We start from the raw sequence: 288,358 nt of genomic DNA, 5'->3' as shown, positions 1-288,358 counted from the left end.
TTATGCAAAGAGATTCTCCTGCCTGAGGCTCCAAAGTCCCAGGTTCACCACCATCAACCAAAACTAATCAGTGCACTGTTCCCAAAAAAAATGTTTTTTTTTTCATATAGGGATGGGTGGTGACAAACCCTGTTGAATGCTCACGTTACTATGCACAAGGATCCTGGGTTCAAGCCCCAAGTCTCCACCTGGAAGGGAAAATTTCACAAGTAATGAAGAAGGTCTGCAGGTGTCTCTCTTTCTTTTTCCCCCTCTCTTTCCCCCTTCCCTCTCAATTTCTCTCAGTTTTATAAAATAAGAAATAGAATAAAAATTAATTAATTTTCAAACATACATAAAACTGAAAAGAATTTTACACTCTGTACTCATGTAATTACCTCCTAGGTTTTTTTTTCATTAAGTTTTTTTTTTTTCCACAACCAAAATGTCACTACTCTGAGCTAACTTTCAGATAGAAAGAGAGAAAAAAAAAAAACAGAAAGATAGGAGAAAGGAAAAGATACTACGGCACTGAAGCTTCTGCTGATTAGTGGAAATTGCTCATGGTTCTGGTGAAACTGGGTCCTATGCATCACAAAGGTGCACTATTCGAATAACCTATCTTAACATCCCCATCAATTTTTTAAAATATGTATTTATTTATTACTGGATAGAGACAGAGAGAAATTGAGAAAGGAGGAGGATAGAGAGGGAGAGAGACAGAGACACCTGTAGCCTTACTTAACTACTTGTGAAGCTTTCCCCCTGCAGGTGGGGACCAGGGGCTTGATTCTGGGCCCTTGTGCACTGTGATCTCTGTGCTCAACCAGGTGTGCCACCGCCTGGCCCCTCTCTCCATCAATTTTTTGACATAGGTTTTAACTTATCTATTATTTTTTAACATACCTATTATTCTAACCTTGCCTCTGTTCATCAACCTATTCATTTCTTAAAATATTTTAAATGACCTTTATGTATTTATTGGATAGAGAACATCCAAAAATTGAGAGGGAATGGGGTGGAGGATAGAGGAGGAGAGAAATGGAGAGACACTGCAGTCCTGCTTCACTACTTGTGAAGTTCCCCCCCACCTTTACAGGTGGGAACTGGGGACTTGAACCCAGGTCCTTGTGCATTGTAACATGTGTGCTCAACCAGGTGTGGGGCCACCACCTGGTCCCTCAACCTGTTAATTTTTATATTAATTAATTTATTTCTTTGATAGAGGCAGAGAGAAATTGAGAGGGAAAGGGAAATAGAGAGGGGAGAGAAAGATTAAAAAAAAAAAAACCTGCAGCACTGTTTCATCATTTGTGTAGTGTGAAGCTTCCCCTCTCCAGGTGAAATGGAGTGCTAGTGCATCATAATATGTGCTCTATCTAGCAGGTTCACATCCTGCAGAACATTACCAAGAGACTAGAAGATTCCTTCACCCCATGTATAAAATCTTGCCCAGTAACAAAAATGAGTTGATTATAGTTTAGAGGAGGAATTCAGGCCTTAATATGTTTGATCAAAACCAGGTGAACTCCTATGAGCCCCTGCAAGGATGGAAAAGATATGGAACCCCATAGAGGCCTGCAATGCTATTACCCAGATGACATGTCACACACACACACACATACACACACACACACACACACACACACACACACACACACACACACACGCACACACACACACAATCCCACTGAAAGAGATGACTCATTCTCGGTTAAATCTGGACTTGTCTGAGCCTTGAGAAGATGCTGGACCTAGCTGTTCCTCTTCTTCCCAGTGCAGAGCAGGCACTCCTTAGGCTGAGGCAGCTGTGGTCATAAGTAGCAAGTGGGGCCTGGATCTCACCAGTCCTCGACTGGCCCTCTGACAAAACAGCATTAAGAGGTGTCCTTGGAAAACAAATAATTGTATAAATATGAGATGAGATATGAAGCTGAAGGACATGCAAGGTGGGATAAAATGGACCAATTTTTCTTTCTTAGGTACCCAAAGAAGGCTCAACCCAGAGCATGAGAGAGAGGTACAAGAGAGGTAGGTGTTCTAGTTGAAGAAATAGCAGTTTCATATTTCATAGTGGCTCTGCTAATGCCTGAGGTGGGGGTGGGAGGGGCCGTGTCTTGCAATCTCCCAGGCCATCCAAATGACGGTCCCAGAGATAAGTCCAGGCCACAACTTCTAGATGGCCTTTGCAGGAAGATATGCTTATGTATGCATGTTTCTGTCCCTCAGATAATGGGAAGATTGCCTGCAGGAGCCTGACCTTTTGCTTTGCCTTCCCCCAAAGAGGTTAAAGCTCTAGGCTGGGTCACAAGGAAGGAGACAGGACTAGTGGCAAAGGTGGAACTCATGGAGGGCTTAGCCCTCAGTGCCTGACTGGTGGCAGCACATAGGATAATGCTGTGACCAGCTGTGCCGGGATAGGCAAGCAATTGCAATATGAGGATATGCTTACACACACAGGGGACCCAAACTCGGTGATTCAGCGCATCCTTCTAAGTTACGTCATTATCATTTAAGTAGTATTTTAAAATTTTATTTTAACTTATTTTCATTCTTTTATTACCACCAGGGATATTGCTGGGGCTTGGTGCCTGCACAATAAATCCACCACTCCTAGCAGCCACCACCCCTACTACTCTAGCTTTTTTTTCTTTTATTGATAGAGACAGAGAGATATGGAAAGGAGACAGAGAAAGAGAGAGTGACTTGAAACATTGTTTCACTGCTCACAAAGCTTCCCCTTTGTAGGTAAGGACTGGGGACTTGAACCCATATCCTTGCCTATGGTAACATGTGTACTCTACTGGGCATATCACTGCCTGGCCCTTTTTAAGGCAATATTTTTTTCAAACAGATTCACCTATTTTTTTGTTTAACAAAACACATTTATTTGAAATAAAATAGTCAATATTTTTGCCATAAGTAAAAACAATGCCACTGACATAATAAAAATAAGTGAAGGGGCCAGGTGGTGGCCCACCTGTTGAGTGCACATGTTGCAATGCACAAGGACCCGAGTTTGAACCCCGGGTCCCCACCTGCAAGGGGGAAAGCTTCCAGGGGTAGATAGTGTAATGGTTATGCAAACAAATTCTCATGCCTGAGGTTCCAAAGTCCCAGGTTCAATTCCCCGCACCACCATAAGCCGGAGGTGAGCAGTGCTCTGGCAAAAGAATATGGAGGAGGAGAAGGAGGAGGAGGAGGAGGAGGAGGAGGAGAAGGAGGAGCAGGAGGAGAAGAAGAAGGAGAAGAAGAAGAAGGAGGAGGAGGAGAAGGAGAAGAAGAAGAAAGAGGAGGAGGAAAGAAAGAAAGAAAAAGAAATGAAAGGAGAAGAAAACAGAAACAAGGGGGAAAGCTTTGTAAGTAGCAAAACAGGGCTGAATGTGTCTCTCTGTCTCCCTCTCTCCCTCCCCCTCCCATCTTGATTTCTGTGTCTGTCTTCTTTTCTAGGAAGCTATGCTTACATGTGCATGTTTCTGTCCCTCAGATAATGGGAAGATTGCCTGCAGGAACCTGACCTTTTGTTTTGCCTTCCCCCAAAGAGGGACCCAGCTCTAGGCTGGGTCACAAGGAAGGAGACAGGACTAGTGGCAAAGGTGGAACTCATAGGATAATGCTGTGGCCAGCTGTGCCGGGATAGGCAAGCAATTGCAATATGAGGATATGCTTCCACACACAAGGGACCCAAACTCGGTGATTCAGCACATCCTTCTAAGTTATATTATTATCACAAGGACCTGGGTTTGAGCCCCCAGTCCCCACCTGCAGGGGGGAAAGCTTTGCAAGTAGTGAAGCAGGGCTGCAGGTGTCTCTGTCTCTCTCCCTCTCTATCCAATAAAGATTTACAAAATAAATAAATAAAAATAAGTGAAATGTTAAGCGCACAGGGAGCAAAGCACAAGGACCAGCGTAAGGATCCCGGTTTGAGCCCACAGCTCCCCACCTGCAGGGGGGTCACTTCACAAGCGGTGAAACAGGTCTGCAGGTGTCTGCCAGGAGCTGGCCCTGGTGAAAGTAAATAAGAGTCTCTGAAGGAAGGCGGGGAATCTGCGAGATGAATGAAGCAAGAGACACGTCAGGTGCAGGAGAGAGGTCTCTCTCTCTCTCTCTCTCTCTCTCTCTCTCCCTCCCTGCAGAGGTTTATTATTTAAACACTTTTTGCGGATATAGCTGACATTGTGTAAGATTATTTTTATTAACATCAAGGATACAGATGGCATCATATATAGTTGTTTCCATTAGGATTGAGAATAACCTTAAACAACATTATTATTATTGTAGGTATGTTTTCCTTAGAAAGTTCCCTAGGTCTGGGACATCCTGATCTCCCCTTGAAAGTTTCTTGGGTCTGGGGTAGCCTAAATCTCCCCTTGAAAGTTTCCTTGGTCTGGGGTAGTATAAATTTTCCCTTGAAAGTTCCTTTGAAATCACCATCTGTGTTTTGACCATCTCCCTGTTCTGACATTCTGCATGAATAAACATTTTTCTCTGGAGCTAAATCTAATAGCTTTTCTTCTTAACCCATTCTTGAATGGGTCTAACTATATCATAGTAGGCTGTCCACCTAAAGAAATCTTCTGCTGTAAAGTAAGCACACACCATGGGAGCTCTCTCCTGGCCAATCCCTACACATATGAAAGTTTGCCAACCCCTAGCCAATGAAAGTTCACTTACCTCTACCCATACATCCCAACATTAGCTATTCAACTACATGACCCCACATTCATCATGGATGCCTGCAAGTGAAAGCAGGCTGTTTGTGGGTGAGGGCAAGCAACAGGGCCTCTTCACATCTAAATAGAGACCACAGTCTGCCACCCACGCCACAAGCCCCTGGCCTGAGTCCAGCTACCCGAGGAGCTGCAGTGCCAATAAGTAGCTCCTCTTCTAAAAGGCTCCCAATGGGTACAGCAGCCTCCGCTCCTAAGCCATCTTTAGTCTTGTCACACTCACTGCCTATAACTGTTGTCATTATGTACTTCTCCTGGGGATCTCTTTCTATTGTTCCCAGGTAATATTTGTGTATTTTCAATATAGCCAATAAATCCTTACATTATCAGTGTAAGGAAAAATGGCTTCAGTTTAGTCCAGGACTTTCCACTTTGCAGTTAGCCCTAGCCTGCTGGGGCTACGCCATATAGCAGGCTTGACTTGCCTCCGCCATTGTCCTCAGGTAATATTTGTGTATTTTCTATAGCCAATAAGTCTTCAAATTATCAATGTAAGGATAAATAGTTTCAGTTAAGTCCAGGACTTTCTGCTTTGCAGTTAGCCCTAGCCTGCTGGGGCTGTACCATACAGCAGGCCTGACTTTGCTCCCGCCAAATGTCTGTCTTTCCTCCTCTCTGTCTTCCCCTCCTCTCTCAATTTCTCTCTGTCCTATCCACCAACAATAACAACTATAACAACAATAGCAACCACCACAAGGTAAACAAAAATGGGGAAAATAACCTCCAGGAGCAGTGGATTCATAGTGCTGGCACTGAGCCCCAGCGATAACCCTGGAGGCAAAAATAAATAAATAAATAAATAAATAAATAAGTGAAATGAACAGCAATATAAAGTCTAGTTATAATGCTGCTACTGATTCTTCTTTTATTATTAAAAGAAAAGATAGAAAGAACTGAGCAGACGTTAGCTAGGGACAATGTCACAAGTTAAGGGCTGTGACTAGAGAAACTGGAAGACCTTCAAAGAGATGTTAAAAGGCTAGCCTTCTCACTGTGTGACTTAGCATTATGTAATGTCATTTGGATTCAACCAAAAACTGTCTTTACTGATCTCATCTACCTCAGTCAGGATCCTGGTGGTGACTTTAATGGTAGTTTAAGTTATGGGCAAAACCTATAGAAGAATGAGAGACACATCTGGAATTGAAGTTCAGAAAGCGAGGAGTCATTCATTACCTCATGTGGGACTAAAGCAAAAGTAAAACGCTGAGGAAGAAATCCTGTGCTTGGGGGAGTCTGGCGGTAGCTCAGTGGGTTAAGCGCACATGGTGCAAAGCGCAAGGACCAGCGTAAGGATCCTGGTTCAAGCCCCCGGCTCCCCACCTGCAGGGGAGTCGCTTCACAGGCAGTGAAGCAGGTCTGCAGGTGTCTATCTTTCTCTTTCCCTCTCTGTCTTCCCCTCCTCTCTCCATTTCTCTCTGTCCTATCCAACAACGACATCAATAGCAACAACAATAACAACTACAACAACAACAAAAACCCAACAAGGGCAACAAAAGGGAAAATAAATAAATATAAAAAATCTTTTAAAAAAAATTAAAAAAAAAAAAAGAAATCCTGTGCTTGGAAAACCAGGAGCACCAGGGTGAAACCACTCGGAAGGTTTCATAATGAGGGACAACTGGTGTCAGGAAAGCAGCAGGGAGCAAGGAAAGAAATGCCTGGGTCGGGAGTTGGGCGGTAGTGCAGCAGGTTAAATGCAGGTAGCCCCAAGCTCAAGGACCGCTGGCAAGGACCGCTGTAAAGATCCTGGTTCGAGCCCCCAACTCCCCACCTGCAGGAGAGTCACTTCACAGCAGGTGAAGCAGGTAGGCAGGTGTCTGTCTTTCTCTCCCACTCTCTGTCTTCCCCTTCTCTCTCCATTTCTCTCTGTCCTATCCAACAACGATGATATCAAGAACAACAATAATAACTACAACAATAAAACAAGGGCTACAAAAAGGAAAATAAATAAATATTTTTAAAAAAGAAAAGAAATACCTGGGTCATCTCTCCTTCCGGCCTCTCCAGTACCTCCCAATGGTTTATTCTAATCAGAAGTGAATAATAAGCCAACCTGAGGCCAGGTGGTGCACCTGGTTGAGTGCACATGTTATAATGTGCAAGGGCCCCGGTTTGAGCCCCTGGTCCCCACCTGCAGGGGGAAAGCTTTACAAGTGTCGAAGCAGTGCTGCAGGCATCTCTCTTTCTCTCTCCTTCTTTATCTCACCTTTCCCTCTTGATTTCTGGCTGTCTCTATCCAATAGCAAAGATGATAAAAAAATTAAAAATTTGATATAATCCCATTCATTTAATCTTGTCTTCATTTCACATGCCCATGGCATTGATCCTCCAACTACATTGATTAAAGTGAGTCAGGATGATTTTCTCTGAGGTGGTAGGTTTTGCACAAATTGTCACAATGAACATGATGTATTTTTTTTTGTAACAAAATAAATGTTGGAAGGCCAGGTGGTGCAGCACCTGGTTGAGCATACATGTTACAATGCTCAAGGTCCCAGGTTTGAGTCTCTGGGCCCCAACTGTAAGTGTCTCTCTGTCTCTCTCCCTCCCTGTCATCTCCCTCCCTCTCAATTTCTGGCTGTCTCTGTCCAATAAATAAATAAAGATAATAGTAATAATACAAGAAATATCAGTGAAACTGAACTAAAAGACCTAGAAATGAAAACACAAAAATTGAAATTGTGGTTGCTTTGTGAAAGTAGACCTAGGAGCCACGTGGTCACATTCCATGCACAAGGATCCGAGTGGACACCCCAGATCTTCAGCAAGGGGAGGCTACATGAGCAGTGAAGCAGTGGTGTAGGTCTCTCTCTCTCGCTCTCACTCTTCATATTTATTTATTTACTTTGGCTATAAAAGGAAAATTGGTTGTAGTACTGAGTAGGAAGGAGATCTGAGCTTAAATGAAGATACTTACATCAATATACTGTACAATAGAACATGGTTAACATGGAATGTTGTACACAGCATCTCTTTTCACACATTTCTCTTTGAAATCTTATTCTTGATTGGATCAAGCAATAATTCTCACTTGACATCACTTTGCTTTTTTCTTTTCTTTCGTTTTTTCTTCTTTCTTTCTTTTTTTTTTTTTTTTTTGCCTCCAGGGGTTATTGCTGAGGCTCAGTGCCTACACTATGAATTCACTGCTCCTTGGCCATTTTTTTCTCATTTTATTGACTAGGACAGAGAGAGACTGAGAGAGGAGGAGAAGATAGAAAAGGAGAGAGAAAGACAGGTAACCTGCAGCCCTGCTTCACCACTTGTGAGATGAGCCCCCTGCAGGGGGAAGCCCAGTGGGCGGGGGTGGGGGGGCACATAGGTCCTTGCCCTTCATATTATGTGAGCTTATCTACTTTAGCCACAGTCCAGCCCCCTCACCACTTTGTTTTCGACACTTCCCTCCAGCACTACTAGCTTCCATTTTCCCTTTTAAAAAACTTATTGATTTCACACCGGCTTAGAATATTATAAGATTTTTTTTCCTTTTCCTTCCAGGATTATGTCTGGAGCTTGGTGCCTGCACCGCGAGTCCACTGCTCTCAGAGGCTATTCTCTCCCCTTGTGTTGTCCTTGTAGCTTATCTTTGCTGTTATCATTATTATTGTTTGTTTATAGTATTATTGTTATTGTTGTTTGATAGGACAGTGAGAAATGGAGAGAGGAGGGGAAGACAGAGAGGGAGAGAGAAAGATAGACACCTGCAGACGTGCCTCACTGCCTGTGAAGTGGCGCCCCCTTTCAGGGGGCGAGCCAGCAGCTCAAACTTAGAATCCTTATGCTGGTCCTTGTGCTTCAGGCCATGTGCGCCTAACCCGCTATGCCAGCCCAGTGCCCCAAATATTATAAGGGTTTAGGAAAGTCTTCCTCCATTCCTTCTGGTAATACCATAGCTTATTAAAGAGAGAGAGAGAGAGAGAGAGAGAGAGAGAGAGAAAAGAAGCCAGAGCATCACTCTGGCACATGCAGTAGCAAGACTCCAAACTCCAGACCCTGTGATTGAAAGTCTGATGCTTTCCCTACTATGCTCTAGGTATACACTCCAATACTACACCTGTCTCCTAGGCTACAACCACCACAGCTACCACAGATTCTGAGCCAGACATTGTGTTTGTCTTACTTTTGCTATTTGATTTGAATGAGAGAGATGTAGAGTGAGAGAGACCTGAGGAGAGCACTGCTCAGCTTTGGTTGATGGTGATGCTGGAGACTGAGCCTAGGAATGTGGAGCCTCAAGCATGAAAGATTTGTGAACCACCATTATGCTGTTTCCCTGGCCCCAGTTACTGTCTTTATAATAGCACAATAAAACATGGCCCTTCATGGGGTCAGGCGGTAGCACAGTGGGTTAAGCGCATATAGCACAAAGCACAAGGACCAACATAAGGATCCCAGTTCAAGCCCTGGCTCCCCACCTTCAGGGGGTTACCTGTAAGGTGGTGAAGCAGGTCTGTAGGTTTGTATCTTTCTCTCCCCCTCTGTCTCCCCTCCTCTCTCAATTTCTCTGTCCTATCCAACAACAATGTCATCAAGAACAACAACAGTAAAAAAAAAAAATTTTTTTTAAAAAGGCCCTTCAAAAGAAGGGAATAAAAAAGAAATGGCAGGTTGCTTTTGGGAAGAAATGGATATTATTATATTTTTAATGTTTAGAGTGGCTATCATAAAGGGAAGAAGTAATATGCTCAGATTCACCAGTTCTCAGACATTCCTGAGCACCTGTTAAGCTCAGTTCAGTCATTCCTGAGGAATTTGCACTCCAGCTATTTCCAAGAACTACTGTTACAGGAGTTGAGGACTATTGTTAAGACTCTTATCTTTGCAACAAAAAGTCATATGACAGTGACAGGCTTGACTTCAAACCTCCAGGCCCCAGACTAAACAACTTCTGACATAGCCTGGACAAAGATAGAAGTCTTTGGACCCTTTGACTATACTGGTGGGATAGTGGACAAGGGAAATGCCCTTGGAAAAAAGATTTTGAGAGGTAGTTACCCACTTCCATCTGTATCCTCTTGAACTGCATGTGGTAGAGGGGAAGTGATCCCAGGATGTTGTCGCTAATCTTCCTAGGTTCACACAGCCTCAAAGGATTGCTGGATCTTGACTGTTCACAAGAGCCATTCTTTGGTTCAAAAGAAACTAAGCAGTGTGTGAACAAAAAGAGAACAGCAAAGAAGTTTCACAAACAATCACAGCAGGGGTCCCTGGGATCTGTTGTGAGTCCCCATCACTCCTGGGGCTGATGCTTGGTAAGAAAGGGCTGGCTGGAAGTTGAAGGCTAGCCTGTGGGACACCTGCCAGTACAAATGCAGAGAAGATACTGAGACAAACTCTTGGTAGATTATATATATATATATATATACACTGTTCACTGAAATCACAACTACAAGAGATTTAATACTGCTTTGCTTTGATCACCCTCTTTGGGGGCTGATCATATACTTTATAAGTTTACACAGTACTAATATCATTCAGTTATGAAAAATTCAGATTCATTCAGAACAACAGACCACAAGTTGGGGCCTCTGCCAAGTTTTTGCAGTGCAAGTAGTGTATGTGTTATTAGAATACACTGGGGACCAGGCAGTGGCACACCTGCTGAAGTTCTCACATTACAGTGCACAAGGGCCTGAATACAAACCCCTATTCCCCATCCACAGAGGGAAAACTTCATGAGTGATGAAGCTGGGCTGCAGATGTCTCTCTATCTATCTCTTTCCTTCTCTATCTCCCCTTACCTTTTCAATTTCTCTCTGTCTCTATCTATTCAACAATAAACAAATAAAAAGAGATTACAAGAAGAATACGTTGGTATCTATATTGTGTAAGTGATCATGCACTATTCTTATGTGCATTGTACTTGTACAGACATATAACAGGATATGTATGTCTATGTGTAAGTACATATGCCATAAACTTATGTTTTATGCTTACACATGATTGCACACATGTATGTTTGTATTAATGTGTGCTTTTGGGTGTCTAAGTGTAAGATATGCCATGTAGACATGAACATTTCTTTTTTTCATGTGTGTGGTATATGGCTTGCATGTATGTATTATGGATATGTATGTATTGAATGCACAGTGTATAAATATATTTGTGTGAACATGAGACTGATGTATGTGCTAAGTGCATATTTGTATTCTTTTTTTTTAATTGGGGAATTAATGTTTTACATTCAACAGTAAGTACAATAGTTTGTACATGCATAACTTCCCCAGTTTCCCATATAACAATACAACCCCCCCAAGGTCCTCTGAATCCTTCTTGGACCTGTATTCTCCCCACCCACCTGCCCCCACTCAGAGTCTTTTACTTTGGTGCAATATGCCAATTCCATTTCAGGTTCTACTTCTGTTTTCTTTTCTGATCTTGTTTTTCAACTTCGGCCTGAGAGTGAGATCATCCCATATTCATCCTTCTGTTTCTGACTTATTTCACTCAACATGATTTTTTCAAGGTCCATCCAAGATTGGCTGAAAATGGTGAAGTCGCCATTTTTTACAGCTGAGTAGTATTCCATTGTGTATATAGACCACAACTTGCTCGGCCACTCATCTGTTGTTGGACACCTGGGTTGCTTCCAGGTTTTGGCTATTACAAATTGTGCTGCCAAGAACATACGTGTACACAGATCTTTTTGGATAGATGTGTTGAGTTCCTTAGGATATATCCCCAGGAGAGGAATTGCAAGATCATAAGGTAGGTACATTTCTAGCTTTCTGAGAGTTCTCCAGACTGTTCTCCACAGAGGCTGGACCACTTGACATTCCCACCAGCAGTGCAGGAGGCTTCCTTTGACCCCACACCCTCTCCAGCATTTGCTGCTGTTACCTTTTCTGATGTATGACATTCTTAAAGGAGTGAAGTGGTATCTTGTTGTTGTCTTTATTTGCATTTCTCTGACAATCAGAGACTTGGAGCATTTTTTCATGTGTTTCTCAGCCTTTTGGATCTCTTCTGTGGTGAATATTCTGTCCATGTCCTCCCCCCATTTTTGGATGGGGTTATTTGTTGTCTTGTTGTTGAGTTTGGCAAGCACTTTATATGTGTTGGTAATTAAACTCTTGTCTGATGTGTGTCATGTAAAGATCTTCTCCCATTCTGTGAGGGGTCTCTTGGTTTGGGTAGTGTTTTTTTGCTGTGCAGAAGCTTTTTAATTTGATGTAGTCTCATAGGTTTATACTTGCCTTAGTCTTCTTTGTAATTGGATTCGCTTCATTGAAGATGTCTTTAAAATTTATGCAGTAAAGAGTTCTGCCAATATTTTCTTCTAAGTATCTTATTGTTTGTGGTCTAACATCCAAGTTCTTGATCCACTTGGAATTTACTTTTGTATTTGGTGATATACAGTGGTTCAGTTTCATAATTCTGCATGTTTCAACCGATTGTTTCCAACACCATTTGTTGAAGAGACTCTGCTTTTCCTATTTAATAGTCTGGGCCCCTTTGTCTGAGATTAGATGTCCATAGGTGTGGGGACTCACTTCTGAGCTCTCAGTTCTATTCCACTGGTCACTGTGTCTATTCATGTTCCAGTACCAAGCAATTTTAATGGCAATGGCCCTATAATACAATTTGAGATGTGGGAGTCTGATGCCTCCAGTTCTGTTCTTTTTTCTCAAGATTGTTTTGGCAATTCTAGGTTTTTTCTGATTTCAGATAAACATTTGTAGCATTTGTTCTATTCTCCTAAAAATGTGCTTGGGATGTTGATGGGGATAGCATTAAATTTGTAGATGGCTCTGGGTAGTATATTCATTTTGATGATGTTAATTCTACCAACCCATGAACATGGAATATCTTTCCACTTCTTTGTGTCTTTTTCAATTTCCTTGAGTAGTGACTCATAATTTTCAGTATACATGTCCTTCACTTCTTTGGTTAGGTTTACTCCTAGATATTTTGTTGTTTTTGTTGCTATAGTAAAAGGAATTGATTTCTGGATTTCAATTTCTTCTAACTTAGTGTTTGCATAGAGGAATGCCACTGACTTTTGAATGTTAATTTTGTAGCCTGATACCTTACTGTATTTCCTGATGATTTCCAAAAGCTTCTTTCTGGATTCCTTAGGTTTTTCTGTGTATACTATTATGTCATCTGCAAAAAGGGAGAGTTTGACTTCTTCCAATATGTATCCCTTTAATTCCTTGCTGCTGCCTGATTACTATGGCAAGAACTTCCAACACTATGTTGAATAGTAATGGTGATAGTGGGCAGCCCTGTCTAGTACCTGATGTGAGTGGGAGTGCTTCCAGTTTTTCACCATTGAATATGATGTTGGATGTAGGTTTGCTGTATATAGACTCCAATATCTTCAGGAATTTTCTGTCTATTCCCATTTTTTTGCAATGTTTTGATCATAAATGGATATTGTATTTTGTCAAACACTTTCTCTGCATCTATTGATATGACCGTGTGGTCTTTGGTCTTGCTTTTGTTGATGTGGTGGATCACATTGATTAATTTACATATATTAAACCACCTTGCATGCCTGGGAATAACTTCACTTGGTCATGATGAACAATCTTTTTAATATACTGCTGTATCCGGTTGGCTAGAATTTTGTTCAGTATTTTAGCATCTATGTTCATCAGAGATGTTGGTCTGTAGTTTTCTTTTGGTTGTGTAACTGTCTGCTTTTGGTATCAGTGTGATGTTAGCTTCATAGAAGCTGGCAGGGAGTATTCCAGTGTCTTCAATCTTCTATAAGACTTTTAAAAGTAGAGGTATTAGTTCTTCTTTGAAGGTTTTGTAGAATTCATTTGTAAAACCATCTGGTCCAGGACTTTCATTTTTGGGGAGATTTTTGATAAGTGTTTAAATTTCATTAGCTGTGATGGGCCTATTCATGTTATCTACTTCCTCTTTACTTAGTTTTGGAAGTTGGTAGGTATCTAGGAAATCATCCATTTCTTCCAGGTTCTCTAGCTTGGTGGCATATAGTTGTTCATAGAAGCCTCACATGATATGTTGAATTTCTGCAGTGTCTGTTGTGATATCCCCTCTTTCATTTACTATCCGATTTATTTGGGTCTTCTCTCTTTTTTGTTTTGTGAGTCTGTGTCGATTTTGTTTACTCTATTGAAGAACCCACATTTACTTTCGTTGATCTTTTGTATGGTTTTCCTATTCTCAATGTTATTTATTTGTGCCCTAACTTTAGTGATTTCTGTCAGTAACATGATTGCTTTAGGGTTCCTTTGTTCTTCTTCTTCTTCTTCTAGGTCTTTAAGATGTGCAATCAGGCTGTTTATTTGTGCTTTTTCTTGTTTCCTAATGTGTGCTTGTGTAGCTATGAACTTCCCTCTCAGTACTGCCTTAGCTGTGTCCCAAATATTTTGATAGCTTGTGTCTTCATTTTCATTGAAGTCTCAAAACATTTTGATTTCTTCCTTGATTTCCTCTTTGACCCAGAAGTTGTTAAGAAGTGTACTGTTGAGCTTACATATTTTGGGACTATTACTAGTCTTTTGTTGATTGTTAAGTGTTAGTTTAATTCCACTGTGGTCTGAGAAGATGCTTGGGATGATTTCAATGATCTTGAATTTGCTGATGCTGTCTTTGTGGCCTAACAGATGGTCTATCCTTGAGAATAACCCATGTGGATTTGAGTAAAATGTGTATTCCAGTTTCTTGGGATGAATGACTCTGAAAATGTCCAATAGTTCTAGTTTATCTATCTCTTCATTTAGCTCCCTTATGTCTTTATTGATTTTCTGCCTTGATGATCTGTCAAGTTGAGAGAATGGGGTGTTGAAGTCCCCTATTATGACTGTGTTGCTGTTAATATATTGCTGTAGCTTTTTCAGTAGATGTTTGATATATTTAGATGGTTTCTCATGGGGTGCATAGATGTTAATAATTGTTAAGTCCTCTTGACTGACTGATCCTCTGAGCATTAAGTAGTGTCCATTCCTATCTTTTGTAATCTTATTTATTTTAAATACTATTGTGTCAGATATGAGAATAGCTGTTCCTGCCCTTTTTTGTAGGCCATTGGCTTATATGATAGTTTTCCATCCTTTCACTTTAAGTCTGTGTTTGTCTTGTTGAGTTAGATGGGTTTCCTTTAGACAACATATTGTTGGGTTGTATTTTCTGATCCATCTTCCTACAGTGTGTCTTTTAATGGGTGAATTCAGTTCATTGACATTTATTTATATCAAAGATTGAAGATATTTTAACGCCATTCCTGTAGAGTTTTAGAGTATTCAGATATATGGCATATTTATGATGGTCTGAATGTTTATAGAAGACCTTTCAGAACTTCTTTCAGGGCAGGCTTGGTAATAGTTGATTCCTTCAGCTGTTGCTTGTCTGAGAAAGTTTTGATGCCTCCGTCTAGGCTGAATGACAGTCTAGCAGGATATAGTACTCTTGGTTGAAAACCTTTTTCATTGAGCACTCGATAGATATATTGCCATTCTCTTCTGGCCTGTAGTGTTTGTGTGGAGAAGTCTGCTGCTAATTTTATGGGTTTTCCTCTATAGGTGACTCTTTGTTTTTCTCTTGCAGCCTTCAGGATCCTTTCTTTATCCTTATCCTTATTCCTTTCCATTCTAAGTATGATATGTCTTGGTGTCTTTAGGTCTGGGTTAATTCTGTTTGGTACCCTCTGGGCTTCTTGAATCTTTATGTTTTTTATGTTTTCTAGACTAGAGAAGTTTTCAGCTATTATGACCTAAAGAATGCTTTCTTCCTCTCCCTTTCTTTCTTCCTCTGGTAAGCCAGTGTGGTCTCAGACCACACTACTATCTCTGAGTCCTGTAGTTCTGTGACTAGAGCTCACCTGAGATGAAGATGCTGGGCCTTTGCTGCTGTCAGTCCATGCCCCTACCTATGTGCTGGAGGCTGAAGACCCAGAATTCTTTGTTACTGGCCCTGGGCAAAGCCAGGGGAGTATGATACAATCAAAGGTTTTTTATTACTATGTAAAAATTATCTTTATTGAATAGAGATAGATAGAAATTGAGAGGGTTGGGGGAGATAAAGATGGAGAGAGACACCTGCAGCACTGCTTCACCACCAGCAAAGCTTTCCCCCTGCAGATGGGATCAGGGGTTTGAACCTGGATCCTTGCACATTGTAAAATGTGTGTTCCTCCCGGTGTGCCAACCACCTGGCTACTGAAATGAAAGGTTTTTTTTATTATTTTATTTATTTATTTAAAAAGGGAGACATTAACAAAGCCATAGGATAAGAGGGGTACAACTCTACACAATTCCCACCACCAGATTTCCATATCCTATCCCCTCCCCTGATAGCTTTCCCATTCTTTATCCCTCTGGGAGTATGGACCCAGGATCATTGTGGGATGCAGAAGGTGGAAGGTCTGGCTTCTGTAATAGCTTCCCTGCTGAACATGCACATTGACTGGTTGATCCACACTCCCAGGCTGCCTCTCTCTTTCCCTAGTAGGTTGGGACTCTGGGGAAGCAGAGCTTCAGGACACATTGGTGGGGTCATCTGTCCAGGGAAGACTGGTCGGCATCATGTTAACATCTGGAATCTGGTGGCTGAAAAGAGACTTCAGGTGTGGAATGACAATTCTTCAGCTTCATTACTCAGGTGAGACCTTTCCTCATAGTATTCTCTAATTCCATTCCAGGTGTTTCATTTCCTAACAAAGTCCCAAAACCTACATATAGACCAGGTCCCATGAGATAGAGCATATGTTCACATGTATCCATAAACTAGGGCAAATATATACCAGAAAGCCAAAGTACACAATAGTCTGCAGTGTCCCAACACTTCATCTGCACTATTTCAGCCTTTAGGTCCATGATTGCTCAACAGTTTGTTTGGCTTTGTATGTTAACTCTCTTTTCAGCCACCAGGTTCTGGATGCTAACATGAAATGAAAAATTTTAATTCCTTTGGCTTTTTTTTTTCTAAGTGTATTATAATGTAACAGAAGCCATACCAAATATACAGTTTTGTACCTTGTTTTTTAAACCAACACTATTACAGTCATTTTCAGTGTTATTAGAAAATTCGGAAACACCAGTTTAAATGGCAGCATAATATAGTTTAATAGTGTTGCTGTATCACTATTGACTTAACCATTCCCTACCATAAAATACTTGAGCCTTTTTCTAAAAAGAGAAACATGTATTGTTGAACAGAATGGCATTTGTGTTGTGTTCTGTTTGGTTTTTTTTAAAGTAAAGCATTATTAGGAGCTGGGCAGTAGCACAGTGGGTTAAGCGCACGTGGCGCAAAGCACAAGGACTGGTGTAAGAATCCCGGTTCAAGCCCCAGGCTCCCCACCTGCAGGGAAGTCTCTTCACAGGCTGTGAAGCTCGTCTACAGGTGTCTATTTTTCTCTCACCCTCTCTGTCTTGCCCTTCTCTCTCGATTTCTCTCCGTTATGTCCAACAATAACATCAACAACAATAATAACTACAACAGTAAAACAACAAGGGCAACAAAGGGGAATAAATAAAATATAAAAAAATACTTAAAAATAAAGCATTATGGTCTTTTTTTATTTTTTAAATATTTATTTTATTTATTTATTCCCTTTTGTTGCCCTTGTTGTTTTATTGTTGTAGTTATTATTGTTGTTGTTGGATAGGACAGAGAGAAATGGAGAGAGGAGGGGAAGACAGAGAGGAGGAGAGAAAGATAGACACCTGCAGACCTGCTTCACCACCTGTGAAGTGACTCCCTTGCAGGTGGGGAGCCGGGGTTTGAACCGGGATCCTTATGCCGGTCCTTGTGCTTTGCGCCACCTACGCTTAACCCGCTGCGCTACAGCCGACTCCCAGCAGTATGGTCTTAACAGTTAACATGATGTTTGCTACATGTAACATTTTCTAATTTATCTATTTAGTTATTTGTTTCCATCCAAAATGTTTAGTTTTAATAAGTGGAACTCTGCCATGGCGGAGGAAGACCGAAGGACTTGGTGGGATTGGTGTGCAGACACCCATCATGGAAGGATGCAAAATTGGCCTACATGACAACAACTGCTTTGTAAATCCTTATTTCCCTGATAAAACAATAAGTAAAGAAATGCAACATACAGAGATATTTAAAAATATGTCTGTGTTGCTGTAGTGCACCAAAATAAAGACTCTGGGGTGGGGGTGGGGGTGGGTTTAGATCCTGGAACTTGAAGGCAAAGGAGGACCTTGTGGGGGCTGAGTTGCTGTGTGGAAAACTGGGAAATGTAACACATGTACAAACTATTGGATTTTACTGTCTGCTGTAAAATATTAATCTCCCAATAAAGAAATTAAAAACTATATATTTCTGCAACTGCTTTTAGGGTAACATCCTCTGCGCCATAAGAGAAAGAAAATTCCATCTTTCCATCATCATAATAAATCATTAGTAATTTGAGTTACTAATGGTTTAGAAAATATTCAGCTTCAAGACACAATAATCATACTGTCATGTCAATATTTAGGATTGTTTTTCTATCCTGGGGGAATCTCTATAAAGTTGTGTTCTGAATCCAACATAAACTGTAGAATTTTCTGACAAGGTGGATTGATTATTCTGGTGACTTATTTCATATGCACTCTGAGTTGTCCACACTCATTAAGCAGTTTATCAAGGTTGGTGCCCTTCCCAGGCTATCCTGAGGCTCTGTGCAGCTGCCTATCCCTGGGGGGCAGACATAGTAATGCTCTGTTCTCTTTTATGTGTGGCTCACCTGCTAGCCAGCCCAGGATTCCCAGCTCTCCAGTCCAAACATTATTCTTCCCAGAATCCAGTCAGCCACCAAGATCGTGCACAGGTTAGCACTGTGAAACTACCAGAGGTGACTTATCAGTAAACCAGATTGCACAAAGTGAAGATGTCTAGTGAAGATCCTTTTACATAGGGAACAATCAACCCAGAGCAAAAAAAAAAAAAAAAAAACTAATTATGTTGAAGAATGTGCTGATTTACTGATTTATCTGACTGTTCTCTCTCTCCCAGTGTTATCTTCATAAACTGGACAAAGGTGGACTGAAAGTTCCACTAGATTATCATAATTTGAGCAAAAATTGTCTAGAACACAGTAAATCAAATGTTTTTGACTTCTCCCTGTCCCCACAAATGGTTGACTGAAACTGCTTTACTAATGAGAAAAAAAAAAAAAAAAAAAGACTGGTCTTGCAAAGAGTGCAGTCTAGAATGTTCCTAGCTATGACCACAAAATACAAGCTCAGACCTACAGGGAAGCAAAGGTTACACAGTTTCTTGCACTGAATATGGGCCCCAGATCCAATCAACGGAGTTTACAGTTAACAATATTATATACTTTTCCCAAATTTGGGATCTATTCTCTGCCCAGATCCAACTTTCTACTCCTATTTCCAACTTCAACACCATCTCCCCAGATAACACTTTCAGCCAACCAGCATGTTAGATGTTGGGCTCAGGTCAAAATTAGTAAAGTCATGGGCCCCATTGGAATATACCTGAAATAGATCTACTAGGTTTTTCCAAAATGGAGACCCTAAATCTCACCTGCTATATTCTTACCTTTAGGTTCCAGATTATTAAACAATTTGTTCTACTTTATACCTTAATGCTTTTTTAGCCACCAAGTTGCAGATGCTACCATAACACCAACCTGACTTCCTTGAGCAGACAACCTCACCAGTGAATCCTGGAACCTCACCTCTTCAGAAACTTGTCCCAATATGGACAGGCTGGGAGTATGGATTGACTTGTCAACACCCATGTCCAGAGGTGAAGCAATTACAGAAGACAGATCTTCCACATTCTGCACCCCATAATGACCCTGGGTCCGTGCTCCCATATGGATAAGGACTAGGAAAGTTTCCAGTGGAGGGGATGGGATAAGGAACTCTGGTGATGGGAATTATGTGGAATTGTACCCCTCTTATCCTATGGTCTTACTGATTCTTATTAAACCAATAATAAAAAGTAGCTTTTAATTTACTAAATGGAACCCTGAGAATCACTACTGGGTGACAGTGGTTCACACACTATGGATTGCATAGAACAGTAGCATTTAATTTTTTTAGAAATGGGATACTGACACCAGTCACTGAAACTTCTTTTTAAACAGAACAATACTCAGTTGTGACAATTTGTAGCATCAGAAATCAAACTTGGGACCTCTCAGATTTAAGTCCTATCTGCTACAGCTGCATTAACTCCTTGGCCCCATCACTTTTTTTTTTTTTTGTATAAATTAATCTTCAAGAAGAAACACAAGATTTTTCAACAATTTGGGACCTTACAGCCTTAATAACTGACCTGCATATATGTTATTTAATCTTATCAATAAAATCATACATTTGTCTTTTTTTTTTATTATTCGTCGGTAGACTCCTGACCATTTTTGTCCTGGAAACTCACTTTGAATTTTATTGTTGTGTTTTGTTTTGTTTTGTTTTGCCAAAAGTCTTTGCTCTTGCTATGTCTAGCAGCTCAGGAAGAGGTTCGTTCACAGGCTGCTTCCCACGAACTATGTAATGGCCATGCTGATTTCATCGCAGAACACTGTACAACTCACCCCTTCTTCCACTGGCAGAGCTGCCTTGTGGGAAGCACAAGATTTCTGGATGTTCTCAGACCAAAGTCAGGAAGTCTTGACTTTAGAGGAGAATGAAGGGAAATCTTGTCTTTCGGGGGAGAATGAAGTTCAGAAATTTCAGTGAGAACATGGTCCCTCCAGGAAACAATGCTGTCAGTAAGTCTCTGCTGGTGTAGTAGTTCCAGGGATAGATAATGAACTGGAAAGGGAATTTTTAATTCCTAGATGTTCTATCACTTGCCATCTGTACTCCTGCGCCCTTGATGTTTTTCCAGTTGCATAAGAATCTTGACTTCTCAGCAAGATCAGAAGAGAAAACACAAGTAGAACCTGAACTGGAGTTGGTGTATTGCACCAAAGTAAAAGACTCTGGGGGACGGGGGGCTCGAACCCAGAGCATTGCGTGGGTCCTTGCACTTTGTGCCACATGCATGTAACCCACTGCTGCGCTACCTACCGCCCAACCCGCAATAGTGTAGCATTTTAAAGCCGATGTTCCTACTTTCCCCAGTCAAGAATCTCCCATCTCAAGATTTTCTTAAAACAAAAAAGAAAAAAAAAAAAGATAAGAAACATGATCAGTATAAATACACTTTGTTTCTAAGAGAAGGAAGAGGGGAGGGAGTAGAAGCTGTTTTCTTTATTGTGGGCCACACCTTTCTCTGCGTCCAGCAAGTTTTTCTTGAGATACAATTGAAGAATTTTTCACATTTTTTTCTTTTAGTCATCTCAGTGACTTACCTTTATCTACATTTATAGTCATGATTTAGATAGCAATCTGTGAGACTGTTCAAATGCAGAGAAATGGGTGGGGTATAGCATAATGGTTATGCAAAGAGACTTTCATGCCTGAGGCTTTCAAGTCCCAGGTTCAATCTCCCACACCTCCATAAGCCAGAGCTGAGCAGTGCTGTGGTAAAAAAAAAAAAAAAAAAAAAATTCAAATGCAGAGAAATGTCTTAAGATATTAAAATCTCACTTATATAACTAGATGCTGGAGAAACACAAACCACAAACCTCATACATGTTTATCTTGTTTATCCACCTGCAGGGGAGTGGCTTCACAGGCAGTGAAGCAGGTCTGTGTCTATCTTTCTCTCCCCCTCTCGGTCTTCCCCTCCTCTCTTCATTTCTCTCTGTCCTATCTAATAATGATGACATCAATAACAACAACAATAACTACAACAACAATATAAAACAAGGGCAACAAAAGGGAAAATAAATAAATATTTAAAAGAAAAAAAATCTACACTATCACACCCAGTCTGTCCCATTTTTTGTCAAGGATCTCAGTCTCGACCATTTCATCATATATTTGAGGTACTTACGTTCCACTCCAGATTATTTTTAATAAATTATTTATTTCTTTTTTAAAATTTATTTCTTTATTGGGGAATTAATGTTTTACATTCAACAGTAAATACAATAGTTTGTACATGCATAACATTCCCCGGTTTCCCATTTAACAATACAACCCCCACTATGTCATTTATCATCCTTCATGGACCTGTATTCTCCCCACCCACCCACCCCAGAGTCTTGTACTTGGGTGCAATACGCCAATTCCATTTCAGGCTCTACTTGTGTTTTCTCTTCTGATCTTGTTTTTCAACTTCGGCCTGAGAGTGAGATCATCCCATATTCATCCTTCTGTTTCTGACTTATTTCACTCAACATGATTTTTTCAAGGTCCATCCAAGATCGGCTGAAAACGGTGAAGTCACTATTTTTTACAGCTGAGTAGTATTCCATTGTGTATATAGACCACAACTTGCTCAGCCACTCCTTTGTTGTTGGACACCTGGGTTGCTTCCAGGTTTTGGCTATTACAAATTGTGCTGCCAAGAATATATGTGTACACAGATCTTTTTGGATGGATGTGTTGGGTTCCTTAGGATATATCCCCAGGAGAGGAATTGCAGGGTCATAGGGTAGGTCCATTTCTAGCCTTCTGAGAGTTCTCCAGACTGTTCTCCACAGAGGTTGGACCACTTGACATTCCCACCAGCAGTGCAAGAGGGTTCCTTTGACCCCACACCCTCTCCAGCATTTGCTGCTGTTACCTTTTCTGATGTATGACATTCTCACAGGAGTGAAGTGATATCTCATTGTTGTCTTGATTTGCATTTCTCTGACAATCAGAGACTTGGAGCATTTTTTCATGTGTTTCTCAGCCTTTTGGATCTCTTCTGTGGTGAATATTCTGTCCAAGTCCTCCCCCCATTTTTGGATGGGGAAATTATTTATTTCTGTTTATAATAATAAGGGAGACAAGAGCACCTTTCAACTCTGGCATATATGATGCCAAGATTGAGGACCTTATGCATATAAGTCCTGTGCACTACCATGGGGATATCTTCCTAATTCACACCAGATTCTTCTAAAACTCGGCTGCGGGACACCTTGAATCAGTGACAACAAGCTGCCTCTGGGCTCTACACACTCTTTCACAGTCACCATATTTGCTGTGGAATAAATAGAAACCTCAGAATCAAATTACACTGTTCTCAGAGGCTTCCTTAGCTTTAACCAAACTCCCAATACTAAAGGACCCACAAGGTTATACTGAAAATCCAATGGGGCTTCTTGTCAGCTTCTTTCAGTGAACTACTTGTTAAGAACACACATTCAGGGGAACAAGTCAATCTGAGCTACCAAATTGGCGCCAGGTTTGTTTCCTTTGCTGTGTCCATGGGACCTCAGCTCCCCTTAAGGGGTCCACTAAGCACCACTTGCCCTGGGTCCAATTGTAAAGTAACTATTTGACTCACCAGAAATTCCAGCATCCTGAGTCCCCACCTACAGACATGCTCAGCCAATGGAGACAAGACCTGATGGTGGAGGTGGGGGGGGGGGTGTCACCTAAATAAATTCCAGGGTCTTTCTTGGTGAACTAGCAAGCACAGCCCTGCCAGCAACCCCTGAGGACCTGCGCCTGCTGACTGTGAGAGACCCCTTGGGCAATTACAGGTAAACAACTCAGATCTGGGCCTGCCTGGCAGGGTCTCACCAAGGAGAGTTTTCAAGCAGCTTTTTGGATGGGGAGTTCTAGCATCTTGGCACAAGGCTGGGAGAGGGAGGGTCTATGCTAATCCTGGCCTACCTAACAGAGAAGCTTCCCCCTCCTACATCAGTTTGCATGCAGGCCACAGGTCCCTGTGAAGCTACTAGAATCCTCTGAAAGTGGTAGGGGAAGGATGGAGTGAAGGGATATGGGCTCCTGCAACACTGCTCTACCCATGTCCATGCTCAGAGCTCTGGGAATTCTGGTTCTCTTGGGGATTAGGAAAGTGGACTCTGGGTTCTCTGGAGCCATCTGACTGTATGGGAGAGGGCAAGTCCTGAAGGTGGTTCAAGTCAAGTGTGAGTACGGAGAGAAATTGAGAGGTAAGAGGGAGAGCCTGCCTGCCTTCTCTTGAGTTATCTTTCAGACACCATCTAGAAGCAGAGGCTTGGCGGCTCAGTGAAATAGGTCACTACTTAAAGGAGTAAGAATAAAGGTGTGGGATGACCAGCTGACTCCTGGGTATATCCTGGCTACCTCGGCATCTTCTGTAAATGTCTCTACTAAGTATTTTGTGGCTGCTAGTTCTCATCTCAAGAATCTTACTCATAATGTACTTTCACTTTTTGAAGCTAAAACTATTGCTTCTTACTGCTTGCTACCTTGCTGAGAACACCTCTCCAGCTGCTCTTCATTTATTTTTTTCTACTGCCACCAGGTTATCGCTGAGGCTTGCTTGGTGTCTGCGTGATGAATCTACTAACACTGATGGTCATTTTTCCCTCCCCCCTCAATTTTTTAAAAAAAATTTAATTTATTTGTTACTGGATAAAGACAGAGAAACTGAGAGGGAAGAGAGAGAGAAAGACATCTGCAGCCCTGTTTCACTACTTGTGAAGCTTTCCTCCTGCAGGTGGGGATCAGAGGCTTGAATCTGGGCCCTTGCTGTCAGGTGAGCACTTAATCAGGTGTGCCACTGCCTGCCCCCCCCCCTTTGTTTTTTTGCCTCCAGGGTTATTGCTGGGACTTCGTGCCTTCACTAGGAATCCACTGTGCCTGGAGGCTATTTTTTCCCTTTTATTGCCCTTGTTGTTTATCATTGTTGTTATTGCTGTCATTGTTGTTGGACAGGACAGAGAGAGATGGAGAGAGGAGAGGAAGACAGAGAGGAAGAGAGAAGGAGAGACACCTGCAGACCTGCTTCACCACTTGTGAAGTGACCCCCTCAACTGAGGTGGGGAGTTGGGAGCTCGAACCGGGATCCTTACACTGGTCCTAGTGCTTTGCACCAGGTGCATTTAACCCACTGTGCTACCACCTCGCCCCCCCTTTTTTTTTTGATAGGACAGAGAGAAATTGAGAGGAGTGGGATAGAGATCAAGAAAGCGAAGCACCTGCAGACCTGCTTCACCATGTATGAAGCTCCCATCTGCAAGTGGGGAGTGAGGACTTGAGCCTGGGTCCTTGCCTTTGGTAATGTGCATATTCAACGGGGTGCAGCACAGCATGGTCCCCCCTGCTTTACATTTCAGAATAAAACATCTCCAAATTGGACCTGTTTTTCTCTGTCCACATCCAGAGCCTTCCTCTAGAGTCTTTGTGCAAATTTTGGGGAGGATAAATGAAATGTCTGTATTCAGCTACAGGGGTCCTAATGTCTCAGGATTAAGTGGATGACTTTTTCAGAAGGATTCATCTAATCAGATACTCATTTGCTTTTCTCTTCCTAGGTGTTTGAAACATGAATCGTTCACTTTTCCTGGCTGCCCTTTGCTTGGGGATAACTTCAGCTGCTCCAAGATTCAATCAAAGCTTAGACTCACAGTGGTTTCACTGGAAAGCCGAACATAAGAAACTATACGGCGAGGTGGGTAGCATCTGGAAGTGTCCACAGGGACCCAAGAGAGAATGACCCGTTAGCCTGAGTTTAAAGCAGAGTGTCTCTCTTACAGAGAGAGGAATGCTATTGCTGTCCGCTATATGGGTAGTCAGGTCAGCACTGTGTGTATGATGCTGGAGAAGAGCCGCCAGAAGGATCAAGTCATTTGTCTGAAAAATCACTTGGTGAAAGGTTGGGGGGGGGGAGAGATAGCATAATGTTTATGCAAGGTGACTCTCATTCCTGAAGCTCCAAAATCCCAGGTTCAACCCCCCACACCTACCAGAAGTCAGAGCTAAGCTGTATGCTGGTACAAAGCAAAACAAAACCAAAAATATTCCACTTGGTGAAGCTGAATTGTTTTTAATTAGAGATAAGATCATAGATTCTGTTTTCTTCTAGAATGAAATGGCTTGGAGGAGAGAACTGTGGGAGAGCAACCTGAGAATGATTGAACAGCACAATTGGGAGTTTCAACAAGGGAAACACAGCTTCACGTTGGGAATGAATTCCTTTGGTGACATGGTGAGTATGACATTGATTGTTTAACTTTGTGTGTTCCTCTCCTTGGTACTTTGTCAAAGAGTAACTTAGTTTTAAAAATTCTACTTTCTTTTCATTGAAGACTAATGAAGAATTCAAGGAGGCAATGATTGGCTTTCAGAGCCAGAAGCACGGCCAGACCAAACTATTTAAAAATGTCCTCAGGGCTAAGATTCCTTCTTCTGTGGACTGGAGAAGGAAAGGCTATGTAACTCCTGTGAAGGATCAGGTATGATAGTGTTCGGCAGATTTCCAAGAAGAAAGTTATACAAAAATTGGCGGTGCTAAGGGGGGAGGCGGGGGGGGGGGTTTTGATAGAATAAGGGTTATACAAAGAAAGGCTCCAAGTTCCCAGGTTCAGTCCCTGCACCACCATAAGTCAGAGCTGATCAGTGCTCTGGTAAATAAATAAATTGGTGCTATTGGGACTGGGCGTTGGTAGAGACACATATTACAGTGTGAAAGGACCCAGGTGTGAGCGCCCAGCCCGAACTAGGGGGAAACTTCACAAGTAGTAAAGCTGCAGCAGCACAGGCGCTTTCTCTCAGTCAGTGCTCTCTCTCTCTATCTCTCTCTCTCACTCTCTCCCTCCCTCCTCCCCTTCACTCTTAGTTTATCTCTGTCTATATCCCAAATAAGTGAAATAAAAATTTGTTTTTAAAAATTGGTGTTGGCACTGGGTGGTGACGTACCTGGTTGACCGCACTTGGTACAATGCACAAGGACCCAGGTTCAAGTCCCCACTCCCCACCTGTAGGGGTAAACTTTGCAGTGCTGCAGGTGTCTCTCTTTCTCTTTCCTCTTTATTTCCCCCTACCTTCTCTATTTCTGGCTGTCTCTATCCAAAAAATAAAGATAACTGAACTTTTTTACATGGGTCCTTGTGCTTTGCGCCACCTGCGCTTAACCTGCTGTGCTACCGCCCAGCTCCCTACTGAACTTTTTTAAATAAAAAATTGATGCTAATGCCATGATAGACTGTGGGGGAAAAAAACATACATTTTTATTGTTGTTGTTATACTGAGAGTAGAACCTGGTGCCTCAGACATGCAAAGCATGTGCTTTTACTGAGCTATATCCCTGGCTTTACAATTCACTGTTTGGGAAAGAGTTTTCACATTTACAAACTTACAAAATCTTAATGCTTCTTTTTTGGTAAAAAGCATGTAATTTTGTTTTCAGGGAAAATGTGGTAGTTGTTGGGCTTTTAGTACCACTGGTACCCTGGAAGGACAAATGTTCAAGAAAACTGGAAAACTTGTTTCACTGAGTGAACAGAACCTGGTGGACTGTTCAGTGTCACAAGGTAATATTGGCTGCAGTGGTGGCCTAATGAATAATGCTTACCGGTACATCATGGACAACGGAGGCCTGGAATCAGAGCAGTCCTACCCATATGAAGCAGAGGTAAAGGAAACTGCTTAGCTTTCACCATTTCATTTCTACTTCTGAAAGTTGATCATTTTCAATGAAAACAGACTCCACAGTTTGCTTTCACATTCTAGCTTGTACAACTAAATCTGCAAGCTCTCAAAACTCTCATTAAAATTAGATTGTTACCATATAGTTAGTTGCTCTTACTTTGGTTCTACAGACTAAACGTGCCATTCTATATGTAGAACGGATTTCTTTTTCTTTTCATTCTTTCTTTCTTCCTTTCTTCCTTTTTGCCTCCAGGGTTATTATTGCTGGGGCTCGGTGACAGCTCTACAAATTCACTGCTCTTAGCCTCAGCTCTACAAATTCACTGCTTCTACCCAAGTGCTCCAACCCAAGTCTTTTTGTGTTTAGTACTATGTGCACTTAACCAGGTGTGCCACCGCCTGGCCCCTGAACAGATTTCTTCAAACTGGGGAAAAAAAAGTATTTTTGTGGACAAGTAGACCCAGCATGCCTCACTGCATAGATGCCATTTTTCAATTTTAAAACAACCAATAACAGTTCATCTCTTGGGGTGCTTTTTTGTAAACTTGACTTGGAAATCATTAAACTGGGAATAATGTTGAGTTCGTGTTCTCCAGGGTGTGTCTGGCAGTAATCAAAGTTCTTCCTCTTTCCCTCTGGTAGGAAGGAGAATGCAGATACAATCCCAAGTATTCTGTGGCCAATGTCACTGGCTTTGTGGATGTTCCTCAAAATGAAAAAGCCCTTATGGAGGCCGTGGCAACTGTGGGGCCTATCTCTGTTGGTATTGATGCAATGCACGATACTTTCAGGTTCTATAATGGAGGTATGTGTTTCTATGTGTAGACATGGGGGTAGATAATCGCCATGATACATGGCAAGATATTCCCTTTGGTATGTCCAGTTCCATGTAGACATTGTGGCCATTTAGGTGGGTGGATTTCACATAGTTGTTCATCCTGGACCTTTTGGTGTTGTATCTACTGCTTCCATTTGACAGGCTTGAGTCATGTCATCTATGACTTTGAGCATCCCGAAGTATTTTAGTGGCTATAGAATTGAAATGGTATACTTTAATTTTTATTATCATTTTGTGTTTCTCAAATATACGTTTAATATTTGACTGGATAGAGGCAGAGGGGGAAGAGATAGACAGGGAGAGAGAAAGAGAGACACCCATAGCACTGCTTCACCACTCATGAGGTTTTCCTCCTGTAGGTGGGGATGGAGGGCTTGAAGCGGATTCTTGTGCATCATATTATGTGCACTCAACTGGGTGCACCAATGCCTAGACCCTCAGATATTCCTATTCCTGCAATTAGAACTGAAAGAGCCCTTTTGTCTCAACTTGGTGTTCTGTTTTCTTATGCAGACATCCCAAAAGTAGAAAGGCAGGAATCAAGGAGTGGTCTTTTACATCTCTGAACAAGCTGTTTTTAAACAAGATTGTACTAATTTTTCTTTCTGCTAGTTTGGGGTGGATACTTAAAATCCTAGACTAGACACAAAATAATCTTGTTTTAAAATTTTATCTGGGTTTACATAATCTTAACTGAATTTTGAGATGATTCTCTTACCATGATCTCAGACAAGGTGACTGTCTGTATCACTGAAGGTCCTCACCCCAGCACTGGCTGGTTACTTTTTCAGGTATTTACTATGAGCCAAACTGCAGCTCTGAATCTCTGGGTCATGCTGTTCTGGTGGTTGGTTATGGTTCTGAGGGAAGGGGACCAAGCAGAAGAAATTACTGGATTGTCAAGAACAGGTATAATATCCCGAAAATACTTCATAGAAATTTAAGAAGTCATTTTGGGGAATAAATATGCGCTAGTGAACCTCACACTCTTGGGAACATCCTGAGTCCCCAGGCATCTTATGTCACTTAGGAAAGCACTGGCGTGTTAATGTCTGATGATGACGTTATGATGCTCCTAATGACACCTTTGTATTCAGAAATCCTAACTTTTTGGTACCTTTGTTTTCTTTTTATCTTTTTTTTTTTTTTTTTTTTTTTTGGTGTCCAGGCCAGCACTACAAATCCACTCCTCCTGTGGGCTATTTTTCCAATTTTGTTGCCCTTGTTGTGGTTGTAATTTTTGTTATAGCTGTTGTTGTTGGATAGGACAGAGAGAAATCGAGAGAGGAGGGGAGAAAGATAGGCACCTGCAGACTTGCTTCACTGCTTGCGAAGAGACCCCCTTGTAGGTGGGGAGCAGGGGGCTCAAACTGGGATCCTTACACTGGTCCTTGCGCTCTGCACCATGTGCGTTTATCCCACTGAGCTAAGCCTAGCCCCCTGATATCTTTATATTCAGAAATGTTATTTATCTTTTTGAATAGAGACAGAAATTGAGAGGGAAGGGGAGGTAAAGAGAGTGAGAGACACCTGCAGCCCTGCTTCACCACTCGTGAAGCTTCCCCAGTGCAGAGGGGGACCAGAGGATAAAACCCTGGTCCTTGTGCACTGTAAGTCTGCTCTCAACTAGGTACACTACCACCTGGCCCCTTTCTTAATTCTTTTTTTCATTAAATATTTTATTTACTTATTATTGGACAGAGACCGTGAGGAATTGAGAGGGGAGAGAGACACCTGCAGCCCTGCTTCACCACTTGTGAAGCTTTCCCCCTGCAGGTGGGGACTGGGGACCTTACACATGGGTCCTTACACATTGTGATATGTGCACTTAACCAGGTGAGCCACTACTTGGCCCCCTCTCTTAATTCTTTATGAATGTTTTTTACCTGTGGGAAATTGCTCAAATATCAGCTATTATTATCAGTCATTCATATATATATTTGATTCTTAGTATAAAATGGAAAATCTTTTCTTTCAGTTGGGGCAAAACATGGGGCCTAAATGGTTACGTGAAGATGAGCAAGGACATGGACAACAACTGTGGAATCGCCACCAGTGCCAGCTACCCTACTGTGTGAAATAATGTTGATGAAGAAGAACATGTTGATGAAGAAATAATGTTGATGAAGAAGAACATGATAGTCTGAATAACAGACTATCCACTGAAAGTAGATATTTTGGAACAGATCAGACAGACCCTATCGGGTAATATAAAACACCTAAGATAGTGAACGTCTGAGTTGTGACTTGAATTCTGTGATATTTTTTTATACTGGGAAATGTTACCACATCTTTAGATATTGTTCCAAATAGCTTTGCCTAACTTATACTCCTAAAAACATTTGAATTCTTATGTTTGAAATGGCGTTTACTAGTTTTTACCTTTTAAAATAAAACCTAATTTCAAAGGAATGCTTGGTGGCATTCATTTCTGTATAATCAAAACTACAAAAAAAATGTAATTCAGTTGTAAAACGATAACTGAAAGTTCTGAGGTGTATTGGGGGAACTACAGAGTGCTATTTTATTTGTTTATTTATTTTGCTAGGAAGGAGATAAACTGAGAGGGTGAGAAGTAGATAGAAATGGAGAGAGAAAGAAAGACACCTATAGGAAAGAGAGAGGCAGGCTGGGAGTATGGACCGACCAGTCAACGCCCATGTTCAGCAGGGAAGCAATTACAGAAGCCAGACCTTCTACCTTCTGCAACCCTCAACGACCCTGGGTCCATGCTCCCAGAGGGATAGAGAATGGGAAAGCTACCATGGGAGGGGGTGGGTTATGGGGATTGGGTGGTGGGAATTGTGTGGAGATGTACCCCTCCTACCTTATGCTTTTGTTCACTAATCCTTTCTTAAATAAAAAATTTAAAAAGAAAAAAAAAAGAAAGACACCTATAGCACTGCTTCACCACTAGTGAAGGTTTTCCCCCTGCAGGTGAGGACTAGGGAATTTGAAACATGGTTTCAAAGGCTTCTTGCACATAAGAATGTATGCGCTCAACTGGGTACGCCACCACATAGCCCCTTCTTCTAGCTCTTCTAGCCATAAATATTCAGGCCTTATGTCAGGCTGTATCAGATTCAACCCTTGAATGGAGCAACATTTGATAATCAGAAAGTTCAAAGGTAAATTAAATAAATACAGAGAACTTCTCACATGAAAAAGATGAGCAAACCAACTTAATTATTTCCAAACTAGAGACAGGTTTTACAGATTATGATAATCTGACCCAAACTGGTTTTAACCTCGTTGAGATCCAGAAGAATGTTACAGTCAAGTTTCTGATGAGTCTTAGTCAATTGCTAGTAAAGACAGTGAAAAGCTACTTTGCTATGTAGGGAGAACATAGTGGATTACAAAAAAGAAAAAAAAGTATTTGCGTTCATGAGCGATAAAAGATAACCACCGCACTTGTGGCTGGACTTCAAGACTAAAGCTGTGACCTCAGAAGTAAGTTCCAGTGGAGGTTCTAAGTGGTAGTTTGAGGGCTGACTTATACCTACTATCCAACCCATGAATTAAAAAGAGAGAGAGCAAAAGGAAGTAAAGACTTCCTTCATTTTCCAGGCTAAAGAAGAACATAGTTCCCTTTGTTCTCTTAATTTTTAATGTTTCCACTCAAGGCAATGATTATGCAAAGAAACTCTCCTGCCTGAGGCAGACACTGAAATGCACTTAAGACCATTTTGTTTTCATTGCTTTTTATTTAATTGGCTGATAATTAGCATGCTTTATATCTATGGCACCACTTTGAGGAGACATCAAATGTGTCCCCCCTTTTTTTTTCCTGTAGGAAGAGAGAAAATATCCTACGTATGGGAAGAAAATGTGGGAGATGATGTTCAAAGAGTAGCTGTGGAGGCTGGGTGGTGGCACCAAGTCAAGCACACATCATATAAAATATAGCTGTGGTACAAGGTACACTACACCTTATGTATGCAGTAGTCATAAATGTTGGGTTTTTTGATGCCAGGGCCTTGATCTCAGCTTCCAAATCTTCTTCTGAGAGGATTGATTCTAGAATTTGGTGTTTGTTTGTTTGGTTGGTTTATTTTTTAGGACAGAGAGAAACTGGAGGGGGGAGAGACAGACACCTACAGACCTGCTTTATCACTTGTGAATCGACCCCCCTGCAGGTCAGGGAACTGGAGGCTCGAACCGGGATCCTTGCCCTTCATACTGTGTGTGCTTCACCCTGTGCACCCCCACCCAGCCCCTGTGTTTTGTTTTTATGGCTTTACGTTTTCTTCAAGGAAACTGTTCCCTCTTGGATGACCCAAGGGCAGTGAAATAGTCTGTCTGCACTTCCTGACATGATCTGTTTGCACTTGAAAGAATCTCTCTGCACTTCCCGACCCACCATCACCATTATTCTCTGGAAGCTTGGGAACCTTTTCTCATAAGGTTCTAGGGGTCAGTTTAATTTTGAAGAGAAGAAATCCTGCATATTTCTTCACCAAACAAGTGGTATTCAAGTGCCTGGAAAGATTTTTTTTTTTTGTCAGAAAGAGGCAAGAAATCTCTATATCAGATGGAGTTAACCCTTCACCTGCTGAGGGCCTTGACTTCTCTCCTTCCCATTCATATTTTTATCTGTCAAATGTGACTAGGCTGTTGTGGGAGGTGGTCAGAGTGAGATCCTGTTTATGCCTTAGTTTAGTTTGTTTGCTTTTGTTTTCTTTTGCTGTATTTCTTGTCCTCTTCCATATGAGGCTGACAAAGTAAACTGAAACACAGCAGATCAGAGGACAATAGCACATAAACTGGATTAGACTTTCACAAGGTCCTGAGGGCTGTAAAAGAGAACAAAGAGCTACTGGAGAAACCAGGGTTAAAATCACTTTTAGAAGGGGTTGGATGTAGTGCAGCAGGTTAAGAGCACATGACTGGAAGTGCACATGGCTTGAAGTGCAAGGGCCCAAGAAAGGATCCCAGTTAGAGCCCCCGGCTCCCCACCTGCAGGGGAGTTGCTTCACAAGGGGTGAAGCAGGTCTGCAGGCATCTATCTTTCCCTCCCCCTCTCTGCCTTCCCTTCATCTCTTGATTTCTCTCTGTCCTAGCCAACAACGGGGGGGGGGGGGGGGGGGAGGTGAGGGGCCAGAGAATGGCCTCCAGGAGCAGTGGATTAGCAGTGCAGCACCTAGCCCCAGTGATACCCTCCCAAAAAAAAACCCCTTTTACAGGGCAGGGCCATTGCGCAGCTCGTTACATGGACATGTCACCATACTCAAAAATCTGGGTTCACGTTATCAGTCCCCACCTGCAAGGAGAAAACTTCACAGTGAAGCATACTTGCAGGTGTTTCTCATTCTCTCCTGTGCCTTTCTCTCCCCCCTCAATTACCCTCTGTTCTATTAAAGGTAAAAAAAGACACTAGGAACAGCAGATTAATTTTGTAGGCATGGAGCCCCAGTGATAACCCTGGTGGTTTCAACAAAAAATCACTTTTACTTTTGAGGAATTAACTTAGAAGCAGTAGAACTGGGAGTGCAGCAGGTAAGCACAGGTGGCATGAAGCGCAAGGACAAGCATAAGGATCCGGGTTTGAGCCCCCTTGGCTCCCCACCTGCAGAGGTGTTGCTTCACAGGTAGTGAAGCAGGTCTGTAGATGTTTAGCTTTCTCTCCCCCTCTCTATCTTCCCCTCCTCTCTCCATTTCTCTCTATCCTATCTAACAACGATGACATCAATAACAACAACAATAATAACTACAACAACAGTAAAATACAAGGACAACAAAAGGGAAAATAAATAAATTATATATATATATGCAGTAGAACTGTGGAGAAATAAGGAAATATTTATGGGGCAGGAGGCAGCAAAACTAGTGGAAATTAGGGCTAGTTTTGTAAATCTTTTGCATAATCTATTTCATTGTTGACTCAGATAAGGACATTATCTCTGGAACAGGTAAGGCCCATTTCTTGTCGGAAATTTCATGGACTGCTTTCAGGAACATAGGAGGAATCAGCAATCCTTCTACCACTGACGGATCTTTCAGAGTGTCAATTCAATTTAAAATGATTAAAATATGATAGCAGCACACGTGTGTGTGTGTGGGGGGGTGTTTTGCAAGACTTCTATCTCATCTAGTCATATGAAAGCCTTAAGAGCAAAACTGGCATCAGCGGGTTAAGTGCACATGGTACAAAGCACAAGAACGGGCAGAAGGATCCAGGTTCGAGTCCCGGGCTCCCCACCTGTAGGGGAGTCACTCCACAGTCGTTGTCTATCTCTCACCTTCGCTGTCTTCCCCCCTCTCTCCATTTCTCTCTGTCCTATCTAACAGTGACGACATCAATAACAACAATAATAACTACAACAACAATAAAAAGACAACAAGGGCAACAAAAGACAAGATAAATAAATTCAATTTAAAAAAAAAAAGAGCAAAACAGGTTTTCCCAAAAAAGAAGGAATGATGCTTCAGCTGTGACACTGTCACATGAATGTGTGTGTGCATGTATGTGCTTATGGCTTTGTGTGTGTGTGCATTCTCTGTGTATGTATAGGGTATCTTTGTAAAGTCATGGGCCCCTTGGAATATACCTAAAATAGATCTACTAGTTTTTTCCAAAGCGAAGATCCCAAATCTTCATCTGCAGTATTCCAGCCTTTAGGTTCATGATTAGTCAACAATCTGCTCTGCTTTATGTCTTAACTCTTTTTCAGCCACCAGGTTCCAGATGCTGTCATGATGCCAACCCGACTTCCCTGAGCCGACCACCCCACCAATGTGTCCTGGAGCCCCACTTCCCCAGAACTCTGCCCCACTAGGGAAAGAGAGAGACAGTCTGGGAGTATGGAATCAACGTGCCAACACCCATATTTAGTGGAGAAGCAATTACAGAAGCCAGACCTTCCTTCTATTTCTACTTCTAACCCTGGAGGCAAAAAAAAAAAAAAGTAATCATGTGACCAAAGTGATAGCTCTGAAGTAGGGGTGTGGCCAAGAGAACAAGAAAAGCAGCCTTCCCAACACACCATCTGTGTACTCCATCTGTGCTGACTGAGGCAGGGCAGACTTGTTCAGTCCTTCATGTGTGCTATCCCCAAGAGGATCTCCTGTCACTGAGCACATGATGCAAATATTTCTACTTGCAGACTAAAGAACAATGGCTCACATGGGGCAACTTGCTGATATTCTAGACATCATGAGTTGCATGTCATCAAGAATATACTTGTTCTAAGCCCTGAGCCCTCCCCCCACCCCCAAGTCTTTTACTTTGGTGCAATCATTTTTGTTATTATCTTCATTTATTTATCTGAAGATAAAGTGTAAGCCTCTTTGCATCCACAAATAGTGCCAAAGCTAAGGTAGGAAATGTATGCAGGGAAATGCTTTGACTCGGAGAGACTTAGGAGCATCATAAACAAGCACTAGCCTGGAGCCAGACACTTCACGAAGCACTGGACTACAGGCAGCCTACTTCACAGTTCAAGGCCTCAGCAAAATGATGGCAAAAATATTCTCTGAGACTTTGTGCATTAAATGAGATGTTAGTTGCTGGGTGGTGGTGTACTTGGTTGAGCAGATGTATTACCATATGCAGGGGCCTGGGTTCAAACCTCCGGTCCCCACTTGTACTGAGGAAGCTTCATGAGTAGTGAAGTAGGGCTGTGTCTCTTTTCCTCTCTGCCTCTCTCCCTTCCCCTCTCCTCTCAGTTTCTCTCAGTCTATACCCAATAAATAAAGAAAGAAACAATATGTCCCTCATACCTATGGACATGTAATCTTTGACAAAGGGGCTCACACTATTACATGGGGAAACCAGAGTCTCTTCAACAAATGGTGTTGGAAACAATCGGTTGAAACATGCAGAAGAATGAAACTGAAACACTGTATTTCACCAAATACAAAAGTAAATTCCAAGTGGATCAAGAACTTGGATGTTAGACCACAAACAATAAGATACTTAGAAGAAAATATTGGCAGAACTCTTTTCCGCATACATTTTAAAGACATCTTCAATGAAACGAATCCAATTACAAAGAAGACTAAGGCAAGTATAAACCTGTGGGACTACATCAAATTAAAAAGCTTCTGCACAGCAAAAAAAACTACCCAAACCAAGAGACCCCTCACAGAATGGGAGAAGATCTTTACATGACACACATCAGACAAGAGTTTAATAACCAACATATATAAAAAGCTTGCCAAACTCAACAACAAGACAACAAATAACCCTATCCAAAAATGGGGCGAGGACTTGGACAGAATATTCACCACAGAAGAGATCCAAAAGGTCGAGAAACACATGAAAAAATGCTCCAAGTCTCTGATTGTCAGAGAAATGCAAATCAAGACAACAACGAGATACCACTTCACTCCTGTGAGAATGTCATACATCAGAAAAGGTAACAGCAGCAAATGCTGGAGAGGGTGTGGGGTCAAAGGAACCCTCCTACACTGCTGGTGGGAATGTCAAGTGGTCCAACCTCTGTGGAGAACAGTCTGGAGAACTCTCAGAAAGCTAGAAATGGACCTACCCTATGACCCTGCAATTCCTCTCCTGGGGATATATCCTAAGGAACCCAACACATCCATCCAAAAAGATCTGTGTACACATATGTTCTTGGCAGCACAATTTGTAATAGCCAAAACCTGGAAGCCACCCAGGTGTCCAACAACAGATGAGTGGCTGAGCAAGTTGTGGTCTATATACACAATGGAATACTACTCAGCTGTAAAAAATGGTGACTTCACCGTTTTCAGCCGATCTTGGATGGACCTTGAAAAAATCATGTTGAGTGAAATAAGTCAGAAACAGAAGGATGAATATGGGATGATCTCACTCTCAGGCCGAAACTGGAAAACAAGATCAGAAAAGAAAACAGAAGTAGAACCTGAAATGGAATTGGCATATCTCACCAAAGTAAAAGAGTCTGGGGTGGGTGTGGGTAGGTGGGGAGAATACAGGTCCAAGATGGATTCAGAGGACCTAGTGGGGGTTGTATTGTTATATGGGAAACTGGGGAATATTATTTATGTACAAACTATTGTACTTACTGTTGAATGTAAAACAATTCCCCAATAAAAAAAATCACAAATAAAAAAAATGAAATAAAAAAGAAACAAAATATTTTTCAAAAAATAAATCAGTGTAATGTCCCAAGTCCCATGTTTTGCCTAGTTCTTGCTAGCTCAGTAAGGATTAGTAATATATCTAAACTAATACTGTGATCAGATTAATTATAAATCCATTTTGTTTCCTTTTTTATTATCTTTTTTCATTTCTTTTTTTTAATGTCTTCATTGGCACACTAATGGTTTACAGTAGACAGTAAAATGTGGCAGTTCGTACATGTGTAACATTTCCTAGTTTTCCACGAAACAATTCTACCCCCACTCTGTCTTCCTATGCCAGCATGTTCTAAGCCCTGAGCCCTCCCCCCACCCTGAGTCTTTTACTTTGGTGCAATCATTTTTGTTATTATCTTTATTTATTTATTGGATAGAGACAACCAGAACTTGAGAGGGAAGGGGATGATAGAGAGGGAGACAGACAAAGACCAGCAACACTGCTTCATCACTCACAAAGCTTTCCCCAAGCAGGTGGGGGCCTAGGGCTCGAACCTGAGTCCTTGTGTATTGTAATATGTGCAATCAACCAGGTGCACCACCACCTGGCCCTTTATAAGTCCATTTTAATGACTTCTTCCCCATTTTTTATCCTATTGCTGTGTTCAGAGCAAAGAGATCACAAGAGGCTTAAGTAAATCTCAGCTGTCCTTACTCTCTACACAATAGTGACAAATAGTTTAGGGAGGTGTTTGTCAGCATACTGGAGAAACATCTGTCTAGCTAACTTTAAGTTCCAGTGGGGGAGGTTCAGTTGGGACTTGAGAAAACAAGACAGAGTTTTGTCAAGGCTGAAAACTCTAGAATCAAACACTTGGGATGCTGGAACACAGTTTATTACTGGCACCATAATCAGTTCCTGCTAAAAATTTTCTGGGCCCTGATGCTCAGTAAGATTTCCTTTTTATACAAAAAGAAAGATTTACCAAAAAAAAAATCACATTAAACCCATCTTTCATCCATTTTAACACGGGCCATTCAGACACTCGGGAACACTTTCTTTTTTTTTTTTTTTTTTTAACTTTTATTAGTGATTTAGTAATGATTAATAAGATTGTAAAATAACAGAGGTACAGTTCCACACAGTTCCACCATCAGAATCCCGTGTCCCATCCCCTCAACTGGAAGCTTCCCTAGTCTTTATCCCTCTGGGAGTATGGACCAAAATTCTTTATGGGGTGCAGAAGGTAGAAGGTCAACTCCATGGTTTCTCACCACTGTAAATTTTTGTTTTTAAAATTGTTTTTCTTTATTTATTGGATAGAGACAGGCAGAAACCTAAAGGGATGGGGATGATAGAGAGGGAGAGAGACAGAAAAACACCTGCAGCCCTGCTTTACCACTTCTCAAAACTTTCCCTCTACAGGTGGGGTTCGGGGGCTTGAACCCGAGTCCTTGGGCACTGTAACAAGTGCGCTCAACCACATGTGCCACAACCTGGCCTCACCACTGTAAAATTTCTACTGAATTCTGAGGAAACTCAGATAACAAACTCAGATTTCTCCTCTGCCTCGAAGTTCTAAGGTAAAGTGTCATTCATCTTTCTTAAAGGACAGCACTGCCCTCTAGTGGAACTTTTGAAAATCTAAGGTGATGTTACTGATTCTGGGTACTGGTTATCCTGACTTGTCCTCAGTCTCCAAGAGATAAAAATTCTAGGGACGTGGTCTGGGAGGTGGCACAGTGGATAAAGCATTGGACTCTCAACCATGAGGTCTTGAGTTTGATCCCCTGCCGCACATGTACCAGTGCTGGTTCTTTCTCTCCTCCTACCTTTCTCATGAATAATTAAATAGATTCTTAAAAAAAAAAATACTAGGGACCCCTTAATTCTGATCATCTTGTGGATGTAAGAAAAATATGCATGTGATTATCTGAGTCTAGGACTTCATTTGCATTTTTAAATTTCTTTTTTCTATAAATGTTTTATTATATTATATTTATTTATTGGATAGAGACTGCCAGAAATCAAGATTTATAGAGAAAGAGAGACAGAGACACACCTGCAGGACTGCTTCATAACTCCCAAAGCTTTCCCCTTGCTGCTGGGGATGGGTCTTGAACCCAGAATCTTGCACATTGTAACATGTGTGCTTACCCAGGTGCACGACCACCTGGCCCTGTTCAGTGAGTTTTTCATATAACTCAGAGAGCTTATATGAAACGTGGGAGATGGAGTGAGATGGGCTCAATATTGATCACCAATTCATACATGATTGCAATTTCTACAAATTGCTGAATGCCCTATGCCCTGGGCTACACATTTACACACCCAAAGGAAGGTGAGGGAGATAGCATGATGATTATGTAAAGACATTGTCAACTGGGGGCAGTTCACTTAATGATTATGCCAAAGAGACTCTCTTGCCTGAGGCTCCAGATTCCCAAATTCAATCCAATCCTATATTCACTTGTATGGTGCCAGAGTTACCAAATGATCTCAGCTCCTGGCCTGCATGTAAATAAAAGGCTCCTTTCTTCCTCCACCTACCTACCACAGTCTCTGTCATCTTGATTACTAAGAGAATTCCTTAACAAGAAACAAAGAGAGAAAGGAAGCAAGCAAGGCAGGCAGGCAGGCAGGCAGGATGACAGGCCTGGTGAAGGTAGGAAAGGAGGGAAGGAGGGAGGGAGGAAGGAAGGGAAGAAGGTCTGAAAGGGGGCAGGTGGTGGCGCACCTGGTTGACCGCATATGTTATAGTGCTCAAGGACCCGGGTTTGAGCCCCTGGTCCCCACCTGCAGGGGAAAAGCTTTGCAAGTGGTGAAGCAGTACTGCAGGGGTCTCTCTTTCTCCCTCTCTATTTCCTCTACTCTCTTGATTTCTGGCTGTCTCAATTCAACAAGATTAAAAAAAAGAAAAAAGGCTTGCTGGCCATGTGGGTGCAGGGACTCTCAGGCACAACAGCTCCCAGCCATGCCAGGGCAGATAGACGCCCGTTAGGGTGCTCCTCTAGCCCCTGCGGCCTTGGCAGAGAAAACTTCCCCACTCCTGCAGGTCAGTAACCCCAGCACACAGATATCACATTGCCACTTAAAGCCAAGCCACCCCCTCCTCCACCCAGGACTGCTCAACTCTGGGTTTGGTGGTGCCGGACTGAACCTGGGACCTTGCAGCCTCAGTCATGAAAGCCCTGTTGCATAACCGTTATATAAGAGTAATTTATTTTGAGAGGGAGAGGGGACTGGATGGTGCCGTACCTGATAGAGCACACATATACAACACACAAGGTTGCAGGTTCAAGCCCCTGGTCTCCACCTGCAAGGGAGAAGATTCACAAGCGGTGAAGCAGACTGCAGGTGTCTACCTCCCACTTTCCCTCTTAAATTCTCTCTATATATCCCAAAATAAGTTAAGGGGGAAAAAATAATAATATGGAGCAACAGAACCAGAAAATACTCAGATACATTCCAAAGTAGGAATAGAACTGTGGGCCTCATTTTGACCTGAGGGAATCTGAGTGCATGATGGTAAATTTACACTTTTAAAGAAGGAAGGGGATTCAATGCCTGTACCTATTGGAGGACCAGTCAGGATGGACTGATGCCATATGTAAATAATCCCCTTTAGTAGACTAAAAGAGGCTAAACAAGAAATAGTGCATTTTAAATATCATGGGAGCGAGCCCACAGACTGATCACCCAGTAGAACACATAATTCACTATGCTTGAGGGTCTGGGGCTCAAGCCCAGGACACCACACAGGTGCACCTACCTACACAAGGGCATGGTGGAGCACTGCCGTGGTGTGTCTTCGTCTCTCACTCTCTCTCTTTCTCTCACACCTTCTATCAAAAAAAGGTAATAATAAAAAAGAAGTCTGCCAGGAGCAATGAAATTATGTAGATAATGAAGGCCCAAGGAATAAGTCTAGGGGAGGGGAGGAAGGAAGGAAGGAAGGAAGGAAGGAAGGAAGGAAGGAAGGAAGGAAATCTTTATACACAAAAAAGAAAACTGTATAAATGACCTCAGAATTAGTTTTAAAAAACCCGCCCAACTCTTAAGGAGAAAACTGTTAACAGACGATATGGCTAAAAAAGGAGACTTTGCCCGTGGGAGAATGTCTTCTTAACTAAAAATGCTTGCTAAATTAAGCTATACAACCAACACCATTTCAAACAAAATTATGAGACTTTAAAAAGTCTGGAGGGCCGGGAAGACAGCATGATGGTTCTGCAAAAAGACTTTCATGCCTGAGGCTCTGACATCCCAGGTTCAGTCCTCAGCATCACTATAAGCCAGAGTTGAGCAGTGTTCTGGTATCTATCTTTCCTTAAAAATAATTAAATTGTTTTTAAATGGGCAGAGGAGAAAGCATAATGGTTATGCAAAGAGATTTTCTTGTCTAAGGTCCCAGGGTCCCAGGATCCATATTTCCAGCACTACCAAAAGCTAGAGCTGAGTGGTGCTCTGGTAAAATAAACAAATAAAAATTTTTTTAAAAAAAATGCAAAAGAAAAGAAAATAAAAGAAAGGAGAATTGGGCTTGGAAGGTGGCTTAAGATAATGCACATGTGAGACCCTGAACTCAATATCTGCATTGAATTAAGGAAAAGAATTAAGTGTAGGTATTTTGCTATCTATGAATTTATTTTAGGAGGGCAAAGTAATATCCCTTTACATTTATACCATAACATGGTGCGTCATTGGGGGATGTGAATAAAAAAAATAGGACAAGGGTCTATAAAAAATAGGGTTATCCATATTCTGGTTTCTTCTAAACTCAAACCTTAGTAGGCACAGAGACAAAGTGCTGCCGAAGGTAGAAAGGGTCACCATGTAGGGTGGGGAGATAGCATAATGGTTCTACAAACAGACTCTCGTGCCTGAGGCTCCAAAGTCCCAGGTTCAATCCCCATACCACCATAAGCCAGAGCTGAGCAGTGCTCTGGTGTTTCTCTCTGTGTCTTACTCTGTCTGCATCTCTCTCAAAAATAAAATAAATAAATAAAAATTCTTTTAAAAAAGGAAAAAAAGAGGTCAGGAGTAGACAGCATAATGATTGTGCAAAGAGACTCATGCCTGAGGCTCTGAAGTCCCAGGTTCAATCCCCTGCACCACCTTAAGCCAGAGCTGAGCTGTGCTCTGGTTTATAAAAAAATAGTAACAATAAAGTTTTAAAAAAAGGAAAAAAAAGAAAGAGAAGAAAAGGTCACCAAGTCTTGCCAGCAAAGATTTTTTTTTTTTTTAAGATTTTATTTATTTATGAGAAACACAGGAGCAGAGAGAAAGAATCAGACATCACTCTGGAACATGTGCTGCCAGGGATCGAACTTGGGACCTCATAATTGAGTGTCCAAAACTTTATCACTATGCCATCTCCCGGACCACAGTAAAATTCTTGATTTATCACCCAAGTAAGCACAAAAGCCAAAGTTCTGTAGTCTCAGAGAGATCGTCATTGAGGTACTGTTAACAGAACTGGAAGAAATGTGGCTCTGGAATTATTCTTTATGTCACTGAGGGAGAGAAGAAATCCCCCTTTCTTGCTATTTCTCCTTGTTGGTAAAAAAAAAAAAAAAAATTAATCGCAGACAGATTAACAATAGAAAAAAATTTCCTAACAGGTATATATTTGTATAAATAGGAATCAAAAGCTGAGTAACTAAACAAAAAGACTCTGGTCACCCCCTTAAGTATTTTCTTTAGCTAAAAAGGAAGGATAAAGGGTGTGAGTTTGGAAAGGGATGGTCAGTAGCGTGAGGCTACCATAAAAGTTATAATAAGGGAGTCGGGCTGTAGCGCAGCGGGTTAAGCGCAGGTGGCGCAAAGCACAAGGACCGGCATAAGGATCCCGGTTCGAATCCCGGCTCCCCACCTGCAGGGTAGTCGCTTCACAAGTGGTGAAGCAGGTCTGCAGGTGTCTATCTTTCTCTCCTCCTCTCTGTCTTCCCCTCCTCTCTCCATTTCACTCTGTCCTATCCAACAACGACGACAACAACAATAATAACTACAACAATAAAACAAGGGCAACAAAAGGGAATAAATAAATAAAATAAAATATTAAAAAATTAAATTTAAAAAAAAGTTATAATAAACTTTTTTTTAAATTTAAATTTAAAGACAATGATTGCTGTGTGGTCTTCTCTACTGTTAACAATGGAAGAGAATTAGTCTTCCTGTGGAAGATACTTTTCCAAAAGGATACTTCCCTTTATTCCTGCAGACATTTTTTGGTTTTTTTTTTTTTTTTTCTATCAAGACTGACAGAAGAAAAAAAAAAAAAAGACTGACATGAGTTGCTTGTACTCTTAAAGATGAAAGAAAAACAAAACATACTTGAATTTTCTCCCTTTCTTTTTCTTTTTTTTTTTTTTTGAACCAGAGCACTTTTCAGCTCTGACTTATGGTGGTACAGGGGATTGAACCTGGGACTCTGGAGCCTCAGGCATGAGAGTCTATTTGCATAACCATTATGCTGTCTACCCACCACCTGAGTTTTTCCCTTTCTAACCTTCTTCTGCAAGTTGATCCTTCCTTTTTTGCTCACTAAAAACTTGGAGAATTCTAACACCACTAAATCTGATTGAGAAGCCCAGGAAAGAGGAGTCTAAAATCTCTGCCAAGCCCTTCTGTGTAAGCAGTGTGTTTCCACTACTCACCTCTACATGACACAGTAATCAAGGATGGCTAAGTTGGAAACTGTTTAAGAAAACAGGTTTTGGGGGCTGGGCAGTGGCACAGAGAGTTAGGCACACATGGGGCTAAGCACAAGGATCTCTATTAAAGCCCCGGCTCCCCACCTGCAGGGAGGTCACTTCACAAGTGGTGAAGCAGGTCTGCAGGTGTCTTTCTCTCCTTTCTGTCTTCCCCTCCTCTCAAGATTTCTCTCTATTCTATCCAATAACAACAACAACAATAATAAACAACAAGGGCAACAAAAGGGAAAAAAATAGCCTCCAGGAGCAGTGGATTTGTAGAACAGGCACAGAGTCCCAGCAATAACCCTGAAGGCAAGATATATATAATTTTTTTTTTTTAAAACAGGCTTCATCAGCCTTAGTGTGTTCTACAAAGCATACTAGGGTTTTGGTACAAAGACCAGCAAAAGATACTTTGTTTTTCCCTGGCTAGCTTTATAATAATAATAATTATTATTATTATTTAACTGCCACTAGAGTTATTGCTACGATTGTGTGCCAGCATGAGGAATCCACAGTTTCCTATGGCCATTTTTTCCTTTCCTTTCCTTTCCTTTCCTTTCCTTTCCTTTCCTTTCCTTTCCTTTCCTTTCCTTCCCTTCCCTTCCCTTTCTTTTTTTTTTTTTTTAAGAGAGAAATTGAAAGGACAGGGGAGATAGGGAAAGGAGAGATGGAGAGGCAAAGAGACATCTGCAGCACTGCTTCACAGATTGTGGGGACCAGGGACTTGATTGTTGCTCAGCCAGGAGCTGCCCTCACCCTCACCCCCAACTCCTAGCTAGCTCTTAAGGTGTTAATTCTTTGGAGGGAGAGCACAAAAGTTGTCTTGTGGTCTACACTCAACAGGTGTGTCAAGACCATCCTGTGGATCAGGCTGTCCACGAAGCCAGAGCTTTTTAGACTGACAGCAGTACACACCAGGGAAGCCCGGCAGATGCGAGGTCTGGCATGTTTCTGTGCGGGTCTCTCATATGCAGGCCTGCTAGGGTTGGGAAGAGGAAAGCAAAACAGTAAGGAACCCTGAGGAATAGGAATTCTATCCCGAACTTGCATTGTAGGCGGGGGGGGGGGGGGGGAGATAGATTAGAATATGCGTGTGTGTGTGTGTGTGTATACATATATATGTATATCCATCCTCATTTGTTGGATTTAACTACATACATTATAAATTGATACAGGAATGTGAACTTCTATCTGTATTCTGTCCCATAGCTCACAAAAATACTGAACCTAGACAACCCTGTTCCAAGCACTCTCATACAGCACCTGGCCACGGAGATCATCTGCTATTAGCAGTAAGAGGGAAATTCCTAAAACTTAACCCCTTTGATTCACTCATTGGCACCCAAACCCAAGCTCCTTAGCAGTTCTGTGAAGTCTCAGGCAGCTTCGACTGTGTTTTCTCGGGCATCATGCTGCTCCCAGGCCGCCAATCTCTTTTTGCTTTCTCTCCTAGAACTTAGTCTCCCTCTGTCTCAAGCCCTTTGCAGTCACTGTTGTTTCCTGGAGCCATCCCCCAGTCCTGCTAGATGGTTCTTCATTCTTGTCTTTCAGGCTGCGTTTCTTTTGTTGTTGTTGTTCATTTGTTTTTTGGGTTTTTTGTTTGTTTGTTTGTTTTCCCTCCAGGGCTATTGTTGGGGTTCCTTGCCTGCACCACGAATCCACTGCTCCTGGAGACCTTTTTTTTTTTTTCCCCATTTTGTTGCCCTTGTTGCTGTCCTTATTGATACTGCTATGGTTGGACAGGACAGAGAGAAATTGAGAGGGGAGGGGACAGACAAGAGTGACTGCTTCACTGCTTGTGAGGTTGTGAGGTGACCCACCCCCCTGTAGGTGGGGAGCCAGGGGCTCCAATAGGGATACTTACTCTGGTCCTTGTGCTTTGCACCATGTGAGCCTAACCTGCGGCACTGCCGCCTGTCCCTGTCAGGCTTTGTTTTAATTTCACATCAGAATTACCTTCTGACTAGTCAGTGGAAAACAGATACTACCCACCTCCAGACAAACATATTCTATCATGTCACTCTATTTGTTTTTTATTTTTTATACTTATTTATTTTCCCTTTTGTTGCACTTGTTTTTCATTGTTGTAGTTGTTGTTATTGATGTCATTGTTGTTAGACAGGACAGAGAGAATGGAGAGAGGAGAGGAAGACAGGGGGAGAAAAAGAGAGACACCTGCAGACCTGCTTCACCGCCTGTGAAGCGACTCCCCTGCAGGTGGGGAGCTGGGGGCTGGAGCTGGCATCCTCACACTGGTCCTTGTGCTTCGTGCCACGTGCACTTAACCCGCTGTGCTACTGCCCAACTCCCATGTCACTCTATTTGAATCTCCTACAATTACACTCTATTAATAATCAAGATGACTGAAGCCAAGGTAGGTGAAAGAAAGGATTTATTAGTGCTCGGCCCAGGAGTCAGTCAGCTCTGAGAATCTCCGGGCCCTGAATTACAATTAACTTTGGTTTATATATCTTTGCTGCAAATGCAAAAGCTAGCAGGGTTACAGGAACTAATGTAGCCAGCAGTTATTGGAAGCAAGCAGGCAAGAAATACAAAATCACATATGGTGATTAACTGTAGATGTGATTAGGCACATTCTAGAAAACATCTCTTTGTCTTTCATCTTTACTTATCACAGTTCACACAAGAAAGTTCACTTGGCCTTCATAGTTCCTGCTTGTTATCACCCAGAGAGGGTCAGCCTGCTTTTTCTGTGCTCACCACTGAACCATCTCTGACCTTGGTGCATACCCAGTCTTTTATACATTCTTAACCCTTTATTGTACTTTTAGTCTGTCTGTCCTCTGTTAAGGCCTTTTTGAAAATGCATCACAATCATATACCAACATTTTATAAACACATACTTACACCATAAGCATATCCAGAGGCTGAAATTTTGAAATTCTTCCTCAACATCAAGGACAGCAAACCTTTCTGTAAAGGGCCAGATGATGTGTATTTGCAGACAGAGCAGGAGAGACAGAGAGAGAGACAGAGAGAGAGAGAGAGAGAGAGAGACTGACTACACATAGCAACATAGCTGCTTTTCTTTTTTTAAAGATTTTATTTATTTATTTATGAGAAAGTTAAGAGAGAAAGAACCAGAGAGCACTCTGGTACATGTACTGCCAGGGATTGAACTCAGAAACTAATGCTTGAGAGTCCAATGTTTTATCCACCTCATGGCCCAGTTGATTTGTGTTGCAACTACCAAGTGCAAAAAAAGAGGGGAAAAAAATCCATAAACAGTGGTCAATGAAGGGCTTGACTATGTTAAAATAAAGTTTCGTTTACACAAAGAGGTATTGGATGGCTTATAAGCCACTGCTTGCGTATCGCTGACAGTTCCTTTTTTTCTTCAGAAATTGTCTTCTTTTGCTGTTGTTGTTGTTGTTGTTGTTATTGTTGTACCTAGAGAGTTATTGGTACATAGTAGACTGAGATTAACTTTAAAAAACATTCACTTATTGAGAGAGAGGGAGAGAAGTCAGAGCATCACTTCAACCTAGCTTATGTGGTACAGAAAGTCAAACCTTCTCCTTTCCTCTCCCGGATCAACTAGGAATACCAAAGGAGAGCACCTGGGACCGAAACAAGACAGGACTAGAATGACCACAGGAACCCAGTAAATCACCAGTGAGTACAAACACATGTGGCTGGTGACAGAGAGGAGAGAGGAGCGCAAGGAGAGATTAAGTGACTGCTAACAGTCCAGCAGTTTATCAGTTGAGACACCACCTCCAGTCTGCTCCACCAACAAGGGGACAGCTGAGGGGAGGACTCCCCAGAGACTCACCAAGTGCAACTCTGAGTCTCCATTGCTACTGCGCTCAGAATCTGGAGCAGTGACAGGGAGGGACACCAGGGGACAGACATCTAACCAGGAAACTCAGGAGAAGACCTATATCTCGGTGGCATAGCTGAGGGGCTGTGAAAGTCTCTTTGCATAACCACTGGATTATCTCTGCCACACCCTGCTTTATCTCTTGGTCAGGAGTCAGTGATTAAGCTAAGAAGCCTATTGATAGTTTAAAAGCTCTCAGGCTCCCATAGCCTACAGGGAAGAAAAAAAAGAGGCTTTTAAACCACTGAGCTCCAACTCAGGGATTAAAATACTGTTGAAACAACTGTTAACTTCCACAAGTGTGAACCCTTTAATTAACTTACTTAGACACAAATCAATCCAGGCAATAGTGATCAGTAATTTGAAAAGTACTGAGAAAGGGAACTCATAACATAATATATAAAATAGTTAAAACAACAAGAAGAAATATTAGAGAATCGAACCAGGACAAGAGTCCAGCTAAAAGTCCTACAGAGGGTGAAGCACAAAATAACGAGTTCAACATCCAAACATTAGCTAGGGAAATAATCACAGGAGTGAGTAAAGAATTTGAAAAAATTGTAATCAGAAATACAGTAACAACAAATGAGACTATAGAAGAAAATACTAATTATCTCATGGTTATTAGAGAGCTGAAAGCTGAAATCGCTGAGCTAAGAACACAATTAGCTGAACAAGCTAAAACAGTATCAGAACGGAAACAAAATAGTTGAACTCTAGAAAACAGTAGAGGGCAGAGAGAATAGAATCAGTGAGGCTGAAGACAGAATTAGCAAGATTGAGGATGAATTAGAGACAACTAAAAAAGGAGTAAGAGATCTCAAAAAGAAATTAATAGATGCTGAAAACAACAACAGAGTCCTATGGGATGACTTCAAAGGAAACAATATACACATTATTGGCATACCAGAGGAAGAAAAAGAAGGAGAGGAAGAAAGCATTCTCCAGGCCATAATAGCTGAAAACTTCTCTAGTCTAGACAACACCAAAGACATAAAGATTCAAGAAGCCCAGAGGGTCCCAAACAGAATTAACCCAGACCTAAAGACACCAAGACATGTCATACTTAGATTGGAAAGGAATAAGGATAAAGAAAGGATCCTGAAGGCTGCAAGAGAAAAAACAAAGAGTCACCTACAAAGGAAAACCCATAAGATTAGCAGCAGACTTCTCCATACAAACACTACAGGCCAGAAGAGAATGGCAAGATATCTATTGAGTGCTCAATGAGAAAGGCTTTCAACCAAGAATACTATATCCTGCTAGACTGTCATTCAGACTAGATGGAGGCATCAAAACCTTCTCAGATAAGCAACGGTTGAAGGAATCAACTATCACCAAGCCTGCCCTGAAGGAAGTTCTAAAAGGTCTCCCATAAACAATCAGACCACCACAAATAGGACATATATCAGAACACTCTAAAACTCTACAAGAATGGTGTTAAAATATCTTCAATCTTTGATATCTATAAATGTCAATGGCCTGAATTCACCTATTAAAAGACACAGAGTAGGAAAATGGATCAGAAAACACAACCCAACAATATGCTGTCTACAGGAAACCCACCTAACTCAACAAGACAAACACAGACTTAAAGTGAAAGGATGGAAAACTATCATACAAGCCAATGGCCCACAAAAATGGGCAGGAACAGCTATTCTCATATCTGACATGATAGACTTTAAAATAGATAAGATTAAAAAAGATAGGAATGGACACTAGTTAATGCTCAGAGGATCAGTCAATCAAGAGGACTTAACAATTATTAACATCTATGCACCCAATGAGAAGCCATCTAAATACAAATCCAATTCTTTTTTAAAATTAAATTAAATTAAAAAAAGGAAAGAAGGGGAGTCGGGCTGTAGTGCAGCGGGCTAAGCGCAGGTGGCGCAAAGCACAAGGACCAGCATAAGGATCCCGGTTCGAACCCTGGCTCCCCACCTGCAGGGGAGTCGCTTCACAGGCGGTGAAGCAGGTCTGCAGGTGTCTATCTTTCTCTCCTCCTCTCTGTCTTCCCCTCCCTCTCTCCATTTCTCTCTGTCCCAACAACAACAACAACAATAATAACTACAACAATAAAACAACAAGGGCAACAAAAGGGAATAAATAAATAAAATAAATATAAAAAAAGAAGAAAAAAAAGGAAAGAAGAGGAGATGAGAGGGGGAGGAGAGGAGAGGGGAGCGGAGCGAAGAGGAGAGGAAGAGGAGGAGGAAGGGGAGGAGGAGGGGGAGAAGAAGGAGGAGAGGAGAGGGATTTGGTGGTGGTGCAGCAGTTAAGCGCACATGGCGCAAAGCGCAAGGACTGGCATAAGGATCCCGGTTCGAGCCCCCAGCTCCCCACCTGCAGGGGAGTCGCTTCACAGGTGGTGAAGGAGGTCTGCAGGTGTCTATCTTTCTCTCCCCTTCTCTGTCTTCCCTCCTCTGTCCATTTCTGTCCTATCCAACAACAATGACATCAATAACCACAACAATGTTAAACAACAAGGGCAACAAAAGGGAAAATAAATAAATAGATATTTTAAAAAATTTTTTTTAAAAAGAGGGGAAAAGAAAACAAAGAAATATCAAGGCCAGGCAGTAGCACGAAAGGTAAGGTTGGCATAAGGATCTCAGAGCCAAGAGCTCCCTACCTGCAGGGGGGTCAATTCACAAGCGGTGAAGCAGGTCTAAAGGTGTCTATCTTTCTCTCCCCCCTCTGTCTTCCTCCCTCTTGATTTCTCTCTGTCTTATCCATCACCACCAACAACAATAACAACAACAAGGGCAACAAAATGGGAAAAATGGCCTCCAGGAGCAGTGGGTTTGTGGTGCAGGCACTGAGCCCCAGCAATAACTCTGGAGGCAAAAAAATATATATATATGATCAAGTAATACCACTCCTAGACATACAGCCAAAGGTCATGAAAACACCAATCTGAAAGGATATATGCATTCCTATGTTCATGGTTGCATTATTCACAATAGTCAAGGAAGGGAAACACCATAAATATCCATAAATAAATGAGCCGATAAAGAAATTTAGCAATATGTATTCAATAAAGTCATACTCTGAAATTTTAATACTTGACATTGCATCCTGTGGGACAAAATTAATGGGACTAGAAGTGACTATGCTTAGTGAAAAAAAAAAAAGTAAAAGTGAAACATACTACCAGAGTCTCTGTCAGTATACATAATATAGACAAAGCAGACAAACCTGTAAAATCTTATAATTCTGTAAAGCATTATTAAGTCACTAATAAAACAATGTTAAAAAACTTAGGCTGGGGAGGGGGGCAGGTGGTGGTGCACCTAGTTAAGTGTACATATCACAGTGCACAAGGACCCAGGCTCAAGCCCCTGGTCCCCATCTGCAGGGGAAAAACTTCATGAGTGGTGAAGCAGGGCTGCAGGTGACTCTCTCTCTCCCCTCTGAATTTGTCTCTATTCAAAAATAAATAAATAAATAAATAAATAAATAAAATATAAAAAATAAAACATACTTAAAAAACTTGGGCTGGGTGTTGGCACAGCCATTTGAGAGCACACAGTCGTATGTGTAAGGGCTCAGGTTTGAGCCCTCACTCCCTACCTACAGGGGGAAGCTTCATAAGCAGTGAAGCAGGTCTGCAGGTATCTATCTTTCTCCCTTTCTATCCACCCCTCCCCTCGCAATTTCTCCCTGTTCTATTAAATAAAATAGAAGAAGGGGGAAAAAAAAAAAGGAAAAAATGGCACTGAAAGTGGTGGCCTTATAGTGCTGCTACTGAGCCCCAGTGCTAACCCTGGTAGTAATTAGGAAGAAAAAAGAAAAACCACAAGTGGCACTGAAGAGACTGCATTGGTACAGTTGTATCTGTGTGCATGTACCTAAGTTCAAGCATGTTTAAACTGTACTGGTATCCCTGAGATGTTACAAAAGTATACAGAAAATGCTACTTTGAAAACAAGAGAGATTACTAGCAATAGCTTCAGCGTTTGTATGCATCAGAAGGCAGCAGTAGAAAGAAAATGTGGTATGAGGTTCTGAATTTTTAGATACTTCCTATAAAATGTTTGTAAAAGGTACATAATACCATCATAGTGACACTGAATTCAAACACACATATAAAACCAGTATCTATCTAGTGGCATGCACAGTGTAAATTCACATGAACACTGGACAATTCAGAAAATATTCAGACATTCAATGGTGTTCAGCCTAAGTAAAATTTTTACTCTTATAAAGCTGCTTCTAGTGGCTATCTGTGAAGCAACATTATTGAACTTTCTTCCATGTTTTAATATTACATATGAAGTTACTTTGAGATAACATAAAATCGAATGCTTACCTTTCTCAAATTGATAGTTTTCTTTACCAGATTTCCCCATATAACTTTAAGAGACATTGAAATTAATGACTTGTTGAAAATGCTCAGATATTCTCAATCAGTTCCCAGTACTTATTGTTTTGGGGTGAATAAGTTCCTACTACAATGAAATGTTAGATATCTTGCTCGACTGATGAGAAACAATTGGGAATAAAGATTACAGTTATTGAAAACTGTATACATAATCAACTCACTCTGCTATATACCTTAAACACCTATAATATGCCAATTAAATAGCAGTAAAACTAAAACAAAGTCAATAAACAAACAGCAAAATAAACAATACCATTCAGGATGTTTTCAGGATATTTTCTCTCACTTGACATTTCTGATACCCCAAAAATTCAGATGTCCACAGAAATAGCAGTCATAGATTTTGCTAATGGAGTATTGCCAATTACACACCAATACTAAGTATAGCCAAACCTAAAGCTCAGCACAGATCAAACTTATTTCCTTACACAAAGCAATTCAACCATGTACATGGAGGAGAATATTTCATTTCACAGTTACTCTTAGACCCCATTTCCTTCAATCTTATATTCTTCCACCATCAGTGCACAAACTTCATCCTGATAAGGGGCAAGTGACTTACTGAGAATCTAAGAAATGGGTTTAATAAGACTTAGTATTGACCTCAATATTTCACGACACAGAGGTAAATAATAAAATTCAGTTTGGATTAAAGAGTTGAGAAAACTAGAGTAGATGTGGCATTAGAAAGAGTAAGTGGTTATCTGTGAACAATTCATCATCATATGACATGTGGGAATTCACTGTATATATTGCCTTCTTCTTTTTTTTTTGTCTGTTTTGATATATCACCAGGTCTCTCTGCCCATTACATATTTTTTTGTTGTACTGAGAAAGAAGTTTTTGGTTTGTAGTTATCACACATTCATTATATTTTCAGTTTACTTTGTGATAAGTTTTGGTTATAGCCACAAAATATATACATTTTTGTTACATACTAAGAAGAATTTGGAGTGTGAATCTGAGAATTTAGTGTAGAGGATATCTCACATTATTTATTTCTATAACATCTGTTTGATTTCTAGTTCAGTGTTTTGGTTTTTTTTTTTCACTTTCAAATTTATTTATTTATCATTGGATAGAGACAGAGAGAAATTGAGAAAGGATGAGGCAGAGAGGGAAAGAGACAGAGAGACAGAGAGAGACCTGAAGCCCTACTTCACCACTTGTGAAGCTTTCCTCTGTCAGGTGGGTACCAGGGGCTTGAATGGGGTCCCAACCAGGTGCACTACCACCTGGCCTCTAGTTCAATGTTTTTCCGTATTCGTTACACATAAATATTTAACTCCCTATGTGGGCCTTCTGGTGCTCTTTAAGACTTGATTTCTGGCTGAACGTTTTCCCACATGGGTCACATTTATAGGGTTTTTCCCCTGTGTGAATTCTCTGATGTACTCTGAGGTTTGACTGCCGGTTAAAAGCTTCTCCACAGTGATTACAATTATAGGGTTTCTCTCCTGTGTGAATTCTCTGATGATTTCTTAGGCCTGATTTGTCACCAAAAGCTTTCCCACATTCGTTGCATTCAAAGGGTTTCTCCCCTGTGTGAATTCTCTGATGTCCTACAAGATTTGATGTCTGTCTGAAAGTTTTTCCACACACATCACACTTATATGGTTTCTCCCCAGTGTGAGTTCTGTAATGTACTCTGAGGTTTGATTTCTGCCTGAATGAGTCTCCACAATGATTACATTTATAAGGTTTCTCCCCTGTGTGAATTCTATGGTGTCCTTTGAGTTGTGATTTCTGACCAAAAGCTTTGCCACATTGATTACATTTATAGGGCTTCTCTCCTGTATGAGTTATATGATGCTTTCTTAGACCTACCTTCATTTTGAAAGATTTTCCACATTTATCACATTTATACGGTCTTTCCCCTGTGTGAATTTTCTGATGATTCCTGAGACCTGACATGTGGCCAAAAAACTTCCCACAATCACTGCATTCAAAAGGTTTCTCTCCCGTGTGGCTTCTCAGATGTATTATGAAGACTGACTTATAGGTGAAAGATTTCCCACATTGATTACATTCAATGTGTTTCTTCTTGGTATGAGTTTGATGATGTACTTTTAGGCTTGACTTAGCACTAAATGCTTTTTCACACCCATCACACTTATAGGGTTTCTCTTGTATGTGATTAATCTGATGTTTTCTTAGATATGACTTCTCACTGAATGCTTTCCCACATTCATGGCATTCATAGGATTTCTTATCCATGTGGCTTTTATGCGGAAGAGTCGGGCATGAATTTACAGAACAGGATTTTTCACATTTGCTACTTTCATAGGATTTCACCTTTATGTGACTTCTCTTATATAAATTGTAAGTTGACTGGTAAACCAATGACTCTGTACATGTGTTATAATCAGAAGATGTTTCCATTGTATGAGTTGTTTGACACACTGGGAGGATGGAATTATGGCTCAAATAATTAACAGGCTTTAATCCTATGTAACTTTTCTGGTGTTCTTTAATGTGTGGTTTTTGGCTTAAAGATAGCCTTTCTGTGTCCATTACTTGAGTGCTTCTACTGAGTTCATTTCTATTTTCAGTACAATCATAATCATGAAATTCATGATGACTCTTTTCTTCTAAATTATTGCCCTGAGATACTGTAACGGTGAATTTATCACATTGATCTTCCCTAAGTCTACTGAATTTATAAGATGTCATTTTGGTGTGAGGACTCATATCTGTAACAAGGGCAGTGTTCCCAAGGAGAGTCTTCCTACATTTGTTATATTCAAGAGTTTGCTCCAAAGACTGAATTGTCTGATATTGAGTAACTTCATGACTGAGGGTATTCAAATTTTTACTATAGGGAAAAGACTTCTCTTCAGTATTAGATATATCATCCTTGACATTTGAAAACCATTTCTCACATGTAGTATGCTCATGAGATTTCTTTTTTGAATATTGACAGTATGGGTCCATTGAATTGAGACACAAAAAAGTAAGTCTTCTAGATTCAAATTTATAGGGCTTAATTTTTGCAGGAAAAATATTTATGTCCAGATCACATAGTTTTCCTGGCATTTCTTGCTCTGTAATTAATGTTTTGTTAGTTAATAAAACTTGCCACAAATGTTTGCTTTTGTTTTCTGAAGTCTCTGAGAGTTCATCAGGTTGAAAGTCTTCTAAAAATGAGAATATTGGAAATACGTTACTAAGTGCAACACACCTTTCATATAATAGGGCTTATCTATATAGCCCTTATTATAAACCTGAGTCTTTATTTTCTGGCTCAGTTTCTGAAAAACAAGGTAATTTCAAGTGGATATTCCAAATATTTTATATAAAAAACTCATAGGGGAGGAAAAGAGGAAAATATAGCCAAATATACATATGTAGTTATATCTTAAAGAATAATTTTCAAATATGGTAAAGAAGAGGAGATAACTGACAATCAGGTTAGATCCTGGGAAGCAAAATATCAGAGAATAAAGTAAGTTTAAAATAAAATAAGTTGCCAACAACTGCTCTGTGTTCTATAACAGTGAAGCCTTAGTGATGATAAAAAATTAAATTAAATGTTACATATAAAATTAAGAAAGAATGAAACATAATCCCATTGATAAGTGATAATCCAGATAAGGCAAAGAGTCAAGTGAATATCCATAAGCTATTTGGTAGTGCCTGATTTTCTTTTGACACACCTATGGTGTGAGTTAAAAGTATACAAATGGCATCACACACAAAAGTAAACTCCAAATGGAGCAAAGACTATAAAATACCTGGAAATAAAATACTATAAAATGGAGCAGCTATAAAATACCTGAAATATTGGCAGAACTCCTTTCCATCTAAGTTTTAGAGGCATCTTCAAGGACTCAAATTCAATTGCAAGTAAAATAATAATAATAATAAGCCAATGGGACTACATCACATTAAAAAGCTCCTGCACAGCAAAAGAGACCAAAGAGATTTCTTACAGAATGGGAGATCTTTATATGCCACACATCAGACAAAAGGCTAATAACCAAAATATACAAAGAGCTCACCAAACTCAGCACCAACAAAATAATCAAATAAACAAAACAAAAAAAAAAGTGACTCCATCCAAAAGTGGGGAGAGGATATGAACAAAATATTCACCAAAGAAGAGATCCAAAAGGCCAACAGATATTTGAAAAAATGCTCCAAGCCATTGATTGTCAGAGAAATGCAAATAAAGACAACAATGAGAAAGTACTTCACTCCTCTGTGAATGTCATACTTGAGAAGAAAAGACAATACCAAATGTTGGAGAGGTTGTAGGGGTAAAAGAACGCTCCTGCACTACTGATGGGACTGTAAATTGGTCTTTTTTCCTGTGGAAAGCACTCTGGAAAACTTTCAGAAGGCTAGAAGTGGACCTACCCTACAACCCAGCAATTCCTCTCCTGGAGATATATCCTGAAGAATCAAACACACCCATCCAAAAAGATATGTGTATACCTATGTTCATAGCAGCACAGTTTGTAATAGCCAAAACATGGAAGCAATCCAGGTGTTCAACAATATAGGAGTGGCTGAGCAAGTGATATATATACAGTAGAATGCTACTTAGCTATTACGAACGATGGACTTACCTTCTTCACCTCATGTTGGATCAGGCTTGCAGGAATCATGTTAAGTAAGATAAGCCAGAAAGAGAAGGATGAATATGGGACACTCACAGAAAGAAGTCAAAAAATAAGAATAGGAAAAGAAACATAAAGTAGAATTTGGACTGGGTTTGGTGTATTGCACCAAAATAAAAAAAAGACTCTGGTGTCTGTGGGGAGGTACTTACAGGTCCTAGAATATGATGGTGGAGGAGGACCTAGGCTGGGGGTGAGACTGTTTTTCAGAAAACTGAAAAATTTTACACATGTATCAACAACTGTATTTACTGTAAATTGTGTTTACTATAAATTCCCCAATTAAAAAATTACTGTATGAAAAAACATATATACAAAAGGAAGAGCTAAAGTATCCCAAGATCATATTATGAAAGTAGAACTTTAAGTCAAAAATAGTAAATGGCTACCCTTTATTTCTTTGTTACTTTTAAAAGTAAGTAGGTGAGGGTGGTGGCACACCTACTATAATGCACACTACCATGCAGAAAGAGCCCAGTTCAAGCCCCAGGTTCCCACATACAGTGGTGAAGCTTCAAGAGTGGTGGAGTAGTGTTGCATGTGTCTCCCATTCTGTCTGTCTCTCTCCTTCTCTCTTTCTCTCAGTCTCTCACCTTCTATAGTAAATGGCCACCAGGAATGGTGGAGTTGTATATGTACTAGCAATAACCCTGGTGACAAAAAAGAAAGAAAAATTAAAATTAAAAAATTAAAAATAAGGAGATGACCCTAAAAGTGGATCCTCTAAACACCGCTTTATAGCCCAATGGTCTAATGCACAAACTTTTCATTAAAAAATTCTGACTGTACAATTCTGATTTGCTTTTTGATCAAATAGATGTTTAAAATGATAAGGATTTTAATTATTTTTTAAATTATTTTAGGATAGATTTTAATTATTCTCACACAGTTTAAAATTCATGTTATTATTAAACAATGGTATCTCTGATTAACAGAATTTACTGGCACTTGAATAACATACTTTCATATTTTATCAGTGTTCCAAGGTTATCTAAAATAAGCCTCAGTCTTTGTTTTCAGAATAGAGTTTTGGAAGACATAAATAGCTTACTAAAATATACTACTCATAACTTCCAGATTAGAAGCTGGTAAGCTATTCTTTATAATGTGAAGAAGCAAATATTTTAGATTCTGTTGGTCATATCAGTTCATTTTTGCAACTCCAATTCTCTCTTGTAGCATGGACACAATAAGCACATGTATATTACTGTGTTCCAATAAAGCTTTCTTTAAAGAAACAAGCAGCAGGCAGTATGATTTTAAAAAACTAGTTTAACAACCACTATAATAGACTCCACTCACCTTTGGTATAAGGAGAGTCATAGTAAGGTCTACTATGTGTGATGTGCTTCAATTTCTCCTTAAAACTTCCAGTTTATTTATGAATATTGTAGTTTATTTGAACCACTAACATTAAAACTTTTATATGTATTTAATTTTTATATATGTTTCTACAATCCACAGACTGGCCAAAAAAAAAAAACTTACCTGGGTAAAGTATCAGCTTTGCCATGCAAACAACTCAGGGTGAAACCTAGCCCCCCACCACACTGGAGGAAGCTTCAGTGCAATGATGTTTCTACTTATCTTAAAAAAAAAAAAAAAAAAAAAAGGCACCTGGGTGGTGCTGATGACAAAAAAAAAAAAGTATGGATGACATACTCTATGCTACACCTGAGGAAGATGGGTCCTCATATTGGGGCAGCTTGGAATGTTTCTACTCATGACCACAGAATGTGAGCTCAGATCTACAGGGATGCAGAAGAGGTCACATAAGCTCCTAAGGTGAATATCGGCCCCAGACCAAATAGATGGGGTTTACAGTCAACAATATTTATACCCCTTTACCATAATAAGGAGCTACTCTCCTCTCTGATGCAGCTTTCTGTTCCTGTTCCAGCCATGACATCATCTCCCCAGACAATAACTTGGGCCCACCTGCATACCAGATTTCAGGCTCAGGGGAAAGAAAAAAAACAACAACAAAACTAGTATAGTCACAAGCCCTTTGGAATATAACTAAAATATGCCTACTAGCTATCTACAAAATGGAGTACCCCCCAACTCTTCATCTGCACTATTCCAGCCTTTAGGTTCATGATTGTTCAACAATTTGGCTTTGTATGTTAACTCTCTTTTCAGCCACCAGGCTCCAGATGGTAGCATGATGCTGACCAGACTTCCCTGGACAGACAACCCCACCAATATGACCTGGAGCTCTGCTTCCCCAGAGCCCCACCCTACCAGGGAAAGAGAGAGGTAGGCTGGGAGTATGGATCAACCTGTAAACGCCCATGTTCAGCGGGGAAGCAATTACAGAAGCCAGATCTTCCAACTTCTGCATCCCACAATGACCTTGGGTCCATACTCCCAGAGGGTTAAAGAACAGGAAAACTATAGAGTTCTGGTGGTGCGAACTATGTGAAGTTGTACCCCTCTTATCCTATGATTTAGTCAATGTCTCCTTTTTATAAATAAAAAAAATAAAAATAAATTTTAAAAAGGCACCCTGGGTGGTGTTGATGACCAAAAAAAAAAAAAATCACTGATCAAGTTTTTGGGAAATTATATTTGGTTTACTCTAAATCCCAATGGATCTTTGTTTTGTTTGTTTTTGTTTGTCTGTTTTTGTTATTTGACCATATCAATATTAGTCATAAATAAGATTATTTCTTGAATTCTATGAGTTCTGCCAGAGAACCAGTTAACCTGGTAGAGGTATTAGGGGCCTTTGATTCTGGTTTATGAAAAAAAAAGAAATCAAGAAAGGCTCATTTTCTTTGTTCTGTCACATTATCTTTTAACATCTAGGAAGTTGCATTTTTGCACAACTTGGCCACAAAGATAACTCACTAGGGAGGTGCCTATATTGTCATGTGCACCACCTGTAGTTGTCCTAATTATACTATATAATTCCTTAGGAAATATTTGTTTAGGTAACATCTAGTATCATTAATATTAATGATTCCTTTTTCTTCTAATCTGTTCACTCAAAAGTTTAGTTGCTTTATTAAATTCTCCTAGTTTACTTTGTATCATTCACTGTTAAATATAGACACATTAATTTTGTTTTGGTTTTGCCTCCAGACTTGTAGCTGGGGCTCAGTGCCTACACTACGAATCCACTGCTCCTGGCAGCCATCTTTTCCATTTTTGTTGTGTTGGATAGAACAGAGACAAATTGGGAGAGGAGGGGAAGATAGAGACAAGGAGAGAAAGACACCCGCAAAACTACTTCATTGATTGAGAAGAGAGCCCCCTACAGGTGGGGAGTCATGGGCTCAAACTGGGGTCCTTGCACTTTGTACTATGTGCACTTAGCCCAGTGCGCTACCGCCCAGCCCCCAACATATTAGTTTTCAACTTCAAACGATATGCTTTGCTCCTGTCTTAAAATGAGAATAGTAACATGATTAATTTTATATATTTTTATCTGTACTCCTTCCACACTATATCAGCCTTGTTATTTTTCAAATCTCAAATGTGAAAACCTTAAAAAGAAGATTCCTAAAATATTTTAAATTATCCACTGTAAATCCTGTGGATCTAATTTAAAAACAAACAAACAAAAATACCTTCTTCCAGTATTTATTAACTTACCAGGGGGGATGGTACTTAGAGATTCTCTCTCTAAAATGCTTTCTCTAAAATCCTTTTGTTCCAAAGCGAAGATTAGCTCTGGTTTTGTAGAACAGTATCCTGTAAACAGAAAATAATGTACACTTGAGTTAGCTGCACAAGTTTCATAGTTTCAGGATGAGACGGACAGGAACAGGGACAGGGATGGGGGGTAGGGGAGGCAGGGATACAGCTTTTGAAGGTGCACATTAAGAATGTCCATTGATCGGAGCAGCAGCAGCTGTGTTTCTCTCCTCTCCCATGTCAACTAGGAATACCAAAGAAAACCACCTGGGACTGCAACAAGGCAGGACTAGAATGACTTCAGGAACCCACCAAACCACTGGTGAGTGCAAACACGTGTGGCTTGGGGACAGAGAGGAGCCTAAGGAGAGATTGAGTGGCTGGTACCAGTCCGGGGCTTTGCCGGTTGAGGCACCACCACCTCCAGTCTGTTTTACCAACAAAAAGACTGTTGAAGAGAAGAGAGGACTCCCCTAAGACTCACCAAATACAACTGTGAGTCTCCATTGCTACTGCTCTCAGAGGCTGGAGCAACAGGTGGGAGGCCCTGTGCTAACATCTGGGAACAGAGAACTGACCAAGAAACTCAGGAGAAGATCTACACCTCGTGACCTAGCAGTGGGGCTCTATAATAGGAGCCTTTCCACATTGTTCTCCTGATGAGAACATGGTGAATAATCACCTCAGAACCTATAGACTATAAATGACTATAAATAATAAACCTATAGACTATAAATAACAAACCTACAGACTATAAAAAAAACTACAGGGACTTGTTTAGAAACTCACAGGGCCCAGCAGTGTTGCCCAACTTGGCAGAGAAGCTGAATTGAGCCCGGAGCTTTGGATACTTGGGGTGTGAGAGTCTCTTTGCATAACCACTGTGCTATCTCTCCCCCACCCTGCTTTATCTTTTGGTCAGAGTGAGGGATTAAGCTAAGAAGCCTTCTTATAGTTTAAAAGCCCTCAGGCTCCCATAACATACAGGATGAAAAAGAACAAAAAAGACTTTTAATAGCCTCTGTGCCCTAACTCAGGGATTGAAATAATATTGAAACAACTGTTAATCTTCACAACTATGAACTCTTTAAGTACCTTACACAAACACAAGTCAATCCAGGCAATAGCAATCAGTAATTTGAAAAGTACTGATAGAGGAACCTCATAACATACTATATAGAATGGTTAAACTAAAAAGAAGAAATAATGGAGAAATGAACCAGGACAAGAGTCTAGCTAAAAGCCCCCCAAAGGTTGAACCACAAAATACTGAGGTCAACATCCAAACACTTGTTAAGGAAATAGTCACAGGAGTGAGTAAAGGGTTTGAAAGAATTTTCATCAGAAATGCAGAAACAACTACTGAGAGTCTAGAAGAAAACACTAATTATCTCAAGGTTATTAGAGAGCTGAAATAGCTGAGCTAAGAACACAACTAGCTGAAAAGCTAAAACAGTATCAGTACAGGGTAACAAAATAGATGAACTCCAAAAAACTGTTGAGGGGAGAGAGAACAGCATAAATGAAGTTGAAGACAGAATTAGCAAGATCCAGGATGAATAGAGACAACTAAAAAAGAAGTAAGAGGGGAGTTGGGTGTTAGCATGGTGATTAAGCGCAGGTGGCACAAAGCGCAAGGACCAGCATAAGGATCCCATTTCAAACCCCCAGCTCCCCTCCTGCAGGGGAGTCTCTTCACAAACGGTGAAGCAGGTCTGCAGGTGTCTATCTTTCACTCCCCTCTCTGTCTTCCCCTCCTCTCTCCATTTCTCTCTGTCCTATGCAACATCAATAACAACAACAACAATAATAACTACAACAATAAAACAACAAGGGCAACAAAAGGGGAAAATCAACACATATAATATTAATATATTTATTAATATATATTAATATATAGGTTTTATATATTAATATGTAATAATTTTTTAGTTTATTAAAAAATAAGAGATCTCAAAAAGAGATTAAGAAATACTGAAAACAACAGAGACATGGGATGTCTTAAAAAGAAATAATATATGCATTATTTGCTTACCAGAGGAAGAAACAGAGGGAGGGGAAGAAAGCATTCCTCAGCACATAATAGCTGAGAACTTCTCTAGTTTAGACAACATCAAGGTCATAAAGGTTCAAGAAGCCCAGAGGGTCCCAAACAGAATTAACCCACACTTAAAAACACCAAGATACATCATATTTAGAGTGGAAAGGAATAAAGATAAAGAAAGGATCCTGAAGGCTGCAAGAGAAAAAAACAAAGACTCACCTACAGAGGGAAACCCATGAGATTAGCAGCAGACTTCTCTTCACAAACACTACAGTCCAGAAGAGAATGGCAAGATATCTATTGAGTGCTCAATGAGAAAGGCTTTCAACAGAGATTACTGTGTTCTGCTAGACTGTAATTCAGACTAGACAGGCATAAAAACCTTCTCAGACAAGCAACAGTTGAAGGAGTCAACTATCACCAAGCCTGCCCTGAAAGAAGTTCTGAAAAGTCTCCTATAAACAGTCAGACCACCATAAATATGCCATATATCAGAACACTCTAAAAATCTACAAGAATGGTGTTAAAATATCATCAATCGTTGATGTCAATAGATGTCAATGGCCTGAATTCACCTATTAAAAGGTGCAGAGTAGGAAGATGGATCAGAAAACACAACCCAACAATATGCTGTCTACAGGAAACCCACCTAACTCAATAAGACAAATACAGACTCAAAGTGAAAGGATGGAAAATTATCATACAAGCCAATGGCCCACAAAAAAGGGCAGGAACAGCTATTCTCATATCTGACACAATAGTCTTTAAAATAAATAAAATTTAAAAAGATAGGGATGGATACTACGTAATGCTCAGAGGATCAGTCAATCAAGAGGACTTAACAATTATTATCATCTATGCACCCAATGAGAAGTCATCTAAATACATCAAACATCTACTGAAAGAGCTACAGCAATATATTAACAGCAACACAGTCAACTCTCTCAACTTGACAGATCATCCAGGCAAAAAAATCAATAAAGACATCAGGGAGCTAAATGAGGAGATAGATAAACTAGAACTATTGGACATTTTCAGAGTCATTCATCCCCAATACTGGGATACACATTCTACTCAAATCCACATGGGTCATTCTCAAGGATAGACCATATGTTAGGCCATAAAGACAGCATCAGCAAATTCAAGAGTATTGAAATCATTCCAAGCATCTTCTCAGACCACAGTGAAATTAAACTAACACTTAAAAATCAACAAAAGATTAGTAATAATCCCAAAATGTGGAAGTTCGACAGTACACCATTTAACAACTACTGGGTCAAAAAAGAAATAAAGGAAGAAATCAAAAATTTTCGAGAGTTCAATGAAAATGAAGGCAAAGCTATCAAAATATTTGGAATACAACTAAGGCAGTACTGAGAGGGAAGTTCACAAGCACACATTAGGAAACAAGAAAAAGCACAAATAAACAACCTGATTGCACACCTTAAAGGCCTAGAAGAAGAAGAACAAAGGGACCCTAAAGCAACCAGGACTGAAATCACTAAGGTTAGGGCAGAAATAAATAATACTGAAAATAAGAAAACCATACAGAAGATCAAAGAAAGTAAATGTTGGCTCTTTGAAAGAGTAAACAAAACTGAGAAATTTTCAGCCAGACTCACAAAACAAAAAAGAAAGAAGACCCAAATCGGATAGTAAAGGAAAGAGGATATATCACAACAGACACCGTAGAAGTTCAACATACCATGCAAGGCTTCTATAAACAACTATATGCCACCAAGCTAGAGAATCTGGAAGAAATGGATTATTTCCTAAATACCTACCAACTTCCAAAATTAAGTAAAGAGGAACTAGATAATATGAACAGGCCCATCACAGCTAATGAAATTGAAACAGTTACCAAAAACCTTCCCAAGAATAAAATTCCTGGACCAAATGGTTTTACAAATGAATTCTACAAAATCTTTAAGGAAGAACTAATACCTCTACTTTTAAAAGTCTTCCAGAAGATTGAAGACACTGGAATACTCCCTGCCAGCTTCTATGAAGCTAACATCACTCTGATACCAAAAGCAGACAGGGACACAACCAAAAAAGAAAACTACAGACCAATATCTCTGATGAACATAGATGCTACAAAATTCTAGCCAACCGGATACAGCAGTATATTAAAAAGATTGTTCATCATAACCAAGTGGCGTTTATCCCAGGCATGCAAGGTTGGTTTAATATATGTAAATCAATCAATATGATTCACCACATCAACAAAAGCAAGACCAAAACCACATTGTCATATCAATAGATGCAGAGAAAGCCTTTGACAAAATACAACATCTCTTTATGATCAAAACACTACAAAAAATGGGAATAGATGGAAAATTCCTGAAGATAGTGGAGTCTATATATAGCAAACCTACAGCCAACATCATACTCAATGGTGAAAAACTGGAAGCATTTCCACTCCGATCAGGTACTAGCCAGGGCTGCCCACTATCACCATTACTATTCAACATAGTGTTGGAAGTTCTTGCCATAGTAACCAGGCAGGAGCAAGGAATTAGGGAATACAGACTGGAAGAGAAGAAGTCAAACTCTCCGTATCTGCAGATGACATGATAGTATACACAGAAAAACCTAAGGAATCCAGCAAGAAGCTTTTGGAAATCATCAGGCAATACAGTAATTTGTCAGGTTACAAAATTAACATTCAAAAGTCAGTGGCATTCCCCTATGCAAACACTGTTAGAAGAAATTGAAATCCAGAAATCAATTCCTTTTACTATAGCAACAAAAACAATAAAAATATCTAGGAGTAAACCTAAGCAAAGAAGTGAAAGACTTGTATACTGAAAATTGAGTCACTACTCAAGGAAATTGAAAAAGACACAAAGAAGTGGAAAGATACTCTATGTTCATGGGTTGGAAGAATTAACATCATCAAAATGAATACACTACCCAGCCATATACAAATTTAATGCTATCCCCATCAACATCCCAAGCACATTTTTAGGAGAATAGAACAAATGCTACAATTGTTTATCTGGAACCAGAAAAGACCGAGAATTGCCAAAACAATCTTGAGAAAAAAGAACAGATCCGGAGGCATCACACTCCCAGTTTTCAAACTGTATTTTAGGGCCATTGTCATCAAAACTGCTTGGTACTAGAACATGAATAGACACACTGGCCAGTGGAATAGAATTGAGAGCCCAGAAGTGAGTCCCCACACCTATGGACATCTAATCTTTGACAAAGGGGCTCAGACTATTAAATGGGGAAAGCAGAGTCTCTTCAACAAATGGTGTTGGAAACAATGTGTTGAAGCATGCAGAAGAATGAAACTGAACCACTCTATTTCACCAAATACAAAGGTAAATTCCAAGTGGATCAAGGACTTGGATGTTAGACCACAAACTATCAGATACTTAGAGGAAAATATAGGCAAAACTCTTTTCCGCATACATTTTAAAGACATCTTCAATGAAACGAATCCAATTACAAAGAAGACTAAGGCAAGCATAAACCTATGGGACTACATCAAATTAAAAAGCTTCTTCACAGCAAAAGAAACCACTACCCAAACCAAGAGACCCCTCACAGAATGGGAGAAGATCTTTACATGCCATACATCAGACAAGAGTTTAATAATCAACATATATAAAGAGCTTGCCAAACTCAACAACAAGACAACAAATAACCCCATCCAAAAATGGGGGGAGGACTTGGACAGAATATACACCACAGAAGAGATCCAAAAGGCCGAGAAACGCACGAAAAAATGCTCCAAGTCTCTGATTGTCAGAGAAATGCAAATCAAGACAACAATGAGATATCACTTCATTCCTGTGAGAATGTCATACATCAGAAAAGGTAACAGCAGCAAATGCTGGAGAGGGTGTGGGGTCAAAGGAACCCTCCTGCACTGCTGGTGGGAATGTCAATTGGTCCAACCTCTGTGGAGAACAGTCTGGAGAACTCTCAGAAGGCTAGAAATGGACCTACCCTATGATCCTGCAATTCCCCTCCTGGGGATATATCCTAAGGAACCCAACACATCCATCCAAAAAGATCTGTGTACACATAAGTTCTTGGCAGCACAATTTGTAATAGCCAAAACCTGGAAGCAACCCAGGTGCCCAACAACAGATGAGTGGCTGAGCAAGTTGTGGTATATATACACAATGGAATGACTTAGCTATTAAAAATGGTGACTTCACCATTTTCAGCCCATCTTGGATGGAGCTTGAAGAAATATTAAATGAAATAAGTCAGAAACAGAAAGATGAATATGGGATGATTTCACTCTCAGGCAGAAGCTGAAAAACAAGATCAGAAAAGAAAACATAAGTAGAACCTGAATTGGAGTTGGTGTATTGCATGAAGGTAAAGGACTTTGGAGTGGGGAAAGTATAGGCCCAAAAAGGATGACAGAGGACATAGTGGGGGGTGTATTGTTATGTGGAAAACTGAGAAATGTTATGCATGTACAAACTATTGTATTTATTGTTGAACGTAAAATATTAATCCCCCAATAAAGATAAAAAAAATGCCCATTAAATATTTTAGGGAAAAGTGACAATAAAAGACTTTCTTAGGGCAGGGGTAGATAGCATAATAGTTATGCAAAGAGACTCTCATGCCTGAGGTTGGCTCCAAAATCCCCTGCACCAATATAAACCAGAACTGAACAATGCTCTGGTAAAAAAAAAAAAAAAAAGACTTTCTTTTTCTTTTTTTTCCTCCAGGGTTATTACTGGACTCGGTGCCTGCACCATGAATCCACCGCTCCTGAAGGCCATTTTTCCCCCTTTTGTTGCCCTTGTTGTTGTAGCCTCGTTGTTGTTATTATTATTGCCATTGTTGATGTTCATTTTGGATAGGACAGAGAGAAATGGAGAGAGGAGGGGAAGACAGAGAGGCGGAGAGAAAGACAGACACCTGCAGACCTGCTTCACCACCTGTGAAGCGACTCCCCTACAGGTGGGGAGCCAGGGCGAACCGGGATCTGTATGCCGGTCCTTGCACTTTGTGCCACATGCGCTTAACCCACTGCGCCACTACCCCACCCCAAGACTTTCTTATACACATAAGGAATCAATCATGAATAGATATGTAACTAAATTTAAAAAAAAAAGGTCAACATCTATGTTTCAATCAAGTGATTTCATAAGAATTTCCATGCCTTGCCAAATGGATCAAAAGGAACTGATTCATCTCGTCCAAATTGTATGAAACTGTATTTATATTTTAAACAACAGGCAGTGCAGACAGGTATATTATGCGCACACAGAAACAAATGAGGTAGGGCAAAATGGTGGCTTACATACGTTGGGAGCACACATTACATACTTCATAAGGACCCAGTTCCAGCCTCTGGTCCCCACCTCTATAGGGAAAGTTTTTTGAGTGGTTGGTGAAGCAGTGCTGCAGGTGTCTCTCTGTCTGTCTCCTTCTATCCCCTCTCAGTTTCTTTGTCACTATCTAAAATATATAAATAAGTAAAATATTTTTAAAAAAAAAGAAACAGAAGAGTTAAGTACTATCGTTTTCACAACTTACTGCTGGCTGTTGAAGGCACAGAACAAAAAGAGACCACCAAATCAGAATCTTTATCCACTGTGCCACCTCCCACATAAAGTGTTGGACTCTCAAGCGTGAGGTCCAGAGTTCAATCCAGCACAGGTACCAGAATGACATCTGATTCTTTCTCTCTTTCTCTCTCTGCCTATCATTCTTCATGTATAAATAAATTAATTTTTTAAATAAATAAATAATAAAAAGCTGAATAAGGGCAAGAGACTAGCATACTTTAACGACTCTTTAGTCACTATCAGGCCACCTGATCACTGGAGCCCTAGTCGGGGAGTCCTGGGATTCCCACACAAACACAATGATCCTAGACTTTGAATAGATTCCTCTTTCCATTATCACTGTTCATCTCCATCAGGAACAGCATAATGGACCCCCAAAGGGTTGGGGACTTCCACTGGGGACCTTGCCCTCAATGTGGATTCTCAACAAGGTAGAGAAAGTTCCATCCTTCAAAGGGGAGTTGGATAACATACTCTATCTACCACCTGAAGAAGATGGGTCTTGAAATTGGTACAACTCAGAATGTTTCTACTGATGACCGCAGAATGCAATGTTGGACCTACAGGGATGTTAGATGTTATATAGTCTCCTATGCTGAATGTGGGCCCCAGATCACATTGATGGAGTTTACAGTCAATAATATTTATATACTTTTCCCATATTTAGGAGCTACTCTCTTCCCCGATCCAGCTTTCTAGCCCTTTTTCCAGCCATGACATCATCTCCCCAGCAATAACCTGGGTCCACCTGCACATCAGATGTTAGGCTCAGGCAAAAACTAATAAAGTCATGGGCCCTTTGGAATATACCTAAAATAGACCTACAAGGTATTTCCAAAACAGAGACCCCAAATCTTCATCTGCAATTGATTCAAGCCTTTAGGTTCATGATCAGTCAACAATTTGTTTGCCTTTTTATGTTAACTCTCTTTTCAGCCACCAGGCTCCAGATACTACCTTGATGCCAACAGGTCTTCCCTGAGCAGACAACCTTACCAACCAATGTATCCTGGAGTCCCGCTTCCCCAGAGCCCTGCCCTACTAGGGAAAGAGAAAGACAGGCTGGGAGTATGGATCAACCTGCCAACGCCCATGTTCAGTGGGGAAGCAGTTACAGAAGCCAGTCCTTCCATGTCCTGCACCATACTCCATAGTCCCAGAGGTATAAAGAATGGGAAAGGTATCAAGGGAGAGGATGGAATACAGAGTTCTGGTGGTAGGAATTCTGTGGAGTAGTGCCTCTCTTATCCTATGGTCTTGTCAATATTTCCATTTCATAAATAAAAATTTTAAAATCAAATAAATAAATAAATAAAATTTAAAGAAGTGTTTAAGAGAGAGAGAAAGTGTATTCCAGTGTATCAAGGATACAAGTTATCAACTTGCCTTATAATATGAGTCATATGACTAAAGTAATTTACACCATGGTCCTCACTCTGAAGCTACCCATCCCACTGTTTGCTATACTATATACAAGAAAATCACACTAGAAATAGCTCATTAACAAATACAGAAATTATGTTTGAACTCCTTGAGATTGGAGTAACTGTAAATTAGTAAGGAGCCAGAGACGACCCGAACTGCCCCTGCGGCTACAGACAGACTATGACTCACATAGTCAATGACTGCCACCTCTCCAGATTCAAAGGAGGTCTCGAAACTTTACATCAGGCTCAACCTGACGCTGTTAACTGGCTACGGAAGAAGGGCAAACGCTAGAAGAAGAAGAAGAAGAAGAAGAAGAAGAAGAAGAAGAAGAAGAAGAAGAAGAAGAAGAAGAAGAAGAAGAAGAAGAAGAAGAAGAAGAAGAAGAAGAAGTAAGGATATCAAATATTTTTTTGTTATCTCCCATTTCTTTCCTTGTTCAGTTTTATTTATACCCATATGGATCAACAGGTAATATATACTTTGGGTTCTAAACCAATACTATCATTTTGTTGTAATTGTTGCAGATTCAACTAGTAGAAATTCTTTTGGTTTGGCTCCTCTGTTTTTTTGACATGCCCCAATCATTCTGTTCTTTTACCAAATTCTCAAGTTTCTCCATAGTAATAGCATATTCTGTAATTCTACAATTTCTCTATAGAAACCTTGATATATTGCTAATGTCATCTTCATTTCATTTCTGAATTAGTAACTGGAATATTCTTCTTCTTCCTTAGCCCATGTAAGTATATTGTTGTTTGTTTTTAATAATCATCATCTAGTTCAATTGAGTTTTATCTATTTTTTAATTCTTTTTTTTATAGTGATCTAATAATGATTGACAAGATTATGGGATGAGAAGGGTACAGTTCCTTTTTCTTTTTTTTGCAAGCTCCCTAGTGTTTATCTGGATAGGTTTTCTTTCTTTTTTTAATTTATTGTTGTTGTTATTATTATTGACCTACAGCAAAGGATTACAAGGAATCCTTTGAGGATGATGGAAATACTTCAAGTCATGATTTTGATGTTGGCAATAATGGTATACACATATCAGAACTTCTTGTTTTGTGTACTGAAAAGGGCTGAATTGAATTTTCTGTTAAATATACTATCTTAACAGAAGATATTAACACAGAAAGATTAAAAACAGACAAACCAATGCAGAAGGAGGCATATTACAGGCAGCTAACCCATTGAGATGAGATGGCTATAGTTCTCCAGCATCACTTCTCTGTACAGGGTTCTTTGAGCAGAACTCATCAACCTCCACTCATCCTGGGTAAATTCCACAGTCACATCCTTGAATGACACTGATGCCTGCAAGGATACATTTCTGATCAGTCTAAGGATTCAGGTACATAGAAAAAAAAATTGAAAAGTTACATTATTTACTACTGGAATTTAAAACAGTGTTATAAAGGATAACACCCAATTAGAAAACAATATTCTGTGGTCCAAGAGGTGGTGCAGTGGATAAAGCATTGGGCTCTTAAGCATGAGGTCCTGAGTTCAATCCCTGGCAGCACATGTATCAGAGTGAAGTATGGTTGGTTCTTCTTGTCTTTCCTCCTATCATCCTCATGAATAAATAAATAAATTCCTTAAAAAAGAAAAAAAAAATTGAGTGGGGGTAGATAGATAGCATATTGGTTATGTAAACAGACTTTCATGCCTAAGTCTTCCCAGGTTCAATCTCCACACTCCCATAAACCAGAACTGAACAGTGCTCTAGTTAAAAAAAAAAAAAAAAAAAAGGAAGGAATCAGAAAGAATTCAGAAAATTAAATATATATATAGATATTCTTAAGCTTGATTTATTTCTATATTTTTGAAAAACATACATTATATTAACTTAGTATATTGAGAAAGCTTAGTGACTATTTAATCTTAGACAAAATCCTGAGAAGGGTTTTATCTACACATTAGTGTATGTTAAAATTATGATATGTACATCATGTATAAACTATTGTATTTTACTGTTGACTGTAAATCATTAATCCCCCAATAAAGATTTTAAAATGTATGATATATATATATACATACACACACACACACATATATATATATATATATATATATATATACACACACACACACTGAGTTGGAATTAACATAGAATCAATAAAGAACTTTTTTTTTTAGATAGAGACAGAGAGAACTCAAAACATCAAACCTTTCTTCAATGTGGTGGGGGGCCAGGTTCAAAGCTGGCAAAGATCTGAGCTGAGCATGGCAAAGAAGTACACTCTCCAAGTAAGCTATTTCACCGTCCCAGGAATCAAGGAAGAGATATGCACATACTCACAGAAATACTACACACTATCAGATTTATATTATGGGAATAATTCTCCAGAACAGGGTTCCTTCAACTTGGCACTGACACAGTGATCAAAAGTGTTTTGATGGGGAGTCAGACGGTAGCGCAGCTGGTTAAGTGCAGGTGTCACAAAGCACAAGGACAGGCACAAGGATCCTTGTTCGAACTCCCGGCTCCTCACCTGCAGGGGAATTGCTTCACAGGCAGTGAAGCAGCTCTGCAGGTGTCTATCTTTCTCTCCCCTTCTCTATCTTCCCCTCCTCTCTCCATTTCTCTCTATCTTATCCAATAACAACGACATCAATAACTACAACAATAAAACAATAAGGGCAACAAAAAAGAATAAAATAAATCTAAAAAAATTTTTTTTAAAAAGTGTTTTGTTTTGGTGGATGACTCTCTTAATGTAGTTTACAATTCATGCTTATTTGTGTCTTCTTCTAATTAAGCTGTCCTCCTGCAGGCGGGGACCGGGACTTTGAACGCAGGTCCTTGTGTGTCATAACATGAGATCCTGAGCACAATTTTCCCATCACATGTACCAAAGTGATGTGCAAATTACTTTGTATGCAGGATTTTGGTTTTCATTCTGTTATGTCAAAGCACAGTTTTGGCTTAAGATATAGAAGAAAGATTGTCTAGTGTTCAAAAATACATTCTAGGAGAGCAGTTGTGGAAGCAGACAATATCAGGTGCTATTTCTGCAGTCCTAGAAGAAAATGAGGGTCAAGCGGCCAGATGGTGGTGCACCTGGTTGAGCACACATGTTACAGTGTGCAAGGACCTGGGTTCGAGTCCCTGGTTCCCACCTGCAGGGGGGAAGCTTCACAAGTGGTGAAGCAGTACTGCAGGTGTATCTCTATCTCTCTACCTCTCTATCACCCCCTTCCCTCTGAATTTCTGGCTGTCTCTATCCAATAAATAAATAAGTAAAGATAAAAAAAAAAAAAGGAGGGCCGAGTGGTGGCGCACCTAGTTGCGTGCACATATTGCAATGTGCAAGGACCCAGGTTCAAGCCCCCAGTCCCCACCTGCAGGGGAAAAGCTTTGTGAGCGATAAAGCAGGGCTGCAGGTGTCTCTCTGTCTCTCTCCTTCTCTATCACCGCCTTCCCTCTTGATTTCCGACTGTCTCAGTCCAATAAATTAAGATAAAAGAAAAAAAAAGTTCTCAATTATAAAAAGAAGAGAGGAAGAAAGAAAGAAAAGAACACAAATATGAGAAACAAGTTTCTCTACTCCCCAGAATTATTTTTCCAGAGCCAATGTTAATACCCTCAGATACTTAACTTTGAGGTTTCAGATTGGGTTAGCCAGAATATATTTTGCTGGGAGTAGGGCTGTAGCACAGCGGGTTAAGCGCAGGTGGCGCAAAGCACAAGGACCTGCATAAGGATCCCGGTTCGAACCCCGGCTCCCCACCTGCAGGGGAGTCGCTTCACAGGTGGTGAAGCAGGTCTGCAGGTGTCTATCTTTCTCTCCTCCTCTCTGTCTTCCCCTCCTCTCTCCATTTCTCTCTGTCCTATCCAACAACTACAACAACAATAATAACTACAACAATAAAACAACAAGGGCAACAAAAGGGAATAAATAAATAAAATAAATATTAAAAAAAAGAATATATTTTGCTTTTTTCTATCAGCTATTAAACAAAGATAAAATTTAGGGGGGGTGGGCAGTAGCGCAGTGGGCTAAGCACACATGGCACAAAGCACAAGGACCAGCGTAAGGATCCTGGTTCGAGCCCCCCAGCTCCCCACCTGTAGGGGAGTCACTTCACAAGTGGCAAAACAGGTCTGCAGGTGTCTAGCTTTCTCTCCCTCTCTCTGTCTTCCCCTCCTCTCTCCATTTCTCTCTGTCCTATCCAACAACAATGACATCAACAACAATAATAACTACAACACAATAAAAAACAAGGGCAACAAAAGGGAAAGTAAATTTAAAAAATTTTTTCAAAGAACTTCAAAAAAGGTAAATTTTAAAACTCATTCTAAAAAAGGAGATGACTTACATAACAGATAAAAGAATCTGAAATCCTACTTCAAATCTTATTATATTGTAAAAACTGTTTTACAATATAATAAGATTTGAAGTTAAAAGCAATATTTATTGTTTATTTATTGTTAAAGCCATAAAACAAGACTAGAAATACTATCAGAGTACATTTAGAAATGAATAGAATAGCCCAGGAGGAGAAGCAGTGATAAGATGCATGAGGTCCTGAGTTTGATCCCAAACATCACATGTACCAGAGTGATGCTCTAGTCCCCTCTCCTATAACCCCCACCCACCCACTAATAAATAAATATACCTTTAAAATAAATAAAATGACCAGAAATTTTCAAAGACAAAGAAATAAAAAAAAAGACAATTCCAGAAGAGACATATCTAATAACCAAAATCTTCATGCAGAATACCCTCTCATAAGGTACAAATGTTTATTTCACAAAATCTAAATGTAACAAAACTCTCTCATCTAAACGATTAGTAGCAACCAAACAGGAAAATATCACACTTCATTGTATAAGACTAAGATCATGATGCCATTGTTGGTATGCTTCTAGTTCTGTTTCTGGGATCCCTTCTGTTACATTGCTTTACATTGTGGTCTATTTACATGGTCATTCTGTTACATTGGTTTGGTCTCACTCCCCCTGCCTCCAGGAGATTTGGTTTAGCCCTTGCTAGTTTTGTGCTTCTTCCTTCTCCCCGCCCCCTATCCTATATACTTCCTGGGTTCCTGACGCTGCGGTTCACCTCCTGCCATTTCTCTCCCTAGTCGCCTACTTTGGACTGACACTTATATTGGACTTGCTGGTTTACCCTTTGGACACTTTACACAATTTTACAGCAGCTTCCTTCCCTTCACGCTGCTGGTTTTTCAAAGACTGACCCTGAGTAATTCATAGACTTTGGAGACTGTTGCCTTGAGGACTATACAATGCCAAATAGCCCCTCCACTTGGCAGGCCATGCCCTCCTGCCTACAGGTCCTGCCCTTTGAGGCAGGAAACGCTCCTCATTATGAACCCTTGCCCCCCTCCCCAGAGACAGGGAATGTTCCTTTGCACACCAAGCCTTCCCTTGACATCACACTGGCTCTTACTGCTCCCCTACTTGTCCCTTCCTGTTTTGTTATATCATTCAGGTTTATGTCCAAAAGGTTTCTGCTCACCCCTACACCACTATTCCTCAGTCACAGATGGAATCTTTTACAGACATTGACCCATCTTAATGTGATGACTAGATAGAAAGATAGGGAAAGATGTAGAAAAATTGTGAGGAGATGGTGGAGCCTGGCAGAGCTTAACCTATGAGATGAGTCCCTCCAGGTAAGTCTCTCTCTCTACAGAGGGGTTGAGTACAGGGAGGACACATAGATCTCACAAGGTTGGCGGCCATGTAAGTCTTCCCTTCCCCACAAAAACATCCTACATCTTCTCACCTGAGCATGGCATTCCTTAAAAACATTTAAGCCTGCTCCAACTTAAGTTTCCTATACTGTGGCCATTAGATATCAGGAAAGGGGAGATGCTGGGAAATTATGCAGATGCAGTCACATCTGTCATGTTGTGCCCTCAGGGCACTGTCAATTCCCCAAGATAGTTGGAGTGCTTTGGTTACTCCTCCCCCTTCCCATTCTCACGAGAGCTATTCCCATAAAAGTCCTCCTTCTTCTGCCCCTTTCTCTCTTGCCCGTCTTTCACTTCGGTGATTAGACGTAGGGAAGGTTGCTGTGCGAGGCGGGCATTTTTGCTACCTCCACGTGGCCCGAACTGTTGCTCTCTCACCCAACTCTGAGGTGCCAGCACAAATAAAGGATTGAGTTCCCTTTCTGCTCCAAACCTTTTTCTGCATCCCGCTGCTGCAAGTGACATGCCATTACACAGATAAAGAAACAAGAAACAGGGGTCACTGGCTGAGCGCACACGTGACAATGTGCAAAAGAAACTGGCTTCAAGCCTCCAATCCCCACCTGCAGTGAAGGAAGCTTTACAGGTGGTGAAATAGGGTTGGGAACAAGTAAGGACCCTAGAAATCTTTATGACAAAGAATGGCTCTGAGGGTGGGGGTAGATAGCATAATGGTTATACAAAGAGACTCTCATGCCTGAGGATCTGAAGTCCCAGGTTCAGTCCCCAGCACCACCATAAGCCAGAGCTGATCAGTGTTCTTGTATTTGAGAGAGGGGGGGGGGATGGCTTGGATGCATGCAACTGAGACATACAATTATGAAGGTTGTGAGATGTAAACTTTGCCTTAGTTCTTACAACACAAAGTAAAGCAGTGCAAGTTGATTTGTCTCAGAAAGAAAGGTCTGAAACAAAAGCTTCCCATAGCTAAGAGTCTGACCTAAAACCTTCTCATGATAGCTATGCCTCACTGGGCAGAGTCATGATGGGGGGTGTGGTGGACATAAACATGTAGGACTGATGATATAATCTCCATAAAGTAAGGTCCCAGGGTCTGTATGGGGTGAAAGTCATGCATCGCATACCCTATGGGGAGTCACCTACAACATACATATTCTTTAATTGCTTAAACTTGGAGTGAATGTTTGCTTCCTATGATGTAACTGGATTAAGCATCAATAAAATGAGCCACTAGACTTGGATCAGGGCTGCACCTGGGGCTTCCTGTCTGTTTGGGAGACTCTTCCCAGATGCAGTCACAGCAGCACAATTGCTTGCTACACAGCATGAGTCTCTTCTTTCACGTAGGTTGATGTCAGGATCTAGATAAGGAGACAAAGCAGTGCTACAGGTGTCTCTCTTTCTCTCTCCCTGCCTATCTCTACCCTCCCTTCTCAATTTCTCTCAGTCTATAAATTAAAATTAAAAAGACAGAAATAAATGACAGTCTAATCCAATTGCTGATAAATAATAAAAACCTGAAATAAAGTTTCAGCAAAAATCCTAGGAAATATGTAAGAAGTAGTTTGCTATAATTATTAGCAACTACCACCTATATAGAAATTTAGTAATAGAAAATATATCATACTGTTTATAAATATTTATAAATTGAAGAAAATAAATAATAGCTTTATTTGACAAGACAGACAGAAAATGAGATGGACTGTGGAGAACAGTCTGGAGAACTCTCAGAAGGCTAGAAATGGACCTACCCTATGACCCTGCAATTCCTCTCCTGGGGATATATTCTAAGGAACCCAACATATCCATCCAAAAAGATCTGTGTACACATATGTTCTTGGCAGCACAATTTGTAATAGCCAAAACCTGGAAGCAACCCAGGTGTCCAACAACAGATGAGTGGCTGAGCAAGTTGTGGTCTATATACACAATGGAATACTACTCAGCTATAAAAAATGGTGACTTCACCATTTTCAGCCGATCTTGGATGGTCCTTGAAAAAATCATGTTGAGTGAAATAAGTCAGAAACAGAAGGATGAATATGGGATGATTTCACTCTCAGGCCGAAGTTGAAAAACAAGATCAGAAGAGAAAACACAAGTAGAACCTGAAGGAATTGGTGTATTGCACCAAAGTAAAAGACTCTGGGGTGGGTGAGTGGGGAGAATACAGGTCCAAGAAGGATGATAGATGACATAGTGGGGGTTGTATTGTTAAATGGGAAACTGGGGAATGCTATGCATGTACAAACTATTGTATTTACTGTTGAATGTAAAACATTAATTCCCCAATAAAGAAATAAATTTTAAAAATAAAAATAAATAAATAAATAAATAAAATGAGATGGAAGTAGATAGAGAAGGAAAGACAAAGAGTGACACCTGCAGCACCGCTTCACCACTTGTGAAGTTCCCTCTGCCACAAAGGGGTATGAGGGGCTTGAAGGAACTAAGTGATAACTTTATTCCAATACAGAAAAAAGTACTCATTATAATTCAGTGCATTATAATTCATAATCTTAAACTCTTAGCATACTATGAGTTGGAGGTGATCTATTTATACTGACAAAGGTTACATAGTAGCTGTCATAACAAACATTACATGAAAATTGTACATTTTCCTTTACGATTGTATGATCAATCTATTTCTTTTTTTTATATTTATTTTATTTATTTATTCCCTTTTGATGCCCTTGTTGTTTTATTGTTGTTGTTGTCGTTGTTGGATAGGACAGAGAGAAATGGAGAGAGGGAGGGGAAGACAGAGAGGAGGAAAGAAAGACAGACACCTGCAGACCTGCTTCACCGCCTGTGAAGCGACTCCCCCTGCAGGTGGGGAGCCGGGGTTCGAACCGGGATCCTTATGCAGGTCCTTGTGCTTTGCGCCACCTGCGCTTAGTCCACTGCACTACAGCCCAACTCCCAGATCAATCTATTTCTATTTCTCCTTTTCTACTGAGTCCACTAAAGCCTCATAATTGCAATAGAGAATGGAGAATGAATAAAGAATTCACCTGAGATATGTTCATTTCCTGTCGTTCTTGAAAGAATGTAGAAGACAGTGCTTCTGCTAAAGGGGCAGAGAAAAGGCATTATCAGATCATGAGATTTGACTTCTTTCAGTTCTTGGATTCATGTCCCCACTTTCCATCTAAGGTATAAAACTTTCTCAACTAAAAATAAAGAATTTTATACAGGTTCAGTGAAGCGGTTCACTTGGATAGTGTGCTGCTTTGCTTTGCTATGTGTGCGACCCAGGTTCAAGCCTGGCCCTCAGCATGCTGACGGAAGCTTTGATCCTGTGGTCTCGGTCTCTGTGTTTCTTCCCCCAACCCACTGCTTCTCCCTTAAACAATAATAATAACCATATACAATGTGTCTTTTGAGCTTCTGAGGTGATTGGGGGCTTAACTCTCTAATACTGACTAACAGTATTTATCTCATTAATAAAGAAATACAAATAACAAATTAGCTGACCTAAAATACACAAAAAGATAAAGCACTATCTGTTCATTAACTTAGTATCAAATTTTACTTAGCAGAAAAAGATGTAGGATGAGTCATTTTACCTCCTAGTAAAAAAAAAAAAAAAAATCATTGAAAGTCTAGTAAAAGTGTGGTCTGGGAGGTGACACAGTGGCTAATGTGCTGGACCTAAACACACGAGGTCCTGAGTTCAATCCTTGGCATTGCATGTGCCAGTGATACTCTGGTCCTCTTTCCTCTCTCTTTCATTAGTAAATACAACTTTTTTTAAAAGAATTTATTATGTTCTGTGAAAAACTGAGAAATGTTATTCATGTACAAACTACTGTATTTACTGTCAAATGTAAAACATTAATCTCCCAAGGGCAACAAAAGGGAATAAATAAATAAATATTAAAAAGGAAAAAAATTAATCCCCCAATAAATAAATTAAAAACAACAACAACAATCACAAGAAGCAACTATCAAACAAACTCAAGAGATAAAGGGAAGAAAGATAGGTAAATTAACCCAAGAGAAAACTAAGGAGATGATTCTCACAGCTCCAGGAGAAACAGCAATTGGTCCAGGAAGTCAACCACTAAAAAAAAAAAAAAAAAAAAAAAATTACTTATTTATTCATGAGGAAGTTAGGAGAGAGAGAAACAGACCATTACTATGGTACATGTGCTGCCAGAGACTGAACTCGGGACCTCATGGCTGAGAATCCAATGCTTTATTCACTGCACCACCTCTTGGACCACAGTAAATACATCTTTTAAAAAATAAAGTCTTGGGAGTCGGGTGGTAGCACAGCAGCTTAAGCGCGGGTGGCGCAAAGCGCAAGGACCCACGTAAAGATCCCGGTTCGAGAGCCCAGCTCCTCACCTGCAGGGGAATCACTTCACAGGTAGTAAAGTAGGTCTGCAAGTGTCTATCTTTCTCTCCCACTCTCTGTCTTCCCCTCCTCTCTTCACTTCCCTCTGTCCTATCCAACAACAATGACATCAATAACAACAACAATAATAAACTACAACAATCAAAACAACAGGGGCAACAAAAGGGAATAAATAAATAAATATGATGTATTTCACAAAAGGCTCCTGAAAAGATTTTTTTTGTTACTTACCTCTGAGACAGTGAACCCGAGGGACTGGGTAGTGTTGCACCCAGAAGAGCATACAAGTTACAGTGCACAAAAAAACTGATTCAAGCCCCCAGTCCCTACCTTCAGGGGCAAAGTTTCCTGCATAGTGAAGCAGTATTGCAGATATCGCTCTCTCTCTCTCTACCTTTCCCTCCCTTCTCAGTTTCCCTCTTGTCTTTATCAAACAAATAATAGATTTTATTTAAGTGAATGAGTGGGGGCCAGGTGGTGGTACACATGGTTGAGCACACATGTTACAATGTGCACAAGAACCAGGGTTCAAGCCCCCAGGTCCCCACCTGCAGGGGGAAAGTTTTGCCAGTGGTGAAGCAATGCTGCAGGTGTCTCTCTGTCTCTCCCTCTCTTATCACCCCCTTCCCTCTAGATTTCTGGCTGTCTCTAGTCAATAAACAAAATAAAGATAATCAAAATAATTTTTTTAAAAAGACTGGCTATTCTTACAAAGTATTACCAGAATTGCTTCTGAACCTGCAAATATACGGTCTGTTATTATTTTTTAAATATTTTATTTATTTATTAATGAGAATGATAGGAGGAGAGAGAGAGAAAGAGACATCACACCGGTACATGTGTTGCCAGGGGTTGAACTCAGAACGTCATGCTTGAGAGTTCAGTGCTTTATCCATTGCGCCACCTCCTGGATCTCACTTGTTTTTTCTATTATTATTTTTTACAACAGCAATTTAATAAAAGGCAAACACCCACAGTTCTTTGAGCCTCATGCTCCAATATATCCACTGGGGTCAGGGTGCTCAGGCTCTCTGAATCCCCTGCATATGGGCTTCCCCAGAGAAAAGGCCTAGGCTGCAGGGCACATCCCAAGCCCCTCCCAGTGGTCTGCTCTTTCTGTGCTCTTTCTCTGCACTAAAGCGCTATAAAAGGGTCTGAGATCAGAAGGGTGCTCTTTTCCAGGAAAGATAATTGTTACCCAAGGTCTGCAGCTTCCTATCTCACAAGACGTTACTCAGTTCCAAGAGACTAGAAATTGTATCTAAAAATAAATATACATTAGAGACAAAAAAAAAAAAAGACTGACAGTGGAAGAGGAGACGGAGACTTTCTGGCACAAGAAACCAGAAGACTAGAAATCCCAGAATACCTTTGGGAAATGTAGCAAGATCCCATCTACATTCACTGTTATTTATTTATTTATTAGATCGAAACAGAAATTCAGAAGGGAGGAGACAGAGGGAGAGAGACACCTGCAACCCTGCTTCACCAATCAAGAAGCTTTCCCCCCTGTAGGTGGGGACCAGAAGCATGAACCCCGAGACTTGCAGACTGTGATGTGTGCGCTTAATCAGGTGCACCACCGCCTGCCCCCCATGAACTGTTCTTTATATCCTTGGGGTCACTACACTTTGTTAAATGCTGTGAGGGTTGCAATGCTGGCTGATGACAGCTGTGGTAACTTAGACAAGGCCCACGACTTGAAATCACACTTGCCACAGAAGCTGCATTCCTTCACTGGTCGTTTGTGACTTCAGCACCTCTCAGTTTTTGTCGCAGGTGGCTGTATAGGAAGCATCTAATGAAAATAACAAAACGCCTTCTAACTAGAATGGCAGTTAAAATTTACTCAGAGCTTAGTATCAAGCACCGGCCGAAAGACACATTTTACAAGGTACGGCTTGAAGTTTCAAGGCAACGCCATTTGACATCTACTGACCCAGCTCCTTCCACCACCCCCACTCAACCGTGCGCTCTTCATTGTTTTCATCGGCCAGGTTGCAGCAGAAGCCCCCATGCCCTTCCACCAGCTCCGCCACCCCTTCAATCAGCTTTCCTGGGTCTGGGACCTCGCGGCTGCTGAGCTCACAAGCGCTGGGGTTGAGGGGCTCCCCGCTCCCGCTGCACAGGGCCGCCTCCCCCCACCGGTCCCGGGGGCTCTCACCCTTTGGGGATTCGAATCCCTTCGCCGAGTCCAGCTGGTCTGGAGAAGTCAGAGGCCGGTCCAGCTGCTCATGCGCAGAAAGACCCTGGACCTTTTTCCCAGCTTGCCGAGCCTTGAGCGGGATGGGTCAAGACTACATTTCCCATGCCTCCCCTGCCCTCTCCTCCTCTGCCCTCAGATTCATTTTGACGTCAGTCAGTTAACGATTCTGCATTTTATTTTACTTTGCTATACTATTATAGTACATTATATCATATTTTTGCCGCTAGGGTTATTGCTGGAGTTTACGCTGTGAATCCACAGCTCCGGGCATCCACTGACAACCTTTTTTTTCCTTTTTTTTTTTTTTGGTCCCCACCAGGTTTATCGCTGGGGGCTTGGTGCCTGCACATGAATCCACTGCTCCCGGCGGCCATTTTTCCCCCTTTCTTTTATGTATTTTATTATTTTTAAAAATTTTTACTTATTTATTTATTAATGAAAAAGATAATAGGAGAGAGAAAGAACCAGACATCACTCTGGCACATGTGCCGCCAGGGATTGAACTCAGGATCTCATGCTTGAGAATCCAAAGCTTTATCACTGGGCCACCTCCTGGACCACTCTTTTATCTTTTAATTAGATAGGACAGAAAGTGAGAAAGGAGGAGGAGGAGGAAGAGAAGAAGAGGGAGCTTTACTGCTAGTGAAGCGTCCCGCTGCAAGTGGGGAGCGGGTGCTGAAGCCTCAGTCCTTAGCGCCTGGTACTATGTGCACTTGACCAGGTGCGTCATCGCCCGACCCCACTTTTTAATTGATAAGGTAGAGAAATGTTGAAGGGTGGGTGAGATGATAGAGAAGGAGAGAGAAAGAGACACGTCTGCAGTCCTCTTCACCGCCAGTGGGGACTGCGGGCTTGAACCCAGGTCTTTGTACATGGTAATGTACAATGTACAATTCTGTAATTTTCCAACTGCAAAAGGCTGAGGAGATGGCTCAAAAGCACGGAGGACTTGCATCCTAAAAGTCCCAGATTCCATTCCCAGCATCGGAAATAACTAGAGCGGAGAGGTGCTCTGGTCAAAATAAGTTAATTAAATGCTGGGATGTTTTTGTTTGTTTGTTTGTTTGTTTGTTTGTTTTAGTAGAAGCAGAGGGGAACAGAGAAAGCAAACAGGGTATGGAAGCTTCCTTCAGTGTGGTGAAGGCCACGGTCAAACCTGGGTTATACATGGCAAAGCTCAATATCCAAGCGAGCTGTTTCACTGGCCCTGAAGATGTTAATCTGAGGTCTTGTGCCCATAGAGTTCAGTGACACAATTATCTGAACTTCTACTGTCTAGCCAAATGCTACCAAAGGGTAGTCCTCAATATTGGCTCCCAGATGAATCTTTATTATTGTGATTGTTATTTTTGCAGTCAAATGCTCTACCCCCCATGGTTGCTATTTTTGGAGACATTTAAAGAAATGTGAATATGAACTGAATTATTTCCTGCCACTAGCAGCAAATCCATCCTGGTGACCATTTTTCCCCCCTTTCCTTTCTATTCCTTACAGAAATTGAGAGGGGAGGGGGAGATATGGAGAGACACACTGGTGAAGCTTCCTCCTTGCAGGTGTGTGGGGATGGGGGGCCTTCAACCTAGGTCCTTAGGCATGGTAACTTGTGCACTTAACCCGGGTCCACCAATGCCCCACCCCATGAACTGAATTTTTTTAAACGTTCATGAAAATAATAGCCGCTTCTGTGGACTGTACAAAACATTGGAGTTACATAAAAAAACTAACATTGTAAAGGAAAGGTGACAAGGACTTTTTTTTTTTTTTTTTTTTAATCAGAGCACTGCTCAGCTCTGGTCTATGATGGTAAGGGAGATTGAATCATTTCTTTTCTTTCTTTCTTTCTTTCTTTCTTTTTTTTTGACAACTACTTAAAAGGTAGATGGTGTTACTCGAATGTAACCACAAAGTCTCAAGTCACTGAACTTTTAGAAATCTGTATAAACATCAATGCAAGACCTGTCTTCTCTTTACAAAGTGAACACTAGATATGCTTCTTTGAACTCTGCCCAGTGAGAGGATACTTTACCACACATTTAAGAACCACCCCAAAGTGATTGTAGCAGTCATAATAATTTCTAAGATATCACCATATATTGTACACTTAGTTTAAAGGAGATTTATCTAGTATAGGATCAGGGATCTTCTATACAGAGTTATAGTAATATGAATGACTAAGTTGTGAAAATTTTCATCAAAGTACTCAGTCTTCCTGTCAGTTGAAACTTCCTTTCTACAAAGTAGGACATAACAAGGGCTGGATCAAGGATTCTGAATTTATATTATGATGAGTTGTGTTAGTTTAAATACTGTAAGAATTACTTTTGTCTAAATACATATATGAATATATAAACAGATAGATATAAAGAGTGAGAGAGACTGCTAGCTAAGAGAGACTTAAATAAAAACTTCTTTTCTTATTAGATAAGAAGACTCTAGGTGGCAGTAGAATGCCAGAATCAAAGTGCCAAAATAAATAGCTGCTAATGAAAATGCTTTATCCAATTATAAAAGTAAAACATTGAATAAATACACTCTTTGAGATGCTTTGTTTTGTTATTGGTCTTCACCAATCTGAGATTTATTATTATTATTTGCTTCCAGGGTTAGTGCTGTGGCTTGGTGCCTGCACCACAAATCCACTGCTCCTGGAGGCTTTTTTTTTTCCCCCTTTTGTTGCCCTTGTTTTTTTTTTTTTTTTTTTATCATTGTTGTGGTTATTATTGTTGTTGTTATTATTGATGTAGTTGTTGTTCGATAGGACAGAGAGAAATGGAGAGAGGAGGGGAAGACAGAGGGGGAGAGAAAGACATCAGCAGGCCTGCTTCACCACCTGTGAAATGAACCTCCTGTAGGTGGGGAGCCGGGATCCTTATGCTGCTGCTTGAGCTTCGGGCCATGTGCACTTAACCTGCTGCCCTACCGACCCCAACCCCTCCGAGATATAGATATATTTATATCTATATCTAGATATATTTTATATCTGGTTAGAGCATTGTTCAGCTGTGGCTTATGGTGGTGTGGGGGATTGAACCTGGGACTTTGGAGACTCAGGCATGAGAGTCTGTTTGCATAACAATTATGCTATCTTCCCTCCACTGAGATAATTTTTTAAAGGAGAAAAAGGCAAAGGGAAAGAGGAAAAGATAGCAGAACATCAAAGCGTCCCGCACTGCAGTGGGGGCTGGCATGAACCTGGGTCATGTGCATCACAAAGCAGCTGCCATTCTAGAATTTTATCATTTTACCATCCCAGAATTTTGAAAGACTGGGAAAACATCTTCCTATTATACTTATAACAAAAGTTAAAGAAAATATTTTAAGCAGCAGGTTAAACGCATGTGGTAAGAAGCGCAAGGACCCACATAAGGATCCCAGTTCAAACCTCTCGGTTCCCCATCTGCAGGGGAGTCGCTTCACAGTGAAGCAGGTCTGCTGATGTCTGTCTTTCTCTTTCCCTCTCTATCTTCCCCATCTCCCTCCATTTCTCTGTGTACTATCTAACAATGATGGCATCAATAACAACAACAATAATAACTACAACAACAATAAAAAAAAACAAGGGCAACAAAAGGGAAAATAAATAAATAAATATTTAAAAAAGAAATACTTTGGACTTTAGAATATGATTTAATATGCATATACTGAATGTTAGCTTACAAAGTAGTGGTGCACAGTACTGGCATGTGAGATCCTAGGTTCAATGCCTGGCATCACCATTAGCCAAAGTGGACCAGGGCTCTGGTCAAAAATGAATATATAATAAAACTCAAAAGTCAAAAAAACTCAGTTAACAACATTCCTTTACTACTGCAGGGGTGGATGTGTGTATGTGTGAGGATATTATTATTTTCTTTTTTTGCCTCTAGGGTTATCAGTGGGGCCTGGTGCCTGCACCACAAATACACTGCTCCTGGAAGCTTTTTTTTTTTTCCCTTTTTGTTGCCCTTGCTGTCTTTTTATTGTCGCTGTGGTTATTATTATTGTTGTTATTGTTGGATAGGACAGAGAGAAATGGAGGGAGGAGGGGAAGACAGAGAGGGGGAGAGACAGACACTTGCAGACCTTCACCACTTGTGAAGCAACTCCCTTGTAGGTGGGGAGCTGGAGGCTCGAACCTGGATCCTTACTCAGGCCCCTGTGCTTCGCGCCATGTGCGCTTAACCTATTGTGTCACCACCTGACTGAAATATATGTCTGATGAATAATGAAGTGTCTTCACCCAGAGCAAGGCACATATTAGTGCAAAACCAGACTGTAATAACATCTGCAAAAAAGGAATAAAGCAAGTAACTCTGTGAATGCTATGCTGCATGAATGTAGTTTTACTTACTGTGCTGCTCATGCTAGTAACTCTGTGAATGCTATGCTGCATGAATGTAGTTTCACTTACTGTGCTGCTCATGCTATAGTATTGTTATTATTTTAAGACCATGCAGTTCTTTCCCTTTGGTCTAATCATGGATATTTTCTTTTTTCTTTTTTTTTTATTTTATTTAAGAAAGGATTAATTAACAAAACCATAAGGTAGGAGGGGTACAACGCCACACAATTCCCACCACCCAATCTCCACAACCCACCCCCTCCCCTGATAGCTTTCCCATTCTCTATCCCTCTGGGAGCATGGACCCAGGGTTGTTGTGGGTTGCAGAAGGTAGAAGGTCTGGCTTCTGTAATTGCTTCCCCGCTGAACATGGGCGTTGACTGGTCGGTCCATACTCCCAGTCTGCCTCTCTCTTTCCCTAGTAGGGTGGGTCTCTGGGGAAGCGGAGCTCCAGGACACATTGGTGGGGTCTTCAGTCCAGGGAAGCCTGGCCAGCATCCTGGTGGCATCTGGAACCTGGTGATTGAAAAGAGAGTTAACATACGAGGCCAAACAAATTGTTGAGCAGGATATTTTCTTTAAAAAATGCTATTTAAAAAAGATTTATTTTTGGAACTATCCCTGTATTATCTTATAATCTTGTAAATTGCTAATATGAAAAGATAAAAATTTACTTTTATTGATTTAACAGGGGCTTACAGTATAATAAAATTTTAGGGGTCTAATTTCACACCTATACAAGTGTGTAAGACTCACCCATCTCCAAAGTTCCAGTACCACATCAAAGACACCCCGATTCCCTACTTCTCCTTCCTTTCCCTTCAAGAGCCATGGAAGTTTTCAGAGTTAGTTTTAGTGTTATTATAATTTTTCAAAATATTATTTTATTTTTATGAGAGAAACCAGAGCACTACCTGCCTTGGTATATGCAGTGTTGATGCCTGAACCTGGGACCTCAGGCCTGGGAGGCCTGTGTCCTGCTCCAGAGCTATCTTCTTGGCAACATAAGGTGCTTTTAGATGTAAACTTTATATTCCTAAATATCTTCATACTCATCCTACTAGTTAAAATAAACTTAGGCAGGTATTAACCCAATTTAAATGAAAACATTAATGACATAACTATATAAGGTACTCCCTTAAAAGAAATGTAAAAACAAAAATTTGAGGTTTTTTTTTTTTTGTCGCTCTTGTTGTTTTATCATTATTGTGGCTATTATTGTTGTGGTTATTGATGCCATTGTTGTTGAGTAGGATAGAGAGAAGTCGAGAGAGGAAAGGGAGATAGAGGGGAGGAGAAAGATAGACATCTGCAGACCTACTTCACAACTTGTAAAGCAACCCCCCCTGCAGGTGGGGAGCAGGGGGCTCAAACAGGGATCCTTAGAGGGGTCCTTGAGCTTCGTGCCATGAGCACTTAACCTGGTGCTCTACTGCCCCACCCCCAAAATCTTACTATTCATACCAACTTAACTTCTCTCACATTACAACATATAGTTAACATCAAATTTCTTTTTTTAATTTTTTTATTTCTTTATTGGGGAATTAATGTTTTACATTCAACAGTAAATACAATAGTTTGTACATGCATAACATTCCCCAAAATTTGAGGTTTTTAAACAGTAAACTTATCTGAGGAGCAAATGAGTAAAAATGACTACTAATGAATATGTAGCTGGAAATCTTTCTGTTAACATATAAAAGTATAAACTCCAAAAAATTAACTCTTCTCATATATTGTTATTTTTCCAAATGCTGTTGTTATTTTCAAATGCTTCTTCTTTTATTGAAATGCAACATTTACTGACTGCCTGCTATAATGCTGATTATGTTGTCCAGATAATTTGCCCCTAACAAAAACAAAGCCACATGAGATCATATTTCCCTTTATGAGTATGAGTGAATGTTTAAAGCTGTTTGTGCATTCATTTATTATATTTATAAAGCATCTTGGAAAAGTCTCATCTATTTTTTAGCAACTGGTTGACTTTTATAAAGCTTCAAAGACAGCAGACACAGCAATTCTAGGTCTGCCAGAGTGTTTCTTCTTTGAAGATATTTTGAACATTCATTTTCTTGAGAGGCATTGTTTTGTTCATTCAGTGAAGACATTAGGACATAAAAACGGAACACTGTTCAGACAGTTCTGCAGAAACTGTACTTTGGTCTCTAGACCTCATTATCCTTAGGGATTAAACTTCTCACCTGGTTTGCATTCTTCATGACTGAGGTGATCTTAAAACAGAAATGGTAGAAAAGCTTTCCTATGCTTTGGGTAGGAGATCATTTTTTTTTTTATATATAGAATTTGTGATTGAGCAAGGCACACAGGGCCTAGCTAAAGAAGACATATGCCACCACTAGCCACCAAGTTAAGTTGTGGAACCCAAAGGTGACAGCCATGGAAATGTAGATCATTAGTTTTGCCAAGTAGTTAGGGAAAGAAACATATTCAAACCAGTCTCCAAAAGGGATTCGGTGGTTACAGTGAATGACCACTCCCGCTTTATTTTTCCTGAGAATGACAATGACATGGCACTTGTACTGATGACCAGATGAACATCATCATTCCAAGGATATGGAACCACCGTGCTTGCATCAAGAGATTTTTTCCTATCACATAGACATTCCTGCCATCCACTGGCACTTGGCTCATCACAGGCCAACTAGGATGTAGTAGGCAAGTCCAAAACAGTACTGCACAACATGAATAAGGGCACTGGAGAAGACGCTGACATAGAAGCATTCGAAGAGTCTTCTCAAGCTGTTTACCCACAGAAATACTAACACTAAGAATGTAGATAGCACCAGCTCACCCCCTTGGAATTGTGTGGCCCCAAGAATTCGGAAGGCTCGCCCAAGAATAGAAACTGTGTAAGGCACCAAAGCAGGAAACCATTCCAGAGCACTGAGATGATATAGAAGTGAGAAAAACACCTCTTGGGGACATCAAAGACCCGGCAGATGGCAGGGCGCGGCAGCCCTATGTGCTCGGTTTTCCCATAGCGGATCAAGTCCTGGAAGAGCCCGCAGCCCGGGAGCAGGCTGGGCGGCACGAGCTGCAGCAGCGGGGTCAGCAGGAAGGCGACCGCCAGCGTGAGCCACTGAGCGCGCGAGCTCAGCACGGAAAGCGCGGCCCCCGCCCAGGGAGCCATGGCCCGCGCGCCCGCCCCCAGCACCCGGGCCCGCAGCCTCCGCGGGCGGAGGGGCCGAAAGAAAATACTTTGGGATGGAAGAAAGCCACATAGTAATTCAGATCAACTAGAAGATGTGAAGAATACTAGAAATAAGTATTTGAGTTTAAAAATAAACTTTTCATTTCTTCTGTTAAATTTTTAAAAAATAGTTGGCCAGGTAGTGGTGCACCTGGTTGAGCACACACACAAGGACAGGGGTTCAAACCCATGGTTCCCACCTGCAGGGGAAAGCTTTGAGAGTGGTGAAGCAGTGTTGCAGGTGTCTCTCTGTCTCTCTCCCTCTCTATCACCCCCTTGCCTCTCAATTTCTGGCTCTTTCTTCCCAATAAATAAATAAAGATACTTTTTTTTAAAATTCCTAAATTCCTTTGGGGAGCCAGGGGCTCGAACCGGGATCTTTATGTCCACCCTTGAACTTTGTGCCGTGTGTGCTTAACCTGCTGCGCTATCACCTGACCCCTTAGATAGCATAATGATTATGCAGAGACTCTCATGCCTGAGGCTAGAAAGTCCCAAGTTGAGTCCCCCACACCACCATAAGCCAGAGCTGATCAGTGCTCTGGTTATAAACAAACAAACAAACAAACAAACAAACAAACATTTAAAACAAGGGACCAGGCGATGGCTCACATGGCTAAGTTCACACATTACAATGTGCAAGGACCCAGCTTCAAGCCGCTGGTCCGCACCTGCAGGGAGAAAGCTTCACAAATGGTGAGGCAGGACTGAAGATGTCTCTCTGCCTCTTTCCCTCTCTATCTACCCCCTCCCTCTCAATTTCTCTCTGCCTTTTCCAGTAATAAATAAATAAAAATAAATAAATAAAATCAAACATGTAAAACATAACATTGTGCAACAAAGACTATAATATAGGGGTAAGGGTAGATAGCACAGTGGTTATGCAAAGAGATTCTCATGCCAGAGGCTCCAAAGTCCCAGGTTCAATCCCCTGTACCACCATAAACCAGAGCTGAGCAGTGCTCTAATGTAAAAAAAAGAAAAAGAAAAGATTATAATATAGTATTATTGATTTTATAAGGTGTATTCAGATGTAAAACATATGAAAATGATAGCAAATGAGAGATAAAGAATTGTTGCATTGAAGAAAGCAAACTATTATAATGAAGTTAATATTGAGTAGAGGTAGAATATAATACATATGATATATTCTATAACATTAGAGCAAAAACTAGGAAAATAAGTGAAAAAGGGAGAGAATTTAAATGATAGTGATCTGGAAATGGCACAGAGAATCTGCAAACATGAGGTTCTAAATCTGAACACCAGTACCTCATATGCGATAGTGATACTTTATTTTCTCTCTTTCTCATTAATAACTAAGTATGCCAGGTAGTGGTACCTGGTTGAGCACATATGTTACAATGTACAAGGACCTGGATTCGAGTCCCCAGTCCCAACCTGCAGAGGGAAAGCTTCACAAGTGATGAAGTAGGGCTGCAGGTGTCTCTCTGTGTCTCTCACTCTCTGTCTCCCCTTTCCCTCTCAATTTCTGGCTGTTTCTATCCAATAAATAAAGATAATAAATAAAATTAAATTAAGAAAACTAAATAAATCTTTTTAAAGAAGAAATTAAGTGAGCTAGGAGATAGCACAGTGGAGAAAGTGTTGGATTCTCAAGATCATTGCATATGGCAGAGTAATGCTCTGATTATCTCTCTGTCTCATACAAACAAATAAACAAATCTTTAGCATACGAATGATAAAGTATTTTATTTAAAGTGAAAGAAAGTGTTAAGGAAGGAGCAGTTAAGACTGAAAACAAGAGCAAAATAGCAAATGCAATTATCATTATTTAATTAGTTCTTATTATTCTAGAAAATAAAATAATTATTTATTATTACACATGTATTACATATGTTCAGATAAACTTTTCCAATATAACTATTTGCTATATTTTATGATTTGCTACTCCAAATAAACTCTTGAGTATCTTTTTTGACAGCTTACCAGTTCCTGGCCTACAGTTATATCATAGGAATAAACTGAATTTAACATGATACAACATTTTAATACTTAATTAATACTTAATTTTTCCATTACCTTGTAGAATTTCCCTAATACTTCTAAGTTTTGCTATATATAATTTCCAAAGTTTATGAATTATAGTATCTAATTTTTGTGCTTTCCTCTATGTTTATTTTTTGTAGGAAAACATTGTTTTGCCTGTGAGAAGAAACAGCATTTCTTTCAACTTATTTAGAAATCATATTTGTATCACTACTAGTAACTATCTATGTTCAAATTACTTTCTCTCTGACACTTCATCCTTAAGTTATGAGAGTAGGCTCATTTTGCTCTATCCTTTAATATTAGGCTTTGAAATGCCAGTGCAGTTTTGTGAACTTGAGAGAAATAAAAATAAATATACATTTGGAATGATATCAGGAATAATGGGGGAAAATAGCTTTTACATAGTGTATTTTCATTCAGAGGAGTAGGAAAAAGAATAACAATATGATGGAAGTCTGAAAGTCCTTTTTCCAACTGTAACTTTGGCGAAAGTGCTATGCAAATTTTACACACTCTTTCTAATGTTCACTGTCTTCATCTATAGATGTCATGGTGTGAATAAATAATCTCTTAGGCCTCATTAGGGCCCAAAAGAGGCCGTTGCCACAGGAGTATGTAATAACATTCTGCTTTTAAATTTACTCCAGATAATTCAGTGAGTGAATGTGATGGTTTTAATTATTGAGAACTCATCAGAAACTCCCTTTGCAAAGAGTGTTGCTGAGGTTCAGCTGAGGTAATCAGCACTGCTGCACTGGGGTTATTTTTGCTAGGATCCCTTTCCCATATGTGACAAGCAACCCTATTATTCCCCTCCAGACTTGCTCTCAAAGTTCCCTGTGTTTGTGGCTAGGTGGCTGATGGCAGAAGATCCCACTTGGTCAAGTTTCCCATCTTTCCAGTCTCTCTAATCGAGGAGACTGAGAACCAAGTGTCATTACTGAGAGCACACTTAATGAAGAGTGTGAGGAAAGTGTTGACTTGTGCCCTAAATCACATTAATATTCCTTAGGCTAGCATTCAGGCTCGTGGGTTCATGAATTCAGTATAGTAGCACAAATATACTGAGATACCATGGTACACAGCAAAATTAAAATTCAAGAATTTTTCTTTGAGAGGCCGGGTGGTGGTGCACCTGGTTGAATTACACATGTTACAATGCACAAGGACCTGAGTTTGAGTCCCTGGTCCCCACCTGAAGAGGGGAAGCTTCATGAGTGGTGGAACAGTGCCGCAAGTGTCTCTCTGACTATCTTCCCCTCTACCTCCCCCTTCCTTCTCAATTTCTGAGCAGGTGTCTCTCTCACTCTCTTCCTTTCTATCTCCCCTTCCTTCTCAGTTTCTGAGCAGGTGTCTCTCTCACTCTCTTCCCCTCTATTCTGACTGCTTATATCCGATAAATAAATATGATAATAAAAAATTTTAAAGAGGAAGTTTTCTTTGCATGGTAAGACACAAAATGTCATCTAATTTTCAAAATTTTGCCAATTTAAGTTTTCATTTCCACTTCATCCTTGTCCTCTCAGTGTTTCTGTTCTCATTCTATTATTCATTCCTTAACTAGAATTTTAAGGCTTATTCATCAGGTCTGCATTTTTAGTATTTTTCTATTTTCTGCCTCCATAATTATTCTTTTCATTTTAATCATATGACAATTGCACACCTGAAATAAAAGGATATAGTAACATAATTTATATAATATTAGTATATCCCAAAATAAGAGTCATAAATTAAGTTGCTATTGTTAGGAAACTGCAGCTAATATCATATTCTGTGGATACACAATTTAAAATAAATGGAGGGAAAATGAATAGGATTATGATAATTCTTTCAGTTTAGAACAGTTCTATAATTTTATTATTTTTCTAATTGTGTTTACCATGATACTGAGGTTTTTAAGAAGTCCAGTATAATAATCATATTAAAACACCCCAAATTCTGAATTTGACTGGAATATATATTATAGGTAGAAAGGCAAAAAGGCAGAGAGGCAGAAAGTGAAAAAAATTGCAGCCTCAAAGCTGACTTCAATGTACTGAGAGCCAGGCTAAAAGGTGGGTCATTCACATAGCAAAATAGCACACTATGCAACAGAGCTATTTCACCTTCGCATAATAGGATTTAGACCACAAAAATTAAGGTATTGAGCAGGGAAAACAGCGCAGTGGTTGTGCAAAGAGACTCAAATGTCTGAGGCTCCAAAGTTCAAGGCAAAGGAGTTTACACGACAAAGAATGAAAGGAAAATATGTAACCTGAGAAGTGAGATAGCAGTTAAATTCCAAATAAGATATCTGGAAGACTGTGAGCAAGAATGGGAGGCTCTGGTGAATTACCGGCACTCCAGTCCTATAATCTCACACTTTCAACACTTGAAAAGGAGTCAGGGAACTACAGATAGAAGCCAGGGTCATTGTCACTAAAAGATACAAAATTATCTCTCTGGGAATAGCAATGGACAAACACTGTATTGGAATCCAATCTCCATGACAAAAGACTCAAAAGAAAGATACCTGAGGATTTGTGGAGGTGTGTAGAAACGCCTCTAACTTTTACCTTTACACCCCCACCAACGCACACTTGCATAGCACCTCTGGACCTCTCTATGGTGAGTGTGTACTTACCTACCACCTTGTGCACCTCACAGGAACCTTGTGCCCTTCCAACAGGTCCTCTTGCCAAGCATCTCCCTCATACCTTGGCATACTTCATGGGAAGCACATGCCTTTTCAGTGACAACCCCCCTTCACTATAGGAGCCCCCAACCACCTTGGAGCCCCGCTAGGGCAGCTGCCTCAGGAAAAGGTACACCTTCTCAGCAGCCTTTCTTGACTAGTACCAGCCTGTCACCTCATCACATCTTGCAGGAAATCTACTCTTGCCCACAAAGACACTAACCTACAACAGGAAGTTCCTACACACCCACAGAATCAAAGAGCTTGCCTACCAGGAAACCACTTAACCACATTTCTTTTTCTTTTCTTTTCTTTCTTTCTTTTTTTTTTTTTTTTTACCAGAGCACTGCTTAGCTTTGGCTTATGGTGGTGCAGGGGATAGAACCTGGGACTTTGAAGACTCAGGCTTGAGAGTCTCTTTGCATAACCATTATGCTATCTACCCCTGCCCCCTTACCATGTTTCTTTTTTAAATTTCTTTATTGGGGGATTAATGTTTTATGTTCGACAGTAAAGACAATAGTTTGTACATGCATAACATTTCTCAGTTTTCCACATAACAATACACCAGGTCCTCTGTCATCCTTTTTGGACCTGTACTCTTCTACCACCACCCCCATCCACCCCAGAGTCTTTTACTTTGGTGCAATACGCCAACTCCAGTTCAGGTTCTGCCTGTGTCTTCTGATCTTGGTTTTCAACTTCTGCCTGACAGTGACATCATCCCATATTCATCCTTCTGTTTCTGACTTATTTCACTTAACATGATTTTTTTCAAGCTCCATCCAAGATAGGCTGAAAATACACCTGTACCTTCTAATCATACTTAGTGCTGGGCTGAAGTTCGGTGCACATTACATGGGACATTTCACAATCATCTCGGAACAGACTTTAATGGCTTACAAAATCACCTACATGTCCACATGACTCACCTCAAACAAGAAGCTAAAAAGATCCTTATAGGTCATCTTGAGGCTCTGGCCCATTGGTGAAATCCTCAAAACTGGGTTTCTGGTCTCAATCTCCATGTATGTATTCTTTTTTTTTTTTTTAATTTCTTCATTGGGGATTAATGTTTTACATTCAACAGTAAAGACAATAGTTTGTACATGCATAACATTTCCCAGTTTTCCATATAACAATACAACCCCCACTAGGTCCTTTGTCATCCTTCTTGGATCTGTATTCTCCCCACCCACCCACCCCAGAGTCTTTTACTTTAGTGCAATCCTTACCACGTTTCTTACACTTCTGACTGCATTGCCCCGAAGTCCTTTATGGGACTTGCTCAGACCCTGCCTAATTATGGAAGCAGTGAGCAATCACATTCTCAGTCCCAGAAAGACAAGGTCTCACACAGACTCATTTGTTAGTGAACCCCTGTCCGAGGGGTCTCTCAAGGAGTTTCAATCATAATGTTAGTGTCAGTGAGACACAATGATGGATCAAAACAAAACCCAGAGGAAATGAAAATTCTAATTTCTATTTATTTATCATTGGATAGAAACAGAGAAATTGAGAAGGAAGGGGGAGATAGTGAGGGAAAGAAACAGAGAAACAACTGAAGCTCAACTTCACCACTTGTGAAGCTTTCCCCCCTGCAGGTGGGGACCAGGGGCTTGAACTTGGGTCCTTGAGCACTGTAATGGGTGCACTTAACCAGATGCACCACCGCCTGGCCCCATGAAAACTCTATAGAAATAGAGTTAGTCTACTTCTAATCCCTTCCTATGAGCAACTCTAGAATCACTGAAACTTTATGATCTCCTTATTACTACATCTCATCCCACACCTACATAAGAATCCCAATACCAGAACACAGAGCCACTGGTGGGAAACAGCAGAAGCTATCCCAGATGCACCAAAGAAAAATTTAGCAGACACCTGCTGTAAAGTAGACGCAATTCATTAAAGACAATGATAAATCTTCAGAGAGCCATTAAAAGATGCACACTAAAAGATATAATATATATGAATTTTTAGGGATGAGAAACAACATAATGGTTATGCAAAAGGGTTTCCTGCCTGAAACTCTGAGGTCCTATGTTCAATCCCTGGTACCACGTAATCCAAGGCTGAATAATACTCTGGATAAAACAAGACATAATAAAGTTATAAAATTTCAATTACACACAGAAAACCAGGTTCAACATAGCAGAAAAGATCTACAAGAACTTCCAAAACTTAAAAGAATGAAATAACCACAATTGCTTGAGAAGCTGAGAAAGTATCCAACTCATTATTTTTTATTATTTTTATTTATATATTGGATAGAGAGAGCAAGAAATTGAGAGGGAAGTGAGTGATAGAAAGGGAAAGAGAGACACCTGCAACATTGCTTCACCACTTGCAGTTTTCTTCCTGCAGGTGGGGACTCAAACCTTGGTCCTTGTACCTTGTAACATGTGCGCTCTGCCAGATGCACCACCACCTGGCCCTGAGCCCAAGTTGTCTATGAACGTAAAACCAGCTATAATGTGGCACATTGTCAAAGTATTAGTAAGTAAGACAACCACATCAACAAAAGCAAGACCAAAAACCACATGGTCATATCAATAGATGCAGAGAAAGCCTTTGACAAAATACAACATCCCTTTATGATCAAAACACTACAAAAAACGGGAATAGATGGAAAATTCCTGAAGATAGTGGAGTCTATATATAGCACACGTATAGCCAACATCATACTCAATGGTGAAAAACTGGAAGCATTTCCCCTCAGATCAGGTACTAGACAGGGCTGCCCACTATCACCATTACTATTCAACATAGTGTTGGAAGTTCTTGCCATAGCAATCAGGCAGGAGCAAGGAATTAAAGGAATACAGATTGGAAGAGAAGAAGTCAAACTCTCCTTATTTGCAGATGATATGATAGTATACATGGAAAAACCTAAGGAATCCAGCAAGAAGCTTTTGGAAATCATCAGGCAATACAGTAAGGTGTCAGGCTATAAAATTAACATTCAAAAGTCAGTGGCATTCCTCTCTGCAAACACTGTTAGAAGAAATTGAAATCCAGAAATCAATTCCTTTTACTATAGCAACAAAAGCAATAAAAAATCTAGGAGTAAATCTAACCAAAGAAGAGAAAGACTTGTATACTGAAAATTATGAGTCACTACTCAAAGAAATTGAAAAAGACACAAAGAAGTGGAAAAATATTCCATGTTCATGGGTTGGAAGAATTAACATCATCAAAATGAATATACTACCCAGAGCCATCTACAAATTTAATGCTATCCCCATCAAGATCCCAACCACATTTTTTAGGAGAATAGAACAAATGCTACAATTGTTTATCTGGAACCAGAAAAGACCTAGAATTGCCAAAACAATCTTGAGAAAAAAGAAGATCCGAAGGCATCACACTCCCAGTTTTCAAACTGTATTTTAGGGCCATGGTCATCAAAACTGCTTGGTACTGGAACATGAATAGACACACTGACCAGTAGAATAGAATTGAGAGCCCAGAAGTGAGCCCCCACACCTATGGACATCTAATCTTTGACAAAGGGGCTCAGACTATTAAATGGGGAATGCAGAGTCTCTTCAACAAATGGTGTTGGAAACAACGGGTTGAAGCATGCAGAAGAATGAAACTGAACCACTGTATTTCACCAAATACAAAGGTAAATTCCAGGTGGATCAAGGACTTGGATGTTAGACCACAAACTATCAGATACTTAGAGGAAAATATTGGCAGAACTCTTTTCCACATAAATTTTAAAGACATCTTCAATGAAACAAATCCAATTACAAAGAAGACTAAGACAAGCATAAACCTATGAGACTACATCAAATTAAAAAGCTTCTGTACAGCAAAAGAAGCCACTACCCAAACCAAGAGACCCCTCACAGAATGGGAGATCTTTACATGCCATACATCAGACAAGAGTTTAATAATCAACATATATAAAGAGCTTGCCAAAGACAACAAATAACCCCATCCAAAAATGGGGGGAGGACATGGACAGAATATTCACCACAGAAGAGATCCAAAAGCCTGAGAAACACATGAAAAATGCTCCAAGTCTCTGATTGTCAGAGAAATGCAAATAAAGACAACAATGAGATATCACTTCACTCCTGTGAGAATGTCATACATCAGAAAAGGTAACAGCAGCAAATGCTGAAGGAGGCTGTGGGGTCAAAGGAACCCTCCTGCACTGCTGGTGGGAATGTAAACTGCTCCAACCCCTGTGGAGAATAGTCTGGAGAACTCTCAGAAGGCTAGAAATGGACCTACCCTATGACCCTGCAATTCCCCTCCTGGGGATATATCCTAAGGAACCCAACACATCCATCCAAAAAGATCTGTGTACACATATGTTCTTGGCAGCACAATTTGTAATAGCCAAAACCTGGAAGCAACCCAGGTGTCCAACAACAGATGAGTGGCTGAGCAAGTTGTGGTATATATACACAATGGAATACTACTCAGCTGTAAAAAAAAAATGGTGACTTCACCGTTTTCAGCCGATCTTGGATGGACCTTGAAAAAATCATGTTGAGTGAAATAAGTCAGAAACAGAAGGATGAATATGGGATGATCTCACTCTCTGGCAGAAGTTGAAAAACAAGATCAGAAACGAAAACACAAGTAGAACCTGAAATGGAATTGGCATATCGCACCAAAGTAAAAGACTCTGGGGTGAGTGGGTGAGGAGAATACAGGTCCATGAAGGATGATAGAGGACCTAGTGGGGGTTGTATTGTTATATGGGAAACTGGGGAATGTTATGCGTGTACAAACTATTGTATTTACTGTTGAATGTAAAACATTAATTCCCTAATAAAGAGATTAAAAAAAAAAAGATTAGGGAATGGGGCTGGGTAGTGGCACACCTGGTTAAGTGCAAGTATTACAATGTGCAAGGATCTCAGTTTGAGCCTCTGGTCCCCACCTGCAGGGGGAAAGCTCTACGAGTGGTAAAGCAGAGCTGCAAGTGTCTGTCTCTCTCCCTCTCTATCACCCCCTTGCCTCTTGATTTCTGGTTGTCTCTATACAATAAATAAAGATAATAAAGAAATTTTTTTTAAAAGAGAGATACTGCTTCCCAGCTCAAAAAAAAAAAAAAAAGTAAGACAAAATATTGTGACTAGGGAGATATGCAGTTGGTAGAGTACATGACTTGTGTGTCCGGTACTCCCAGCTTGATCCCTGGGGCACATGAACTGAAATGGTCCTCTGGTCTTGATATCTCTCTCTCTCTCTCTCTCTCTCATCTCTTTCTCTTATGAAATAAGTAAATCTTTTTAAAATAAAAACAATGGAGGCTGCTAGGGAGATGAATCTACTTGATGACACTCCCATCAAATTTCTTAGCAGAAATTATAGCCAGGAGAGAAACAGAAATAATATATTCAAAACACTAAAAGACTGCCTACCAAAAAGACTCTACTCTGTAAATCTGGCAAATATGGAGAAATAAGTTTTTTTTTTTCTTTCTCAGAGTTCACCAGCAGCAGCAATGCCCTACCATAAATTCTCTAAGACTGCTTCAATGTGAAATGAAAAATGGATAGGTGGCATCACTAAAATGACAATAGAACATTTACCTCCCCAGAGGAGTGACTAGCAACTAAACAGAATAGAATATCAATGAGAGGTTACCTACCATAGGACCATAGCTAGGCTGAAGAACTTCTCTGATTCAGAGAACAACAGAGACTATGGTAGAGAGGACACTGAGGAAAGTGACACATTAGAAGGTTAGTGGAGAGAAATATGCAGAGGTGTTCTAAGGTTAGGGTACACAGATGGTAGGACTGATAAGCCAGTCAAGGGTTCTCTAAAAATATGTCTTTAAAGACAGATAACAGGGCAGGGAGAGGGAGATAGCTTAATAGTTATGCTATATATATATACACACACTCTCATGCCTGAGAATCTTAGGTCCCAGGATCAATCACCTGCACCACTATAAGCAGAGCTGAAGGTGCTCCCGAAAGAATATATATAGTGAGCAGCAGATCGCTTTCTCTCCTCTCCTCTCCTCTCCTCTCCTCTCCTCTCCTCTCCTCTCCTCTCAGGGATCAACTAGGAATACCAAAGGAGACCACCTGGGACCGAAACAAGACAGGACTAGAATGACCACAGGAACCCAGTAAATCATCCGTGAGTACAAACACATGTGGCTGGTGACAGAGAGGAGAGAGGAGCCTAAGGAGAGATTAAGTGACTGCTAACTGTTCAGCAGTTTATCAATTGAGACACCACCTCCAGTCTGCTCCACCAACAAGGGGACAGCTTAAGGAAAGAGAGGACTCCCTAGAGACTCACCAAGTGCAACTCTGAGTCTCCATTGCTACTACCCTCAGAATCTGGAGCAGTGGCAGGGAGGGACACCAGGGGACAGACATCTAACCGGGAAACTCAGGAGAAGACCTGTACCTCGGTGGCATAGCTGAGGGGCTGTGAAAGTCTCTTTGCATAACCACTGGATTATCTCTGCCACACCCTGCTTTATCTCTTGGTCAGGAGTCAGTGATTAAGCTAAGAAGTCTATTGATAGTTTAAAAGCCCTCAGGCTCCCATAGCCTACAGGGAAGAAAAAAAAAAGAGGCTTTTAAACCACTGAGCTCCAACTCAGGGATTGAAAAAACGGTTAATTTCCACCACGGTAAACCCTTTAATTAACTTACTTAGACACAAGTCAATCCAGGCAATAGTGAACAATAATTTGAAAAGTACTGATAAAAGGAACTCATAACATAATATATAAAATGGTTAAAACATCAAGAAAAAATATTGGAGACTCGACCCAGGACAAGAGTCCAGCTAAAAGTCCTCCAGAGGGTGAAGAACAAAACAACGAGAAGAACATCCAAACATTAGCTAAGGAAATAATAACAGGAGTGAGTAAAGAATTTGAAAAAATTGTAATCAGAAATGCAGGAACAACAAATGAGAATATGGAAGAAAATACTAATTATCTCATGGTTATTAGAGAGCTGAAAGCTGAAATTGCTGAGCTAAGAAGGCAACTAGCTGAACAAGCTAAAACAGTATCACAGCAGGGCAACAAAATAGATGAACTCCAGAAAGCAGTAGAGGGCAGAGAGAATAGAATCTATGAGGCTGAAGTAGCAAGATTGAGGATGAATTAGAGACAACTAAAAAAGAAGTAAGAGATCTCAAAAAGAGATTAAGAGATGCTGAAAACAACAACAGAGTCCTATGGGATGACTTCAAAAGAAACAATATACACATTATTGGCTTACCAGAGGAAAAAAAAGAAGGAGAGGAAGAAGGCATTCTCCAGACCATAATAGCTGAAAATTTCTCTAGTCTAGACAACATCAAAGACATAAAGATTCAAGAAGCCCAGAGGGTCCCAAACAGAATTAACCCAGACCTAAAGACACCAAGAAATGTCATACTTAGAATGGAAAGGAATAAAGATAAAGAAAGGATCCTCAAGGCTGCAAGAGAAAAACAAAGAGTCACCTACAAAGGAAAACCCATAAGATTAGCAGCAGACTTCTCCATACAAACACTACAGGCCAGAAGAGAATGGCAAGATATCTATCGAGTGCTCAATGAGAAAGGCTTTCAGCCAAGAATACTATATCCTGCTAGACTGTCATTCAGACTAGATGGAAGCATCAAAACCTTCTCAGACAAGCAACAGTTGAAGGAAGCAACCATCACCAAGCCTGCCCTGAAAGAAGTTCTGAAAGGTCTCCTATAAACAACCAGACCACCACAAATAGGACATATATCAAAACACTCTAAAACTCTACAGGAATGGCGTTAAAATATCTCCAATCTTTGATATCAATAAATGTCAATGGCCTGGATTCACCTATTAAAAGACACAGAGTAGGAAGATGGATCAGAAAACACAACCCAACAATATGTTGTCTACAGGAAACCCACCTAACTCAACAAGACAAACACAGACTTAAAGTGAAAGGATAGAAAACTATCATACAAGCCAATGGCCCACAAAAAAGGGCAGGAACAGCTATTCTCATATCTGACATGATAGACTTTAAAATAGATAAGATTAAAAAAGATAGGAATGGACACTACTTAATGCTCAGAGGATCAGTCAATCAAAAGGACTTAACAATTATTAACATCTATGCACCCAATGAGAAGCCATCTAAATACATCAAACTTCTACTGAAAGAGCTACAGCAATATATTAATAGTAACACAATCATAGTAGGGGACTTCAACACCCCACTCTCTCAACTTGACAGATCATCCAGGAAGAAAATCAATAAAGACATAAGGGAGATAAATGAAGAGATACATAAACTAGAACTATTGGACATTTTCAGAGTCATTCATCCCAAGAAACTGGAATACACATTTTACTCAAATCCACATGGGTCATTCTCAAGGATAGACCATATGTTAGGCCACAAAGACAGCATCAGCCAATTCAAGAGCACTGAAATCATCCCAAGCATCTTCTCAGACAACAGTGGAATTAAACTAACACTTAACAATCAACAAAAGATTAGTAACAGTCCTAAAATGTGGAAGCTCAACAGTACAGTTCTTAACAACTTCTGGGTCAAAGAGAAAATCAAGGAAGAAATCAAAATGTTTCGAGAGTTCAATGAAATTGAAGACACAAGCTATCAAAATATTTGGGACACAGCTAAAGCAGTCCTAAGAGGGAAGTTCATAGCTATACAAGCACACATTAGGAAACAAGAAAAAGCACAAATAAACAGCCTGATTGCACATCTTAAAGACCTAGAAGAAGAACAACAAAGGAATCCTAAAGCAACCAGAAGGACAGAAATCACTGAAATTAGGGCACAAATAAATAACATTGAGAATAGGAAAACCATACAAAAGATCAATGAAAGTAAATGTTGGTTCTTTGAAAGAGTAAACAAAATCGACAAACCTCTAGCCAGACTCACAAAAAAAAAAAAAAAGGGGAGAAGACCCAAATAAATCAGATAGTAAATGAAAGAGGAGCTATCACAACAGACACTGCAGAAATTCAACATATCATGCGAGGCTTCTATGAACAACTATCTGCCACCAAGCTAGAGAACCTGGAAGAAATGGATGATTTCCTAGATACCTACCAACTTCCAAAACTAAGTAAAGAGGATGTGGATAACATGAACAGGCCCATCACAGCTAATGAAATTGAAACAGTTATCAAAAATCTCCCCAAAAATAAGTCCTGGACCAGATGGTTTTACAAATGAATTCTACAAAACCTTCAAAGAAGAACTAATACCTCTACTTTTAAAAGTCTTCCAGAAGATTGAAGACACTGGAATAACTCCCTGCCAGCTTCTATGAAGCCAACATCACCCTGATACCAGAAGCAGACAGGGACACAACCAAAAAAGAAAACTACAGACCAATATCTCTGATGAACATAGATGCGAAAATATTGAACAAAATTCTAGCCAACCGGATATAGCAATATATCAAAAAGATTGTTCATCATGACCAAGTGGGGTTTATCCCAGGCATGCAAGGTTGGTTTAATATACGTAAATCAATCAATGTGATCCACCACATCAACAAAAGCAAGACCAAAAACCACATGGTCATATCAATAGATGCAGAGAAAGCCTTTGACAAAATACAACATCCCTTTATGATCAAAACACTACAAAAAATGGGAATAGATGGAAAATTCCTCAAGACAGTGGAGTCTATATATAGCAAACCTACAGCCAACATCATACTCAATGGTGAAAAACTGGAAGCATTTCCCCTCAGATCAGGTACTAGACAGGGCTGCCCACTATCACCATTACTATTCAACATAGTGTTGGAAGTTCTTGCCATAGCAATCAGGCAGGAGTAAGGAATTAAAGGGATACAGATTGGAAGAGAAGAAGTCAAACTCTCCTTATTTGCAGATGACATGATAGTATACATGGAAAAACCTAAGGAATCCAGCAAGAAGCTTTTGGAAATCATCAGGCAATACAGTAAGGTGTCAGGCTATAAAATTAACATTCAAAAGTCAGTGGCATTCCTCTCTGCAAACACTGTTAGAAGAAATTGAAATCCAGAAATCAGTTCCTGTTACTATAGCAACAAAATCAATAAAATATCTAGTAGTAAACCTAGCCAAAGAAGTGAAAGACTTGTATACTGAAAATTATGAGTCACTACTCAAAGAAATTGAAAAAGACACAAAGAAGTGGAAAAATATTCCATGTTCATGGGTTGGAAGTATTAACATCATCAAAATGAATATATTACCCAGAGCCATCTACAAATTTAATGCTATCCCCATCAAGATCCCAAGCACATTTTCTAGGAGAATAGAAAAAATGCTACAAATGTTTATCTGGAACCAGAAAAGACCTAGGATTGCCAAAACAATATTGAGAAAAAAGAACAGAACCAGAGGCATCACACTCCCAGATCTCAAATTGTATTATAGGGCCATTGTCATCAAAACTGCTTGGTACTGGAACATGAACAGACATACTGACCAGTGGAACAGAATTGAGAGCCCAGAAATGAGGCCCCACACCTATGGACATCTAATCTTTGACAAAGATGCCCAGACTATTACATGGGGAATGCAGAGTCTCTTCAACAAATGGTGTTGGAAACAATGGTTTGAAACATGCAGAAGAATGAAACTGAATCACTGTACTTCACCAAATACAAAAGTAAATTCCAAGTGGATCAAGAACTTGGATGTTAGACCACAAACTATCAAATACTTAGAGGAAAATATTGGCAGAACTCTTTTCCGCAAAAATTTTAAAGACATTTTCAATGAAACGAATCCAATTACAAGGAAGACTAAGGCAGGTATAAACCTATGGGACTACATCAAATTAAAAAGCTTCTGTACATCAAAAGAAGCCACTACCCAAACCAGGAGACCCCTCACAGAATGGGAGAAGATCTTTACATGCCATACATCAGATAAGAGTTTAATAATCAACATATATAAAGAGCTTGCCAAACTCAACAACAAGACAACAAATAACCCCATCCAAAAATGGGGGGAGAATATTGGACAGAATATTCACCACAGAAGAGATCCAAAAGGCTGAGAAACACATGAAAAAATGCTCCAAGTCTCTGATTGTCAGAGAAATGCAAATAAAGACAACAATGAGATATCACTTCACTCCTGTGAGAATGTCATACATCAGAAAAGGTAACAGCGGTAAATGCTGGAGAGGGTGTGGGGTCAAAGGAACCCTCCTGCACTGCTGGTGGGAATGTCAATTGGTCCAACCTCTGTGGAGAACAGTCTGGAGAACTCTCAGAAGGCTAGAAATGGACCTACCCTATGACCCTGCAATTCCCCTCCTGGGGATATATCCTAAGGAACCCAACACATCCATCCAAAAAGATCTGTGTACACATATGTTCTTGGCAGCACAATTTGTAATAGCCAAAACCTGGAAGCAACCCAGGTGTCCAACAACAGATGAGTGGCTGAGCAAGTTGTGATATATATACACAATGGAATACTACTCAGCTGTAAAAAATGGTGACTTCACCGTTTTCAGCTGATCTTGAATGGACCTTGAAAAAATCATGTTGAGTGAAATAAGTCAGAAACAGAAGGATGAATATGGGATGATCTCACACTCAGGCCGAAGTTGAAAAACAAGATCAGAAAAGAAAACACAAGTAGAACCTGAAATGGAATTGGCTTATTGCACCAAAGTAAAAGACTTTGGGGTGGGTGGGTGGCTGGGTGGGGAGAATACAGGTCCATGAAAGATGATGAATGACATAGTGGGGGTTGTACTGTTAAATGGGAATCTGGGGAATGTTATGCATGTACAAACTATTGTATTTACTGTTGAATGTAAAACATTAATTCCCCAATAAAGAAATAAATTATATATATAATATATATATATATATAGTAGGGAGTCCGAGGTAGTGCAGCAGGTTAAGTGCATGTGGCAGGAAATGCAAGGACCCACATAAGGATCCCAATTCAAGCCACCGACTCCCCACCTCAAGGGCGTGACTTCAAGGGCCGTGAAGCAGGTCTGTAGGTGTCTGTCTTTCTCTCCCCCTCTCTGTCTTCCCTTCCTCTCTCCATTTCTCTCTGTCCTATCTAACAACGACGACATCAATAACAACAATAATAACTACAACAACAATAAAAAAGGGCAACAAAAGGGAAAATAAATAAATATTAAACAAACATATATAGTAAAAGGGCTGGCAAAATAACTCACTTGTATAGTGGGTTGCCTTGTAATATGCATGACTCAGGTTCAAGCACAACCTCTACCATATTGAAGGTGAAGGAGGCTGCAGTACTGTGGTCTTTCACTTCACTCTTTCTCCGTGTTTCTGCTTCTCTATCTCTATGTAGACATAATAAATAGATATGCTGTGTTAAGTAAAGAAGAGCTTACTGAGAATTTACAGGAAGAAAATAATATAGATTTGGAATGGAATGATAGCCAGTATAATGGGAAAACACAATACCAGTTTCATAGTATCTTGTCATTCCAGGAGAACAGGAAAAGCAAAAATGACTTAGTGGTAGAAAGCTAAGACATGTTTAACAACTAAGACATATTTAACAACTCCAAATTAGAGAGAAAATGCTATATGAACTTTGCTAACTCTGACTATGTGTCACTATCTTTACCAGTAAATGTTAAGTTTAGAAAAAAGCAATCTTGGGGGCCAGGCAATAGTGAACTGGGTTAAGTGCACATAGTAGGACACACAGAGACATGCAGATTCGAGCCTTGGGCTCCCCACCTGCAGGGGGGTCACTTCACAAGTGGTGAAACAGGTCTGCAGGTTTCTATTTTTCTCTCCCCATTTTTGTCTTTCCCTCCCCTCTCAATTTCTCTCTGTTCTATCCTAAAAAAAAAAAAATTTAGTGGTCAGGGAGGTGGTGCAGTGGACAAGGCATTGGACTCTCAAGCCTGGTGCCCCGAATTCAATCCCAGGTAGCTCATGTACCAGAGTGATGTCTGGTTATTCCCTCTCCTATTAGGAGAGTCTTTTTGCATAGCCATTACACTATCTATCCCCACCCTAAATTTATTTATTAAATATTTTATTTATTCATGAAAAATAATAGGAGCGAGAGGAACCAGACATCACTCTGGTACATGTGCAAGCTGGGATTGAATTCATGGCACCAAAATCCCAGGTTCAATCCCCTGAACAGTGCTCTGGTACAAAATAAATTAACAAATAAACTTATTAAAGAAGGAAAAATGTTCTCTAGTAGCAGCGGATTCGAAGTGCTGGCACTGAGCCCCAGAGATAACCCTGAAGGCAAAAAAAAAAAAAAAAAAAATCTCTTAGGCGCCAAATGGAATCAATAAATCTTAATGGCTAAGAGCCTGGTGACACAAGACAGAATACATAATGGCATTGTGTCTTTAAGTTTACTCTAGATAATTGAATGAGAAAACTTGAGAGTATCAAAATATAATTGTTGGGAACTTGTCAGGAACTCCCTTTGCAAACACTTCTAATAGCACAGGTGAGGTAATAGCCACAACTGTCTTGAGATGTTTTTTCCAGGGTTCTTTCCCTATATCTGCAAAACACCCCTGATAGTCCCTTCCAGAGTCCTGCTCTCTAAGATTCTTGTGCTTGTGACTAGGTGGCTGATAGCAGAAGATCACACTGGATCTCACTTGGTAAGATTCCCACTTCTTTCTTCCTGGTCTGTCACTGTTGGACTCTAGCTGTATTTTCTATGTATGCTGCTTTTGTGATAAATTAATATAATATAGAAATTCATTTTTTCGGGAGTCGGGCTGTAGCGCAGCGGGTTAAGCGCAGGTGGCGCAAAGCACAAGGACCAGCATAAGGATCCCGGTTCGAACCCCGGCTCCCCACCTGCAGGGGAGTCGCTTCACAGGCAGTGAAGCAGGTCTGCAGGTGTCTATATTTCTCTCCCCCTCTCTGTCTTCCCCTCCTCTCTCCATTTCTCTCTGTCCTATCCAACAACGACAACAACAATAATAACTACAATAATAAAACAACAAGGGCAACAAAAGGGAATAAATAAATAAAATAAATATTAAAAAAAAAGAAATTCATTTTTTCTACAACTGTCTATAGTTACTACATAGTTGATATTGTGACAAAGAATATATAACCACTGTATTTAATATTATGATCTGTCAAGATGATCTTTCTCTTATGAACAGCAAAAATATAGCCTAAGTATCTATTTCCATGACAAGATAATGTGTTGTCTGAAGCTGTAGATTTTCCCAGTTTAATTTTGTGTTTCATTTTATCTATATCTTCTCAGTGTTTTTGTCCTTATCTCCTTAATATCTACTTTTTTGTTTGTTTTGGTTTTTTAAAATATTTATTTAGTTAAATATTTTAAAAAATTTTTTCCCTTTTATGGCCGTTGTTGTTTTATTGTTGTAGGCTTTTTTGTTTGTTTGTTTTTTACATTGCTCAGCTCTGGCTTATGGTGGTGCAGATAATTGAACCTGGGACTTTGGAGCCCCAGGCATAAGAGTCTCTTCGCATAACCATTATGCTATTTCCACTGCACCTTCATGTCTACTTATTGCTCTTCTTGCTTCATTTTCATGCTTGAGGCCCCAATCAGGTTCAATCCTCTGCACCATCTTAAACCAGAGCAATGCTCTTCTGTCTGTGTCTCTGTTTCTCTCTCTCTCATTAAAATAAAATAAAAATATTTTTAAAAAATGAATCACCTGGGACCAAGTGATGGTACAGTTGACTGAGCACACTTACAATGTGCATCCAAGGCTCATGCACTCAGTCTCCACCTGCAAATGGGCAAGTTTCATTAGTGTTGAAGCAGCCCTGCTCGTGTCTCTCCTGCTCCCTCTCTAGCTCTCCTTACCATCTCAGTTTCTTTCTGTTTCTATCCAATAGATTAATTTTTAAATTGAAACAGCCTTTTTATAACATTCTTGCCAAGTGTTTCATCTGATTACAGACATTGAGTATATGTTGGTTTTTTTTAAAAACAAATTGTTAATCTTTATCTATTTATTGGACAGAAACAGCCAGAAGTCGAGAGGTGGGGAGAAAGAAAGGGAGAGAGACAGAGAGACACCTATAGCACTGCTTCACCATTTGCAAACCTTTCTCCCTGCAGGTGAGGACCAGGGGCTTGAACCTGGGTCCCTGTGCATAGTGACATATGCGCTCAAGCAGGTGAACCACCACCCAGCCCCGTTTGTTTATTTATTCATTTATTTTTCCTTTTGTTGCCCTGGTTGTTTTTATTGTTGTCGTTATTATTGTTGCTGCTATTGATGTCGTCGTTGTTAGATAGGACAGAGAGACATGGAGAGAGGAAGGGAAGATAGAGAGGGGGAGAGAAAGATAGAAGACTTGCTTCACTGCCTGTGAAGCGACTCCCCTGCAGGTGGGGAGCTGGGGGGCTCCAATCGGGATCCTTACGCTGGTCCTTGAGCTTCGCACCATGTGCGCTTAACCCGCTGCGCTACCGCCCGACTCCTCGTTTTTTAATTTTTTAAAAGAGTTAATTAACTTATTTAAGAAAGACAGAGAGGCAGAGAAACAGAGAGAGAACCAAAGCTTTCTTCAGTGCAGTGGGGCCTAGGCATGACCCTGCATCATGCATATGGCAAAAAAGAACTAAAAGAACCAAGTGCTGGGGAGTCAGGCAGTAGCCCAGCGGGTTAAGTGCAGGTGGTGCAAGGCACAAGGACCGGCCTAGGATCCCAGTTCAAGCCCCCAGCTCCCCACCTGTAGGGGGGTGGCTTCACAGGCATTGAAGCAGGTCTGCTGATGTCTTTCTCTCTCCCTTTCTATCTTCCCCTCCCACCTCCATTTCTCTCTGTCCTATCCAACAACGATGACATCATCAACAACAATAATAACTACAACAATGAAATAACAAGGGCAACAAAAGGGAATAAAGAAAATATTTTTTAAAAAATCAAGTGCTATATCCCTGTTCATTTTTCCAGGTTAGCTGCTTTTACTAAGGTATATATACTATGAATTGTGACTGTCTGACAGTAGCTACTTAAGTTATGAATTTAATATTACGAAAAAAATTAATCTATATAAATTATGTTACTCCATTACTTTTTGTGCTGGAGTTGTGCGCTTAACCCAGTGCGCTACCGCCGGGCCCCATTTTTTTTTTTTTTTTTTTTTTACCTCCAAGGAGCTTGCTGCTGAATCCACTGCTCCTGGAGACTTTTTTTTTTTTTAATAGGACAGGACAGAGAGAAATTGAGAGAGATGGGGAAGATAGAAAAGGGAAAAGAGGAAGTCTGGTGCTAGCACAACGGGTTAAATGCACGTGCTGCAAAGCAAGGACAGGGGTAAGATCCCGGTTTGAGCCCCAGGCTCCCCACCTGCAGGGGAGTCACTTCACAGGCGGTGAAGCAGGTCTGCTGGTGTCTTTCTTTCCCCCTTCTCCCTCTCTCTGTCTTCTCCTCCTCTCTACATTTCTCTCTGTCCTATCCAACAACAAGAACAATAGTAAAACAGAAAAGAGCATAAATAAATAAATATTTTTTAAAAAAGAAAAGAAAGGGGAGTCGGGCTGTAGCGCAGCGGGTTAAGCGCAGGTGGCGCAAAACACAAGGACCGGCATAAGGATCCTGGTTCGAACCCCGGCTCCCCACCTGCAGGGGAGTCGCTTCACAGGCGGTGAAGCAGGTCTGCAGGTGTCTGTCTTTCTCTCCCCCTCTCTGTCTTCCCCCCCTCTCTCCGTTTCTCTTTGTCCTATCCAACAATGACGACAATAATAACTACAACAATAAAACAACAAGGGCAACAAAAGGGAATAAATAAATAAAATAAAATATTTTTTGAAAAAAAAAAAAAAGAAAAAAAAAAAGAAAAGAAAGGTGAAGCTAGACACCTGCAGACCTGCGTCACCGCTTGTAAAGCGACCCCCCCCCCCCCAGGGGAGCTGGAGGCCTGAACCAGGATGTCATTGCGCTTCCTATTATGTGCTCCTAACCCAGTGCATTACCGCCTGCCACCGTCTGTTCATTATTATCTTGCTCAGTTTTTTTCTTATTCCCACTTACCTTCTCTCAGTACCTTAATGATTGCGCTCACATACTGCTTAGGACCTTAATCACATATTTTGAGAAAGTGTGAAACAGTATCCTTGAATTACAACAACTAATGAGATTGTTTCCTCAATAAACAAATGAAATCTCATGCAAAAAATTACACACATATGTGTGTGTGTTTCTAGCACATAAACTTAGAGAACATTTCACATACACTTAAAATAATTTGTATTTCAGGGCTGAGTGGTGACACACCCAGTTAAGTACACATATTACCAAGCCCAAGGATGCGGGTTCAAGCCTCTGCTCCCCACTTGCAGTGGGTCTGCTTCATGAGCGGTGATGCAGGTCTGTAGACATCTCTCCCCTCCTCTCTTTATCCCTGTCCTCTCTCAATTTCTCTCCACCCTATAAGCATCAGTTAAATCATCTTCGATTAGAGTGTTAGAGCATTCGTTTTTCTTCTCTAGTTAGCTAAAACTGGCAGATGTTTCAAAAGACTGAACTATGATTTGTATTGGCATATTTTTTCATTTTGTCCCAACAAATTACATTTAATAAATTAGTTTTGAAGTTATATTAAGGGTAAATGCACATTAAGGATTTCTATGACTTTTTAATGAATTTCATATTATCATTATGAAATACCTCTTTTGCAGGGACTAAGGAGACAACATAATGCTTCTGCAAACATATTTCATATCTGAGGTTTGTGTTCCCATGTTCAATCCCCAGCACTGCCATAAACCAGAGCTGAACAGTACTAAGGTAAAAACAAAACAAAACAAAGAAGTAACTCTTTTTCCTATGGTGGTAGCACTTTTCTGAAGTACATTTTATTTGAAATTAACATAGATACACTAGCTTTTTTATGCCTAGTGTTTGCATGCTATACTATTATTCATTCCTTTAATTTTAATGTCTTATATATAAACAGTGTATACATTTCAGAATTTATGTCTTCAGATTTTGCTATGTGACTCAGTATTATTATTTCCACATTTCATTTAGACTGTTCAGTTTATTTGATTTTAATGTAAGTATTAGGTTATTGGAGAAGTCATGAAACATTTTTGCCTAGAAAAACAGAAAAAGGGGATGGGGTAGATAGCATAATGGCTATGCAAAGAGACTTTGGGGGAGTACATAGCATAATGATTATGCAAAGAGACTCCCATGCCTGAGGCTCAGAAGTCCCAGGTTCAGTCCCTCCCCCCCCCTCCCCCCCCCCCCCACCACCATAAAACAGAGCTGAGCAGTCCTCTGGTTGGAAGGAAGGAAGGAAGGAAGGAGAAAGAAAGAGAAAGAAAGAAGTCATGCCTGAGGCTCCAACATTCCAGAATGAATCCCCAGCACCATCATTAGCCAAAACTGAACACTGCTCTGCTCTTTCTGTATCTTTCACTCACTAAATTAAATAACATATACAAAAAAGAAAAAAACATAGAATATATATCATGACTTTTTGACAACCCACTATTAATACTGTACAGTTTTTAACAGATTTAATAAGATAGCTCATATATGAAGATTCTTATAGTTTAATGTACACTTTGATGAGTTTTGACACATTTGAATAATTGTATTACCATTACCACACTAAAAATATGAAGCTATTTCATTATTCCAAAATTTCCCAGTGTCCCCTTTATTAAAGTTTTAGAATTTTTCATAGTTTCTTTCTTTCCTTTCCTTTTCTTTTTCTCTTCTGTTTGTATTTACCGGAGCACTGTTCAACTCTGGTTTATGGTGGTGCAGGGGTTGTGCATCCCGTGAGTACCCATTTATTGGGGAAACTGACGATCCTTCCTAGCCGACTGAATCCACATGGATCCCAGTCACTTTCAAAGCCAGCAACAAGCAGACATCAGGCTCAACCTGATGCTGTTGACTGGCTACGGAAGAAGGGCAAACGCGAGAAGAAGAAGGGGATTAAACCTGGGACTTGGAACCTCAGACAGGAGAGTCTCTTTGCATAACCATTATGCTATCTAACCCTGCTTCCCCTTTCTATTTAATTCTGCCACAATCTTTCCTATCTATGCTCAACCTTAACACTCACTTTTGCCACTCCCAACTAGCCACTTATCTGTTACCTTAGTTTAGATAGATTTGTGGGATGGGGAAGAGTTTATATAGATAGCACCAGGAGGTGGCACACCTGGTTGAGTGCACACCTTACAGTGCTCAAGGACTCAGATTCAAGCCCCTGGTCCCCCGCCTGCAGGGGGAAAGCTTCATGAATGGTAAAGCGGGGCTGCAGGTGTATCTCTCCCTCTAGTCTCAACTTGTCTGTTTCTTTTCTTTTTTTTATTTTTTATTTATTCTCATTTGTTGCCCTTGTTTTATTTATTGTTGTAGTTATTATTGTTGTTACTGTTGTTGTTGGATAGGACAGAGAGAAATGGAGAGAGGAGGGGAAGACAGAGAGGGGAGAGAAAGACAGACACCTGCAGACCTGCTTCACCACTTGTAAAGTGACTCCACCTGCAGGTGGGAATCCGGGGGCTCGAACCTGGATCCTTACGCCGGTCTCTGTGCTTTGTGCGCTGCTTAACCCGCTGTGCTAAACCCGCTGCGCTACCGCCCGCCTCCCAACTTATCTGTTTCTATCCAATAATAAATAAATAAAATAGTTTTCAAACTAGCATTATAGACTATGATGCTTTCATGTTAGACTTTTTTTTGTACAACACAGTGGTTGGTTTTTTTTGTTTGTTTTTGTGTGTGTGTATTTGTTTGTTTGTTTTTTAGATTGAAACACAAAGGCAGAGAGAGAGAGAGAGAGAAACCACACAGCACCAAAGCTTCCTTTAATGTGGCGGGATGGGTTTGAACCAAAGCTTCCTTTAATGTGGGTGGTGCATCTGGCAAAGAGCCATACTATCCAAGGAAGCAATTTTATTAGTCCCACAATATTATGGAAATATCCACGGAACAGCTCCCAGTGTTTCAATTCTGAACATTACAGCTCCAGGGTGCAGTAGATCCAAAGGACAAGACTGAGGTCGAGACTCGCATGGAGGGCAGGGAGATACTTTATTATGTTAACAGGCCTTTTTCATATTTGTACCATCTGATTTTTTTTCATCTTTTTTTTTTTTATTTTTAGGACCCATGAAATATCTAAATTAGTTCTTCATCTCTGGAAGATGTTGCAAATTTTCTATTTTTGTGTTTACAATTTACTATTTGAATTTTCTCACAGGATCTTCTCTTTAAAAAGCTCACAAATCAAATGCCTCACCACAGGAAAATAAATATTAAAAAAATGTAGGAGGTGAAAGTCACTATTGTGTGATCCTAATGAAGGAAGACCTGTCAGCAACAACTAAAAATGGACACTAAGACATGAAAAGGTTGGTGGGCAACACTTTAAGACATCTCTCAGTCTAAAAATAGATGATTTAATATCACTAATATTCCCTATTACGTGTAGTAATAGGGAAGGTGGATCAGTGATAGAGCAAAGGACAGGTGTACTTCTGTTTTCACGCAAAAGTACACAAGACTGTACATCAAATCGTGTCCTTTTAAATGAACTTCATAAAACACATAGTCTTGGAAACCGTCCTTTCCTAGGACATAGACTATCTCCTGCTTCCCACTGAGATTTGAGTTTGGACTTCTTATAGTTTTCATAATCTAAATTGTACATTTGTATATTGCTCAGAACTTAGAACGCCATGCTTGCCAACAATATGATTATGGGAATTATTTTCCTTTTTCAAACTGGTATTGGGATTTTGGGAAATTCATTGCTATTTTTTGTGTATATTTACATTTTTGCAAAATGTCCTCCCCAAAAGAAGCCCTTGGATATTATTTTCCTTCACTTGTCTGTTACTAATATAATAACTCTTTGCAGCAAATTAATTCTCATGGCAGCAGACTTTTTTGGCATTACAAACTCTCTGAATAATTACTGGTGTAAAGTACTTTCATTTTTATATAGACAGTCTCGGGGACTCTCACTTTGTACAACCTGTCTCCTAAGTGTGGCTCAGGCCCTCACTATCAGCCCTAACAAATACAGGTGGACTTGGTTGAAGGACAGAATACACCAAAATACCATGGTCTTTCTTCTTTTGTTTTGGGTCATCAATAGTCTCATCTATATAAGACTTTTATTCTTCATCGATTCTGTCAAAGATTACAATGTCACCAGCAAATTTCTGATGAAAATGTGTCCAATTACACCACACATGAATAATGCAGTGACATTTTTTAATATGAGTATTATCACCATCCGGGACTTCTTTTTCCTCATTCTCATGAGTTTGGCTAGTGGCTATATTATGGTTTTCCTTCATAGGCACCAGAAAAATACTCAGTATCTTCACAAAAACAACTTCACCTCTAGGACTTCCCACGAGACCAAAGCTAGTAGAACTGTTCTATTCCTTATGCTTTGTTTTGTTATCTTTTATTTGACCAACTCATGCCACAGCTTCTACATAAGTATAACAAAGAAAAAACATCAGTTGTTGGAGACTATTTCAGATGTGTTTTCTATATGCTATCCTGCTTTTTGTCCATTTTTGATCATTGCTAGAGAAAGTCGTGTCTTGAGTCTGAATTTTCTTGTTATGATGTGGAGAAGTATATTGAATCTCCAAAATCTGTCCAAGTAGACTCAACTTATATTCTTTTTTCAACCAACAGTAATGAAGAATAAATATTTATCTGAATAGTAAGAAATAGGATTCATGTCCTCAAAATAGCATATTCCTTTGTACACAGCATGAAATCTAACCTATACATCCTTACCTTAAATAAACACAATCAGGAGACCGGGTGGTGGCACACCTGGTTCAGCACACAAGTCACAATGCACAAGGACCCCGGCTTGAGCCCCGGCTCCCATCTGCAGGGAAAAAGCTTCACGAATGGTGAAGTCTCTCTCTCTCTCTAGCTCCCTCTTCCTCTCAATTTCTGGCTGTCCCTATCCAATGAATAAAGATAATAATAAAAATTAAATAAAATGAATAAATACAACAATACTGTATAATTTCATGTATGTTCATATTTGTATCTGATCACTTAACATATATATTTACATACACAGATAAATAAATGATTTGTAAATACCAGATGTCATGATGGCTTTCTTATAACTTATTCAATACCTTTTCTTTTCTTTATTGGGGGATTAATGGTTTACAGTCAACAATAAAATACAGTAGATTACACATGTGCAACATTTTTCATTTTTCCACATAACAATCTAACCCTAGGTCCTCCTTTGCCATCATGTTCCAGGACCTGAACACTCCCCCGCACCTCAGTCCTTTACTTTGGTGAAATATCTTCAGTTTTCTTAATTTACTCATTATGTATTCTATATAAAAATCAATTCAGGGGGAGTCGGGCGGTAGCACAGTGGGTTAAGCACACATGGCACAAAGCGCAAGAACCAGTGGAAGGATCCCGGTTCAAGCCCCCAGCTCCCCACCTGCAGGGGAGTTGTTTCATAAGCAGTGAAGCAACTCTCCCTCTCTTTGTCTACCCCTCCTCTCTCCATTTCTCTCTGTCCTATCCAACAACAATGAAACAAATAACTCCAATAAACCAATAAGGACAACAAAAGGGAATAAATAAATATTAAAAATAAATAAAATATTTAAAAAATCAATTCAGGGAGATAGCATCATGGTTAGGCAAAAAGATTTTCTTTTTATTTTATTTTATTTTTATTTTATTTATTTATTCCCTTTTGTTGCCCTTGTTGTTTTATTGTTGTAGTTATTATTGTTGTTGTCGTCGTTGTTGGATAGGACAGAGAGAAATGGAGAGAGGAGGGGAAGACAGAGAGGAGGAGAGAAAGATAGACACCTGCAGACCTGCTTCACCGCCTGTGAAGCGACTCCCCTGCAGGTGTTCTTTTTATTTTATTTATTTTATTTTTTAGAGAAGTGCAGATTGAGAGAGAAAGACAGAAACAAACACCAGATCACAGCTTACCTCTGGCTTATGATGGTGTGGGGGATAGAACCTGGGATTTAGAAGCTTCAGGCATGAGAGTTTCTTTGTATAACCATTATGCTATCTCCCCCGCCCGGGTAAAAAAAAGATTTTCATGTCTGAAGCTCCAAAGTCTCAAGTTCAATACCCCACAACACTATAAGCCAGAATTGAGCACTGTTCTACAGCTCTGGCTAAAGAAAAGGAAAAAAAAGAGGGAGTCGAGTGGTAACGTAGTCGGTTAAGCAAAACGCAAGGACAGGTATGAGGCCCCGGTTCGAGCCCCTGACTCCCCACTTGTTGGATAGTATGCCAGCTCCCCCTGGCTTCTGCTTAACCATATGCCTATATAGGGATAGATTTAATCCCATTCAAAGCTTTGGTCTATTTACATAAATCACTTTTACATTTACATAAAGCACCACACTCCCTCCAGGGCATTGGTGGTTTAGTGGTAGAATTCTCACCTGCTCCACCCCCTCTCCTTGTCACACCCTGATCCTCTCCTTGTCACACTCTGATTTTCACCAGTCACTTTTCGCTCCACCCTCTCTATATCACATCCTGTTTCCACCCTACTTGGAGAGTATAAAAACAGCTGCTCTTCTGATTAAAGACACTTGGAAATTGCTTTCCGGCTCCGAGAGTTCCAGAGTGTATCTTCTACGAAGTTAGTGCGGCACGAGTTCCTGATCCCTCTCCCACACAGCAGCCTAGATAGGCTCCAGTTGAGTTCTCTCCAACCCAGAGAGCACTAGCTCGGGAAGAAGTACCCTCAGGCTATCCCAGCACCTACTTGCAGGGGAGTGGCTTCACAGGCGGTGAAGCAGGTCTGCAGGTGTCTATCTTTCTCTTCCCCTCTCTGTCTTCCCCTCCTCTCTCCATTTCTCTCTGTCCTATCCAACAACAATGACATCAACAATAATAACTACAACAAGGAAATCAACAAGGAAAAAAAGAAAAAAAGAGGGAGTCGGGCAGTAAAGCAGCGGTTTAAGCGCATGTGGAGCAAAGCGCAAGGACCGGCATAAGGATCCCGGTTCGAGGCCCCAGCTCCCCACCTGCAGGGGAGTAGCTTCACAAGCAGTGAAGCAAGTCTGCAGGTGTCTATCTTTCTCTCCCCCTCTCTGTCTTCCCCTCCTCTTTCCATTTCTCTCTGTCCTAGCTAACAACGACAACATCAATAACAACAATAATAACTACAACAACAATAAAAAACACGGGCAACAAAAGGAAAAATAAATAAATCTAGGGTTCCCTGTCTGCATAACTCCAGTTCTAATGCCTTTTATTTTTGAATAGAAAGGATTTAGGAGGGGCCAGGTGGTGATGCACTTGGTTGACTGCACATGTTACCATGCACAAGAACCCAGGTTCTAGCCCCTAATTCCTAGAGAAGTTTAGCAAGTGGTGAAACAATGCTACAGGTCTCTCTTTCTCCCTCTCCCTCCCCCCTCTCTCTCCCTCTCTCCCTCCCTCCCTCACTTTCTATCTCCTCTTCCCTTTCAACTTCTCTGTCTCTACAAAATAAATATTAAAAGGAAGCAGCTATGAGTTATAGTGTGCTGAATCTTTAGAAAAGCCTACAATGCATTTCAATTTATGGCTTTATCTGATTCATTTTATTTTATTCTGTGCCCATGGTGGATAATTTCTGGTTAATTTCCTCTACACCGCACTATATTTTAAGTAACCTAATTAACATGTGAAAGTACTTAATGAAAAATGTAAACAATATGCCCTGTGGAATAGGTGTTATCAACAAAGATGAAATCACATACACAAGATCAAATGAATTTTTTTTAGAAAAATACTGAAACAGAGCACACTGCTAGCCCCCCCCCCCCCCCAAATGGTTATTTCCTTAAACTGCCCCAAACCTTGACAGAATGGGATAAGGGCGTTTACTTTTACTTGTGGGAAAGAGGCACCGCCCTGCAGGAAGGGAAAAGGGTTATTAACTTTTTAACACTTTTAGAATTGGTGCTGCAGGTTGACTGGGAAGAAACACCTGAATAATTGTATAGAGAATTCTGAACTTCAGTATCATTCACTTGAACTTCCCACCCCTTTTTTAATTTTTAAGTTGCTTGACACAAGTGGAAAAATTTAACATTTATACACGTGACATGTTTAGAATAACAAAACTTCTCTGAGGTGGCATGTGCTAATTCACAAATAACATTGCTAATTCTTAATTTTTTTTCCCCCAAACCTCTCCCCAAGATTAAATCCAGGATTTTCATCAGATGTTTGCTTCTCACTGCCAGTAAGTCTGGGCATTCAGACTGAGTGAAAATTATCTAATTTATGTGGCCTGGGAAGTGGTGCAGTGGATAAAGCATTGGACTTTCAAGCATGAGATCCTGAGTTCAATCCCCAGGAGCACATGTACCAAAAGTGATGTCTGGTTCTTTCTCTCTCCTCCTTTCTCATTAATATGTTTTTTTTTTTTTTTAATTACTGAGTTATCTGGACCCATAAACTCCCATGGGATCATCAAAATAGCTCATACAGATAGTATTGTGTCCTATCGTGTGTGTGTGTGTGTGTGTGTGTGTGTGTGTTAAAAATATAAAATAAATAATACCTATGTAATTACACTTCATGTGTTATTTCACAACACACCAACAACATACTGAGTAATCTCAAAGGTTCATACATACAAGAAAAAAAAGTTTAATTTAAAAACTGATTTTATTTATTTTACCAGAGCATTGCTCAGCTCTGGTTTATGGTGGTACTTGGAGTTTGAACTTGTGATCTCGGAGCCTTAGGTATGAAAGTCTTTTGCATAAGCATTATGCTATCTCCTTAACCCTTGGCTGTTATTTTTTTAAAAAAACCTTATTATCTTTACTTACTTATTGGATAGAGACAGCCAGAAATAGAAAGGGAAGGAGGATGCAGAGACAGAGAGACACCTGCAGCCCTGCTTCACCACTTGCAAAGCTTTCCCCCTGCAGGTGGGGACTGGGGGCTTGAACCTGCGTCCTTGTGCACTATAATGTGTACTTTCAACCAGGTGTGCCACTACCAGGCCCCTTTGGCTGTTATTTTTATTTTATTATTTATTTATTTATTTTTACCAGAGCACTGCTCAACTCTGGCTTATTGAGGTGCAAGGGGTTGAGCCTGGGATTTCATAGCCTCAGGCATGAGAGTCTCTTTGCATAACCATTATGCTATCAACTCCTGCCCTCAGCTGTTTTTTAATGCAGAAAATTATCCTGATCTCCGTTGTGATGTTTACAGAAATCAGTCAATGAGAAGAATGTGTCCTCTGAATATAATAGCTGTCACTCAGGGCTCAGTACCCTGCACTTGCCTGCCTATTTGCTTAACAACACCAGGAAGCAGTCACTATTAACGCCTTCAATAGTTTAGGAGAAACCAGACTCAATTCTGCTTTCTTTTGTCTCCCTCTCCTCACTCCCCTCTCGCCTCCCCCCCCCCCTCTACTTACAAGTGGCTAGAATATCAGGGGGATATTCTAGCTCCTGGCTCCAGAGGTCGTCCTAAAATCAGCCTCAGCCCCAGACCCCGCCCCATCTCTTAAACAAAGCACCTATTCCAGACAAGGATTCAGTCCCATATGCAGGCTGGAAGTCTGCCATTAGAAGTTCTGAGTGCGAGTCTCCAAGAGCTGCTGTTCCTCTGGGCTCCAGGCCCACAATTCTCACCAAGTTACCAGGGTACTCTGAAATCGGCATTCCAGCCAGGTGCGAAGCCTTCCTGTGATCGCAGACAAACTTTGCCTGGTTCCATGTGACTTGGAGCAGAGCAGGAAAGCTGAAAGGTGGAGCCGAGCATGAACATGCGCTCTTGTAGCCCAGCCCCTTCCCAGAAGACAGCAGGATGAGCCAGTGAGATCAAAAACCACAGTTCCTGTAAACCTCCACCCTTGACATTACTTAGCTAAGTCTCATCTTTCTGGGTGGTTGCAAAATGTCCTAGAAAGTCGCCTCTGCTCTAGATTTTTTTTCCACGGACTGAAGTTTTGGATTAAATTTGAACCAAGTAACATGTGTAATCCTTTACTATAAAGCCTACCTAGAAAAAAACAACAACAAAAAACAGATGCCAAAGACATTGGGGACAATCTGGGGAATTCGGATGTAAAATGTAAACCAACAAAGCAAGTATGTCCAAAAGATTATGGTCTCTTGAATAGAATCTATACAGCTATATGCAGATTTCCATTTTATGGTTTTATGCTTTTCTGTGCAATAAGAAAATTGTAACACAAAATTCAAAGAGGAGGGGTGTTCTATCATTGTGGTTCCTTAAAATAACTCTTAGAATTCAAGCTGTGAAATGTAAATAAGACATCTGAACATGAAGCAGAATAATTCAAGAACAGCGTATGTCATCAATAGGAAATACTGCAGGAGAGCAAACATAGTATACGAAGATACAATGCAATTAAAAAAAAAAAAAAAAAAAGGTTGTGGTCCGGAAGGTGGCCCAATGGATAAGGCTTTGGACTCTCAAGCATGAGGTCCTGAGTTCAAGCCCCATCAGCACATGTACCAGAGTGATGTCTGGTTCTTTCTCTCTCTCCTGTCATTTCTCATGAATAAATAATTAAAATCTAAAAAAAAAAAATGTTATCAAGCAAATGATCCAGCTCCCAGGAATGACTTTAAATTCAGACTTTGCATAAAAATTAACCATACAGAAAACACACCCACAAACACACGACATACACGAATATTGAAGGGGCGTCTTTTTGCTGACTTACATATATTGCGCCTGCGTCTATGTGTCAATATTGTTTCCCAACATCAATCACTTCTATTATAAACTTATTTAAAAAAAAACTAGAGTAATTCATAAAGGGTGGGAGTAGAGTTGTTAAGAAGTTAGGGTGGTCTACCGTAACACAAGCCCAAAGCTCTTCTGAGTGGCTTTCTTAAGAAATGCTCTCCACCCACCCCCACACCTCAGCTACCTGCCTACCCTGTCCACACCCCCACAGAATGACCTGAACTCTGCCCCCACCCTTTCCACTTCACTAGGTGTTCAACCTCACAGTAGGAATCTTGAGCTTCTAGTGTAGACCTGAATGGGGTCTCACTAGACTCTGTGCAATTGGAGGGCGTTCTTTACTGCCTAGGTCCTGAGGGGTACAGTGGAATTCTCTCTCACCTGTGCCCCTTGTTGTCCAAGGTCACCCACACCTACACTCCACACTTCTCACTCCCACATCCTTCTTCTAGAACCACCTTCTCCACCGCCTCCATGTCCTTCTCCCCTCCTTTGCCCCCTTTCATCCTGTGTCTACCAAATCTAAGAGTCTTATCTATTCAGTTCTAGATGATCATGAGTATCAGTCAGACTGAATGTTCCATCTTTGCAAAAATGCAACCCTTCTCGGTGTTAAGTGACTTTTCTTTAGCAAGGATTAAAAAAATATATATTAAGGGAGTCCGGAGGTAGCATAGTGGGTTAAGCACACGTGGCGCAAAGCGCAAGGACCAGAGCAAGGATTCCAGTTAGAGCCCCCAGCTCCCCACGTACAGGGGAGTCGTTTCACAAGTGGTGAAGCAGGTCTGCAGGTGTCTGTCTTTCTCTCCCCCTGTTTTCCCCTCCTCTCTCCATTTCTCTCTCTCCTATCCAACAATGACGACATCAACAACAATAGTAACTACAACAATAAAAAAGGTCAACAAAAGGGAAAATAAATAATTAAAAAATAAAAATAAAAACAAAAAACCAAGTTGTCAGTAAGTCATAACAATGCTTTTTTGAAAGCTGCATCATTAGCTATAGCATAAAGTCTAGAGCTAAGCATCAGTTAATACTGATTTTATTTGGAATACAAGATATTAAGTAGAAGGGAGTTTCCATGGTCCCAAAATGTCCTGCTATATTTTGATTAAATTGACCATATATATTTTTAAAAATTTAGACATATTATTTTTTTGTATTTTATTTATTTTATTGAATAGAGACAGAGAGAAATGGAGAAGGAAGGAAGAGACAGAGAAGGAGCGAGCGAGAGCGACACCTCCAACACTGCTTCATTGCTTGTAAAACTTTCCCCTTACAGATGAGGATCAGAGACTTGAACCTGGGACCTTGCACAGTGTAACATATGCACTCAACCAGATGAGCCACTGCAGACCCCCTAGATATATTCACATAAAGAAAAATGTGTATATATATATATATATATATATATATATATATATATATATACACACACATTTAAGTTGCTTCATATATATATATATCAGTTTTGCTCAGCAGAGAACTTAAGGCTGATAAAAGATCATGCTGCAAAGCTTATAACAAAAGGAATAAGTGAGGGGCCAGGTGGTGGCACACCTGGTTAAGCACACATATTACAGTGTATTAAGGCCCAGGTTCAAGCCCCTGGTCCTCGCCTACAGGGGGAAAGCTTCATGGGTATTTGCAGGTATCTCTTTCTCTCTGTGTTTATATCCCTTCTCAATTTCTCTCTATCTAATAATAAATACATAAATAATATATTTTAAAAAAGAAAACCAAAATGAATAAATGTAGTTGGTTCACCAATTATTGTCGAATGAATTTAGCTTTCATATCACGGGTCGAGGATTTTTATGCACACACAGCATTTAATATGTAAGGTATTTGATAATTTAAAAAAGTTTGAGATGCCTATGCAAAAGATACATATTTTAATACACATTTAAAATTTTTATTTATTTATTTATTTTCCCTTTTGTTGCCCTTGTTGTCTTTTTATTGTTGTTGTAGTTATTATTGTTGTTGCTATTGATGTTGTCATTGTTAGACAGGACAGAGAGAAATGTAGAGAGGAGGGGAAGACAGAGAGGGGGAGAAAAAGATAGACACTCCGACCTCCTGACAACTTTTTTTTTTAATATTTGTTTATTCCCTTTGTTGCCCTTGTTTTATTGTTGCAGTTACTATTGTTGCTGTTATTGATGTCGTTGTATTTAGATAGGACAGAGAGAAATGGAGAGAGGAGGGGAAGACCAAGAGAGGGAGAGAAAGACACCTGGAGACCTGCTTCACTGCCTGTGAAGCGACTCCCCTGCAGGTGGGGAGCTGGGGGCTTGAACCGGGATCCTTAACCGGGATCCTTAAGTGGGTCCTTGTGCTTTGCGCCATGCACACTTAACTCGCTGGCTACCACCCAACAACTTGCTTTTACGTTCAACATTGTCTTCTAATTTTATTTGGTCTGGCTATGTATCTTAGGGTAAATATTTTTTGTTTAATCAATATTTTGTGATTTATGTTCAGTTTCTTTATAGTATCATAAATAATAAAGAATGCAGCCAGGGAGGTAGTGCCATGGGAAAGATTTTGGATTTTAAAATGAGGTCCTGAGTCCCATTTAAGGCATTCCATGTGCTCAAGTGATGCTCTGGTTCTTTCCCTTCTCTCTTTCATTCATAAGTAATAAAATAAATCTTAGAAAATAACATGTCGCAAGCATGCCACCTACATCTTTGTTAAATTATTATTATTATTTGCCTCCAGGGTTATAGCTGGGCTCGGTGCCTGCACTATGAATCCACTGCTCCTAGAGGCCATTTTCCCCATTTTTTGTTGCCCTTGTTGTCGTTATTATTATTGTTGTCATTGTTGTTGGATAGGACAGAGAAAAATCGAGAGAAGGGGAGTACATCTTTTTAAAAAGTTTAATCCTCTTATCTCTTCCCTGTGCCTTAGGAGGATAAGGAACTCAACCTTACATTATTTTGTTTTACCTAGCCTTACTTTCCTAATGTCCTAACTGACCTCCTTCTTTCTTGCCAAGCTTTGTCTTAGTTTAGAATTTGGAAACCATGTATTCTGGAAACTGTGTAGGTGAGTTTCTCAGCTTTTCTTGGTCTCTTCCAAATATGTAAGAGTTTACATGTTACATGTTATTTAAATTTTTTATTGCAAATGAGTGATTTTACCACTCCCATGTCATTTAACTTTTGTTTGTTTAGATTGAAAGAGAAATTAGGATAGAGAGGACAGAGAGAGAGAGAGAGAGAGAGAGAGGGGGAGAGAATGGAATACTACAGTATCAGAACTGCCCCTATTGGGGGTAGATAGCCTAATGATTATGCAAAGAGACTCTCATGCCAGAGGCTCCAACATCCCAGGTTCAATGGCCCACACCACCATAAACCAGAGCTGAGAAGCACTCTGGTTAAAAAAACAAACCAAAGGGAGTCAAGCAGTAGTGCAGAGGGTTAAGTGCACATGTTGCAAAGCAGCAAGGACCGGCTTAAAGATCCCGGTTCGAGCCCCAGCTCCCACCTGCAGGGAAGTCACTTCACAGGTCGTGAAGAAGGTCTGCAGGTGTCTGTATTTCTCTCCCTCTCTCTGTCTTCCCCTCCTCTCTCCATTTCTCTCTGTCCTATCCAACAATGACAACATCAATAATAATAACTGTAACAATAAAACAACAAGGGCAACAAAAGGAAATAAATAAATATAAAAAAAATTTTAAATGATCTGCTCCTGTGGAATTGAGATTCAGACTTGTGCTGTACACATGGCAAGGCAAGCACTTTACTCAGTGAGATATTCTGTCAGCCAATAATAATAACAGCAGCAGCAGCAGCAACAATAATGGTTTTATTTATTAATAAGAGAGGAAGAAAGAATCAGAATATCACTTCAGCATATGAGACGTCAGGAACTGAACTCTTCATGTACACAAGTTCAGTATTCTACCCACAGTGCCAGAGTTCTGGATAGAAGTTTTCAAAAGTACAATTATTAAGACAGGGAGATAGTTTGTCTTGTATGAGCCGTAATATACCAGAGACCCTGGGTTCAAGTCCTAGCAACACATGGTAGCATCACATGCAGCATGAGGCAAAACTCCATGCCTCTCCTCCTCCTCCTCCTCCTCTTACTTTTTCTCCTCCTCCTTGTTAGCGAGCATAAATCAAACCACCATCCACTGTAAGGAAGCAAAGATGTTTATTGACGAATTGCAATCCGGGCCGAGATGGTGACTGGTGTTAGTCTACCAAGCTCGACCCCGAACAGGGCTCAAACCATACAATTTATAGGAATTCAGACTACACTCAGGGAGGGGGAGCACATCACCTTATCAACCTACATCCAATAACAGGCTATAGCAAACACAAGATCCAATCATTTCAAACTTAGCAAAAGCATGATCCATTCAAAGCAAAGCGCGGGCTAGTTTCAAATATAGTAAGATCACACAACCAATAGAATTCAACCAGGCACATCCTCCTGCCATCGGCTATGACCACCCATCCGGTAGACAGCATACCACAAAGTCTGTTCAAAGGTCCTGATAAGGCTTGTCCCCATGTAGGGTCCTTCGAACAATGGGTGGCCTTCACTGATGAGGTCCTGATAAGGCTTGTCCCCAGGCAGGGTCCTTCGAACAATGGGTGGCCTTAACTGATTAGGTCCTGCTTATTCAAGGGGGAAGGGGCAAGGAATTTTCCACCTCATACTACAAGCAACTCATACTAAAAGCACTTAACAACCAACTGCATAAAAAGGGAATTTCAAGGCTACTGCCTTTTACACTCCTCTTCTTCTCTCTCTTTCTCTTTTATCTAGCCATGATAGCTATGATAAGTATAAATCCTACCCATTGCCTGAGATACTAAGATGGTCTTTGGAGATGTGAATTTGCCGTCTTCTGACACTATGCTGGCACCTGATTAAAAACCCTCTCTCTCTCTTTTTCCTCCAGGGTTATCACTGGAGCTAGGTGCCTACACTACGAATCCACTGCTTCTGGTGGCCTCTTTTTTTTTTTTTTTCCCCTTCATTTTATTGGATAAGATGGAAAGAAATTGAGAGAACAGGGAAAGATAAAGAGGGAAAAAGAGTGGTCTGGGAAGTGGCGCAGTGGTGTATTCTCAGTCATGAGGTCCCAAGTTTAATCCCTAGCAGCACATATACCAAGAGTGATGCCTGGTCCTTCCTTTCTCTCTTCCTATCTTTCTCATGAATAAATGAATGAATTATTTAAAAGAGAGAGATAAAGATAGACACCTTCAGACTTACTTCACCACTTGTGAAGCTTCCCTCTTGCAGGTGGGGAGCTGGGGGCTTGAGCTCAGATCCTTGCTCTTAATACTGTGTGTGCTTAGCCAAGTGCTCCACCGCTAGGCCCCCAAAACCATTTTTCTCACACCAGCCCTTGCCTCTTGATTAACTGGCCTTCCCTGCAGTGAACACCAAACCTTCTCTCTGTAACATTACTATTGAGCTTGTTGTAGCTGAAAGAAGGTACTCTGTACCCCTCTGGGTTCTTCAGAGATTGGCCGAGTAAACAAATATGAGGCAGTCAGATAAGTAACTGCATTGGATCGACCTTCCCGTGGTGCATCTCGTGAGTACCCATTCATTGGGGAAACTGACGATCCTTCCTAGCCGACTGAATCCACATGGATCCCAGTCACTTTCAAAGCCAGCAACAAGCAGCTCCTGACAGCTTTCAACCTGATGCTGTTGACTGGCTACGGAAGAAGGGCAAACGCTAGAAGAAGAAGAAGTGAAAATACAGAGAAATTTATTGGTGATACATACAGCTCCTGTACACATGAGATATATGAGAGACACAGACCTTCTCAGTAACTGTCTCATATGATTATCAGAAACAGTTTAAAACCCTTAGCTAAGACAAAGGTTGTGGAGAGGGGAAGGCCAGGCAGGGTGATTAGCTAAACTGGTAAAACAAAGATAAGCAGATTGAAGCGCCTCCTTCCCAGAAACAAATAAGAGGCGTGCCAGTGAAATTTTGGGTTATCAGAAAAGTCATGCTGTGTTTTTCTGTGTGTGTTTTTTTAATGCATCCTTGCATAATTAATGGCCGTGAGGCCTTGCAAGATAAGCAGACATCTTTATGGCAGACTATTTATCTGATGCAATGTAGGGGACATCATGCAAAGTTGCAAAAGAATGGAGGAGGGTAGCATGTACCCCACATCTCATTCTGGGTTACAAACCCTTAGTCAGGGAGGTATGAACTGAGGAGAGGTTTGCAGGTGCAGACCTGGGCTTTCGTGGTAAACTTCCCCAAATTCTTCAGACAAGGTTCTGTTAGATGAGAGAGTTTGAGAAGTTGTAGGTTTTCTTCTAGGAGTTCTAGTTGTGTTCTGGTCTAAATAAACTCAAGATTGGTCTGACTCATGGCAAATTTGTCAGATTTACTGAGGCTAATTTCTAGAATTCTGCTAGATATGTGCAGAGCAAAATGGAGTTTGTAATGCTCACTAACAGTAGATTCAACATAACTAACATCATTCCTTTTTTTTTTTTTTTTCCTACCAGAACATTGTTCAGCTTTGGTTTATGGTGATGGTGCAGGGGACTGAACCTGGGACTTTGGAACCTTAAGCATGAGAGTCTCTTTGCATAATCATTGTGCTATCTACCCCCACCCTACCTACCCCCTATCTCTCTCTTATAATATATATAATTTTATTAGTTATTAATGAGAAAGAAAACTTGAGTGTCACTCTGGTATATGTGGTACCAGGAATCAAACTTGGGATGTCATGCATTCAAGTCCCAGTACTTTCCCTGCAGTGCCATCTTCCATGCTGTGCATACTAACCTTCCTGAAGTGCTTTAGCATGCATATTATTGATTAGAGAAGTGTGGGAAAGTAATGTCTGCTTAACACCCCCCACCCACTTTGTCTTTATCAAAATATTAGCAAAGGAGGACTCCTGGAAGCAGAATGTAGATTACCTGAAATAGTGGCCTGGGATATGGTGCAGTGAATAAAGCTTTGGGGTCCCAAGTTCAAATCCTAACATTGCATATGCCAGAGATGTTCTGATTCATTCTCTCTCTCTCTCTCTCTTATGAGAGCACTGCTCAGCTCTGGCTTATAGTAGTGGGGTAGTGGGGAGGGATTGAATCTGGGACTTTGGAGCCTCAGGTACGAGAATCTCTTTGCATAACCATTATGCTATCTCCCCTTTCTTCTCTCTTTAAGTAAATACATCTTTTTTTAAATTTATTTATTTTAAAAAGGAGACATTAACAAAACCATAGGATAAGGGGTACAACTCCACACAATTCCCACCACCAGAACTCTGTATCCCATCCCCTCCCCTGATAGCTTTCCTATTCTTTATCCCTCTGGGAGTATGGACCCAAGGTCATTGTGGGATGCAGAAGATGGAAGGTCTGACTTCTGTAATTGCTTCCCCGCTGAACATGGGCTTTGACAGGTCGATCCATACTCCCAGCCTGCCTCTCTCTTTCCCTAGTAGGGTGGGGCTCTGGGGAATCTGAACTCCAGGACACATTGGTGGGGTTGTCTGTCCAGGGAAGTCTGGTTGGCATCCTGCTAGCATCTGGAACCTGGTGGCTGAAAAGGGAGTTAATATATAAAGCCAAACAAACAAATTGTTGAACAATCATGGACCTAAAGGCTGGAATAGTGCAGATGAAGTGTTAGGGGGTCCTCCATTTTATAGATGGCTAGTAGACATATTTTAGTTATATTTCAAAGGGCTTGTAGCTATACTAGTTTTTTTTTTTTTTTTCCTCTGAGCCTGAAATCTGATATGCAGATGGATCCAAGTTATTGTCTGGGGAGATGATGTCATGGCTGGAAAAGGGACAGAAAGCTGGATCAGGGGAGAGAGTAGCTCCCTAATATGGGGAAGGGGTATAAATATTGTTGACTGTAGTAAGTACATCTTTTAATAAAAGGTGGAAGAGAGGGAGTCAGGTGGTAGCACAGTGGGTTAAGCAAACATGGCGCGATGCACAAGGACAGGCGTAAGGATCCTGGTTCCAGCTCCCCGGCTCCCCACCTGCAGGGGAGTCGCTTCACAGGCGGTGAAGCAGGTCTGCAAGTATCTATCTTTTCTCCCTCTCTGTCTTCCCCTTCTCTCTTCATTTCTCTCTGTTCTAACAACGATGACATCAATAACAACAACAACTACAACAACAATAAAAATAACAAGGACAACAAAAGGGAAAATAAAAATTTTAAAAAAAGGTGGAAGAGAGGGTTTCTAGAGAGAATATAGTCTCTGAAGAGGATGGAATCTGGGTTTACATACCTTAGCTATCTTCTCTCTCCCACCCTCTCAGCGAGTTTTATAGTTTTCCTTCTCTCTAAACTCCTTTTTCTTCATTCTTTCCTCCCCTCTAAAGTTCTCTCTCCCCTCCAACACTTTTTAAAAATTGTTCTTGGGAGTTCGGCGCAGCGGGTTAAGCACACATGACTCCAAGCGCAAGGATCTGGGTTAGAGCCCTCGGGCTCCCCATCTGCAGGGGAGTGGCTTCACAAGCAGTGAAGCAGGTCTTCAGGTGTCTTTCTCCCTCTCTGTCTTCTCCTCTCTCCATTTCTCTCTGTCCTATCCAGCAATGACAAGATCAATAACAACAATAGTAACTACAACAACAATAAGAAAACAACAAGGGCAACAAAAAGGGGGGGGGAAGAACTGAAAAAAAAATAGTTCTTGCACTTAAGACTTCAAACGTGTAATCAGACTGAACTTTAACAGTAGCCTCATTTTGTTAATACATTTCTAATAATGACTTGTTCTTTGAAATGTTGACTCTCCTAAAAGCTTAGATCAGGGAGAACAGAAGCAACTGGTGGCATTACTTTATAAGACACAGATGGGAGTCAGGCCGTAGTGCAGCAGGCTAAGCGCAGGTGGCGCAAAGCACAAGGACCGGCATAAGGATCCCGGTTCGAACCCCGGCTCCCCACCTGCAGGGGAGTCGCTTCACAGGCGGTGAAGCAGGTCTGCAGGTGTCTATCTTTCTCTCCTTCTCTCTGTCTTCCCCTCCCTCTCTCCATTTCTCTCTGTCCTATCCAACAACAACAACAATAACTACAACAATAAAACAACAAGGGCAACAAAAGGGAATAAATAAAATAAATATATATATAAAAAAGACACAGCTATGTACAAATAATGTCAAAGGAGGTAAATTATGGTGATGTCGTGTATGATACAGAAAATCCTAACAATAGGATTTTCCAAAGTTAACCCAATTGCCAAATAATGTGATTATAGCGATAACTACCTATTGCCTTCTTAAACCCTAAGACAGCAGGAACTTCCCGCTTCCTCTATAGAGCTTATATTTCCCCCAGTCCTGGAACCTCTAGGGTGGGGCTCTCTTTCCTGCATGCTTCTCTCAATTCATACCAACTGATACTGCGTCTGCTGATCCCAGCCTAATCAATGCAACTCTTACTACCTCGGCATGCTTCACTTTGGACTGTGTCCAGAGACATCAGGCATGGAATGTCAACCCTTCAGCCTCATTACTCGGGTGAAACCTTTCCTTTCATAGGATTTTCTAATTCCATTTCAGGTGGTTCACTTCCTTTTTAAAAAATTTTTATTACCAGAGCACTCACTGTTTAGCTCTGGCTTATGGTGGTGCAGGGGATTGAACCTGGGGCTTTGGAGCCTCAGGCATGAGAGTCTGTTTGCCTAACCATTATGCTATCTACCTTCCACCCATGGTTCACTTCCTAACAAAGCCCCAAAACCTAGATATAGATCAGATCCCATGAGATAGGGCATATGTACATACATACTCATAGATTAGGGCAAAATATATACCTGAAAGCAAAAGTACACAATAGTCTGCAGTGAGTCAGTATACTCAGCAAGCAAGTAGAAAGACTTAAAAAGAACAACGTAAAGTTCATAATGAAATAGTGTCTACATAGACCTAGATGCCCTCCTCACCTACTTCCTATTATACTCCTCTCACTCACTCCAAAACTAACCTTATCAAAGTAAAGATACAGAAGTTGAGTAAGGACAAGATACTTTAATAATGACTTTAGTCACTATCAGGCCACACCATCATCTGGGGCCCTAGTCGGGGAGTCCTGAGATTCCCACACAGACATGATGAACCTAAACCTTGAAGAGACCCCTATCTCCATTGTCACTGATCATCTCCATCAGGAACAACACAATGGACCCCTTTGTGGGCCCCCATAGAACCCTGCTTCAATGTGGATCAACAATGGTAAAGAATGTTCCATCTTGGGAGTTGGGCGGTAGTGCAGCAGGTTAAGCGCACGTGGCGCAAATCACAAGGACTGGCATGAGGATCCCGGTTCGAGCCCCCGGGGCTCCCCATCTGCAGGGGAGTTGCTTCACGGGCAGTGAAGCAGGTCTGCAGGTGTCTTTCTCTCCTCCTCTCTGTCTTCCCCTCCTCTCTCCATTTCTCTCTGTCCTATCCAACAAGGACAACATCAACAACAATAATAACTACAACAACAATAAAAACAAGGGCAATAAAATGGAAATAAATATTTTTTAAAAACATTAAAAAAAGAATGCTCCATCTTCTGAAGGGAGGCTGGATAACATACTGTATGTTCCACCTGAGGAAGATGGGTCCTGATATTGGGGTAGCTCGGAACGTTCCTACTCATGATCACAGAATACAAGCTCAGACCTACAGGGATACAGAGGTTACATAGGTTCCTATGCTGAGTATGAGCCCCAGATCAAATCGATGGCATTTACAGTCAACAATATTTATACACCTTTCCCATATTTGGGAGCTACTCTCTTCCCTGATCCAACTTTCTAGCCCCTTTTCCAGTCATGACATCATCTTCCCAGACAATAACCTGGGTCCACCTGCATAACAGAGGTCAGGCTCAGGAAAAAAACTAGACATAGGCCCTTTGGAATATAACTAAAATAGGGCTATTAGCTATCCCCCAAATGGAGACCCCAAATCTTCACCTGCATTATTCTAGCCTTTGGGTTCACAATTAGTCAACATTCTTTTTGGCTTTATATGTTAACTCTTCTTTCAGCCACCTGTCCCAAATGCTAACATGATGCCGACCGAACTTCCCTGGGAAGACAATCTCACCAACCAATGTGTCCTGGAGTTCCGCTTCCCCAGAGCCCTGACCCACTAGGGAAAGAGAGAGGCAGGCTGGGAGTATGGATCGACCTGTCAACGCCCATGTTCAGCGGGGAAGCAATTACAGAAGCCAGACCTTCCATCTTCTGCATCCCACAATGACCTTGAGTCCATTCTCCCAGAGGGATAAAGAATAGGAAAGCTATCAGGGGAGAGGATTGGATATGTAGATCTGGTGGTGGGAATTGTGTGGAGTTGAACCCCTCTTCTCCTATGGTTTTGTCAGTGTTTCCTTTTTATAAATAAAAATTTTAAAAAGATAAAAACAATGATGATCATGAGCACATGTAAATTTTAGTGTTTAATGTGAAGTGATGATATATATATGTATATATATATATGTAGGATGTATCTGTCACTAATATTTGTTTTTCAAAAGTTGAAAGTATTTTTTTTTGCTTTTTAAAAGTTTTATCAATCAAAAGACAGATTTATAAAAGTTTCAAAAGGAACTTTATTGCTATAACTTTAAAGAATCATAAAACATTAAGCAGAGCTCTACTTGCTTTTGGTGACGATGATTAAAATATATGCTAATTACTCTGTACCTTCCCCCTCTCCTACTAAGATGCCCATGCCAAACTGTCAAATAAACAAGTCTTTTAAAATTTGTTGATTTTTTTTTCTATCTCACATTTTCTTATGTCCTTTGTAACTTTAGAGTAAAAAAAGTAGATGTCTCAATTACATAGAGAATATTAGCAGCTCGATTTTTACTTATATAGGATTTTTGTGATGATTAAATCTGTTCAGTTCTATTTCAAATTTTATTTATTTATTTATTTATTTAGAGGCACTGAAACTTTGTGCATGTGTGAAGTTGCTACATTCCACTATTTCTGAACTCACTTTCTCATTCCAAAGCGACAAGGACATCACAGCACCAGAATGTTCCCTGAGATCATGGTGCTCCTAGGTGTTGCTGACACTTGAATCTAGATCTTCACATGGCAAAGTAACTACTGACTAAGCCTTTTTTTTTTTTTTTTTTTTTGGCCTTCATGGTTATCGATGGGGCTCAGTGCAAGCACTATGAATCCAGTGCTCCTGACAGCCATTTTTCATTTTAATTGGATAGGACACAGCAAAACTGAGAGGGTGGGGGAGATAGAATGTGAGAGACAAAGAGACACTTGCAAACCTGCTTCACTGTTTGTCAAGCAACCTCTCTGCAGGTGGGGAGCCAGGTGCTCGAACTAGGATCCTTGTGGGTCCTTGCACTATGTACTATTGCATTTAACCCAGTGTGCCACTGCCTAGCCCCAGAAAACTTACTTTTTAAAAAGAATTGTTAATGAGAAATGAAGAGAGAACCAGAGCATCACTCTGGTGCGTAGCATCTCTGGGATTGAACTCAGGACCTCATTTTTAAAACTAGTTATTTGGGCCCATGAAATGTCCCACTTGGGGGGTGGGGCAGCTAGTGGCACACCTAGTTAAACACACACATTACTGTGCATAAGGACCCAGGTTCAAGCCCCTGGCTCCCCACCGGTAGGAGGAAAGCTTCATGAGTGGTGATGCAGGTCTGCAGGTGTGTCTCAGTCTCTCTCCTCACCTCTCTCTATTCAATAAAGTAAAAAAAAAAAATTAAAGAAATACAGCACTTGGATAGTATACTTTGCCATGTGCACAACCCAGGTTCTGGCCTAGCCTGGCTCCTACACTGAAAGAAGCTTTGGTGTTGGGTGAAGGGTCTCTTTCATTCTTCCATCACTAGAGGAAAAAAAAAGTCTTGGGTAGGTGGGTGGGGAGAAAAGTCTGTTATCCACTAAGCTACCTCCTGGGCCCTAAAAAAAAAAAAAAAATCATCGCAATCTAGCACGTACATTTCCTCAGTCTTGAGGCATCCAAGGATTCTACAGACACAGCTTTGAATAAGCTTACTGTTGCCACAAGCTGAAGGAATCCTTTCTCGAGATTACTCAGACTGAATGTGGTAGTTTGTATTTCTCACACATAGCCGTGAACAAAGGCTATTTAATGTTTTATTTAAGGTTCCATTTGTCTCCTGTCATTCTTTCTTTTTTTTTCTTTTTACTTTTTTTCTTTATGGTGGTATCGGGGACTGAACTTGGAACTTTGGAGCCTTAGGCATTAGTCTCTTTGCATAACCATTAAGCTATCTACTCTCACCCTTTCATTCTTCTCATAGCATATTATGGCTAAATACTTGACTGGGGACATGAGTTTTCTTTTTCTTTCTTTCTTTCCTTTTTTTTTTTTTTTTTTTTTAAGATTTTATTTATGAGAAAGATAGGAGAAAGAACCAGACATCACTCTGGCACATCTGCTGCCGGGGATTGAACTCAGGAATTCATGCTTGAGAGTCCAAAGCTTTTATCACTGTGCCATCTCCGGACCACATCTTTTTTTTGTTTTTAAGATTTTATTTATTCATGAGAAGAAAAGATAGGAGAAGGAACCAGACATCAGTCTGGTACATGTGCTGCTAGGGACTGAACTTGAGAGTCCAGTGCCCTATCCACTGTGCCACCTCCTGGACCACATATTTTCTTTTTAAATTTATCTAGACAGTAAGGGGGAGAGAAAGATAAGACACCTGCAGACCTGCTTCACCACCTGTGAAGCAACTCCCCTGCAGGTGGGGATACAGGGGCTTGAACCAGGATCCTTATGCTTTGTGCCACTTGCGCTTAACCCGCTGCACTACCACCTGACTCCCTTTTTGTTTTTTAAATTCAAAAATACTTGTCACCTGCAGAGTGTGGGTTTTTTTTTTTTAATTTCAGTTGTTTTTAATTACTATTTTATTTTATTGAGAAATACAGAGGGGAGAAAGACCAGAGCACTGCTCAGCTCTGCTTAGTACTGAGGATTGAACCTAAGACCTTGGAGCCTCAGGAGTCTCTGCATAACCATTATGCTGTTTCCCCAGCCCTACTTTTTTTCTTTTCCTTTTAAATTTTTTATCTTTATTTATTTATTTGGATAGTGACAGCCAGAAATTGAAAGGGAAGGAGAGTGGTAGGGAGAGAGACAGAGACACCTGCAGACCTGCTTCACCACTTGCGAAGCTTTCCCCCTGCAGGTGGGGGCCGGGGGCTCGAACCCGGTCCTTGCTGCACTGTAATACGTGTGCTCAACCAGGTGTGCCACCACCCAACCCCCTTTTTCTTTTCTCTAATGAAAATGTTCTACAGAACAGGTTAAAAAAAAAACCACTCACTTATAAATTGAGAAGTTTGGCATATTTCTCTCCAGTCTTAAAATACGCAAATATATTTTGTTTGCCGAGTAACCATACTTTCATACAAAACAGTTTGTCCTCTCCCAAGCCAAATTTAAATCTGGAGATGAGGTAGTTAAGGCTAAATTTGGCCTTGTGCCTGCTCATCCATCTTGAGGCCAGAGGCCCATTTTCATACCATAGCTTTGTCTTATGTGTCTTAAACACATTACCAAGCACTTGGCATTTGTTAATCACAGCCATCATTTACATTGTGCTTGCTGCATTAGGTGACAAGTGAAACTTTACCTAGGAATGCCAGAGACTTGTCAAAAAAAAAAAACTCACAGTTATCTGGTACAAAGACACAGATTCACATGCAATTCACGGAAATGTCCCAGTAATCAGTGTTCAGACCTTGTTTTTGTGCTGAGGCTTTTATCGCACAATTCACAATTGTATTATACTAGGTTACAATATCTTGAGTTAAAGGGTTTCATTTTCTAGTATTTAAAATTTAAGAATCTGTCCACTCCTGTAAAAAAAAAGCAATTTTTTTCTTTAAGGCAATTTATTTTGTAGTTTCAAGGGCTTGCTTGGGCTTTGCTCCCAGAGGATTCTATTTATTTTTTATATTTATTTTCCCTTTTGTTGCCCTTTTTATTGTTGTTGTAGTTATTATTGTTGTTTTTATGTCATTGTTAGATAGGACAGAGGTAAATGGAGAGAGGAGGGGAAGACAGAGAGGGGGAGAGAAAGATAGACACACCTGCAGACTTGCTTCACCGCCTGTAAAGTGACTCCCCTGCAGGTGGGGAGCTGGGGGCTCGAACCAGGATCCTTGAGCTGGTCCTTGCACTTTGCACCACCTGCACTTAACCCACTGCGCTACCACCCGACTCCCTTTTTATATAGAGGGTGAGCTGGAAGGAATAGATGGTGAGGAAGAGACCATACAGCACTACGCCGCTAAATTTCTTGTTTGCGTGGCGCTCTCATTTGGTTGCCAGGATTTAAACAGCGGTGTTCACATGTGATAAAGCATGCAAGGGTGCATTCTATTAGGTGAGTCATATCCTAGCCCTAATTTTTGCCCAACCAGATTATTTGTCAAAACTTGCTAGACTTAAAGGTGCGTCAACACAGCCAATGGAGAAACTGAAGGTAAAATCTTTTTTATTTATAACTCGAACATCCAGAATGCCATCAGAGGCATCTTTTAGTTCACCACTGATTGGCACATGCAACTGCACCTCAATCATATTTCCCTCTTACACAAAGCTAATTAGAAAGAAGTTCTATCTCTACACTCTTGAATTAAAACTTTATTTTAAAAGGTAAAGTTTTATACATCATTTAAAAAATGAAAATTTCAAAGTCTTAGCAATGGGTCTTCAATATTTTAAAGCTATTTATAACAGTAATTAAAGTAGTGGTAACATTTTACCCTTATAAAAATGTCATAGAATTTAAATTACAACTTGGATCCTGAATGATTCAAGTGTTTTATCTTATACAACAAGGGTTCAGTCAGTTTTAAGACAAAATTCCTCCATGTATGCAGTACTCAAATTATCACTGTCCATCAGCTCACACAATGGGGTAACTTCCTGCAGTAGCAATCCCACAGTGGTTCTTCTTGTTTCTGGCTATTTTGATGTAGCCACTTGAGCCCCACTCTGGACCCCAACTGAAAGAAGAACAGCGAGTCAATAATACACATCAGCTTCACTTAGAATCACAGGTAAGCTATAGCATTAACTTAGCATCTATCTGATATTATTCCAAGTACTGTGATGCCAAACTCTTGCATTCTCTGAGGCTGAGTCTACAGAAGCTGATGTTTCTTCCCATTGTATTACATAGGAAAACTGAAAGTAGGAAAAAAAAAAATCTCTCAAATTTAGAGGTGTAGAATCCTTTATCAAAACTTCCAGGGACCAGCTATATTTCTGAAATTAGAAATACAATATTACAAATACAACAAACTCATTATAAAATCTTATCACCAAATGTTAGTATTTCTGTTTTCACTCTAATCAGGAGAGTGATTACTGTGATTTGAAAAATTAGTTTTTGTGGACTTGAAGCCAAATACTGATTAATTTATTTTTATATTTTCCCTTTTGTTGCCCTTGTTTTTTTATTATTGTTATTGATGTCATTGTTAGATAGGACAGAGAGAAATGGAGAGAGGAGGGGAAGACAGAGAGAGGGAGAGAAAGATAAGACACCTGCAGACCTGCTTCACCGCCTGTGAAGCAACTCCCCTGCAGGTGAGGAGCCAGGGGCTGGAACTGGGATCCTTACACCGGTCCTTGCGCTTCACGCCGTGTGTGCTTAACCTGCTATGCTACCGCCCGACTCCCCCAAATACTGATTTATTAATTAAAAGAAAAGCATTCTTTTTGAAAGTATAAATAGAGCACTTGTTTTATACCTGTTCTTGACAAGCCAAAAGTCATCATCTCCTTCAGAGCCGAAGCCAACCAATAGGACACCATGATCAAGGGATTCACTGCTGCATTTTGGTTCAAAGTAAATGCCTGGAAGAGTACAATTTATAGCTAAGGCGAAGTATTCTAGTTGACATGATAGAAACTTACCTTAGTCAACCACAATTAATAGGGGGGTTGGGGCCTTGGGTGGTGGTGCACCTGGTTTGGTTAAATGCAAGTATTACCATGCACAAGGACCCAGGTTCAAGCCCCTGGACCCCACCTGCAAGGGAAAAGCTTCATAAGCTATGAAGCAGTGCTACAGATGTCTCTCTCCCTCTCTACCTCCCCCTCTAAATTTCTCTGTTCAAAAAAGGTATCCTCAAAGTCAGTGAAATGCCATAAACAAATTTCAAATAAAACTTAAGGTTCATACTTTATTTTTCATGTATAAGGCCCTTTATTCTTCATCTGGTCCTTGATAACTACACAGTGATACATACACATTTCTTTAGCTTAAGAAAAAAATGATAAAATTTTGCTATTTGTTACAAAGTGAAAGCAGCATAGGGATTAAGTAAGTCAGAGACAGAAATATAAAAAGTGGATGATTTCATTCATCTGTACAATGTAAGAAAACAGATGAATGGGAGGGGTAGATAGCATAATGGTTATGCAAAGAGACTCTCATGCCTGAGGCTCAAGAGTCCTAGGTTCAATCCCCTGCACCACCATAAGCCAGAGCTCTGTTTAAAAATAAGTAAAAAATCATTAATAATTATCACACCTCTTTGCACTCTTAAAACTGAATCCCATCAAGGACACAGCACAAAACTAAGTTATAAGTCAATTTACAGCTCTAATAGAGGGGAAAAAATTAGGAAAACCGGTCCAAGTAAATGAATAGTTACATAAGTTATGTTGCCTATAAATAGCTAGTTAAATAACGATGGAGTTCACCAATGTGAGAAAAAAATGCTTAGTGTCAAGCAAAACCATCTTAAGCTAAATGCACACATTCATAATTCTAGGGAAGCAGGACTCCATACCAAACAGTCAATTATAATGGTCTTGTCCAATTCTGCCAGCCTGAATCTCTTTTTTTTTTAAATTTCTTTATTGGGGAATTAATGTTTTACACTCAACAGTAAATACAATATTTTCCATATAACAATATAACCCCCACTAGGCCCTCTGTCATCCTTCTTGGATCCATATTCTCCCCACCACCCACCCCAGAGTCTTTTACTTTGGATAAATAGGGCAGAAGGCAGATAGCATAATGGTTATGCAAATGGACTCTCATGCTGGAGGCTCCAAAGTCCCAGGTTCAATCCCCCACACCACCATAAGCTAGAGCTGAACAGTGCTCTGGTTAAAAAATTAAAAAAAAAAAAAAAAGTTAAAAAGGATAACAAATACCTACCGTCTCTATAGAACATGAAGGATTCATGGCCTGCATCAATAGCAACAGAGATGGGCCCAACAGTTACCACTGCCTTCAGAAGAGCCTTCTCATCGGGAGGGATATCCATGAAGCCAGTGTCATTAGCAGCAGAAAACTCGGGCTTATATTTACAGGTATCACAATCCTTTTAAAGGTATCAGATTATTAACAGTTATGCTCTTGGCAACTTGAATTCTAGCACATGACTTAATACTTGCAACTTATGATTTCCAAATCAACATTTTAAGAAAGCAACCTATTATAATAAGAGTTTCTTCAGTGAGACTCCTTAGGTTTGACTTGTCTTTTCACCATAGAGGACTCTGCATTATATGCAGAATGGTATGTGGTATTTATTTGTGATAGTAACAGAGAAATCGGGGCAGGGGTAGATAGCATAATGGTTATGCAAACAGACTCTCATGCCTGAGGCTCCAAAGTCCCAGGTCCAATCCCCTGCACCACCATAAGCCAGGGCTAAGCAGTGCTCTGGTGAAAAAAAAAAAAAAAAAAAAAAGAGAAATTGAGAAGGGGGAAGCAGAGAGGGGCAGAGATAGAGTGAGACAGAGAGACACCTGCAGCACTGTTTGTGAAGTTTCTTCCCTGCAGGTGGAACTGGGGGCTTCACTGGGATCCTTGTGCACTTTAATGAGTGTGCTCAACCAAGTGTACCACAACTAGGCCCCCCAAATGGTGTGCGTGTGCATGCATATACATGTATACACACACACACATCTTCCAGATTACAGAGACATAGCACATACTTGTTAACCATATAATCAGAGAATGGTATAAAAGTTGAAGCAGAAAAAAAAATAATAATAAGAGTAGAAGCAAAAGCCAAGCAGCTCAATTTACCTTTGCAAGATATGGATAGGATTCCTCAGAATCCAGACCTTTATTCTCCTTAACATACTGGAAAGCGTAATCCATCAGGCCACCACTGCAGCCCTGATTGCCTTGAGCATGAGAACAATCTACCAGATTCTGTTCACTCAGTGAAACAAGTTTGCCAGTTTTTTTGAACATCTGTCCTTCAAGGGAGCCAGTGGCACTGAAAGCCCAACAAGAACCACACTGTCCCTGAAAACAAAGGAGAAAGAGGCATTAATTATAAGACAAAATATATATGGCAATACTTTATATATCTTCAAAAAGTGAATCACGTGTTACTCTAGTCTATGAAGGTAGGTGGTGCACCTAGTCGAGCGTACAGTTACAATGCCCGAGGAGCCGGGTTTCAGCCCCCTGGTCCTCACCTGCAGGAGGAAATCTTTGCAAGTGGTGAAGCAGTGTTGCAGGTGTCTCTCCCCTCTCCACCTCAATTTCTGACTGTCCCTATCTAATACAGATAATAATAAAAAATGTTAAAAAAAAAAAAAAAAGAAGAAAACTCTCTGGCTTGCCAATTGGAGATAAAAGATCTGAATCTGGTGGTCCGGGAGGTGGCCCAGTGGATAAAGCATTGTACTCTCTCTAAAGTAAGAGGTCCTGAGTTCGGTCCCCTGCAGCACATGTACCAGAGTGATGTGCTGCTCTTTCCTCCTATCTCTCTCATTAATAAATAAAAATATCTTAAAAATCCAATTCTCAACAGTTATACCTGATTCTTCACAGGAGTTACATAGCCTTTTTCTCTCCAATCCACAGACTTGGGGATATTAAGCAAGAGAGGTGCACGGAACACCTTCCCACGCTTCTTGTGTTTATGCTTTTGAAAGCCATTCATCACTTGTCTGAATTCTTCACTGGTCTGTAAGGAAAGGTAAAGTTTTGAAAAAGCAAGGGGTTGATTTGCTAAAATCAAGGATGCATAGAGAATTAAACAACCCACACACTCACCATGTCACCAAAGGCATTCATTGCCATTGTGAAGCCATGTTTCCCTTGGCTGTATTCCAAATTGTGCATTTCAATCCTTCTCACATTCTTCTCCCACACTGTTCTTCTCCATCCTTCTTCATTCTACAGACATAGAAACTTTCATTTTTATTTCTATCTAGAACCAACTCAACTTCACCACGTAGATTTGTGTAAAGTAAAAGAAACAGCAACCAGGTAAGGTTCTGTACTCCTGGGGGCTGTTCTTTCTGGCACCAACAGCTAGCTATATCCTCATAACTGTGTTCAGTAATCGGTGCCATGAAGTCATTGTCTTGGTCTAAAGGCCATTCTCAATAAGTTACTCTCTGCTATAAACTCCCCAAAGCAACCACCATTCTCTATGGGTTTCCTTCTAGACAGTTTTAACGTTACCAACCTTGCCATATAGTCTCCTGTGTTTTGACCTCCATTCGTTCCATTGTGCATCTAACCTCTGGTCGTATTTTAGAGTAGCGGAGACTATTCCCAAGAAAAGAACAGTCAGGAGGAGTGAAGGATTCATGTTCAAAAACCTAGGAAGAGAAAACAAGTTGTATTTAAAACATTTATCCAACTTTGCCCTGAGACATAGTGGCTGACAGTTGGTGTAGTTAAAATAAACAAAAAAAAACTGACAGAGGTCCGGAAGTGGCGCAGTGGATAAAGCGCTTGACTCTCAAGCGTGAAGGCCTGAGTTCAAGCCCCAGCAGCACACGGAACAGAGTGCTGTCTGGTTCTTTCTCTCTCTCCTTCTATCTTTCTCATTAATAAATAAATAAAAAATCTTAAAAACAAAAAAACAAAACGACCACCAATATTTAAATCATCTTTCCAAATATTTACAACAGGTCTATAGGAGACGGCTAGAGAGGTGGTTGGGAAAGAGTATTTGACTCGGACCTACTAAATGAAAAACACTGATAAAGTGATAAAGGAATGGAAACAGACTTCACTGTAAGAGTGCAGCAATTCAGGCCTGAGAGGCTCTCACAGGTCAGTCTCTTAAGGCAACAGCTAGGCTACTACTCGTTCAGATTATTTACCAAAGGCCCTGAGATGACTCCAGACGTAAAGGGATTCCGCCAAAGTTTGGCGGCCACAGCAGCCCATCTTCTCTAGGATTGTACAGGTAGGTGAGATGTGCCTCTGTCCTTCTGCTTTCTGAATTGAAACCTTTCTGAAAGGCCTTCCCAAGAGAGGGTGAGTGAGTGCTTGCCAGTGCACCATTCGTGGCTGGGGTCGGGGTGTGTGTGTGTGTGTTTCCCCCCAAACAAGGGAAGCGGTCACGTGACACAGCCAAGTGCAAAGCCCCCCAGGTCCTGCCCCGGACCTGGCCAAGCTCATCCGCGGCAAAGATCCAAGGCTGCCGGGAGGCTAGGCCTGGCCCCTGAAGTGGCCGCCCCTTCCCGCTCGGGGCACACGCCCCAGGCTTCCAGCTGTTGTTTACCGTGGCGCGAGGGGCCGCCGCCTCCGTAGCTCGACTTGTACCTTGCAGGAGCGGCCGGCCACCACTTTCGGACGCCCCGGGGGCTCTTTGGCTCCTGCACGGCCTCGGGCTGAGGCTCCCCGGCTCTCCCGATCCTCCCTTCCCTCTCCCCCACTTTCAGGACTGCAAGCAACACTGAGCCCGGTCTCACCAGCCCTGGATGGACAGACAGACGCTCTGGTCGTCCGGGATCCCTAATAATGGTTTCTCTCTCTCACCCACAGCGCCTGTTCCCGAGGCCTCGACCCCGGATCCCAAAGCTTACCTGCACTGCTGCGCAGGCGCACTCACTAGATTCAAGCAGCTCAGGACAAACAAAAAGAACCCGCTGGCCGGACTCGAAGTCTGGCAGTACTGCCCCTGACTCAGCCTTTAAGGCCGCGGGAATCCAGTCCGGCCAACTCCGCCCCCACCCCGGATCGCTCTTCCATTGGCTGCGGTGGCCTGTGGGCGGGGCCGCCGGGCACCCGCACGCCCCGCTCGTGACCCAGCTCTGTCCGGGCTAGTCCTCCAGACTGGTGGCTGTCTCACAACATCGGAGGGCAGGAGAGCAAGGGGCCACTGCAGGGCTCTGCAAGATGGAGCTCCTCACTGAGGGCTAAAACCAACTCCTAATCAGTGCACTAAGCTGTTGGTCTCAAAAAAAAAAAAAAGATTCTATCCACGCCAGCTCACCCCCTGTGGTTTTTCAGCATAATAACCCCCCTCTTCTTCAGTCCTAGAGTTTTGGATTAAAAACTACCAAGGAGGGTTTATCCCAAGGTTAAGGCCAGACAGGGTGGAAGAATGCAGAGCCTTAGGGACTGACTGGTTATCTGGTTATCTCTCAAGTTCCTAGTGTGATGACCTTGGTATGCTGTTGAGTCTAAGGAGAACCAAATGGAATGAACAATCCCTCAAAAATAGTACAGGGTGATCTGGATTAGAACCTACGAAGGACCAAGTGGGTTGGGTTATCTGCAGAGGTTTAGTTTAGTTTTTTTTTTTAATTGTTTCAGGTCTTCTCCACTTGAGGAAATAGTCTTTCTGGAAACCACAAGAAATGAATTATTAAAAAAAAAATCTGGGAGAGTTGGCGGTAGCAGAGCGGGTTAAGCTCAGGTGGCGCAAAGGCAGGGACCCATGTTAGGATCCCGGTTTGAGCCCCCGGCTCCGCACCTGCAGGGGAGTCGCTTCACAAGCAGTGAAGCAGGTCTTCAGGTGTCTGTCTTTCTCTCCCTGTCTCTGTCTTCCCCTCCTCTCTCTATTTCTCTCTGTCCTATCCAACAACGACTACATCAATAACAATAATAACTACAACAATAAAACAAGGGCAACAAAAGGAAATAAATACATATTTAAAAAAAGAAAAAAATCTGGGAGAGAAAAGAATCTGGTTTAATGAAAAAGGGAAGAAACTGCTTTTACTTCATCGTTTAGCTTTATGGGTCCTATCTAGACTGTGTGTGTAGTTAGATTTAACAAATGTACTTTAGTGGGTTGGGGAGATAACTCAGCCTGTTAGAGCACCAACTTGTATTTCTGAGGTACCAGAGGCTGTACTTCAATCCCTGGCACCATTTTTTGCAAGAGTTAAACAGTGCTTTGGTTCTTTTTCTTCTCTCCCCCAGTAATATATTAATTAACTAGTTAAAAAGTAAATGCACAATGAGTAGGGTGTAGATAGAATAATGATTATGTAGAGAGACTCATGCCCGAGGCTCCAAAGTCCCAGGTTCAATCCCCCACATTACCATAAACTCGAGCAGGGGAGTACTCTGGAAAAAAAAGTAAATAAATACACATTAGTAAGATCTAATGCCAAACTTGACAAAATATTCCACTTAGTGATTGGTTTGATTTGAGAGAGCAAGAGAGCAAATTAACTGTTAAATGTAGTGCCTCAGCTCAAAGTGGTCTCAACTCATTGAAGTTCTGTATCTTCCTGAGTCAACTCTTCAGTGACTAGAATGGGATGCATTGGATCGACCTTCTCGTGGTGCATCCCGTGAATACCCATTTAGTGGGGAAACTGATGATCCTTCCTAGCCGACTGAATCCACATGGATCCCAGTCACTTTCAAAGCCAGCAACAAGCAGACATCAGGCTCAACCTGACGCTGTTGACTGGCTATGGAAGAAGGGCAAACGCTAGAAGAAGTGACTAGAAAATAATATTTCTTGAAAATACCCATTGTCTCTTCCATGTGACTCTCCTGTAAGCAGATCTTTACTTGTATATTACAAAAATGGAAGTGTAGTAAATGTCAGTTTGTACGTTCTTTTAAAAAATATTTTATTTATTAATGAGAATGATAGGAGAAGAGAAAGAACCAGACATCACACCAGTATATGTGCTGCCGTGGGTTGAACTTGGGACCTCATGCTTAAGAGTTTAGTGCCTTATCCATTGCACCACCTCCCGGATCACAGCTTGTAAGTTCTTAAAATTAGGTTGGTTACTTGAATAGAAGCACAGATACATACATGCATTAAAATCAGTTTGCTGTGGCTGGTGAAACAGCCCATGTGGATGTGTGTGACCCAGGTTTGAACCCATCCCTCACTGCGTGAAAGAATCTTCAGTACTATGGTCTCTTTATCCTTGCTCTCGATCTCTACCTAAAATAAATAAATAGATAAATTGCAAAAATGAATTTGTTAAGAATGCCATTCTATATCCTTTGAAGTAGAATTCCTCTTATACACACATGTGACTGGAAGCTTTCTGCTGGTTATGAAAAACATATTTTATTGCCTATGGCTAGAGTTCTGTTTTCTGCTTTTTACAATATTTTTATTGTATGTCATTTTTACTTGAAGCCATACATGGTCTCCTGCTTGCTTGTGTCTTTCATATCCAGGAATTAAACCCACATACTCTATCACTAAAAACCTTCCCAACATTCTTTGTTTAGTGAAAGATGAGTTTTTTTTTACTTTGACTGATTAATCATGGTGGGACTTGGAGATGTTTCACCAGGTGAAGTGTATGCTTTACCTTGTGTGAGAACCTGAGTTTGAGCCCCAGCCATGTGGGAACACCATCCAAAAGGGAAAGCTCATAAATGGTGGAGTGATGCTGTGGTGTCGCTCTCATCCTTTCTCTTTTCCCTCCCTCCCTTCTTTTTTGCCTGCCTCCCTCCCTCTCTTTCTGTCTCTTACCAGTATCTAAAGAATAGAAAGGGGAAGAGTATGCTGGGAGCAGGGGAAATTCACAGGTTCAAAAACCTAGTGAAGCCCAGGCATCAAAATCATCATCATCATCATCATCATCATCATCTTGGTGTTCAAGTGTCACTCACATGTGAAAATAAAGACCACCTAGATGAGAGCAGCTTGCTAAAATGAGGGAATTCAAAGGTAGTCGTGGATGACATAAAGCCTTAATTAAAATGAACAAACAAACGAACACAAAATTAAGCTTCTAGTAATCTCTGGTTGTAGTGTGGGGACAAAGGGGACCCCCCCACACCCCTGTGAGTTCTTGACCTGGGATAGTAAGTATCAAAAAAACAGAACAAACACCTCATCACAGACCCCTGCAAGCGTCAACCCGGCTTTGACCTAGCACGTTATGATTGGGCCCTCCTCAATCGCTTATCGAACAGGCCATGGCCGATGCGCCGCTATGTTCCATCGCTGGGGAGCCAGAGACGACCCGAACTGCCCCTGCGGCTCCAGACAGACTATGACCCACATAGTCAATGACTGCCACCTCTCCAGATTCAAAGGAGGTCTCGAAACTTTACATCAGGCTCAACCTGACACTGTTGACTGGCTACGGAAGAAGGGCAAACGCTAGAGGAAGAAGAGTACCAGCAAGATAGCTCTCAAGGTTGCTCTCCCCATTTTCCTGGGATAAGCTTTGGTGCTGTAGAATCTTTGTTCTCTCCCTCTGTCTCTCTGTGTCTCTGTTTTTCTATCTGACAAAGTCATCTTGGAGTGGGGTGTCGTATGCTTTACATTGGTTTGTTCTAGCCCTCCCCCGCCAAGAGAATTGGATCAGTCCTATTAATTTCGCGGGCCTGCTTGGCCCCGCCCCAAGGAACCCGGAGAGAGTGGTTCCTGAGTCAGAGAGTTCCTGAGTTCGAGAGTAAGGGAGAGGGTTCCTGAGTTCGAGAGTGCCAGAGTTTCAGAGGGTTCCCCAGTACGAGAGTTCCAGAGTTCCAGAGTTGGAGAGTTCCTGGGTTCCTGAGTTCCAGAGTAAGAGGGAGTGCTTGTGCCGCCGCAAAGAGACAGCAGAGTTCTGTTTGGTGATTAGTTTGTCTTAGTTTATGAATCGTTGTTCCTGAATAAAGAAATACAGCTTCCCTGCCCAGCCGTTGTCTCCGCGTCTCTGTTCACCACTGCGAAGCCAACCTGGCCGGCAAGAGCCTTCCGAAATTTTAACAACAGTGGGGAAGCCCCAGTGACTACAGAACAACAGCAGCAACAATACAAAACAAAACAAGAAAAAAAAAATCTGGCACTAGACAGATCAGCAAAGGAAAAAAAAATCAGTTTAATGTGAATAGGGGAAGCTATAATGATTGTGCAGGGTCTTTCTCTCTTTTTGAGGGACGGGGCTAATTAACATCTTCTAAAAGGAGAGATTGGTTGCAAGTCCATAAATGGGGCCGTAGGTGTCAAAGAGAGAAGTGAGCTTTCATCTGAGGAGACGCTCTTAAAATTAAGGATGAGATTCTCAGAACATTTACAAATAAATTCACTTGGATGTTACCCTCCCAAAATATAGTCTTCTTCTTCATGAAGGTGAGCAGTGATGATTCACTTGACCAGAGAAAGAATCAAAGAGTTAAGGAAAGGTCAAGAGCTTCTCTTCGGACACCTAGGTCTTAAATGCTCTAGGCTCAAAATAATCTGCATGGCAGAGTTAAGTGCTATCTGATCTTGTGGTGATCTGATTTGATCATTGTCATTAGGCTTTGAAATTGGGCAGCTGGACGAGCACCATCTAGAAATGAAACATCAAGGGGCTGAGTGGTGGCACACATTGTAGAGCACACATATTACAATGTGAAAGCATTTGAGTTCAAGCCTCTGGACCCCGCCTGCAAAGGGTAAGCTTCACGAGTGGTGAACCAGTGCTGCTGGTGTCTTTCTTTCTATCTCCCACTTCCTTCTCAGTTTCTCTCTCTCTATCTAAAAAATAAGTAAAATATTAAAAAAACAAAAAGGGGGGGGGAGTGGTCCAGGTAGTGGTACAGTAGATAAAGCATTGGACTCTCAGGCATGAAGTCCTGAGTTCAGTCCCCGGCAGCACATGTACCAGAGTGATGTTTGTTTCTTTGTCTCTCTCCTCCTATCTTTTTCATTAATAAGTAAACAAACTGTTTTTTGAAAGGATGGGGGAAGAAACATCACATGTGATGAGGTTTGGAAGACTATTTGGATTTCTCTGATTTGGTCTGAGTTGGAAATTTGAAGGCATTCCACCATTTCTGACTCTTAAGAGTTTCTCTTATGGGTCAGAGGTCTTTTGTCATATAAATATGACCATTATCCATATCTGTTTACTCAGTGATCACAAGAAACTGAAGTTATTCTAACACGTGGGCTTTACAGCTGCCCTTAGGCTACTGCTCTATAAGATTACACAGGCTGGAAAAACCTGCTGCTGTATTAATGTCTGTGCCTTGAGCAACTGCCTCTATGGTAGGTGTTACTCCAAAGAATGCCAGGTCCTTGGGGGGCAGGCGGTGGCCCACCTGATTAAACGCAAGCCTCTGGTCCTCACCTGCAAGGGGAAAGCTTCACAAGTGGTGGAGCAGGGCTGCAGGTTATCTCTGTCCTCTTGATCTCTATCTCCCTCTCCCCTCTCAATTTCTTTCTGTCTCCACCCAATAGTAAATAAATAAAATTTAAAAATAATTTAAAGAGAGAATTTAAATAATTTAAAAATTAAAACAATAGTAGGTCCTTTTGTTTTGTGAAATGTAATATAAATGCACTGGAGGAAAATAGAATCTTAGGGCAGGGTAGGTAGCAAAAAGAGACTCTCATGACTGAGGCTCCATAGTCCCAGGTTCAACCCCTTGTACTACCATAAACCAGAAATGAGCAGTGCTCTGGTAGAAAATTTAAAATACTAATAATAAAATTTTAAAAAAATTAAAAAGACAATAGACTCATATTTCAAAACATACAATTATATCAAGTGCCCTAATTCAGGAAAAATGTAGGAAAAAAGCCATTTAAGAACCAGGGCTGGGGGCAGGGGTAGATAGCATAATGGTTATGCAAACAGACTCTCATGCCTGAGGCTCCAAAGTTCCAGGTTCAGTCCCCCACACCACCATAAGCCAGAGCTGAGCCGTGCCTGGTTAAAAGAACCAGGGATAAAAATACTGCTTCAATTCATGATATCTATCTAATGCTCATCCATTAGGGAAAGCGTGACTGAGGTGTGCTACTACGAATCATTGTGTTTCTTTTCTTCTTCTATCCCCATTCCACTGCAAAGTAACTTCGGTGAGTGCTATTAAATCATTAAATATCAAAGTATTAAAATGGTCATGTTTTAGTCCAGAAGCCAAGCCTTAGTTCTACCTTTGTTAAAATGGAATTGGCGCAACTCCCCGATGTTTATTTGTAATGTAGTATCTATGACAGTATTTTCTTGTGTGACTCTGTACAGATTTCTTCTCCTTGCCAATAAAACAAGATACAGATGGTTCTCAATGTACTTTTATTTACATTGGTACTTTGAAGTTTGCTCTTTGCCCAGGTCAGTGATATCTAGTAGGACTCTGGCGACACAGCTGTCTGTAGCTTTCTGTCAGCCACATCGTCACCACAAGGTGAAGTTGTGACTTTATAAGTATGTCATATATTAAAGTATATTCCCTCTCTCTCTCTCTCTCTTTATGTGGCTTTCTCTTTTTTGACTCACTAGGATTTACCACTCCTGGCTAACCTCCTCATATGGAAAGACAGAAATGGAGAGAAAGACAACACAGTACTGAAACTTCCTTCACTATAGTGGGGGCTAGGCTTAAACCTGGGTTGTGTGTATGACAGAGCCAGTGCACTATCCAGGTGAGCTATCTTGCCATTTCTTAAATCTGTTTTCAATGTATGATGAGGTTTATTTGAATGTAACTCCATGGGAAATCTAGCAATATATCTGTAATTAAAAAAACAAATTAATTGAGCATGGGGGTAGATAGCATAATGGTTATGCAAAGAGACTCTCATGCCTGAGGCTCCGAAGTCCCAGGTTCAGTCTCCTGCACTACCGTAAGCCAGAGCTGAGCAGTACTCTGGTATTTAAAAAAAAAATTAATAATTAATGATTTGCAGTAAATACAATTGTTGAAACACAGGTACAGTTTCTCCTGTCACCAGGATAGTTATCTGCCAAACACTCTCACCCTCAGGCTAGGTGTCCCCTTCCATCATTGTGTGCCAGGACCTGAGAACCACCCTCCCTCTCCAGAGACCTTTATTTTTTATTTTTATTATTTTTTAATTTCTTTATTGGGGAATTAGTATTTTACATTCAACAGTAAGTATAATAGTTTGTACATGCATAACATTCTCCAGTTTCCCATATAACAATACCACCTCCACTAGGTCCTCTGTCATCCTTCTTGGATCTATATTCTCCCCACCCACCCACCCATCTCAGAGTCTTTTACTTGGGTGCAATATGCCAATTCCAGTTCAGGTTCTACTTGTGTTTTCTTTTCTGGTCTTGTTTTTCAACTTCTGCCTGAGAGTGAGATCATCCCATATTCATCCTTCTGTTTCTGACTTAACATGAATTTTTCACTTAACATGAATTTTTCAAGGTCCATCCAAGATGAGCTGAAAACAGTGAAGTCACTATTTTTTTTGCTGAATAGTATTCCATTGTGTATATATACCACATCTTGCTCAGCCACTCATCTGTTGTTGGACACCTGGGTTGCTTCCAGGTTTTGGCTATTACAAATTGTGCTTCCAAGAACATATGTGTACACAGATCTTTTTGGATGGGTGTGTTGGGTAGTCCTTAGGATATATCCTCAGGAGAGGAATTGCAGGATCATAGGGTAGGTCCATTTCTAACCTTCTGAGAGTTCTCCAGACTGTTCTCCACAGAGGCTGGACCAATGTACATTCCCACCAGCAGTGTAGGAGGGTTCCTTTGACCCCACACCCTCTCCAGCATTTGCTGCTGTTACCTTTTCTGATGTATGACATTCTCACAGGAGTGAAGTGGTATCTCATTGTTGCCTTTATTTGCATTTCTCTGACAATCAGAGACTTGGAGCATTTTTCATGTGTTTCTTGGCCTTTTGGATCTCTTCTGTGGTGAATATTCTGTCCATGTCCTCCCCCCATTTTTGGATGGGGTTATTTGTTGTCTTGTTGTTGAAATTAGCAATCTCTTTATATATATTGGTTATTAAACTCTTATCTGATGTATGGCATGTAAAGATCTTCTCCCATTCTGTGAGGGGTCTCTTGGTTTGGGTAATAGTTTCTCTAGCTGTGCAGAAGATTTTTAATTTATGTAGTCCCATAGGTTTATGCTTGTCTTAGTCTTCTTTGTAACTGGATTTGTTTCATTGAATATTTTTTTAAAATTTATTCGGAAAAGAGTTCTGCCAATATTTTCCTCTAAGTATCTGATAGTTTGTGGTCTAACATCCAAGTCCTTGATCCACCTGGAATTTACTTTTGTATTTGGTGAAATAGAGTGGTTCAGTTTCATTCTTCTGCATGTTTCAACACATTTTTTTCCAACACCATTTGTTGAAGAGACTCTGCTTTCCCCATTTAATAGTCTGGGCATCTTTGTCAAAGATTAGATGTTAGAGTCCTTTATTTTGATGCAATACACCAAACCCAGTCCCAGTTCTACTTTATGAATTACAGAATTTTCTGGGGCAGTGGTATAATGGTTATGTATAATGGTTATGTAAAGAGACTCTTATAACCGAGGCTTTAGTCCCAGGTTCAATCTCCTCCATCACCATAAGCCAGAGCTGAGTCGTGTCCTGGTCAAACAAGCAAAAAAAAAAAATCCCAGATTTTTCTGGATGAGATAATAGCAAAAAACATCTGTTGTTCTGTAAGTCATCTCTGAAAGTTTTAAAATGTAAGGAATGCATTAATTTAATCTAGCAATCAGAGGCTAGGTAACATTAAGCCCAACCAGTTGTTTCAATTAAATGAACCAAAAATTACTCTGGAAAAAAAAAAGTTACCCTGAAAATTGTCTATTTTAAGGTGGTTTGTAACAAATGTAAAATATTTAATTAATAAACCAATCATTCAATCAATTATTTTGCCTCTAGAGTTATCACTGGGGCTCCATGTCTGCACTATGAATCCACTGCTCCTGGAGGCCCTCACCACCACCACCCCATTTTGTTTCTCTTGTTGTTTTTGTTATTGCTGTTTTGTTGTTGTATAGGACAGAGAGAAATCTAGAGAGGAAAGGAAGACACAGCTTGTGAAGCAACCCCCCTGAAGGTGGAAATCCGGGGTTTGAACCTGAATCCTTGAGCCAGTTCCCGCGCTTCAATCCATGTGCCCTTAACCAGCTGCTACCATCTGGCCCTCCCCCTTCTTCTTTTCTTTTTCTTAAAATTTATTTATTTATTTATTCCCTTTTGTTGCCTTTGTTGTTTTTCTATTGTTGTAGTTATTTTTTTTTTTTGCCCAGAACATCATTCTTATTTTAATAATAGTATTTTTTTCACATGACCTTTTTTTTTCTTTTCTTATTTTTTTATTAGGGAATTAATGTTTTATATTCGACAGTAAGTACAATAGCTTGTACATGCATAACATTTCTCAGTTTCAGTTTTCCATATAACAATACAACCCCCAATAGGTCCTCTGAAGGACCTGTGTTCTCCCCCCCACCCGCCCCAGAGTCTTTTACTTTGGTGCAATACATATTGTTGTAGTCATTATTGTTGTCGTTGTTGCATAGGAAAAAGAGAAATGGAGAGAGGAGGGGAAGACAGAGAGGGGGAGAGAAAGATAGACACCTGCAGACCTGCTTCACCATCTGTGAAGTGACTTCTCTGCAGGTGGGGAGCCGGGGCCTCAAACCGGGATCCTTATGCCGGTCCTTGTGCTTTGTGCCACCTGTGTGCACTTAACCCGCTGCGTTACCACCCGACTTTCTTTTTTCTTCTTCTTCTTCTTTTTTTTAACCAGAGGACTGATGGTGGTGTGAGGGATTGAACCTTAGACTTCACAGCCTTAGGCATGACAGTCTGTTTGCGTAACCATTATACTATCTACTCTGGCCCCCATTTTCAAAGATTTATCAATTTATTAATATGAGAGACATAGAGTTTGAACCAGAGCATCACTCTGGCACATAAGAGGCCAGGGATTGAACTCAGAATCTCATTCTTGCAAATTCAGCAACCTAGCCACTGTACTGCTTTAAAACTCATTACAATTTATGGAAAGCGTTATGCTTTTGATTTGATATTTATATAAAGCTTCCTACAAAAGAATACACTTTTTGGGGACTAGCCAGTGGCACACTCAGCTAAGCGCACACATCACCATGTGCAAGGACCTAGGTTTGAGACCCACTCCTCACCTGTAGGGTGGACGCTTCATGAGTGGTGAAGCAGGTCTCCAGGTGTCTATCTTTCCCTCTCTATCTCCTCCTCCCTCTCAATTTCTCTCTGTCCTATCAAGACAAAACAGAAAAAAGAAAAAAGGCAGAGGGGAATGGGTCACGTGGCTGTGCACCTGGCTCAGTGCACACATTACAGTGTGCAGGGACCCAGGCTCAAGCCTGGTTCCCCACCTGCAGGAGGGTCACTTCATGAGTGGTGAAGCAAGTCTGCAGGTGTCTATCTTTCTCTCCCCTTCTCTGTCTTCCCCTCCTCTGTCCATTTCTCTCTGCCCTATCCAGCAACAACTACAGCAATGGCAACAATAACATTAATAACAATAAGGGCAACAAAATGGGGGGAAATGGCCTCCAGGAGCCGTGGATTTGTGCAGGTATTGAGCCCCAGAAATAACCCTGAAGGCAAAAAAATTCTTTTGTATTGTCTTTATTTATTGGATAGAGACAGTCAGAAATTGAGAGTGTAGGGGTTGATACAGAGACAGAGAGACACCTGCAACACTGCAACCACTTGTAAAGCTTTCCCCTTGCAGGTGGTGACCAGGGTCTCTAACCACTGGTCCTTGCGTGTTATAACATGTTCAATCAATCAGGTGCAGCATCACCCAGCCCCAACAAATTGTTTAATAAACAAGAACCCAAAGGTAGGAATAGAGCAGATGAAATTAGGGGTCTTCGTTTGGGAAGAAGCTAGGAAGTCAATTTTAGATATGTTCTAAGGGGCCCATGGCTTTGTAATTTTTGCCTGAGCCCAACAGCTAACATGGTTGGCCTAAAAATATTATCTGGGAAGATGGTGTTATAGTTTAGAATAGGGTTAGAAAGCTGGATTAGGGTAGAGAGTAGCTTCCAAACATGAGGAAAGTATTGTAAATAATACTGACTGTTTACTCCATTGATCTGAGCTAGGGCCCATATATACTCCTATTTAGCATAGGAGCTTTTGTGACCTCCAAGTCCCATCAGTTTGACCTTTTAATGAAATGATCTGTATTAGTTTCCTATAGCTGCTGTAACAATTTTCCACAAACTTGATGCAACAAAACTCTATTCTCTCACAGTTGATGAAGGTCAAATGTCCAAAATTTGTAACACATGGACTGCCATGTGTTGGTAGGTCTTCATTCCCTTCAGAGACTCTAGAGAGACTATGCTCCTTATCTTGTTCAGTTTCTGGGGCTCCAAGCCTTCCTTGGCTTATGACTGCAATCATTCTTGTCTCTGCCTTTGTTTTCTCAAGGCCTTCACTTCTATCTGTGTCAAGTCTCCTTCTGTTTTGTCTCTTATAAGAATACTAATTAGGTGGACAATCAAGTGTAATCTCTTCCCCTCAAAGTCTTTAATTTGATGGTATTTGTGTAGTCTGCTACAGAAGACAAACTTTATAATTTTCATTAATTAAGACCAAATAATAGGAAAAAAAACCTAGATATCTTGGAGGGTCATCATTTGACTTACTACACATGACATAAGTAAAAAAAAAATCAGGTTTTTGACAGGACTGATCAAATCTATGTATTTAACTTTTTATTTATTTATTTTAATGAGAGAGATACAGAAAGAAAGACACAGAGAACCCACAACGACCCTGGGTCCATACTCCCAGAGGGATAGAGAATGGGAAAGCTGGGAGTCGGGCGGTAGCATAGTGGGTTAAGTGCATGTGGTGCAAAGTGCAAGGACCGTCTAAGGATCCCGGTTCGAGCCCCTGGCTCCCCACCTGCAGGGGAGTCACTTCATAGGCAGTGAAGCAGGTCTGCAGGTGTCTATCTTTCTCTCCCCCCTGTCTTCCTCTCCTCTCTCGATTTCTTTCTGTCCTATCCAACAACAAAAACTACAACAACAAAAAACAAGGGCAACAAAAGGGAAAATAAATAATAATAATAAAAAGAGACTGGGAAAGTTATCAGGGGAGGGGATGGGATATGGAGACTGACCGGGTGGCGAGAACTGTGTGGAGTTGTACCCCTCCTATCCTACGGGTTTTGTTAATGCCTCCTTTCATAAATAAATAAATAAATAAATAAATAAATAAATAAATAAATGAAAGACACAGAGAGACAGAGTGAAAGCAATCAGACCACTGCTCAGCACTGGCTTATGGTGGCACTAGTGACTGAACCTGAGACTCAGATTGTCAGCCATGAAAGTCCTTTGCATAGCTATTATGATAGCTCCATAGCCCCCATTGTGTACTTAACTTAAAGGCTGACTTGACTAGGACTGCTAGATCCTAAGCACTATGTGAAATTCCTGCTCTGTAGTGTCTCTGCTCCTTGACCTGACTACAGACAACATTTTCTGCATCAAGGTGTCTTTTGAGGCAATGTTTCATGGCAGTTTTTATTATTCACCTCCTTTTTTTTTTTTTTTTATAGCCATCAACTCATCCTATAGTCTCTACATATAAAAATGTTGCTCATCTACCCTTCCTTAGACATTCCCAGCAGTCTGGACTTTTGAGAAACTTCCTATTGCTAATCCCCAGGAATACAGTTTTTCCTTATTAATGTAGGTTCTTGAATTCCCTTCCACCCTTGGCAGCCCATATCATCTATGGTAAGTTCTGAAAAAAAGAGAAGTATTTTGTACCAGGGATGGTTCTACAGGGAGGGCACCTCCATCTGTGTGGTCAAATACCCTTGAAAATTGAAACAGGGTGGATGTGCAGCTTCATGGGGTGGGGAGGCGGGGGGAGGGGATGGGACATAGTCTTTTGGTGGTGGGAATGGTGTTTATGTAAAATATTTTTTAAAAAAGAAAATTGAAACAGTATTAGAAAGAATTTTTTGATGATGATGATAAAGGCTTAAATAAAGTTCAGGGTGCCAGGCACGGTTTGAGCATTTTATATTCTTTCCTTCATTTATTCTTCACAAACACTATGATAGCTCTTCTCAACTGTGAGTCTGCCTCACCTGCAGGGCTTGTGAAAATAGACTGCTGACCTCCATTCCATATTTCTGATTCCTCTCTCTCTCTCTCTCCGTGTGTGTGTGTGTGTGTGTGTACAAACACACACACACACACATATATATATGATTTTACTTATTTATTTATTTGGATAGAGACAGAGATAAACCAAGAGGGAAGGGGGAGATAGGGAGGGAGGGAGAGAGACAGAGAGATACCTGCAGCCCTGCTTTACCACTTGTGAAGCTTTCCCCCTGCAGGTGGGGGCTGGGAGCTTGAACTTGGGTCCTTGGGCATTGTAGCAAGTGCATCCAAACAAGTACACCACCACATGGCCCTTTTTTCTTCTTCATTAATGGCACCAGGGTTATTTCTGGGGCTTGGTGTCTGCACAGTGAATTCACCTCTCCTGGAATTGTCTTCCTTCCTTCCTTCCTTCCTTCCTTCCTTCCTTCCTTCCTTCCTTCTTTCTTTCCTTTCTCTCTCTATCTCTCTCTTGATAGAGACAAAGAGAAATTGAGAGGGAAGAGGGAGATAGAAAGGTACCTGCATCACTGCTCTGCTGCTTGTGTAGCTCCCCCACCCCCCTGAAGCTTGGGACCCGGAGTCTGAGCCTGGGTCCATGCAGGTAGGGTGCCTGAGGTCTCAGTATGTGCTTTTCTAACAAGATGCAGCCAGCCAGGAGATCCACTCATCTCATTAGGAAATGAATGCAATTATATGCTCCATTTTTTTATATTTTATTTATTTATTCATGAGAAATGATAGGAGAGAGAGAAAGAACCAGACATCACTCTGGTACATGTGCTGCCGGGAATTGAACTGGGGACCTCATGCTTGAGAGTCTGAAGCCCTATCCACTGCGCCACCTCCCGGACCACTATATGCTCCATTTTATAGATGTGAGTCACAAAAGTGCAGTATGCAAAAGTGGGCGGGGGGTGGCGGGGGGCTAAAGTGAAGAGATAATTTAAATGAGGGGCTGGGTGGTGGTGCACCTGGTTGAGCACACATGTTACAATGTGCAAGGACCCAGGTTCGAGCCCTCAGTCCCCACCTGCAGGGGAGAAGCTTCACAAGTGGTGAAGCAGAGCTGCAGGTGTCTCTGTCTCTCATCCTCTCTATCTCTCCCTTCCCTCTCGATTTCTGACTGTCTCTATCCTATAAATAAATAAAGATAATAATTTAAAAAACAAAAGGAGATAACTTAAATGTACTTGAGACCAGCAAGACTTAGAGTAGTACTGAAGCTGACCTTGGGGGATATTCTTCTCTCATTCTGAGTCCCTGTCATTTACTAGGCAAGCTGGGCGATAGGTACTAGAAGGCATAAGGATATGTGAAGAGAGAGAGAGGGAGAGGAAGAGAGAGAGAGAGAGAGAGGGGAAGAGGAAGAGAGGGAGAATTTTAAGATAGAACATCAAAGATTCCCAAGGCAGCTTTCCGGCTTTGATGCTGATGCTTGCTTACTTCATGATCTGCTGAAAGAAGCAAAGACCAGTGAGCCTCACAGAAGGCATGTTGCCTGCAAAGGGCTGGGCTCCGCACATCTTCCCATCCCTGCAGCTGCTAAAGTGTTTGCTTTATGCCTCCTGGGTATTTACTTTCCTGATTATTTCTCAGTAATAAGAACTCTGCTCCTTATCTACAATTGAGTCATTGCCAGATTTTTAAACCTACGACTGATGACAATACTTTGGTGACTCATTGTTTTGAGAAACTTAGGGGATTGCACATGGGCAGTTCATTCACCCATTCCAGAAACACATGCACCATGATACTTTTATTTTTTCATTTTTTTAAAACTTGTGACTAATAGTAGATTACAAGTTAGTAAGATTACAGGGTATTGCTCATACCACACCCACCACCAAAGTTCTGTGTCCCCATTCTACCACCTTTCACAGATAATAGCCTTAGTTCTCACAAGTCTTAGAAACAGCTCCTATCTTTTCTTTTTAAGTTCATGTGTAGAGATGATACTTTTAAATAATTTGAGACCACAAAAAGAATAATAATAAAATTGTATAATCAAGCACCACCAGCATAGCACGACTCCTTCAAAAACCAAAACAGGGAGTCGGGCAGTAGTGCAGCAGGTTAAGTGCAGATGGCGCAAAGCGCAAAGACTGTCGTAAGGAACCCGGTTTGAGCACCCTGCTCTCCACCTGCAGAGGGGTCCCTTCACAGGTGGTGAAGCAGGTCTGCAGGTGTCTTTCTCTCCCCCCTCTGTCTTCCCCTCCTCTCTCCATTTCTCTCTGTCCTATCCAATAACAACAACATCAGTAACAATAATAACTACAACAATAAAAAACAAGGGCAACAAAAGGGAAAAAAATATATATATATATATCCCAAAGCAAAGGAAATCTCAGTATATATCTTGGTTGTTTTGCTGAGGTTTTCTTTTTTTTCTTTTAAGTAATTAAAAAAAATTTTTTTGTTTATAAAATGGAAACACCGACAAGACCATAGGATAAGAGGGGTACAACTCCACACAATTCCCACCACCAGAACTCTGTATCCCATCCCCTCCCCTGATAGCTTTCCCATTCTTGTGCAGAAGGTGGAAGGTCTGGCTTCTGTAATTGCTTCCCTGCTGAACATGGGTGTTGGCAGGTTGATCCATAATCCCAGACTCTCTCTTTTCCTAGTGGGGAAGGGCTCTGGGGAAGCAGAGCTCCAAGACACATTGGTAGAGTCGTCTGCCCAGGGAAGTTCAGTTGGTATCATGGTAGTATCTGGAATCTGGTGGCTGAGAAAAAAAAGAATTAACATATAAAGCTGAACAAATTGTTAACTAATCATGAACCTAAAAACTGGAATAGTGCAGATAAAGATTTAGGGTCTCCATTTTTGAGATAGCTAGTAGGTCTATTTTAGGTATATTCCAAAGGGCCCATGACTTTACTAGTTTCTGCCTGAGCCTGACATCTGATATGCAGGTGGACCCAAGTTACTCTCTGGGGAGATGATGTCATAGCTGGAAAAGGGGCTAGAAAGCTGGATCAGGGAAGAGAAGTAGCTCCCAAATATGGGAAAAGTATATAAATACTGTTGACTGTATATGGTGACCCCAGCAGGAGTTTGGGACTATTAGCATACAAATGACCTCACCCTGGGGCTCTGGGGAGGTGTTTCAGAGAAGGGACTGCATAAAAGCACGGGGACTTTGAGCATATGACTCTCTTTGCCTGTGGCTTCTTCTCCTGGTCAGAAGCATCTCTGCGGAGGTGCTCCAGGCATCCATCCGCCATGACTACTTCTCCTGGGAACTGAACACGTGGGACCCTGCTAGCCGGTAAACTTTTAGACCCCTCTACAGCCATGAGCAACCTTTACCAGAGCTTATAATTGTTTATCTTATGGGACTAAACTTTGATAAGCATATTCAGACTTTATAGACCCTTTTATAGTACACTTAACCCTTGATGATAAGTGCTTATTTTGCCTTTTACCTGTTTCACCCTAATAAACTGTGTATTGTTTAAACCGGTTCCCAGCTCTCGCTGTGAATCCTTTTACTCGTGCAAGCAGCCCCAACCCCCAAACCTCTTTTTAAGTTAATCTACAACAACTGTAAACCCCATCGATTTGATCTGGGTTCCATATTCAACTGAGGAGCCTGTGTAACTGTTGCATCCCTGTAGATCAGAGCTCACATGCTGTGGTCATGAGTAGGGACATTCCAAGCTGCCCCAATTTCAGGACCCATCTTCCTCAGGTGGTAGATAGAGTTTGCAATCCAGCCTCCCTTTGGAGGATGGAACATTCTCTACCATTGTTGAGGCCACTCTGATATATGTTTGCTTTCTTGTTTCCTGTATGTTTCTCTCATTGCTCAAGTTGCTGCCTCCTTGTCTTGGCTTCTTGATCCTCAAAGCAGACCTGGCTTCTGTAATTGCTTCCCTGCTGAACATGGGCATGGCAGGTTGATCCATATTCCCAGCCTGTCTCTCTCTTTCCCTAGTGGGGCAGAGTTCTGGGGAAGCGGAGCTCCAGGACACATTGGTGGGGTCTTCTGCCCAGGGAAGTCCGTTTGACATCATGTTAGCATCTGGAACCTGGTGGCTGAAAAAAAGAGTTAACATATAGAGCCAAAGAAATTGTTGACTAATCATGAACGTAAAGGTTGGAATAGTTCATATGAAGAGTTGGGGGGGGGGGCTCTCTGTTTTGTAGAAAGTTAGTAGTCCTATTTTAGTTGTATTCCAAAGAGTCCATGATTATACTAGTTTTTTTTTTTTTCTTTTTTTTTCCCTGAACCTGACATCTGCTATGCAGGTGGATCCAAGTTTTTGTCTGGGGAGATGATGTCATGGCTGGAAAAAGGGCCAGAAAGCTGGATCAGCGAAGAGAGTAGCTCCCAAATATGGGAAAGGGGTATGAATATTGTTGCCTGTAAATACCATTGATTTGATCTGATCCAGGGCTTGTCTTTCTTATCTAGCTTTCCAGGTTTGCTCTCCAGGGAGCAAGGTTTACACAAGGCAACCTTTCCAAGGCTAATTGTCACCTACACTGTGGATATAGCTTGTGTATCTTCGGAAGTCACCAGTCCCTGAACACAGCAGCTGATCACTCATATACTGTCCCAGGTTCTATTTATTGACTTTATTGCCACCAGTCTTAGTGTCAGCAGGATAAATCCACCACTGGTGGATTTGTGATGCCCTCTTTTCATCCTTCCTTCCTCCCCCCCGCCTCCCATTCTTTTTTTCCTTCTTTTCTCTCCCTCCTTTCCTTCCTTCCTTTCTCCCTTCTTTTTCTTTTCTTTTTTAAATAATATTTATTTATTCCCTTTTGTTGCTCTTGTTTTTTTGTCGAAGTTATTATTGTTGTTATTGATGTCATCGTTGTTGGATAGGACAGAGAGAAATGGAGAGAGGAGGGGTAGACAGAGAGGGGGAGAGAAAGACAGACACCTGCAGACCTGCTTCACTGCCTGTGAAGTGACTCCCCTGCTGCGCTACCGGCCCGACAGGTGGTGAAGCAGGTCTGCAGGTGTCTACCTTTCTCTCCCCCTCTCTGTCTTCCCCTCCTCTCTCCATTTCTCTCTGTCCTATCCAACAACGACGACAACAACAATAATAACTACAACAATAAAACAAGGGCAACAAAAGGGAATAAATAAAGAAAATAAATAAAATAAAAAAAAAAAGAAATTGAGAGGGAAAGGGAAGATAGAGAGGGAGAAAGAGAGACCTGCCGCACTGTTTCACCACTTACAGGGATGAGGCCTTGACCTTTTGTCCTAGCTTCTACATTTATGTGGACAGTGTAGGAAATTACTGACATATGTTTTCTGTGATAATGTCCAACAAAGGCTTCATGATTTTGGAAAATGAGCAGAATTTGAGAAAATTTGAGAAATGGTACGCTTCTTTTCTCAAAGTTAGAAGAGGGAAATACAATTCAATAATAATTTGAATAATATGGAAAAAAATGTTTTACTGGGAAGTTAAAGTAAACTAAGTTATATATTTATCCTCTCTTGGCAAAAGTATTTTGAAAACAGATATTTGTTTTTATAGTGTTGGGGTTCCTTGTGTATGGTAAATAAACAGTAGGTGCTATTGCAAAATAATTCTTAGGCTAAAAGTGAATTGTTGCTAATTTGGCTCTAACTCCTTTGAAATGCTGATACTTGTCTTAGAGCTCAGATGGTCTTGGGGTTACTTCTATTTTTCATATCATAGGTCACAAAGTCATTATCATGCAAGAATTATGATAACTTATTTGGTAATATTATTTAGTTTAATTTTTGTGATAGGTTTTGTAGGATTTTCTTCTAAACCTTCACTTATTTATGGTGGAGTGGGTCTCTTAAAACACAAAATCCTTCCTTATTATTTTTGGGATACTTAGAAATGACACTGGGAATTCAGAATTGATTCATCCTTTACAGAATCCCCAAGATTCAGAATTTGCTACCTCACCACCCCATACTCACTGTTTTGGTCGATTCTAAAACTCGGCTAATGCCCACTAGGGCAGCGTAAGGGGTCTCTATGGATGTCCTCTTGGGAGGCTAAGCCAAATGGTTACCATTGCTTATCTCATCCACGGATGTGCGATTTTCTTCCACTGTCCTCCTAGAAGAACCCTAGAAGGACAATGTAGAGAAAAAGCAAAGTGGTAAAAATGATCATGGAAGTATAGGAGAGTAAAAGGTCATCACCCCTGACAGTGTTTTATATAAGGGACCTCTGATAGCAAAGTGTGGATTGATTGGCTTTGAGGTGGGGAACTTTGCCAGTGGAAAGAGTGAACCATCCAGAGCTTTCCTTCAGAATCCTTTGACTAAGATCTTAAGAGACAACCATTGTTCAACAATTTGTTTGGCTTTGTATGTTAACTCTCTTCTCAGCCACCAGGTTCCAGATGCTAGCAGGATGCCGACCAGACTTCCCTGGACAGACAACTCTACCGGTGTGTCCTGGAGCTCCGCTTCCCCAGAGCCCCACTCTACTAGGGAAAGAGAGAGGCAGGCTTGGAGTATGGATCGACCTTTCAACGCCCATGTTCCTTGGGGAAGCAATTACAGAAGCCAGACCTTCCACCTTCTGCAACCCAAAATGACCTTGGGTGCATACTCCCAAAGGGATAAAGAATAGGAAATCTATCAGGGAAGGGGATGGGATATAGAGATCTGGTGGTGGGAGTTGTGTGGAGTTGTACCCCTCCTATCCTACGGTTTTGTTAATGTCTCCTTTTTAAGATAAATACATTAAAAAAAGAGAGACAACCCAAAAAATTGAACCATGACCTGGCACTGCCTTGCATTTCACAAACCTTCTTTTTCTTACTGGAGAAGGTGAAACTTTAATCATCTTAGTTAAGTCCATCTTTCCGCACAAAATCTCTTGTACCAGAAAGTTTTTTAGGTTGTTCTATGAAGTGAAGTGTGTAATCTTTTTCTGAATCCATGGAACTCCCATGTGTATAGGAACTCCACACATGCTGTTAATTAATGTCTCTACTTTTTCTCTCATTAATCTGCATCTTACTTATCTGATTATTTCCCCAGCCATGAAGAAACTAAAGATGCATAAAATGATTTCTTCCTGAGAAGTAAAACTGATATTAATTGTCTAACAGTGAGTTGCAAAAATACAACCGTCATAAAATCTACCACAACATTTTCCCTTGCTAAGCACACAGTAGGTCTAATTATCAGAGGAGGCTCACCACTTCAAGGATTCCCTGGGGCCTGTGAATTGATCTGAAATCCTCCCAAGGAAAGTGATGGACTTGAGAAATATATTTTCAATCCACATGAGGAAAAGTTGTAGGTGTGAGACAAAGAATCTTCACACAGGCTTAATTTACCTACTTTACCTGTACCAACCAAAGGTTTTCTGTAAACATTTGGAAACCAATAGCTTGATCATTTTTCCTTTTGGATAGGAAAAAGTGAAAAAAAATCATTTATACTTTCTCTTCTTCCTGTTTTATTATTTTGATTGAGGTAGAAAAGGGAGAGCTGAGAGTTATTTTGCTGGGAATACTATCTTTTCATAGCCAAAATTATAGAACATCCTAAGGCTTCCATCTAAAAACATTTCTATGGGGAGTTGGGTGGTAGCACTGAGGTTAAGCGCACGTGGCGCAAAGTGCAAGGACCAGCGTAAGGATCCCGGTTTGAGTTCCTGGCTCCCCACCTGTAGGGGAGTCACTTCATAAGCAGTGAAGCAGGTCTGCAGGTGTCTATCTTTCTCTCCCCCCTCTGTCTTTTCCTCCTCTTTCCATTTCTCTCTGTCCTATCTAACAACAACGACATCAACAACAATAATAACCACAACAATAATGAAAAAAACAACAAGGGCAGCAGAAGGGAAAATAAACAAGTAATAAAAAAATAAATACCATAAAAATGTATTTAAAAATTCCTAAAAATAAACTATGGAAGGGGGTCAGGTGGTAACGCTGCGGGTTAAGAGCACATGACACAAAGTGCACGGACTATCATAAGGATCCTGGTTTGAGGCCACTGCGCAAAGCACAAGGACGTTAAGGATCTTGGTTTGGGGGGGGGGGGGGGGGGTCGGGCGGTGGCGCAGTGGGTTAAGCGCATGTGGCGCAAAGCGCAGGGACCGGAGTAAGGATCCCGGTTAGAGTCCCCGCGGTCGCTTCACAGGCGGTGAAGCAGGTCTGCAGGTGTCTTTCTCTCCCGCCTCTGTCTTCCCCTCCTCTCTCCATTTCTCTCTGTCCTATCCAACAACGAACAACATCAACAATGGCAATAATAATAACCACAATGAGGCTACAACAACAAGGGCAACAAAAAGGAAAAAAAAAAAAAGGATCTTGGTTTGAGCCCCTGGCTCTCCACCTACAGGGGGGTCACTTCACAAGAAGTGAAGCAGGTCTGTAGGTGTCTATCTTTCTCTCCCCCTCTCTGTCTTCCCCTCCTCTCTCCATTTTTCTCTGCCCTATCCAACAACATTAATGGCAACAATAACAGCCATGTTAGAGAAATATTAAACTTTACTCTGGTAATATAGTCTCCGTTAATCATAAGACTCTGGGAGCTGGCACAATTCCCACTAGGGTGGTCCTCCATCAGATTTTTTTTTTTTACATATTAATTTATTAGATAGAGACAGAAAGAAACTGAGAAGGAGGGGGAAATAGAGAGGGAAAGAGACAGAGACATCTGTAGCCCTATTTCACTACTAGTGAAACTTTTCCCCTGCAGGTGGGGATCAGGAGCTTGGGTCTTTGTGCACTGTAACCAGTTATACCACCTCTTGGTTACTCAGATTTTTTTTTTTTCCATTTCTTCTTCATTGAACCCCTAGAGGGTTCAACCCTTCGAGAGAATTCACTTGGACCTATGAATTGATCCGAAATCCTCTGACGAGGGTGATAGACTTATATGATTCCAATGCCAAGTGAAAGAAAGTTGTGGGTGGGAGACAGTCTTATAGAGTTTAGGCCTGACTCACTACTGGCCTAGAGTGTCAGACCTGAGTTCCGAGTTACACAAGTGACTGGATCTTATCCTTACTACCAGCTGTTTAGCCAGATGTGAGGGGTTTGAGTGTTGGTTCTATTTCCTCCTTTGTCAAGATCTCCACTCTGATTCTTCTGGAGATACTGTGTAAAGTACAAATGTGGGGAGAGTACAAATAATGGCAGCACAGTGGCTGGATTCAGGAATCGATGCTTTACTTTTTATTCTACAGTCTTTGTTGAATCCCTTTTCTGCTAAGCCCACTGTGGATGAATCAATGATGAACAGACACTGGTAATACTCCCTTTACTGGGAGAGCTGGCATCCATAGAAATATTAGTCATTAATCAGACATTCTTTTTGAATAATGTGAAGACCTGCATTCCCTTTCTTCCAGATGACATAATGATCTCAGCTGTATTTCATTTTGTGGGTTCTCATGTAGTCATTCCATTCTTTATGAGTTTTAGAAAAATACAGAATGTGGGGGGGGGAGGCAGTGGCACACTTGGTTGAGTGCATACACTACAGTGCACAAGGACCTGGGTTTAAGCCCCAGGTCCCTAGCCTGCAGAGTAAAACCTTCCCAAGTAGTGAAGCAGGGCTGTCTCTCCTCTCTATCTTCCCCTACCCTCAAAATTTCTGGCTATCTCTATCTAATAAATAAAGATAATAAAAAATAAAAAAAGAGAGAGAAGAAAATACAGAATTTTCTTCTTTGGATTTCATCAGGAAAAGTGAAGTCCTGAATGACATAAGCAGAAGACATGCCCATTAAGGCTATGTAGGGCCATTCATTTCTTGTGGATCAAATGTACTCAACGGATTCAGGCGTTCCTGCTCTAATCATACATCCTGGTCCTCAGCCAGCTGGGTCTGCTCTATCTCACTCTACTGAGACCTTGGTCTTCAGGGAGTCATTCCATGGCTCTATAAGATGCACCACTACCCTGGCCAGGTAATCTATTTCAGATCCACTCATTTCCCATAGACATCTTTCCTTGTCACTATGTACGATATTACATTCTTCAACTATGTCACAATCCTATGAGTAATCTCCTTTTATTTTATTGGTGGACATTTCATGTATTTTTGTTTTTGACTTAGAAACAATATCTTCATTAATATCTTATAGATATTATTCCATGGCTCCATTGACCCTTTGACTGCCTCTGTGCAGTCTCTGTGGTCAGACCTCACTATGTAAAAAAATATTTTATTTATTTATTTATTTTCCTTTTTTTTGTTGCCCTTGTTTTTTTTATCATTGTTGTTATTGTCATTGCTGTCATTGTTGTTGGCTAGGAGAGAGAGAAATGGAGAGACGAGGGAAAGACAGAAGAGGGGAGAGAAAGATAGACACCTACAGCCCCACCAATGTGCCTTGGAGCTCCACTTCCCCAGATATCCCCACCCTACTAGGGAAAGAGAGAGGCAGGCTGGGAGTATGGATCGACCTGTCAACGCCCATGTTCAGTGGGGAAGCAATTACAGAAACCAGACCTTCAACCTTCTGCATCCCACAATGACCCTGGGTCCATACTCCCAGAGGGTTAAAGAATAGGAAAGCTATCAGGCGAGGGGACGGTATATGGAGGTCTGGTGGTGGGAATTGTGAGAAGTTGTACCCCTCTTATCTTATGGTTTTATCAGTGTCTCCTTTTTATAAATAAAAACTTTTAAAAAGAAGGAAAGATAGACACCTGGAGACTTGCTTCATCGCTGTCAAGAGACCTCCCTGCAGGTGGGGAGCCTGGGGCTCTAACCAGGATCTTTACTCCAGTCCTAGAGTTTCACATACGTGCACTTAACCTGCTTTGCTACAGCCCAACCCCCCAGACCTCACTATTAACCTTTGCAACCTCCCTATCTAAACAGAAAACAGTGACTGTATTTCCACTGGAAAAACAGATAGTGTCAGAATGATGATGACTTTAAGCTTTTTTTTTTTAATTAATTAATTAATTTATTTTTTCTTTTTTTTTTTTGACTTTTTTTTTTTTACTTTAAGCTTTTACCCAGAATATTGTCACCACTTTAGAGTACTTTCTCAAGAGGGTAAATGTTCATGTTTATAGAGTGAGCACAAAGCCTATCTTCTATAATATCTAGGGCCATAAATGATATTAAATAATGCAAAGCCATCTATGCCATCTATAAGTAATCTATTTTATTTTTAAGTTGTCACTAGGGTTGTTGCTGGGTCTCAGTACTTGAATGATGAATCTATAGCTCCTGGTGACCTTTTCTTTTTTCTTTCTTTTTAAAAATATTTATTTAGTCCCTTTTGTTTCCCTTTTTTATTGTTGTAGTTGTTATTGTTATTGATGTCATCATTGTTGGATAGGACAGAGAGAAATGGAGAGAGAAAGGGGAAGACAGAGAGGGGAGAGAAAGATAGACACCTGCAGACCTGCTTCACTGCTTGTGAAGCAACTTCCCTGCAGGTAGGGAGCCGGGGGCTCACACTGGTCCTTGCGCTTTGCACCAACTGCTGTTAACCTGCTGCACTATCGCCCGACTCCCCGTGGCCATTTCTTTTTTCTTTTGGGTTGAGATAGAGAGAAATTGGGAAAGGAAGGGGGGGGGGGATTGAGAGTGACAGAGAAAGAGAAACACTGGCTACACTGCTCCATCATTCATAGAGCTTCTCCCCTTACAGGTGGGGTCTGAAGGCTTGAACCTGGTCCTTAACGTATGATAATGTGTACATTCTATGAGACGCACCACTACCCTGGCCAGGTAATCTATTTTAGATCCACTCATTTCCCATAGACATCTTTCTTTGTCACTATGTACAATATTCCATTCTTCAACCACGTCACAATTCTTTGAGTAGCCTCTTTTGATTTTATTGGTGGACATTTCATTTATTTTTATTTTTGACTTAGAAACAATATCTCCATTAATATCTTTGCACATTCATATTGTGTGTGTCTTTTCCTATAGAACTGATTCCTGGAACTTTTGATGAAAAACATTACCCCAATGTTTTACTGCCATCTTCAGTGAATGAAAATATGTATCTATTCAAAATATCTAAGCTAGCACTGTTTTTTTTTTTTTTTTTTTGGTTTGCTTGTTTTTTTTGTGACCAGAGCACTACTCATCTCTGGCTTATGGTGGTGTGGGGGATTGAACCCGAGACTTTTAGAGTCTCAGGCATGAGAGTTTCTTTGCATAACCATTTTGCTATATACCCCCTGCCCTGCTGCCACATTTTATAAGCAAAACTGAATTACTGTTTTACAACATTGAGAACCTCTCTGCTAGGTATTTTATTATTATTATTTTTAAATATTTTATTTATTTTTCTTTTTGAGACAGATGCAGAGAGAGAAAGACACAGTGAGAAACACCAGAGCACTGCTCAGCTCTGGTGCAGGGGACTGAACCTAGGACTTTGGAGCTTCGGGCAGGAGAGTTTCTTTGCATTTGTTAAGCACAGGTGGTGCAAAGCACAAGGACCTGCATAAGGATCCCGGTTAAAACCCCTGGCTCCCCACCTGCAGGGTGAAGCAGGCGGTGAAGCAGCTCTGTAAGTGTCTGTCTTTCTCTCCCCCTCTTTCTGTCTGCCCCTCATCTCTCCATTTCTCTCTGTCCTATACAACAACAACAACATCAATAACAACAACAATAATAACTACAACAATAAAAAACAAGGGCAACAAAAGAGAATAAATAAGTAAATATTTTTAAACATTCCAATTGTGTTCATAAAATACATAGCAGAGGGCAGGGGTAGATAGCATAATGGAGGGGGTGGGATATGGAACTCTGGTGGTGGGAATTGTATGTAATTGTACATCTCTTATCCTACAGTCTTGTCAGTCATTATTAAATCACTAATAAAATAATAAATAAATAAAAACAAGCTAAAAACAAAACAAAAGAAATTAAAAAGCACTGTGCAGGTGTCTCCTCCTCTCTTAATTTCTCTCTTTCTCTATCCAATAAATAAATAAAATACATTTAACAAAAAAAATAAAATCAGAGCAAAAATAATGAGATAGTGGGGAGTTGGGCGGTAGCGTAGCGGGTTAAGCACAGGTGGCGCAAAGTGCAAGGACTGGCGAAAAGATTCTGGTTCCAACCCCTGGCTCCACACCTGCAGGGGAGTCGCTTCAGAGGTGGTGAAGCAGGTCTGCAGGTGTCTTTCCCCCTTTCTGTCGTCCCCTCCTCTCTCCATTTCTCTCTGTCCTATCCAACAGCGACAACATCAATAACAACAACAATAATAACCACAACATTAAAACAAGGGAAAAAACAAACAAAAAATAATGAGATAGAAAAATAAAAGATGATTCAAAAAGATCAATGAAACCAAGAATAACACCAAGATTAACAAAATGGATAAAAAGTGAGGGAGATAGCATAATGGCTGTGTTGAAAAAAAAATCTTATGTCTGAGGCCCTGAGGTCTCAAGTTCAATCCCCTGCATCACCATAATCTGGATCTGAGCAGATAAAAAAAAATATAGTAAACAGATAAACAAACAAGAGAAGACAGATCCATCAATGGCTAGATTCCTCAAGCAAAAATAGAGAAAGTTATCATAAAAACAATCAGCAATAAGAGAAGTGAAATTACAAATCAGATGGACTTTTCTTTTTTAAAAAATAATTTTTATTTTTACTATTTTTTTTTGATTTTATGTATTTATTACTTAATGAGAGGGATTGAAGGAAAGAGAAATAACCAGATGTCTCTCTGGTTCTACATGTGCTGCCAGGGATTGAAATCTGGACCTCATATTTGAGAGTTCAGCACCTTATCTATTGTGCCACCTCCCGGACCACTATGTGGACTTCTCTATGCAAACAAAGTGGACAACCCAGATGAAGTGGACACAATCTCAGAGTCATATCACCTGCCAAGCCTGACAGAAGATGTAGATAGTCTCAACAAGTCAATCACTAGTGCACAAGTTGAAGCAGTAACCAAAATTCTATCAAAAAATTTGATTGTGGGGTTTAGTGCGTGTGGAGCAAAGTGCAAGGACTGGTGGTAAGGACCCAGTTCGAGCCCCGGGCTGGCTCCCCACCTGCAGAGGAGTCGCTTCACAGGCGGTGAAACAAGACTGCAGGTGTCTATCTTTCTTTCTTTCCCCTCTCTATCTTCCCCTCCTTTCTCTACTTCTCTCTGTCCTATCCAACAATGATGACATCAATAACAACAACAGTAATAACTACAACACCAACAACAAAAGCAAGGGCAACAAAAAGGAAAATAAATAAATAAATATTTTTTAAAAAGAATTTGTGGAAAAGGTTGTACTAATGAATTCTGTAAGACCAATTCTTCTCAAACTCTTTAAAGAAAGTGAAGTGAAGGAAACACTCTCAGACACATTCTATGAGTTTAACATCACTCAGATCCCAAAAGCAAGACAGTAAGTACTCTACCCAGAAAGAAAACTATAGGTCTAGATCACTGATGAACATTCATCAAGAAGCCTCAATAAGATTTTGGCAAACTGAATCCAGTATCACATAAAGAAAAAACTTCACCAAAAAAAAAAAAAAAAAACCCAAACAAGTGGGATTTATTTATTAAAAAATTTATTAGTTATTTACAAAATAGTAAGATAATAAGGGGTATAATTTCACACTATTCTTACCATCAGAGTTCTGTGCTGCCATCATCCTCCAGAAGAAATTGCAATAGTTCTTACAAGGTTACTGATATGAGTTGACCATGTGTCTGTCTGTCTATCTATCTACTGATCTATCACTTTTTTTGTCTTGCCCATTTTTCTTCCCTTTTTTTTTTTTTTTTTTGTTGTTGTTGTTACTGCTGGGGCTTAGTGCCTGTACCACGAATCCACTGCTCCTGGAGGCCATTTTTCCCCTTTTGTTGCCCTTGTTGTAGTCTTGTTGTGGTTATTATTGTTGTCGTTTACATCACTCGTTGTTGGATAGGACAGAGAGAAATGGAGAGAGGAGGGGAAGACAGAGAGGGGGAGAGAAAGATAGACACCTACAGACCTGCTTCACCGCCTGTGAAGCGACTCCCTGCAGGCGGGGAGCTGGGGGCTGGAACCAGGATCCCCACACTGGTCCCTGTGCTTTGTACCACTTTCCCTTAACCCACTGCGCTACCGCCAGACGCCCTTTTTCTTCACTTCTATAGCCTTGCATTCACGTCCCTTATACTGACATCTATTACTGCTTCTGAGTATTCTTCCTTTTTTTCTTTGTGGGATTTACTTATAAGCAAGAATTATTTCCAGAGAAGCAGAGGAAAAATTAATAATATCCTTCTGTCCCAATGGCAGGAACTTCACTTCTCCCTCTTCCTTCCCCTCTAAATAAAGAAAGAAAAATTATTCAGGGAGGGTTTAGGTCCTGGAACATGATGGCAGAGGAGGACCTAGTGGGGACTGAATTGTTATGTGGAAATCTGGGAAATGTTACCCATGTACAAACTATTGTATTATACTGTCAACTGTAAACCATTAATCCCCCAGTGAAATTTTTTAAAGATTCAGTATTTGCAAACTAATCAGTGTAATACACAACATCAACAAAAAGATGAGAACCACATGGTTATATCAATTGATGATGAAAAAACATTTGACAAGATCCAACATCCATTTATGATAAAGACCATTAAGAAATTGGCAATAGAATGATAATTTGCTAACACAATAAAGGCTATCTTTGTTAGATTCATGAATAACATCATAGTCAATGGGGAAAAACTGAAAGCTTTCCTCTTAAAATCTGAAACTAGATAATCTAGTTATCTACTCTCAGCACTATAATTCAATATAGACCTAGAAGTCCTTGCCAGATATCAAAGGGATTTACATCAAAAAAGGAAGACATTAAACTAGCATTATTTTTAGATGATATGATCCTATATCTAGAGAACCAGAAAGTCCCATACCACAAAACTACTAGAAACCAATTCTCTAGTAGGAAAAAAAAAAGTGGAAGTGGCAACTACATTCTTATTTACTTACTACTTAGGCATTTGTCAGCTTTATGAGTTTGGATATGTTTCAGTCCCCAGTTATTCAAACAAACATTTGTGTAGCTGTTGTGTGCAGACATTTTATAGATGTGATAAAATCGCATATCAATAAGCTTTACTTTGTGTAGAGTCAGGGTCTCACACATGAGTTATTTTTACTGCTCCTAGTTATTTATCATGAGTTATTTTTACTTCTTCATTCAGAGAGAGACAGAGAAGGGGGGGGGAGAGAGAAAAGCTTGAATGTATTTTCAGACAGATACAAGTGAATTTTTATGTTTTTTTTCTTTTTCTTTTTATCCTGTCTATCTGGTACAAGGTGGAATTGAAGAGGGCATAAAGCAGCAGGGAGCACCTTGAAATTAGAAGGGTGATGACGGAGAAGACAATTATCAGCTCAATTCCAGGGCCCACTTAGAGTCTCTTTTATTAGGCTTCTAACAGGAAAACATTTATGTAATTTTCCTTTTGGAATAGTTTTAAGTTTCTTTTTCCTAGAATTTCCTATGACAGTCTCTGAAATCCACATGTCTTCACCTGCTTGGTCTTTCTTGAAATCTTCAAATTTTCCAAATCTGTAGAGACTTGCTGGTTTACTTCAATGACCTATGAATGCACTCCCGTGCCTTTAGGTTAGTGCTGGGATTCCCAAGGAGTCTGGGAGCTTGACTCAACTTCTTTTGTGTGGAAAAACCACCTGCCTATCCTTTATTGCAACACAAATAGCCATTGTGGAGTTCAAGGGTGAGTTTCTATGTATGTATTCTACTTGGTGTGACCCAGGTAGGCTTGGACTTACTGGTATGTTTACACTGTATTTCATATTCAAATGCGCAGTTCCAACAGTTTACTTTATAAGTTGCTCTCTTTGTCTTCCTTGTGTCCTAGGAAGCACCAGGCACACCGTCATCCCCATGTGGATGCCTTCCAAAGGCTAATTGGTAGTGATCAGGATAATGATGTTGACAAATGACCCTATGAAACCGATGAATCATTTGGTAGAAGGGGCTGGGTACAGCACTTATGTAATGTTGCTTCACCAAACAGGTAATGTTTCATTCCTCAGAGCATCACAGAGCAAGTTGCCTGTCAGTGGTTAGTCATTTTTTTTCCCATCAGAGTGAAAAAAAAAATTCTTTGCAGAGAGTAGAACTTTTGAAAAGCATTGACCCTGTGGGCAGACTCTGTAAAACGTACAACTATTTTCTTTGGCTCAAGTTACAGCCAAAACTTGGTTCCATCATGAAGTGGCAATTAAATAAACAGAAAGGATGAGTCAAGAATTCTGCATCAGATAACTAAAACAAATAAACTAACTCATTTGAATAGTAATACCTCAATGAGATTGTTCACACCTTGTGTAGAGAGGGCTGAACTTTTAAAAATAAATTGGCTATAGAAAAGTGAACCTTTTGAATTTTCTTTACAAAATAGCTGACATTTAGCTAAGTGGTTCAACTTAATAAAAACAAAACAACTAACTTATTCCCTTTAGTGTGTCTATAAGGATGCAGAGATGCCTCAGTGGTTGCCCTCTCGAATAAAGGAAAGGAAAGGGGAGAAAACTGACTGCCGCCAGTGGTGGATTTGTTGTGCAGGCGTCAAATCCTAAGTGATAACCCGGGTGGAAAAAATAAATAAATTAAAAAGTGAGATAACTACATGTGAATAGGCTGATAAAGTGTTGAGTGGTAGTAACGATCTGGGGAGAGTTTGCTCTCCTCTCCAGGGAACATTTGACAAGGTCTAATTGTCATTTGTGGATTTCATGGTGAGGGGAAGGTGACCTGGCTCTACAAGGCACAGGTTAGCCCCTCTAGCAAAATTGGACTAGCTCAAAATGTCCAAAGTGCTCAGACTGAGAAACTATGACTATGTAGCAAGTACCTCACCATGCTAGAGGGGTCAGTACTTTTTATCTTTTTAAAATATTTTTATTAATTTTATTATTGGATAGAGACAGAGAGAAACTGAGAGAGGAGATGGAGAGATAGAGATGGAGAGAATGCTTCACCACTCATGAAGCATTCCCCCTGCAGGTGGAGACCAGGGGCTTGCCTGGGCCTTGCACACCGTGATGTGTGCACTTAACCAGGTGCACCACCACCTGACCCCGGTCAGTGCTTTTAAAATGTTATTTACTATTTTACTGACACGTCATTAAGTTTTTTTTCCCCCTAAGGATCATTTTAAAACATATGAGAAATACTGGGCCTTGGCTGTGAGGAGTAATATACAGTTGAAAGGAGGGTTACTCACTTTCATTCACTAAATTCTGCTTTCAGTAGTTGGGAAACTAAACAATATTTGTATAGCTTTATGTATATGTCTATGTGTATCTATATATATTTGGTGCAAGGTAGCTATTTGTCAGTGGATAACATATTTGTCTTTTTTTAAATTTATTTCTTTATTGGGGAATTAATGTTTTACACTCAACAGTAAAAACAATAGTTTTTACATGCATAACATTCCCCAGTTTCCCATTTAACAATACAACCCCCACTATGTCATCTATCATCCCATATTTGTCATTTTAATACTGTTTTTATTCTACTGAAAATGATATTTTCACCTTTAAACAGTCAGTGCTTACTTACCCTCGGTTGAGTCTGTGGTGTACTACAGTGCTGTCCTTTCCCATTTCCTAAGCTTCACATGGGATTGAGAAAGCCTATGTGTTTATGAACTAAGATGCTAAGGGTACCCTTTTACTATAGCAACAAAAACAGCAAAATATCTAGGAGTAAACCTAACAGAAGAAGTGAAAGACTTGTATATTGAAAATTATGAGTCACTATTCAAATAAATAGGGGAAGACACAAAGAAGTGGAAATATATATTCTATGTCCATGGGTTAGAAGAATTAACATAATCAAAATGAATATGCTACTCAGAGCCATATACAAATTTAATGCAATCCCCATCAAGATCCCAACCAATTTTTTTAGAATGGAACAAAATTACAAATGTCTACCTGGAACCAGAAAAGACCTGGAATTGCCAAAACTACCTTGAGAAGAGAGAACAGAGCTGAAGGCATCACACGCTCAGATCTCAAATTGTATTATAGGGCCATTATAATCAAAACTGGAACATAAATAGATATGGTGACTAGTGGAATAGAATCGAGAGCCCAGTAATAAGCCTCCACACCTATGGACATCTAATTTTTGACAAAAGTGCTTAGATTGTTAAATGGGGAAAAGGATTGTTAAATGGGAAAAACAAATGGGTTTGGAAAAATTAGGTTGAAACATGTGGAAGAATGCAACTGTACCACCACATTTCACCAAACACAAATGTAAATTCTAAATATATCAAGGACTTGGATCAGAAACTATCAAATACTTTTAGGAAAATATTGGCAGAACTCTTTTTCCATCTAAATTTGTTTATATTTATTTATTTATTTTCCCTTTTGTTGCCCTTGTCATGATTGTTGTTGCAGTTATTATTGTTGTTATTGATGTCGTCATTGTTAGATAGGACAGAGAGAAATGGAGAGAGGAGGGGAAGACAGAGAAGGGGAGAGAAAGATAGACACCTGCAGACCTGCTTCAGCGCTTGTGAAGTGACTTCCCTGTAGGTGGGGAGCTGGGGGCTCGAACCAGCATCATTACGCAGGTCCTTGTGCTTTGTGCCACGTGCACTTAAGCCACTGTGCTACCACCCAGCTCCCTCCATCTAAATTTTAAAGGCATCTTCACTGATACAAATCCAATTACAAATTAGACCAAATAAAAAAATAAACCAATAGGACTACGTCAAATTAAAAAGCTTCTGCACAGCAAAAGATACCACCACCCAGACAAAGAAACCCCTTATAGAATGGGAGATCTTTATAGGTCATACATCAGACAAGAGACTAGTAGCCAAAATACGTAAAGAGTTCACCAAACTCAGCAACAAGAAAACAAATGACTTCATCCAAAAAATAGGGAGGTTATGAACAGAATATTCACCAAAGAGATCCAAAAGGCCAACAAACATGAATAAGTGCTCTAAGTCATTGACTGTCAGAGAAATGCAAATAAAGACAACAGTGAGATACCACTTCACTCCTGTGAGAATGTCATACTTCAGAAAAGGTAGCAGCAATAAATGCTGGAGAGGTTGTGGGGACAAAGGAACCTTCCTGCACTGCTGGTAGGAATGTAAATTGATCCAACCCCTATGGAGAACAGTCTGGAGAATTCTCACAAGGCTAGAAGTGGACCTTCCCTATGACTCTGCAACTCCTCTCCTGGGGATATATACTAAGGAACCCAACACACCCGTCCAGAAAGATTTTTGTTTACATATGTTCAAAGAAGCACAATTTGTAATAGCCAAAACCTGTAAGATCCCCAGGTGTCCAACAACAGATGAGTGACTGAGAAAGTTGTCATATATATATACACAATAGAATATTACTCAGCTATTTAAAATGGTGATCTCACTTTTTTCACTTGATCTTGGATGGAGCTTAAAGGAATCATGTTAAGTGAGATAAGTCAGAAAAAGAAGAATGGATATAGAATGATCTCACTCATAGACAGAAAGTGAAAAATACTACCATGAAACCAGCCTGACTTCCCTGGGCAGATGATCTCAACAATGTATCCTGAAACCCTACCTCCCCAGAGCCCTATCCCACTAGATAGGCTGGGTGTATGGATATAACTCTCAACACCCATGTTCAGTGGAGAAGAAATTATAGAAGTCAGACTCGTACCTTCTGTGCCCCATAGAGATCTTTGGTCCATACTCTCAAAAGAACAAAGAATAGGGAATCTTCTAATGGAGGGGATGGGATATAACACTCTGGTGGTGGGAATTGTATGAATTGTACCCCTCTTTTAAAACTTTTTTTTAATATTTTATTTTATGTTTTTGCCTCCAGGGTTATCACTGAGGCTCTGTGCTTGCACCATGAATCCACTGCTCTTGGAGGCCATTCGCCCCACTCACGCTTTTTGTTGCCCTTGTTGTTTTATCATTGTTGTGGTTATTATTTTGTTGTTTTTGATGTCATTGTTGTTGGATAGGACAGAGAAAAGTGAAGAGAGGAGGGGAAGACAGAGATGGGGGAGAGAAAGATAGACACTTGCAGACCTGCTTTACCACTTGTGAAGTAACCCCCTTTGCTGGGCTAGCTTCACAGGCAGGAGAGGTGATCCAGGAACCAAGTTCGTGGCTGTAGCAATACAAATCTTTATTCATGGGGGAGCCCCAGAGTTGGGCCTGAGTGCTGCAGGTTAGGTCACATGGAACCCAAAACCGTTATGGCCGGCATCCACCTCCTGGTCTGCATGCCTCAACCTCCTGTAGGTAAGGATTCGGGAGAGAGAGAAACCAGAAACAGAAGTGGCTTTTATAGGATAAAACTGGAAATGGCAAGTCAGAAACGGAAATGGCTAGGAAAGGGGGTGGAGAAAGGAAAAAGGTATGCTGGGAAGGTAGAACTTCCTTAGCAACTCTTGTGATGGTTTTAACTGGTGGGATTAATGTTACCCTGCAGGCAGGGCGGGTCTCAAAATAGAAAGAAGATAGATCAATGGGTGGGGATCTTTCAGGCAAAACAATGATTATGTAAATAGGCCATACTATCAGCAATGCAGGATGGAGGGGGGGCTGGCTTAATGCCTGACACCCCTATAGGTGGGACTCCCTGCAGGTCCTTGAACTTTGTGCCACGTGTGCTTAACCTGCTCCCGACTCCCGTGGTTTCACTTTCTTCACCTCATTTTGACGGGAGCTTGAAGGAATCATGTTAAGTGAGATCAGCCAGAATGAGAAGGAAGAATATGGGATGATCTCACTCATAAGCAGAAGCTGATAAACAAGATCAGAAGGGAAAACACAAAGCAGAACTTAGACTGGAGTTTGTGTATTACACCAAAGTAAAAGACTTTGGGGTGAGGTGTGTGTGTTCAGGTCCTGAAACATGATGGCAGAGGAGGACTTAGTGGAGGTTGAATGGAAATGTGAAAAACTGAGAAATGTTACACATGTACAAACTATTGCATTTTACTGTTGACTATAAATTATTAATCCTCCAATAAAGAAATTAAAAACAGAGAAAGAGGTATTGTGAGATAACAATTGTGTGGTGTTCTTTGTGCCATGGGAACATCAGTTTCTTTCTGGACATTCCTCGTATGTTAATACCTAGCCCCCAAATCTTTAAACCTCAGGCCTTGAGCACTCCTGTTAATTCACTGGAGTGATTCACATGAAAATACTTTTGATGTGTTCATTTCCCAGGAAACAAAGTTTTGACAAAGTCACTAGTCACCCTTCTGTAGGGCATTCTTCTCCTGGAATGTTTAGAAGCCCAGAAAGTGTGGGGACCATCTAGTTAGCCTGGAATAGTACATTAGATAGCAGATTTTCAAAAATGTTGGAATACAGATATCCTCCTGATTCAAGCTTATATCAACTACATACACACATCCTGAACGTTCTAACTTTCAGTGAAGACATTTTAGTTTTCTGTGATTAATTTTAACCCAGGAATTGTTTTGAGTTCCTTGGCAAGTGAAACACCATTATAATACCCTCTGTAGTGAAAAAAAAATTCAGTGATTGACTACTACCTTGACATTTTTTAAAAAATTTATTTATTCTCCCTTTTGTTGCCCTTGTTGTTTTTTTATTGTTGTTGTAGTTATTATTGATGGCTTCATTGTTAGATAGGACAGAGAGAAATGGAGAGAGGAGGGGAAGACAGAGAGGGGGAGAGAAAGATAGACACCTGTAGACCTGCTTCGCCACCTATGAAGTAACTCCATTGCAGGTGGGGAGCTGGGGGATTGAACCGGGATCCTTAAGCAGGTCCTTTCTCTTCACGCCATGTGCGCTTAACCCACTGCGCTACCACCTGACTGCCACTACCTTGACTTTTAATTATTGTTGGAAGTTAGGAGATTTCACAACTATGATAGTTATCTATCACTACATTAAAAATTACTACAAAGTCAAGGCTTGAACAGTGTACATTTTTTTATATAAGGTATTTTTTCTATTTCTTCTTTATTTGGGGGATTAATAGTTTACAGTCAACAGTAAAATACAGTATTCTGTTCATGTGTAACGTTACTTGGTTTTCTGTATAACAATTCAACCCCCTCTAAGTACTCCTCTGCCATCATGTTCCAGGAACTGAACCTCTGCCCAACCTCAGAATCTTTTACTCTGGTGAAATTCACCAACTCCAGTCCAAGTTCTGCTTTGTGTTTTCTTATTTTTCAACTTTTCTTTTTATTAGTGATTTAATAATGAACAACAAGGTTGTGGGATAAGAGGGGCACAATTTAGGCGGTCTGGCAGTAGCACAGTGGGTTGAGTGCACATGGCACAAAGTGCAAGAATGGCTTAAAGATACCGGTTTGAACCCCCACTTCCCACCTGTGCAGGGTCACTTCACAGGCAATGAAGCAGGTCTGCAGGTGTCTATCTTTCTCTCCCCCTCTCTGTCTTCCCCTCCTCTCTTCATTTCTTTCTGTCCTATCTAATAGCATCAATAGCAAAAAAAACATCAATAACAGCAACAATAGTAACTACAACAGAGCCCCCACACCTTATGGACATCTAATCTTTGACAAAGGGACTCAGACTATTAAATGGGGAAAGCAGAGTCTCTTCAACAAATGGTGTTGGAAACAATGGGTTGAAACATGCAGAAGAATGAAACTGAACCACTCTATTTCACCAAATACAAAAGTAAATTCCAGGTGGATCAAGGACTTGGATGTTAGACCACAAACTATCAGATACTTAGAGGAAAATATTGGCAGAACTCTTTTCCGCATACATTTTAAAGACATCTTCAATGAAACAAATCCAATTACAAAGAAGACTAAGGCAAGTATAAACCTATGGGACTACATCAAATTAAAAAGCTTCTGCACAGCAAAAGAAACCACTACCCAAACCAAGAGACCCCTCAGAGAATGGGAGAAGATCTTTACATGCCATACATCAGATAAGAGCTTAATAACCAACATATATAAAGAACTTGCCAAACTCAACAACAAGACAACAAATAACCCCATCCAAAAATGGGGGGAGGACATGGACAGAATATTCACCACAGAAGAGATCCAAATGGCCGAGAAACACATGAAAAATGCTCCAAGTCTCTGATTGTCAGAGAAATGCAAATAAAGGCAACAATGAGATACCACTTCACTCCTGTGAGAATGTCATACATCAGAAAAGGTAACAGCAGCAAATGCTGGAGAGGGTGTGGGGTCAAAGGAACCCTCCTACACTGCTGGTGGGAATGTCATTTGTCTCCAACCTCTGTGGAGAACAGTCTGGAGAACTCTCAGAAGGCTAGAAATGGACCTACCCTATGATCCTGCAATTTCTCTCCTGGGGATATATCCTAAGGAACTCAACACACCCATCCAAAAAGATCTGTGTACACATATGTTCTTGGCAGCACAATTTGTAATAGCCAAACCCTAGAAGTAACCCAGATGTCCAACAACAGATGAGTGGCTGAGCAAGTTGTAGTATATATACACAATGGAATACTACTCAGCTGTAAAAAATGGTGACTTCACCGTTTTCAGCCGATCTTGGATGGACCTTGAAAAAATCATGTTGAGTGAAATAAGTCAAACAGAAGGATGAATATGGGATGATCTCACTCTCAGGTCAAAGTTGAAAAACAAGACCAGAAAAGAAAACACAAGTCGAACCTGAAATGGAATTGGAGTATTACACCAAAGTAAAAGACTCTGGGGTGGGTGGGTGGGTGGGGAGAATACAGGTTCATGAAAAATGATGAATGAAATAGTGGGGATTGTATTGTTAAATGGGAATCTGGGGAATGTTATGCATGTTCAAACTATTGTATTTACTGTTGAATGTAAAGCATTAATTCCCCAATAAAAAAAAAAGTTAAAAAAAAAATCATGTTGAGTGAAATAAGTCAGAAACAGAAGGATGAATATGGGATGATCTCACTCTCAGGCAGAAGTTGAAAACCAAGATCAGAAAAGAAAACACAAGTAGAACCTGAACTGGAATTGGCTTATTGCACCAAAGTAAAAGACACTGGGGTGGGTGGGTGGGTGGGGAGAATACAGGTCCAAGAAGGATTCAGAGGACCTAGTGGGGGTTGCATTGTTATATGGGAAACTGGAGAATGTTATGCATGTACAAACTATTATACTTACTGTTGAATGTAAAACATTAATTTCCCAATTAAAAAAAAGTGACTACAACAACAATAAAAAAAGCAGGGACAACAAAAGAGAAAATAAATAAATAATTAAATTTTCTTTTTAAAGGAAAGTGAAATCACCATTTTTAATAGCTGAGTAGTATTCCATTGTGTATATAGACCACAACTTGCTCAGCCACTCATCTGTTTTTGGACACCTGGGTTGCTTCCAGGTTTTGGCTAATACAAATTGTGCTGCTATGAACATAGGTATGCACACATCTTTTTGGTTGGTTGTGTTTTGGTTCTTTGGGAAAAGTCCCCAACAATATTTCTTTTAGTCTTGATTTTCTCTCTTGTTTATTATGAGCTATGACTTTCCTTCAAGCTCCTTTAAGAAACATCGTCACTTTGATTTTCAGTTGTACTAATAAAATAGATGACAGTGACAATTTCTCTCTTCCTTTCACTTTCTGTCCCTTCTTCCCTTCATTTCTTCCTTTCCCTCTTTCTCTCCCTTTCTTTCCTTTCCTCCATTCATTTCCTTCTTTCTGTTTCTTTTTCACTTTCTTCCTTCCTTTCTCCTTTTTCTCTTTCTTAATTTCTTTCTTTCTTTCTCTTAAAGATTTTATTTATTTATGAGAAACACAGGAGGAGAGAGAAATAACCAGGCATCACTCTGGCACATGTGCTGCTGGGGTCGAACTCAGGACCTCATGCTTAAGAGTCCAAAGATTTATCACTACGCCTCTCTTTATCACTCCTGGGCCACTCTTCCTCCCTTCCTTCCTTCCTTCCTTCCTTCCTTTCTTTCTTTCTTTCTTTCTTTCTTTCTTTCTTTCTTTCTTTCTTTCTTTCTTTCTCTTTTGCCCCCATGGCTCTATAACTCTGGGCCAACTTTTTTTTTTTTTTCAGATAGAAAGAGAGAGAGAAAAGAATAGAAGGAAAACACTACAATAGCAAATTTTCCTGCAATATGACATGGTATGGGTTGTGCATCTGATGGAATAGACTCTCTGTCTAGCTGAACTATCTTGTCGGTCCCAATTATTATTTTCTGATCAACTAATCTACACTAGACTTTGAGTTAAGTGAGTACATAGAATACCTCATAATATAGTCCTTAAAAGAGTTGCAGTTAATAATTATTACCTACCATTTTACAGAGCAGGGAACTGGATTTTACAGGTGAGATTTTTTTTTTTCTCAAGACAGAAAATAAATGCCCAAGTTAAGACAGCAAGCCGTTTAGCTAATTCAAAATTGACTCTATCTCATCATAAAATTCCATTCTATAATTCACCTATATCACTAAAATACATTGAGATATAATTAATATATCATAAAGTGCACACTTTTAAAATATGCCTTGAAGAGTTTTGAAAATGTATGCAGTGATTAATCACCACCGTCTAGAGTTAGACCTTCCTATCCTTCTAACTGGAAGTTTCCTTACTTAATCTTATCCCACTTCCTATTCCTGCAGCCACTCATCTTTCTCTCTCTTTCTTCCTCTTTCTTCTTTCAGCTCTCTTCCCCAGCCTCTCCCTTTCTTTTTTTTAATGATTGTTTCTATTTTTTAAATATTTTATTTATGTATTATTTTTTTATCATGTATATATTTATTTATTGGTTGGAGACAGAGAGAAATCAAGAGGGAAGGGAAAGATAGAGAGACACCTGTTTCACCACTTGTGAAATTTTCCCCTGACAGGTGGGGATCAGGGGCTTGCATCTGGGTCCTTATTCATTGTAACATGTTCGCTCAACCAGGTGTGTCACCATCTGGCCGCTCTTCCTCCCCATCCCTTTCTTTGTTACAAACTACTTTTCTTAGAGGACATTAGGTTTTAGCCAAGTTGGCCTTGGTTACTATGAAGAGGAGAAAAAGAATATATATATATATATATATTCATTACATAATAAGTACTTGGTCTCTAATGGTCCCCTCTGGTGAGCCACACTTGGCCCATGTTGTCAGGCCATCCTACAGGAAAAAATGAAACCTATACTCTACAACTACACATACTGAGAACTACTGAAAACTTGGATCTGGCTTCCTTCCTACTGAATTTTTCCTCCGAATCTTTTTTCTTTTACAGTAAGTAGTAACTACAAGTAGAATAACTTCTGGCCTTGTGAATCCTTGCAGTGAAATATTGTTTCTGAGAATCATCGGGGGATGACAGGTGGAGGTACACCCAGTTAAGTGCACATAGTACTAAATACAAAGACCAGCACAGAAGTCACTTCCCACCTAATAAGTGGAGACCCTTCATCAGAGGTGAAGCAGGTCTGCAGGTGGCTCTCTTTCTCTCTCCCTCTCCAACCTCAATTTCTCTCTGCCCTATTAAAAAAAAAAAAGAAGAACATTCTTGGAACCCAGAAACTTACTCATATGTACTCAAAAGGACTAAAAACAGTGACTCCAACTTTTTTTTTTTTCCACCAATGTTAATTGCAGCATTATTCTCAATAGGCAAAAGGTAGAGGGAGCCCAAGTGTCCATCAGCAGAGTAATGAATAAGTAATGTGTGGTGCATATTGAAAATCAATTTTTTCAGTCATAGAATGGAACAAAATTCTGATATATGCCATAGATTACATGGACATGAAACATGTTATGTCAGATGAAAAAAATACTTATATGATTCCAATTACATGACATATAGACAAATTACTTAACAGATTCATAAAAAAAGAGGTTACCAGGGGGTGAAAGAGGAAAAAGTGAGAGTTCTTGTATAATAGGTCTAGAGTTAATACTTTGGAAGATGAAAGCTTGACAGTAGTGGTGATAGTTGCAGAGGATTGTGAATGTAGTTAAATGGCATTCAGCTATAACACAAAATGATTTAAATGGCAGATTTCATATTATATACACTTACTTTATCATAGATAAAGTAACAAAAAGTGCATATACACTCAAATTCTCAACTGCATATAGCAGTTTCCAAGTTTCTTTTTTTTATTCTTATATTAAAATTTTTATTGTCTTTATTTATTTGATAGAGACAGCCAGACATAGAGAGGGAAGGGGAGATAGGGAGGGAGAGAGACACCTGTAGCACTGCTTCACCACTCGCAAAGCTTTCCCTCCACTAGTGGGGACTGGGGGCTCGAACCTGAGTCCTTGCACATTATATCATGTGTGCTCAACCAGCTTTGCTACCACCCAAACCCTCCAAATTTCTCAAGGGCTAATTGACTAAAATGTAATACCCTCTAAAACACAGCTGGCAGAAGGGTAAATTGGTAAAACCTTTCAATAGGATCTTAAAAATCCATAAAGAAAAAAAATAGTCTAAATGTTGTCTATTTTTCTCCTTTAAAAATTGTTGTTCTCTTTACTTACTTATTGGATAGAGACATCCAGAAATCAAGAGGGAAGTGGGAGATAGATACCCACAGCACTGCTTTCATGCCTGAGGCTCCAAAGTCCCACATTAAATCCCCCTCACCACCTTAATCCAGAGCTGAACAGTGCTCTGGTTAAAAAGCAATAATACCACCTGCAGGGGAGTTGCTTCACAAGCGGTGAAGCAGGTCTGCAGGTGTCTATCTTTCTCTCCCCCTCTCTGTCTTCCCCTCCTCTCTCCATTTCTCTCTGTCCTATCCAACAACAAAAATGACAACAATGATAACTACAACAATAAAACAACAAGGGCAACAAAAGGGAATAAATAAAATAAATATTAAAAATTTTTTTAAAAAAAGCAATATTAATGATGATAAAATAAGAAAGCTTAAAAAGAACACTGAGAGCCCGAAATAGCTTATAGGTACCACACAGGAAGTGCTGTGGCAACAAAAGAAGCTTCTGTAGTGTGATGTTTCTTCCTCTCTCTGTCTCTTTTTAAAATTACCTTTTATTAGTGATTTAATATTGATTTATAATATTTAAGGGGTATAGTTACATAATAGGGGTATAATTCCATACAGTTCCCACAACCAGAGTTCTGTGTCCCATCCCCTCCAATGGAAACATCCTTATTCTTTATCCCTCAGTGAGTATGGACCAAAATTCTTTTTGGGTGCAAAAGATGGAAGTTCTGATTTATAAGTGATTCTATGCTGGACATGATTGTTGGCAGTTTGGTCCATATCCTCAGCCTGTTTCTGTCTTTCCATAGTGGGGTAGGGCTCTGGAGATATGAGGTTCCAGAACATATTGGTAAGGTTGTCTGCCCAGGGAAGTCAGGATGAAATCATAGTAGCATCTGGAACTTGGTGGCTGGAAGGCAGTAAGATGGAAAGAAAGACAAAGTATTTGATAAACAGGAGCCCTGGGACCAGGAGGTGGCACACCTGGTTAAGTGCACACACCACAGTGCTCAGGGACCCAGGTTCAAGCCCCTGGTCCCCACCTGCAGTGGGGAAAGCTTCATGAGTGGTGAAAAAGGGCAGCAGGTGTCTCTCTGTCTCTCTCCATCTCTACCTCCCCCTCCCCTCAATTTCTCTCTGTCTCTAGCTAATAAAAAATAAAGTTTTTTTTTTTTTAAAAAAAGAAACAGGACATCTCTATCTCTCTTCCTCTCTATCACCCCCTTTCCTTTCAATTTCTGATTGTCTCTATCCAATAAATAATAAGACTATATATATATATATATATATATATATATATATATATATATCAATGAAAGTAAGTTCAGGGAGTTCAGCATCTTCCCATACTGGTCACTGAAGTTCTAAAGTACATTTAGTTAGTTCAGTTTGTTTAATAATAATAATAAAAAAAAACAGGAGCCATAAAGTAGAAATAGAGCAGATGAAAGTAGGGACCTTAGGGTGGAAGGAAGCTAGGAAGTCTATTATAGGTATGTACCTAGGAGCCTATATCTTTTTTTAAAATTTATTTTAAAAAGGAGAAATTAACAAAACCATAGGATAAGAGGGGTACAACTTCGTACAATTCCCACCACCAGAGCCTATATCTTAATATCTTTTATTTGAGCTTGATAGCTAACATGGGGGTGGACCAAAAATACTGTCTGAGAAGCTAAGTCTCAGAGTTGAGAGTAGAACTAGGAAGCAGGATTGGGGCAGAGAGTTGCTTACTAACTTGAAGAACTGTAAACGCAATTGACTGTTTACCACACTGATCTGAGACCCAAATGTATTCATATTTAGCACAGGAGCCTGTACAACCTCTGAATCCTTCTCAGACTGAACTTACAGTCCATAGTCACAGTTGGGAACATTCTAGGCTGCATTTATTTCATAGCTAGTCTTCCTTGGGTAGCAGAGTAGGATGACTTCAGAGAGTGGGCAGTCTTTACCATTGCTATTTCATAATGAGGGTACAATTCTGAAGGAGCCTACAAAAGGGCTTATAACAATGTTCCAAATAAGTATGACTACTTGTGGTAGAGAGAGGGATCTATGAGAGGTCCAGGCTCAGATTATCTATGGGGGAATCAAAGGATTCCCTGTCTAGGACCCCAGGTGGTGGGGTAGCCTGGTAAGGGTCAGAAAGGCTATCGTTAAGGGAGTGCGTCTCTTGCCCTTCTCCAGCTCTTGTAGTCACTTCTCTATCTGACAAGCTTAGACTTTCTTCCGGTTGTTAAAGCACTGAGTGTCTTTTGTTGTATGCAAACCAGTATTGGATTTATAGGATCTGGCCTCAAGTTAGGGAGGAAATAGACCTAGGATTTTAGTGGGGTCAGTTAGCCTCAAGTTTTACTGCATTTACTTGTTTGATGATTCTAACAAAAGGTTGTCATAGGGACAATAATTGTCCTTTACTTGGTATGTGGTTTTTTGCCAGTGTAACCGTTGGCCAGTTGTATAGTGTTTCTTCTGAAGGTAATCAAGGAATAACAATCATGTCGATGCTCTGTCAGAAGAGATTAAAAAAGATGGAAGAATATTTCTTACTATTTTTTGTATAGTTAATTGAGTAGATATAATAATTGAGGGAAGTGAAATTAGGGTTAGGAGAAGAAGGTGTTTAGGCCTAAGTAATCAATATATGATTAGAGAATTTACGATGCCTTTCTTAGGCCAGTCTTTGAAATTTCCTGGCTGATTAGGTCTAAGGCTAATCTCAGAGAGCTATCAAGCTCTTTCACTTTAGGTATATAATTACCCCTTGCTTGTGGGTACATGCACACATGTACCTAGTACCCTAGGCCCTTGGCTGTAGCTAGTATCTAGTACCTAGTACCTTGGCTGTAGCTAGTATCAGTAATTTTGTTAGACAGCATGCCAACTGAAATGGAACTAGGTAGTCCCATGTGTTAGGAACGATTTCACCAGATTATAGTAGTTGGGAGGTTGACATCTCAGGCTTGGCATCTATAGAGACAATCCAAAGTAACACGTCAGTAGCAGCATAGCATGGTATGGTGGCACTACTAGCGTTGATTCAGTTGAGGTTAACAGAGACAGTATAACAAGGTAGGGGATCAGAGAGAAGAGACATTAAGAAATACTAGCATAGGTTCCTGGGCTAGGAGAAACACAGATCTTAAAGAGGATGGGAAGACTTCCTTGTAGTCTTAGGACTTTAAAGTAACATTAGTTAATTATTATTATGACCAAATTAATTGGGAGCTTGTTCTTCTTTGAAAGTCCACTGATTAGGATTTACTATAATAAACTTGACCTCACTATGTTTTATGACATTTAAGGGCATCTACTAATAACAGCATCTCAGATACTGACAGGGCCAAATGGTTTTGATCTATCTGGCCTCTGGTTATAGGTAACTTAGGTATTTTTTTTTTAAATCATATATATATACATATATATATATATTACAAGTATATTTTTAGAATTACTTCAAGTATTTAAATCCAGTGTCAGAATTTGATTATATTACAAATCTGAGACATTAAATACTTGGGCTAAAGAAAATATGCATACTAAGAGCTATAATGTAGGCAGTTAGAGAACATGAAGTCTGACATCTAGTTTCACCCCTGAGGCTACAGTGCTTCTGCAGATATCTCCTTGAAGTTAGTTAGGTTTGTTAAGATTGGGAGTTATAGACATTTGTTGTTTTTGGGGGAAGAATCTGTTGTGTTAGCTCTTACTCCGTGGCCACGGCTCCTGGAGCCTTTCTATCTCAATGCAAACATAGCCTGGAGCAGTGAAATTGTACATGTGGAAGGCCCTCTCTCTGAAGAAAAAAAAAAAAAAGTGTCTGGAGCTTCCTTAGCTTTTTATTCTGATGAGTGCATTGAAATGTAAACTTTGTGTACTATAAACTAAATAATTTCCATAACTAGTGAGTTTTATTAAGATTTTCCTGTCTACTGGAATATCAGGAAATAGGAGCTATCATGTAAAAAGGGGTGATCTTTAAGTGGAGACACACTTTTAAATATTATTATTATTATTACCCTGCTCAATATCATTATTGTTTACCAGAGTACTGCTGGTACTGCTGGTTTAGGGTAGTTCTGGGGATTGAACCTAACTAAGACTTTTGGTGCCTCAGGAATAAAAATCTTTTTGCATACCCATTGCAGTATCACCCCCAGTTCTACTTTTAACATTAAAATAAAAAAAGTTTTAGCTTCTAATGAGTTCTTATAAAATCTAACATGTGGCCATGAGAGGGCAATGATTCTTGGGAAGCTGTGTGCTTTGGAATGTTTCAACTTGAACTCTAGGACCAATAAACCTTGCTTGGCACTTGGACTCAGAACGGCTGTGCTGGCTGTGCAGGTTTTTGTTTTGTTAAAGCAGAATGAAAGCCAGTGTTTGTTTTCTGGGACTCCTAATTGTCTGGAACTGATTCCATGCTGAAACCTGACACTATCTGTTCTGAGCTATTTCAGCCTCAGCACAAACTGTTTCCTACTAAAAGCCGGCCTTAACTCAGACTCTGGCATTACTGCAGATTCAGGACAGCCCTGTGTGGGACACAAACTATGAAAGCATCATGCGTGTTGTCAGGACTTCCTGGAAATAGTTTCTGATTTTTGTTTGTTTGTTTGTTTTACTAGTGATTTAATAATGATTAACAAGGTTGTAACATAATAGGGGTACAACTGCATACAGTTCCCACCACCAGAGTTTCATGTCCCATGCCCTCCATTGGAAACTTTTCTATTTATCCCTCCGGGAGTATAGGCCAAAATTGTCTATGGGGTGCAGAAGGTGGCAGTTGTGGCTTCTGTAGTTAATTCTCCACTGGATGTGGACATTGGTAGTTCGGTCCGTACTCCCAGCCTGTTGTTCTTTCCCTAGTGGGGTAGGGCTCTGAAGAGGTGAGACTTTCAGGACACATTGGTGAGGTTGTCTAACCAGGGAAGTCACGATGGAGTCATAGTAGCATCTGCAACTTGGTGGCTTGAAGGCAGTAAGATATAAAGCAGGAAAAATGGTTTGATAAATAAGAACCCTAAGGTAGGAATAAAGTGGATGAAATTAGGGGTCTTCTTTTTAAGAAAATTTTAAAAAATTATCTTTATTTATTATTCAATGGAGACAGTCAGAAATCAAGAGGCAAGGGGAAGATAGATAGGGAGAGAGACAGAGAGACACTTGCAGCCCTGCTTCGCCACTCATGAAGCTTCCCCCTGCAGATAGGGACTGGGAGCTTGAACTTGGGTCCTTGTGCACTGTAACACATATCCTCAACCAGGTGCGCTACCACCCAGTCCCAAAATTAGGGGTCTTCATGTGGGAAGAAGCAGGTAGGGGTAGATAGCATAATGGTTATGCAAGCAGACTCTCATGCCTGAGGCTTCATAGTCTCAGGTTCAATCCCCTGCACCACCATAAACCAAAACTAGCCAGTGCTCTGAGCTAGGAAGCATATTTTAGGTATGCTCCAAGGGGTCTATGACTTTAGTTCATTTTTGCCTGAGCCTAATAGCTAACATGCTGATGCACTAAAAATGTTGTCTGGGACACTGGTGTCAGAGTTGAGAATAGGGCTAGAAATTTGGATTAGGGGTTGGGGTAGATAGCATAATGGTTATGCAAACACTCTCATGCCTGAGGCTCTGAAGTTCCAGGTTCAATCCCCTGCACCACCATAAACCAGAGCTGAGCAGAGCTCTGGTAAAGAAAAAAAAAAAAAAGTTGGATTAGGGCAGAGAGTAGCTCCCAAACATAAAGAAAGAGCTTCTTGTCTAGTGAGACCTGCAAAAATCTTTGTATTTATGACATAAAAGTTAACTCTGCACCTAACTTGTCATTTCTGCCTCCAAATATCAGATAAGTAAGGACACATCACAGGGATTATACTCTCCACCTGCTACTGGCTAGGTGGATTCTTGCCCTTTGCGCTACTACTGGTCAAGTGGACCATTGGACCCCTTTCGTCAAGTGTTTTAACTCCTGTTGCTGATCCTATTTGACTTTTCCGAATGGTTGCAATTTGCAGCAGTGGGCTGATAAACTGGCCCAGTTTTCCTGTCTTTCTCTTGGCATGCACACTTTGTATGCACTGACCTCAAGTTGATCATTAAATATTATATCCCGACCAGTCCAAAAGGGATTGCTTTTTCTTTTTTCCTTTTTTTCTTTTCTTTCTTTCTTTGCCTCCAGGGTTATTGCTGGGGCTCAGTGCCTATGCCATGAATCCACTGCTACTGGAGGCTTTTTTCTCCCCTTCTGTTGCCATTGTTTTATCTTTGTTGTGATTATTATTGTTGTTGTTACTGATGACATTGTTGTTGGATAGGACAGAGAGAATTGGAGAGAGGAGGGGAAGACAGAGATGGGGAGAGAAAGATAGACACCTGCAGACCAGCATCAGGGCCTGTGAAGCAACCTCCCTGCAGGTGGGGAGCGGAGGGCTCGAACCAGGATCCTTATGCCAGTTGTTGCGCTTCATGCCATGTGCGATTAACTCGTTGCACCACCGCCCGACCCCTGGTATTACTTTTTTCTAGGTGCCATCAGAAGGGAAGGGATTAGAGATTACAAAAATCCATTGAATGTTTGAGGTTTTTTTTTTTCTTCCTGTTATATTCCTGTGTCTAACATGTTTTTCTGTGAAAACAGTTTTTCCTTTTGCAAGTAACACTTCCAGATGATTTATCTTTATTTATTTATTTTTAATTTTTTTAATTTTTTACCAGAGCACTGCTCAGCTATGGTTTTTTTTTATTATAGGGGAATTAATGTTTTACATTCAACACTAAGTACAGTAATTTGTACATGCATAACATTTATCTTTTTAAACATTAAAAAATATTTATTTATTGGCTAGAGACAGCTAGAAAAAGAGAGGGAAAGAGGAGATAGAGAAGGAGGGGTGGCAGGTCGTGGCTCACCTGTTTAAATGCACACATTACAGTGAGCAAGGACCCGGGTTCAAATCCTGCAGGGGGACAGCTTCACGAGTAGTGAAGGAGGGCTGAAGACATCTCACTGTCTCTCCCTCTCTCTGTCTCCCCCTTTCAATATCTTTCTGTTTCTATCCTATATTAAATAAATAAATAAATAATAAAGAGAGAGAGAGAGAGAAACAGAGAGACACCTGCAGCACTGCTTCACCACCCACAAAGCTTTCTCCCCTGCAGATGAGGACTGGAGGCTGGAACTAAAATCTTGCACATTGTAATATGTGTGCTCAACCACGTGCATCACCACCTGGCCCCATCCAGGTGATTTATTTGTATAAGAATAGGAGATGGTTAAAAAATATAAAGTCAGGAGTCCGGAGGTAGCGCAGCGGGTTAAGCACAGGTGGCACAAAGCGCAAGGACCAGCGGAAGGATTGCTGTTCACTCTCAGGCTCCCCATCTGCAGTGGAGTCGCTTTACAGGCTCTGAAGCAGGTGTCTATCTTTCTCTCCCCCTCTCTGTCTTCCCCTCCTCTCTCCAATTCTCTCTGTCCTATCCAACAACAACGACATCAGTAACAACAATAATAATAATCACAACAAAGATAAAACAGCAAGGGCAACAGAAGGGAAAATGAATAAATATAAAAAAAATAAAAAAAACATGAAGTAAAAAAAAATGAAGTCATGTTTGCTAGAAAGAACACTAATTTCACTACAATAGGAGAAAAACAAACACACACAATCTTGGTAGTCTCTGGAAGGCCCCAGGTAGGACAAGGACATCAATGATCTTTCTTTTCAAACCAGTTCATGGAAGCTTTCCCAATCGATAGGAAAACTCCCCTGATGCCTTTCCAAGCTTCTTGGAACGTTGAGACTGACTCCTGAAGCTGAAGCACATCCCATGATATGATGCTGGCTCTGGTACAGCATCAGAACTATCAGCTCCTGCACTTTTCATGCCTCCGAGCGCAGGGGGAACCCCTCGTCTCTCCGTGTCCTTTTCAGGATGTATGAGAAATCACATCAGCATTAGAGAAGTTAGCAAAAGAAAAAAGCATCTGAATAGTATACATGGGGGGAAGTTCCAATGATCACGCAGGTTCTACTTCAACAACAACAACAACAAAAAGGCAAAGGATGTGTTACTGTTGGCTGTAAAACTTTAATCCCCCAATAAAGAATTAAAAAAAAAAAAAAAAAGGAAAAGGAGTATCAATTCCTAGTTGAGCCATGAGAGGCGCCAAGGAGGCAGGAAGAGATTTCCCATGAAAAGGAAGAAGATAACCTCATCTTTTCTCTCAAGGAAGAGATCATAAGTAATGCAGCAATGAAAACACTTTGCATTTCAACTGTGTGAAGGGAAAACTGGTACTGTCCTTTTTATTTTTTATGAGCAGAGAGTATCCAGCGCCTTCATTTAACTGCACTTTTTTTTTTTTTTTCTGTCTTCAGGGTTATCACTGGGGCTGGGTGCCTGCAGTAAGAATCCACTGCTCCTGGTGATCATTTTTCCCCATTATTATTATTTTGTTGTTGTTGTTAGATAGGACAGAGAGAAATCAAGAGAGGAGGGGAAAGTGGGGGAGGGGGAGAAAGACAGCCGCCTACAGATCTGCTCCGTGGCTTGTGACCTGCTCCATGTGGGGAGCCAGGGACTTGAGCCAGAGTCCTTGAGGCAGTCCTTGTGCTTCGCACTATGTGCGCTTAACCAGATGCATTACCGCCCCGCGCTCTATCTGTACAAGTACTCATTAAAACAAAGAAGTGAAGGTGAGAGCTGAGCACTGTTCCTGCACTACAGACTGCAAAAACGAGCCTTTCCCTTTCCACAAATGCTTGGCTTTCAGGTTCATTAAGAGAGTCTCCCGGGGGTCGGGCGGTGGCGCAGTGGGTTAAGCGCACGTGGCGCAAAGCACAAGGACCGGCGTAAGGATCCCGGTTCGAGCCCCCGGCTCCCCACCTGCAGGGGAGTCGCTTCACAGGCAGTGACTCTTTCTCTCCCCCTCTCTCTGTCTTCCCCTCCTCTCCCCATTTCTCTCTGTCCTATCCAACAACAAAGCAACATCAACGATGGCAATAATAACCGCAACGAGGCTGCAACAACTAGGGCAACAAAAGGGGGAAAAAATGGCCTCCAGGAGCGGTGGATTCATGGTGCAGGCACCGAGCCCAGCAATAACCCTGGAGGAAAAAAAAAAAAAAAAAAAAGAGAGTCTCCCAATCCTTGTATCAGCAGGGTCATCCTCTATTGATTCCAGAGAGGAATGTGTGGCAGAAATTATCTCCAAACACAAGACCAGAGCTGGCTGTAGTAAAGGAGAGGCGTTTAATACACCAGTGTGCGTATGAGACTCGGATCACTCCGGGAAGTTCTCTCCGCACCTTGGCAAAGCACACAGTTTTATTCTGGCTACATTGCAGTCCCCCAAAAGAGGCGGGGCAACAGACCAGATGGACATAGTTCACTACTTCAAAGTGAGCAGAGAACGGACAAAGGCAGTCTTTCACATAGTTACAGTACAAGCACCCGATCCTTGACCTTGGAGCAGGCAGAGATGGGGAAGTCCCAGGCCAGCTGGATCCCTCCCTAGTCATCTTTATCTTCAAGCACCGTTGCCTTGGGCCTACTAGTTTAGGAATGTGGGAAGAGGAGGCACATAGCAGCTGCAGTCACTGATGGCTGTGAGGCCCATCAGGCATAGGAAATACAGACTTAGGCTGTCTCTCTATCACAGAGGAAATACAAATCTCTATCAGGCACATAAGGCAAATCAGGAGAGTGTGCACTCTGTGTTCATCTATTTCCCCATTTCAAATGCTTCCTTGACATTACTAGCTTCTGACATTTACAAGTAGACCTGAAATTTGTAGTTGTAGATGTGACATTCTATTCACATGGCCATCTTCTCTCTGTGTGTTTCATATTCCCCTCCATATATGTCTGTTCTCACATGCAAATTTACATCTTGAAAGGACACAGCACATATAGGATCAAGTTCCTGACTAATGACCTAATTTTATTTGACTTCCTTTGTTAAGACCCTATTTGCAAATTAGTCATGTTCTGTGGTACCTGGGACTAGAATTTCAACATATTTTGTTTGGGGAACACAAACTCCATTTCTATCCAAAAGGCACAGATCACATTTTATCTGACTTATTCAAAAACCTCTACTATAGTTTTTGGAATATCTTAGAGGCAGTAATTTTTTTAAAACTTTAAATTTCTTTATTGGGGAATTAATGTTTTACATTCAACAGGCAGCAATTTTTTTTTTAGAATTAAAGTTATTCTTAGCTTGTTCATGAGTTAGTTTACATGATTGTATTACTGAAGAATTTATTTATTTTTTTAACCAGAGCACTGTTCAGCTCTGGCTTATGGGGGATTGAACCTGGGACTTTGGAGCCTCAGGCATGAGAGTCTGTTTGCATAACCATTATGCTATCTACCCTCCGCCCTAAATTATTTTTTATATTTATTTTCCCTTTTGTTGCCCTTGTTTTTTATCGTTGTTATAGTTACTATTGTTGTTATTCTTGATGTTGTTGTTAGGACAGAGAGAAATGGAGAGAGGAGGGGAAGATAGAGAGAGAGGGAGAGAAAGATAGACACCTGCAGACCTGTTTCACCACCTGTAAAGTGACTCCCCTGCAGGTGGGGAGCGTGGGCTCCAACTGGGATTTTTACCCTGGTCCTTATGCTTTGCATCATGTGCTCTTAACCCACTGAGCTACCGCCTGACTCCCCCAGAATTTTTTTTTAACTGGTGGTAGTAATGCCATTTTATGAGCTTTAATGACATTGGGGTCATTAAATCCTTAAAAGTGGCAATTATATATATATATATATGTGTGTGTGTGTGTATCCTGAATGATTTTGTTGGTAAGGTAATTTTATATGTGGCTTGGGACTTCTTCTTTTTTTTTTTTAAAAAAAAAGATTTTATTTATTTATTAATGAGAAAGATAGGAAAGAGAGAAAGAACCAGACATCAGTCTGATACATGTGGTGCTGGGGATTGAACTCAGGACCTCATGCTTGAGAATCTAGTGCCTTAGCCACTGTGCCACCTCCTGGACCACTGGGGATTTCTATATGGCTGTTTTTGAATTATTTTTGTGATAAACTGAAAAGGGTAACCAAGTGTTCTGTGAGCTATTCTAGCCAATTATTGAACCTCAACAAAGAACTGTGGAACGGCTTCAACTTCTGCCACCTAGAGAGAAGTATATGTACCCCAGGGACCTGCCTGATATTTGTGAGTGGCATCTGATGCGAGCTCATCACAAGAGTCTAAGACTTTAAAACTGAGTCTGATGCTAATGCTGGGTAGTTTCTGTGCGTATTATATTGAATTATAGGAAACCTAGGAGGTGACTGAAGCATTCAAGAATTGATCAGTATTAAAATTGTTTTCTACAGTTTGGTGCCGGAAGTTATGAGTAAATAAATTAAAAAGACGTTTGCTCTTATGCTCTCATTTCAATTTCTTAAATTTCCTGATTTGAACTCCAGTTTTCTCAGCAGTCTGGAGAAACTGGTCAATCTCTTTGAATTGATTTCATCGCACTAAAGAAGAAGGTCAGGGGAGATAGCATAGTCGTTATGCAAATAGACTCTCACGTCTGAGACTCTGAAGTCCCAGGTTCAATCTCCCACACCACCATCAGCCAGAGCTGATTAGTGCTGGGGGGAGGGGGGGCAAAGAGGAACATATATACAGAGCTTACACTATACATAGTTAGCTTTTTTGTCTGGTTAGTCTACTGTAGTTGCTTCCACTAAGAGATAAAGCAGAGGATAGAATCTAGTCATTGTTTTTGAATCTCCTAATTCTGGTCACCTGGGTGAATTATTTCCATCTGTGAGTAATTAAATGATGCTAAGTTTAGTACAGGTTTCATTCAGACTTTAAAGGATTTCTTTGAGGGTGGGAGAAGAAATGCCTATATATATATTTTTTTCTTTATTGGGGGATTAATTTTTTACAGTGGACAGTAAACACAATAGTTTGTACACACATAACATTTCTCAGTTTTCCACATAACAATACAACCCCCACTAGGTCCTCTGTCATCCAGATTTTCCAGGGCCTGTACTCTCCTCCTCACCCACCCCAGAGTCTTTTACTGTGGTGCAGTATACTAATTCCAGTCCAGGTTCTACTTGTGTTTTCTCTTCTGATCTTGTTTTTCAACTTCTGCCTGAGAGTGAGATCATCCCATATTCATCCTTCTGTTTCTGACTTATTTCACTTAACATGATTTCTTCAAGCTCCATCCAAGATGGGCTGAAAATGGTGAAATCACCTTTTTTTTTCCCTTGCCCTCACCACCATTATCTGTGTATACCACATTAGTTAGTCTTTTCTTTTCTTTTTTTAATTTCTTTATTGGGGAATTAATGTTTTATATTCGACAGTAAGTACAATAGTTTGTACATGCATAACATTTCCCAGTTTTCCATATAATAATACAACCCCCACTAGGTCCTCTGTCATCCTTTTTGGACCTGTATTCTCCCCCCACTCACCCCAGAGTCTTTAACTTTGGTGCAATACACCAACTCCAGGTTCTACTTGTGTTCTCTCTCTCTTTTTTTTTTTTGTGTATGTTTTTCAATTTTTTAAAAATTTCTTTATAGGGGAATTAATGTTTTACATTCAACAGTACATACAATCGTTTGTACATGAATAACATTTGCAAGTTTTCCATATAACAATACAACCCCCACTAGGTCCTCTATCATCCTTTTTGGACCTGTATTCTCCCCCCCCACTCACCCCAGAGTCTTTTACTTTGGTGCAGTACGCCAATTCCAGAAATCACCATTTTTTACAGCTGAGTAGTATTCCATTGTGTATATATACCACAACTTGCTCAGCCACTCATCTGTTGTTGGACATCTGGGTTGTTTCCAGGTTTTTATGCCAAAATATTTTTAAGAAAGAAAGTGGGAGCACAGCAGATTAAGTGTACATGGTGTGCAAAGTACAAGGACCAGCATAAGGATCCTGGTTTGAGCCCCCGGGCTCCTCACCTGCAGGGGAGTCGTTTCACAGGCCCTGAAGCAGGTCTGCAGGTGTCTATCTTTGTCTCCCTCTCTCTGTCTTCCCCTCCTCTCTCCATTTCTCTCCGTCCTATCCAACAACAATGACATCAGTAACAACAATAATAACCACAACAAAGATAAAACAACAAGGGCAACAGAAGGAAAAATAAATAAATAAATAAATATTAAACATTAAAAAATAAAAATAAGAAAAGAAAGCAAGCAGCAGTTTGATTTTAAGACTGAAGGGCTCACTTTATCACAGAATAAATATCATGGTGGTCAGAAGAAATATGAACACAAGTGGCTCTCCAACTAGATCAGAGACAAAGGGTGAAGGAAACTGTGTCCAACTTGAAAGTCCTCATCCGGGCTAAATTAGAAGCAATCTGAGCTCATGCAGACACGTGCAGGTTGAAAAACTACAATCTGTTAAACAAAGCAAAAATCTCTGACTCTACAGTGACACACATTTACATAGGTAAATAAAAAAATGGTGGAGTCATGGTCCCCTGGGAATATTCCTAAAATAAAATTACTAGCGTTTTTCAAAATGGAGACTGCAAATCTCATCTGTTATTTTCTTGTCTTTAGGTTCCTTGTTATTAAACAATTTGTTCTTCTTTATATCTAAATGCTTTCTCAGACACCAAGCTGCAGATGCTACCATGAGGCCAACCTGATTTCCCCGGTCAGACAACCTCACCAACATACTCTGGAGCCCCACATCCCCAGAACCCTGTCCCACTTGGGAAAGATAGAAACAGGCAGGTATGGGCCGACCTGCCAATGCCCATGTTCAGTGGAGAAGCAATTATAGAAGCCAGGCCTTCCATCTTCTGTACCCCATAATGATCCTGGGTCCACGTTTTTTAAGGGAGGTAATGGGATACGGAACTCTAGTAGTAGGAATTATACCCCTCTTTAAAAAAAAGTTTTTTTTAAATTTATTTTCCCTTTTTTTTTTAATTGTTGTTGTTATTGATGTCGTCATTGTTAAGATAGGACAGAGAGAAATAGAGAGAGGAGGGGAAGACAGAGACGGAGAGAAAGACAGACACCTGCAAACCTGCTTTGCCATCTGTAAGGCGAGACTCCCATGCAGATGGGGAGCCGGGAGCTGGAACCTGGATCCTTACCATTCCTTGGGCTTCGTGCCACGTGTGCTTAATCCACTGTGCTACCACCCTGACTGGATTGTACCCTTCTTATCCTATGGTCTTGTCGATATTTTTTTATTTTATAAATAAATGTTTTAAAAAGTGGGGCCAGTGGACTGGTGTCGTGCATCTGGTCATAATACATTACAATGCTAGAGGACTCAGGTTCAAGCTTCCAATCGCCACCTGCAGAGGGAAAGCTTCATCAGTAGTGAAGTAGTGCAGCAGATAGCTCTCTCCTCCCTCCCTCTCTGCTTATTTATCTCTACCCAAAAAACAAACAAACAAAAAGACAAAACAAATAAACAAACAACAACAAAGAAAGAAATACAGGAGGAGGAATAATAAAGGTTTCCTTGCAATATAAAAGCAGGAATGGTGGATGTGAAAATCACTTTTTGTTATCTATGAAATTGAGTTTGAATAAGAGTCATAAATTAGTGCTGAGACTAGTGGGTGAATGAGAATCATCAGGATTATTTTTAAGCTAAAATGATCCCCTTTTATCTATTCATAATATTATGAAGAAGCTTAGAAGATACCACTTAACACAATATTCTACATTGCCAGTAGTGTGATTAATAGCACATGTAATGGGAAAATTCAGCAGCACTGTTGTGGGATTCCTGACAAAGGAGCCCAGCCCAAAGAAACATTTCACACAGCTAAGTGGATGGGCATTCAGCAGAGCATATCCTGGCCTCTTCAAATACACCCATGTCATGAGATATTATAAAGGTCAAAGAACTGTTGAAGGGAGACTAGACTCATGAATCCAGAGAAGAAGGCAGAATCCTGGACTAACTCATTGTTACTACTTTTATTATTATTATTATGAACAGATCTGGGAAATTAATAATGTATAAATAAAGTCTGCAGATTACATAACACTGTTTTATTAATGTTATTATTTTTTCTTTTTTTCCTTCCTTCCTTCCTTCTTTTTTTTTTTTTTTTTTTTTTAATCAGAGCACTGCTTAGCTCTGGCTTACAGTGGTGCAGGAGATGGAACCTGGGACTTTGGAGCCTCAGGCATGAGAGTCTCTTTTGCATAACCATTATGCTATCTACCCCTAGCCTTTTTATTTATTTATTTTTAATTTCTTTATTGGAGAATTAATGTTTTACATTCCACAGTAAATACAATAGTTTGTACATGCATAATATTTCCTAGTTTTCCATATAACAATACAACCCCCATTAGGTCCTCTGTCATCCTTAATGTTAAATTACTATTACTATGACTGGATATCAAAATGTGAAAAATATGAAGCACTATTTCTAGTTTTACACCACAATGTGAACAATTTATTGGCAATATATCATAAGCTTCATGTTAAATCTAAAATTAAGAGTTGTTTTGATGAAAACAGGAGAAATACTTAGTGTGTAGTAGAGAATTAACCTTGCTGACAAAAAGATCTTTGTCCCTTGCTAGACTCAAGAAGAAATAAACCTGAGGGTGTTTTGATGCTCCATTGGTAAGAGTATCTTTGTTTATTTATCTTATTCTATTTATTTTTTTAATGCCTGAGATACCATTTTACTTATATACACACACTCAACGTGTATGTGCATGTCTGTGCAAACATAACAGATATACAGATACAAAAAATGCAGATGGTTAAGTTTAATTTTTATACTTTCAGTTCCTTGTTTTTGCTAACCTAAAATAGACTTCCTAGCTTTTTCCAACATGGAGACCCCAAATCTCTTCTGCTATATTCTTACCCTTAGGTTCCGGACTATTAAGCAGTTTGTTGTGCTTTATATCTTAATGCTTTTCAGCCACCAAGTTGAGTTGCTATCATGAGGTCAGCCTGACTTCCCTGGGCAGATGACCTCACCAATATGTCCTGGAACCTCTCCTCTCCATGGCCTTACCCCACTAGGGAAAGATAGAAACAGGCTGGGGGGATGGACTGACCTGCCAACACCCATATCAGTAAAGAAGCAATTATAGAAGTCAAACCTTCCACTTTCTGTACCCCATAATTATCTTGGGCCCATGCTCCCAGAGGGATAAAGAATAGGGAAGCTTCCAGTGGAGGGGATGGGATATGAAACTCTGGTGGGGGGAACTGTATGGAATTATACCCCTCTTATGCCTCAATCTTGCCAATCATTAAGTAAATAAATAAAAAAGAATTTCTGAAGGTTACAAAACAGCATATTCAGTGTCCCACTGTATTTCAATTATTCTCAAGATACTTTGGTAATTATAGTAACTTTTCTACTACATATTGAGCTTATTGTGTATATGCAGATTTTGAGCATTATATCATCTTTTTCTTTCCTCTTTTTTTTTTTTTTTTACCAGAGCACTGTTTGGCTCTGGTTTGTGGTGGTGGTGCTGGAGTGCTAGAGTTTGAACCTGAAATCTTTGGTGGTGCTTCAAGCATGAAAAGCTTTTTACCGCAGCGGGTTAAGCGCAGGTGGCGCCAAACTCAAGGACTGGCAAAAGGATCCAGGTTTGAGCCCCCGGCTCCCCACCTGCAGGGGAGTCGCTTCACAGGCGGTGAAGCAGGTCTGCAGGTGTCTGTCTTTCTCTCCTCTTCTCTGTCTTCCCCTCCTTTCTTCATTTCTCTCTGTCCTATCCAACAACAATAACATCGATAATAACTACAACAATAAAACAACAAGGGCAACAAAAGGGGAATAAATAAATAAATAAAATTAAAAAAAAAAAAAAGAAAGGCTTTTTACATAACCGTCATGCTATCTTCCCAGCCCAATCTTCATTCTTATTTTCACTGAATGGCAGCATCACACTTTTCAACATTGCTCCACATCAGTATGATATGCGTTTCTTTGTATTTAATTTACATGTAAACATACGCACTCATCAACTTTTCTTATGCAAATGGAATCTGGGTTTTGATTTCCTATCCAAACTTCCTGTCCCACTGTTACCGGACTGCTGTAGAGGCCTCCTAGAGAGAATGATTGCTACTCTGCTCATTCTGTTCCTTTATTCTGACTTTAAATAAGCTAGTCACTTCAACTTCTTACTACCTTATTCTGTTTCCTTACAAGTACTGATTGGGTTGAGTGACTTGTTCTTTTGCAAGCTCCTGTGTTTCAGTTCTCTAGATTTCAGATATGAGTGACACCATCAGTAGTTAGTCTTACCTCCTTATTAATTTGCCTAAACATAATCACCTCCATTTCCATTTATTTTGTTCTAAAGGACACAATATCATCATTTTTTATTGCAGAGTAGTATTCCATGGACTATATATTCCCTAGTTTCTTTATCTGGTTATCTGTCAAACATTTAGGCTGATCCCACTCTTTGACTGTTGTGAATAATGCAGTTTTGAACACAGGGGTACACATGTTTCTTTGATTTAGTGTTTGCAAGTTTTTTGGATAAATGCCTTGAGTGATATTGCTAGATCATGAAATATATCTATTTTTATTTGTTTAAGGATGGGTGTCTTTGTTTAAGAGCTATGCTGTATGGTTTGTGATGAATGGGTTCCCTGGGCCATGTGGTATTGCTCTGAAATTTGAAGAGGCTGCGGCATTTGGTCATGCAGACATTATACTTCCCCAAAGAAAACCCTGGCCATCAGGCCAGGTTGAACTTCCTTGGTTGGCAAACTTGCATGAGCCTTGACATACATTGTTGCCAGGAACTAAAGCCTATGTGACTCCACAAGGGGACAAATGACTATGAGTATCTATTTGGTGTCATTAGCCATTGAGGAAACAAATAGTTCTCTCAAAAACAGTAGATAATCATCAGGAGGGTGAAAAATTAACATTTGGAATTCTAAATATCAGTAATAATGTAGAGAAAGTAAACTCCCGTATCTTGTCGATAGGCATGAAAAATGGCATAGTCTCTCTGAAATATTTGTTCAAAAGAAAGTTACCCATAAAAGTGACATAAGGTCCAGGAAGTAAACTCATCAGTGTTTACATAGGAGAAGTCATAGCATATATTCAAAGATTTGTCCTCAGACATTGTTTTGTGTGTGTGTGCACAAGCATGCACCATAGCTTTGTGCCTGGCTATTTCACTCTTCCCAGTAGACTCTGCTTCCTCCCCACCCCCCTGCCGTTTTTTAAATAAAAATTTAAGATATAGAGGCACACAAAGAGAAATAGTGTCACCACAGCACCCACTTCTGGTGGTGGGAATTGTGTGGAATTGTACCCCTTCTATCTTACGGTCTTGTCAATATTTCCATTTTATAAATAAAAATTTACAAATATATTTATTTATTTATGTATTAGAATAGAGACAAAGAGAAATCAGGAGGGAGGGAGAGATAGGGAGAGAGACAGAGAGACACCTGTAGCACTACTTCACCACTTGGAAGATTCTCCCCTGCAAGTGGGACCAAGGGCTTGAACCTGGGTCCTTGTGCATGGTAATGTTTGCGCTCAACCAAGTGCACCATCACCGGGCCCCACAGCACCTATTATACATGGTGCTTCTATATGGTACTAGGGCCTTCAATCTGGATTTCTGAGAGCGGTAAATTGTGAACTCTACCAGGGGTATGACTCCCAATGCCGATATTCAAGCAATCTTAACAGTTTTATACATATTAGCCCCACATTGAAAACAAGTCTACCCATCTGAAGCCTTGCTTCACCACCTGAGAAGCGACCTCCACTGCAGGTGGGTAGCCCGGGGCTCGAACGGGGATCCTTACACTGGTCTTATGCTTTGCATCACGTGCACTTAACCCACTGCACCACTGCCCAGCCCCAAGCACTTATACTAAAAAAAAAAAAAAAAAAAAAAAAGCTGAGTAGTACTCTGGTAAAAAAGAAAAAGAGAAACATAAAAGGAAAAAAAAAGAAAAAAAAAGGTAAGTCTAACTCCAGAGATAGCACTGAAACTAATTTTGGTGACAAAGTAGACGGGTGTGTCCCCAAATTAAGGGAAGAAGCAGATCTGGAGATGAGACTGATGAATCAGTGTTAGGTTGATCTTTGAGGCATGTAGAATGCAGAAGATGACCAGAAGACATTTGGATATCTGAGCCTGAAATTTAAAGAAGCCACAGAGATTAAAAAAAAAAAAAATTAGACATCCTCAACATACAGGAGCAATTCTTACGAGTTCCTGCCAAACTGCTTATATTCCAGTCCCAGCTGCAGCTGCAGTCAAGGAATCTGATTATTCTACTCAAGATGATGTAGGTGTGAAGTTCCTGTCTTTATTTCCCAACCTTATAAAATGTCTGGATTTTGGCTTCTCTGGCAGAATTAATTTGAGAGATTTTAGTCTCTCCCATTCTTACTTTAGCCAATTCTAAATAAACCCTACTTCTGTAGATAACTTTGCTAATATGTTGGGCTTAAACTTTGTGCCAATGCACAAACCAAAGTTATACCCTCTACTAACAATGTCAAGTTGATGGAATGACTTAGAAAAGTATGTAAGGGTGCTTGCTTTGGCAGCACGTATACTAAAATTGAAATGATACAGAGAAGATTAGCACGGCCCCTGTGCAAGGATGACATGCAAATTTATGAAGCGTTCCATATTTTAAAAAAGAAAGAAAGAAAAAGTATGTAAGGGCTGGGGACACAGTATAGTGGCTATGCAAAAAGACTCATGTCTGAGGTTCTGAGGTCCCAGGTTCAATCCCCAACCTCACCATAAGCCAGAGCTGAGCAGTGCTCTGCTGTGTGTCTCTCTGTCTCTCATTCTCTCACTTGTTAAAATAAAAATAATAAAAGAAAAAGTATGTAAAATGATGAGAGCAAGGAAAAAACCCTGAGGAGGGAAGAAAAAAAAAAAAAAGCAGGCATGTTGACAAAAAGAGAACCCATAAAAGAAAAAAAAAGAAAGAAATTAAAAAAAAGAAAAAAAAAAAAAAGAAAACAAGTCTACCAGCTGGTAAGTGGTGGTATAGGTATATGCAAGTGAACACCACCCAATAACTAAAAGAAAATTTAAGGTATACAAAACTAAGTATACTCATTTCACATAGTATAAGTGTCAAAGGATAATGTGTAATGTATAATTTCATGTAGATATTTTTCTTTTTTGAAATATCTTAAATTTTATTTATTCATTTTGGATAGAGACAGAGAAATTGAGAGGGAAGGAGGAGGTAGAGAAAGAGAGAGAGACACCTGCAGCCCTGCTTCACAATTTGTGAAGCTTCCCCTCTGCATATGAGGGCTGGGGACTTAAACTGGGGTCCTTGTGCATGGCAACGTATATGTTCTACAAACTGCACCCCTTGATGCAATTTATATGTGTCTTTTAAAAAAATATTTATTTTATTTATTTCCCTTTTGTTGCCCTTGCTATTTTATTGTTGTAATTATTATTGTTTTTGTTGTTGTTGGATAAGACAGAGAGAAATGGAGAAAGGAGGGGAAGACAGAGAGGGGGAGAAAAAGATAGACACCTGCAAACCTGCATCGCCACCTGTGAGGCCACTCCCCTGCAGGTGGGGAGCCGGGGGTTCAAACCGGGATCCTTACACTGGTCCTTGTGCTTTGAGCCCCCTGCGCTATAGCCCGACTCCCTGTATGTGACTTTTAAAAACACAAAACATGTATGAAAACAGAACTGAGGCTATGAGGGTCCTAGAGGAGTAGAAAGATAGGGATGTCTACAGGAGAGTCCAAAGAGAGATAGGAATCCTCCCATGAAAGGATGTGACTACAGACTTGGAGGCCTGGGAAAGTTCCTGTAGTTGCCTAACTTCAAGAGCAATTTCTTTAGGTCTATGACCGCACACTCCCTCCCCTCATTTAAAAAAAAATATTTATTTATTTATTTTCCCTTTTGTTGCCCTTGTTGTTTTTATTGTTGTTGTAGTTACTATTGTTAATTGATGTCATCGTTGTTGGATAGGACAGAGAGAAATGGTGAGTGGAGGGGAGCCAGAGAGGGGAAGAGAAAGGTAGACACCGCCTGTGAAGTGACTTCCAAGTAGGTAGGGAGCTGGGGGCTCCAACTGGAATTCTTAATGTTGGTGCTTGCGCTTAGTGCCGCCTGCACTTAACCCACTATGCTACCATCAGACCCCCTCCCTCCCCTCATTCTAATATAATGATGACACATTTGGACCATGGTAACACCACTCAATACAGGAGTGGACCAATTAAAATGCTGACTCAGCTAGATCAGCCAATCAGACTTTGGGGCATGGGGGGTGGGAGGCGGCAAAAAAAGGAGGCCTAACCATCCCATTTGTTATTTACTTATTCATGAGAGATGATAGGAGAGAGAGAAAGAACCAGACATCACTCTGGTACATGTGCTGCTGGGGACTGAACTCAGGACCTCATGCTTGAGAGTCCAATGCCCTATCAAGTGTGCCACCTCCCAGTCCACCCATTTGTAGGGGAATACTGCAACTCTCTTCTTGCTGCTTCTCCCTATGGAAGTATACTAACATATGCTTCCATTTTATCACTCTGTTTCTTAATAAATACCAAAAATATATTGTTTCTAACACAAAAAAAACAAACAGAACCTCTGCTGGCTCAGAAGGCCACTTTTCTCAACTTACCTCTAATTTCTGCTCAGTAAACTGTTTACTCACTGCCCCTGTATCCCCTTGGAATTCTTTCCAGTGTACAAATATACGTACCTCTGTCCAGGGAGTCCGGCGGTAGTGCAGCGGATTAAGCGCACGTGACACAAAGCGCAAGGACCAGCATAAGGATCCCAGTTCTAGTCCCCGGCTCCCCACCTGCAAGGGAGTCGCTTCACAGGCCCTGAAGCAGGTCTGCAGGTGTCTCTCTCTCTCTCTGTCTTCCCCTCCCCTCTCAATTTCTCTCTGCCCTATCCAACAACGACGACATCAAGAACAACAACTACAGCAATAAAACAAGGGCAACAAAAGAGAATAATAAATAATAATAATAATAATAATAATAATAATAGAACCTCTGTCCACTGGGGAAACCCCTTGCACCCTGGAAAGAACCCCTGCAATAGTTATATTCTGGAGGGGCTGCATCGTGAGTGCTCACCAAAGGAGACAGTGGCTATGGTTTTCCAGCATCACATCTCTGTACGGGGTTCTCTAAGCAGCACCCATTTGTCTCTATTCATTCTGGGTAAAACCACAGCTACATCTCTGAGTGACTCGGGAACACATTTTCTACTGGGTTCTCCGAAAAATCATCACTTTTCTTTTCTCTAGGGTTATTGCTGGGGCTCGGTGCCTGCACTGTGAATCCACTGCTCCTGGAGACCATCTCCCATTTTGTTGCCCTTGTTCTTGTTGTTATTATTATTGTTGTTGTCATTGCTATTGTTGTTGTTGGGTAGGACAGAGAGAAATTGAGAGAAGAGGGGAGACAGACAGGGAGAGAGAAGGACAGATACCTGCAGACCTGCTTCACCACCTGTGAAGCGACCCCCCTGCAGGTGGGGAGCCCGGGGCTCGAAGTGGGATCCTTTAGCCGGTCCTTGCGCTTGGCGTCACGTGCACTTAACCCACTGATTAGCGCCTGAGGTCTCGAAACTTTACATCAGGTTCAACCTGACGCCGTTGACTGACTACGGAAGAAGGGCAAACGCTAGAAGAAGAAGCCCCTGACCCCGAAGTCATCACTTTTCGATGCAAAAATGACTTTTCTGGCAACCCAATATTTAGCCTGTAAAGGTTCAGAAGCACAAGACATGGAAATTATCTCTGGGATTTAATTCTTATGTTTACTATGAAGAGTTTAAGACAGTATTATAACAGATATTTGTTATTGTTCTAACCATCTTATATTTGAGGGGTACTCATAGTGTAAACGTATCCTCCTCATATCATAATCATTTATATGTTTATAAAACCAACGAGCATGGAACAGACTGTGGAATATGGACTGGTAGTGTCTGAAAGATGTTCAGAGCTTAATCTGTGAATAACTACCTTCCATAGCCAAAGATTTTATGGATGTGGCTACTTTGAAATAAGGATACAATTCTGAGTTACCTGGAAAGATCTACCCTAATCACATGGATCCATAAGAACAGTGGGCAGAAAAACTGATGATGAAAGAAGGGTCTGGGGTTTGTGAGTTCCTGGTTTTAAAAGCCAATAGAAAAGAGGACAGCCCTAAAAGCACCTTGATTTTAGCCCAGTGAGATCTATAACTGACTTCTGGCCTTCAGAGTTGCAAGATATTGAATCTGGGATTTTTTTTTAACTTTTAAAAACATCATTTATTTATTTATTAGAGAAAGAGAATAATTGAGAGGGGAGTGGGAGACAGAGAAGGAAAGAGACAGAGAGACATCTGCAGCTCTGCTTCACCACTCGTGAAGCTTTCCCCTAGCAGATGGGGACCAGAGGCTTGAACCTCGGTTCTTGAGCACTGTAATGTGGGTGCTTAACCAGGTGCACCACCACCTGGCTCCCATCTGGGTTGTTTTAAGCCTCCACATTTGCTATGGCATCAATGGAAAACTAAGTAATTGCTATATACAAATTCTTAGTAAACCAAGCTGGGCAGATAAAATAGACTGAAGTTTCATAAACTGAGGAAATATATGTAACTGTTGACTTTACTATCTATTTATTTTGTACTTCAGAGTTGGTTTTAAAAATATGTACTTTAAAATATGGACTTTTTCAGATAGCTAAATGGTATAAGAGAAGCATGCTGGGCCCCCCAAATAAAAGTTCCCTCCCTGCCCTCTTCCACCACCAGTGTGCCTTTTAAACTTAAATTTGCCTTAAAAAATCAAGGAACATATAATATAGTAAAAAAAAAAAAAAAAGCTGTGAAATAGTAGTAAAATGGTAAAAAATAAAGGACATTACTCCACATGTATGATATCTGTGACCAACATGCTTACTTCAGGAAAGAAAAACAATTAAATTAAACAGAAAAAAAAAGGAAGCAAAATAGTTTTTCAAAACTACACACAACGTGGGACTGGACCTGCTCCCAGATAAGTGAAGACTTTGCCTACGTATGCACTATGGTCTTCTCTTCTACTTATGAAGAGGTTTGCCAAAGCCTCTACTGTTTCTTTCTTTTTTTTTTTTTTTTTTTTATCCCACCCCCTCCCCCGATAGCTTTCCCATTCTCTATCCCTCTGGGAGCATGGACCCAGGGTCATTGAGGGTTGCAGAAGGTAGAAGGTCTGGCTTCTGTAGCCTCTACTGTTTCATTATGAGACAGTTTCTCTGTCTCTGGAACATTTTACTCTGGGCCACACTTCGGTTCCCTGACCGGGAACTTTGGTTTCTTATGACCGGGATCATAGAGCTTGGGAGATGCATGGAGATTTCTCCTTGGACTTTCTGGATTCCCTCTCCCATGTTTCCCAAGGAAAAGGACTACATTTTGCTCCAGGCCACAATTTGGTTCTTTATGACCATGATCGTAGACCTTGGGATATGCATGGGGATTTCCACTGGGACTTTCTGGACTTCTTCTCGCATGTTTCCCATGGAGAAGGACTACTCTAATTTGAGGAGCATTCTCCAGTACCCTGGCAGTCTCCAAGAATGGAGACACGTGGTTAGTTCTACTCTCCTGATTGGATTCTTTCTTGATGGGAAGACACTTTTAAAAATGGGTGCCTGAAGCAATCCAGCAGGAGCAGTCAGAAGCACCCTAAATGGAATTTTGAAGAGCTTTTTGGACTAGGACGCCCTCTGGGGACTCTTGATGCTACATGGTGAGATCTGTTTCGTAAGAGAGTGATTTGAATGACTGAATTTTTGTTTGACATTGACTTAAAAAAAAAAATACTAGACGCAGCCATGATTTCTAGAGACATCCAGAAATAATCCAAAAAATTGTTTTTTCCCTCCTTTGATTTCTTTTTTTTACGTCTTGGCATAAATCTGAAATGTTTAATCCTGAAACGGTATGAGTTATGGGCGGGGCAGATAGTGCAATGATTATGTTAATTATTCTCATGCCTGAGGCTTCTACCATGGTTCTTCTGTTTACCTTTCCACATTTTATTGAGTTTAAACTGTTTAAACAATCTTAAAATCATACTAGAAAGGACTTCCAATTATAATGGAGTTATCAATTATAGTAAACTTCTAATCTGCTACAAGTTTTGTTTGACAAGTAAGTGAATTTCAGCTGTCAAGTCTTCACATGAAAAAGCATCTACTCAAATGAAACTTTCTGGAAATGCATTTGGACCCCTGTTCTCTGACATCGCCCACAAGATGGAATGACTACAACCGCACCCTCGGAAATCAATGATGTGACCTGGCACGACCTGAAGAAACAGATTCACAGACTCTAAAGCTCACTCTCTACAGAAAAGCAGAATTCCGGTGGCCGACATTCCCCATCGAGACAGACATGCAGCGTTTCATCCCTTGGCATTTTCTTCTGTGGTCAGCTACTTTGGACTGACACCTCCATCGGACTTACTGGTACTCGCTGCTGTGTTTCTCAAAGACTAACTTCAGCCAATTGCCTTGAGACTTTATAGACCATGTCCCCTCGCCTGCAGGCTCTGCCCCAGAGGCAGAAAACTCCCCCTCCTTATAGGTTATGCCCACAGAAGCATGAAGCGCCCCAAGAGGCAAGAGATGCCCACAGAGGCAGGAAACGCCCTTTGAGGCAAGAGATGCCCCCAGAGGCATGAAGCATTCCCAGAGGCAAGAAACGTTCCCCTTGGCATCACACTGGTTATTGCTGCTCGCCTATTTTGTTTTCCATGTCTTATGCCAGTTCTTTTGAAAACGCCTGTATGATATAGGTTTCTGTTCACCCCACAATCCTGATACTATGGCCATTAGTTAAAAAGAAAGGGGGAATTGTTGGTATGCATGAGACTCCTTCTGTTTCGTTTGGTTTAAATCCCCCCTGCTTAACACTATTCTATTTACATAACCACTGCATTCTATTTACATAACCACTGTTAACAAGCACCACCCTCCCTCCAGGGCATTGGTGGTTCAGTGATAGGATTCTCACCTGCTCCACCCCCTCCTTGTCACACTCTGATTTTCACCAGTCACTTTTCTCTCCACCCTCTCTATGTCACATCCTGTTTCCACCCTACTTGGCAAGTATATATAAAGACAGCATTGTGAGTTTTAGGGTACTTTTTAGTTTAGCTTAGCTCGGCTTAGACTGTGCTGCATCCTGCATGAATAAAGAGATACTGCCTACAGCTCAACCATGAGTCCCTGGTCGTCTGTTGCCCGCCCATGAAGCCAGCCCGGCGAAAACAACATAGCCCAGCGAAAATGACATTTTAAACTTAAATTTCCCTTAAAAAATCAAGGAACATATAATATAGTAAAAAAAAAAAAGCTGTGAAATAGTAGTAAAATGGTAAAAAATAAAGAACATTACTCCACATGTATGATATCTGTGACCAACATGCTTACTTCAGGAAAGAAAAACAATTAAATTAAACAGAAAAAAAAAGGAAGCAAAATAGTTTTTCAAAACTACACACAAGGGCTAGGAAGATAGCATAGTTGTTGGGAAATTGTGCAGATGTTGTTGAACATTGGCAGGGCCCACAAACAACTATATGTCCATGCAAGTATTATTTACAGATCTCCACCATGTTATCCCCTCAGGGTATTGCTAATTCAGTTAAAACCATTGCAACAGTTGCTAAGGATGCTGCCACCTTCCCAGCATGCCTTTTGCCTCTCTCCACCACCTTTCCTAGCCAATCCCATTTCCAACTTGCCACTTCTGTCTTTACCCTATAAATCCCACTGTTGTTCCAGTTTTGCTCTCTATTTCTTCCACATCCTTACCCAGAGAAGACCTAGAAAAGGGCTGATGGGCATAGGGGGAGGCGGCCATTTTGCTAGCTCCACATGGCCTAAACTGCTATGCTCACACCCAACTCTGGAGGGTCCACGTGAATAAAGATTTGCGTTCCCGCTCCGCCACGAGTTCCTGGTCTCTTCTCCCCTGCAACGCAACCTGACATCTGTCGCCTGAACAGGGACCTAACCCACCCGTGATTAATGAAGGCACTGCAGTTTCTTTTCTCCCTCTTCTTATTTCTCTGAGGCCCCTCTGTCATGGGTGACCTTCCTTCTCATGAAGAGGTTTCCCAAACCCTCTACTCTTTTCCATGAGAGAGGTTTTCTATCTCTGGGACATTTTGCTCTGGGCCACACCTTGGTCTCTCTTGGTCTCTCATGATTGTAGTGCATGGGAGAAGCGCAGGGTCCCCTCCCATGTCTCCCATAGAGAACACCAACTCTAAACTGGAAAGCAGCCCTAATCTAACCGACCTTGAGCCTGTCTCTCAGAAGCCCCAGACTGCCACCACGGCTCCTTACCCCTCCCCCCCCACCATTTTTGCCAGAAGCAGGACACCCTCCGGGGCTCATAATACAGCATGGCAAAATCTGAAAAATTAGTTCCCAGAGCCCAAAAACAAAACCTCCCTACCATTTCTCTCTCCCCCCGTCATTCTTTCTGAATATCTTTAGCTTGCTGTCTGTTCCCTCTGCTTTCAGTTGTGTTTTGTGAGTGAGTGAATTTAATGACTAAAAAAAAATTTTTTTTTCCTCTTTTGACTTTTTTTAGTCTTGGTGTATGTTGCTGAGGACTTATTCTGATGCAGTCTCCGCCCCCAGGTTTTTCTATGCCCCGCTAAATCCTAGAGTGCCCCCTTTCAACCAATCCTGGCTCCGCCCCCAGGTTTTTCTATGCCTCGCTAAATCCTAGAGTGCCCCCTTTCAACCAATCCTGGCCCTACACGTCACCCCTGGTTGTCGCCCAATAAAAAGCCCCCTCACCCCTCCCCTCGCTCTCTCTGGGCTCTCGGCTCTCCCTCTCTGAGGTCTCGCTCCCTGCTCTCCCCCCGTGGTCGGCCATTGCTGGCTGGCTCCACGTGGTCTGAACCAAACCTCCCCCCCATCCTATAATAAAGATCTGTGTACCCCTTTGCTCTGGACGTCCGCTCTCTTCTCCGCAGTGCAGCCCGACACCAGACCACCTCAACAACATCTGGCGCCCATCGTGTTCCGTACCCACACCACGCCCGGCCTGAGGTCTCCGAAACCGCCCAGACACAGGTAAGTGGCATCCGCCCACTTCTGTGGCCCCGCGTTTCCCTCCACCATGGGAAATTTCTCGTTTTATGAGGAGGTGTCCCAGTCATTATCTCTTGACCTGGGACAGATTCCCGCTGTCATAAAAGGTTTAATTTTCGCTACCCCTTGGATTTTTTTAACTGTGGTCGCCACTTTCAAGATATGTAAAACGTGGTATGCCATAAGGATAAGTGACCTTGAGGCTGAGGTACGAGAGTTAAATCACATGTGCTTAAGACTTAGACATCCTAAGCGATCAGCGGCTAAACCCAAGAATTCCGTTCCCACAGACACGCACACGTGTTCGGACGCTCCTCCTCTGACCCCACCCCCTTCCGCCGTTCCGGTTTCAGCTCCGCCTGCGTTCCTGAACCCTGCCCATTCCGTCCTGGTTTCAGCTTCCGTTTCAGCTCCCCCTGAGGCGCCTGCGTTCCTGAACCCCACCCCTTCCGTCCCGGTTTCAGCTTCCGTTTCAGCTCCGCCTGAGGCGCCTGCGTTCCTGAACCCAACCCCTTCCGTTCCGGTTTCAGCTCCGCCTGCAGCTTCCGTTTTCCTGACCCCGCCCCTGGCCCCTGCTGCCGCGGTTTCAGCTCCGCCTGAGGCTTCCTCGTCCCTGACCCCGCCCCCTGCTGATACATCACCATTAAGGGACCTAGTGGCTGAGATACGAGAGCTAAAGGATATTTTTTCAGCATTTAAAGATTTTAAACCATGTGCAGTCCACCCCGGGAGCTCCGTCCCCGTAGATATGCGTTTAGTCTCCCCTGCAGCCACTACAGCAGTTTCTACTGAACTTTCCACTTCTGTAGCTCCCTCTCCCGCGCCACCGGACCAAATCCACACATTCCCGGTAAACTTGGCCCCTTCTAAACAAAACCCTCAGTCGTGGCAGCCATATTCCTCGAAAGAACTTGGAACGCTCAGGCAAGCAGTCAGGGAGGACGGTATGCAGTCTCCATGGACCAAGTCCGTTTTGAGAAGCTTTTACCAGCATTTAAATACACCACAAGACTGGAAAGAACTGGCTCGTGCTGCACTCCCAGACCCTCTCTATCTTCAGTGGCAGGCATGTTTCCGCGATGAGTGCTCTAGGCAATCACAGGAAAATAGTAACAAACAGATAGAATGGAATTCTGATGCTTTGTTTGGAGCAGGAGCTTATGAATCTGGAGCTCAGCAGGCAGAAGCCAGGTTTCCAACTGGTTATTTTGAACAGGTACGCATCTGTGCAACACAAGCATGGGAAAGGGTGACCACACCTGATGTAGATCCATCAGCTCCCATTAACTCTTTTCACCAAGGCTCTGATGAGTCATTGGCGAGCTTCATCTCAAGGGTGAAGAGAAGCTTAGAGAGAAAGGTTTATAATCCTGACGCCCGCACACTACTCCTGCGCTCTATTGTCTGGGAAGGCATGACACCACAATTCCGTCAGGTATGCCTTAATCTTAAACACCTACACCCAGATAATTGGATTCTAGCGACACAGGAACTTACATCAGGCAATTATGGGACACCCGCTACGACGCAGGTCTATGCAGTTGCCCCACGTAAGCAAAACGGGGCCTGCTTTCAGTGCGGTCGCCAAGGACATTGGCGTAACCAATGTCCTGATAAGTTGCGACCACGCCTCCAGTCAGGGAAACCACGCCTCCAGCCAGAGCAACCCCGCTTTCAGTCAGGGAGCCAGAGACCACGTACTGTTTGTCCAAAATGTCGTAAGGGGTTTCATTGGAAGAGAGATTGTTGGTCCCAATTTCATAAAGATGGTTCGCCCCTGAATAGTACAAATTCGGGGCCTGAGATTTTGTGGACCACTCCTGTTTTAGAACAAGGTCACCCTTCTATGACAGTAAAGATTGGCAATATTCCTTTTAAATTTTTGATTGACACGGGGGCAGCAAAGACGATTTTAAGGCAAGAAGAGGTTCCCCAAGATTGGGAACTCATCCCTGGACCCAGTTTACATGGAATAGGAGGGATGACAAGAGCATTTTGCACACGAGACTCGCTTATGTGGGAAGACCCAGAAGGTTCTACCGGACACTTCCGCCCTTTGGTAGCTAATATTAGCACCAACTTACTGGGCAGGGATCTTCTGGAATGTCTTAATGTTAGGATATCCACAGACGCCTCTGCAGAGAGTAAAACTCATTCCCGCGATACCAGGTCTATTCAGCACCCCCAATACTAAATGCCACTGTTCGTAGCAAAACACCCCGCTTAAGCTGGCTTTCTAATGAGCCTGTCTGGGTGGAACAGTGGCCTTTACCTAGGGATAAGCTAAAAATTTTAAAAGAGCTCGTCCGAGAGCAGTTGTCCTTGGGACACATTCGTCATTCTCGAAGCCCATGGAATACTCCTGTCTTTGTGATTAAAAAGCGCTCGGGAAAATGGCGCCTCCTTCAAGATCTCCGTGCAGTAAATAAAACCATGCAGGTCTGGGGCTCCCCCCAAAGGGGTTTGCCTCTTGCTTCTGCAATTCCCACGGGAATTCCAATCATAGCTATTGATATACAAGATTGTTTTTTCTCTATCCCCTTGCATCCGCGAGATTGTAAACGTTTTGCCTTCTCTGTTCCGTCTATTAATAATGCCAGCCCTGCTGATAGATTTGAATGGGTGGTGCTGCCCCAGGGTATGGCCAATAGTCCTACAATTTGCCAGGAGGCTGTTAAATCTGCCCTTGTCCCATATATTCATAAGGGCCTTAATATTTTTCATTATACAGATGATATTTTAATATGGGGAAAATCAGATACAGATCTCTATGCCTTACGTGATTTTCTCATTCCTGCATTAAAGAAAAGCGGCCTTAATGTAGCCCCTGAGAAGATACAGCTAATCCCTCCAATATCCTTCCTAGGTTCAGAGATTTCTCTAACGCAAATTCGTCCCTTAAAACCTAATGTTACCTTCCCTTCTAACCTTACTCTTGCTCCTTTACAAAGTTTTCTAGGAAATTTAAATTGGCTTAGGCAGTATCTCTATCTGCCCACAAGCTGCCTCCAACCACTGTTTGACCTGTTGAAAGGAAACAAACAGCCCTCTTCAAAACGTAGGTTAACTCCTGAGGCCTCCTTGGCACTGGAAAGGGTTAACCAGGCCCTCCAGGACATGCACCTTGTTCGATTCTCCCCCTCCTCTCCGGTAAACCTTCTAATCTTCAACTCCACCCCCACAGTAGTAGGGGCACTGTGGCAAGACCATGGGGTTCTCGAATGGCTTCACACGCCAGTAGGAGGAGCTCCAAGACTCCTCACTGAGATAGATGCGTTAGCATTCATGGTTCGCCAAGGGAGAAATAGGTCTGTGCAGGTCTTAGGGAAAGAACCGGATTTAATCATTCTGCCCTTTTCTCTCACAGATACAGAGTGGCTTATACGCCATCATTCCCACTTTGCCATAAGCTTCGTGGGGTTTCCAGGACAAATAGATAACCATTTTCCTTCTAATAAATTGATAGCTTCTTTACCTCTTCTGCCTCTACTAGCACCTAAACTTTTCTCTCGGGATCCCATTCCCTCTGCTCCTACAATCTTTACTGATGGCGGAAAAAGGGGAGCTGCTGCCCTTATATATTACCCAGACAAACAATCTCCTAAACCTCTCTTTACTGAGCTTCCTGATAATTCTCCTCAGTACAAAGAACTTTATGCTGTTTTTCTTGCACTAAAAGCTGTACCAGAATCCTTCAACCTTTTTTCTGACAGTGTGTATACTGTTAACTTACTTCCATGGCTTGCTCGTTCGTATGTGAAAATTGATGACAACCCACTTTCCCCTCTCTTGATTCAAATCGCCTCTATGCTCTGTTCTCGAACCCAACCACTGTGTATTCAACACCTTCGTTCCCATAGCCCTCTTCCTGGTTCCCTGTCCGAAGGGAATGCCGCAGTTGACCGCCTTGCCTCCACAGGAGCTTTCCCAGTCTCTGTCTCTGATCCTGCTAATTTTCACTCTCTAACCCATGTTAATCTTAAAGGCCTTCAAGCTCGATTCCCTGATGTTCCTGTACCACAGTTAAAACATATCCTTGCTACATGCTCTTCTTGTGCAAATCTCATAAAGACACCTGCTATCCAGACCCTTGGGGTTAACCCCCGAGGTTTAAAAGCTAATGCTATTTGGCAAATTGATGTCACCCACATACCAAACTTTGGCAAACAAAAATATGTGTTTGTCTCAATTGATACCTTTTCTAAATTTATGTGGGCTACAGCTCAGACAGGAGAAAGTGCTAAAAAGCTTGTAAGCCATATGCTCTCTTGTTTTGCCGTTATGGGGGTCCCATTACTTTTGAAAACAGACAATGCACCTATGTTTTCAAGCAAACAATTTAAAGATTTTTGTTCCCTCTGGAATATTACTCATACCACGGGCATTCCCTACAATCCACAGGGACAAGGCATTGTCGAAAGGGCCCATCAAACACTGAAGGCTCAACTAAATAAAGATAAAGGAGGAACATATCCCCCCAATATCCAGCTAGCAAAAGCCTTAACTACGTTAAATCTCTTTAATATTTACAATAACTCAGCCTTACCCCCTATTATTCTTCACTGGCAAACACCATCTACCCTCCCATCTATTAAGGTTAAATGGAGAGACCCACTCGATAAAGTTTGGAAAGGGCCTGACCCATTATTGATCATGGGAAGGGGTTTCGCATGCATTTTCCCTCAAAATTTCTCTAAACCTGTCTGGGTTCCTGCCCGCCATGTCCGACAATACCCGCAGGATGGCGCTGTTATTCCTGAAGAACAAGAAATACTACAAGAGGACCAGATGCAGGATACATCCCAGGACCCGTAATACGACATGGCAGAACCTGCAAAGTCTGGCTCACAGAGACCTCTCTCCTACCCTTTCCCTGTATGTCTTATGTTATAACTGGCCAGTTGTTTTTGTGAGTGAGTGTGTTAAATGACAAAATTTTTTTTCTTTTTTTTGCATGACCCATCTGGTTGGAGTACTCTAAAAGGTTATTGGCCTTATATAAAAATGCTGGACGCAGCCAAAGTTTCTGGAGACGTCCAGAAACATTCCAAAATTTTTTTTTCTTTCTCCCTCTTTTGAATTTTATGTATAGTTTTGGTATATATGTAAGTGTTTAGTCTTAAACTGTGTGACTAATGACAGATTTAAAATTGTTTTTAAATAATGTGTTTTTATAACAAAAGTTCTTTTTCCTCCAGTTTGTTATAACTAAATGTTTATGGGTATGTCTCAAGTTTGGTAACACTAACTTAACGGTCAGAAGTGTAACCCTACAGCTACACTTTTACCAGACAAGGTAAAAATTAATTGTTAAGGTAACTTACTATTTAGGTAAAAGTCTAAATGTTCAACGTGACTATTCATTCCCAAAACTAAACTATATAAATTTTATATACAGGACACCTTTGAAGGGCCCCCAAAGGTGCCCTGTAAACTATCTTGTGGAAATTAATCCACAACAGATCTGGCATCAATCTGGCACTGTAAACGTTAAAATCATTGTCATGAATATGCGTTAACTCTCTAAGCAATTTGAGTCTGTTTAAAATACATATTTTAGCTAAAATTGGTCTCAAGATCCTGCGGTAGAGGCTGCTACAGGAGGTAACATTAGATGACCTTTTAATAAATCATAAAGAGATTCTAAACCAATTATAATCATCGAGGTATCAACTATAACAAACCTATAACTTGTTACCAGTTCAAATTAACCACGAGAAGCAGATTGTTTGTGTTTCTTTCACAGGAATCCCGGAAAAACCATCTGAACCCCTGCACACCCTGACGTCACTCACTAGACGGCACGACTACCGTGGCACACCCCCCGAAACCCTAGATGTCACTCAACGTGATCTGAAGAACCTGATACACGAATTCCAAGGACAGAACTTTCTTCATGCCTGGTTACCGTTCCTGCTTCTGACCTGCTTGTTACATGTTGGCAGTTCCAGCTAGCTATCTACAAAAGAGCAACATTCCAGCGGCTGACCTCCCTCATGCAGCGTTGCATCCCCTGCCAATTCCTCCCCTAGCCATCTACTTCAGACTGAGACTTGTATCGGACTTTCTGACATACCCTATATACATTTTACACAATTTTGAAGCAGCTTATTTCCCTTCACGCTGCTGGTTTTTCATAGACTAATCCTGAGTAATTCATAGACTTTACAGACTGTTGCCTTGAGGACTATACAATGCCAAATAGCCCCTCTGTTTGGTGGGTCATGCCTCCCGCCTCCCCCTCATTATGTACCCTTGCCCTTTTCCCCACTCAAGCAGGGAATGTTCCTTTACACACCAATCCTTCCCTTCACACCACACTGACTTTTACTTCTCCCCTTCATGTCCCTTCCTATTTTGTTATGTCATTTAGGCTTATGTCCAAAAAGTTTCTGCCCCATGATAGTCTTTTATAGACTTTGTACATCTTATGCAATTACTAGATAGAAAGATAGAAAAGATGTAGAGATACTGTGAAGAGATGGTTGAGCAGGCTGCGCTTAAACCTATGAGATGAGTCTCTCCAGGTAAGTCTCTCTCTCTGAAGAGGGGTTGAGCACAGGAGGAAGTTTAAATCTCACAAGGTTGGCAGCCATTTAAGCCTTCCCTCCTCCACAGAAAGTCCTACATCTTCCCACCTGAGCATGGCATTCCTCTAAAACATTTAAGCATGCTCCATTTTTCTTTACTGTGTCCATTTATATATAAAGGGATAGGAGGAGATGTTGCTGAGGACTTATTCTGATGCAGTCTCCGCCCCCAGGTTTTTCTATGCCCCGCTAAATCCTAGAGTGCCCCCTTTCAACCAATCCTGGCTCCGCCCCCAGGTTTTTCTATGCCTCGCTAAATCCTAGAGTGCCCCCTTTCAACCAATCCTGGCCCTACACGTCACCCCTGGTTGTCACCCAATAAAAAGCCCCCTCACCCCTCCCCTCTCTCTCTCTTGGCTCTCGGCTCTCCCTCTCTGAGGTCTCGCTCCCTGCTCTCCCCCCGTGGTCGGCCATTGCTGGCTGGCTCCACGTGGTCTGAACCAAACCTCCCCCCCATCCTATAATAAAGATCTGTGTACCCCTTTGCTCTGGACGTCCGCTCTCTTCTCCGCGGTGCAGCCCGACACCAAGACCACCTCAACAACAGGTATAAATGTGAAACATTTAGTCTTAAACTGTTAGAGTAGAAATGGTTCAACTAGGACAGTGCAGATCTAAATTTGTGTTTAAAATGATATGTTTTAGTAACAAAAGTTTTTCTCCTCTTGTGTGTTAAAAAGCATGTTTATGTGTGTTCAAAGTTTGGTACACGTTAACTTTAAGGTTAAAAGTGTAACTTTAAAGCTACATTCTTACCAGGCAAAGTTAAATGAAAGAGTTTTCAACATGATTCTTATAAAGGTAAAATTAATTTGCGTTTAAAGTCTAAGGTAAAAATTAGTTAAAAATCAATATATTTTAACTAAATTTGGCCTGAAGATCCTGTGCACACCTAGGATGTGTCTCCATCTTAAATGGGTGTAACAAAAGGTAGAAAAGACGTTATTGATATGTAAAGCTCTCAAATACTTTCTCAATTAAAGAGGTAGAACCAGCCTGGGTAGATAGATCACACAATGGCTATGCTAATGATTCTCATGCCTGAGGCTCTAACAATGGTTCTTTCCTTTACCACATTTTATTGAGCTTAAATTGGTTAAACAGCCCTAAAATTATACTAGAAAGGCTTTCCAAAATTATAAAGATTGTATTTATTGAGTTATCAATTATAGTAAACTTCTAACTTGTTAAAAGTTTTTTTTTTTTTTCCCCACAAAGTAAGTGATTACAGCTATCAAGCCTTCACATGAAGAAGCATCTGCTCATATCTGCTCATATGGTAAGGTATTAAACTATAAGAAATTCCTCCATATACAACTTATATAAATTAACAATATTCACATATTTTTCTACACTTAACTGGTGTTTTGCCACTATAGGCCTGCCTTTGTCAGCCAATAATTTAAAGACTTTTTTCCTTTATAACATCACCCATACCACAGACATCCCTTACCACAGACATCCCTTACAATCCCCAAAGACAAACGGTTGTTGAGAAGGTCCACCAAACACCTAAGCCCAATTAAGTAAAGGAAAAAGGGGGCTACATCCCCCCAATATTCTGTTGGCTAAGGCACCAACTACATTAAACCTCTTTTAATATCCTACTCTATTTAAATAATAATTGTTTTGCCTGAAATATCCCCACCACGTTATCCCCTCAGGGTATTGCTAATTCAGTTAAACCATTGCAACAGTTGCTAAGGATGCTTCCACCTTCCCAGCATGCCTTTTGCCTCTCCACCCCTTTTCTTAGCCAGTCCCGTTCCCGACTTGCCACTTACATCTTTACCCTATAAATCCCACTGCTTTTCTGGTTTGGCTCTCTTTCTCTTCTGTGTCCTGACCCAGAGAAGACCTGGAGAAGGGCTGACGGGCATAGTGGGAGGCGGCCATTTTGCTAGCTCCACGTGGCATAAACCTCTATGCTCACATCCAACTCTGGGGCATCCACGTGAATAACGATTTGGGTTCCCGCTCCACCACAAGTTCCTGGTCTCTTCTCTCTCCTCTGCGATGCAACCCAACATCTGTCAATCATTATCAAATCACTAACAAATTAAAAACAAAAACTATATATATATGTATATTCAACCAGGTGTGCCACCACCTGATCTCCCTGCCCAGGGCTATCTTTTCAGCCCTTGACTTAAGTTCAGATTAGGAATTTGCTTCAACAGCACAGCCAATCAGAAGCTGGTAGCTTCCTCCAATTTGGCACGATCGTCTGACTTTCCTCTGAACACCTCACTAAAAGGGAGCTTATCTGTGGAACCCTCTAAGAACCAGCATTTATGGGTTCTGAGAGACAGGAGAAGGCACAACCTATCATATTAAGAACCCAATGGAAGCGTATCAATAGGTAAAGGAAAAGAAGGAAAGGAGAATCAAGAATAACAAAACTAAATTTCATTTTGATAATGTGAATGTTGTCAGTCCTGAGATGTTTGTAGTTGCAGAAAAACAACCACCAGTCATGCATGATGGGATCTAAAACTTGTAAAGGGGGACAGTTGTAGGGTCAATAAATTCAACTTTTCATGTTCATAACGGCTATTTGCAACAAGACCACCAGGTGGCAGCAGAACAACAAGACCACCAGGTGGCAGCAGAACACAGTATTCTAAATGAATTTTGCTACTTGAGGGTTCAACTCAGATTTGTCATCCCACAGAACTTCAGAGTTACTGTAGCTTGATGAGGGACAGGATTTATTCAGAACTCAAGTGAGAGCAGGAAAGCAAATTCTCTTAATTCCACTTTGCCTAGGAAACTAAAGGCAGGTTGTTTTATAGATTCAGGGAATGTGGAGGGGAAATAATAGGAAAGATTTTATAGAATGAAACTGTAGAAATCTGTACTTCTTCATTGTGTGTAACCAAACTTCTCACTCACTATCCCCAGCAGCTACACTGAGTTATCTGATGACTGTAACCAGCATTTTCAATACAATGACAGGGTCTTTGCTGGAATCTGCTTGTGTACGTGTGTGTGTGTGTGTGTGTGTGTGTGTGTGTGTCTGTGTGTGTGTTATCTGTAGATAGTTGAACCTTGAAGAAGGAATTTTGTGTGTGGTCAAGTTGAATAATAAGATGAGTATGGATTTAAATGATTTGGCTTCCTGTCAGTCAAAGGGGTAATATTCTCTTAAATTCTTAGTCTGTTCCTCATAAGAAATTCTAAGTAGATGTGTTTATTTAATACAATCTGTCTAGAAAATAAAAGTGAGGGGCTGGGTGGTGGTGCACCTGGTTGATTGCACATGTTACAATGCACAAGGACCCAGGTTCGAGCCCCTGGTTCCCACCTGCAGGAGGAAAGCTTCACAAGTGGTGAAACAGTGCTGCAGGTGTCTCTCTCTCTTTCTCTCTCTGCCTCCCCCTTCCTCTCAATTTCTGGCTGTCTCTATCAAATAAATAAAGATTAAAAAAATTAAAATAAAATAAAATAAAATAAAAGGTGACATCTTCTCTCTCTCTCTCTTTTTTTTTAAATCTCTACTCATGTTGTCACTTTAAAGTCTTTTGTTGTTGGAGCCAGGCAGTGACGCACCTGGTTGAGCACAGACCTTATCACGGGCAAAGAACTAGGTTCAAGCCTCCAGTCCCTACTTGCAGGGGTGAAGCTGTAAAACAGATGTCTCTCTGTTTTTCTCCTTCTCTATTTCTTCCTCCATTTCTCTCTGTTCTGTCAATTAAAAAAAAATTTTAATTTCAAGCTTTAAAGAAAGGTCTTTTGTTGTCTGTAGACAATTATTATTTTACCCTGGAAAACTGTTTTTACACAGGTACCTCATCTGCAAGAAGATTTACAGGAAATAATGATCTATACACACTTCTGAGTACTAAGCTCAATTTGCCTTCATGAATGTGGAAGTGGCAGCACTGATTTTTCAAGTACTTGCCTAAGGCTGCCTGCACAGCTCTACAGCCTACTACTGGATAGTGACTCTGACCTCTGCCTGCCCCCAGTCCCAACAATGAAACACACACCATTCCATCAATGACATGCTGTTAGCATGATGATTCACCTTTGCTGCAAGACACTCTGCTAGCGTTGCTGGAACATCTGTGTGGGAGAGGATGGATAGTGAACCCACGGGATGTTTAAGACCCAACTGTGGCTGCAGAAACATTGGTGAGTTGTTTTGATGGGATAAGGAGTCACCATGTCTCAGAAACTGTGATACATATGAAAGCCTTGGTAGAGATTCTAGGGATCTAGAAAAAAATGTAATCCTTACCTGGTATAATGCCTCTCCTTCTCCTTATGTTGCTCGGTATAAAAGAGCATGTGGGATTAGGAGTCAGGGTACCAAGTTGCCTTTGAGGAAGCAAAAATATTAGTAATGTAGATGAAAACTCTGGGCTTCTGCCAAGAGGACTGGCATTTGAGTCGGACGTGTCTACGACTCCAGAAGGTATGGACTGGGTATTGCCGAGGAGGGAACCTACTGGAGCCTGCAGGTCAGTAAGGCACTATGTCCAGAGAGGCCTATGGGGATGAAACAAATGTATTTGGGATCTGGAGGAACCCAGAAATTCTCTGTCTCAGGATATTCTAAAGGTAACTAGGGGTGAGAAGTCCCCCACAGCTGAGCGGAGGGCAACAAGTTGTAGGGACCACTCAGACCACAAAATAAAAGAGACTTACTTTGTTCTTAAAAATAAGTCTCAAGAGTCTGGCGGTAGCGCAGCAGGTTAAAAGCTCACGTGGCGCAAAGCATAAGAACAGGCGTAAGGATCCCAGTTTGAGCCCCCAGCTCCCCACCTGCAGGGGAGTCGCTTTACAGGCTGTGAAGCAAGTCTGCGGGTGTCTTTCTCTCCATCTTCCCCTCCTCTCTCCATTTCTCTCTGTCCTATCCAGCAACAATGACATCAATAATAACTACAACAAGTGCAAACAGCAAGTGCAGCAAAAGGGAATAAATAAATAAATAAATATTTTTTTCAAAAGTCTGGATTGTGGTGATATTCAGACAGTTCCGGATTGAAGTAGCACTAACATAAAAAGCCTGAGGTGCCCTGCTGTAGAGAGTCAGAGTGAGCAGGGCCTGAGGACTGTAGGAAGAAGTGGAGGTGAGAGGCCCAGTTAGGCAACTGCAAGGCCTGGTGCCTCACTCCTCTTTATAGACAATTAAGGCTTGGGGGCCAGCGGAGAGAATGAATTTCCAGCTGCCCAAGGCATAGTGTCAAGTTTTCTTGGTTACTGAGATTGCTAACTACCAACAGGAAGTGCTCAGTCTTTCTCTTTGGCTCATCAGCCCTCCACACAAAGGGGCTGGTTTCAGATTACAAGTGGAGTTGTGAAAAGTGACAAATAAATGCTTGAAGAGGAGTGTATTTGGAAATGGAGGAATATCCCAGGCAACATCCTTCCTTCCTTCCTAACTCCCCTTCCTTCCTTCCTTCCTTCCTTCCTTCCTTCCTTCCTCTCTCTCTCTCTCTTTCTTTCTCTCTCTCTCTCTCTATTTCTTTCTCTCTCTCTCTCTCTATTTCTTTCTCTCTCTCTCTTTCTTTCTTTCTTTCTTTCTTTCTTTCTTTCTTTCTTTCTTTCTTTCTTCCTTTTTCTTCTCTTCCCAAAGCACTGCTCAGCTCTAATTTATAAAGGGATTGAACCTGAGACTTCAGAACCTCAGGTATGAAAGTCATTTGCATAACCATTATGCTATCTCCCTAGCCCAGTATTTTTTCTTTCAATTATTATTATTATAATAATTATTATTATTGCCACTAGGGTTTCTTCTAGGGCTCAGTGCCTGCATGATGCATCTACCACCGCCAGCGGCCATTTCTTTCCTTTTCCTCTCTTCTCTTCTCTTCTCTTCTCTTCTCTTCTCTTCTCTTCTCTTCTCTTCTCTTTTCTTTCTTTTTCCCCTTTAGATTTTATAGGCCATAGAGAAATTGAAAGTGGAGGGAGAGCTAGAAGAGAGAGACAGAGATACCTGCAACACTGTTTCACTGCAAGTTTTTTTCATGGGGCAAATCTTTCTCTGAGTTAGAAAGGGGAATTCACAACTAGCAGCTACACAACACTCAGAGCTGTATTTGTGATTCAGTAGCAAAATCGTGTCTTGTGATCTATTTATACTTCTACTGCCACAGTTTAACTAAGTTACAAGTATAAGGGAGCTTCTTCAATCTGAACTTGACTAAACAAACTACAGATTAATGTGGTCAAATACTGAAAATGCTTCCAAGTTGAGAGCAAGTCAAGCTATGCATTTAATCTGTAGTATACTGGAGACCCCTGACAGTACAGAAAGAAAAACAAAAGCATCAGAAAGAATGGAAAAAAAAAAAGTATAGTTACATCTTTCTGTTATTTTGTGCATGGAAAATTTAAAGGAACGAACATGATGGTATTTTCGGAGGAGTTTAAAATGTTACCTATTTTGACCTAGTTATTGATTACACAGGTATGTGTGAAAATGTTACTGGCCTGCACACTTAAAATGTATGCATTTTGCTCTTTATAATTAATATCTCAAAATATGCTCTAAAGATTAAAGGATAGGGGGCCAGGTGATAGTGCACCCGGTTAAGTGCACATAGTGTCAAACACAAGGATCCCGGTTCAAGCCCCCAGCTCCTCACCTGGGGGGGGTCACTTCACAGAAGGTGAAGCATGTCTGCAGGTGTCTATCTTTTTCTTCCCCTCTCTGTCTTCCCCTCCACTCACAATTTCTCTCTGTCATATCCAACAACAAAAATAAATAAATAAAAAGAAAAAAGAAAAATAAGAGAAAAGGGAAGGAAAAGAAAAGAGAAAAGAAAAGAAAAGGAAAGAAAAGAAAAGAAAAGAAAAGAAAAGAAAAGAAAAGAAAAGAAAAGAAAAGAAAAGGAAAGGAAAGATGGCCATCAGGAGCAGTGGATTCATGGTCCAGGCATGGAGCCCCAGTGATAATGCTGGAGGCAAAAAAAAATAAATAAGAATAACTTGCTTTTGTCTGTGACTATTGTTGGCTTGAAAAAAAAAATTGCAGACTATTTAGCACTTCACCACCAAGCTGGGCTTAATAGGTTTGACTTCCTGACTTACTTGTAATGAATAAAATAACGTTATTTGACTTCCGGTACCAGGTCATACAAAGAGATGGCAGCCATGTGGCTTTTCTTTCTCAGTGTGTTTGCTTTGTGAAAATCCAGCTGCCAATCCATTGAGACACTTAGGCAGCCTCGTGGGCAAACTTATATGATGAGGAACTGAGGTCTTCTGCCAGCTGCCATCACCAAATAACCTGCGGTGTGAGTTGGCCCGTAGGAGTGTACTCCAGCTCATTACTCCAGCTCATCAAGCTCTTTGATCCTTGCAACCCAGTCTGACCTGCATTTTAACTAGAACCTTGACCTCATCAGAAGCTTGGAATCAGAACCATGAGGATAAGTTATTTCCAAATCCTTGTCCCACAAGACTGCCAAAGAGAATACATGTTGATTGTTATTTTTAAGCCGGTGAATTTTAAGGTACTTTGTTATGCAACAATAGATAGTAATGGTTTTTAAATTTATTTTTAAACATATTTTATTTATTTACTATGTAGAGACATAAAAACTGAGAGGGACAAGGGAGAGGGGCAGAGAGAGACCTGAAGCACTACTCCCATCTCTCATGAAGCTTCCCTCTTGCAAATGGGGACCAGGAGCTTGAACCTGGGTCCTTACTCATGATAATGTGGGCACTCACCAAGGTGCACCATCACCCAGCCCTGCAACCATCTTTTAGGGTCAGTGATTATGTTTACCCACAGTGAAAAACACTTTGAATCTAAGATAGAATAATGGGGTATGCTTGGGAATTTTAACTTTGCATACCAGCAAGCACAAGCAAGAGTACTAGTGCAGACATGCCCCACTAGGGTCTGTGAGAATTATTTAAAAGGATAAAAGGGGGTGTAGAAGAAATACAATGCATTGCCAAGAATTTAGAATTGGCTATAGCTTATATTCTTTAGAGTTCACTAACTTTTAGTCAAGCCAATTTTGGTTACTACAAAGAGTAGAAATAAGGAAATAGATAAATATTTTTGCAGAGTTCTCAGAAGACCATGTGTATCTGGAAGTTAGTTGTTGCCAGCCAGTAATACTATATATATATATATATATATATATTGCCTCCAGGGTTATTGCTGGGGCTCAGTGCCTGCACCATGAATCCACTGCTCCTGGAGGCTTTTTATTTTATTATTAATTTTTATTTAAAAAGGAGACATTAACAAAACCATAAGATAAGAGGGTACAACTCCACACAATTCCCACCACCAGATCTCCATATCCTATCCCCTCCCCTGATAACTTTCCCATTCTTTATCCCTCTGGGAGCATGGACCCAAGGTCATTGTGGGATGCAGAAGGTGGAAGGTCTGGCTTCTGTAATTGCTTCCCCACTGAACATGGGCATTGACTGGTTGATCCATACTCTCAATCTGCCTCTCTCTTTCCCTGGTGGGGTGGCGCTCTGGGAAGTGGAGCTCCAGGACACATTGGTGGGGGCATCTGTCCAGGGAAGTCTGGTTGGCATCATGTTAGCATCTGGAACCTGGTGGCTGAAAAGAGTTAACATACAAAGCCAAACAAATTATTGAACCATTATGGACCTAAAGGCTGTAATAGTGCAGATGAAGTGTTGGGGGTTACTCACTGGAGACTATTGTGTACTTTTGCTTTCAGGTATATATTTTGCCCTAGTTTATGGGTACATGTGAACATATGCTCTATCTCACGGGACCTAGTCTATATCTAGGTTTTGGGACTTTGTTAGGAAGTGAACCACCTGTAATGGAATTAGAGAATACTATATAAAAGGAAAGGTCTCACCTGAGTAATGAAGCTGAAGGGTTGTCATTCCACACCTGACTTCTCTGGATACAGTCTGAAGTAGAGCATGCTGAGGTGGCACTTGTTGTGTTGATTAGGTTGTGATTGGCGGATGCAATATTATTTGGTATGAATTGAGAGAAGCATGCAGGAAAGTGCACCCCATCCTAGAGGTTCCAGGACTGGGGGAAATATAGGCTCTATAGTGGGAATGTGAGGTTCCTGCTGTCTTAGGGTTCAAGAAGACAATGGATAGTTATTGTTATCATCACATTATTTGGTAATTGGGTTAACTTTGAAAAATCCCTTTGTTAGGATTTGCTGTATAATCCCTAACATCACCATAATTTATGTCCTTTGACATAAATTGACATTTGTATATAGCTGTGCCACCGGATGCTCTGTTCTCCCTGGTCTAGGCTTTTGAGAGAGTCAACATATCAAAGGCTCAGCCTATGTATTAAAAAGACTCACCCTCACCCCAGGGTTTTTACTTTGGTGCCCAACTGGATGTTTTTCCCCCTTTTGTTGCCCTTGTTGTTTTATCATTGTTGTGGTTATTATTAATGTTGTTATTGATGTCATTGTTGTTGGATAGGACAGAAAGAAATCAAGAGAGGAGAGGAAGACAGAGAGGGAGAGAGAAAGATAGACACCTGCAGACCTGCTTCACCGCCTATGAAGCAATTCCCCTGCAGGTGGGGAGCCGGTGGCTCAAATCAGGATCCTTGCACCAGTCCTTGCCCTTCGTGCCACCTGTGCTTAACCTGCTGCACTACCACCCGACCCCCCCAAACAATATTTTTCTATGTTAAAAATTTAGTAATGTGGAGTTTCAGGTATAGGATGGAGTCAGTTCAGTTCAGTTAACTCTCATATCCCTTTTTACAGATTTGAGTATAATACTTCCAGACAACAGTAATTGACATTTTAAAAAAAAATTTTTTTTTAATATTTATTTTATTTATTTCCTTTTGTTGCCCTTGTTGTTTTATTGTTGTAGTTATTATTGTTGTTGTCGTTGTTGGATAGGACAGAGAGAAATGGAGAGAGGAGGGGAAGACAGAGAGGAGGAGAGAAAGATAGACACCTGCAGACCTGCTTCACCGCCTGTGAAGCGACTCCCCTGCAGGTGGGGAGCCGGGAGTTCGGACCCGGATCCTTATGCCGGTCCTTGTGCTTTGCGCCACCTGCGCTTAACCCGCTGCACTACAGCCCGACTCCCAGTAATTGACATTTTTGAGGTTCTCTATAACTCCCATTCTGGAAAACTAGCTTTAAATGCTATAGATAAGGCACTAAATTAAAAAATAACAATAATAACTTAGACCTGGTGACAAGATGTAAATAGTGTCATATTGTTAACTTTCTAGTTTCTCCTCCTTCACCTTCTTGACCTCCTTCTCCTCTTACTTCTCCTTTTTTTCCTCCTTCCTTTCTTTCCACTTTAGAGGAGCCTTTTCAGGGTTAAGGTGAAGAAAGTTTGCACACCTGCTTCCAACTCAGTGCGTTCTCTGTCAATGCCAGTGTTGCATTCTTTTCATCATGATTCACAATTTCAATAGTCGGTTTACTCAAAGGCCCTTTCCAAATATGGTCATGAATAATTTTTTTAATATTTTTTTCTTTTTCCTTTTGTTGCCCTTGTTTTTTTTAATTGTTGTTGTAGTTATTATTGTTGTTATTGATGTCATGGTTGTTGGATAGGACGGAGAGAAATGGAGAGAAGAGGGGAAGACAGAGAGGGGGAGAGAGAGATAGACACCTGCAGACCTGCTTCACCGCCTGTGAAGCAGCTCCTCTGCATGCGGGGAACTGGGAGCTCGAACCAGGATCCTTACTCCGGTCCTTGCACTTCGTACCATGTGCGCTTAACCCTCTGCCCTACCGCCTGGCCTCAGTCATGAATAATTTTAAGGTAAAAATGGCTTTAAGCTGTAAAAGGAAGTCAGATGATAGTGGATATATTAGAATTTTCCCTCAAAAGAATCATTAGTACTTCTCTACAATCACTGGAAATATTTTCAGAGCATCAATTCCCCCTTGAAAAGTAAGGAACAGTTAAAAGACAAAAATAAATTCTTGAATAACCAGAGCTGTCCCATGCATTTGGAACACTGATACCTCTGGCCACAAGTCTGATCTCCACACCTTTACACACCCTGTGTGTCCTAGTGTGATACCCTGATATTAAAAACATTCACCTGAGGGGAAAATGAACTGGTATAGAAGGGTGGGAACTGTCTGTTAAACTGACAAAAATTAAGATTCAACAATAGAATTACAACTTCTATTTTTTATTAATATTATTTTTGTTTATTATCAAATAGAGACAGAGAGAAATTGAGAAGGGAGGAGGAGATAGAGAGGGAAGAGAGACACTTGCAACCCTGCTTCACCACTCGTGAAGCTTTCCCCCCGCAGGTGGGGAGCGGGGGCTCGAACCCAGGTCCTTGTGCATAGCAACATGTGCGCTCAACCAGGTGCATCACCACCAGGCCCTAGAATTGCAGCTTCTAAAGGTTATATAGATAGAAGGCTTTTATGTTAGCAAAGAGAATCTTAATCAGCAAGGATCAAAGCACAAATTGATGTTAAATGTTATAATGATAGCTGTGATAGTGTTCGATGACTTAAAAAAAATCATAAAAATTACATAAAATACTTTTTCTTCAGCTCCCTATGCCCCATCCTCTGCCCATGTGGCCCAGAAGTTTGAAGTCCTTTCAGAATGACCTGGAAGATGAGGGCACTGAAGTAAAATGAGGGAGACCTGGGAAGACTTTTTCTTTTTCTTTCTTTCTTTCTTTCTCTCTTTCTTTCTTTCTTTCTTTCTTTCTTTCTTCCTTTCTTTCTTTCTTACTTTCTCTCTCTCTCTCCCCCTCTCTTTTTTTCTCTCTTTCTTCTTGCCACCAAGGTTATCACTGGGCCTCAGTGTCTACACAACAAAGCTACTGTTCCCAGTGGATATTTTTTCCTTTTCTCCATTCTTCTCTTCCTCCTCCCTTTCTTCCATCTATTCATCCTCCCTTCCTTCCTCTCTTGCTCTCTCTCCCTTCTTCCCTCCCTCCCTCAGAGAGAAATGGGTAGAGGGTTGTCTCCGAGGGACATCTGCAGCACGGCTCCACTGCCCATGAAGCTTCCCTCCTGCGGGTGGTGACTGGGGGGCTTGAAACCCAGGTTTTTTAATGCATGGAAATACGTGTGCTTTTCCCACGTGCACTACTGCCTGGCCTGAAGATTTATTTTTAAAATAAAGGAGGTTTGGAAAATCTAAGCTGGATATAGATAATAGAAACTTGAAGCAACATGTGCATACATGCTACTTTCTGCTTCAGCTGAACTTCTGAAAGTTGGCATAAGACACAAACTTCCAGGCCAGTGTAAATAACTCAGTTGGATACTATGCAGCTTTGCCATGTGCATGACCCAGGTTTGAGCTTGGTCCCCACTGGGTTGAAGAAAGGTTTGATGCTGTGGTCTCTTTTACTCTCATTCTCTGCCTTTCTATCTCTATTTGAAAAGAGAGAGAGAGAGAGAGAGTGAAAGAGAGGGGGAGGGAGAGGGAGAGAGTGAGAAAGAGGGAGAGAAAGAGAAATGAATTATGGTTAAAAAAAAAAAAGTGAAGTATCACCAGGGAAATGCAGCAGAGGTGATGAAAGGCAGATTTGTACTATGTGTGCTTAACCCAGTGCACCACCACCTGATTCCTCAAATGAAAGGCAGATTTGTAGATTAAAAAAAAAAAAAACTAAATGGGAGAGATGGGAAATGCCAAACTGAGGGATGTTTTTGGTCACTGGAACCTTTGGCTCAGTGGAGCGAAGAAGGCTGGGCATGGGTGGTAGTGGTAGAGAAGGGACAGGTGTTGAAAGGTTGTGGTCTGTGACCTCCTGACAGGCGCCTCTCTCCTTTTCATCACTTGTCCAGCCAAGAGCCCACAGGGTTATCTAAGCACGCTCTGACCCTTCAGTGGGAGTATTATGCATTTTGTTCCTCACTTTGATCCAAGAGATTAGTATGTTCTTCACAAAGAGGGTGGGGTAGGATTTAGAGGAAACCCAGGGGCCCAGTCTACACTCTGAGATAGAGAGCAACCTAAATTTTCCTCCAAGATTAAAGAAGACTTTGCAGAAAGCCAGGACCAGTATCAGCACAGGGATTGTTTGTGGGAGGATAGTCTTTCCAATGGAGGCAAAGTCTGGGTGACTGTCTATGGCCCCTGGGTCTTTTGGGTTTTGTCTTTTACCAGGCAGTCTGGATCATCATGTGATACCTCCTCTCAGACTTTCAATCAACAAGTGAGTTAACATGCACTTACTGAATAACCACAGAGCGTGCAGTCTAGCGCTAAGTGTCTGGTCACATAATCTTTCCATGACATTGCCCATTGTGCCAAGTCACCATAAGATCTTTATTTATGTCTCATTCAAAGTTACCATTATAATGGAAATTACATCTAGAAATGTAGTAGTCAATGACACATTGAAAAAAAAGTAAAGTGAAAAGAACAAGGACTTTTTATTAATTTTTTTTTGTTATCTTCATTTGTTGGATAAGGACAGTCAGATATTGAGAGGGTATGGGGAAATAGAGAGGGAGAGAGAAAAAGAGTCGCCTGCAGACCTCCATCACCACTTGCATAGCTTTCTGCCTGCAGGAGGGGGCCAGAGGCTTGACCCTGTGCATTATAAGATACATGCTCAACCAGGGGCAACACCACCTCACCCCAAGGACTTTTTATTTCTCAGTTTTCAGAGATCAGTTTATCTATTTATTTTAAAATTTGTAGATAAATCTACTTTTATCAATGTTAAGGTAGTAAGTGTATAATTTATCAGCTTCACATGTAGATTCTAACTCTTTTTTGTTTTTTCCTCCTCTCTCTGAGTCCTGAAGGAATTGGAGTGTGAGCCCTCTGGGAGTATGGACCAGAATTCTTTCTGGGGTGCAGAATGTGGGAGGTCTGGCTTCTGTAATTGTTTCTGTGATGGACGTGGGCATTGGCAGGTCAATCCATACCCCCAGGGCCTGTTTCTATCTTTCTCTAATGGGGTCGGGCTCCAGAGACGTGAGGTTCCCAAACACATTGGTGAGGTCATCTGCCCAAGGAGGTCCGGATGAAATTGTAGAAGCATCTACAACTTGGTGGCTGAAATGCGGTAAGATATAAAGCAAGACAAAATGTTTACTAAGCAGGAAGCATAAAGTAGGAATAGGGAAGACGGGAATAGGGATTTTTAAGGTAGATAGAAGCTGGAAGTCTATTTTAGGTAAGAACGAGCGTTTTGCTTCCAAACCAGATGCCAACTTTGGCTCTGTCCCTGGCTGAGAGACCTTGGACCAGCTGTTTGACCTCTGAGTGTTTTCCTTTCACCCATAAAATTAGGATCCCTAATGTTGATCCCTAGCTCCGGGTGTTATGAATAACACATAAAGTGCAAAGGGTCATGTGAATATCAGCTGTTCCAGCAGCAACTCAGAGTTGGAGTCCTTGGACCCATGAAATCCAAGATATACCCACCTTCTCGGAGCCACAACAGGGCTTTCTGAAGTCAAGGTGCCAAGTTCTCCATAATGTTGTGGAACCTGACACATTTCAAGTTCCAATCTACACAACTCACTGGCTGTCCGGATGGGTGATGGGGTTTTCTCTACCGACTGAAAAGGTGGGACAGGGTAAGGCTGAGTGCCATGCAGGTGTACACAAAATTAACTCGATGTTAATTTTCAGATATCATAAACTGCCTCAGAGGTCTGAGACTAGACCTGATAGAGATACTACTATTAAGTGCTTTCCTCTTTTATAAAAGATAAAAATCTAAATTAATAGTTTTTTTGTTTGTTTGTTTGAGAAAACTGTTGGCTTTAAGTTTTCCAAAGGTGAGATGAAGCTTCTTCTCTGGAGCGTTACTCACCATGATGCAGAATGGCATGGTCTTCTGCAGGAATATTAAAGATGCTCTTCAGTGGGGTAGAGCTGCACTTCTTAGCTTATATTTTCACTCATTCATTCCACTCAGATGCACAGAGCTCTTCCTATTTACCCAGTCCTCTAGGTCCGGTGTACTGCTCCGTGTAGCTCACTGTCTAGTGAGGGAGACAGATACCAACCAGTCGTATCGTTGATGTTGGGTACTGTGTATGATGGTGACAAGCCTGCACTTGGAAGACTTTCCTGAGTCAGAGACTTTTAAACTGAGATCTGCGGTATGAACCAGACATGATAGTCAAAAGAAGGTATGTCTAGGGAGTCCAGTGGTAGCGCAGTGCGTTACACGCACATGGTGAGAAACACAAGGACCTGCATAAGGATCCGGTTCGAATGGCTCCCCACCTGTGGGGGAGTCGCTTCACAGGGAGTGAAGCAGGTCTGCAGGTATCTATCTTTCTCTTCCCCTCTCTGTCTTCCCCTCCTTTCTCCATTTCTCTTTGTCCTATCCATCAACGATGACATCATCAACAGCAATGATAAAACAAGGGCAACAAAAGGGAATTAAAAAAATTTATACAAAAAAGGTGTGCCTTAAGCACACAGAAATAAACAGTAGCAATTCAGAGAACATCAGCATAACCTCTGTGCAAGAATGGCATGCAAATCTGTGATGTGTTCCAGATCTTTTTGTACAACACTATGAATATATTTGATGTCGTTGAACTGGACATTAGAATGTTGTACTACATATATTTTATTACAGTGAGAAAAGGTTGGAGGGAATTTGGGAAGCTCCCATTGCAGGCAGAAGGAATAGCAGATGCAAATGCCTTGTGGGAAGAGTTATGGACTGTTAATGGATGAGAGAAATGAGCAGGGCACGGTTGCCAGCTCTGAGGGTGTATGGGTCAAGATGAGACTGCAAACTCAGATAGAGGCCAGACCATTGGTGAGAACCTGAACATTGGTTTGTACCCTGAGATTAGTGGGAGATAGTGGAGCGCTTTCAACAGGAAATTGACAGAAATTTTAATTTTTTTTTAATTTTAATTTTTTTAATTTATTTTTTATTTAAGAAAGGATAAATTAACAAAACCATAGGGTAGGAGGGGTACAACTCCACACAATTCCCACCACCCAATCTCCATATCCCATCCCCTCCCCTGATAGCTTTCCCATTCTCTATCCCTCTGGGAGCATGGACCCAGGGTTGTTGTGGGTTGCAGAAGGTAGAAGGTCTGGCTTCTGTAATTGCTTCCCCGCTGAACATGGACGTTGACTGGTAGATCCATACTCCCAGTCTGCCTCTCTCTTTCCCTTTCTCTTTAGGGTGGGTCACTGGGGATGTAGAGCTCCAGGACACAGTGGTGAGGTCTTCAGTCTAGGGAAGCCTGGCCGGCATCCTGATGGCATCTGGAACCTGGTGGCTGAAAAGAGAGTTAACATACAAAGCCAAACAAATTGTTGAGCAATCATGGACCCAAAGGTTGGAATAGAGGAGAGGAAGTGTTAGGGGGATACTCACTGCAAACTCTAGTGTACTTCTGCTTTCAGGTATATATTTTGCAGTAGTTTATGGATATGTGTGTACATATACTCTCTGTCTCAGAACCTGGTCTATATCTAGGTTTTGGGACTTTGTTAGAAAGTGAACCACCTGGGATGGAACTAGAGAATACTATGAAAGGAAAGGTCTTACCCGAGTAATGAAGCTGAAGGGTTGTCATTCCACACGTGAAGTCTCTGGACACAGTCTGAGCTGAAGCATGTTGAGGTGGCAATCGTTGCGTTGATTAGGTTACGATCGGCTGATGCAATATTATCTGATATGGATTGGGAGAGGCATGTGGGAAAGTGGGCCCTATCCTAAGGTTCCAGGACTCGGGGAAATATAGGCTCTCTAGTGGAGATGTGAGGTTCCTGTTGTCTTAGGGTTCAAAAAGACAATGGATAGTTAATGTTATCATCACATTATTTGGTAATTGGGTTAACTTTGAAAAGTCCTTTTTGTTAGGGTTTGCTGTATAGTACCCAGTATCTTGTATGTAGCTGTGCCATTGGTTGCTTCTGATCTACTTGGTCTAGACTTTTGAGGGAGTCCGCATATCAAACAGCTTACATATTAAGAAGACTCAGTCTGTGTTTTAAAAACTTCGAGACATGCAATTAATTTTCCCCCTCTCATATAAATTAACTAGTGATTTATATCACTACACTTTACTAGGAGTGTACATAAACACCATTCCCACCACCAAAAGATTGTGTCCCATCCCTCCCACTCACTCCCACCCCCACCCCCCACCGGCCTAGGAAGCCACATGTCTACCCCTCACCACAGGGTTTTTACTTTGGTGCCCTACTTTCAATTTAGTCAGATCCTGCTTTTAGTTTCCCTTTCAGATCTTCTTTCTCAACTTCTGTTGATGAGTGGGATCATTCCATACTCATCTTTATCTTTCTGACTTAGCTCACTTAATATAATTCCTTCTAGCTCTGTCCAAGATGGGTCAGAGAAGGTGGGTTCATTGTTCTTGATAGCTGCATAGTATTCCATTGTGTATATATACCACAGCTTTCTCAGCGACTCATCTGTTGTTGGGCACCTGGGTTGCTTACAGGTTTTAGCTATTATGAATTGTGCTGCTATGAACATAGGAGTACACACCTCTTTTAGGTTGGGTGTTATGGAGTCCTTGGGGTACAACCCCAGGAGAGGAATTACTGGATCATATGGAAGGTCCACGTCTACCCTTCTGAGAGTTTTCCAGACTGCTCTCCACAGAGGCTGTACCAATTTACATTCCCACCAGCAATGCAAAAGGGTTCCTCTGTCCCCACAGCCTCTCCAGCATTTGTTGCTACTGTCCTTTTTGATGTATGCCATTCTTACAGGAGTGAGGTGGTATCTCAATGTTGTCTTAATTTGCATTTCTCTGACAATCAGTGACCTAGAGCAGTTTTTCATATGTTTGTTAGCCTTTTGGATCTCCTCTGAGGAGAATGTTTTGTTCATATCCTCTGCCCATTTTTGGATGGGTCATTTGCTTTTTTGTTACTAAGTTTGCTGAGCTCTTTATATATTTTGCTGATTAGTTTTTTGTCTGATGTATGGCATGTGAAGATCTTCTCCCATTCTGTGAGGGGTCTCTTTGTTTGTTTAATAGTTTCTTTGGATGTGCAGAAGATTTTCAATTTGATGTAGTTCCATTGGTTTGTTTCTGCTTTAGTCTTTCTTGCAATTGGGTTTATTTCATCAAAGATGTCCTTGAGGTATAGGTGGGAAAGTGTTTTACCATATGTTTTCCTCTAAGTATTTGATTGTTTCTGGTCTAATATCCAGGTCTTTGATGCATTTGGAGTTGATTTTTGTTTCTGGTGAGATAAAGTGGTTCAATTTCATTCTTCTGCATCTTACAACCCAGTTTTCCCAGCACCATTTATTGAAGAGAGCCTCTTTCTTCCATTTAATGCTTTGGGCCCCCTTATCAAAGATTAGATGTCTATAGGTGTAGGGAATTTTTACTTTAGATCCTTCCCACATCTGCATCATCATCAACAGCAACAATAAACAACATCATCAAAAAATGGGGGGAGGTCTGAACAGACTTTTCACCAATACGATATTCAGATAATCAACTGGCATATGAAAAACACTGAAAACCTGGACTGGAGTTGGTGTATTGCACCAAAGTAAAAGACTCTGGGGTGGGTAGAGGGGAGAGTACAAGTCCTAGAAAAGAATGAGAGAGGGCCAAGTGGTGGTGCCCCTGGTTGAGTGCACATGTTACAGTGCGCAAGGACCCAGGTTTGAGCCCCCAGCCCCCACCTGCAGGGGGAAAGCTTCACAAGTGGTGAAACAGTGCTGCAGGTGTCTCTCTGTCTCTCTCCCTATCACCCCTTTCCCTCTCAATTTCTGACCGTCTCTATCTAACAAATAAATGAAGATTAAAAAAATTAAAAATCTGTTTAAAAAAAAAGGGCGATGACAGAGGACCTAGTGGGGGCTGTATTGTTATGTGGAAAACTGAGAAATGTTGTGTATGTACAAACTACTGTATTTACTGTCAAATGTAAAACATTAATCCCCCAATAAAAGAAAAAAAAAACACTTAAAGTCACTGGTTATCAGAAAAGTACAGATGAAGATACCAATGAGATTCTGCCTTATCCTGATGAGAATGGTCTCAATCATAAGGGACAGAAATAAGTGCTAATGATGATTTGGATTGAAGAGAACCTGTCTACACAGCTGATGGGAACGTAAATTGATTTGGCACTTCTGGAAAACTTTTTGTGGACCTTCAAGACATTAAAAGTGAATCTACCATATGATCAGCAAATTTTCTCCTAGGCATCTATCTAAAGAACACACATGAACTTATCCAAAGAGATCTATGCACACCTATATTCACAGAGATACTGTTTGTAATAGTCCACACTTGGAAGCAAACCAAGTGTTCAGTTACAAATGGGTGGCTAAGGAAATTGTGGTATATTACATAGTCAAATACTACTTGGCTCTGAGAAAGGTTGAAATCGTCTCTTTTGTTACAACATAGTTGGAACTGGAGGGAATCATGTTGAGTAAAATAAGCCAGAAAGAGAAGGACAAATACCAGATTATCTCATTCCTATGTGGGACCTAAGATACAAAGCAAGGGATAATGCAGGGTGAAACCTCAGTGGTCTGGTCTCTCACAATAGACCCAGAGATTCAGAAGGAGGGAAGAGGGTATTTAAAGGGAGATTGGAATGTCTAATGCCCTATGGCAGAGCAAAATGATGGCTTGGTGGAGACTGAGGATATTGATACCTATCTTGGGGAACACTGTGCACCTCTCTCCCCCACAAAAAAAATAAAGAAATAAGCGGACCACTTTGGACTAAGGTGGAGAGTGGATGGCAGAGCATGAGTGTGATGGATAGATGGGAAGTTGGTGGGGTTCTTCAGTAGAGAGGTGGGTGACACCTAGTCTTGGGTATTAGAGTTGAGATAAGAAGAAGTGTATAGATTTGAAATAGCTTGGCAAGTGGCTGGACTTGTTGATAGGTAGCTCTTGGGTAAAGGAAAGGACCAGATAAGAAAGTTCTCCAACTGGGGGCTGGGCGGTGATGCACCCGTTTAAGCACACATAGTACAAAGCTCAAGTACCCAGGAAAGGATCCTGGTCCAAGCCCCCAGCTCCCTACCTGCAGGAGGGCCGCTTTACAAGCAATGAAGCAGGTCTTTGTTATGCCCGGATTTTAGGTCCCATTCTCACAGAGAGGAGGCCAAAGTCACATGCAAAAACAAGAGCCTTTATTGAAACAAGCTTAAGCCTGGCTACAAGCACTTTCCCAACAGTGGCTTGTGAGCCCCGAAGAGACACAGACAGATTCTTTTTATCCACATGGTGGGGGACTTAGGGGTCACTTAAAGTTCAGACCTGTTTGTCAGGGAATTTTTGACCACAGTCCCTGGCAGTTCTTGTCAGTTAAGCAAATTTTGGGTTTCGGGGCTCTCATGACCTCGGTCTACAGAACAACTGCTAATAGGTAGAAACACTGAGACTAGTTTTTCAAGGGTAAAGTGCAGCTGTACTGCAGCAGTTGGATTATGAGGTTTTTCTTGGCTGCCTTAGACAACATGGAGTAACAGAGGCCCTCATAGTCTGCAGGTGTCTATCTCTCTCCTTCCTCTGCCTTCCCCTCTTCTCTCAGTTTCTCTCTGTCCTATCTAATGGGGGGCAAAAAAGGCCCCCAGGAGCAGTGGACTCATAGTTCAGTCATTGAGCCCCACTGATAATCCTGGAGGTAAAATAATAATAAATAGTTAAAAATAAAAAAGAAAGTTCTCCATCTTACTGGTTAGATGATGGTGCTAATGATGGAACCAGGAAGCTCAGAGAAGAGATTTGGAAAGGTAGGCCATGCTTCTTATTTTGGATATGCTAAACTCATGGGACTTGGGGAGGTCTATTGTCAGTATGAGAAACACTACACATTAGGTATTGGCTTAGTGCTTACTGAGGCCACGTTCATTTCTTTCTTTTTAAAAAATTTTTATTATCTTTACTTTTTGGGTAGAGACAGCCAGAAATCAAGAGGGAACAAGGTGATAGAGAGGGAAAAAGACAGAGAGACACCTGCAACACTGCTTCACCACTTGCAAAGTTTTCCCCTTAAAGGTAGGGTTGGGGAGGGGGTTTGAACTCTAGTCCTTGTCCTTTGTAATATGTGCACTCAACCAGTTGTGCCACCACCCAGCCCCACCACATTCATTTCTGATAGGGCCTCTGATGATGCCATCTAGTTCATAGACCACACAGCAAGTACAATGGTTGTTTTCTGAGGCATGTTTGTCAAGAGAAAACAGATGGAACACCCAGTCTACCTCATGCAGTGGGCTGGCCTACTGTTCTGGACAGCTGACAAAAATAATCTCTTCTGAATGACTGTTCCCAAAGAAATAGCACTGACTTTGTGTGTCAGAATCTTGTTGAACTCACATATGGTGTAAGTGGCAGATAAAATGAGGATGGGTGGACATGATTATTATTTTATGTCCCACTCTAGTCCTTTAAATTCAAAATCAGTCTTCAGGCTGCCCCCTGAAGTGTCAGCATAAAGGGAGGTACTGGGCACTCACTCAGTGATTGAAGCCAAATTTCCAGCTACAAGGTTTGAGTCTTTGGGACAGCTACCTTTCATTAAGGTTTTTAAGCCATCAAAAATGTACACACTGAGATTCACCCAAGGTAGAAGTAGCATTGTATTTTTGAGCTCGTCTCCTCCTCTAGCTTCCCTGTAACCCCCCTAGGAACATCTCAGGTCCAGCCTCATTAAATAAGCTCATTTCTTATTCATGTCTATCTGATGAAAAGTATGTAAAGACTTCTGTTGAATAGTCAAATGTCAAGAAAATAACATTCTAAAAAGATAGAGCTCTAGGACTACCCTCTAGACAGTGGAGCAAATAATAAATCCTTATGCTTAGTCACTGAAGCTGAAAGAAGTAAACACTGGATGGATTGAATTGTAACTTTAATCAGGCTCATAGACTGAGTTCTTTCACAGGGCAGAGTACACTAAAGGTATACAGACCAGATTCCTGGGTAAGTTCATGAACGTAATGGCTCTGGAAGAGACTAGTTATAATTGATTTTAAAGTATACACAGTTAAGATTTAATGGTAAATAATCATAATTAAGAGAACTTTGTAAATCTGTTAAGACTGACAAACATGACCTTGGAATGTCCTCAGAGATACAGTATGAGGGCTGGGGAAATAATTCAGCTAGCTGGCAGAGCACCAGATTTGCATGTTCCATGATGACAGAGGAGGACCTAGAGGGGGTTGAATTGTTATGTGGAAAACTGAGAAATGCTACACATGTACAAACTACGGTATTTTACTGTCAACTTTAAACCATTAATCCCCCAATAAATAAAAAAAAAGATTTACATGTCATTATTGAGTTCTAGTTTGAACTACATAATCCCAGAGTGATACTCTATTTGTCTGCCTGCCTTTCTTCCCTCCTATCTATCCATCTATCTATCATCCATCTATCACCTACCTACCTATAATCTATTTCATGTGAAAAACTGTATCCATATAAAATTAAAAGTTATATTATAAAACACCTCTATTATGAAAAATAGAAGGGTGTTAGAACACCTGAAATGTACAACAGACGTTAAAGAAATTGAGTAGCCATGAAGTTTTTGATTTTTTTTTTTACCATCCTGATCTTATAGTCATTCTTATTTATTTGACTCTGAATTTCATTTTTTTTCTATAGGTGGAAGATAGCACCAACAAGACATGATCATAATTCTGAATTACGGGAGTCGGGCTGTAGCGCAGCGGGTTAAGTGCAGGTGGCGCAAAGCACAAGGACCGGCATAAGGATCCCGGTTCGAACCCCGGCTCCCCACCTGCAGGGGAGTCGCTTCACAGGCGGTGAAGCAGGTCTGCAGGTGTCTATCTTTCTCTCCTCCTCTCTGTCTTCCCTTTCTCTCTCCATTTCTCTCTGTCCTATCCAACAACGACAACAACAATAATAACTACAACAATAAAACAACAAGGGCAACAAAACGGAATAAATAAATAAAATAAATATTTTAAAAAAAATTTTTAAAAAGGAGTACATAATTCTGAATTACATAGTTAAAATATTCCTCTCAAGAAATTTATACCAGGCCCCACACGTATGGACATCTAATCTTTGACAAAGGGGCCCAGACTATTACATGGGGAAAGCAGAGTCTCTTCAACAAATGGTGTTGGAAACAATGGGTTGAAACATGCAGAAGAATGAAACTGAATCACTGTATTTCACCAAATACAAAATTAAATTCCAAGTGGATCAAGGACTTGGATGTTAGACCAGAAACTATCAGATACTTAGAGGAAAATATTGGCAGAACTTTTTTCCACATAAATTTTAAAGACATTTTCAATGAAACGAATCCAATTACAAGGAAGACTAAGGCAAGTATAAACCTATGGGACTACATCAAATTAAAAAGCTTCTTCACAGCAAAAGAAACCACTACCCAAACCAAGAGACCCCTCACAGAATGGGAGAAGATCTTTACATGCCATACGTCAGATAAGAGTTTAATAACCAATATATATAAAGAGCTTGCCAGACTCAACAACAAGACAACAAATAACCCCATCCAAAAATGGGGGGAGGACTTGGACAGAATATTCACCACAGAAGAGATCCAAAAGGCCGAGAAACACATGAAAAAATGCTCCAAGTCTCTGATTGTCAGAGAAATGCAAATCAAGACAACAATGAGATATCACTTCACTCCTGTGAGAATGTCACACATCAGAAAAGGTAACAGCAGCAAATGCTGGAGAGGGTGTGGGGTCAAAGGAACCCTCCTGCACTGTTGGTGGGAATGCCAATTGATCCAACCTCTATGGAGAACAGTCTGGAGAACTCTCAGAAGGCTAGAAATGGACCTACCCTATGACCCTGCAATTCCTCTCCTGGGGAATATCCTAAGGAACCCAACACATCCATCCAAAAAGATCTGTGTACACATATGTTCTTGGCAGCACAATTTGTAATAGCCAAAACCTGGAAGCAACCCAGGTGTCCAACAACAGATGAGTGGCTGAGCAAGTTGTGGTCTATATACACAATGGAATACTACTCAGCTGTAAAAAATGGTGACTTCACCGTTTTCAGCCGATCTTGGATGGACCTTGAAAAAATAATGTTGAGTGAAATAAGTCAGAAACAGAAGGATGAATATGGGATGATCTCACTCTCAGGCCGAAGTTGAAAAACAAGATTAGAAAAGAAAACACAAGTCGAACCTGAAATGGAATTGGAGTATTACACCAAAGTAAAAGACTCTGGGGTGGGTGGGTGGGTGGGGAGAATACAGGTCCATGAAAAATGATGAATGAAATACTGGGTGTTGTATTGTTAAATGGGAATCTGGGGAATGTAAAAAAAAAAAAAGAAAAGAAAAAAGAAAAAATTAGAGCAATTGAAAAAAAAAATTTATACCTTACTATTCAGTTATATAAACCTTGATAGATAGATTTGATTAGTGGTAGTCCATTTCATATCTTCTAAAATGCTCTAATCTTTCTCTGAGCCCTAATATTTGGGGAGGCAGGACCCTAGACTTGTCAATTAAGTCTTTTACTTTAAGTCAAAACTTTTTGAATTTGAGTATTTGATCTATTTAGAGCACCATTCCATGTCAGTTGGTGATTTGAATACCTCTTGGTAGACAACTTTTAAACAAAAGTTCAACCTTGGAGTTGTTACTCAGTTTTTCTCTTCTGCAGCATGACATCCTTGATTATGAAAGCTTGAGGGTAAAAAATTGACAGGTCTTTGTCTCTGGTTGTTGGGAGTGATTGTAAATCCTAGGCATTTCCTGACTAATGGGAATGTCTGTTATTTCAGAGCCCCTCCTATCACACCTGAGTTTATATTAAGCTGATGAATCAGAACAGAGACCAGAAAGACCAGCCATTCATGTAATGTGGGAGTGGGGTGGAGTTTTGTAACCATCTGACCTGCTGGGAAGAGAGAAGAGTAGATGACCGAGTTCAGTCATGTGCCAACGATTCCACCAATCATAGCAACATGCTGAACTCCATTGAAAATTCTAGACCTCAAGGCTTGGTATAGCTTCCTTGTAGGTGAGCACCTACTATTCTAGGAGAGTGATATACTTGATTGCGTGGAGAGCGGGCACAGAACTGTGCTCATGGCTTTCAGACCTCACCCTCTGTGCATCTTCATTGGGTTGGTCTGATTGGAATCCTTTATCATAAAGACAGTGCATTCTTGAATCTATGAATCATTCTAGTGAATTGCTGAAACTAGTGTGGGAACACAGGAACCTTCTGAACTTGCAGCCGTTTGATGATCAGAAGTATAGCCTGAAAACCATTCAACTTGTAATTGGCATCTGAAGTAAGGGCAGTCTTCTTATGGATCTGCCCTTTAACCTGTGGAGCCTAATGTGAACTTGAGCTGTTTGAATCAGAATTGAATTTATTTATTTATTTATTTATTTATTTATTTATTTATTTATTTATCTAAGAAAGGATTAATCAACAAAACCATAGGGTAGGAGGGGTACAATTCCATACAATTCCCACCACCCAATCTCCATCTCCCACCCCCTCCCCTGATAACCTTCCCATTCTCTATCCCTCTGGGAGCATGGACCCAGGGTCATTGTGGGTTGCAGAAGGTAGAAGGTCTGGCTTCTGTAATTGCTTCCCCGCTGAACATGAGAGTTGACTGGTCAGTCCATACTCCCAGTCTGCCTCTCTCTTTCCCTAGTAGGGTGGGTCTCTGGGGAAGCGGAGCTCCAGGACATATTGGTGGGGTCTTCAGTCTAGGGAAGCCTGGCTGGCATCCTGATTACATCTGGAACCTGGTGACTGAAAAGAGAGTTAACATATGAAGCCAAACAAATTGTTGAGCAATCAGAATTGAATTTCATTGCTGTATGAGATAGGATTTTATAGCAAGGGCTATGGTCATGGCAAGGGAGGTTTTTTTTTTAAAAAAATTTTTATCTTTATTTATTTATTGGATATAGACAGCCAGAAATTGAGAGAGAGAAGGAGATAGAGAGACAGAGAAACACCTGCAGCCCTACTTCATTACTCGTGAAGCTTTCTCCCTTCAGGTGAGAACCAGGTAGGGATCTAGGTCTTTGCACATTGTAACATGTGCGCCCTACCAGGTGCACCACCACCTGGCACCTTGTTTTCAGCTTAGGTTTTTTTTTTTTTTTTTGGTATTTTGGTTCATTTTTACTTGTTAATTATTTCTTTTAACAAGGGGCATTGTCAGCCTGGTGTGAATTTTTTTTCTGTATTTACTGTAAGTTAATGATTTACAGTAAATACAGTTGTTGATAGATGTATAAAGTCCAACTTTCTGCAAAACACTCTCACTCCCAGCCTAGGTCCTCCTCCACCACTTTGTACCAGGATCTGAAAGACTCCCCTCCCCCCCGCCCCAGAGTCCTTTACTTTAGTGCAATACACTGAAACCAGTCCAAGTTCTGCTTTGTGTTTCCCTTTCTGTTCTTATTTCTCAACTTCTGTCTTTCTGGCTTATTTCACTTAACGTGATTTCTTCAAGCTCCAGTCAAGATGAGGTGAAGAAGGTGAAATCACCATTCTTCATAGCTGAGTAGTATCCCATTGTGCAGATAGACCACAGCTTACTCAGCCACTCATCTGTTGTTGGACACCTGGGTTGCTTCCAGGTTTTGGCTATTACTAATTCTGTTGCTATGAACATAAGTGTACACAGATCCTTTTGGATGGGTATGTTGTGTTCCTTGGTCTATATCCCCAGGAGATGAATTGCAAGGTGATAGGGTAGGTCCACTTCTAGCCTTGTGAGGGTTCTTCAGGCTGCTCTCCACAAAGGTTGGACCCATTGACATTCCCACCAGCAGTGCAGGAGGGTTCCTTTGTCCCCACAATCTCACCAGTATTTGTTGCTGCTACCTTTTGTAATGTATGACATTCTCACAGGAGTGAAGTGGTATCTCAGTGTTGTCTTTATTTGCATTTCTCTAACAATGACTTGTAGCATTTTTTCCAAATTTTTTATTATTATTGTTATTGCTGTCATTGTTGTTGGACAGAGAGAAATAGGGAGAGGAGGGGAAGACAGCGAGGGGGAGAGAAAGATAGACACCTGCAGACCTGCTTCACCGTTTGTGAAGCAACCCCCCTGCAGATGAGGAGCCAGGGGATCCTTGGGTCAGTCCTTGTGCTTTGCGCCATGTGGGCTTAAACCGCTGCACTATGACCTGGCCCCCGAGCATTTTTTTCATATGTCTGCTAGCCTTTTGCATCTCTTCTTTGGTGAATGTTCTGTTCGTATGGGAGGAGGGAGTCTATCTGTCCTGCTCCAGTGTCCTTTGGCTACTCACTGGGCCACATCTTCCAAGTAATGTTTTCTCTCTTCCCCCCACCCACACATTACAAGTTTTTGGGAGTAATTTTTATGATTTGTGCTTTAACAATGTTTTATGAAATTATAAGCTTTCATGGTTATCATTTCACACCACTACATATATGTATAAGTCACTGCACCCATTACCAATGTTCTGTGGTGTCCTCTCTAAAATAACCACCATAGGGTCGGCACAGAGAAGTCAAATCCCCCTTGTCTTATGCATCTGTTAGCCACCTACAGGTATTCTCCCACTCAGCTCATTATACATATTCTTGTCCTGAGTTATCTTCTCACCTCTTTCTTTTCTTAGGACACTCTGAATTCTAACTTTCTTTATTATAAGCAACAAACCCTTCCTTCACACCAAAGCCTGATTCCTCATTCTCTCCAATGATTCATCCAGTTGAACCAAGTTTTTGACTTTGAATGTACTATGGATATTTTCTCCTGTGATCCTTCCAAGGCTCTTCTGAAGTGAAATTATTGCCCCCATGTTGACAGTGAGGAAACGGAAGTTTATAGAGTTTAGACAATATATACAATAAGAGGCAGGTCTACAAACAACTATTTTTTTTCTATTTTATTGGTTATAACAGAGAGAAATTGAGAGAGGAGGGGAAGATAAAGAGGGGGAGTGAAAGATAGACTCCTGCAGACCTGCTTCACCACATGTGAAGTGATCCCCCTGCAGGTAGGGAGCTGAGGGCCTGAACCGTGATCCTTGCCCAGGTCCCTGTGCTTTGCACTATGTGTGCTTAACTCAGTGTGCCACCGCCTGGCCCCCTAAATAACAATTTTGTATTGGAGCCTTATTCACATTCAGCAAACCACAGCTGAAAATCATATTTGCAGATTTCTTCTTTTTTAAAAAATACTTTTCAGGTTCGAGCCCCTGGCCAGGCTCCCCACCTGCAGCTCTGCGGGTTTCTATCTTTGTCTTCCCCTCCTCTCTCCATTTCTCTCTGTCCTATCCAACAACAACAATAAAACAACAAAGGCAACAAAAGGGAATAAGTAAATTAAAAAAAAGTTTAAAAATATTTTTAATATCTTTATTTTACTTATTGGATAGAGTCAACCTGAAATCTAGAGGGAAAGGGGTGATAGAGAGGGAGAGATAGAGAGACACCTCAACATTGCTTCACCACTCACAAAGCTTTCTTCCTGCAGGTGGGAACCGGGGGCTCGAACCCGGGTCCTTGCGCATTGTCATCTGTGCGCTCATATGTGTCAGGTGCGCCACCACCTGATCCCCAGATTTCTTCTTTTAAATAATTTATTAACTTATTCTTTTAATGAAAGATATACAGAGAGGAGAGAGGGATTAGAGCACAGACTAGGTCTGGTTTATAATGATACTGGGAATTGACCCAGGGACCTCAGAGCCTCAAGCATCAGTCTTCTGCACACCATAATGTTGTCTACCCAGCCTATAATTGTAGATTTCTTTTCCTTTTTTAATCACTCTTTCAACTCCTGCTCCAAATAGATGTACATTAATTTTTGGCTTTAACAATTAAATATTTACTTTAAAATACTGTGAATTCAATCTTGGAGGAGAAATATTGTCAGGCTGTGGCTGGTATAAAGTTGATTCTGGCTAACTGCTTCTATTTTTTTAGAAGAATTTTAACTCAGTCCTTTGGCTTGGTTCTCATCATAGGACTAGACAAGGGTCAGATCAAACATGAAAATTCAAGTGACATCTTCTGAGTTTTCCACTTATACATTCACATCACAGAATCCTATCCCTGTGTTTCGCTTGGAAGCACATGACTGAATTTGTCAGTATTTTATTTTTTACTAGTGTGTGTCAAGTACAGGACAGTGGAAAACAGGAATAGAGAAAGAATATTTGACAAATGCCAACCAAAAGAAAGCCAGAATAGAAATATTCATGTTAAATTGACTCTAAACTGATTTTTTTTGTTGTGCACAACGAACATTTTAACCTTATCTACCAGCACATTGTTTACTCAGATGATAGTTACTAGCATTCTGTTCACTTTTATAGTCTTTTAAACATTTTTATTAGTGATTTAATATTGATTTACAAAGTTATGAGATGACAGGGGCATAATTTGTTCCATCACCAGAGTTCCCTCCACTGGAGGCTACAAGTTCTCCCAAGGTCACAGATATGAGTTAACTGTTATTTCTATAACTATCTATTTTTTCTATAGTCCTGTCTTCTCTTCCTTTCTAAGTTCCACCTACACCTGTTACTACTTCCAAATGTGTTTCTTTTTCCCTCTTTTCTCTCTGAGTCTTGATGAAATTAGAGTTCAGAACCCTCTGGTCATCTTCCCCTAACATTTCTCTCCCTCTGGTGGTATGGACCAAAAAAAATTTTTTTTTTAAATTTATTGGGGAACTAATGTTTTACATTTGACAGTAAATACAATAGTTTGTACATGCATAACATTTCCCAGTTTTCCATATAACAATACAGCCCCACTAGGATGGACCAAAATTCTTTATGGGGTGCAGAAGGTGGAAGGTCTGGCTTCTGTGATTGTTTCTCCACTGGACATGGGTGCTGGCAGATCCATATCCCAAACCTGTTTTTGTCTTTCCCTAGTGGGGTAGGGATCTGGGGAGGTGATGTTCTAGGTGACACTGGTGAGGTTGTCTGTCTAGGGAGGTCAGGATGGAATCATAGTAGCATTTGCAATTTAGTGGCTGAAAAGTGGTAGCACATAAAGCAGGCAAAAATGTTTAATAAATAAAACCACAAAGTAGAAACAGAGAAGATGGGAATAGGGATTTTAGGGTGGAGAGAAGCTAGGAAGTCTATTTTAAGTATGTTCCTAGGGACCCATAACTTTAGAAATTTTTGCTTGAGCTTACTAGCTAACATACAAGTGAACTAAAAATATTGTCTGGCAACGCCACCAATGTGTCTTGGAGCTCCGCTTCCACAGAGCCCTTCCCCACTAGGGAAAGAGAGAGACAGGCTGGGAGTATGGATCGACCAGTCAACGCCCACGTTCAGTGGGGAAGCAATTACAGAAGCCAGACCTTCTACCTTCTGCATCCCACAATGACCTTGGGCCCATACTCCCAGAGGGATAAAGAATGGGAAAGCTATCAGGGGAAAGGTTGGTATACGGAGGTCTGGTGGTGGGAATTGTGCAAAGCTCTACCCCTCTTATCCTGTGGTTTTGACAATGTTTCATTTTTATAAATAAAAAATTAAAAATATATATTGTCTGGGACAATGGTGTCAGAGTTGAGAATAGGGTTAATCTTTTTTAATTTTAATTTTTAAAATTATCTTTATTTATTGGATAGACACAGCCAGAAATTGAGATAGTAGGGGAGATGGAGAGGGAGAGAGAAAGAGAGACACTTGCAACACTGCTTTACCACTTGCAAAGCTTTCTCCCTGCAGGTGGGGACCAGGGGCTCCAACCCGGGTCCTTAACCAGGTATGCCACCACCCTGTCCCAGAATAGGGTTAGTCTTATAAGTAAATTTAAGGTTCTTCCCTTCTGCTTCTGGGTAAAGTACCTAGATACTCTCCTAGTGTGAGGCCAATGAGAAATGGCTGGGTTTTTTTTTAATTATTATTATTAATATATTAACATGATTTCCCACCACCAAAGGCCTGTATTCCTCCCCGCTCCCCCCACAGTGAAGCTGAACATCTACCCTCCCCCTCCCCCAGAGATTTTTACTTTGGTGCCATACTCCAAACTCAGATCCTGCTTTGAGTTTCCCTTTCTGTTCATTCTCTACTTCTGTTTATGAGTGGGATCATCGCATACTCTCTGTCTCTGTCTTTCTGGTTTATTTCATTTAACATAATTCCTTCTAGCTCCATCCAAGATGGGTCAGAGAAGGTGGGGTTTAAGCTAAAATGACTGTTTTAAACTAAAATCGAAAAGATGTCATTATTTCTGTGGTTTTGCACTAAGAGCAGTTTTGCTCTTTCTTACTAGAGTACTGATTACCTCTTGATGATGGTGGTGTGGGGGATTGAGCCTGGGACTTTAGAGCCTCAGGCCTTAGAGTCTTTTTGCATGACCATTGCACTTTTACCCACCCACCTGCCCCCTGCAGTTTTCTTGATTCCCTGGTTCTGTTCTCAGCTGTGTTTATGATCTAATACTTAGAGCTAGACCTTGCAGATTAAGCTAATTTAACTGAGGGAGGAGTCAGCGGTGTTGGCTGATCTGGAAACCGCAGCCTGGATTGACTGGGACAGGTGTCCAGGAGGTGGCGCTACAGGGCCTCAGTCAGTCAGCTAGACCCTCAGGCCAATCAGTATCTGTGTCTTTCTAGAAATAAACTCTGAGGGGGGAAAAAAAAGTTAGTTGTTTGATCTTAAAAAGGTCAGCTTGCTCTTCCCATCTCTTATATCAACTAGAGTAAGAAGTGGAAGGACTAAGTACAAAGAAACAGAGATGGAAGGAGAGAGACAGTGTTTGAAATGGTGACCCTTGGGGCAAACTTGATCATTCTCTGCACCTGGGTTCTTCCCAGTTAAGTGTCACTCACTTAACTTCATGAGCTGTGTGTGGACCTCTGGGGAGGAACTCTAGAGAGAACCGAGAGAACCTTCCTTTGTATTCTATGATTATTATTATTATTATCAGAGCACAAATCAACTCTGGTTTATGGTGAAGCTCAGAATTACAGGTGGGACCTCAGAGCCTCAGGTGAGTCTTTTGCATAACTATTACACTGTCTCCCCAGTCCAACTGACTCCATCACCTTTACTTCTGGCAGACCAGGAAAATACCTTCTTCTCCTTTTAGCTAAAGTTTTGCCTCAGGCTCATCATCTGCTTGCACCACCCTCTCCCCTAAACTGTCCTCTGGCATTTTTATCAGAAATGCTTTTGTCAAGGACCTAGGAGTGAGGGGGGTGGAGGTGGGTGGGGTGGGGGGTGAGACTGCTCTCTTTTTAGCACATGGAAGGTAAGTTGGAGGCAGACATTTCCCCCCTTCACTCATTAGTCAGTGTCTGTTACAAGGGAAAGGGGAGAATCAACACAAGTCAGGCTAAACCAGTAGCTCCAGTATGAGTGAGGAAATTGCTTACTCTTGGCATAAGAGCTGAAGTTTTCATAGTTTATCTTAAGCAAAGCATTGGGCAGACATCAATATGTAAATATGTAGCTTTCATTAAAATGCTGTTTTATTTATTTATTTGGCCTCCATGGTTATCATTGGGGCTTAGTGCTTGTACTACGAATCAGCTGCTCCTGGAGGCCATTTTTAAAATTTATTTTATTTTAATTAATTTATTTGATAGGACAGGGAGATATTGAGAGGGGAGGCGAAGATTGAGAGGGAGAAAGAAAGCCACGTACAGACCTACTTCACCACTTGTGAAGTGACCCCCTGCAGGTGGGGAGCTGGGGGCTCAAACCAGGATCCTTGTGCAGGTCCTTGCACTTTGTAATATGTGCACTTAACCCGTGTATTACTGCCCAGACCCCTTAAAATGCTGTTTACGCTATTGCTGTTTAGCCATGTAAGGGCTACCTCCGCAGACTGTTTTTGTCATCCAACATATATGAAATCACTTACCACACTAACTTCACAGTTTCTCATAAAAGAGATAAAGCTGGTATAGGCAGGGAAAAAAAGTGGTTAAAAAAACAAATGGGTACAAACTATACAAATAAAAAGGATTAGAAAAGTAGAAGAAAGGATGAAGAGAATTCAAGTGATGGCATCATGCTCCCTGATTTCAAACTATACTACAAAGCAAAAGTAGTTGATACAGCATGGTATTGGGGCAAAACAGAGATCTAGTCCAATGAAAACAAAATAGGAGGTCCAGAAATAAAGAGATGCACACATGATCATTTAATTTACAACAAAGAGGCCCACATCACTAAATGGAGAAAAGACAGTGTTGGGAAATGGCTTTCGGAAACTGGACAGCCACAAGAAAAGTAAAACAAAAACACCCTACATCACTGTTTAATATCATATGTAAAAAATGAATTCCAAATGGACCAAGGACATGGCTATGAGAGTTGCAACCATAAGACACATAATAAGAAAATATGGAAGGGCCAGGCAGTGGTGAACCTGGTTAAGCCCACACATTGCAGTGCACAAGATTGCAGTGTTCAAGCCCCTGGTCCCCACCTGCAGGGGGAAAGCTTCATGAGTGGTGGAGCAGGGCTGCAGGTGTCTCTCTGTCTCTCTTCCTCTCTGTCTGCCCCCCCCCCAATTCCTCTCTGTCTCTATCCAATAATAAATGAACAAAAACATTTTAGTGGTCCGAGAGGTGGTGCAGTGGTAAAGTTTTGGACTCTCAAGTTCGATCCCCGGCAGCACATGTGCCAGAGTGATGTCTGGTTATTTCTCTCTCTTCCTGTCTTTCTCATAAGTAAATAAAAAAATCTTTAAAAAGATAAAAAACATTTTTTTTTTTTTAAAAAAGGAAACATGGAGAGATTTTCCTAGTCTTAAACCTTAGTGATGTATTTGGTGACTCATCTCCAGCAGCAATGGAAATAAAGCAAAAGTAAATGAATGAAACTATATCAGGTTAAAAAAAATTTTTACACCATCAAAGAAACTAGAACAAAAATCAAAAAGCTAATCTATTAATTAGGAGAAGACAATTGCTTACCATACCTGACAAGGAGGATGATGTCCAAAAACACATAACATAAAGAGCTCACACAACTCAGGAGTGTAAAATGAATCAGTCTTTAGGGAAATTGTATGAGAAGCTCATGTGTATGAACCCAAAAATGTATATTTAAAAAAAATCAACCTGAATAGACACTTCTTCAAAGAAGACATGGAGATGGCCCCCCGGACACATGAACAAGTGCTCAACTTTGCTTACTATTAGGCAAAGGCAAATCAAAATCACAAGATAGCATCTCACACCTGAGAGAATGTCCTATGTTACAAAGGCTGGAAACAACAAAGTTTGACAAGGGTGTGAAGAAACTTGTACACTGTTGAGAAGTCTATGAAAAACAGTATGGACATTCTTAAAAAAAAAAAAAAAGGAAAGGAAAGAAAAACTAAAATGGAAATACTGTATAAACCAGTAGTTTCCCTTCTGGGCATTTAGTCAAAAAACATAAGCAAAATTTAATTTAAAAGAATAAATGCATCTTTATATACATAGCAGTGTTAGTCATAGTAGTCAAGAGATGGAATCAACCTAAATACTCATTGACAGATGATGATAATAAAATCTTGACTTTTTCAACAACATGCATGGAACTCAAGGAGATTATGCTAAGCCAATTAAGTCCGGATGTAAAAGATAATAACTAGGTAGTTTAACTCAAGCGTAATATATATATATATATCCAAAGCAAATCAACTGGAAAAGCACCAAAGCAAAGAATTCCAGAGTAGGAGGATAGGGAGAGTGGTAAGGAAAGAGGGGGCTCTTTTAGGCCCTGGTACATGATGATGGAAAGGATTTAGATTGGGGGTGAGACTGTTTTGCAGACACCTCTCATGGTAAGATGAGACAGCTTCCTGAGTGCAGCTAGGTATTGGGCTCTCCCAGGTAGCTTGATAAAAATACAAACACTTCTGAGACCCATAAAAATTAGAATCTTTGGGAACTGAGTCCTGGAACCACCCCCCAAAAGATACTCTGGGTGATTGTGATCAGCAAACATGCTTGATAACTACTGCCCCAGGATGAACCAGAGATTTTCTGTGGTTTTAGTCCAGTGAGAATAGAGGACAGAAGGAGACAGAGAATTGAAGTCTTCTATCAGGTCCTGAGAGCATTTTCATATGCTCATTTAGGCCCAGTCAGCTGTAGAACATTTGTCACTACAGAAGAAGAACCAAGCTCAGAGCAAAGACAAAGGGAAAAAAAATGTTAGTAAAAGGCTGTAATGAAAGCATACCAGCATGTACAGTATGACCATATTTGTGCACCTACATAAAACTGTATACATATGTAAGTATAATACAAATTAAAAATGCAGGTCTAGGATGGGGGAATGGCATAATGGTTATGCAAAAAGACTTTCATGTCTGAGTCTCTGAGGTCCCAGGTTCAATCTCCTGCACCACCATAAACCAGAGCTGTGTAGTGTTCTGACTCTCTCTGTACCTCTCATTATTAAAAATACATAAATAAATAAATACTTTGAAAATACATATCTAATCCACTCATTCATCTTCCTAAAATCTATCAGTGACTCTATTCCTGGATGGATTAATCCAGAATTTGTAGTTAGAACTCCAGCAATACTTGCTTTCTCTCTCTCTCTCTCTTTTTTTTTTCTCTCTCTCTCTCTCTCTCTTTCATGAGAACAACTCCCTCATCATCTTGGGCCCCAGAACCTTGCTGTCATTCTCCCTCTCTTCATTGATCTCCAGTCCCCTCTGCCTTGCAACACTCCTCTCTCTGCCTCTTACATGTCTTCTTCTCTTCTTCCCAGCACCTTCTCCCATTCCTATTCTCCAGGATGATTCTCACAATTTTATAGCTCTCAATTAGATAAACACCAGTTTCTCAGAGGTTATCCCAATATATATCCCCCCCTAAATCCTCTGTGATTATTAAAATTCCATTTTATTACTAACCACTTTTCCCCTCAAATTTTGCTCAGCACTCCCTATCTGTAGTTTATTGCTTACTTATTGTATCCAAATTTGATAAGTAAATAATCTGAATCAGCAGAACTCGACCCTCTTAGCATTTCAACTTTCTGAGTTGTGAGGAATCCTTTTGATTTTCCAGGAGTAACAGTTTATGTCATTTGCGAGGTCTGTGTGCCCTTCCCAACACCAACTCAGAGTATTTTCCACCTCATTTTCTGGGACCCAAGGATCATCTCTGTTCCTTGGTGTCTAGAGCTTCTCTCTGGCCCTGTCTCTCAGAGAGCAATCTCTAAGTGGAGGAGTCTTCTAGCCCTATGATCATAGTCTGGGTCTGAAAAGAGACTACAGTTAGAGTCATTTTATGTTCCAGAATGTGTCTGGACAAATCACACTATATATCGGTGAACCAACTGAGGCTAACACAAAGGAATTAAGACAGGGCACACATCACCAAGGGCACAACAACCATGTTTATTACGCATTACCATGCTTTCACTGCATGTTTCTACTTAAACATGTTGATGAGAAAAGCAACTCAGATAAAGAGAAAAAAAGTTCATTTCATTTTCAAACCACATTATGAATAAATTCATAATATAATAGTGTCTTTTACTTCTATAAGTAGTTGCATTTTAACTTTCAGGAAAAAAGAAAGGACAGGGGGAAAAAAAGGACACTATATAAGTTTGTTTCTCTGGAAGGTAGGGAAGCCAGATTTTCATCAAGGTCATTGCCCTTGTTAAGCTTAGATAAAACATCCAATTTCACAATGAAAAGAAGATGTGGAAACAAATTGCACTACATGGATCTTTGAAACCTGGGGAGTGCTAATTCCAAGAGCTTTTTATATTATGAACTGAGTCTCATATCCTATTGGCAGCCATCCTGTTCCCTGTGCAGAGAGGATTGAGTAGGATAATGACTGCCATTAGCACTGGGGGAGGTTTCAGATGTAAATCCCCTTACAAATGGAAGAACAAATAGTGTTGCTGCCTAGTAAATCAGCATAACTTGTGTGCTAGTCTTTTCTCTTAGAAGAGTGTCCTTGGTGGCTTGTTATCTTTGAAGTCTAGTGGGCAGGACGCTCTCAGCCCATGGTGTTTGCCTGCTTTTCTTTCTCATCTGGGTTGTCCAGCATCCTCAGCCTTTTCTCCAGTCTCTGTTTCCATTCTTCTCTGAGTCTGAAGAGGGGAGAGCCATATACATGGTTAGTGTATTTACTTCAACTCCTGTTCCACTAGTGATGTTTTTTTTTCTTCTTATAATATATATTTTAAAATCAACACATGTGTTTTGTAAAGCATCAAAAAGATAGATAAATCAATAGAATGAAATGAAGTCAAAACATTAAACATTTACCAAAGAAACATTTACCGTAAAGTAGTGACAAAAAAGAAAGCATATAAAGAATGCTCAACAAAAGTAGGAAAATATAAACCATAATGAAATACAACTGATCCCACTGAATGATCAAAACAAATGAACAAGAAAAAGACCCCCAATTTAATATCCTCTTCAAAACACACACACACACACACATACACACACACCTGCAAAGCAAAACAAACAAACAAACAAACAAAACCCACCGAAACCCTCACAGTAACACATCTATACAAAGTGTTGGCAAGGATGTTGAGTAACTTTGGCTGATACACTGGTACATTGCTGGTGAAAATTCAAAATGGTACAGTAAGTGTGGAAAATAATTGGCAGTTTTAATTCAGTTAAATACATACTTGCCATTTAACCCTATAGTCTGTACCCTGAATTTTGACTCAAGAAAAAATAGAAACATTCACATAGAAACATGAATGGGAGTTAAAAAATATATTTATTTACTCCCTTTTGTTGCCCTTGTTGTTTTATTGTTGCAGTTATTATTGTCGTCGTAGTTGGATAAGGCAGAGAGAAATGGAGAGAGGAGGGGAAGATAGAGGGGGAGAGAATGACACCTGCAGACCTGCTTCACAGCATGTGAAGCGACTTCCCTGCAGGTGAGGAGCCAGGGGCTGAACTCGGATCCTTCAGCCGGTCTTTATGCTTTGCGCCACCTGCACGTAACCCGCGGCGCTAACGCCCGACTCCCTGAATGCGAATTTTTATAGCAGTTTTATTAATAGTAACCACAAAGTGAAAATAACCTAAATGTCTTTCAATAAACAAAGAATCAAATTGTGATTTATCTGTACAACAAAGTACTGCTCAACAATAAAGAGAAATGAGCGATTTACATAGCAATAAGAATTCCAAATGCGTTTTGCTAATAAGAAAACAAAAACAGATGAAAAAGGCTACACATTGTATAATTCATTGTAACATTCTTTTTTTTTAGAAATTCTATTTCTTTTTTTCATTTTTTATATTTATTTAGTTATTTTCCCTTTTGTTGCCCTTGTGTTTTTATTGTTATTGTAGTTACTATTTGTTGTCGTTATTGATGTCGTCGTTGTTGGATATGACAGGGAGAAGTGGAGAGAGGAGGGGAAGAGAAAGACACCTGCAGACCTGCTTTACCACTTGTGAAGCGACTCCCCTGCAGGTGGGGAGCCGGGTGCTCGACCGGGGTCCTTCGTGGGTCCTTGCGCTTTGCGCCATGTGTGCTTAACCCGCTGCACTACCATCCGACTCCCCATTGTAACATTCTTAAAAAGATGAGACTACAGGAATGTAGAGAAGATGAACAGTTTTTGGGAATTGGAAGTTGACAAGGGAGTTAGTCATCTTTTTTCTTCTTTCACTGCTTCCTTCTTTCCCTTCCATTTATTTATTTATTTATTTTGATTTTACCAGGGAACCGTTCAGCTCTGGTTTATAGTTGTGTCAGGGACTGAACCTAGGACCTCAGAACCTAACATCTTTTGCACAATCACTGTATCTCCCTGATTCTAGAGGTCTTAATCAGAATGAATCATTGTGAGGATTTTTTTTCTTCTGGTGTTGGGGCTATTCTATATTTTTAATGTAGTTATTATGCAACTATGAGTATTTGTCCAAATTCATAGAACTATAAACAAAATAAAAGAATTGCACAGTTTGCATAAGGCAAGTAAGAAAAAGAAAATCAAAGAGCAGGGCTAGTGAGGTGACTCCGTAGCACAGTACATGCCACACACGTGAGACTCTGGGTTCAGTCACTGGTGCGACCTGACAACAAAGAAATATGAAAAGCAAAGGAGATGCTCAGAAGTGGTAAGAGGGTGTCCTGGTCTCTCTCAATTACAAACAAAATATATTTTAAGGAAAACCTATAGGTGAATTGACAAAAGTTATTTAAAGATTGTTCTAGATGAAATTCAGCGGACTCCTATGCATACAAAGAGATCTTATGCTTAAGGCTCAGAGGTGCCCGATTCACCTCCAGAGCTGAGCAGAGCTTTGGTTAAACAAGTAAACAATCTCAATGGTTAAACAAGTAAACAATCTCAACCAAAGTCTCAATTAATTAAATTCAATTTAAAACAGTGTGATATCATTTCCATGTACCAGATTAAGAATGAATTAGAGTTTAACGACACACTGAACAGCCTTGGAACTTGGCACTTTACTTTCATATTCAGGGTGGGAGTTTAAATTACTATAACTTCTTTGCAAAACAAGTAGACAGTATCTATCAGAATTGAAAAAATTCTCATCCTTGACCTAGCAATTCCCATTTTATGAGTGTACTCTGTGACACTTACCCATATATGTTTTTGTACAAGTGTGCTTGCATTGTTTATAAAGTCAGAAAAATGTCCTTTGATGTGCTTGATTAAACAAATTGCTATATCATTAAAATATAAAACATGAAAGAAGAGTCGAACGCTATAGAAAATGAGCTGACTAATGAAGATAATACAGTCCTGTTTTTTAAAAAAATATTTATTTTCCCTTTTCTTGCCCTTGTTGTAGTTATTATTATTATTATTGTTGTTGATGTCATCTTTGTTAGATAGGACAGAGAGACATGGAGAGAGGAGGGGAAGACAGAGGGGGAGAGAAAGATAGACACCTGCAGACCCCCTTAACTGCCTGTGAAGCGACTCCCCTGCAGGTGGGGAGCCAGAGGCTGGAACCGGGATCCTTCTGCCGGTCCTTGCGCTTTGCAGCACGTGCACTTAACCTGCTGCGTTACCGCCCGACTCCCGATAATACAGTTCTATTTTTATAAAAATGCACCACACATATTTATTTGCTCACTCACACTAGAGTTTTGGAAGAGAAAAACAAGAAACTATACATGGTACAATGAAAACAACAACAAAGGCAACAAAAGGGAAAAAATATATATATAATAACCCAAATGAAAATATAGCATAAATGTTTTCATAATTTCACTAGAATTGACTTGAAAAACAGAAGTTCACGTTTTTCATTGCTACAGAGACAGCATCCAAATGTCAGCAGGCTTGGTTTCTCTCAAGGTCTCTCCTTCAGTCGCAGATAGCCCTCCCTCTCTGTCCTCACGTGGCCTTTCTTCAGTGTCCCTGGTGTCACTTTGTGTTCAATTCCTCTCTTTTCTTTAAAAGGATATGAGTCAGGGTTTCATTTTAGCAAAATTATTTCTTTTAGGTGACCTACTTCCAAATATAGTCATATTTTGAAGCATTGGGGGCTAGGAATAAACTGAATTTGGAGGCACACAATTCAGTTCATAACAGTATCAAGCATTCTCTCGCTACAGGAAGATCAGAATTCATAATAAGGAACAAAGAAAAATTAGATTCAACTTTTTTCCCTTTTGTAAGATAACTCTCAAAGGAGTGTGACTACTACTTACTATTGCTTGCATATATTAGTCTATTTTTTTGAAGAGATTCTCTGAGGTGGGTAACTTAGATGGTATAAATATTTTGAAGGCTCCAGGCATCTATTGCCAATTTGGCTCTAGGAAGCTTCTTACTTAAAATTCTGTTCAATTATGAGCCTAAGAATAAATGGAAAGAATTTGTAGTGTGGACCTGCTGTTTGGTGGCAATTGTTGCTTAAGCAGAATTACTACCAAGGTTACTACCAAGGACTGAATGTTAAATTATAAAGAGGGGCAAAGGGGCATGGGGAAATAATGGTAAAGTATTGCTTATCATTTTCCTTCTAGACCCATCCTTAATAAAGGTGAGTAATATGAAATATGTAGTTTGCCTGTTTGCAAAGGGAAATATATCATGATGGAACTATTGCTTTCCCATTGCAGGAAAGTTGCCTCAAACACTTTGGCTTTTGCACGCTGATGTGCAATATTGGCTTCCAAATGATTCATTTCTCAAGTTTATATAATCATCTACTGATATCCCTGTTAGTAATTTTCATAATTATATTTCATTATGACTGTGAAGTGTCTACCCTTTATTTGTTACTAACCTTCCCACACTGGAGAATATCCAAGTTCACAAGCTCTTTTTTTTTTTTTTTTTTAGTTAAGCATTTATGAAAATTTCTGTAATTATTTCTGCTTTCCAAAGTGCACAGCTTTTATGACTTGAGATCTTTTTAGATAGGGGCTGCTCCCTGCGCATTTCACTGAACTGATGGACTTCTTTTTTTCATCAAAAATATGTGTTTGTTTGTTATGGATAGAGACAGAAATTGAGAGGGAAAGGGGGAGATAGAAATACTTGGAGCACTGTTTCACCACTCATGAAGCTTCCTCCTGCAGATGGCAACCAGAAGCTTGTACCTGGATCCTTGTACACCATAATATGTGCTCCCAACAGGTGCACCATCACCTGGCTCCTGTATGGACTCCTTACCACCATCAGATTCATTCATTATTTAAAGAAATCTTGATACTTCCTTGCTGTGGTAAATTGCTACCTCTCTCCAACTATTCCAAGCCTTTGCACCAAGCCTTCTAAAAAGGTAATTTAGAGGAATTGCCCATGAAAAGTAAAGGGATAGAGGCCAGGTGGCTGTGCCCCTAGTTAAGTGCTCACATTAGAGTGCATAAGGACCCAGGTTCAAGCTCCTGGGCCCCACCTGCAGGGAGGAAGCTTCATGAGTGGTGAAGCAGGGCTCCCAGTGTCTCTCTCTTTCTCTCCCTCACCTCTCAATTTCTCTCTGTCTCTATCCAATAATAAATAAGTAAAAATATTTTTTAAGGGGCTGGGTGGTGGTGCACCTGGTTGAGTGCACATGTTACAATGCACAGTACCTGGGTTCAAGCCCCTGGGCCCCACCTGCAGAAGGACAGCTTCACAAGTGGTGAGGCAGTGCTGCAGGTATCTCTCTATCTCTCTCACCCTCTACCTCCCTCTTCCTCTCAATTTCTGTCTGTCTCTATCCAATAAATAAATAAAAGATAATATCTTAAAAAAAATTTTTTTTTAAAAAGGAATATAAAGGGGTTGTGAGAGGTGCAGTGAGGATGAAAGTGTCTTTCAGACAGCTATCACTGGAGAAGGGAAATTGTACTCATGGGTCAACAATTGTGCTGTAAACCATTAACCTCCCAATAATGATAAATGAAAAAAATAAGTGTACTGTTAGTGTAGAAATAAAACTAAAAATACATAAATCATAACCAAAAGAAGGGTATTTAGCTAAAAAGTGTCAAAATTCTTTACCTCACTAATAACACAGCAAGTATAAATTAAAAACAGTGAATGCAATTACCAAATTACCCCAAATTAAAAGCAATACGTGTTACTAGCTCTCTTCAACTTATGGAATAAGTATTAATTGAAATATACTTTTCTGCAAGGAAATAAATATTATGTGTAAGTATTTTTAAAAAGGAAAAGAAAACAGAAATCAAGGAGGATACTGGCTTGGGAAAGAAGAAACCTCAGACTTTTATCCTAGCTTGATCCTTGTGAAAAGGAGAGAGAAAAGAAGAAATATTGGGTAAGAGCCTTATGTCATAGTACTGTCTCATGATGGACTGGGTTAAGCTAATGCAAAGCCCTTGAGCAAAAGTTGTGCCCAGGGGAAATTTATGTAGGAATTTTTCAGGACTACATAATCCAGGACTCACATCTCTGCTGTGCTCAGTCACTGACACAGATCAGTCCAGACTGTGATCTCTCTTGAAATGCAATGACTCATCCAGAAAGACAGCAGCCAAAATAATCAATGATGTTTCCCTCTGAAAGCTATTTTGAAGCTTACATTCTGTGGTATCTAGTCCCTGTCATCAAGGAATTTATAATCCACTAAAATATTGATTTCCTATTTCAGATTTCAGCATTCCACTTACAATAACTTCACTGTTTGTTTTTTTTAAGGCAAAGTATACTTATTTGAAAACAGACAAACAAACAAACAAATAAATGCTACTGGGGTATATAGATTAAGGTAGAAGCCCTGAAATAGGTTCCTTGCTTTGCTTTTTAGTGTAAAAGAATAAATGGTGGTTTTGTGACTTCTGTACTAGTAGAGGATGAAGTTGGATACAGGGAGAATGAACATGAAGAGGTTTTTGAATACGTCATAGAATTTCTCTTTCCACTGCAACCCACCAGATTTCAAGTCTTTCTAACATGGTGAGTGATCCTTCAGTCTGAAGAGGTTTTCTAAAGACTGTACATTTTGTATTAAAGTGTTGCTTTTTCATGTAAACCCTATTTGATCGTTATAGTTAGAGGGTGACATTTTAGGCATATATATATATATATATATATATATATATATATATATATTTTTTTTTTTTCCAGAGCACTGCTCAGCTCTGGTTTATAGTAGTGTGAGGGGTTGAATCTGAAACTTTGGAGCCTCAGGCATGAGAGTCTCTTGACATGAGAGTCTCCCTGGCTTAAACATCTTTATAATGTTTCGTTAAAATTTTTTTTTTTTAAATAAGAGAGTGGTATAATTCATTACCATAATGAATGATAGGTGTATACTTGCATTCTCCCAGACAAGTCAACAGGTTTGTCACTTTTCATTTGACTTTTCTCAACTTGCCTTTGGTCAGTTCTTTGCAGACAATTTTCAACTCTTCCAGGGGGTTAACTTTGCCCTGCTTTGTTGCTTCTTAGAGTGAGTGCTGGGGCTTGCAGCTTTGGAATCACTCACTTTCGTCTTGTGGTAGCACCTCCAGGACCTTGGCCAGGTATATTAGTTATCAGGGTGAATGACTTCTCCAAAGCTCAGACTGCATTCTTATCATTGAGCAGCAGGCATTTGCTAACAAGCATGCTTATGATGAACACCTGTTTCTTTTCTGCCTGGCATTGGCAAGACTTCTTGCTACTTCAGCCCACAGCATCATTGGTTTTGTGCTTCTATCAGCAAAGGCATTGGCCAAAAATGGTGCCTTTACTACGGTTCACTTAGAGCATTACATCGTTGCATCACAGCTTGGAGGTGCCTTCTATAAAGGAACTGTGTGTTGGGGGTGTGCACTTGTGCATTCTACATTTTGGAAAAAGTAGTTTGCAAAGCTGGAATAGTGATCTTTTATTTTATTTTATTTTATTTATAGTTGATAGCAATAGCTCTGGAAGATGAGACTCAAGAACATAGAAGGAACCCCCAGGAACTTGCCTCTGCCCTCCTAGTAGCTCTTAGTGATCTTCCTCTGTTCAAACACTGCAGTGGTTCATCATTAAATATTTATTTGGGGATGATGCTATATTTAAGGATGAGCATATTTTCGAAGATATATTCTAAAGCACAGTGGATAAGGCTTTAGACTCTTCTGGCACAAAGTCCCAAGTTTGATCTCCAGCACTGTACATGTGAGTGATCCTGTGATTCTCTGATTCCCCCCTTATTTATTATTTCACTAATAAATAAGTTTTTTTAGTTGAATGTTTATTCTCTTGACTGAAGAAAGAAGAGAAAACCACCCAAAACTCAGAAGAAAAAAATCTCCCCCTGGAATACATGGGAGCACGGAAAATTGAAGCATTTGCAACTGCAAACCTCTCTCTCAATGCTTTTTTTTTTTTTCCTAATTATAACATGGGACATTATCACTGTGGAAACTGAACAAACGAGCACACACTCACAAAATCTGCTTTTCCAATGGACAAAAATACCCATTCTTAAAACCTTAGTGCATTTACTTCTGGTCATTTGCTTTTATATACTGACAATTTTTTTTTTCACAAGAACTAGTGAATATTACAGATTTTTTAAAAAGAATCTATTTAATTATTTATTCATGAGAAAGAAAGGAGGAGAGAAAGAACCAGACATCACTCTGGTACATGCGCTGCCGGGGATTGAACTTGGAACCTCATGGTTGAGAATCCAACCCTTTATCTACTGTGCCACCTCCTGGACCATCATATTTTTCTCTTAATTCCTCACCACAGTGCTTCTATAAGGAAAGACGAAGTCCAGGGCTCATGTAGAGCACTGCTATTTGGAAGACCTGAAGACCAGGATTGGGGGGGGGGGTCTGTGTAGGAAACTCATGGGGATTGTACAGAGGAGCCACTTCCCTCCCCCAGAATCTTCTGGATTGATGTTCTGTGATTCTAGAAGACACTAGGATAAAATACTAGATTAGCTTGTCAGACAACTAGAAATGTAGCTGGAATGAGGAGAGCACCTCCTTGGGTATGGAGCGAGGCTATTTCTTCTCAGGAGCTTAAGAGAGGTTTTTTAAAAGTTAGTGAAAGTTCAGTACACATGAATTGCACATGCTCTCAACTCAGCACACTCAAAACCAAGGAGCTCAGTGCCTAGCTGGCCAGCAGAACACATGAAGCCACTTACTTCCTTTGCTGGTGGGCATTTTAGAACAGACAGCCTGTCTAGGTAGGTGTTGTTTTAGAGCAGTGGAAGTCAGATGGTCATGAAGAACTGAGGTGACCCATTTGCTGTGAGGCACCACACATGTGAGGACAGGCGCTTACCCTTTTATTCAGAGCAGTGATGACACACATGTGGCACATTCTTCTCACATAAGCAAATGTTCCTCTTACAGCATTCTCCTTGGCTGGAATAATGAACTCACTTGTCACTCAAGGAAAGACCATAATATCCTTCCTCAAAGAATATTAATATGTCTTCTCAGACCTGACATCTTTAACACCAACATGTAGCTGTTGATCTCACCTTGAAGTTATGTACTAAGGATTACAACAGAGGAGGGTGAGGAAGAGTTTTTTTTTTTTAATTTATCAAGATCAAGGAAAGCAGAATCTTACTTCTTTTTATACAAAAGCAAAACAAACAAACAATAACAACAACAAAAACAAAACTCAATCATATCTATAAGTCATTTCTTGACTGTGGAAATTGCTTTCCAGGGGTCATTTATCAGTGGCAGGAGGTATTTCAGTTTGTCACAGTGAGGATGGGGATTGACATCTAGTGCTTGGAAGAATGCTGTTATACATCCTACAAGTCACAGGGTGATGCCTTCTCTCCCCCACAGGAAAGGATTATAAGACTCTAAAGACCAACAGTGAAACTCTAGTAAAGACGACAACAAGACTGATAACTGAGTAGCCATGCTTTTTTATTCTCCACACTTCATGATATTTTTGTCATCTTAAAATGCTCTATAACTAGGGAAAGACTGCCCTTCTCAGGGCTAGCCCACTCCTAGAGATCATAAAAGCTTCTCTGTGAGCATGTTAATCTGTATTGAGACCCTCACTTTCAATTTGTCTCTCACACATGAAGTCATAGGTCCCTGCCCTAAATCATTCTAGGACCAGGTACCAGCCAACACATATAACCAAACTCTCCTGGAATTACTAGCTAGTCCTAAGATACTTACTTTATCCCCCCACCCCCAACCCGTTTTGTCTTTTCTTAGAAAGATTCAATAAAGGTTCTGGTCTAGATTTTATTCTTGATTCTGTCTTGTTACCCAATCAAAACTGAATGTCTTCCTCATGGTCCTAACATGCCGTGAGGACCTGGCCCCCTGTCATTTTCCCCATTTTATTGGATAGGACAGAGGGAAATTTAGAAAGGAGGGGGAGCTAGAGAAGAAGAGAGAAAGACAGATACCTGCAGACTTGCTTCACCACTTGCGAAACACCCCCCCCCTTCCCATAGATGAGGGAGAGGCAGCTCGAACACATTCGCTTAGTACTAGGTGTGCTTAACTGGGTGTACCACCACCTAGGCCCCATGTTCTTATTTCTTAATGAGATATTACCTTTATCAAACCATGTCTAACATTTGCATTCTTAGAGCAATGGGCAATACAAATAGTCAAGTCTTTTAAATTTCATATCTGGTGTCTTTTGAGTGGGGGCAGGAGGGAGGAAGATTATTTTAAAGATAGTAGTGGAGAAGCAATTCACACACCTTCTCAGGGCACTCCTCTCCTGACGATCTTCTTCCAGTTCCCGATAGCAAGTCTGCTTGCTAATTTCTTTTTCCCAGAAGCTTTTGAGCTCATGACAAGTTTCACAGCAAAAGACTTCTCGGCGAATGTATTGATTATTCATTCCCTGCAAAATGAAGGGGAAAAAAATCCTAATCTTATAAAGGAAGCCATTCTCTGTTTAGAGAACATTGTCCTTTCTAGTCATCCATAATAATATTCGTTGAATTAGAAACAACAACTGTATCAATCCTCATTGTCTTGAGTTTACACATGATATTAAATTCTTTGCTCCTTGTTGACTCAGCCTTTGTTTAAAGTTTATTTACCTCTGTTGCTGGGCTGTCAGGACTAGAAAGTCTTAGGTCACAGGGTAAGATGCTTTCCTTGTCTGAGATCCAAGGTTGGACTGTGTACAGAGAAGCCTTTAGCAGAAGCTCTTAGTGATGAGTTTCACCCTTACATCATTAAGGATGTTATATTTGGGGAGCTTTGTCAGACCTTCTAATCACATTCACTGATTGATGCCCAAATAGTTAAGAACTGACTGTCTTCACTAGAACTGACGATTGCTGGACAGCTAAAATGGCATTCAGCTGTCCCTTATTCTTCCAGAACCCGTTTATTTAGTCAGAAACTGCTGGGAAAATTGAACTCCAGAGTTTAAAAGCATGAGACCTGATAAGAACGTCTATAAGAAGAAATGTATTTCATTTGAGACAAGTCATGCCATTGTTCTTTTGTTTTTCATTTGCTTTTAAAATTTCTATGTGCTTTGTTTACTGTGAGTGGTACAGCAGTAACTGGCATTGTCTGCTTTGCATCCTCAAGAAACAGGATGGATAATAATTTTAGGAAAAATTTTTTTAGAAAATTTAAATATAAAACAGAGGACAAAAATTAAAAAGTATTGCTTTTCCTGGGGATAACTATGAAAAGCCTAAATACTGACAGTTACTCTCTTTACATCTGCATTTCACTCAGGCAGAAAACAATATATTAGCTAAAGGCCCTGTGTATACAGTGTGGTCCCCATAAAGGTGCTGACACAAGAGAAAAGACTTTGCTTTCCCCAGATTGTTCTCTTAGTGGAAACAGGAGGAAGAGAAAGCAGCTTTGACCTTCTGTGGTGATAAACAGTGCTTTTATAGTCATAAAAGTAAGAAATACTAAAGAATGGACAGATACACAAGTCCAGCAGGTCCATGAAGCCTCAAGAGTCATTCTTAGTGATCTTTGAGATTAATCTGCTATTTTTGAAAAATTCCAGTTAATATTGGTTAGCCATATTGTGAGAGCTTGGAGTGTTGTTTCATGCGCACACACATATATGTTTATACAACTCACAACCAAAGTTCCTGTGCCAACACAGAAAATTCAGGACCTGTTTTTCTCTTTTCTCCAGGTAGATGGTGAGATAGAGGAAAGAGAGAGAGAGAGAAAGAGAGAAACAGTGCTGGCTCTTGCCCCCACTATTTGCGAAGTTTTCCCTTTGCATAATGCTCCCCTGTGATGTTCAGGAGTTGTAACCTAAGTTCATTAGCATGGTGAAATGTGTATCAACTTCCTAAGCTCTGATTTTTCACATAAGAAAGTTTTCAAACACAAGAACAAGTATCTATCTCTTTTCTGTTTTTGTGCAATGGACTCTTGAATAAATACAAGTTAAATTTTAATTTTCTGTTTTTATTCCACAGAGTATGACGATTGGAAGGGAAGGTCCCGAAATGAGTGCAACCTGCACTGTTCCTTTGTGACCATGAGCTTTGAGCTCAGACCAATAGGAGTTTATGGGTTACATAGGCTCTGGTGATAAATATATATATATATATATATGTATAGGTATATATATATATATGCCCCAGAGCAGGTGGAGGTAAATAATTCTATACACAGAATTTTTTTTTTCAAAAGTGGGAGCTACTCTCTGTCCTAATCCAACTCTCTAGTCCTTTTCTCTACTCTGACACCATTTCCTTAGACAATGTTTTTATCCAACTTCATGCTAGCTATCAAACTCAAGCTAAAACTACCATAGTCATGGACCCCTAGAAACATGACTGGAATGGATTTAAGCTTTCTTCCACCCAAAGAGCTCCAGTCTCATTTGCCCAGTTCCTACTTTTTGGTTCCTGTTCATTTACCATTTTGTCTCACTTTATGTCCTTCCACCTTCCACACACCAAATTGCAGACACAACCATGATTCCACCTTGCCATCTCCGGGCAGACAGCCTCACCAATGTGTCCTAGAACTTCACCTCTCCAGAGCCCTGCCTCACTACGGAAAGACAGAAACGCTGGGGGTATGGATCAACCTGCCAATGCTCAATTTTAGTGAAGAAGCAACTACAGAAGCCAGAACTCTTACCTTCTGTACCCCCCCCCCCCCAAACAACTTTGATTTATGCTCCCTGTGGGGGAAATGTGGTAGGGGGAAGAGGATAAGAGGGCTCTGGACTCCAGCACTATCAGTTCCCAGAGAGGGATCAAAAAAGAGAAATATTTGGGGAGTCGCGCTGTAGCGCAGCGGGTTAAGCACAAGTGGCGCAAAGCGCAAGGACCGCATAAGGATCCCCGTTTGAGCCCCCGGTTCCCCACCTGCAGGGGAGTTGCTTCACAGGAGTGAAGCAGGTCTGTAGGTGTCTATCTTTCTCTCCCCCTCTCTGTCTTCCCCTCCTCTCTCCATTTCTCTCTATCCTAGCCAACAACAACAACAATAATAACTACAACAATAAAAAAAAAAAAGAGAAATATTTGGATGTAGTAATAGGGTTATGTGTGACTTGGAGGGGTAGAGAGGACTGGACCTGGAATCAAAAGGGGGCTAATATGTACAAATACAGCCAGGTAGTCGTAGAGTTGACAGTTAATCCCTATCTGCAACCTCAGGAGAATCGTGATATTTTACAATGGGGGGACTTGAGATCCAGATGTGGTGGTGGGAATGGTGTGGAATTACATCCTTGCTGACAAGTAATTTTGTAAATCAATATCAAATTGCTAATAAAAAAATTATTCCCTTTTGTTGCCCTTGTTGGTTTATTGTTGTAGTTATTATTACTGTTATTGATGTTGTTGTTGTTGGATGGGACTGAGAGAAATGGAGAGAGGAGGGAAAGACAGAGAAGGGGAGAGAAAGACACTTGCAGACCTGCTTCACCACCTGTGAAGCGACTCCCCTGCAGGTGGGGAGCCTGGGGCTCGAACCCTGATCCTTCCGGCGGTCCTTGAGCTTCGCGCAATGTGCGCTTAAGCCGCTGAGCTACCGCGCCCGAGTCCGGCTAATAATTTTTTTTTTTTAAGATTGGAAGGGAATAGACGTCTCAGGTGAGTGCATATGCACACTTGATGTTTTTTCTTTTAATTTCTTGTGGTCCTCAGATTATCAAATAATAGGGATTAACTTCTTTTTTATTGTTGTAGTTATTATTACTGTTGTTGTTATTGATGTTGTTGTTGGATAGGACAGAGAGAAATGGAAAGAGGAGGGGAAGACAGAGAGGGAGAGAGAAAGACGGACACCTGCAGACCTGCTTCACCGCCTGTGAAAGGACTCCCCTGCAGGTGGGGAGGGGGAGGTGGGGGCTTGAACCGGGATCCTTAGGCCAGTCTTTGTGCTTTGCACCACCTGCGCTTAACCCGCTGCGCTACCGCCCTACTCCCCAGGTCAACAACTTTTAAAATTAATTTTTTTTGCTGTTGTTTCCAGGGTTATTGCTGGGGTTCAATGCCAGCACTACAAATCCACTGCTCCTGGTGGCCATTTTACTGGATAGGACAGAGAGAAATTGAGAGGGGAGGGTCAGACCTGTTTCACCCACAGGTGGGGTGGGGGTGGGGAACTGGAAGCTTGCGCGGGTCCTTGACCTTTGTACTATATGTGCTTAACTGGGCGTGCCCCTCCCATGATAAATGTCTGCAAGACACTTCCTCCCCCAGCCTAGACCCTTCCCCACCGTCACATACTAGGACCCTAGAGCCCTTTCCCTCCATCTTCAGAGTCCTTTTCTTTGATATAATGTACCACACCCAGTCCAAGTTTAACTATATGCTTTTCCAGACATCGGCAATTGACATAAATAAGAATTCTGAATATTTTCATAATAAATACTTGGAAACAGTACATGTTTTCTGACTTTAAATATATCCATATAGGTATATACATCAGTCTCACATATTTTATCTTTTTAGTTCCTCAATTTTGATAAAAATATCGTTCAGAGATTTTTCTTCTTTTTCTTTAATTTTTTATTTTATTTTATTTATTTATTAATGAGAAACAGGAGGAAAGAGAAAGAACCAGGTATCACCCTGGTACATGTGCTGCCAGGGATTGAATTCAGGACCTCATTTTTGAGAGTCTGATGCTTTATCCACTGCGGCATCTCCTGGACCACAGAGATTTCTCTTCTTTAACATACACAATAGGTAGTGCTGAGTGGAGACACACCAAGCTGAGAGTATATTCATTACCATGCACAAGGGTCCAGGTTCAAGTCCCCAGTCCCCACCTGCATAGAGGAAGCCTCACATATAAAGACGCAGTGCTGAAGATGTGTCTTTCTCTTCCTCCCTATTCCACTTTCCCTTCCAATCACTCTCTGTCTCTGTTTTCCTCTCTCAAAAAGAAAAAAATTGCTTCCAGGAGCACTGGCTTTGTCTGGCAAGCACTGATTCACCAGTGATAACTTGGTAGAAAAAAAAGATAGACAATAAGGTATAAGACATTAGTATTATTGACTTACACTCAGCGCTGAATGACAAGGAGACCTGGAGCGGAGAGCAAGCTTGGTGCCTTCTCAACCATCAGTCAACTCTGCTGACAAACTTCACCTACGAACTGCTGCTGGGCTGCTAATGCGTGATTTCTATTTTATTTTTATTTCCATCATTGATTATTAACCGAATATCTTCAATGTTCAAAATTATTTATATCCTTCATTCATTTTCTTTAAAAATTTTTAAAATTCATTTATTAATGAGAAAGATAGTAGGAGAAAATAAAAGAACCGGACATCACTCTGGTACATGTGCTGCCAGGCATTGAACTCGGGGACCTCAAGCTTGATAGTACAATGCTTTATCTACTGCATCCCCCTCCTGAACCACTCTTTCAGAAGAGATGAGGGATTGTATTAAAACATTATAAATAAGTAAGCCAAGGTAACCTGAACAACCAAAAATACAATAGTGTACACACTTTAACTTTGAAATTACTTTGTATTCAGCATTGCCCCAAAGTAGGAAAGTAAAAACAAACAAACAAACAAAAAAACAGTAGGTCTGAGACATTGTACGGTGACAAAGGAGCTGACTGGGAAAGCTTTTCAACATCAAAGCTGGGAACAATGTAAGCAACAACAAGAGTAATTTATCAGTTACGAGCCAAAGAAAAGTTTAACATATAAATTATTGATACAAATTAATGAGAAATGTTATTCCTTTCAGAAGAAGGTGGAACATTTTTCTGAGTGAGAAGGATGGAAAAATCTCAATGAAGATAACAGAGTAGTAACAGCAGCATGAAGAATTCATTGATAAATGATATAATTAGAGCATAAAACTTTATTGATTTGTTTTCCTCCTGGAAACTGAAGATGTGTGTCTAAATGCACAAATGCAGGACTTGGAGTTAGAGTATCGAGGAAAGAAAACATGGTTGGCACATCTGATGATAATATTCAAGAAAATATGACATGTGAGAGCAAAAAGTGTAGGCACTTAGAGTAGTTTTCACTGTTTTTTTGTTTGTTCATTTTTACCAGAGCACAGCTAAATTCTGACTTCTGGTGGTGCTGGGGACTGAACCTGGAACCTTTGATGCCGCAAGTACAAAGATCTTTCTGACTTAATATGCTATCTCCCTTATTTTTGTTTGTCTTTCTGAACAGTATAGGACAGTTTTTTGTTTTTGGCTTTGTTTCTTTTGGTTGTTAAGGTCCATATATTTGAGGATGCACATGAAAAATATTGCAGGCTATAATTTATTCAATTTTTCCTTATTAGAAATACCTTGAGGGTGTTTGGATGGTAGCACAGGAGGTTAAGCGCACATGGCACCAAGCACAAGGACTGGCAAAAGGATCCTGGTTTGAGCTTCTGCTCCCCACCTGCGGGGGGGGGTCTCTTCACAAGTGTTAAAGCAGGTCTGCAGGTGTCTATCTTTCTCTCTCCCTCCCTGTCTTTCCTTCCTCTCTCCATTTCTCTCTGTCCTATCCAACAACAACATCAGTAACAGCAGCAATAATAATAATAACCACAACAACAATAAAACAAGGGCAACAAAAAAAAAAGGGGGGGGGAAATAGTCTCCAGGAGCTATGGATTTGTGGTGCAGGCACCAATTTCCAGCAATAATCCTGGAGGCAAAAAAAAAAAAACCACCTTGAAATAATTTGATGACAGGTTAGAAAGGTTTACACTATTAGAAAAATATATTTCAAAGCATGTAAATAAAATGTGTATGTACAGCAAAATATTTCAGGAAGCACAAAATATAAAACTAACAGTCTTCCTTAGCAGGGCAACTTTTGGTCTCAATATGAGAGAGAAACCAGGTTGTTAATGGATCCAGCGCTAGTGAAATGATAGAGGTTCAGCTTTTGGTCTTATATTCAGGAGAATATACCTGGGTATATTATCCCAAGACAGACCCCACAAAATAGGTGGTATTCAAATAATCTTTTTTTAATTAATAAAAAGGCAAAACATGGCAGTTTCAGCTGAGAGAGAGCATTTCAATTTAGTTATGTTTCAAATTTAAAAAAACTATCATTGCTTAAACTTCAATCAATAATATTGTATTTTTTTACCCATAGGAAAGACATAATTTGAGGTGGGTAAAAAAAGAGCATTTGAATTTCTAGTAGGGAATCCTTGAGCATTAAGTTCAAAGGAATAAATAGTTTGGAGTTTCTGTAGTAAGAGTCTTTTTGTATTTCAGTGTCATCAATTGAAAATGAAAATATCTGGTTGCCTTGTATCAATAATTAGACAGGACTATAGGAAAATGTCACTGTTCTTTATAAATGATCAGTTTTAATTCCCTGAAACTCTCACAGCCAAAATATTACTGTTATCATTTTATTAGCATTTATATCCAGTACAAAGATTGTTGCTATGTGTTGTAAATAATTATTGCTTTGGAAGAGTGGTAATTCCAATAGCAGTTATTAAAGTTATATTGCTAATCAACTTACAGCAAAGAGTTATGGAACTCCTTTTCAAATAAATATCAATTTAAGCAAATAATGTTGAACCTTGATTCCAGGTGAGGTTCTTACATTTATGTATAACTGATTAGAGGTCAGATAAATGCCAGTTGTATAAGCTAAAACAAAGGAAAAACCTCACAGTTTAATATCCCAAGTCTGTGGTTACTCAGTCAAGTAATCAAGTAAACTCCAAATTAAAGATTAATTCTCCTGACAGCCAGCTTTCTGTGAAGGCTCTATGACTCGAGCACATATAATAAACAGTTCCTTGTACTAAGTTGTCCATCAGTCAACATGACATATATTCTTTATGTCATTTAGTCTTAAGAAAGCCTTGCTCTGTGGGATCAACACTGATTTCTGGCTTTTCAACTCTTTCACTTGAAAATCATGTCACTGACCTACCAGAAAAAAAACAAAAGACAAAAAAATTAATTTACTGGTCTAAATCTATTCCCAAACTAGTTGGAGAAGAATATACAACCAGTTGAAGAAAGTAGTCCCAGTGACAAAAAACAAAACCAAAAAACATATATATGGGCTAATTCCCAACCCTGAATGTGTAGTCCCCACACCTGACAACACAAACTCAACACACTATACCTTAAAGATGAATTTGCGGGTGAACTAATAGTCTACAGCAGGTCACACACACCAGCTCCTGACACTCCTCAGCTCTGATTTGTGAAGGCTGTAGGCACTGGCCTGAAACATAGTTGCAACCATTTATATATATGTGGAGTAAAGGAGATACAAAAATCCTTTCTGCCTTTCAGGCTCATTTGAGCCAAATTAGTATGAGAATCAGACAATATTTTTCCCTTGGGACAATGTGGCATTCCCTCATGGTGAGAGATAGCTATAAACAAATCCCACTTCTCTATTCCCACCCACCTCTAGAGAGCAAGCTTCTGTTTTGGCAGGTTTCACAAGTGCCTGGTTTGGCCAGAACCAAGAGAAATGGTTCAGAACATGTACTGGATTATACATGTACCCTATTCCTTTGAGACTTGTGAAAAGTCACCCTCTGCTCCTTGGTGTGCAAAGGGGACTGGAATGGTGACATGAGTGGTTCTTGGGTGTAACATTACAGGAAGACTTAGAGAGGCATTTTGTTCTTTGGAGCCATTAATCCTTGAGTGGAATCTGGTGATGACATATCACGGTCTGCTTAGTTCCCTACCAGCTGGAGCAAGAACTGACTCCTTGTGGGTGTTTTCCAATAAAATACATCCAAGTGAGATGGACTTCTCATTTTAGAGTGGCTCTTATTTCATTATGGACGAGCACATCTTGTCCTGAGGAAAAACACTTCAAATACCCACTTGTCTGATGACAAAAATAGCTCTTTCTGTGTATTTCTTTTAATCAAATCTTTCTATTATGCTATTACTTGTATATCCATTACTTTGTTCAGTATATTATATATCTATAACTTATACATACAATCTCATATAGTATCATTTTTATCTTGTTGAAGTGGTAATATTAATGTTAAACATATGAAAGTGCTTTAATTAGTCCCTTTACTTTAAGTTGATGCTTAGTTAATAACTGAACTAAATTTGATGGATGAGTTCTATTTTTTAATCAGAGCATTGCTCACCTCTGGTTTATGGTGGGGCTGGGGATTAATTCTACTACCTAATAGCCTCAGATATAAAGGTCTGCCACATAACCATTGTGCTATCTCTCTGGTCCCATATTCTCTCTCCCTCTCTCTCTCCCTCTCAACATATGTGTGTGTGTGTGTATATATAGAGAAGAGTTACTTATAAAACCACCTATACAAAAGTAAAAATTTAAATGCAGAGAAATAGCCAATAAAAATGTTTCCAAAGAATACATTAAAGTCACAGAAGTGGTTTCATCTCTAGCCACCAACCATCTATCTAATCTTTATCTACTTTTATTTACTACAAATGTGTATGAAAAGTCACCATTTTATCTTTTAAATATTTTTGTATTTATTTCATATGAGACAGAGAGAGCAAGAGCAAGAGAGAGAGAGAGAGAGAGAGAGAGAGACTGAAACAATAACATTACACTGGTACATGTGCCCTATGGCCTCAAACAAAGCCTTATACATACAAGTTTTGAGTTAGACCAACTGCACTACTTTTCTGCCCACAATTTTATCGATTTTGATGTGTATCATTCAGCAGGTAAGGAGGATGCTTGAGCCAAATTAGTATGAGAATCAGACAATATTTTCCTCTGGGACAATGTGGCATTCCCTCATGGTGAGAGATAGCTATAAACAAATCCCACTTCTCTATTCCCACCCACCTCTAGAGAACAAGCTTCTGTTTTGGCAGGTCTCACAAGTACTCTGGTTTGGCCAGAACCAAGAGAAATGGTTCAGAACATGTACTGGATTATACATGCACCCTATTCCTTTGAGACTTGTGAAAAGTCACCCTCTGCTCCTGGGTGTGCAAAGGGGACTGGACAACAACAAAGGCAGTAAAAGCCATGCCTTTGTTGTGACCCCAACAGGAGTTTGGGACTATTAGCATACAAATAACATCACCCTGAGGAGGTGATTCAGAGAAGGGGATGTATAAAAGCACGGGACTCTGAGCAGGTCAGACTCTTTGGCTGCTGCTGCTTCTCCTGGTCAGAAGCATCTCGACGGAGATGCGCCAGGTCCCGCCACGGCTACTTCTCCTGGGAACTGAACACATGTGACCTGCTAGCCAGTCAACATTTAAGACCCCATGAGCTGGTAATTGTTTATCTTATGGGATTAAACTTTTGATAACTATAATCAGACTTTATGGAGCTAGCGTACTCTTAACCCTTGATGATAAGTGCTTCTTTTATCTTTTACCTGTTCCACCCTAATAAATCTTGTATTATTTAAACCAGTTCCCAGATCCCTGCTGTGAATCCTTTTATGTGCCGCAGCTGCCTCCAACCAAACAAGCTCTTCTTAAGTTAAATTACAACATGCCTTGGATTCAGTACTCAGCACCCTTATTGCAGAGATATGCTCTGATGTCTCTCTTTCTCTAAGCAAAAATAAATTATCAATAGATAAAACATACCACTCAGTGGCTTCTGCTCTATTCATCGTGCTGTGCAATTACCACCCTTACATAGTTCTGGGCCCTGTTCAGAACTCTGAAAGAGAGCTCTCTGTTTCAGAACCAGTTATTACCATCATCACCTCCAGTTAAAAAAAGACACCAGAAAACTTTAAAAATTAAAGAATTCAAATGAGTATTGTGAAAGTGAGTCTGCTGGAAAAATTACAGTATTATTTTAGTTGACTTTAATCATTTTTTGGTGTAAAATTAGATCATACAAACACATACACACGTTAAGATCTAGGCTTATACAGCATGGAAAATAAAAGACAGCTCAGATATTAGATTAGACACCATAAAATACTTGTAAGAAAATTCTGACAGAACACTTCAAAGACTACAGAAATTCTTCAAAGATGCAAGTTCAACAGCAAATGAAGAACAGAAATAAATCAATTGGACACATCAAAATGAAAATCTTCTGCACAGCTAAAACTACCACTGTCTAAACAGAAAGACATTGTACAGAATGGGAGAAGATATTTATACAACAATCTTCACATAAAGGACTAATAATCAGAATGCAGAAAGAACTCAGTAAGTTTAGCAACAACAACAATAACAAGGAGGACTCCCGGAGGAGGGGCTATAAGCAGCAACAGATCTGTTTCTCTCCTCTCCTCTCCTCTCCTCTCCTCTCCTCTCCTCTCCTCTCCTCTCACGGATCAACTAGGAATACCAAAGGAGACCACCTGGGACTGAAACAAGACAGGACTAGAACGACTACAGGAACCCACCAAATCACTGGTGAGTGCAAACACACGTGGCTGGTGACAGAGAGGAGACTAGGGAGAGACTAAGTGGCTGGTAACAGTTGAGACACCACCTCCAGTCTGTCCCACCAATAAGGGGACAGCTGAAGGGAGGAAAGGACTCCCCGGAGATTCACCAAGTGCAACTCTGAGTCTCCATTGCTATTGCCCTCAAAATCTGGAGCAGAGGCAGGGAGGGAAACCGGGGGACAGAGATGTAACCAGGAGACTCAGGAGAAGGCCTATACCTCAGTGGCATAGCTGTGGGGCTGTGAAAGTCTCTTTGCATAACCACTGGACTATCTCTGCCACACCCTGCCTTATCTCTTGGTTAGGAGTCAGTGATTAAGTTAGAAGCCCTCAGGCTCCCATAGCCTACAGAGAAGGAAAAAAAAAAAAGAGGCTTTTAAATCAGTGAGCTCCAACTCAGGGATTAAAATACTATTGAAACAACTGTTAACTTCCACCACTGTGAACCTTTTAATTACCTTACTTAGATACAAGTCAATCCAGGAAATAGTTATAAGTAATTTGAAAAGTACTAAGAGAGGAAACTCATAACATAATATATAAAATGGGTAAACCAACAAGAAGAAATATTGGAGAAAATAACCAGGACAACAGTCCAGCTAAAAGCCCCACAAAGGGTGAAGCACAAAATAATGAGTTCAACATCCAAACATTAGCTAAGGAAATAATAACAGGAGTGAGTAAAGAGTTTGAAAGAATTGTAATGAGAAATACAGGAACAACAAATGAGACTGGAAGAAAACACTATCTCAAGGTTATTAGAGAGCTGAAAGCTGAAATAGCTGAGCTAAGAACACAACTAGCTGAATAAGCTAAAACAGTATCAGAACAGGGCAACAAAATAGATGAACTCCAGAAAACAGTAGAGGGCACAGAGAATAGAATCAGTGAGGCTGAAGACAGAATTAGCAAGATTGAGGATGAATTAGAGACAACTAAAAAAGAAGTAAGAGATCTCAAAAAGAGATTAAGAGATGCTGAAAACAACAACAGAGACCTATGGGATGACTTCAAAAGAAACAATATACATATTATTGGCTTACCAGAGGAAGAAAGAGAGGGAGAGGAAGAAAGCATTCTTCAGGCCATAATAGCTGAAAACTTCTCTAGTCTAGACAACATCAAAGACATAAAGATTCAAGAAGCCCAGATGGTCCCAAACAGAATTAACCTAGACTTAAAGACACCAAGACACATCATATTTAGAATGGAAAGGAATAAGGATAAAGAAAGGATCCTGAAGGCTGCCAGAGAAAAACAGAGTCACCTACAGAGGAAAACCCATAAGATTAGCAGCAAACTTTTCCACACAAACATTACAGGCCAGAAGAGAATGGCAAGATATCTATCGAGTGCTCAATGAGAAAGGCTTTGAGCCAAGAATACTATATCCTGCTAGACTGTCATTCAGACTAGATGGAGGCATCAAAACCTTCTCAGACAAGCAACAGTTGAAGGAATCAACTATCACCAAGCCTGCCCTGAAAGAAGTTCTGAAAGGTCTTCTATAAACAGTCAGACCATCATAAATAGGACATATATCAGAACACTCTAAAACTCTACAAGAATGGTGTTAAAATATCTTCAATCTTTGATATCAATAAATGTCAATGGCCAGAATTCACCTATTAAAAGACACAGAGTAGAAAGATAGATCAGAAAATACAGCCCAACAATATGCTGTCTACAGGAAACCCACCTAACTCAACAAGACAAACACAGACGTAAAGTGAAAGGATGGAAAACTATCATACAAGCCAATGGCCCACAAAAAAGAGCAGGAACAGCTATTCTCATATCTGACATGATAGAATTTAAAATAGATAAGATTAAAAAAGATAGGAATGGGGAGTCGGGTGGTAGCACAGCGGGTTAAGCGCAGGTGGCGCTAAGCACAAGGACCAGTGTAAGGATCCCGGTTCGAGCCCCCAGCTCCCCACCTGCAGGGGAATTGCTTTCCAAGTGGTGAAACAGGACTGCAGGTGTCTATCTTTCTCTCCCCTTCTTTGTCTTCCCCTCCTCTCTCCATTTCTCTCTGTCCTATCCAACAGCAAAGAGATCAACAACTACAACAATAAAACAACAAGGGCAACAAAAGGGAATAAATAAATAAATAAATAAAAGATAGGAATGGACACTACTTAATACTCAGAGGATCAGTCAATCAAGAGGTCTTAACAATTATTAACATCTAGGCACCCAATGAGAAGCCATCTAAATACACCAAACATCTACTGAAAGAGCTACAGCAATATAGTAACAGCAACACAGTCATAGTAGGGGACTTCAACACCCCACTCTCTCAACTTGATAGATCATCCAGGCAGAAAATCAATAAAGACATAAGGGAGCTAAATGAAGAGATAGATAAACTAGAACTATTGGACATTTTCAGAGTCATTCATCCCAAGAAACTCGAATACACATTTTACTCAAATCCACATGGGTCATTCTCAAGGATAGACCATATGTTAGGCCACAAAGACAGCATCAGCCAATTCAAGAGCACTGAAATCATCCCAAGCATCTTCTCAGACCACAGTGGAATTAAACGAACACTTAACAATCAACAAAAGATTAGTAATAGTCCTAAAATGTGGAAGCTCAACAGTACACTTCTTAACAACCTCTGGGTCAAAGAGGAAATCAAGGAAGAAATCAAAATGTTTTGAGACTTCAATGAAAATGAAGACACAAGCTATCAAAATATTTGGGACACAGCTAAGGCAGTCCTAAGAGGGAAGTTCATAGCTATACAAGCACACATTAGGAAACAAGAAAAAGCACAAATAAACAGCCTGATTGCACATCTTAAAGACCTAGAAGAAGAACGACAAAGGAACCCTAAAGCAACCAGGAGGACAGAAATCACTAAAGTTAGGGCAGAACTAAATAGCATTGAGAATAAGAAAAGCATACAAAAATCATCGAAAGTAAATGTTGGTTCTTCGAAAGAGTGAACAAAATTGACAAACCTTTAGCCAGACACACAAAACAAAAAAGGGAGAAGACCCAAATAAATCAGATAGTAAATGAAAGAGGAGATATCACAACAGACACTGCAGAAATTCAACATATCATGCGAAGCTTCTATGAACAACTATATGCCACCAAGCTAGAAAACCTGGAAGAAATGGACGATTTCCTAGATACCTACCAACTTCCAAAACTAAGTAAAGAGGACGTGGATAACATGAACAGGCCTATCACAGCCAATGAAATTGAAACAGTTATCAAAAACCTCCCCAAAAATAAAATTCCTGGACCAGATGGTTTTACAAATGAATTCTACAAAACCTTCAAAGAACTAATACCTCTACTTTTAAAAGTCTTCCAGAAGATTGAAGACACTGGAATACTGCCTGCCAGCTTCTATGAAGCTAACATCACTCTGATACCAAAAGCAGACAGGGACACAACCAAAAAAGAAAACTACTGGCCTGGGAAGACAGCATAATGGTTCTGCAAAAAGACTTTCATGCGTGAGACACCAAAGGTCCCAGGTTCAATCTGCAGCACCAACATAAGCCAGAGCTGAGCAGTACTCTCTGGTCTAACTAAAAAATTAAAATAAAAAAAAAAAAGAAAACTACAGACCAATATCTCTGATGAACATAGATGCTAAAATATTGAACAAAATTCTAGTCAACTGGATACAGCAGTATATTCACAATAAGAACGCGTTTGGCAAAGGACAGCCCCTTAACATTAAGTTGGAGGACTCGAAGAGCAGGACCAACAGCTTGAAAGCTGTCAGGAGCTACTTGTTGCTGGCTTTGAAAGTGACTGGGATCCATGTGGATTCAGTTGGCTAGGAAGGATCATCAGTTTCCCCAATCAATGGGTACTCACGGGATGCACCACGGGATGCCGATCCAATGCATCCCAAGTCTAGCAGATGGAGACTTGTCTCAAGTGGCCTCCCTCAGGGCTCTGTTCTGGCTCCTACGCTATTTAATATTTACATCAATGACCTCCCAGAAACTTCTTCAAGGAAGTTCATCTACGCCAATGACATCTGCTGTGCAACTCAGGCATCCAAGTTCGACATCCTCGAGGAAACACTCACGAAAGACATGTCTCTGATATCTGATTACTGTAAAAAATGGCAACTAATCCCTAGCACTGCAAAAACGGTATCATCTGTTTTCCATCTACACCATGCCTCGGCCTCACGTGAGCTTAATGTGCAGCTTGGCGATACGAGAATCCGGCATGAAGCCCAGCCAGTCTACCTTGGCGTTACTCTCGATCACACTCTGTCATTTCACAAACATCTCATAAAAACTGCAGCAAAGGTGGGCGTGAGGAATCACATCATTGCAAGACTGGCCAGCTCCTCATGGAGCGCGAGCGCTTCCACACTACGATCATCATCTCTGGCATTATGCTATTCCACTGCAGAATACTGTGCCCCAGTATGGCTTCATAGCCCCCATGTCCACTTGGTCGATTCCAAATTATATTCCTCCATGAGGATAATTTCTGGAACCATCCGTTCCACCCCAGTTCCATGGCTGCCAGTTCTTAGCAACATCACTCTGCCAGATATTCGTCGGGATGCGGCATCATCTAAGTTCATTTCCCACGTCTACGCTCACCCGACCTGCCAATATACGCGGATATCTTCGCCCACCCTGTCCAACGCTTGACATCTCGTCACCCAATCTGGTCCCCTACGCCCACACTGAACTTCTCTGTTCCAGACTCTTGGAAACAGAGTTGGCAGTCAGCTGAGGTAAAGAACAAACACCTCATCACAGACCCCTGCAAGCGTCAACCCGGCTTTGACCTAGCACGTTATGATTGGGCCCTCCTCAATCGCTATCGAACAGGCCATGGCCAGTGTGTCCCATCGCTGGGAGCCAGAGACGACCCGAACTGCCCCTGCGGCTACAGACAGACTATGACCCACATAGTCAACTACTGCCATCTCTCCAGATTCAAAGGAGGTCTCGAAACTTTACATCAGGCTCAACCTGATGCTGTTGATTGGCTACAGAAGAAGGGCAAACGCTAGAAGAAGAAGAAGCAGTATATTAAAAAGATTGTTCATCATGACCCAAGTGGGGTTTATCCCAGGCATGCAAGGTTGGTTTAATATACATAAATCAATCAATGTGATCCACCACATCAACAAAAGCAAGACCAAAAACCACATGGTCATATCAATCGATGCAGAGAAAGCCTTTGACAAAATACAACATCCCTTTATGATCAAAACACTACAAAAAATGGGAATAGATGGAAAATTCCTCAAGATAGTGGAGGCTACATATAGCAAACCTACAGCCAACATCATACTCAATGGTGAAAAACTGGAAGCATTTCCCCTCAGATCAGGTACTAGACAGGGCTGCCCACTATCACCATTACTATTCAACATAGTGTTGGAAGTTCTTGCCATAGCAATCAGGCAGGAGCAAGGAATTCAAGGGATACAGATTGGAAGAGAAGAAGTCAAATTCTCCTTATTTGCAGATGGCATGATAGTATACACAGAAAAACCTAAGGAATCCAGCAAGAAGCTTTTGGAAATCATCAGGAAATACAGCAAGGTATCAGGCTACAAAATTGACATTCAAAAGTCAGTGGCATTCCTCTATGCAAACACTAAGCTAGAAGAAATTGAAATCCAGAAATCAATTCCTTTTACTATAGCAACAAAAACAATAAAATATCTAGGAGTAAACCTAACCAAAGAAGTGAAAGACTTGTATACTGAAAATTATGAGTCACTACTCAAGGAAATTGAAAAAGACACAAAGAAGTGGAAAGATATTCCATGTTCATGGGCTGGAAGAATTAACATCATCAAAATGAATATACTACTCAGAGCCATCTACAAATTTAATGCTATCCCTATCAAGATCCCAAGCACATTTTTTAGGAGAATAGAACAAATGCTACAAATGTTTATCTGGAACCAGAAAAGACCTAGAATTGCCAAAACAATCTTGAGAAAAAAGAACAGAAGCGGAGGCATCACACTCCCAGATCTCAAATTGTATTATAGGGCAGTTGTCATCAAAACTGCTTGGTACTGGAACATGAATAGATACACTGACCAGTGAATAGAATTGAGAGCCCAGAAGTGAGGCCCCACACCTATGGACATCTAATCTTTGAAAAAGGAGTTCAGACTATTAAATGGGGAAACCAGAGTCTCTTCAACAAGAGGTGTTGGAAACAATGGGTTGAAACATGCAGAAGAATGAAACTGAACCACTGTATTTCAACAAATACAAAAGTAAATTCCAAGTGGATCAAGGACTTGGATGTTAGACCACAAACTATCAGATACTTAGAAGAAAATATTGGCAGAACTCTTTTCCTCATAGATTTTAAAGACATTTTCAATGAAATGAATCCAATTACAAAGAAGACTAAGGGAAGTATAAACCTATGGGACTACATCAAATTAAAAAGCTTCTTCACAGCAAAAGAAACCACTACCCAAACCAAGAGACCCCTCACAGAATGGGAGAAGATCTTTACATGCCATACATCAGACAAGAGTTTAATAACCAACGTATATAAAGAGCTTGTCAAACTCAACAACAAGACAACAAATAACCCCATCCAAAAATGGGGGGAGGACATGGACAGAATATCCACCACAGAAGAGATCCAAAAGGCTGAGAAACACATGAAAAAATGCTCCAAGTCTCTGATTGTCACAGAAATGCAAATAAAGATAAGATACCACTTCACTCCTGTAAGAATGTCATACATCAGAAAAGGTAACAGCAGCAAATGCTCAAGGGGGTGTGGGGTCAAAGGAACTCTCCTACACTGCTGGTGGGAATGTCAATTGGTCCAACCTCTGTGAAGAACAGTCTGGAGAACTCTCAGAAGGCTAGAAATGGACCTACCGTATGATCCTGCAATTCCTCTCCTGGGGATATAGCCTAAGGAACCCAACATATCCATCCAAAAAGATCTGTGTACACATATGTTCTAGGCAGCACAATTTGTAATAACCAAAACCTGGAAGCAACCCAGGTGTCCAACAACTGATGAGTGGCTGAGCAAGTTGTGGTATATATACACAATGGAATACTACTCAGCTGTAAAAAATGGTGACTTCACCGTTTTCAGCCGATCTTGGATGGACCTTGAAAAATTCATGTTAGGCAGCCGGGCGGTAGCGTAGCGGGTTAAGTGCAGGTGGCGCTAAGCGCAAGGACCGGCATGAGGATCCCGGTTCGAGCCCCCGGCTCCCCACCTGCAGGGGAGGCGCTTCACAGGCGGTGAAGCAGGTCTGCAGGTGTCTGTCTTTCCCTCCTCCTCTCTGTCTTCCCCTCCTCTCTCCATTTCTCTCTGTCCTATCCAACAATGACGACATGAATTACAACAATAATAATAATAAAAAAAAAGACAAGGGCAACAAAAGGGAAGATAAATAAATAAAATTACAAAAAAAAAAAGAGAGAAAAATTCATGTTGAGTGAAATAAGTCAGAAACAGAAGGATGAATATTGGATGATCTCACTCTCAGGCAGAATTTGAAAAACAAGATCAGAAAAGAAAACACAAGTAGAACCTGAAATGGAATTGACGTATCGCACCAAAGTAAAAGACTCTGGGTTGGGTGGGTGGGGTGAATACAGGTCCAAGAAGTATTCAGAGGACCTAGTGGGGGTTGTATTGTTATATGGGAAACTGGGGAATGTTATGCATGTACAAACTATTGTACTTACTGTTGAATGTAAAACATTAATTCCACAATAAAAAAAAAATCAGAAAAGAAAAACCAAAACCAAACCAAAACAAAACAAAAAACGATAATAAGCCAAACAATTCTGTTAGAAAATGGTATGAGGACATGATCAGAAAATTCATGTAGGATGAGATTCAGAGAGTCTACAGACCCATGAGATAGTGCTAAAATTCACTGAAATGTAAAGAAAGATAATGAGATACTACTTTACACCTATAAGAATGTCATCATTAGAAAAGACAATAACAAGAAATGTTGGAGAGGATGTGGGGAGAAGGGGCACACTTACACTGCTGTTGGCAATGTAGATTGGTGAAACTCTTGTGGAAAGAGATCCAAAAGTCAATAGGAGGATGGAAATAGTCAAAATCAGACCATAAACTGATGACATAGAATCCAGAGAGACAATCCAAAAGATTAATGAAATCAGGAGCTGGTTCTTTGAAAGGATAAATAAAAGACAAACCACTTGGCTAACTCACAAAAAGAAAAAGAAAGAAAGCTATGATAAAAATAATCAGGAACAAGAGAGATTAAGTTACAGTTGAAGATGGAGAGATACAAAAAAAAATCATATGTGAATATTATGAACAACTCTATGGAAATAAATTGGACAACCTAGAAGAGATGTATGAGTTTCTAGAATCATACAACCTGCCAAGCCTAATGTAAGAGGAAGTAGATAGTACAAACAAGCCAATCACTAGTTTAGAAATTGAATCAGTAATCAACTTTCCAACAATAAAAGGTCAGACCTGGACAGTTCTACTAAAGAATTCTGTAAGACTTTCACAGAAGAACTAATACCTTTTCTCCTCAAGCTATTCCAGGAAAGTTGAAGAATGGCAAACACTACCAAAACTATTTTATGTGGTGAACATCACTTTGATCCCCAAAATAGGAAAGGACTCTAGCAGAAAAGAAAACTAGACCTATATCCCTGATGAACATTGATGCAATCAATGATCCTGAGCAAGATCTTGGCAAATCAAACCCAACAACTTATCTAAAGATACCAATACCAAGTGGGATTCGTCCTTGGGAAACAAGGATGGTTCAACATCTGCAAATCAATCAGTGTAATCTATCATATCAACAAAAAGATAAAAATCACATATCTAAAGTGATGCCAAAAAAGGTATTTGACAAGATCGAACACTGATTCATGATAAAGAGCCTCTAGAAATTGGGAGTAGAAGGACCATTCTCAACATAATAAAGACCATTTGCAACAAGCCCACAGCTGACATCATTCTCAGTGGGGAAAAACTAAAAGCTTTTCCCTTAAAATCAGGAACCAGACAAGGAGGTCTACTATCCCCACTGTTAGTCAACATAGTTCTGAAGGTCCTCACCACTGCAGTCAGACAAAAAAAGAGATGTCAGAAACATACAGACTGGAAAAGAAGAAATCAAACTATCACTCTTCACTGATGAAATGATATAACTAGAGAACCCCAAAGACCAAAAACTACTGGAAATAATATATTCAGTAGAGCAGCAAAAACAATACACATAAATTTGTGGCATTTCTCTATACAAAGAGTGAGAGAAAAGGGAAATAAAAGACTCAGTTCTTTTTTTTTAAATTTTTTTTTAATATTTATTTTATTTATTTATTCCCTTTTGTTGCCCTTGTTGTTTTATTGTTGTAGTTATTATTGTTGTTGTCGTTGTTGGATAGGACAGAGAGAAATGGAGAGAGGAGGGGAAGACAGAGAGGAGGATAGAAAGACAGACACCTGCAGACCTGCTTCACCGCCTGTGAAGCGACTCCCCTGCAGGTGGGGAGCCGGGGTTCGAACCGGGATCCTTATGCCGGTCCTTGTGCTTTGCGCCACCTGTGCTTAACCCGCTGCGCTACAGCCCGACTCCCAAGACTCAGTTCTATTTACCAGAGAACCCCAAAAATATAAAGTACCTTGGGGTGAATCTCACAAGGGAAGTGAAGGACTTTTACAGCGAAATCTCTAAGACATTGATAAAAGAAGTAGAGAAGGACACAGAAGGGGAAGAACATTCCTTGATCCTGGATTGGAAGAATAAATATTATGAAAATGGCCATTTTAACAAAAGCAATCTACAATTGCTACAATTTACAATTCTTATAAAGAATTCCAATGGCATTTTCAAACGAATTGAACAACTCATCCAAAAATTTGTGTAGAACCATGAAAAGGACAGAGATTGCCAAAGTACTTCTGAGAAAAAAAGAATAACATGGAGGTATCACACTCCCCAAAAGCATGGTACTGGAATAAAAATAGATACTTGGATCCATGGAGCAGAATCAAAAGCCTAGAAGTGGGCCCACACATATACAACTACCTAAAATGTGACAAGTGGCTAAAACCATTCAATGGGGATAAAGATCTCTTCAACAGATGGTTCTGGGAGAACTGGACAGCCACATGTAGAAAAATGAAACTCGACCACCACCTAACACCGTACACCAAAGTCAAATCAAAATAGGTTAAATATCTAGATATTAGGCCAGAAATTCTAAAATTTATAGAAGAAAATGTTGTTGAAAATTTGCAGTACCTTCACTTCAAAGATGTATTTGGAGACTCAACCCCCCCCCCCCCCCGGGGTACTGGAAATGAAAACAAGAGTAAACAAATGGGATTCCATGAAACTAAAAAGCTTCTACACATCAAAAGCAAACTACAGAAGGAGAAGCAGGCAACACAGTAAATGGGAGAAGATTTTTGCTCATCACACATCAGATGAGCAACTGATATCAAACATCTATAGAGCATTGGTATAGTTTGACAAATGAAGCAAACGTAACCCAATAAAAAAGTGGGCCTGATCATCAGGTGACTGGTTAACAAAGTTATGGGATATATATTCCATGGAATACTACTCTGCAATAAAAAGATGATCTTGTGTCCTTTGGGATAAAATGGATGGAAGTGGGGGTGATTATGCTTAGCAAAATAAGTGAAGAGATAAAAGACAACTACCAGATGATTTAATTCATATGTGGAATATAGAGATCTGGTGTACA

General features: G+C 40.6%; 4 protein-coding genes, 1 long non-coding RNA gene, 2 other non-coding genes and 1 pseudogene across 7 annotated transcripts; 4 read left to right on the top strand and 4 right to left on the bottom strand.

Annotated features, from left to right (window-relative positions):
* The first annotated feature begins 24,971 nt into the window (after nucleotides 1-24,971).
* LOC103128940 (procathepsin L-like) lies at nucleotides 24,972-30,000 on the top strand. The gene is made up of 7 exons (XM_007539864.2): nucleotides 24,972-25,097; nucleotides 25,512-25,634; nucleotides 25,735-25,881; nucleotides 26,835-27,059; nucleotides 27,720-27,882; nucleotides 28,707-28,824; nucleotides 29,894-30,000. The coding sequence occupies exons 1-7, from the start codon at nucleotides 24,972-24,974 to the stop codon at nucleotides 29,991-29,993; spliced, it is 1,002 nt and encodes a 333-aa protein (XP_007539926.1). The 3' UTR covers nucleotides 29,994-30,000.
* A 22,629-nt stretch (nucleotides 30,001-52,629) lies between these two features.
* Nucleotides 52,630-87,957, bottom strand: LOC103128968 (zinc finger protein 782). Its single transcript, XM_060200802.1, has 7 exons — nucleotides 87,940-87,957; nucleotides 86,492-86,554; nucleotides 81,373-81,484; nucleotides 77,860-77,915; nucleotides 70,348-70,474; nucleotides 60,095-60,193; nucleotides 52,630-55,009 (listed from the first exon to the last, which is right to left on the bottom strand). The coding sequence occupies exons 1-7, from the start codon at nucleotides 87,955-87,957 to the stop codon at nucleotides 53,154-53,156; spliced, it is 2,331 nt and encodes a 776-aa protein (XP_060056785.1). The 3' UTR covers nucleotides 52,630-53,153.
* Nucleotides 87,475-88,889, bottom strand: LOC103128939 (polyprenol reductase-like; annotated as a pseudogene).
* A 48,085-nt stretch (nucleotides 88,890-136,974) lies between these two features.
* Nucleotides 136,975-143,322, bottom strand: LOC103128937 (procathepsin L-like). Its single transcript, XM_007539863.3, has 8 exons — nucleotides 143,169-143,322; nucleotides 141,815-141,950; nucleotides 141,397-141,519; nucleotides 141,158-141,307; nucleotides 140,413-140,637; nucleotides 139,534-139,699; nucleotides 138,110-138,215; nucleotides 136,975-137,359 (listed from the first exon to the last, which is right to left on the bottom strand). Exons 2-8 carry the CDS (start codon nucleotides 141,938-141,940, stop codon nucleotides 137,260-137,262), a joined length of 996 nt encoding a protein of 331 aa, XP_007539925.1. The 5' UTR covers nucleotides 141,941-141,950; nucleotides 143,169-143,322; the 3' UTR covers nucleotides 136,975-137,259.
* A 16,272-nt stretch (nucleotides 143,323-159,594) lies between these two features.
* Nucleotides 159,595-268,366, top strand: LOC132540780 (uncharacterized). Its single transcript, XR_009551921.1, has 5 exons — nucleotides 159,595-159,696; nucleotides 223,329-223,678; nucleotides 244,219-244,457; nucleotides 262,629-262,777; nucleotides 268,230-268,366. It is a non-coding gene; the product is annotated as an uncharacterized LOC132540780 (long non-coding RNA).
* Nucleotides 204,372-204,478, top strand: LOC132541020 (U6 spliceosomal RNA). The gene has a single exon (XR_009552215.1). It is a non-coding gene; the product is annotated as a U6 spliceosomal RNA (small nuclear RNA).
* On the top strand, nucleotides 234,877-234,979 carry LOC132541075 (U6 spliceosomal RNA). Its single transcript, XR_009552257.1, has one exon. It is a non-coding gene; the product is annotated as a U6 spliceosomal RNA (small nuclear RNA).
* On the bottom strand, nucleotides 255,817-274,780 carry FAM240B (family with sequence similarity 240 member B). The gene is made up of 4 exons (XM_060198968.1): nucleotides 274,643-274,780; nucleotides 274,352-274,453; nucleotides 266,514-266,659; nucleotides 255,817-256,495 (listed from the first exon to the last, which is right to left on the bottom strand). Exons 3-4 carry the CDS (start codon nucleotides 266,654-266,656, stop codon nucleotides 256,402-256,404), a joined length of 237 nt encoding a protein of 78 aa, XP_060054951.1. The 5' UTR covers nucleotides 266,657-266,659; nucleotides 274,352-274,453; nucleotides 274,643-274,780; the 3' UTR covers nucleotides 255,817-256,401.
* Nucleotides 274,781-288,358: the final 13,578 nt, after the last annotated feature.

Source organism: Erinaceus europaeus, chromosome 10, assembly GCF_950295315.1.
Source record: "Erinaceus europaeus chromosome 10, mEriEur2.1, whole genome shotgun sequence".
NCBI lineage: Eukaryota > Metazoa > Chordata > Mammalia > Eulipotyphla > Erinaceidae > Erinaceus > Erinaceus europaeus.
Note: the sequence above shows the minus strand (reverse complement) of the source record. Positions and strands in the feature narration are given on the sequence as shown.

Bases quoted from the DNA above. Each gene is read 5' to 3' on its own strand.
- LOC103128940 (XM_007539864.2), top strand. From the start codon at position 24,972: ATGAATCGTTCACTTTTCCTGGCTGCCCTTTGCTTGGGGATAACTTCA. The intron at 25,098-25,511 runs GTGGGTAGCATC...GTTTTCTTCTAG, and splicing joins ATAAGAAACTATACGGCGAG to AATGAAATGGCTTGGAGGAG. The intron at 27,883-28,706 runs GTATGTGTTTCT...TTACTTTTTCAG, and splicing joins TTTCAGGTTCTATAATGGAG to GTATTTACTATGAGCCAAAC.
- LOC103128968 (XM_060200802.1), bottom strand. The intron at 77,916-81,372 runs GTGAGAGCCCCC...CTGCCCCTTTAG, and splicing joins GGGATTCGAATCCCCAAAGG to CAGAAGCACTGTCTTCTACA. The intron at 55,010-60,094 runs GTAAGTTAATAA...TCTCATTTTTAG, and splicing joins TCTAAGTACCATCCCCCCTG to AAGACTTTCAACCTGATGAA.
- LOC103128937 (XM_007539863.3), bottom strand. From the start codon at position 141,940: ATGAATCCTTCACTCCTCCTGACTGTTCTTTTCTTGGGAATAGTCTCC. The intron at 140,638-141,157 runs GTATAACTGTTG...CTTTGTTTTCAG, and splicing joins TAACTCCTGTGAAGAATCAG to GGACAGTGTGGTTCTTGTTG. The intron at 138,216-139,533 runs GTAGGTATTTGT...GTACTCTTCCAG, and splicing joins CTTCATGTTCTATAGAGACG to GCATTTACTTTGAACCAAAA.
- FAM240B (XM_060198968.1), bottom strand. From the start codon at position 266,656: ATGAATAATCAATACATTCGCCGAGAAGTCTTTTGCTGTGAAACTTGT. The intron at 256,496-266,513 runs GTGTGTGAATTG...TCCCCTCTTCAG, and splicing joins GAGAGGAGTGCCCTGAGAAG to ACTCAGAGAAGAATGGAAAC.